The sequence below is a fragment of the Pseudorca crassidens genome, chromosome 1 (genome assembly GCF_039906515.1).
Source record: "Pseudorca crassidens isolate mPseCra1 chromosome 1, mPseCra1.hap1, whole genome shotgun sequence".
NCBI lineage: Eukaryota > Metazoa > Chordata > Mammalia > Artiodactyla > Delphinidae > Pseudorca > Pseudorca crassidens.
In genome coordinates, this window is record NC_090296.1 from 9786138 (window position 1) to 10029930 (window position 243793).

General features: G+C 48.1%; 4 protein-coding genes, 2 long non-coding RNA genes, 1 other non-coding gene and 1 pseudogene across 16 annotated transcripts; 5 read left to right on the forward strand and 3 right to left on the reverse strand.

Moving 5' to 3' along the window:
* Window positions 1-18726: 18726 nt before the first annotated feature.
* TCL1B (TCL1 family AKT coactivator B) lies at window positions 18727-21367 on the reverse strand. Its single transcript, XM_067720930.1, has 3 exons — window positions 21206-21367; window positions 18970-19140; window positions 18727-18780 (listed from the first exon to the last, which is right to left on the reverse strand). Exons 1-3 carry the CDS (start codon window positions 21365-21367, stop codon window positions 18727-18729), a joined length of 387 nt encoding a protein of 128 aa, XP_067577031.1.
* Window positions 21368-92305: 70938 nt separating this feature from the next.
* On the forward strand, window positions 92306-93215 carry LOC137223310 (ubiquitin-conjugating enzyme E2 N-like; annotated as a pseudogene).
* Window positions 93216-100151: 6936 nt separating this feature from the next.
* Window positions 100152-109197, reverse strand: GLRX5 (glutaredoxin 5). Its single transcript, XM_067726546.1, has 2 exons — window positions 108838-109197; window positions 100152-100790 (listed from the first exon to the last, which is right to left on the reverse strand). The coding sequence occupies exons 1-2, from the start codon at window positions 109121-109123 to the stop codon at window positions 100612-100614; spliced, it is 465 nt and encodes a 154-aa protein (XP_067582647.1). The 5' UTR covers window positions 109124-109197; the 3' UTR covers window positions 100152-100611.
* A 192-nt stretch (window positions 109198-109389) lies between these two features.
* Window positions 109390-115295, forward strand: LOC137218863 (uncharacterized). 7 transcript variants are annotated; one of them, XR_010940899.1, is made up of 5 exons: window positions 109390-110142; window positions 110978-111163; window positions 113377-113652; window positions 113880-114258; window positions 114667-115295. It is a non-coding gene; the product is annotated as an uncharacterized lncRNA (long non-coding RNA). The 7 variants fall into 7 exon arrangements; XR_010940897.1 differs by lacking the exon at window positions 114667-115295 and having other exon boundaries at window positions 113353-113652; window positions 113880-114658; XR_010940903.1 differs by lacking the exon at window positions 114667-115295 and having other exon boundaries at window positions 109391-110142; window positions 113408-113652; window positions 113880-114658.
* LOC137207954 (small Cajal body-specific RNA 13) lies at window positions 110394-110668 on the forward strand. Its single transcript, XR_010935392.1, has one exon. It is a non-coding gene; the product is annotated as a small Cajal body-specific RNA 13 (non-coding RNA).
* An 11282-nt stretch (window positions 115296-126577) lies between the features above and the next one.
* Window positions 126578-217833, forward strand: SYNE3 (spectrin repeat containing nuclear envelope family member 3). 4 transcript variants are annotated; one of them, XM_067726607.1, is made up of 19 exons: window positions 126613-126692; window positions 161354-161497; window positions 165207-165364; window positions 173457-173629; window positions 174906-175215; window positions 183485-183646; window positions 186241-186588; window positions 189185-189321; window positions 190846-191020; window positions 194430-194612; window positions 195554-195697; window positions 196568-196702; window positions 200014-200175; window positions 200303-200475; window positions 200922-201051; window positions 202575-202736; window positions 204185-204334; window positions 205335-205373; window positions 215146-217833. In XM_067726607.1, the coding sequence occupies exons 3-19, from the start codon at window positions 165221-165223 to the stop codon at window positions 215344-215346; spliced, it is 2928 nt and encodes a 975-aa protein (XP_067582708.1). In that variant the 5' UTR covers window positions 126613-126692; window positions 161354-161497; window positions 165207-165220; the 3' UTR covers window positions 215347-217833. The 4 variants fall into 4 exon arrangements, with proteins under 4 accessions (XP_067582701.1, XP_067582708.1, XP_067582715.1 ...); XM_067726600.1 differs by lacking the exon at window positions 161354-161497 and having other exon boundaries at window positions 126578-126692; XM_067726590.1 differs by lacking the exons at window positions 126613-126692; window positions 161354-161497 and adding an exon at window positions 145162-146161.
* Window positions 217834-219547: 1714 nt separating this feature from the next.
* On the forward strand, window positions 219548-222107 carry LOC137218461 (putative uncharacterized protein encoded by LINC00341; the record flags this gene model as incomplete). Its single annotated transcript, XM_067725755.1, is given in 2 exon segments — window positions 219548-219814; window positions 219816-222107. Coding segments are annotated over 2 exon segments (441 nt in total), but the record flags the coding sequence as incomplete, so codon positions are not given.
* A 6241-nt stretch (window positions 222108-228348) lies between these two features.
* Window positions 228349-234694, reverse strand: LOC137223349 (uncharacterized). Its single transcript, XR_010942824.1, has 2 exons — window positions 234489-234694; window positions 228349-230363 (listed from the first exon to the last, which is right to left on the reverse strand). It is a non-coding gene; the product is annotated as an uncharacterized lncRNA (long non-coding RNA).
* Between the last annotated feature and the right edge of the window lie 9099 nt (window positions 234695-243793).

Sequence of the window (243793 nt, forward strand, 5' to 3'; positions counted from 1 at the left end):
GGTGGTGACACTGTCAGGGAAAGTTTGCTGTGACAGGGGCATGGCCCGGTTGGGGTAGGCGTAGGAGGGAAGGGGAGGTGGGGAGAGGCAGCCCTTCTAGGAGCTTTGCTGTGGAGGAGGGTGGCGTCGAGGGAGCTTCAGCGGGAGGTGATGGAGCCCATGTGTGCAGCCCAAGGAAGAGGCCAGCAGAAGGGACAAGCTGATGAGGCAGAGCAGAGAGGCTGTAGTCAAAGGACCAGCATTCCTGAGGAAGCTGAGTGAGATGGGCCCAGGCACAGATGTATGTTGGCGTCTGACAAAGAGCTTGAGCCGCGATCAGCATCACGCCAGTCTTGTTTCATTTCCCCCCATACAAAGTTGGGGTTTGTGTTTTTGCTGAAGTATTTTAAAGGCTTAATATTTCACCCACAAGTATTTTATTATGTGTCTCCACAGAGAAAACTTTTTATTCCTGATAGCCACAATACCATTGTCAACCCCTAATAAAATTAACTATAATTCCTCAATACATCTAAAGCCCAGTCTGTTTTCACATTTCCCCAGTTATCGCAAATGTCTTTCTGCAGCTGGTTTAAATCAAGACTCAGACTGCGTGTGGTTGATGCATCTCAAGTCTCTTGTGATCTATAACCCACTTCCTTCCTTAGAACAAACCAGGTAAACTGTCCCGTAGACTTTCTGGATTTGGTGGACGGCATCCCAGAATGTCCTTTAATATGTTTCTCTTCCTCTTAGTTCCTGTCTTTAGAGACTTGATTAGATTCTGGTTTAATTCTTGGGGCACAGATACCCACAGGTGGTGCTGTGTGCTGCTCATTGCATCAGGTCAGGAAGCGCATGATGTCAGGGTACCACTCTGGGTAGGACTGATCTATCATCCGTCATGACGTTCGCCATCAACCTGTCATCTGCGCCTTTGGCATCTTTATGATGTACCATCATTCCTGTCCAAGAATATGGTTTCTCTTTTATTTAATTATACATTTGTGTCTTTCAGGAATGTTTTATAGTTTTAATCATAAAAGTTTTGCATATTCTTTTTCTTTCTTTTTTTTCTTTATTTGGCTGTGCCAGGTCTTAGTTGCGGCACGCACTATCTTCGTTGCCATGTGCAGGATCTTTTTTTTTTAACATCTTTATTGGAGTATAATTGCTTTACAATGGTGTGTGAGTTTCTGCTGTGTAACAAAGTGAATCAGCTATACATATACATATGTCCCCATATCTCCTCCCTCTTGCGTCTCCCTCCCACCCTTCCTATCCCACCCCTCTAGGTGGTTACAAAGCACCAAGCTGATCTCCCTGTAAAAGTTTTGCATATTCTTGTTGAAACTATTCTCAGACATTTAATTTACTTTTTGTTATCGTAATGGTGTCTTCCCTTTCATTATATCTTTTAATAGGATATTGCTTGAGGGGTGTATGTGTATGCATGTGTGTATAAAATAGCTATTATTTTCTGTATGTCAATTTTATATTCTGCTACATTACTAAAATACCTTATTATTTTTTAAATTGAAATATAGCTGATTTACAATATTGTGTTAGTTCAGGTGTGTAACAAAGTGATTTGGTTATACATATATTTATATGTATATATCTATATTCTTTTTTCAATTTTTTTCCATTATAGTTTATTACAGGATGTTGAACATAGTTCCCTGTGATATACAGTAAATCCTTGTTGTTCATCTGTTTTATATATGGTAGTGTGCATCTGTTAATCCCATACTCCCAATTTATCCCCCCCCCCCACTTCCCCTTTCGTAACTGTAAGTTTGTTTTCTATGCCTGTGAGTCTGTTTCTGTTTTGTAAATAAGTTCATTTGTATTAGTTTTCAGATTCCACATATAAGTGATATCATATAATATTTATCTTTTCCTGTCTGACTTCACTTAGTGTGAAAATTTCTAGGTCCATCCATGTTGCTACAAATGGCATTATTTCATTCTTTTTTATGGCTGAGTAATATTCCATTGTATGTATATATACCACACCTTCTTTATCCATTCATCTGTTGATGGACATGTAGGTTGCTTCCATGTCTTGACAGTTGTAAATAGTGCTGCTGTGAACATTGGGGTGCATGTGTCCTTCTGAATTAGAGTTTTCGTCTTTTCTGGATATGTGCCCAGGAGCGGAATTGCTGGATCATACGGTAACTCTATTTTTAGTTTTTTAAGGAAACTCCATACTGTTCTCCATAGTGGCTGCACCGATTTACATTCTCACCAACAGTGCAGGAGGGTTCCCTTTTCTCCACACCCTCTCCAGCTAAAATATCCTACTATTTACAGTAGTTTTAATTTATTCTTTGGGTATTCCAGATACATGGTGATAGCATCTGCAAGTAGAGATATTATTACCTCTTCCTTCTTAACTCTTATTGTTGTAGTTCCTTTTTCTTGTCTAATATCTCCAAAGCGATCATAAGTAGTAATAGGCATTCTTTTATTTTCTTAACTTTATTGGGAAGGCCTCTGGAGTTTCCCTGTTAAGTATGATCCTGTCTTTGCAGCTGAAATATTTATATTTTATCAAGTTAAAGAAGTATCTTTCAATTCCTATTTTAGAGTTTTTAACATGAACAGGTATTGAATTTTGTTACATGCCTTTTGAAGTCTAAGGAGATGATTAGATGATACTTTTATTAAACTCTATTAGTATTATATTGATATGAGGGTATTGACTCTTTCTTACATTCCTGGAATGAACCACACTTGATCATGATGAATAATGCATTAATGTATTGGTGGATCTCTTTGCTAATATTTTATTTTAAATTTTTGCATCATAGTTAAAATGGTCTGAAATTTTTTCTTTTCTCCCCCCTCTCAATCTTTGTCAGATTTTGGCATAAAAGTTGTATTCACTTCATAAAAATAACTTAGAGGCTTTTCTTTTGTTCTACCCTGTACTACTGTAAACTGCGTTAAGATTATCTTTTTTTTTTAGCTTGGGAGAATTCCATTCAAGCCTGGTGCTTTTCTGGAAGGAGCACTTCTTCTACAACTTCCTGTTTCTTCTGTGGAAATTGGCTGTTTAAGCTTTTTAGCTATACTGGATTCAACTTTGGTTAAATAAATTTTCCTAGAAAAGGATCCATTTCATCTAGGTTTTATATTTTATTTTCATAGTTATTCAAAATAGTCTCTGGGATTTTAATATTGTCTCTGGATTATTATTGCCCCTTTTTGTCATTTCTTATTTTGTCTTTTTTGTGCTTTATCCCGTTTAGTAAAATTAGGTTTGTCTATTTTATCTCCCCAACAGCCAACTTTTGGACTCATTTATTAATTCTGTTGTTTTGTTCGTTTGTTTTCTATATCATTGATGTCTGTTTTTATCTTTAGTTCTTTAGTTCTATATTTGTTTCTGTTGTCCCTTTTCTAGCTCTTTTGAGTGTTTATTTTCTTTTTAAATTTTTATATAGATATTTTATGTAACAGCTTTACTAAAATGTAATTGACGGGGCTTCCCTGGTGGCGCAGTGGTTGAAAATCTTCCTGCCGATGCAGGGGACACAGGTTCGAGCCCTGGTCTGGGAAGATCCCACATGCCGCGGAGCAACTGAGCCCGTGCGCCACAGCTACTGAGCCTGCACGTCTGGAGCCTGTGCTCTGCAGCAAGAGAGGCCGCGACAGTGAGGGGCCCGCGCACCGCGATGAAGAGTGGCCTCTGCTCGCCGCAACTAGAGAAAGCCCTCGCGCAGAAACGAAGACCCAACACAGCCAAAAAAAAATGTAATTGACGTACCATACAATTCACTCTTTCAAAGTGTCCAATTCAGTTGTTTTTAGTCTATTCACAGTTTTACAACCATCACCATGGTTGCCTATTCTGGGTATTTCGTATAAATGTCATCATACAGTATGTCTTCTTCTGTGACTGGATTCTTTAGCATAATATTGTCACGGTTCACACGTATTATGGTGTATATTAGTATTTAATTCCTTTTATGACTGAATAATATTCCATTACATGCATATGCCCCATTTTATACAATCATGGACATTTGGGTTATTTCTGCTTTTTGCCTATTATAAATAATGCTGCTACAAACATTCACACACAGTTTTTGTGTGGACACGTGTTTTCATTTCTCTTGGTTATATACGTAGGAGTGGAATTGCTGAGTCATATGGTAACTTTCTTTTAACTTTTTGAGGAACTACCAGACTGTTCTCCAAAGTGGCTGCACATTCCCACCAACAGTGTATGAGAGTTTCAATTTCTTCACATCCTTGTCAACACTTGTTATCGGGCTTTTTGATTCTAGCCATATAGAAGGTATAAAATATCTCATTGTACTTTTGATTTGGTATATCAAAAATCAAATGGCATGGCCATTTGTATATCTTCTTTGGAGAAATGCCTATTAAGAGCTATTAAGATCTTTTGCCCATTTTTTTAGTTGAGGTTTAATTGACATAAAACATATTAGTTTCAGGTATACAACATAGTAATTTGATATTTGTACACACTGTGGAAAGATCACCACAGTAAGTCTAGTTAACATCAGACCTCATACATAGATTTCTTTCTTGTGATGATAAATAATTTTTACTCTCTTAGCACATTTCAAATGTGTAATACAGTATTATTAACTATAGTAACCTTGCTGTACATTAAGTCATCATGACTTATTTATTGCCCACTTTAAAAAATTGGATTATTTTCTTTTTTATTACCAAGTTATGAGTTCTTTATATATTCTGGATTCAACTTCCTTATCAGATAAAATTTACAAATATTTCCCCCCAATCTGTGTATTGTCCTCTCACTTGTTGATGGTATCCTTTAAAGCACAAAACTAAAATTTTGATGAATCTAATGTATCTATTTTTTATCACTTGTGGGTTTTTTTGTTTTGTTTTTTGTTTTTTGCGGTACGCGGGCCTCTCAACTGTTGTGGCCTCTCCTGTTGTGGAGCACAGGCTCCGGACGCGCAGGCTCAGCAGCCATGCCTCACGGGCCCAGCCGCTCTGCGGCATGTGGGATCTTCCCAGACCGGTGCACAAACCCGTGTCCCCTGCATCGCTAGGCGGATTCTCAACCACTGCGCCACCAGGGAAGCCCATCACTTGTGTTTTTGGTATTATATTGGGTTGGCCAAAAAGTTCATTTGGGTTTTTAGTAAGACGTTATGGAAAAACCCAGACGAACTTTTTGGCCAACCAATATCACAGAAGGCTTTGCCTAACCTTCACAGTCATAAGGTTACTCTACATTTTCTTCTAAGAGTTTTAAAGTTTAAACTCTTACATTAATGTATATAGTCCACTTTGAGTCAATTTTTATGTATGTTGTGAGGTAGGGGTCCATGTGTATAGTCAGTTGCCCCAGCACCATTTGTTAGAGAGACTTCTTCCTGCCACTGAATTGTCTTAGAACTCTTGTCAAAAGTCAATTGACTGTAAAAGTAAGGGTTTATTTCTGGATCCTCAGTTCTATCTGATTGATGTACATACCTGTCCTTATGCCCATACCACACTGTCTTGATCACTATGTCTTTGTGGTAAGTTTTGAAATTGGGACATGTGAGTCTTCCGACTTGGTTCTTCCTTTTTGTTGGCTGCACAGTGCAGCATGCAGGCTCTTAGTTCCCAGGGATTGAACCCGTGCCCCCTGCAGTGGAAGCAGAGTCTTAACCTCTGGACTGCCAGGGAAGTCTCTGTTCTTCTTTTTCAAGATTGTTTTCATTACTCCACATTCCATATTCCTTGAATATCCATATGAATTTCAAGAACCAGCTTGTCAATTTCTGAAAAGAAGTCAGCTTGTATTTTGATAGAGACTGTGTTGAATCTGTATATTAACATGGAGAGAATTGCTGTCTGTATTAATCTGCTTAGGCTGCCAAATCAAAATACCATAGATTGGGTATTTTGTTTCAATGGTTACCTTTATACTAATATCTTAGGGCAATATTATTACTCCTTCTTTTAAAAATGCTATCTGTTGTAGCATTGTCCAAAGAACTTGCTATAATGATGGACATGTTATGTATCTGTGTTCTCTAATGTGGAAGGTGTACTGGCTACATGTAGTAGCTTATGGAGCACTTGAAATGTGGCTAATATGATTGAGAAACTGAATTTTAAATTTTATTTACTGCTAATTAAAATTTAAATAGCCAGGACTTCCCTGGTGGTCCATTGGTTAAGACTCTGTGCTTCCACTGCAGGTGGAGCAGGTTTGATCCCTGGTCAGGGAACTAAGATCCCACATGCTGAGCGGCATGGCCAAAAAAACAATTTTAAATAGCCACATCTGTCTGGTGGCTACCATGTTGGATGGTGCAGGTCTTTTGGTTCCCTACTATGAACATTATTGAAATTAGTAACCTCTTCTTCCCCTCCCTTCCTCTCCCCAAAGTATCTAAAGTGATATCCATTTAGTGCTAAATAATACCTTGGAGGCAACCAGCAAGCTTACTTTCTACATAATCTTTCCCTGCTCACCCCATTTTTGATAGATGAATTATGTCTTCATTACTGGAGGATATAACATAGTATTTTTCACCCTTGCGCCTGCTGGTCTTCATTCTACAGTTACGTACGTTCAGCGCTCACAAGCAGTTCTTACAAAAAGCTTCTCTAAAGAATCTTGATTGTCTGAAACGTATTGGTTAGTAGATCTCTCAGGAAGGGCACACAGAAGCAATATTCCCTGATTCCCTCAACTTCATCACAGTTTATGTCTTTTATAATTGAAGGTCACTTTGGCTGAATAAAATCATTATTGGCTCACATTTTCTTTCTTGGGTATCTGTACTTCGTTACTCCATTTACGCCCTTATGTTTTAATTTAAAAGTATACCATGAAGGTCTAATCCCATATAAGTTACTTGGTCATTTTACCTTATGCCAAAGGATTTCAATTCTGTAAAATCTGATAATTTGAATAGACGGTGTCTTGGAGTTGACTGTTCTTGGTTGTATGTCCCAGGTACATCATGTCCTTTTTAAATACACAGGTTCAAGTTATTTTTTGTTTGTTTTATTTTCAGGAGAGTTTTTAAAAAATAGTTTTGTATATTCTACTCCACAGCCTTACTTTTCTGAGGTTGGGGGTTGTGGGGGGGGATTTATTATGTATGTGTTGGATCTTCTTTGCCTGTCCCCTATATCCATCACTTTCACTTGACTCCTTTGGAAGAATCCTTCTTCTACTGATTTATTTCTACTTTCTACACTATTTTTCTATTTCTATCCTTGTTGCTCTGCTGGATTTTGTGAGGGGCTTTGAGGAGATTGGGAAACAATGCCATTGTTACTAAATTGCCCTGATCCTTATTGTGTTTTAAAGCCACTTTGTTAGTGTCACTGTATTTTGCTTACAAAACAAGTTTATATACAAAGGGGAAATGTCTTTAGAAATATACTAATTCTAAAAGATTCTCCCCCATCTCTTTATACCAAACAAGTTATCTTGAACTAGTCCAGTTAAGTCATTGTCAGTGAGTGAGTCCTCCTAGTTTTAGTGAGTGAACCTCCTAGGGCAAACACAATTTATAAATTGTAGTGAGAAATTTTCCAAGAAAATGCTGAACATTCATGGTTTTGAGGTGAAAAATCAATAGCCCTTGAAACTATTAAATGGAACATTTCAATAATATGGGAGAGCTCTTTGCACTTCTCAGTAATCAAACTTATAAACTCAACTTTGGCACCTGGTCCAGATGATACGGGACTTTATACAGCAGCTTCATTGGTTAAGATGCCAGTTACCTGGGCCTGTGAACTTGGAGATCCAAAAAGCCTAAAATCTAGGGAACTTTGTGCTGCTCTGATTGGATGGTGCCTCTCCTCAACACTGGCCTCATCAGCCCACCAACCAAGGGCACCAAGAAGCCATGTCCATTTTCCCACCTTTTTGGTTGGATTGTACTGGGTTAAATACCTGAGTGTCTCATTCCTACTGATCCTATGACTCTTGAGGGCCATGGATAACCATAGTAAGTCTTCGTCCTGGAAGGGACACACACAGATTTAGCATATCTTATAGAAGAATAATAGACTTGGGTCACAATTTGATAATCCCATCTGGTTCATTGTGAAATCCCCTGTGTTTGATGTGGTATGTTTGTCACCCGGGGCACCCCATCCTTATAGACAAGATTTAATTTAGCTCGAACTCCCCCCCCCCGACCTCCGTATAACACTTCACTACCCCTCCAGAGATTTCATGGGGTCACACATCTGCCCATCGCCCCTTACTTCAAGTTCTAGCATCTGCTGATTTTCCTTGGTTTATGGGTAATCTCCTATCCATCCCATTCCTGTTCCATGCATATCACCCCACCTCCCACTGGGCACCGCTGTCATTCCTTTACCAGAGGGCTGCAGGTGACAGACATTGGGGGCATGCTTGGAGTTAAGTTTGAGGGTTTGGGGAGGTTTTGGGTTCAACACTCAGATTATGCTTTAAAGTGGGATATTGAACACTCTGGTTTTGTAAAGCCCCTTAGCCATTGTTAGAGCATTACCAGCCCCTCCGCGCTAAGCCCATCACCTCATCTTTCTGGGCTCTTCCCTCCTTCACAGACCCCCCCCCCTTCTTATAACTAATCTTTGAAATGCTAACATTCTTACCTTATTATGCAGAACAACTTGGTTCTGTTTGACTTGGGGCTAGCTTTTCTGAATTCAATGCCCCATCGAAGTGTTTTGCTAAATAAAGGATGAATCATTCCAAGGAGAATCTCTCCTAGGAGGCGGAGCTGCTGTGGTTAATTTCGGGTTTTCTATTTTCTTTCTTTTTCTGCTTCCTTTCTTCCTAGTACACCTGCTCAGAATGTTTGAGTTGGGAAGGGAGGGAGGAGGGGAGAGAGTGTTCAAACGAACAGGACTCATCAAGGAACACTTTCTGGAAATCAAGTGAGACTCGGTCTGCTGAGAAATGTCCTGGGGTGTTCCAGGAGAGGGCCAAGGCCAGGAGGAGGCCCAGGACTGAAAGCAAGCCTGCTTGACTAAGTAAGAGCCATTCTGAGAACCTCCCCCTCAGGGATATATTATTATAATGATGTCTCCTTTACACACAAGAAAACGGGCTTAGAGGGATTACCTACCTTGCTCTAAGTTAACTGAGCTAGTAAGTAGCAGACCTGCATCCAAACACAGGGATCCTGGCTGAAGTCCATGCTCTTATTAGTCACCATGATATTATACAGACTTGGAAACAAACACGCTTGGATGGAAGCCCAGTCCACCTCTTACTCAGACCCACAGTAAAATGTCTCACTTCTCAGAGCCTCAGTTTCCTCACTGTAGTAAGATAGGTGCGTTGAAACCTATCTCAGAATGTCATTGTGACTATTAAATCAGCTAAAAGCTGGAAAGTGTCTGGCACATAGTAGATTCGATCAGTTGTAATATTCCTCCTTTATGAAATTTTCTGTGTTGAGTGGAAAGTATAATTAATGGCGTTCTTAAGGGGAAAAAATTTAAAACTTTCTAAGATAGTTTTACCTTACTAAAAAAAGGAATCATAAAAAGTTGAGGGACAAACAAGACATCAATACCTGTTATTTTTATTAATATTATTTAAACAGGAGGGGAGGAATGACTTGGTCTTCAGCTAAATAAATAAAAAATAGGGCTTCCCTGGTGGTGCAGTGGTTGAGAGTCCGCCTGCCGGTGCAGGGGACACGGGTTCGTGCCCCAGTCCGGGAAGATCCCACATGCCGCGGAGCGGCTGGGCCCGTGAGTCATGGCCACTGAGCCTGCGTGTCCGGAGCCTGTGCTCCGCAACGGGAGAGGCCACAATAGTGAGAGGCCCGCGTACCGCAAAAAAAAAAAAAAAAAAGAGACGAAATATATTGCAAGAACAATACAATTTGCTCTATTAAAAAAGAGTCAAACAATTGGTTTATTTGAGGGGCTCACCTTAAAAAACATGACATATATAATCACAAATAATTAGGTCGATTTTTGCTCCAAGTTACAGCTGCCTTTTTTCAACATTTCTACTTCCCTTGGAGACTGTTTAGCAAGGTGACAGGCACCCCCATCCCTGGTTGCTTCAAGCTACCTAAGAATGAATCTATCCAGGTGTTAATACCACAGAAAGAAAAGTAAACTTGAAATAAAACAGTATTGTTAGCTTTGTAGCTGCTTAAAACACAGGTCTTTGTATATATAAACGAAAGAATAAAACTTGTGTATTATGCATTTTTCCCTCTCACGTTTCTAGGAATCCTTTTAGACAGAGATTTGTAAGTATCGCATCCTGACTTTTCGTTAATCCCAGCATTCTTTAAATGTACACAGCCACGGGAGTCTCCCCTTATCTGTGGTTTCACTTTCCATGGTTTCAGTTACCTACAGTCAACCAGGGTCAGAACATATTACATGGAAAATTCCAGAAATAAACAATTCATAAGTTTTAAATTGTGGGCCATTCTGAGTAACTTGATGAAATCTCACACTGTCCTGTGTAGGACAATGAATCATCCCTTTTCCAGCATATCCCAGCTGTTAGTCACTTAGTAGGCATCTTGCTGATCAGATCAATTGTTGCAGTATCACACTGCTTGTGTTAAATAACGCTTATCCTATTAATAATGGCCTCAAAGCACAAGAGTAGTGATGCTGGCAATTCGGATACACCAAAGAGAAGAGGTAAAGTGCTTCATTTAAGTAAAAAGGTGAAAGTTCTCAATAACGAAAGAAAAAAATCATACCATTAAGCTCTACAGTAAGAAGGAATCTTCTATCCATGAAATTGTGAAGAAGGAAAAAAATTCATGCTAATTTTGCTGCTGCAACTCAAACTACAAAAGTTAGGGCCACAGTGCATGATAAATGCTTAATTAAGATAGAAAAGGTGGGCTTCCCTGGTGGCGCAGTGGTTGAGAGTCTGCGTGCCGATGCAGGGGACGCGGGTTCGTGCCCCGGTCTGGGTAGATCCTACATGCTGCGGAGTGGCTGCGCCCGTGAGCCATGGCCGCTGAGCCTGCGCGTCCGGAGCCTGTGCTCCACAACGGGAGAGGCCGAAAAAAAAAAAAAAAAGATGGACAAGGCATTAAATCTACAGTAAGTTATTTATTACAGTATATTATAATTGTTCTATTTTGTTATTAGTAATTATTGTTAATCTCTTACTGTGCCTAATTTATAAGTTAAACTTTATCACAGGTATGTACATATAGGAAAAAACATAATATAGAGAGAGTTCAGTACTATCCATGGTTTCAGGCATCTACTGGGGGCCTTGGAGCATATGCCCCATGGATAATGGGGGACCTCTATCCTTCAGTTCCAAAAGGCTCGGTGTAATTAGCCCACTGGTTGGCAATGCGAGGCTGACGGCCTGTAACGCAGGACAAAAAGTCATGAGGCTGGGGTTTTAGCCCCAACTTACTAACTTCCTGCAGGAATGAGTCGCACCAGCCCCTTTCTGCACCTTGGTAACCTCCTCTGTCCAGAGAGGGATTAGTTAGTATGATACATGATTAACAATCTCCTTTTAACCCCACAACGCAGTAAGTACTCTTGTTATCCCCGATTTCCTACTGAAAAACTAAAGTTCAGCAGTGTGGTTACTTGCCCGAAGTTAGGAAGTGTGTGGCCCAGAGGTTGCCAGGATCCGTCCTACTTCTGGCTCCCAGTATTCGTGTATTCAGCTCAGTCCTTGGCCCTGAGCTAGATGCACGCAGCAGGTGCACATCCCAGCACAGAAGGAAGTGCCTTGATGGTGATTAACAGAGGGCAGTGAGCAGGGATGCAGGAAGGGTCGACTGTGGGTGGGCCAATCAAGCAAGCCTCCCTGAGGCGGCGACACTGGGGCTGGAACCGGAGGTGACGGTGCCAGCTGTGCTGAGAGCTGAGGGGTGGGCTTCTCAGCTGGGGGGAACACCAAGCAAGCCTGGCAGGGGCGGACAAGGCCCCATGTTCCTCAGAAAGGCCTTGCTGGCCAGGAAGATAATTTTGTGCTAGGGGCCTTGGGGAAGCCAAGAAGCATCTGACTCACCTCCTGCTGCAGCACAGAGGATGAATTGTAGAGGCACAGGCCTGGATGCGGAGAAACCTATGAAGGCATCTAGGGCAGAGGCCGGCAAACCTTTTCTGTAAAGGGTCAGATAGTAAAGATTTTTGGCTTTGTGGGCCATAAAGGTCTCTGTTGCAGCTACACAACTGCCATTGTCGTGTTGAAAGCAACCACTGGCAATACATAAAGGTGAGCGTGGATGTGTGCTAATAAAACTTTATTTATAAAAACAGGGGCCTGGTGGCCCATAGGCTACAGTTTGTCACCCTCTAGTCCAGGTAGGAAATAGGAAGATGAAGAGGTACTGGCAGTGAAGATAAGTAGGTGGAGAACCACCTGTAATTATTTTTTGGTGGGAGGTTGTTTTTCAGTTCTTTAATATCAGCTTTAGTTGCACAAGTGATACATAAGTATATTTTCCTTATAAGAAAATTAAACATTACAAATTTGACCACACCCCAAACCCAGGTGTACTAGCTGCTATTTTTTTAAAAATAATTATTTATTTATTTGGTTGCATTGGGTCTTCGTTGCAGCAGGCAGGCTTCTTAGTTGTGGCTCGCGGGCTCCTTAGTTGCAGCAGGCAGGCTCCTTAGTTGTGGCATGTGGACTCTTAGTTGCAGCATGCATGTGGGATCTGGTTCACAGACCAGGAATCGAACCTGGGCCCCCTGCACTGGGAGCATGGAGTCCTAACTACTGCACCACCAGGGAGGTCCCCTAACTCCTATTTTTATTTCTGGATGTATCATCGCCGTCCTTTTTCTCTGTATTTATACTTACACATACCTAATGAACTATGTGGTATCATTTTATGGTTTTTTTTGCGGGGCAGGGGCTCTATGAATGGTATCCTGCTAAAGGAGTTTTCACACCTCTCCCCTCCCCTCGCCTCTCGTCTCCCACGGTTAAAGAGACCTGGCACTGGTGGGCTTCCTTGGCTTTTGAGGGCAGCGTGAACTGCACTTGCGAATGCCGCTCTGCTCCACGTAGCGGGAACCCGGAAAACTGCCTTCGGATCTGCTGCGTCACTTGGTCCTGATGGCAGGACAGATCCGTGGCAGAGCCCTCCCTTGCTCTGGGCCCCGCTGCAAGCAGGCCATGTTCTAGCTTGGAGGAGATGTCCTGTCCTGCCACAAACCACAGGACCCTAAAACCTCACTGAACCTTCACGGGGGGTTAGCTCCTATTTCTGGATACACGTGTATCTTATGAGGGCAGCTGGGGTGCCGACCACTTCCTGCTCATGAGGTCAAGTAGCACGAAGTCTTCAATAGAGTGACCAGCACGATGCCCTGTGAAATGCCAAGGGTCAAGGTCCCTGTGGACTTACTGTCAGTGGTGGTGTTTTCTAGTGTTTGGTCATTATCTTGTATTTGTTATGTTCTGTGTGGTTATAAATCATTTGAGGGGAGCAGGCCACCATCATGCACAGTGCTGGGGGGCACCGTTCCCTCACAGTATGAACGGGTGGTGTCCCCAGGGCTGCGCACCTGGGCAGCCAAAGATGGTGCCTTGTTTTCTCAGCCATTTGCTATCTTTAAGAGGAAGATTGTATTTCCTTTTTACACTCCTTTTCTCATTCTCTGCATCAGACACGTTTCTCTCTCTTCCAGCTGGCTGCCTTCCAGCATGGACCTTTTGGACTGGTTCTACTTAGTTTTCTTTGTTGATTCTTTCTCTGTCATGCTAAGAATCTGGCATTTTTCTTTTTGCTTGTCATACCTGTTCTGTAGATCAGGGGTCAGTAAACTATGGCCAGTGAGCCAAATCTGGCCTGCTGAACGTTTTTGTAAGTAAGGTTTTATTGGGACACAGCCATGCCCATTTGTTATGCGTCTTGCATGGCTGCTTTCATGCCACAATAGCAGAGTTGAGGAGTTGCTACAAGGGCCACGTGGCCTGCAGAGCCAAAAATACTTACTACGTGGCCCTGTATAGAGAGTTTGCTGACCTCTGTTCCAGATAGTTCTCTCTTCTCCTCTGGCAGCAATGACCTCTGATGATAACCTCCCAACCTATGAATTCAGCCCAAACCTTTCTCTAGACCCACACATGTGTCCAGGGCATTTCAACATGGATACCCCACATGCATCTGAAACTCAGTATCCCAAACCCAACTCATGGCTTGATTGACCCTGGATCTCTGCCTCGCCTCCTTGCATGTTCCCAACTCAGGACCCCGCTGGCCAAACCACTGACCCTGAGCGGCAACCTGTCTCTAGCTTTCCCATCCTCGCACATCTGCTCGGTCACCAAACTCTGTCCATTCTCTCTCCTCAGCTGCTCTTGCATCTGTCCGTTCCTCTCCATTCCCACAGACTGTGCCTGGTGGGGCAGAGGAGAAAAGCCGGGATGGGGAGCTGGGAGACCTGAGCTCCAGCCCTGGCTTTGCCACAGGTGACTACGGACCGGGGCACATTGCTGAGGCCCGAGTTCCTCACGTAGAACAATAGACACGGCGGGGCCTGACCTGCCTCCTGGGCTTGCTTTAAGGATCAAGCTTTCACATCACATTGTTCCACCTTGAATCTGTAACATAAAGTGCTGTGAGGATGGCAGGGCATGGTGTAACCGTGAGGATTCTTCTACGCTGCTTCTTCCTCCAGGCAGCCTCCCCGGATCCCCCAGCTGCATGACACCCGCCCCCTCCTTCTCCTGACACACTTTGATAGGCCTCCCTTGCACTCAGCCCTGATGCACAGTCCCCTGGGTATGTGCTCAGTCTTGAGGGCAGGGATGAATTCCTGCCCATTTCTCTTTCCTTCAACTCAGCATAGGCCTGGCCCAGAGTTGAGGTTCTGTAAATGTTTGTGGAACTTGGCCAAATGCCCTCAAGGAGCTCCCAGACACGAAGAGAAACAGACACACAGATGAGCAATATGGCCGGGGGGGCTTCCCTGGTGGCACAGTGGTTGAGAGTCCGCCTGCCGATGCAGGGGACGCGGGTTCGTGCCCCGGTCCGGGAAGATCCCACATGCCACGGAGCGGCTGGGCCCGTGAGCCATGGCCGCTGAGCCTGCGCGTCCGGAGCCTGTGCTCCGCAACGGGAGAGGCCACAGCAGTGAAAGACCCGCGTACCTCAAAAAAAAAAAAAAAAAAAAAAAAAAAAAAAGGCTGGGGCAGAGAGATCTGGCACATAACATCTAATCGTTCCCATGAAGGAAGATGTCCAGTGGGAAGGGCCTGGGAAGGGCCAGGCCTGGGCTCAGCCAGGATGCAGGCATCCCAGGATGTGTGCCCAGCGTCTGTTCCCATTGGTCAGTGCGTAGGCAACAAGGGTAGTGCAGGCTTTCAAACATGACCCCTGGTTTTGGCCGAGTGGAGGGAGAACACTCCTGCAGAGAGCATCCTTCATGGTGAGTGATGCTGACACACGAGGCTCCTATACATACTAATTAAACCACCTGTTGCTGCCCATCATCCTTTACAAAAAGATATTTTTCCCTGTGTTCTGCGGGACAACCTCTCCTGTGTCCATCACCCGAAGTCATTAACATAATCCCTAGTAGCTGCTTTTAGTCTTCAGCTCTGGGCAGATGGAACTGAGAACTATTTTCTCACCTGCACCAAAGCAAACTGTCAAGAGGTGTTAGACCCAATCTCCAGGAGCCCACACCACAGACCCACACCCCACTGATGAATGCATGGAGATATGCATTCAGGAGCCGCGCAGAGGATGGAGGAGACCGCACTGCGGACTTCGAGCTCGTGGGTGTAAGCACTCCTGGATATGCCCCGGGAGTGATTTTAAACATTTCGATGTGCTTCTGCTCTCTTTGCTCTCTCACATGCCAAACCTCTGTCCTGGATGGCCTGAGACAGCTACCTCCTGGAGGGAAGGGCAGACTTAGACTTTGTTCCAAGGACACGGAGAGAGATCAAAGGCTTCTGACATTTGCAATTGGATTCCGCAGCAGCACAGCACCCTTGCCAGCCAGGCTGCCATCCTGTGAAAGGATTTCCAGATTTTTCTTGTCCTCGAGCATATTAGCAACAGAGCTCCATGACCTAGGAGAAGCAGAGGAGAGCCTGCTGCCTTTCCTGCCCCAGAGACGGGGCAGGAAGGGGAGGGAGGAGGGAAGTCTTGCCCAGTATGTCTCCTGGAATCCTTCCTTGTGTGCGGCTGGGCTGCAGGCTGCATCCGACATGCCCCCACCCATCTCAGGCCAAGGGGAGGGGAAGGCGAGCTGAGGGGAGGAGGGTTTTCTAAAGAACCAGTTTGTCAGATCACAGGAGCTTCTAAGTGGAAGGGGCTCAGCCCAGCCCCTGCTCTCGGGTCTCCCTTTCCTTAACCACTCCTCCACTGCGGACTTGAGTTGTGACCACAGCACTCCCTCCCCTTCCCTCTTCTGCATGCATGCAAGTGTTTTTCTAGGGCAGTGATTCTCAACTGGGGAAACTTTTGCACCCCTCCCGGGGTCGGGGGGGACATTTGGCAATCACAACTTGGTGGGTGGGTTGGGCAAAGGGCTACTACCAGCACTTTATGGGCAGGGACCAGGGATAGTGCCAAATATCCTGCAGTGAACAGGACAGCCTTTCATGACGAAGAATCATCTGGTCCAAATGTCCACGGCGCTGAGCTTAGAAACCCTGCTCTTGGTAAATACTCTAGGTATGGCTCTGTGTGCCATTTTAAAACTTGATAAATGCTTCTGAATTGTCCACCAAACCTCCAGGGTGTCTATAACGATCCACTCCCACAACATTAAGGCTTGACTTCTGCCAAAATCGAGGATACATATTTCTGAGTTCTGAAACCTGCACTTCCCAACGTTGGGCGTCTCCCCTTCTGTAAATTGCTCATTCCTGGCATTCGCCCATTTTTCTTTTCTTAGGAAGTTCTAGCAGTTCTCTATGTATTCTGCACTCTAGTGCTTTGTATCTAGTCCTGATATTTCCACCCTTGCTTTTTTAGCATCTTGTCACACAGAAAATGCTGAATTTGAGAAAGTTAATTGTCTCACACTGTCTTTTGCTTTCTGTGTCTTGTTTAAGGTGTTTTCTATCCCAAGATTGTGAACATATTCCCCTGCGCTTTCTTCAGTAATTTTACGGATTCATTTTTAAGGTTAGGACTTTAATCTGTTGGTGATCTCTTCTCATGACGGGTGTGAGGGAGCAAATTCCCTCATCTTGCCGTCACCAAATTACTGCCCTGCCCTGCATCCACGCCGTCCTCTTCCTCCCTCTGCTTCCAAGGGCAAGACCCCTCAGGGCCCCGGACTCTGCCTCACCCCTCCACGCTCAAGGGCTCTTCCCTCTTCATCCAGGACATGCGGGAACATCACCCCTTGTGAAAGCTCACGCCTGATACTGGATCTCCTGCTGCAGCTGCCACAGTCTTTGCCTTTTCATAGCCCAGCCTCACGAAGAGCCCACCCTCCACTCCCTTACCCTCTGCCGACGTCCTGCTGCTGAAATGGGCCAATCCCAACTTCCTTCCCTGCTTGGAAAAATACTAAAGGGATAACTACAGTTCTACCTTCAGTGTCAGCTGCCGCGTTTCTACACTAGGAACCAGTTTAAGCTAAGCTCCGATTCCGCACAAAGGCTGAAGAACGAGCAATGACGTTTAATTACCCAGCACTGGGAGGCGACCTTCAGGGACCAGCATCACTTCCTGGGACTGATGGGGCGGGAGAACCACAGGCCAAATCCGTCGCTCCACATGCCCCTTGCGCAGATGGGCTAACTGAGGCTCAGGAGCTAACAGCCTGCCCAGCACTTGATCTACTCCCGGCAAAGTGTCAGCAAAAGTGACATTCAGGGCGCATCTGAGTGTCAAGTCCAGACCTGGCGCTCTTCAAGCCACTCCCTGCCTGAGGCCAAGCATGGCCGAGGGCAAGTTTCCAATTTTAGGCTGCACTGGAGGCTCGGGGCTCTGGCTGGGCACTGGGTCTGGTGGGCATGGAGGGGAGGTGTTTGGGGGAGTGGCACCTGGAAGATCGGCGTGAGGGACACAAAGGGGGAAGAGAAGCCATGGCAGGTCACCCTGAGCGCAGATGGAGGGAAACGGGAAATGCAGAGTGGACAGGGGGCCCGCTGCCTCCGCCCCCCCAAGGAGGCCCTGGTAGGTGTGCAAACCAAAGAGCAAGTGCATAAATATCACAGGGCCAGCAGGGCTTGGGAGGAGACAAAAGGTGACAGTCAGGGAACCTCAGAAGAGCCGGGCGGTGGCCCGTCAGAGCAGGACCAGGGGTAGGAGGGCAAAAGCCCCACTCCGGGCCCTCAGTGCAGTTCGAGCTGCTGCCAGTCTCAGGAAGAAGGTTCTGTGGGTCGACGCAGGGTCCCTGAAGGCCACTGCCATCGACTGGACTTGTGGCGCCCCAGTGCCACGGCCGGACCTAGAGATCCACGTTCATTGGATCCAAGCTTGATCACGGCTATTTCCAGGCTCTGTGGTTTCAGGGAAATCATTCCAGCCCTCAGAGCCTGTTTTCTCATCTGTAACACGGGATGTTAATATGTACACCTCAGAGAATTCTTTTCAGAGTTAAATGATGACCATTATTCAGTGTTTTGTGAACATACTAGGGGTCTGTCCACAGTGGAAATCACATCCACTGGGGTTGGGAGCGGGTGTAAACGGGTGGCTATGTAAGAAAAACTCAGGGAGCAGCCTGAGGGCAAGGTGACCAGCATTGCCTTCCTGTAAAGAGGGGCGTCCTCCTTGCTAGTGTCCGCTGTCCGCATTGCGAGCCTCCAGGCCTGACACAGCAGCCCCGTCAGCGGCTCCCACTTGGCAGACGTTTTAGGATCAGCTGCTCCATGGAGTTGATCTGCAGAACGGGGGAGCAGTGATCAGAGCCCCTGGGACACGCTCTTCTATCCAAATGAAGCAGATGGGAACCCGGGTTTGTGGATTTAGGGGCCCAGGGAAGGGATCCCTCCCATCCTTTGCCCCACTTTGCACACCTACGGTCACTACTTAATGCCCATCCCCCTCACCTGGGCCACCATGCACTTGCCTGGCCATGGTCCACTATTTCCCAGAGTCTCAAATCCGTTGCTTGGTACCTTCGCCCGGGGTAGAGCTCCCACTTGGGGGGCAGCCCGAACACGAGCAGATGGCTGGGGGACCTGGGCGTCTGGGGGTGCACTGGCATCTGCCACATGTGGACTGTGACGCTGATTTCATGCTGAAGGGAGGGACCAGAGAGGAGGGGGCACATCAGGGATGGTTGAGCTGCACACACACAACCAGGGTCCTGGATCCCCTGGCCCGGCTGGTGGGCTGCCCAGACCAGAGGTCGATGGGCATACTTTTAGAATCCCACACCCAGAGCCTTGGCACCATCACTTGGGGGTTTTCCTTGGACTAGTTCTCTCCAGGCCTCCTCTGTACCATCCTCCCACTGACCTGCATCCCACTTACCCCACCACACCCTGAAAAGTTAGCCTCTGTTTCCAGCCTGTCCGTAACATTGGGCCTACACTGATTACTCTTTTGGCCCTCTGTCTTGGCCACTTCCATAGTTTTAAAAATTCTCTTTCTAAAAATAAGAGATCTAAAATAATAAATAAATAAAAATAAGATATCCATAGACCTCAGGATCTGGGAGTGATGGGTTTTCCCTTAAAAATATTTTGTAGTTTTGATCATGGCCATCACTACTTGTTGTGAACATTAAAAGAAAAAAAAAAAATCAGCCAATCCAGAAAGGTATAAAAATGAGGGAAAGTCACCAGACGACTATAATCAAAGCTCCATGTGTTTTGCAACTAAATGGGAAGATCTTTACAGAGTTTTCTATTAGAGTATTTGTCTTTGTGCTGAACGTTTTTCCGAGCTAAGGATCTAGCCCTTTATCAGTCATACATGTTGCAAGTTATTTTTCTCAGTTTGTTGTCCTAACTTTATGAGCTGGTTTTGCAAGAGGGATATTTTTAATTATGTGGCAAAATCTCTTTCCCTTTGGATTCTGTCTTTAGATCAGGCGTCAGCACAGTATGGACCCAACCTGGCCCACCACCTGCTTTTGTAAATAAAGCTTTATTGCAAATGAACAAACACTTCTTCCTGTGTGTGCTGTCTTGGGCTGCATTTGCACTAGAGGGCAGAGTTGAGTAGTTGCTATGGAGTCTTTACCATCTGCAAAGCTGAAAAGTTTTACTATCAGACTCTTTACAGAAAGTTTGCTGACCCTTGCATTCGATCATGCTCAGAAAGCCATCTCCTATCCTAAGACTGCATGTGAAAACCCAGATCTACTATTCAGAAATAATCATTTCAAATTGTGAAAGCAATGCTCAGCCTCCAGGTTCCCCTCCCCCACTCATGGCTAAGTTATTTGAAGAATCCATTCTTTCCCCATTGAACACTGTTGTATGCTTTTTGAAAACTTACTATTTTGTCCAGAATTTTCTGCATGCTTTATTGGGTGGAAAAGACTCAGTGTTCTCAACAAAAAATTTTCTGGATTACCTATTTGAAGATAGCTAGGAAATGTGTTACATTGTTTAAAATGACCGTGAATTGTTTATTTAATACCTGGATAAGTATTTACCATATTACCCTGAAGTATTTATATTTTGTCCCTCAAAGATGGGCTGTGATCCAAACCCCCAGTTTAGGGCAGCTGTTTCCAATCTGAGTGATCATCCTTATCACCCGGGGAGCTTTTAAAACATAAAGGGTCTTAGACTCCACCCAAGGCTCCTGAATCAGTTTCCAAGGTGGAATTCTAGAATGTGTTACCTCTCAAATGCTCACCCAGGCCATTCAGATGGTGAGCTGTGTCTGTGACCTCCACAGAGGTAGATTATTCCCATTTTGCAGGTGAGGAGCCTGAAGCCAAGGTAAATTTTATACTGTTGGCCCACCTGCTGCTCTAGGTTGCAATGCTTTTGCTTGTGCTTGTCCTGTCTCCTTTCTGATCCTGGAGAACTCCTACTCATCCCGCAGAGCCCACCTGAATAGCCGCCGGATGTGTGAAGCCTTTTCAGCATGCACTAGGGGCAACACTAGGCCCTGAGCTACCTCTCTCTCAGCCTCCCCACGGAGGACTGCATCATCTCCTGTAGATAAGCTCTGCCTGTGGCCCCTCCAGGCAGGGGCTCCTGGTCAGCACGCTCAAACCCACACAGGCCGAGTTTTCCAGCGCCAGTGAGAACTGCATCCTCATTGCATAATATGCAGGACCCCCACGGGCTAAAGTCCATGTACCACCCTTCCGCTGCCTCCCCTCATGTCCCACGACTCACCGTGCTGCCAGGGGAGCCCCTGCCCCAAGCTCTGTGGGAGGGACTGATCCGCAAGGCCACAGTCACCCAGGTCCTTCCATTCTCATCCTCATAGATGCCCGGCCTCCGGAACCACAGGCAGCATGGGGGCGACCCAAGGGGCGGAGAAGCTTCTGCTTCCATTGCAAGGCTGTGCCCAGCGCAGGCCTCGAGGCACACATGGAACCTCCCAGGTGTTCAGCCTCCTTAACTGGACTGGCTCCCGAGTGGGGTGGGGCCGGGGATCCTGGGGGCGGGGCCCGTGAGCCTTGTCAGGGGCAGCAGGGACCAGCGAGCCCAGGTGTGAGGGTGCGAGGGGATTGAATAAGGGGCAGAGCCAGAGCGGGGAGGAGCCCTCTGCCTCTGGGGGCAGGCAGGGGCGGGGCCGCAGAGCAGGAGTCGGAGGACCTGGGCCCACCTGCCCGGAGGTGCGCGGACCGGAGTCAGGAGCCTCAGGGGCCGGCGGATGAGAAGCTCCCCAGGTACAGAGACACCCCAGGCCGCTGCGCAGAGGCAGTTTGGTTCCTTAAGATCAACGCTCCCCTGCTTCCGCTGATGCCTCCGCAGCCTATCGCTGGCATCCTCTGCTCTTGCCAGTCCTTATGCAAACCTCCGAGCTCCAGATTCTGAGCTGGCAGGGACTGCCCGGACCTTCCTCCAGGGCATCTTCCCGTGGCCATTCCTTCAGCAGGACCCCAATCGCGAACCCTTGGGGTAGTGAGCTCAGTGGATTCTTGCCCCTGGAGAGAGCTGGCCAAGGAACCTCCTGGGCAAATCAGGCTCCCTCTCCACAGAAAATGAGCCAGTGCCCCAGGGGCATCTGCAATCGGGATCGTAGAAAGTGTGAGGGAAACCAGGCCACAGGAGGGAGGGTGTGTGGCCATCTTGCACACCCTATCCTTGACCATGGGGTCCGGAGCACCCGCTTGGCCTGGTCATCTTATTAGCTCTGCTTTGCCAGGAGGCCACAGACACAAGAGGCAGGCCCATGTGGTAAGCACCCTGGGCTTCTGATGAATGCAACGTGAATATGGTCATTTTCTTGTTGAAAACCACAAGTGTGATTCTTATTCATCTGAGAATGAGCAATGAGATGACGCTGTTCCTCTGGGCAGGCTGATGTAAGTGGCACATAGCATGCCTGCCTCTGAGGAACTCACTGTGCAGCTTCTGTAGAGGCAGAGCCTCTTTTCACAGCAATTCCTCCTCCTTCCCTGGTGTTTTTCCTTCTATCGTGGGATTGGAGTGGCCGTAGGAGACGAGGGGCATTATGGTCTTGAATAACACGATCACATACATGGAATCACATACATCTGTTACCATATTCTATTGGTGAGGAGCAGGTCCTGCCCACACTCAGGAGGGTGACGGATTATACAAGGATGTGGATATCAGGAGTCAGGGCTCAAGGGGGTTCCCCAGAGCCTGTCTGCTATAAGCACCAACCCCACTGGGTTACTCTGAGGATGAAATGAGATGGTGTGTAAAGAGCAGTGCCTCTAGCACACAGTGAGTCCTCGCAAAATGCCAGGTACTAGCTATGCTCCCAGACTCGTCCCCTTCCTGAGCAAAATCCATCAGTCCACCCTTTGTAACACGAATGCAACTAGTATTTATCACTCCATATCACAGATATGTACGAGTATTCTCAACCTCACTCCAAGATGAGCAGGTATGTGGCTGTCTGTGGGGTGGGGGCAGAATTGGTCAATACGTGCAGAGCATCTGTGCCACATGAGGCACTGTACATGTGTTCTCTCATCTACGTCTCCCAACAACTCCATGAGCTAGAGACTGTCATCCCCACCTCACGCCACTGAAAATGAACAGAAGTGCTTCACTGATCTCCCTTCTCATGCCATGTGCTCCATCCCGGGCCCCTTGGACCTGCATGGAAGGAAGATCACTGGCGGGCTATGAGAACAGAAATGTGGAACATTGTCCTTCAGCAGGCCCATATCATGTCTGAGATACAGCAATGTTTCCTGGTCAAGTGTCCATCTTTGGTACCTGCAATCTGAAGGATTCACTCTCCGGGGTGGGTATCACCAAAGTCTTTGGGAAGCCCTTTGATCTCTCCAGGATAGCTCCGGGCAGAGCCTTGTGAAGACAGTGTAGTCTCTAGCAGGTCTGTGTCTTTATTCCCGTCTTACCCTTAGGTTCTTCATGACCTTTTTTTTTTTCCCCTTAGATTCCGTTTATATGTGTTAGCATACGGTATTTGTTTTTCTCTTGCTGACTTACTTCACTCTGTATGACACACTCTGGGTCCATCCACCTCACTACAAATAACTCAATTTCGTTTTTTTTATGGCTGAGTGATATTCCATTGCATATATGTACCACATCTTCTTTATCCATTCATCTGTTGATGGACACTTAGGTTGCTTCCATGTCCTGGCTATTGTAAATAGAGCTGCAATGAACATTTTGGTACATGACTCTTTTTGAATTATGGTTTTCTCAGGGTATATGCCCAGTAGTGGGATTGCTGGGTCGTATGGTAGTTCTATCTGTAGTTTTTTAAGGAACCTCCATACTGTTCTCCATAGTGGCTGTATCAATTTACATCCCCACCAACAGTGCAAGAGGGTTCCCTTTTCTCCACACCCTCTTCAGCATTTATTGTTTGTAGATTTTTTGATGATGGCCATTCTGACTGGTGTGAGATGATATCTCATTGTAGTTTTGATTTGCATTTCTCTAATGATTAGTGATGTTGAGCAGGTTTTCATGCGCTTCTTGGCCATCTGTATGTCTTCTTTGGAGAAATGTCTATTTAGGTCTTCTGCCCATTTTTGGATTGGGTTGTTTGTTGTTTTTCTTATTGAGCTGCATGAGCTGCTTGTAAATTTTGGAGATTAATTCTTTGTCAGTTGCTTCATTTGCAAATATTTTCTCCAATTCTGAGGGTTGTCTTTTGGTCTTGTTTATGGTTTCCTTTGCTGTGCTTGAGGATATGGGGAGGGAGAAGGGTAAGCTGTGACAAAGTGAGAGAGTGGCATGGACATATATACACTACCAAACGTAAAATAGATAGCTAGTGCATCGCACGGGGATATCAGCTCCGTGCTTTGTGACCACCTAGAGGGGTGGGATAGGGAGGGTGGGAGGGAGGGAGATGCAAGCGGGAAGAGATATGGGAACATAGGTATATGTATAACTGATTCACTTTGTTATAAAGCAGAAACTAACACACCATTGTAAAGCAATTATACTCCAATAAAGATGTTAAAAAAAAAAAAACAGACAGTGTAGTCATGCCTGGACCCGATGCTATCCTCCTCCAGCAGAGAGCGCCCTTCACAAACCTTAAGTCCAGGTGTCCTGGTGCTGGGGCACTCAGCCAAGGGGAAGATTCTAGACCGCAGATGGGCACTGAGCAGGACTTGGAAGGCTGGGTCTTGGTCAACAAGATCTCTGCATATTCTGCTCATCTCCTCCCATGTACTGAGCCCAAATTGGCCAAGGCAGGCAGGACACTGGAGGCGGATAGCCTGGAAACAGCATGGCACAGATGGGGTTGTTCACCAGCATGAATAAAGACATGGAGAGGGGACATTCAGGATGTATTTGGAGGTCAGAGAATAATGAGGATTAGCCAGTGCTGAGGATGCAGGCTCATCATGAGAGGAAGGATGAGAATATGGTAGTGGTATGTGTGGGGAGGTGGATGCTGATGCTTCATTGCAAGGATGCCAATCCAACTAGTTGATTTTGATCAAGTTGATCAGGAGCAATGACAGTGTTTGGGAAAGGAAATGGCATAAGTACACACTTGATAAACGTTTGAACTAATGATAAAACAAAAAAGTGACTCAGTAATCAGGGATTCCTAGAAATGGACTGGATGGAGATGGTTCAGGCAGTATTACAGGCAAAAACATCCAAGTTCCAGCTCTGCTTGTTTCAAACTATCAACAGTATTAAATTGGCAGGATTATAAAAGAAACTTGACTGAATGGAACTGAATAATGAGCGTTTGGGGAAGTTTTGTCTATTCCAAGGCATTGAAGATATAGTCTGTTTTCTTCTAAAGGTTTTATTGTTTTACTTTTTATATTTAGATGCAATTTATCTTTGTGTGAGAAAATCTAGAGTATCTTTTTCCGTGTTAATATCAAATTAACTTAATCCCATTTATTAAAAAGACTATCCCTTCTCTCCTGTATTGTATTATCACTTCTGTCATAAATCTGGAACATATATGTACGGGTCTGTTTCTGGACTTTCTTTTCTATTCCATTCTTTTTTTTTTATCCTTGTGTCAATAGCACATTGTTAATTACTATAGCCTTAAAATAGGTATGGATATCTTGTAGTATAAATCTCCTAGCTTTATTCTCCGTCTAGATTGCCTGGATATTGTGATGGTTAATTTTATGTGTCACCTTAGACAGTGTTTTGGGATAAGAGTAACATTTAAATCGGTGAACTTTGAGTAAAGCAGATTGCTCTCCACATTGTGGGTGGGCCTCGTCCAATCAGCTGAAGACCTGAATAGACTGAAAAGGCTGGCCTCCCCAGGCAAGGAGGAATTCTCCAGCAGACTGTCTTTGGACTTCATCTGTATCATTGGTTCTCCTGCCTCTCCAGGTTGTGCACCTTTAGCTCTCCTGGGTCTCCAGCCCGACAGCCCACACTGCAGATACTGGACTTGCCAACATCCATATTCATGTAAGCCATTTCCTTATAATAAATCTCTTTCTATATACATATATGTACATATACACACATGCCCTGTTGGTCCTATATCTCTGTAGAACCCTAATTCAGCTATTCTCTAACCTTTGCAATTCCATATGAATTTTAGAATCAGTTTATTACCATCCCTCTCCTCCAGAAAGCCTGCTAGGATTCTGATTGGGACTGTGTTGTATCTATAGGTCTGTTTGAAGAGAATTGACATCCACACCATATTGGACCTTACAATCTCAGGATAGTGTGTGTCCCTCCCCTCCATATCTTAGGTTGTCTTTAATTTTTCTCTATTTTTATTAAACTTGTTCTTAAGTATTTGACTAATGCTATTTTAAGTGGTGTTATTTTAAACTCTGTGTTATATTTGTTTGCTGCCGGTATAGCAAAAAGCAACTGATTTATGTATATTGTCCCTACATCCAAAAATTCACTTAACTCTATTTTTTTAATATTTTGGGAAATTCCCAGTCATTATAGCTTCAGTTATTCCTCTCATTCTCTCTCTCTTCTTCTGTGCTTCCAATTACACTTTGCTACACCTTATAAATTGGGTACCATGCCTCCTATGCCCTGTTCTGCTTTATTTGAGGCTTAAACATTTTTCCTCTCTGAGCTTCAATTTTGATGTCTCCTATCGGCTTATTTTACAGTTCATTATTAATCTTGACATTTGCTGTGTCTAATCAGCTCTTAAACCAATAAGTTGATTTCTTAACTGCAAATATTATATTTATCAGGTCCAAAATGTTCATTTGATGCTTTTTTATATAGATTTGAAACTTCTCTGATAATCTCTATCTTTTGAACCATTTTGTCCATCATTCTTTCTGTATCCTTAAACATACTCCTCAGTGATTTTAAAGTTCTTTTCTGATACTTCTGGGTTACTAGTGGGTCTGCTTCTATAGTCTGCTTTTTCACTTGGTTTTCAATTACATGTTTTTTCTTTGGGAGTCATTTTTAAGTGAATACCAAATAGTGGGAATAAAATCCCGGAAAAGTTCTAGATAGTATTGTCTTCCCCCAGATGGAGTTAACTGTTTCCTCTGCTGGGCAGATAGAGTGAGATACCGAACAGCTTACTTCTGATAAGAACAGAATTGAATCAAGGTCCAGTTCCAGTTCCAGTGAGCATCAGTCTACCTCCCTCAAGTTCACCCTATTTCTATAGTGTGGCTCTCAGTCAAGAGCCTGGTAGGGCTTTGTCTCAGCACAAAGAGACCGCAGGAGATTCTGTTCTGTCTTTCGGGGCTTGGCTTTGCTCTTCAGCCTCCTGCCCTGAGCCGCTTCTATTCTAAAAGCCCTTTGGGGAGAGGGCACTGGTCTAAGTATGAGGTCCCTCAAGTCTCCACTTTGGCCAAATGCATCAGAATCAGCCAGTGTCCTCAGGAAAAATGCAGTCACAGATGCCTGATGGTTGATGTCAGTTCATTGCTCCCTCCCGTACTTTCAGCTCTTACCAGGTTGTCCTCACTCCAACCCCTGGTGAGCCTTTGTCTTTTCAAGAGACTCCAGAGAATTCTAGTCTGTTTTCAGAGGTCTTCAGCTTAGTTTTGCAGCCTCTTACGTCACACAGCTTCATAATTCAACACGTATCTCTGTTACCAAACACAGGTCCAGCTGCTCACTGCTCTGAAGCCAATAAAGAGGCAAGGTTGGTGGAAAGGAAAGTTTGCTTTATTTCAGAGGCTGGCAGCTGGGAGAGGAAGGGCGGACTCGTGTCCAAAGGCTGACTACCCCTCCCCCCAATCAGCGGGCAAGAGCTTTTATAGGCGGAGGGAGGGGGCTACATGCAGAAACAGCACAGTCAGCTCTGACAGTCATCTTGAAATTGGTCATCGGTGGTCTGACCAGCATCATCTTGATTGTTTTAAGTACAGTTAATCTTCAGTTTCAGGGTCGGTTTGTTCCCATTTCCTTGAGGCCAGTTCTCGGAATTGTGGCAGCTTATGTCACGGCTACAGTCTGGTCATCATGTAGTTAACTCCTTCCACCTGGAGGTGGCTTTGGTATCTATAAGACAGCTCAAAGGATATGGCTCAGAATATTATCTGTAGCCCTTGAGGAGGAAATAAAGTCCTTGACTTTGCTTAATGACTAAACTATTATTATTTGGTCTCATTTGACTGTTTTCCTTTGTTTCTGCATTTTCTCACTTCTCTGATTAAACTTATTCTTTGACTAACGTTTCTCTACAGACAAAAGGCAGATGGAGGACATGGGGGGTAAGAACCATAGGGTCCTGCTTTGTTTCGTCTCGAGTGGAATCTGGCTGGACGTTTGTGGCCCCCCAAGCCTCCAGTTTTGTCACTCTACACCAGCCCTGTGACCCAGCCTTATTTCACCCTCTAGCCTGGACCCAGAATCATCAAATGACCAGAAGGGAAAAGCATTTGCAGATGCTCACCTCTGAGAAGTCTCCCCTTCTCCAGAATTTTAGTTCCTCTGGTCCTGGTTGCTCCATAGCTCCCTAATGCTTTGGGAAATACAATTTTTATTTTTATCCAGATTTGCTATGGCTTGGCTGTAGCTCTGTCCTGTTGCAAACTATTTCATCTTACCCCAAAGGATGGAGGTATTTTTTTTTAAGGTGGAAGAAATTAAACCATGTCTTTGTACTGATGGAAGTGATCCAAGAGGGAAGGAAGGGGTGATGATGACAGGTAAGGTACAAACTGAAGGCAGTTCTTGAGAAAGGGAGGCATAGAGGTGAGAACCCAAGTGGATGGCTTGCCCTTGAGGGGAGGAAGGATTCTCTTTCCATTGTAACTGTGGTAAGAAGGAGAAGCAGGGTTAGATGCATTTAAGAGTTTCAGATTAGTGGGGGTGAGAGGAAATTCCCCTCCTCCACTTTTCACAAGAAAATTACAAATGGCTTGGAGAGACCTAACACTAGAAAATAAACACCGTATATGAAATTATTAGCAGGTAATCACAGCGAATATATTTATGATCCTTAGATAGGGACAATCTTCTTAGAGATGGTACACAAAGCAAAAGGCAAATAAAAAGACTGCTTCATCTTGAGATGCCCAAAAGTATATCTTCTAATGGCAATATATTAAGGAAAAAAAGAAGGACCAAAATGAGAAAATACTAAAAATATGCAGCAAACTATTTATTTCCAGAATATAAAGAGAATTCTCACAAACCAATAAGTAAAAGGAGCAACTCACTGGAAAAATAGGGGAAGGCTCAGATAAGTTCACAGAAAGGAAATGCAAATGGCCAATTGAGGAATTGAGAAAATGCAAACTTTTTAAATGAGATACATTTTTAAAACTCTATAATATCGGCAAAAAAAAAAAAAAAAAAAAAGAAAGAAAAAGAAAAACCCGGAAAAGCATTTGCAAAAATGAAACGTGGACAAGAGGCGTGGTTTGCCTTATTGGCCAGGCCCCTTCTGCACTAGGAGAGGGTAGAAGGGAACCAGGTCACCGGCGTCAGTTTCCACAAAACTAGCACCCCCAGCAGGCAGGCGGGCCAATGTAGGTTTCTTTACTGAAGGTCGGGTCCGTTTCAGAAGGGACATTTTGATGCAGAAGAGACAAATGTTAGGGTTTGGGAGAACTTGGACTTCCCCTTGAGTTTTGTAAGACAAAACACCTAGGAACTTTGGCCTTTGCAAGGAGAGGTTCCCCAGTGGACTGTCCCTCCAGCCCGTTATCCTGCCTGCCCACCTGCGGGATAACCCCTCACCCCATAAGCACCCATTTCTTAAGTCTCCACTTGGATAGATTCCACCCCTGCCCGCAGGTGAGCCCTCCCCTCCCGTGGCCCCTCCCTCTTCCTTCAGAGTGTCCTTTTGGTCTGGCCCCTGGGCTACAGCAGGGTGTAGGCTTCAGCCAGGTGGGTGCTGCCGGGTGGGCACTGCCCAGTTTTACAAGCCTGGGGAAGGGGGAAAGTGCAATTGGTCTGATGGACTCCAGTCTGATGGCCAAGGGTGAACCTGGCCTCTCTGATTTGAGTTTCCTCATCGGCAAGAACTATAAGCTGCCAGTTCTTTTATTAACAGATCAATAAAGTTGGCATTTCTCCCAAGGACAGACATTTTCCCCCATAGGACACGACAGTCTAAAGCCCAAATGAGGAAACGTTTTCTCCGTTAACACAGAGCCTGTCCTGCCTTTGCAAACTGGTCTGCACTGTTGTCAGAGGGGCTTTTGAGTTCTTCCCTGCCTCAGGGGATGGAGTATGGGCTGGGGCGCCGTCTTTCACAGCAGAGCTTTGTTGGAAGAGGATCAAGAGTTGAATTCATGTAACCCCGCTATTCTTTCTCCCTCCCGAAAGAAATGGAGAGTGAGGGTGTCTATTCCTCCAGAAACCATAATAATATTTTCCATTTGCAAATGAGTTGGGAAACCAGAAGCACACAGCTTCCAGCCTGTGGCAGGGACTCCAGAACTGCTTCCCGCCTTCCGTTCTGACTTCTGCTACAGCGTCCAATTCCCTTGGCCTTGACTTAGAGCATGTGGGTTTATAGTGACTGGATAGTAGTTAAAGCTTTTTATCTGGGCTTCCCTGGTGGCACAGTGGTTGAGAGTCCACCTGCCGATGCAGGGGACACGGGTTCGTGCCCCGGTCCAGGAAGATCCCACATGCCGCGGAGCCTGTGCGTCCGGAGCCTGTGCTCTGCAACGGGAGAGGCCACAGCAGTGAGAGGCCCGCGTATTGCCAAAAAAAAAAAGCTTTATATCTTTGTCTCCACTCGACCCTGGCTCCCTGACAAAAAATAGGTACCTTAGAGTATTTGAAAGTATGTGGGTTTGGCCATCAAACATCCCTGGATCCAAAGCTTAGTTCCAACCCTTACTAGTTGAGTGACCTTGAGCCTGTAACTTAACGTTTTTAGGCTTCCTACTCGTCACTGGTAACATGAATGGGGTATCAACCTTAATAAGTTGTCATAAGGAACAATAACATTTGTAAAGCCTTTGGCACATGGTAGGGCCTCAGTCAATGGTAATTTGTTAACTAAGGGTAAGATGCCATCTCTTATTCATCTCTGTGTTCCAGCATCAAATGTAGCACTGGAAATGCAGGAGGGACCCAGCAAATATCAATACTTGTTGGACTGAAATATTCTTTAGTCAGATGTTTTCCTGGTTCAAAACAGCTCCAGCCACATCCAACATGAACCCAGAGGTGTGCTGGAATACAACTTATTCAGACACTCTTCCTGCCGACGCCTTATAGAAAATGCACTCAAAACTAAGAGTGTTCACAGCACAGCAGAGGCCCTGGGTATTGAGTTTGCAGTGAAAGGAGAGAGGTTAGGACAGACAAAGCCCCATGCAGAACAGATGGCCCCCGGGGCTCTAATTATCGTACTTTACTTGAAGGTCTTCTTTGTAATTGGCCTAGTGAGGTCAGCATCTATGCCAAGGTGGCTCGTGCGAGCCGACTGCTCGCTGAGGCCGCCCTTGTGTGCCTGGGGCTTTTCCTGATGGTGGTACCGAGCTTCCACGAGCATGCATGGGGCTCCAGCTGCATCATCCCTCCACAGCCTCTCCCTCTGGCTCTTTGGGCCGTGGTTTTAAATGGTCCTTCGTTTAATCCATCAGAATGACCCGGAAGGAAGCAATTGGCTGTAAGTGGGTCATTCCCTGAAGCCCGGTGGCAGCCTTCTTTTTTCTTCTTTTCATTTTTAAAAAAAATTTTTAATTTTATTTATTTTTTTATACAGCAGGTTCTTATTAGTCATCCATTTTATACACATCAGTGTATATATGTCAATCCCAATCGCCCAATTAATCACACCACCACCACCACCACCACCCTGCACTGCTTCCCCCCTTGGTGTCCATACATTTCTCTTCTACATCTGTGTCTCAATTTCTGCCCTGCAAACCGGTTCATCTGTACCATTTTTCTAGGTTCCACATATATGAGTTAATATATGATATTTGTTTTTCTCTTTCTGACTTACTTCACTCTGTATGACAGTCTCTAGATCCATCCACGTCTCCAAAAATGACCCAATTTCTTTCCTTTTTACGGCTGAGTAATAGTCCATTGTATATATGTGCCACATCTTCTTTATCCATTCATCTGTCGATGGACATTTAGGTTGCTTCCATGACCTGGCTATTGTAAATAGTGCTTCAGTGAACATTGGGGTGCAAGTGTCTTTCTGAATTATGGTTTTCTCTGGGTATATGCCCAGTAGTGGGATTACTGGATCATATGGTAATTCTATTTTTAGTTTTTTTAAGGAAACTCCATACTGTTCTCCATAGTGGTTGTATCAATTTACAGTCCCACCAACAGTGCAAGAGGGTTCCCTTTTTTCCACACCCTCTCCAGCATTTATGGTTTGTAAATTTTCTGATGATGCCCATTCTGACTGCTGTGAGCTGATACCTCATTGTAGTTTTGATCTGCATTTCTCTAATAATTAGTGATGTTGAGCAGCTTTTCATGTGCTTCCTGGCCACCTGTATGTCTTGTTTGGTGAAATGTCTATTTAGCTTGTCTGCCCATTTTTGGATTGGGTTCATTGTTTTTCACTATTCAGCTGCATGAGCTGTTTACATACTTTGGAGATTAATCCTTTGTCTGTTGATTCGTTGGCAAATATTTTCTCCCATTCTGAGGGTTGTCTTTTTGTCTTGTTTATGGTTTCCTTTGCTTTGCAAAAGCTTTGAAGTTTCATTAGGTCCCATTTGTTTATTTTTGTTTTTATTTCCATTACTCTAGGATGTGGATCAAAAAATATCTTGCTGTAATTTATGTCATAGAGTGTTCTTCCTAGTTTTCCTCTAAGAGTTTTATAGTGTCTGGTCTTACATTTAGGTCTCTAATACATTTTGAGTTTATTTTTGTGTATGGTGTTACTGAGTGTTCTAATTTCATTCTTTTACATGTAGCTGTCCAGTTTTCCCAGCACCACTTATTGAAGAGACTGTCTTTTCTCCATTGTATATCCTTGTCTCCTTTGTCATAGATTAGTTGACCACAGGTGCGTAGGTTTATCTCTGGGCTTTCTATCTTTTTCCATTGATCTATATTTCTGTTTTTGTGCCAGTACCATATTGTCTTGATTACTGTTGCTTTGTAGTATAGTCTGAAGTCAGGGAGTCTGATGCCTCCAGCTCCATTTTTTCCCCTCAAGACTGCTTTGGCTATTCGGGGTCTTTTGTGTCTCCATATAAATTAAAAATTTTTTTGTTCTAGTTCTGTAAAAATTGCCATTGGTAATTTGATAGGTATTGCACTGAATCTGTATATTGCTTTGGGTAGTATACTCATTTTCACAATATTGATTCTTCCAATCCAAGAACATGGTGTATCTCTCCATCTCTTGGTATCATCTTTAATTTCTTTCATCAGTGTCTTATACTTTTCTGCATACAGGTCTTTTGTCTCCCTAGGTAGGTTTATTCCTAGGTATTTTATTCTTTTTGTTGCAATGGTAAGTGGGAGTGTTTCCTTAATTTCTCTTTCAGATTTTTCATCATTAGTGTATAGGAATGCAAGAGATTTCTGTGCATTAATTTTGTATCCTGCAACTTTACCAAATTCATTGATTAGCTCTAGTAGTTTTCTGGTGGCATCTTTAGGATTCTCTATGTATAGCATCATGTCATCTGCAACACTGACAGTTGTACTTCTTCTTTTCCAATTTGTATTTCTTTTTCTTCTCTGCTTGCCATGGCTAAGACTTCCAAAACTATGTTGAATAATAGTGGTGAGAGTGGACATTGTTGTCTTGTTCCTGATCTTAGAGGAAATGCTTTCAGTTTTTCACCACTGAGAATGATGTTTGCTGTGGGTTTGTCGTATATGGCCTTTATTATGTTGAGGTAAGTTCTCCCTATGCCCACTTTCTGGAGAGTTTTTGTCATAAATGGGTGTTGAATTTTGTCAAAAGCTTTTTCTGCATCTATGGAAATGATCATATAGTTTTTATTCTTCAATTTGTTAATATGGTTTATCACATTGAATGATTTACGTATATTGAAGAATCCTTGCATCCCTGGGATAAATCCCACTTAATCATGGTGTATGATCCTTTTAATGTGTTGTTGGATTCTGTTCGCTAGTATTTTGTTGAGGATTTTTTCATCTATATTCATCAGTGATACTGGTCTGTAATTTTCTTTTTTTGTAGTATCCTTGTCTGGTTTTGGTATCAAGGTGATGGTCGCATCATAGAATGCGTTTGGGAGTGTTCCTTCCTCCACAATTTTTGGAAGAGTTTGAGAAAGGTGAGTGTTAGCTCTTCTCTAAATGTTTCATAGAATTCACCTGTGAAGCCATCTGGTCCTGGACTTTTGTTTGTTGGAAGATTTTTTTTTGTTTTGAAAACCTCTTTATTTCGAAAATGCTAAATTCAATGGTCAGCTTCTCCATGCATTTTATTTATCCCTCTTTTTTTTTAACATCTTTATTAGAGTATAATTGCTTTACAATGGTGAGCTAGTTTCTGCTTTATAACAAAGTGAATCAGTTATACATATACATATGTTCCATATCTCCTCACTCTTGTGTCTCCCTCCCACCCTCCCTATCCCACCCCTCTAGGTGGTCACAAAGCACCGAGCTGATCTCCCTGTGCTATGCAGCTGCTCCCCACTAGCTATGTACCTTACGTTTGATAGTGTATGTATGTCCATGCCTCTCTCTCGCTTTGTCACAGCTTACCCTTCCCCCTCCGCATATCCTCAAGTCCATTCTCTAGTAGGTCTCTGTCTTTATTCCTGTCTTACCCCTAGGTTCTTCATGACATTTTTCCCCTTAAAGTCCATATATATGTGTTAGCATACGGTATTTGTCTTTCTCTTTCTGACTTACTTCACTCTGTATGACAGACTCCAGGTCTATCCACCTCATTACAAATAGCTCAATTTTGTTTCTTTTTATGGCTGAGTAATATTCCATTGTATATATGTGCCACATCTTCTTTATCCATTCATCCAATGATGGGCACTTAGGTTGTTTCCATCTCTGGGCTATTGTAAATAGAGCTGCAATGAACATTTTGGTACATGACTCTTTTTGAATTTCGGTTTTCTCAGGGTATATGCCCAGTAGTGGGATTGCTGGGTCACATGGTAGCTCTATTTGTAGTTTTTTAAGGAACTTCCATATTTTTCTCCATAGTGGCTGTACCAATTCACATTCCCACCAGCAGTGCAAGAGGGTTCCCTTTTCTCCACACCCTCTCCAGCATTTATTGTTTGTAGATTTTTTGATGATGGCCATTCTGACTGGTGTGAGATGATATCTCATTGTAGTTTTGATTTGCATTTCTCTAATGATTAATGATGTTGAGCATTCTTTCATGTGTTTGTTGGCAGTCTGTATATCTTCTTTGGAGAAATGTCTATTTAGGTCTTCTGCCCATTTTTGGATTGGGTTGTTTGTTTTTTTGTTATTGAGCTGCATGAGCTGCTTATAAATTTTGGAGATTAATCCCTTGTCAGTTGCTTCATTTGCAAATATTTTCTCCCATTCTGAGGGTTGTCTTTTGGTCTTGTTTATGGTTTCCTTTGCTGTGCAAAAGCTTTGAAGTTTCATTAGGTCCCATTTGTTTACTTTTGTTTTTATTTCCATTTCTCTAGGAGGTGGGTCAAAAAGGATCTTGCTGTGATTTATGTCATAGAGTGTTCTGCCTATGTTTTCCTCTAAGAGTTTGACAGTTTCTGGCCTTACATTTAGGCCTTTAATCCATTTTGAAGTTATTTTTGTGTATGGTGTTAGGGAGTGATGTAATCTCATACTTCTACATGTACCTGTCCAGTTTTCCCAGCACCACTTATTGAAGAGGCTGTCCTTTCTCCACTGTACATTCCTGCCTCCTTTATCAAAGATAAGGTGACCATATGTGCGTGGGTTTATCTCTGGGCTTTCAATCCTGTTCCATTGATCTATCTTACTGTTTTTGTACCAGTACCACACTATCTTGATTACTGTAGCTTTGTAGTATAGTCTGAAGTCAGGAAGCCTGATTCCTCCAGCTCCGTTTTTCGTTCTCAAGATTGCTTTGGCTATTCGGGGTCTTTTGTGTTTCCATACAAATTGTGACATTTTTTTGTTCTAGTTCTGTGAAAAATGCCAGTGGTGGTTTGGTAGGGTGTTGGAAGAATTTTAATCACAGTTTCTATTTCATTACTTTTGATTGGTCTGTTCATATTTTCTATTTCTTCCTGGTTCAGTCTTGGAAGTTTATACCTTTCTAAGAATTTGTCCTTTTCTTCCACGTTGTCCATTTTATTGGCATAGAGTTGCTTGGAGTAGTCTCTTAGGATGCTTTTTATTTCTGTAGTATCTGTTGTAACGTCTTTTTCATTTCTGATTTTATTGATTTGAGTCCTCTCCCTCTTTTTCTTGATGAGTCTGGCTAATGGTTTATCAATTTTGTTTCTCTTCTCAAAGAAACAGCTTTTAGTTTTATTGATCTTTGCTATTGTTTTCTTTGTTCTATTTCATTTATTTCTGCTCTGACCTTTATGATTTCTTTCCTTCTGCTAACTTTGGGTTTTGTTTGTTCTTCTTTCTCTAGTTCCTTTAGGTGTAATGTTAGATTGTTTATTTGAGATTTTTCTTGTTTCTTGAGGTAGGCTTGTATAGCTATAAACTTCCCTCTTAGAACTGCTTTTGCTGCATCCCATTGGTTTTGGATCGTCGTGTTTTTATTTTCTTTTGTATCTAGGTATTTCTTAATTTCCTCTCTGATTTCTTCAGTGATCTCTTGGTTGTTTAGTAACGTATTGTTTAGCCTCCTTGAGTTTGTGTGTTTTACGTTTTTTCCCCTGTAATTCATTTCTAATCTCATAGCGTTATGGTCAGAAATGATACTTGATATGATTTCAATTTCCTTAAATTTACTGTGGCTTGATTTCTGACCCAAGATGTGGTCTATCCTGGAGAATGTTCCATGCACACTTGAGAAGAAAGTGTAATCTGCTGTTTTTGGATGCAATGTCCTATAAATATCAATTAAATCTATCTGGTGTATTGTGTCATTTAAAGTTTCTGTTTCCTTATTTATTTTCATTTTGGATGATCTGTCCATTGGTGTAAGTGAAGTGTTAAAATCCCCCATTATTATTGTGTTACTGTTGATTTCCTCTTTTATAGCTGTTAGCAGCTGCCTTATGTATTGAGGTGCTCCTATGTTGGGTGCATATATATTTATAATTGTTTTATCTTCTTCTTGGATTGACCCCTTGATCATTCTTTAGTGTCCTTCCTTGTCTCTTGTAACATTTTTTATTTTAAAGTCTATTTTATCTGTTATGAGTATTGCTACTCCAGCTTTCTTTTGATTTCCATTTGCATGGAATATCTTTTTCCATCCCCTCACTTTCAGTCTGTATGTGTCCCTAGGTCTGAAGTGGGTCTCTTTGGGACAACATATATATGCGTCTTGTTTTTGTATCCACCTAGCAAGCCTGTGTGTTTTGGTTGGAGCATTTAACCCATTCACGTTTAAGGGAATTTTCAATACGTATGTTCCTATGACCATTTTCTTAATTGTTTTGGGTTTGTGTTTGTAGGTCCTTTTCTTCTCTTGTGTTTCCCACTTAGAGAAGTTCCTTTAACATTTGTTGTAGAGCTGTTTTGGTGGTGCTGAATTCTCTTAGCTTTTGCTTGTCTGTAAAGCTTTTGATTTCTCCATCGAAACTGAATGAGATCTTGCTGGATAGAGTAATCTTGGTTGTAGGTTCTTCCCTTTCATCAGTTTAAGTATATCATGCCACTCCCTTCTGGCTTGTAGAGTTTCTGCTGAGAAATCAGCTGTTAACCTTATGGGAGTTCCCTTTTATGTTATTTGTCATTTTTCCCTTGCTGCTTTCAATAATTTTCTTTGTCTTTGATTTTTTCCAGTTTGATTACTATGTGTCTCGGTGTGTTTCTCCTTGGGTTTATCTTGTACGGGACTCTCTGCGCTTCCTGGACTTGGGTGACTATTTCCTTTCCCATGTTAGGGAAGTTTTCGACTATGATCTCTTCAAATATTTTCTCGGGTCCTTTCTCTCTCTCTTCTCTTTCTGGGACCCCTATAATGCGAATGTTATTGAGTTTAATGTTGTCCCAGAGGTCTCTTAGGCTGTCTTCATTTCTTTTCATTCTTTTTTCTTTATTCTGTTCCACAGCAGTGAATTCCACCATTCTGTCCTCCAGGTCACTTATCCGTTCTTCTGCCTCAGTTATTCTGCTATTGATTCCTTCTAGTGTATTTTTCATTTCAGTTATTGTATTGGTCATCTCTGTTTGTTTCTTCTCTCATTCTTTTAGGTCTTTGTTAAACATTTTTTGCATCTTCTCGATCTTTGCCTCCATTCTTTTTCCAAGGTCCTGGATCATCTTCACTATCATTATTCTGAATTCTTTTTCTGGAAGGTTGCCTGTCGCCACTCCATTTAGTTGTTTTTCTGGGGTTTTATCTTTTCCTTCATCTGGTACATAGCCCTCTGCCTTTTCATCTTGTCTATCTTTCTGTGAATGTGGGTTTTGTTCCACAGGCTGCAGGATTGTAGCTCTTCTTGCTTCTGCTGTCTGCCCTCTGGTGGATGAGGCTATCCAAGAGGCTTGTGCAAGTTTCCTGATGGGAGGGACTGGTGGTGGGTAGAGCTGACTGTTGCTCTGGTGGGCGGAGCTCAGTAAAACTTTGATCTGCTTGACAGCTGATGGGTGGGGCTGGGTTCCCTCGTGTTCGTTGTTTGGCCTGAGGCGACCCAACACTGGTGCCTCTCTGGGCTGTTTGGTGGGGCTAATGGTGGACTCTGGGAGGGCTCACGCCAAGGAGTACTTCCCAGAAGTTCTGCTGCCAGTGTCCTTGTCTGCACGGTAAGCCACAGCCATCGCCTGCCTCTGCAGGAGACCCTCCAACACTAGCAGGTCGGTCTGGTTCAGTCTCCCCTGGGGTCACTGCTCCTTCCCCTGGGTCCCGATGCACACAGTACTTTCTGTGTGCCCTGCACGAGTGGAGTCTGTTTCCCCCAGTCCTATCAAGGTCCTGAAATCAAATCCCACTAGGCTTCAAAGTCTGATTCTCTAGGAATTCCTCCTCCCGTTGCCGGACCCCCAGGTTGGGAACCTGACGTGGGGCTCAGAACCTTCACTCCAGTGGGTGGACTTCTGTGGTATAAGTGTTCCCCACTGTGTGAGTCACCCACCCAGCAGTTATGGGATTTGATTTTACTGTGGTTGCACCCATCCTATCATCTCATCATGGCTTCTCCTTTGTCTTTGGATGTGGGGTATCCTTTTTTCTGAGTTCCAGTGTCTTCCTGTCGATGACTGTCCAGCAGCTAGTTGTGATTCTGGTGTTCTCACAAGAGGGAGTGAGAGCACGTCCTTCTACTCTGCCATCTTGGTTCCTAATCAGTGGCAGCCTTCTTATGATGAAGAAATTGGGTCTTTGCAAGGAGCAAGCTTCCAATCAAAGCCTGGGGGGATGAGGGGAGGGAGGCTACTGCGTCATAAACTTCCCATGGGAACTGTTCTGTGTGGTCTCTTCTCCTCATTCTAGAGATGAGGTGCCAAGGCTCAGAAAGCGACCATCACTTGGTCAAGATCATGGAGCTGGTGAGCAGAAGAGCTGGAATCTGAACTCCAGTGTGTCTGATTCCAGAGTCCAAACTTTCTTCCACTCTGCAACTCTATTCATTGACTGATAGAAACCAGGCTGGCATTCACAAGCTGGACACACATGTCCCCGGAACTTAGCAAACCTCTCTAGTTACATTGCCAAATACTACTCACTTCTATAATCCTTGTAGCCCATCTAGGGCCCAGCTCCAAATTTCTCCATCATAACATAGGGCATCATCTTATTAACTCGGGTCCTATAGACTCCAACTTGTCTAGGAGACGTTCTGGGGATGAAATGCACAAGGGTAATGGATAGAGTGCCAGATATGCAAGGCCACGGTCATAGGTGCTTGGAGATCTCAGGTCCCAGGGATGCCAGCCAATATCTGGTTTTCAAGAGGAAAAGAGATTAAGCCATCTCTCCCTCCCCTGTGTTTATACAAATGTCATGCATTCCCTCCCACCCTTTAAAACAAGCTTCCTCACCACCATGTTTCTAGGTTGAAGGTCAGCAGAGTGGAAGGATTAAAAACACATCCTGGAGCCAGATTATCTGGGTTCAAATCACATCTCTGCTATTTACTAGCCATGCGAACTGCAGCAAGTAACTGGCGGGGCAAATGGGGATAATGAGAACACAGCCTACTTTGTGTAGTTGTAAGGTTGAGATGAGCTCATGTGGGCTGAGTCCTTAGCACAGTAAGAGCTTTAGGTGTTGGCTACTACTTTGGGCACTGTGCTAGCTCTCCAGCTTCCCCTAAGAAGCCAGATTTCCCAGAAGAAGCCAGAGGCACTGTCTTGCTCAAGCTTCACGCCTCTTACAGAGCACCTTATCATCTTGTTTCTGCCAACCACCTTCCCACCTCAACTCCGCACCCTCTACTGCAAGTGCTGTCTTGAAGGTCCCATGGGCCACCCTCCTAATGGTGGCAGACGATGGGCAGACACCGTCCGCAGACACCGTCCCGGCATCTCTGCGTCGTTTCATGCTGCTGACCCTCCCGCTTTTTAAGTCTTTGGCTTTCCCTTTGGTTCCACATCTTGACACTGGTGATGCTCACCTTTTGACATAAGAAGGTTTAAAACGGTGGGCGGAATTGAAACTAACCACCGTTCATCTCCTAAATGTTTTCCCCCTAAACTTCTGATAACGGTGTGCATTCCCCACCACCCCCCGCCCTGCTGCACCATTCGTCTTTCTCATCAGAGAACCTGAGTGTTTTGTTGATGGGGGCATGGGGGACTAGCTAACAGGCTTCATCAAACAAACAGAGCAAAAAATGTGGCCACTTAATCACTGTCCATCTTCCTTCCCCGAACTGGATTCCCTAGCCTCCAGGAAATAGGAGATTTCCTGCAGCATTCCAACTTTCATGGTGCTCTAGGGACCTCCTATAGGAGATGGGCAGGCACGAGGGCAAAGTGGAAGCAACGAGAAACCCTCAGATGTACACAGATGTGCAACATACAGCCAAGCCCACTTGCTGTGACCCACTGGGTCCATGATCCATTGTCACTCCTCTCCCAGCACCTACAGCCATTCATCCCCCTGAAAGTTCAGCCCTGCACCAGCTCTGAGTCCAATTCTATCCTGATTTGGAGAAGGGGAATATGTAAAGGAGGCCTAGTCCAATGCCTCTGAGAATTCAGCGTCTCCAGGCTGTCTGCTAGCCATACTGGTATCAGAAACTAGGATCTGAGCCCCTGCCCCACACCCTGTCCCTCCATCATAGAAGATGTGCCTTAATATTGACATTGCAGGGGGCACCTTCCACCCCCAATCCTAGTCCCCAACACACACACACACACACACACACACACACACACACACACACACACACACTCACTCTCTCTCTCTCTCTCTCTCTCATTCTTTGCAGAAACTGGAACGCTGCCTCTGACCCAGGGCTTTGCCTTGGGCCCCACTGCCTGATAACAGCTTCCCTGATGCTGGATGGATAAGGTGGACTACGCACTACATCTTCCTGGTGTTTGCAGTAGGCCTGGCACATCAGGTGCCTGATAAATGTCAGGAAAACTAAACTCTTGTTGCCGATGGCCTCGTGCCTGCTGCAGGGAAGTCGTGCAGAACAATACAAAGAGCACATCTTTTGGAAGAAGACACTCAGGCTTGGATGTGCGTTCTGAAACGTATGTGCTTTGTGATGGCAAACACGCTACTTGACCTCTTGGAGCCTCATTTCCTCGGTCTGTGAGGATTAGAGATGACATACGGACACGTGTGCTGTCATCCCTGGTCAGGCTTGTTCTTGATCGGTAGTGGTGTGGAAACAAAATTATTAGAATCTCTCCTACCCATGCTGCTTTGAGAAGGGAAATAAATCAGAAAGAGATCTTTTCCTTTAGGAGAAGAATTAACTGTAGTACAAGGAAACTAGGAAGCCATCAGTTGGACCTTCATTTGTCCAGAACAAAAAATGTTGTCTTGGCTCTGAAATATCTGTGGGACCTTCTCAGTTACAAAGCTTGTTAGCTGAGCTGTTTGGACTCAAGTGAAAAGTTGCCACTCAGATTGCATTTTATGACACTCGGACTTTCTTCTGGGGGTTCACTCTCTTTAAGTTTCCTGACACGCAAGGGCCAGGAATGTTAGAGATTTCTCCACTGCATAGAGCGTCTGTATCACTTTTAAAAATATAAATCATAAATCATATGATATCACTTATAAGTGGAATCTTTTAAAAAATGATACAAGTGAACTCATTTACAAAACAGAAACAGACTCACAAACAGAAAACAAAGGGGAAACGTCAGGGGAGGGATAAATTAGGAGTTTGGGATTAACATATACACATACTATATATAGATAATAATCTATAAAAATAGATAATCAACAAGGACCTACTGTATAGCACAGGGGAACCCTACTCAATTCACTGTAATAACTTATATGGGAAAAGAATCTGGAAAAGAATAGATATATGTATATGTATAATTGAATCACTTTGCTACACACTTGAAACTAACACAACATCGTAAATCAACTATACTCAATATAAAATAAAAACAATTTTCAATATATAAATCAGAGCCCTATACTCTGTGTAGACTGGAAGCTTTGTGACCCACATTTTACATTATGGCTCACGGCATATAAAACATGGCAAGTGTAGGAGATTACTGAGAATGTGTACGTGGAGTCATTTAAGATGTGAACGTTCAGGATTTTTTTCTTTGTTGTCGTTTTTCATGTCTTTCCCCTTGTCGCCTCTTGCTCTGGGTCCTGTGTTCCCCATCACTATGCATAAGTCCACCTGCTTTCAGGTGGTGGCGGGAGCAGCTTCCTCTGCTGACTCTCCCTGTCTCATTGATTTTTAACCAACCTCTATGCATAAAAGTGCTTTGTACTGTTTCAGAACCTAAAACACAACCCAGAACACAGCAGAAGCGATTGTTATTGTTATTATTGTTATTGAATCCCTGTGTATTGGCTGTTCCCAGACAGCGGTAGTCACCCTTCTGCTTACCTCTTTGCTGGTCTCCCTCCCTCGGCCTTCTATCACCTGGCTTCTATGAATTCATTCAACAAAGATTTATGGGGCCCCTGCCTGGCGCTGGGCATGGCCCCAGGTGCTGCAGGTTCAGGAGTGAATGAGACAGACGCATCTCTCCCCTTCCAATCACTGTCCATTCTGGTGTAGGTGGCAGATGATAAAGAAAAGACAACTGGTATAAGTCTGGATCGTGAAGAGTTCTGGGGAAAATAAAGCATCATAATGGATGGGGCATGGTGGAGGGAGGGGGCTCTATGTCAGACCACGTGGTCCAGGAAGCCCTCTCTGCAGAACTCCGTGACCTGGGGGAGCATCTTCCCAGGAGGCAGGCAGACGGTATGAAGATGCCAAGGGAAGGACTAGCCTGAGGTGTTTGAGGACCACAAAGGCTGGGATGAAGGGAAGAGTGAGCTCGGATGAGATTAGGAGGTGGGGATGGGAGGCAGGTCATACAGGGCCCCAGAGGCCAAGATTTCATTCCATAGGCCATGAGAAACAGGAGAAGCATGAGTTGGCTGTGGATAAGAAGGTCAGTCTGGCTGCTGTGTGGGGAATGGACTGTAGGGTTTGAGAGCAGGACCCAGAGACCCCTTGGGGGGAGGTTGCAGTGGTCCTGGTAAGAGGTGCATGGCCTGGGCTAGAAAGGAGGAGGGGCTGGGTTCGGGTCACGTTTTGGAGGTCAAGGTGATAGGACAGGCTGGTGGATTGAGGAGGGGTGCGGTGGAGAGAGAGGAGGGGCAGCCCACCAATACGTGCTTGGCCAGCCTTCCTGGCCTCCTCCACTGGGCCCGGTCTTCAACTCTGTTCTAGAACCTTCCTGGCTCTACTCCTCCCATTCTGGACATTTCAGAGCCCCGCTCTACCCCCTGCTGCCCCCTCACCTCCCCAATTTCTCTTCCAACCAACTCCAAGAAGGAGAAGGAGGAAGGAGGGGGAAAGTACGCGTCTAGATTCTGCAACGGCAGCTGCTCCTGGCCCAGCGTGACAGCGTCTGCGATGTAAATCCACAATCTCTCTGGATAACACAGGAAACAATTACTCATGCAGATGAAAATCTTTTATTCCTCTCCTTGACAGCTAGCAGCTCAAGGAGCCTTTACTATGTCAGTCCTCAGTCAAGATAGAAGCTAATATTTTCCATCTGGAGTCTCTGGGATAATATAAGGCAGCTCCCGGTTTAATAATGAGCTTCCAGTGTTTGGCTGGGCCACAGAGTTACAAAGCAGGGGGAGGAGGGAGGCTCAGAACAGTGAGAAAGATTCCAGGAAAGTACATCTGAGAACTGCAGGGGGAAAGTTATTTCAAAGTTAGGGGAAGTCAGACACGGCGCCAGCATAGTTATAGAGACGGCAGAGGGGGTCCCGGGAGACAGGATCCAGCAGACGGACCCTGGGCAGGACAGGGTCCAGAACTGGGAGTTCCTGAGTTCCAAGCTGGGGCCTCGCAAATCCATTTATTCATTCACTCATTCAGCAAGTGTTTCCTGAATGTCCAGGTCCTGGGTAGATTCTACATTAGTCTCTGGCGGTGATGGAGGTGGAGGGATTGACAAATAAACAGCAAAATACCAATGCAGGGGGATAAGTATTATGATAGAAGAAAGCAACACAGATTTGGGTGCTGCTGGCCAGAGCGCAAAGGAAAGAACATTTTAGCAGAGGCCTTAGGTGAGCAAAGGTAGAGGGAGTGGAATTCCAGGCAGAGGGAACAGCATGTGCAAAGGCAGGATGACAGGGTTTGGGGAACTGTTAGGATCACAGTGTATGAAATATGGGCTGGACAGTGTGGTAAGCAGCTTCTAAAATGACCCCCACCTCCAGATGTTCCCACCCTAGCAGCGTCCCCTCCCCTTGAATGTGGTGTGTCCTGTGAATTGCTTCTAACCCACAGAATACAGGGCAAAGGTGACATGATGTATAGGTTATACATAACATGATTCATTATTCACTCACTCATTCATTCATTCACTATTGTAATGATCTATCTTCACAGCAGTTATGAGACAGGCTGGGACCTGGGACCTTTTGCTGCAGTGCTTGCACGTGGACAAACCTCTCATGGAGCAACAAAATACAAAGAAACTATGTATGCAACTAAAACTAACTGTGTGTATGCTGCAGTTGGGGCAACTTCTGTACAAAAGGTACAAAGAGACCAAAAAACCCAACTGCCGGTTCTCTGAGCCTGGCCTTTTCATGCTTCACAAATAAACAGAGGATCAACCCCAGAGGAAATGTTTAGCTGGAGAGGGTTGTTGCAGTTCCTGTGTTTGTCTCCAGGACTGTGAGATGTGTTGACTGAAGAGCTGATGACAATAACCCTGGAAACAGAAGGGGAATTCTTATAAATCACAAAGGAAAATAAATAACTTCACCCATGGAGGGAAAGAGACAGCTTGAGAAAAGGGACTTTGGAAAAAAGCTGCCTCTAGATAGTAGTCTTGTGGCTCTTGGTGCTCCGGCCGGGTGTCAGGCCTGAGCCTCTGAGGTGGGAGAGCCAAGTTCAGGACATTGGACCACCAGAGACCTCCTGGTCCCACGTACTATCAATCAGCAACAGCTCTCCCAGAGACTTCATCTCAATGCTAAGACCCAGCTCCACTCAATGGCCAGCAAGCTACAGTGCTGGACACCCCATGCCAAACAACTAGCAAGACAGGAACACAAACCCACGCATTAGCAGAGAGGCTACCCCAAAATCATAATAAGTTCACAGACACCCCAAAACACACCACCAGACGTGGACCTGCCCACCAGAAAGACAAGATCCAGCCTCATCCACAACAGCACAGGCACTAGTCCCCTCTCCCCTCCACCAGGAAGCCTACACAAGCCACTGACCTACCTTACCCACTGGCGGAAGACACGAAAAACAAGGGGAACTACAAACCTGCAGCTGCAGAAAGGAGACCCCAAACACGGTAAGTTAAGCAAAATGAGAAGACAGAGAAATATGCAGCAGATGAAGGAGCAAAGTAAAAACCCACCAGACCAAACAAATGAAGAGGAAGTAGGCAGTCTACCTGAAAAAGAATTCAGACTAATGATAGTAAGGATGATCCAAAATCTTGGAAATAGAATGGAGAAAATACAAGAAACGTTTAACAAGGACCTAGAAGAACCAAAGAGCAAACAAACAATGATGAACAACACAATAAATGAAATTTAAAATTCTCTAGAAGGAATTAATAGCAGAGTAACTGAGGCTGAAGAACAGATAAGTGACCTGGAAGTGAAAATAGTGGAAATAACTACTGCAGAGCAGAATAAAGAAAAAGGAATGAAAAGAACTGAGGACAATCTCAGAGACCTCTGGGACAACATTAAATGCACCAACATTCAAATTATAGGGGTCCCAGAAGAAGAAGAGAAAAAGAAAGGGACTGAGAAAATATTTGAAGAAATTATAGTTGAAAACTTCCCTATGGGAAAGGACATAGTCAATCGAGTCCAGGAAGCGCAGAGAGTCCATACAAGATAAATCCAAGGAGAAACACGCCAAGACACATATGAATCAAACTATCAAAAATTAAGTACAAAGAAAAAATATTAAAAGCAGTAAGGGAAAAGCAACAAATAACACACAAGGGAATCCCCATAAGGTGAACAGCTGATCTTTCAGAAGAAACTCTGCAAGCCAGAAGGGACTGGCAGGACATATTTAAAGTGATGAAAGAGAAAAACCTACAACCAAGATTACTCTACCCAGCAAGGATCTCATTTAGATTCGACAGAGAAATTAAAACCTTTACAGACAAGCAAAACCTAAGAGAATTCAGCACCACCAAACCAGCTCTACAACAAACGCTAAAGGAACTTCTCTAGGCAGGAAACACATGACAAGGAAAAGATCTACAATAACAAACCCAAAACAATTAAGAAAATGGTCATAGGAACAAACATATCACTAATTACCTTAAATGTAAATGGATTAAATGCTCCAACGAAAAGACATAGACTGGCCGAATGGATACAAAAACAAGACACGTATATATGCTGTCTACAAGAGACCACTTCAGACCTAGGGACACATACAGACTGAAAGTGAGGGGATGGAAAAAGATACTCCATGCAAATGCAAATCAAAAGAAAGCTGGAGTAGCAATACTCATAACAGATAAAATAGACTTTAAAATAAAGACTATTACAAGAGACAAAGAAGGACACTACAAAATGATCAAGAGATCAATCCAAGAAGAAGATATAACAATTAAATATTTATGAACCCATCACAGGAGCACCTCAATACATAAGGCAAATGCTAACAGCCATAAAAGGGGAAATCAACAGTAACACAATCACAGTTAGCAACTTTAACACCCCACTTTCACCAATGGACAGATCATCCAAAATGAGAATAAATAAGGAAACACAAGCTTTAAATGACACATTAAATAAGATGGACTTAATTGATATTTTTGGACATGCCATCTGAAAACAACAGAATACACTTTCTTCTCAAGTGCTCATGGAACATTCTCCAGGATAGATCATATCTTATGACACAAATCAAGCCTTGGTAAATTTAAGAAAATTGAAATCGTACCAGGTATCTTTTCCAACCACAACACTTTGAGACTAGATATTAATTACAGGGAAAAAAATGTAAAAAATACAAATACAGGGAGGCTAAACAATACACTACTTAATAACCAAGAGATCACTAAAGAAATCAAAGAGGAAATCAAAAAACACCTAGAAAAAAATGCTAAAGAAAACATGACGACGCAAAACCTATGGGATGCAGCAAAAGCAGTTCTAAGAGGGAAGTTTATAGCAATAAAATCCTACCTCGAGAAACAAGAAATATCTCAAAAAAACAACCTAACCTCACACCTAAAGCAATTAGAGAAAGAAGGACAAATAAAACCCAAAGTTAGCAAAAGGAAAAAAATCATAAATATCAGATCAGAAATAAATGAAAAAGAAATGAAGGAAACGATAACAAAGATCAATAAAACTAAAAGCTGGTTCTTTGAGAAGATAAACAAAATTGATAAGCCATTAGCCATACTCATTAAGAAAAAATGGGAAAAGACTCAAATAAATAAAATTAGAAATGAAAAAGGAGAAATAACAACTGACACTGCAGAAATACAAAGATTCATGAGAGATTACTACAAGCAACTATAGCCAATAAAATGGGGAACCTGAAAGAAATGGACAAATTCTTACAGAAGCACAACCTTCCTATACTGAACCAGGAAGAAATAGAAAATATAAACAGACCAATCACAAGCACTGAAATTGAAACTCTGATTAAAAATCTTCCAACAAACAAAAGCCCAGGATCAGATGGCTTCACAGGCGACTTCTATCAAAAATTTACAGAAGAGCTAACACCTATCCTTCTCAAACTCTTCCAAAATATAGCAGAGGGAGGAACACTCCCAAACTCATTCTATGAGGCCACCATCACCCTGACACCAAAACCAGACAAAGATGTCACACAAAAAAGGAAATTACAGGCCAATATCACTGATGAACATAGATACAAAAATCCTCAACAAAATACTAGCAAACAGAATCCAACAGCACATTAAAAGGGTCATACACCATGATCAAGTGGGGTTTATTCCAGGAATGCAAGGATTCTTCAATAAATCAATCAATGTGATACACCATATTAACAAACTGAAAGATAAAAACCATATGATAATCTCAACTGATACAGAAAAAGCTTTCGACAAAATTCAACACCCATTTATGATAAAAACCCTCCAGAAAGTAAGCATAGAGGGAACTTACCTCAACATAATAAAGGCCATGTATGACAAACCCACAGCCAACATCATTCATAATGGTGAAAAACTGAAACCATTACCACTAAGATCAGGAAAAAGACAAGGTTGCCCAATCTCACCACTATTATTCAACATAGTTTTGGAAGTTTTAGCCACAGCAATCAGAGAAGAAAAAGAAATAAAAGGAACCCAAATCGGAAAAGAAGTAAAACTGTCACTGTTTGCAGATGACACAATACTATACATAGAGAATCCTAAACATGCTACCAGAAAACTATTAGAGCTAATCAATGAATTTGGTAAGGTTGCAGGATACAAAATTAATGCACAGAGATCTCTTGCACTCCTATACAGTAACAACGAAAGATCAGAAAGAGAAATTAAGCAAACAATCCCATTCACCATGGCAACAAGAAGAATAAAATACCTAGGAATAAACCTACCTAAGGAGACAAAAGACCTGTATGCAGAAAACTATAAGACACTGATGAAAGAAATTAAAGATGATACAAACAGATGGAGAGATATACCATGTTCTTGGATTGGAAGAATCAACACCATGAAAATGATTCTACTACCCAAAGCAATCTACAGATTCAATGCAATCCCTATCAAACTACCATTGGCATTTTTCACAGAACTAGAACAAAAAGTTTCACAATTTGTATGGAAACACAAAAGACCCCGAATAGCCAAAGCAATCTTGAGAACGAAAAACGGAGCTGGAGGAATCAGGCTCCCTGACTTCAGACTATACTACAAAGGTAAAGTAATCAAGACAGTATGGTACTGGCACAAAAACAGAAATATAGATCAATGGATTGAAGGCCCAGAGATAAACCCACGCACATATGGTCACCTTATCTTTGATAAAGGAGGCAGGAATGTACAGTGGAGAAAGGACAGCCTCTTCAATAAGTGGTGCTGGGAAAACTGGACAGGTACATGTAAAAGTATGAGGTTAGATCACTCCCTAACAGCATACACAAAAATAAGCTCAAAATGGATTAAAGACCTAAATGTTAGGCCAGAAACTATCAAACTCTTAGAGGAAAACATAGGCAGAATACTCTATGACATAAATCACAGCAAGATCCTTTTTGACCCACCTCCTAGAGAAATGGAAATAAAAACAAAAATAAACAAATGGGACCTAATGAAACTTCAAAGCTTTTGCACAGCAAAGGAAACCATAAACAAGACCAAAAGACAACCCTCAGAATGGGAGAAAATATTTGCAAATGAAGCAACTGACAAAGGATTAATCTCCAAAATTTATAAGCAGCTCAATAACAAAAAAACAAACAACCCAACCCAAAAATGGGCAGAAGACCTAAATAGACATTTCTCCAAAGAAGATATACAGACTGCCAACAAACACATGAAAGAATGCTCAACATCATTAATCATTAGAGAAATGCAAATCAAAACTACAATGAGATATCATGTCACACCAGTCAGAATGGCCATCATCAAAAAATCTAGAAACAATAAATGCTGGAGAGGGTGTGGAGAAAAGGGAACCCTCCTGCACTGCTGGTGGGAATGTGAATTGGTACAGCCACTATGGAGAACAGTATGGAGGTTCCTTAAAAAACTACAAATAGAACTACCATATGACCCAGCAATCCCACTACTGGGCATATACCCTGAGAAAACCATAATTCAAAAAGAGTCATGTACCAAAATGTTCATTGCAGCTCTATTTACAATAGCCTGGAGATGGAAACAACCTAACTGTCCATCATCAGATGAATGGATAAAGAAGATGTGGCACATATATACAATGGAATATTACTCAGCCATAAAAAGAAACGAAATTGAGCTATTTGTAATGAGGTGGATAGACCTAGAGTCTGTCATACAGAGTGAAGTAAGTCAGAAAGAGAGAGACAAATACCGTATGCTAACACATATATATGGAATTTAAGAAAAAAAAATGTCATGAAGAACCTAGGGGTAAGACAGGAATAAAGACAGAGACCTACTAGAGAATGGACTTGAGGATATGGGGAGGGGGAAGGGGAAGCTGTGACAAAGCGAGAGAGAGGCATGGACATATATACACTACCAAACGTAAGGTGGATAGCTAGTGGGAAGCAGCCACATAGCACAGGGAGATCAGCTCGGTGCTTTGTGACCGCCTGGAGGGGTGGGATAGGGAGGGTGGGAGGGAGGGAGATGCAAGAGGGAAGAGATATGGGAACTTATGCATATGTATAGCTGATTCACTTTGTTATAAAGCAGAAACTAACACACCATTGTAAAGCAATTATACTCCAATAAAGATGTAAAAAAAAAAAAAAAAGTAGAAGAGGGCAATGGGAGAGGAAGTTCAGAGGAAAAGATATGACAACAGAGCAGCCTCAGAAAGTTGCAACATTGTTGGTTTTAAAGATGGAGAAAAGGCGGCCACGAGGCAAGGAACATGGGCCGGCTACAGAAGCTTGGAAAGGCAAGGAGATAGATTTTCCCTTAAAGACTCCAGAGAGAACACAGCCCTGATGACACCTCGATTTTAGCCCAGGGAGACCCATGCCGGACTTGTAACCTACAGAACTGTAAGATAAATGTGTGTTGCTTTAAGCTGCTAGGTTTGTTGTAATTTTTTACAGTAGCCATAGAAAACTAATACAGCTTCCGGAATGGTTCACTCATATGTTTGTTGACAGGAGACCTCAGTTCCCCAGCATGAGGACTTCTTTCATAAACCGCTTGAGCGTCCTTACAGCAATGGCAACTGTCTTCCTCCAGAGCAAGTGATCAAAGAGAGAGAGCAAGGAGGAAGTTGGAATGCCTTTCAGGATCTGGTGTCAGAAGTGTAACACCAGCATTCCTACCACATTCTATTTGTAGAACAGCAAGTGATCCAAGAGGGAGAGAGCAAGGAGGAAGTTGGAATGCCTTTCAGGATCTGGTGTCAGAAGTGTAACACCAGCATTCCTACCACATTCTATTTGTAGAACAGCAAGTGATCCAAGAGGGAGAGAGCAAGGAGGAAGTTGGAATGCCTTTCAGGATCTGGTGTCAGAAGTGTAACACCAGCATTCCTACCACATTCTATTTGTAGAACAGCAAGTGATCCAAGAGGGAGAGAGCAAGGAGGAAGTTGGAATGCCTTTCAGGATCTGGTGTCAGAAGTGTAACACCAGCATTTCTACCACATTCTATTTGTAGAACCACTAAGTCCAGCCCACACTTAAGGGGAGGGAGATTGAGCTCCACCTTTTAAAGGAAGGAGTATCAAAGAATGTGTGAGCTTTTGTCACACTATCCAAGATCACACCAGATTAAGCAGTAGGCTTGAAATATTTAAAAACTCCAGTCAGTGACTCCAAATTCTACCGTCTTTCTAGTTCACGGAATTACAGAGCTGGTTCTATGGACCAGATACCTTGGTCTTGCCACACAACAAGTGGTACTGAACCTGAGTTCCCAGGGGTGGTCATGGAGAGCTCAGAATGATTTTTAATGCTTTTAAATTCCAAAGGGAACACAGTGCTCCCAGCCAAATGAGGCTGCACTAGCTCTTGCATGAAATGACATCAACCCAGTTTGCTTTTACTGTGACCAGAAGCTCTGGTTGGAGGTTATGAATGTCTTTAATAAAACCTGAAAGACCTAATGTTATTAAATCAGCTCCATCTGACAGACAACATCTTTCCAAAATGTGCCCTCTTGTAAGGCAACTATACTCCAATAAAAGTTAATTTTTTAAAAAAATGTGGCCTCTAAGGGCAGAAAACAAAGAGCATCTTGGTGGGGTAGAGGTTGAGGATACTGCTCTACAGCAGCCCTCTTATTTTACCTAAGGGGAAACTGAGGCTTGGAGAGGGGAAGGGCCTCACCCAAGTCACTCTGAGAGTTAAATAAAGCCAGGATTGGACCAGGGAATCTTCATTCCCAAGTCATTGCTTGCAGCCCCCGAAGAGAAGGTTTTCCTTAAAGAGAGAAGGACAAGCAGGGAAGTGACCGAAGAATTTTCTACTCTTCCTCTGGGAAGGCTTTGGCAGCTTTAAGGTGGAATGCTGATGAGGAGAGGCCATAGATGTGTTTCCATGGGAATTAACAGGAGGAAGGTGCTGATGAATCTTGTAAGTGGGAAATTGGGGAATGAAAGTGGGGTCTGCTGTCCAAACTATTGCGTGGATCCTGGAAGTATAGTCCCACGGGCAAGACCTGACTCTGGCCGTGAGTTTCTTCTCTACCCTGGACAGTTCCTGAAAGAGGAGGACTCAGGTGAATTAATGCTTTGGGTTCCTAGAATAATTCCCAAGACCTACCCTGCACCTGCCCCCAGCCAAGCTCAGACCTGTAAAGACCCAGGAAGAATCACAGCTCTGCAAAGACACTGGTGACCTTCCATCCCTTTCCCCACCAAACCTCCTCCCCATCTCAGCACAAGGCCCACCATCCACTCAGCCACCCGAGCCCAAAGCCCCGGCTTTTTCTCATTCCACACAGCTAACCAAACCCTGCTGAACCTTAGCGTATAAACTGGTAAAATCCACATAAGGTCTGAAGTACAGTTAATAGTAATGTACTGATGTTGGTTCTTAGTTCTGACAAATGTACTATGTTAATGTAAGATGTTAACAGCAAGGGAACCTGGGTAAAGTATACAGACTCTGTACTGTCTTTGCAACTTTTCTGTAAATCTAAAATTATTCTGAAATTAACAGTTTATTTTAAAATTTAAGAATGAATGAATGTTTAAACAAAATGTGAGATAGATATATATATATATATATAATGCAATATTATTCAACCTTATTAACAAAGGACATTCTGACATATGCTACAACATGGATGAACCTTAAGGATAATTATGCTAAGTGAAATAAGACAGTCACAAAAAGACAAATACTGTTCATAGGGACAGAAAGTAGAATTGTGACTGCCAGTAGCTGGGCGGGGCGGGGTAGGGTGGGGGGGGGATGGAAAGTTGATATTTAATGGTTACAGAGCTTCTGTTTGAAAAGGTGGAAAAGTTCTGGAGGCAGATGGTGATGGTAGCCCAGCAATGTGAACGTGTGAAATGCCACTGAACTGTACAGTTAGAAACAGTTAAATGGTACATTTATGGTATTCGTAGTTTACCATGATTTTTTTTTTTTAAATTTAAGAAAGACGCTGGGAAGTTGCATTCTTGAGGAAGGTTAGAGAACAGGGCTTGTAGGCTACACAACCGAGACTGACCCCAAACTGCCCGGCAGACCTAGTTGACTACAGACACAGCTGCCAACAGTGTCGGGCACAGACACCACCACCAGGGCTGGACCCTGGACCCGGCAACTGCTGACGCGAAATCCAAAGGGGCTTCAGCGGCTGCCTCCCCCACCCGGATGCTCCTGCTTCTTCACAGGCTTCTAACTCAAAGGGCAGAAGCCTGGGTCCGGTGCCCGTGGCCTGGATGCAGACCACCTCAGGAAATCACGTATGTGTCATTTGCCTCCATTTCTTTTGTGGGACACGGTTCCAACTCGAAGGGTGGGAGATTTCTCCCAGATATCTTGGTGGTGTGGCCCTTTACTCCATCGGCACCTCCCTTCTACTTCCGACCAGCAGCATGCCTTGATCTGACTTTCCCAACATCCTCCTGGCTGGGGTCTGTCTCCAGAGTCTCCCCTGCAGCCCTGGTGACCGTCCTGCAGCCTCTGTGTCCCCTTGTGCTCGTCTCACTCTTCCTTACACTCACATCTGGGTGTCACCAAGGCCAACTCTGCCTCCCTAATCTCCCCTCTCCGCGTCCCCCTTTCCGCCTCTACTCTTAGAACCCTGGTGCACGCTCCCACACCTGCCCTCTGGTCCTGACCACTCTTATCTTCCCAGCACGATGCTTCTAGAACGTAAACCAGACCAAGGCACTCTCCTGGTCAAAATTCATCTATCACTGACCCATCCATGCCTTCACCATAAATCGTCAAGGCCCTCACCCGGCATCCGTGCATCCGTCACTAGCAGCCTCCCCTACTGTCATAATAAAAGCACATCGCAGCTGCAGGCCCCATGCTCTTTCCTGCCCCCAAAGGCAGCTCTGCTGCATCTTCTAAATGGAACAGTCTTCCATCCTTTTCGACCAAGCAAAAGATTCAGCTCAGACATAACCTCTACCTTGAAGGCATCCTTGACCTCCAAGGCAAGATTGGGGCACACTCTGTGTCCCCTGATACACACCCTGACCGTCCACAGCCCCTACCATCTCCAGCACAGCACTTAACTTATGGTATTGTGACCCCTTACTAACCTAGGTACTCCTTCAAGTCTGGGACAGTGTGCTGCTCACCGCTACATCATCAGCAACTAGCACAGCAGACAGCAGGCCCTCAATAAAGGCTCAGTGCATGGATGAGGCGAATGGACTTTTGGGCCCTAAAGAGCACAGCCCCAATCTCTGGGGGAACCGGTCCTGGTGTAACAGATCTGGCCCTTTAAGTCTGAGCGGGCTTTGCTCTGAGGTGATGCCAGCTCACCTGTGGCTTCCTGACCGCAAAGCCTCTTCCCTCAAAGCCACCAGGAGGAGGCCAACCTCTGGCCTCTCTCCAGAACTGCCTGGATGTCTAAGCTCAGGCCAGAACAGCTCAGAACCAGACTCCTGCCTACTGAATGATAGCCCTGTTCTGCTCGGGCTGTACCAGCCATGTTCCCATCACACCTACAGCCTCACCTGAGCTGCCGGCTGGGCTGAGCCCTGCTGAGCCCTGCAGGCCAGCCCTGGCCTAAGTTTTAGCCTAGTTAAGGCCCTGGTCTCCGTGGTCCAACCACAGAAACTGCCTGGACGTCTGATGGTCCTACCTTCCATCATGTACCTTTCTGCTTCATCCCTCCCTTCCTTCCCTTCCTTCCTCCCCATTCGGTCCCTTCCTTCCCACTCCCTGCCGTATTTCTCTCCTTTCCTTCCTCCCCTCCATCCACAGCCAGTTCCATGGGTGCCGTCAGCCTGCCCAACAGGAGGAAAATAGAGAAACCAATAAATCCTGGTTGTCTCCACTCTTCCTGCCACTGTGTCAGACACCTGATAGAGAGTATCTCCCTGCCTCCCGCCCACAACCTCTGACACTGGGATTATGATACTTGGCTTACAGAGGAGAAACCCCGCTCAGACAGGCTTGATCACTTATCCATCCTACCTGTTAAGTCACCTGGCCAGAGTTCAAACCCTATTCCAAAGGATGCACCCATTTCCCTGAACCATCTGCTTTTTCTACTCTGCTATGTTCTTCTTCAAGAGGAGGATAGGGCTTCCCTGGTGGTGCAGTGGTTAAGAATCGCCTGCCAATGCAGGGGACACGGGTTCGAGCCCTGGTCCAGGAAGATCCCACATGCCGTGGAGCAACTAATCCCGTGTGCCACAACTACTGAGCCTGTGCTCTAGAGTCCGCGAGCCACAACTACTGAGCCCGCGAGCCACAACTACTGAAGCCTGTGCGCCTAGAACCCGTGCTCCGCAACAAGAGAAGCCACCACGATGAGAAGCCCGCGCACCACAACAAAGGGTAGCCCCTGCTTGCCACAACTAGGGAAAGCCTGCACGCAGCAACGAAGACCCAACACAGCCAAAAAGAAATAAATAAAATAATAAAAAAAAAAAAAGAGGAGGATGGCCTTGTCCTTCTGACCTTGAAGAATGATCAGCACCACAGCAGGGGGGAGAGCTCCCCACCCACCAAAAGATTCCAACAAAACATGGGGAAGCCTAGAAGAGGGGACATTCACTTCCTGTTGGAGGGATGGCTGCATTTTGTCTTTAAGAATACACAGGGCTTGGGCTTTGGGGAAGAAAGTTCAAGTGTAGGACAGGCAGGAAAGATGGGGTGAACTGCACAAACATGCCACCCTCCCCAGGACTCTATAAGCCCGTGCGTCACTGGGAAGAGATGCCTATCCCCACCGAGGAAATGGAAATATGGGGCAATGATAAAAAATAGAACCAGTAATGACACTGACATTTTTGGAACCACCTGGAAAGTGAAATATTGCTGTCACTCCACTGGTGAAGTTATTTAGATTGATCTATACTCTCGCAGGGGGAGGTGGGGAGGCAAATGAGCCCATCACTTCAGGAGGAGGGAAAGAAAAGTCACCTTTGGTACCAAGATATCTTCCCAAGTCACAGAACCTAGCAATGCCTAAACCACATCTTTATATCTTTAAATAACTGGGGGCTTTGCAGCCCAGGGCTCTTGGTCTGCATTGAAGGTCATTTAAAGAAACAAATGGTCATTGTAACTGTAACTACAGTTTGAAAAATAATGAAAAGCAGGCAGGAGGACACACAGAATCCTCTCTGACTGTTGACTGTAGGCCCTTCGCTGGCCCCACCCCCTTTCCTCACTTCCTCTTCCTCCCACTCACTTCCTGAGCAACAGCCAATCCCTTCCCCACCCCCCACCCCCTCCACCGCCCCCCACCCACCCCCCCGCCCACATGCAGCCCTGGAAACCCAGCATCTTTCTGCGCCACAGTGGGCTTATCTGAGGCCCTGCTCTACTAAGGCACCTCTCCCCCATGAGGAATGCCCAGGCTGACTGCTGTGAACCTAAAAATTTGTCACCATTGCTCATAAAGAAGCAATCTAAGTGCTTGGCAATGAGATAAGATGGGAAGCAGCGGATATCATTAATCTCATTTTCAGGTAAGGGAAACTGTAGCTTGGAAAGTCTAAGACACTTGCCCAAGGTGACACGGCTCCTCCTGTTCAGACCCCGCCGTTGAGGTTAAGCAACTGGCCACACACATTGCCCGGGGAAGCACATGGCTTCCACTGCTGAGCTGTCCTGGCTTCCACTCTTTGGCCAGTCAGCTCACATGCCATCTCTGTCAACCCACTGCCCGTTGCCCCTGTTTCTCTGGGTTCTGTAAGTGTGTGTCTTTCAGCGTCCTCCTGGAATATAACCACTGGCTCACCTCCACCTGCTTCCAGTCAAGACTTCCCTTTGGATTCCCCCCAGCCGTGCTCCCAGCAGCAGCATGTCGAAGTCAAGATGCTCTGGCCAGCAGCCTCAGTCCCATAAGAGTCACAGGGCAAAGCAGTCTGGCAGAGGGGAACGTCATTCATACAGCAATCACTTATGGAGTACCTGCTGTATGCTACGTGGGGACTGAGATTTCCGGGGTGAGCCAGTCAAACACAGGCTCTGCAGTCATGGAGGGAGAAGCCGAGTATTATTTAAGACTAGACGTTCAGATCCTGGCTCGACTTATTACCTACGGGACCTCTCTGTGCCTCAATTTCCCCATCTGTAAAATGGGCATAATTATAGTACTTACCTCATAGGGTTGGTGTGAGGAGTAAATATACATGAAGTGCTTAGACAGTGCCTGGTATAGAGTAACATGCTGGGTAAGGATGTGCATCATTATTCCGGAGCACACAACCCCATGGGGGAAACAAACTTGAACAAATCGTTGTGCTAACATGGTTCCTAATCCTGGCTGTGTCTTAGCATCCCTTGGGGAACTGTTACAAACCCAGACTGGCCAGCCCCTCCCCAGACTTACTCACTCAGACTCTTTACGGATGGGACCCAGGCATCTGTAATTGTGAAAAGATCCGTAAGTGATTCTGATCAGGCTGGTTTGAACGGGAGCCACTATTCGAAGCACAAATGTTCCTCCCTGTAGACCTGAGAGGACAGGAGAAGGTCTCAACCAACTCGGCAGAGCTGAACCAGCGGATGCTGGCTGGATATCAGAGATGGGGAGAGGAGTTAGGTACCTTCCCGCTTCCTGTAGCTCTAGCTCTCTAGGCATTCTACCAAAGGCAATCCACACTGCCCACTGCGGACACGTGTAGGGCCTGGGTAGACGGAATCTGTCTCTATAAAGAATGGGTCAATAGAGGTGAAAAGCCACCCCGGACCCATTAAAAATACACAGCCACAGAGAAATGTCACACTGCAAGGAACCTCAGGAGAGAATTGCTCTGAAAATTATTTTCTCCATTAAGCAGAAGGAAACTGTTAGGAATCATTTTCAGGGGGTCTCAGAAGAAGACATGGCCTCTCTAGAAGAGGGTCAAGGAGCCTCAGATGAGTCTGAGACCCTAGGGCAGCAGGCTGACATGAAGAGATGGGCTGAAACAATGAAAGCCTGCAAGAAAACCAGGATGCGATTGCAAAGATGAAATCTACATCTGAGGCACTAAAGACGGAACTGACCAAGCCGAAAATCAAATTAAGGAAGTTGTAGTGGGTTGAGTATGAGCTCAAAATTCATGTCTACTCAGAACCTCGGGAGTGAATTTATTTGGAAATTGGATCTTTGCAGAAGTAATTAGTTAAGATGAAGTTATACCAGATTAGAACAGAGCCTAAATCCAAGGACTGGTGAAGAGGCAAAAGGGTTCCCAGAGATTCACACAGAGGAAGAAGGCCATGTTGTTACCGACCAGTGGTTTTCTGGCCTCCTAAACCAATAGAAATTGATCAGAGGCAGGACAAGAAATTCAGGCAAGGCTTTACTGGGGCCCCTGCCGCAGCCGGGGGGGGGGGGGGGGGGGGCGGGGAGAACAAACAACAGGTTCCCTTGTTTGCTCGCTCCCTGAGCGGGGGCCGGGCCAGCTTGTTCCCTATATGGGGTGAGGGTAGGGGTGTGCCCAGGGGTCGGGCCAGAGGGGCGGCTTCCGTGGTTCGCCCACCCCTTAGGTGGCGCTGGGTGCAGGGGGCACGCACAGCTTTTTGCTCCCGACCCCCTGCTTCTGCTCGGGGCTCTTCAAAAGTGGCAGGTGGGTTTTTCAGTCTCTGTATCTTTTATCCAGAATTTGTCCCAATTGCGCATGTGCGCACAGTTATTTTTAGTCCTATACAGTTTCTTTGTATTTTGTCGCTCAAGGAGAGGTGTGTCCAGGTGCAATCACTGCAGCACTGCAGCAAAGGGTCCCAGGTCCCAGCCTGTCTCAATGTGACCACGGGGGCAGAAATTATAGTAATGCAGCTACAAACCAAGCAGTACCAAACGTTGGCAGGAGCCACCAGAAGCTAGAAAAAGGCAAAGAAAAATTCCTCCCCAGAGCCTTCAGAGGGAGCATGGCTCTGCGGACACCTTGATTTTGACTTCTGCCTTCCTGAATTGTGAGACAATAAACCTCTGTTGTTTTAAGCCGCTCAGTTCATGGTAATTTGTTACAGCAGCCCTAAGAAACTAATACAGATTTCTAGGTCATACTTCCAACTGAAAAGGAAGAAGACAATGGAATGAAAATGTTAAGAAATTAATAGCTATAGAGGAAAGAGAGAAAAGGTCTAAATGACTGGGCTGCCTGGGCAAGCAACCAGGCCCCCAGTGAGTTTACCTAGACATGGAGGAAAGAGTTAAAAACAAGCCCTCGCACTTGCCTCATGGCGCAGTGGTTAAGAATCCGCCTGCCAATGCAGGGGACACGGGTTCGAGCCCAGGTCTGGGAAGATCCCACACGCCGTAGAGCAACTAAGCCCGTGCGCCACAACTACTGAGCCTGTGCTCTAGAGCCCAAGAGCCACAACTACTGAGCCCACAGGCCGCAACTACTGAAGCCCGCGTGCCCAGAGCCCATGCCCCACAATGCGAGAAGCCACCGCACTGCAGCGAAGAGTAGCCCCCGCTCACAACTAGAGAAAGCCTGCCTACAGCAACGAAGACTCAACGCAAACAAAAATAAATAAAAAAAATTTAAAAATAAGTAAATAAATAATAAAAACAAGCCCTCCATCTGGCCTTGTGTGTCTTTTTTTTTTTTTTTTTTTTTCCCGGTACGCGGTCCTCTCACTGTAGTGGCCTCTCCCGTTGCGGAGCACAGGCTCCGGACGCGCAGGCTCCGCAGCCATGGCTCACGGGCCCAGCCGCTCCGTGGCATGCGGGATCCTCCCAGACCAGGGCACGAACCCGTGTGCCCTGCATCGGCAGGCGGACTCTCAACCACTGCACCACCAGGGAAGCCCAAGGGATTTTTTTAAATAAATAAAATGTAAAAGAAAAGCAATGGCAGAATATTAACCTATTAATAAAAAGGTTTACCAAAAAGAAAATCAGCATAAATGGTGCAGGAGTACTTTAACAGAAGAAAATTCCAGACCTCAGAAGTTACACCTTCATATCACAATGCCAGGTCAGCAGATTGATGAGGCCTGGCCAGGACTCGGTTACAAAGACGGCGCCCCACGGCCACGTGCTTGTCACGTGCCTCCTCCCATTCTGTGCTCCAGCCGCAATAAATTACCCCAAGTCTTCCCAACATGCTCTTTCATGATTTTTCATGTATCCTCACCTCCTTTCCTAAAACTGGAATTCCTTTCCCAAACTCCCTTCTGCTCTCCCCCAACCCTGCTTACCCTCTCGCCGTTTGGGGGGGATCCACTTACTCTTCAGGTCACAGCCAAGCTTCTTTGCCTCCAAGAAGTCTGTGCCCTGGCTGCCTCCTTCCTTCTCTTGTGCCCTCTACACCCTAGACACAGGCCTAGGATCCCATTTCTCACATGCCATTGTAACTTACATTGTTCCATCTCTGTTTCACCTTCTAAACTGAGAGTTTCCTGAAGGCAGGACTCCCACCTTCCCTGTCCTTTTGCCCGCAGCTTCCTGCACGGTGCTCAGAGCTATCTCATCCTTGAGGGATAAGTAAGCACAGTGCCTAGAGACAGCTAAATTTTCAAGAGCTGAAAAAAAAAAATCCATGAGACCTGAAAACAACGATAGCTCCAAATTTGGGGGGAAAAGTGCAAAATACAGTTAATGTTTGTCTATTAACCATAACAATAAGTCAGTTTCATTCATTGTTCCATTTAATGTTCATAAAATGTCATTATAAATGGAAAAGTATGTAGAGTAGTTTTTTTCTCTTTGCAAGAATCCCTCAGTGGTTGCTGAGAGATCATAGATGATCGTAAAGAATGACTTGTACCCAATAATTTAAAAAGTAAAACCAAGGCCTTAAAAGCCGTTCCAAACTTCTAAGGCAAAAGAAAAATTTTACATAGGGTGGATGTATTTTAATATATTTGATATGAGAAGAGATGGGGAATCCTAAGGCCAGGGTGGCTCAGACCTACGATCTTAAACATCCCTGACGCTGCTGGAACATAACAGATTTTTCAATAGATGGGTGTCAAGTGAATTAAATGAACACAACCCTCAAAACAAATGGCCGTTTATGGGGTACCATCCTTGCAAGGAGCGTGTACGCCTACATTGGTGGGCTGTGGAAGGTCAAGTGCCAAGATGTATCATGTGCACACGTATGTACAAGGAGGGTACCTTGTTTCTGCTCTGTTTCCACTTTGAGGGACATCAATTAGGGTAGCACTCTTGGCCTCCTGCCAACCTTCACTCATACCATGAATTGTGATTAGGGGGAGGGGAAGTGGGCGTGCCCAGCTCAGCCCCTCCTTCCTCCCTCCTTCTCCTCAGGGAGTGACCCAGGTTCCCACAGGAAGTATATGTTTTGGGCTGCCCTTCCCTAGGTTTACAGGGGCAGGCCCCATGCAGGGATGCTAGTGGTGGTCTAGCTGTGCCAATGAGAATGGGTGGGACTTTCTGATAAAGGGTTCAACATCTACTTTGTTTCCATGCACCCAAGCCACATTACACACAGCAAGTATGATTTCTTTCCTGTTCTTGGAATGGATCATTGTGGGTGAACCTGCCGCTCTGATGCTGACCTCGGCCATGGGATTTGCTTTAGCCAGTGGAATATGGGTAAAAGTGCCATTTCCATGCTGAGACTTTAAGAGGCATCACATGTGTCTGCTGGTTCCTGGCATTTATGCCACCTGCCATGAGAAGAGCATGTCCTGGTCCCAGCATCAGAGACACACAGAGCAGAGATAAGCCCATCCCACAGCCTGAAGCAGAGCTGCTCTAGTACACAGATCCATGAGTTAGAAAAGTAAATGGTTTTTTTTTTTGTCTTTGGTCATAAGCCACTGAGTTTTGGGGGCTTGTTTGTTATGAAGCAAAAAGCTAACTATTACATCCTCCAACCTAATGCATAGAGGTGCTAGTTTGCTCTCCATCTGCTGAACTCAGACTGGGAAAGAGAGGTGTCATTTAATGAGTCCCTCAAACCAGAACAACATGCAGTATCACAGTGGAAAAGTCTGTGCATGGGAGCCTCTTAGGATTAGACGGTCCCCAAACCACTTGTACACATGCTTAGGGGACTGTATGGTTTATGATGAAGAGCTCATGCAGTGGGTAGAAATAAACTGATCCAGGAACACAATGCTGTTCTCAAAATGAAGAGGGGAGAGGGAATTCAACCCATCCTGCTTTTTTGTTGGGCCATTTGGAGTAATGGACCAGAACCAGAGCTATTAGGGGGCTGGTTCAAAGCTTCCGATTTTCTAGAATTTTTATTTGTCCCCTGGGAGTATCTTTCACCACTGCTTCTCTGCCTGGGAGGAACTGTACTAAGATGACCTTTTTACTCATCTGTTTTCTCTCCTATGCTGGGAACTCCTGGAAGGTACGAAGTTCGTGTCCTATTCATCTTCATATTCCTAGAACCTAGCCCAGTGGATGAACATCCAGTTGGATGCATGTATAATGGGAGAACTCCCAGACTTTGGCAGGGCAAGCCGGGTGCACATTTCTGGTCCTGAAAATGATGCTTCCCTCGGCATTAGCTTTCCCAGACTGTCACCATCAAACGAAGGTTGACAGAAGCCCAGATTCCCTGCTCACTTCATCTGCTCAGCCCTGCAGGAGGTTCCCGGCTAAATGGATCAAGTTGAGCTCCTAGGGACCATTTCCACAGTTCCCTAAAAGGATGAGGCACAGCGACCTAAAATGAATTATTCTTCACAGTAGACACCCTGTTGGCAGCCGCTAAAGCAGCCTTTCCAAGGACATGTGTGCATTTTTCAGGGGCAGAAGAAGCATCAGGCAAGTGAGCACAGACTCGGGACTTTTCCCTGTGCCTCCACGAGCCCTGTGACTTTGGAAAAGGAACTTAATCTCTTTGAGCCTCGATTTTCTCATCCTCACAGTGACCATCCTGCCGCCTGCCTCTGAGTACTTAAATCATACATAATAGATGAAGAACGTCCAGCTCATAGTAGGCACTCGTGACAACTGGAGGCTTTTAACGTTTTGGCAACAGCTGGACTTTCCACCAAATGGGCTTTTTATAACCATTGGCCCAGAAGACCCAAAAGGTAATTCTATTTTGTGTCAGTACATCTTAGATCTGCCTCCTTTGAGGGGATGTAAAGCAGAGAAATGCTGATTTGTGACTATTTTAAGGACTTTAGGGAGAATGGTGCATCTTTCAATAGTATATATGAAAGCTTTGCAGATTGAAAATTAAAGTGGTAGTTTTGGACCTGAGTCTCACCTGATGCCTGACCCCACTCTGGCTTTCCGATCTTCTTGGCCACGACTGTCCTTCCCAGGTGGCCTGGGCTCTGATCGCTGCTCCTTCCCTGGATGACCCTCTCTCTAGGCTGGCAGCTCACCCTTTTCTCTATCACAAATAACAGTACCTGCACCTCATCCCTTCATATCCATACCGTGTCGTGTCTTCAAGATGGTGCAGAAGCCACCTCCTCCAGGAAGTCTTCCCTGAAGCTCCAGTGCATTGGTTCCTACATGCATGCTGCAGTGCCTGGAGCTTTAAAGTAGGATAGCATTGGGTTTGCAACCTAGATCCACATCATACCAGCTGTGACTTAAGGCAAATAGCCTAACTTCTCTAGACAGACATTTCGTTGTGTGAAGATAGAACAATCACTTAATTTGTAGGGTCGTTGTGAAGATTAAGTGACAAAGATCCCTTACAGTAAGGGTTGGGTCCACAGAGAGCACTCAATAAACACTGCTTCCTTCCATTGGCCTGTATCACTGTCTTCTCTGTCTTAGACTGAAAACTCAGGTCTTTTCCTACAAGTCCCTAGCTTGTTATTCATTCATTCATTCATTAAAAATTATTCATTGATTACTTGCTATTCACCAGGCACTGTCCCAGCAGTTGGGTCCATGTGTGAAAAAAGTAGTCAAAGATCCCTATTGTCAGGGGACTTAACTTCTAGTCAGGAAGACAAAATAAACAATAAACATAATATATAAGTACATTACTTTGTCTGTTAGAGGTGATGGGGGGAAAAAGAGAGCAGGGAAAGGGAGCAGTGTTGTGGGGAGACCAGGTTGCAGCTTTAATTAAACAGGTGGCTGGGGGGACTTCCCTAGTGACACAGTGGATAAGACTCTGCTCTCCCAATGCAGGGGACCCGGGTTTGATCCCTGGTCAGGGAACTAGATCCCACATGCATGCTGCTAGTAAGAGTTCACATGCCACAACTAAGGAGCCCGCGAGCCGCAAATAAGACCCAGCGCAACCAAATAAGTAAATAAATATTAAAAAAACCAAACAAACAGGTATTTGGGGAAACCTCATGGTGAAGGTGAGATTCAAGCACAAACTCAAAAGAGATGAGTAGCTTGCATCCATTTGTTGAATAAACAAATGAATGAATGAAGAAATAAAGAACCATCTTCATTTATTTCTAAGGAAAAAGAGCTCAACAGCAAGAGCTTGAAACTTCAAAAGATTTCAACCAACCAAACCCAGATCTTATCTAATTAATAGAGGAAAGGAGAATTCTCACAATATTAGTCCTAAAAGCCACACACCTCTTTAAAGAGTGACACTCTGTGCAAATGAAGCAACTGACAAAGGATTAATCTCCAAAATTTATTAGCAGCTCATGCAGCTTAATAACCAAAAAACAGACAACCCAATCCAAAAATGGGCAGAAGACCTAAACAGACATTTCTCCAAAGAAGATATACAGACTGCCAACAAACGCATGAAAGAATGCTCAACATCATTAATCATTAGAGAAATGCAAATCAAAACTACAATGAGATATCATCTCACACCAGTCAGAATGGCCATCATCAAAAAATCTAGAAACAATAAATGCTGAAGAGGGTGTGGAGAAAAGGGAACCCTCTTGCACTGCTGGTGGGAATGTGAATTGGTACAGCCACTGTGGAGAACAGTATGGAGGTTCCTTAAAAAACTACAAATAGAATTACCATAAGACCCAGCAGTCCCACTACTGGGCATATACCCTGAGAAAACCATAATTCAAAAAGAGTCATGTACCAAAATGTTCATTGCAGCTCTATTTACAATAGCCCGGAGATGGAAACAACCTAAGTGTCCATCATCGGATGAATGGATAAAGAAGATGTGGCACATATATACAATGGAATATTACTCAGCCATAAAAAGAAACGAAATTGAGCTATTTGTAATGAGGTGGATAGACCTAGAGTCTGTCATACAGAGTGAAGTAAGTCAGAAAGAGAGAGACAAATACCGTATGCTAACACATATATATGGAATTTAAGAAAAAAAAATGTCATGATGAACCTAGGGGTAAGAAAGGAATAAAGACACAGACCTACTAGAGAATGGACTTGAGGATACGGGGAGGGGGAAGGGGAAGCTGTGACAAAGCGGGAGAGAGGCATGGACATATATACACTACCAAACGTAAGGTAGACAGCTAGTGGGAAGCAGCCGCATAGCACAGGGAGATCAGCTCGGTGCTTTGTGACCGCCTGGAGGGGTGGGATAGGGAGGGTGGGAGGGAGGGAGACGCAAGAGGGAAGAGATATGGGGATATATGTATATGTATAGCTGATTCACTTTGTTATAAAGCAGAAACTAACACACCATTGTAAAGCAATTATACTCCAATAAAGATGTAAAAAAAAAAAAAAAAAAAAAGAGTGACACTCTGCAGGCCAGGGAGGGCAGGGGCATGAAGGCCTGAGTCAGCAGGGAAAGTTTTAATTGACTTCCTTTTGTAAATGATACTTACAAATCGCACCTGACAGGAGGAGTCTGTTTGTATAGTGGGTAATTCCTCCAGCGAATTCTAAAATGAGTTTGAGCCTCTGAGCTGAGCTGTGGAGTCAGCACGCTGGAAGACTCTAGAGCTACAGGTGCATCTGAGAACCTGGCTGGAATTTCAAAGGTTCTCTTCCTTTAAATGGTTCTGGATGGCCGTTAAAGAGGTTTTACGTGTGTGGTAGCTTTGTCCTGTGGGGCCTGCCCAGTAGCCACCTGTGAATCTTCAGAGTCACTGACACTGTAGAAAGACCTCGCAGATAAATCTTCATGTGGTCTTCCTCCAGTAACCCCAGGAGGTTACAGCCAAGGCTCAGAGAGGGCAAGCGATTCCCCAGAGTCACACAGCCACTGCCAGCACAGCTCAGCCTCAGACTCAGGTCATCTGATGCCCACTCCAGTGCTCTTCTTGGCTCTGATCCACCCCAGGTTGGTGGGCCCCAGTCCAAGGAGGGGGACAGGATGAGAGGAGGACCCATGAAGCTTATTCTGCCTCTGAGCCCTGGTCTCCTCCTGCTCTGGGGAGTGGGTGTCCATACTGTCACAGAACATTACCACCTTGCTCAGCTGCAGAGGGCAGTGTGACGAGTGATCATTGGGGTCCCCATGGCAACTGGTCCGTCTCAAGGGCCAAATGCACCTGACCTGAGACTGTTTAGGCAAAAAGGGGCAGGGAGGGCCTCAGGCTGTCAACCCCACTGGGTAAAATTTCCTAGCAGCAGAAGGGATACTTCTTAACCAGTTCAGCTCACAAATCTGCAGGGATTTGCAATGTCCAGCATCTCTTTTTGCCCAGGTGCAGCCTCACTGGGAAAATGGGGGACGATGCTAAAGCAGCTTTTGGACTTGAAGGGATCTCATTCCTTTCTTTCTTTAGTTATTTTTTATTGGAGTATAGTTGATTTATAATGTTATGTCAGTTTCAGGTGTACAGCAAAGTGGTTCAGTTATAAATATGTGTGTATATATATATATTCTTTTTCAGATTCTTTTCCATTATAGGTTATTACAAGATACTGAATATAGTCCCTGTGTTATACAGTAGGTCCTTGTTGTTTATCTATTTTATATATAGTTGTTTGTACATCTTACTCCTTTCTTATCCCAATTCATTCTTTCATTCATTCATTCATTCCAAACATTTGCTGAGAGCCTGCTATGTGTCGGAAACTCTAATAGGTCTTGGGGACCCAAAGATCCCTAGGTCCTGGTCCTTCTCTCACCTGTGGCCATGTTTAAGGTACTAGGCGGGGGGTAGACACTGAGAATTAAAGGAGCTGGAAGAGAGGTACCTGCTGTGTCTGGGGTGGAAGTAGGTGGTCATGGAAGGCTTCCTGGAGGAGGTGGAGGCTTAGCTGAGCCTGAAGGAGGATAGAGGCAGTTATCAGGGTTAAAGAGGTGGAGGGGCCAGGGTTCAGGGTGAGAGCATGCCATCAGAGGGTGTGAACAAAGATGCATAGGCCAGAAAATGCCACGAGGGGCAGGGAGCGTGGTGTTTGTATTATTGGAGTGTGAGGTTTGGAGTCAGCTCACACTGATGGAACCAAGCGATGAAGACCAAGAAATAAAGGCAGAGAGAAACGGAGCCTTGGGAGCCAGACTTATGGAACTTGGACTTGATCTCTAAGACAGCAGAAAGCGCCAGTGAAGAGGGTCAAGCAGGAAGTGGTGGGGCCAGATGTGCCTGTGGGGAAGAGCAATCGGGCATCTACCTGAAGGAGAGATGGGAAAGCAGGAGGAGGGCAGGGAGACCCCGGAAGATTCTACTCTCTCCCGGATGAGCCTCACACGCATCCTGATGGTTTCCACCAACGCTTCCAAGCCGATGAGCCCTGGAACCCTGGGCAGAATCCACCTTGTGGTTCTGGGCTGCAGAACCCATATGGAATCTCCAGCACATCCGCTCTCTGCTGCCCCCGACTGTCTTCAGAAGGCAACAACACCCTGCCTTCAGGCCTCAGAAGGCTTTCTCTTTACCTCTTACATCCTAGCCCAAGAGTAGCAAACGTTTTCTGTAAAAGATGAGATAGTAAAATATTTAGGATTCACAGAACATACAGTCTGTTGCAAACACTCAACTCTGCTGCTGTAGCACAAAGGCAGCCACAGACAAAATATAAACAAGTGAGCATGGCTGTATCCCAATGAAATTTAATTTATGGACATTAAAATTTGAATTGCACATAATTTTCACAAGTCACAAAATCTTCTTTTTTAACCATCGAAAATGTAAAAACTTCAATAACAAATAAATAAACCCAATTTAAAAATGAACAAAGGGGAACTTCTCTGGTGGTCCAGTGGTAAAGAATCCTCCTCCCAATACAGGGGACGAGGTTCGATCCCTGGTTGGGGAACTAACATCCCACATGCCACAGGATCCAACTAAGTCTGCGCACCACAACTACTGAACTCGCATGCCTCAACGAGAGAGCCAGTGTTCTGCAAACTACAGAGCCCATTCACCCTGGAGCCCATGTGCCACAACTAGAGAGAGAAACCTGCAGGCCACAACTAGAGAGAAGCCTGAGCACCACAACAAAATATCCTGCATGCTGCAACTGAAACCCGACACAACTAAGAAAATAAATTAAATAAATAAATTTTTTTTTTTTAATGAACAAAGGACTTGAGACATGTCTTCAGAGATGACATACAAATGGCCAATAAGCTTACTAAAAGATGCTCAATATCACTAATAATTAGGGAAGTGCACATCAAGACCACAAGATACTACCTCACACCCATTAGGATGGCTACTATCAAAAAAATCAGAAAATAACAAGTATTGATGAGGAGAAATTGGAATCCTTGTGCACTATGAGGGGATTGTAAAATGGTGCAGCCACAACAGAAAACGGTAAGGAGGTTCCTCAAAACATTAAAATTAGAACTACCGTATGATCCACTTTGGGATAATTTGTTACATAGCAATGACGAACAAATACAGAGGTATGCAAAGAGGCAGATGACATGATTCCTATATTGAAACACCATCAAGGAAGGAAGTGAAGTTAGAAGGAGAAAGACAAATACCATATGATATCACTTATACATGGAATCTAAAATATGACACAAATGAACGTATCTACAAAACAGAAACAGATTCACAGACATAGAGAACAGACTTGTGTTTCCCAAGCAAGAGAGTGGTAGGGGAGGGATAGATTAGGAGTTTGGAATTAGCAGATGCAAACTAGTATATATAGGATGGATAAACAACAAGGTCCTACTGTGTAGCACAGGGAACTATATTCAATATCCTGTGATAAACCATAATGCAAAAGAATATGAAAAAGAATATATATAACTGAATCACTTTGCTGTTCAGCAGAAATTAACACATTGTAAATCGAGTACACTTCAATAAAATATACAAAAAGTAGTGGCTGTGGATAACTTATTATTCTTAGAGGTTGTGTTTGCTTGCTTGTTACACATCTAGACTTGTCTAGGAAATCATCTAAGAGGAAATCATCACATCTGAGCAGTTAGGAAGAGAACTTTAAACAGACAGCTAAAGAGGAAGGGAAGAGGAAGTGTTGTGTATTAAGCATCTAGTCTGTGGCCAGCATCTTACCCGCATCACTTCACTTACTCCCAACACAGGCAGGCATTAGGGGCCCGTGACACAAATGCGGAGATGGAGGCAAGAGTCACACAGCCACAAAGAGGCAGAATCAGCATCTGAGCCCAGGCTGGTCCCAGGCACTCACGGACTTGCGTTTTTTTCTTGAACATGCAAGTATTTATTTCTACACATGTTGAAAGAACAGACACGAATAACTTTGCAATTTCTTTGATCTTTATGAATTTGGGACCAAGTGCAAGGCCTGACCGCTGAAGCAGCGTGGCTGTGAGGAGAGAACATGGGGGGACAGGGGTTGATGTGCACTGGCCCTGCACCTGGGTCACAGCAACATGGAATTCACTTTGAATCCTCCCTTGCAGCCCCTTCTTCCACCCTCTCCCAGCCTCTGCGTGAGGGCTGGTGTCATGAGGGACTGGAAGATGTTCAAGGCAGGGTCTGGTCCTGCAGTGGAGAGGACGGTGGCTTGGAATCCCATCGTGGCCCCCTCCCATCACTTCTCAGCATGTGACCTGATGAGTTCCTCAGCCCCTCTGAGCCTGTGCAGGCAAGAGGGTTCTTCCCAGATCACTGTGTGCCCCTGAGGGTTTAAGGAAATTGTGTGTGATGTGTGCATGGCATGTAATAGATGCCAGAGCATAAGATGCTGAAATGAAAATGTCCCAGGTTTTGAGCAGGGTTATAGACCCTGACTGTACAGCTCAGTTTTCCCACGCCCACCCATGCCCCACCCCCCATTATATACCCACACATTCACACACAGACACACACACACACATATACACAAATACATACACATACATATACTCACACAGTATACACACACACACACACACACACACACTCTCTCATCCACTGCCACTAATTCCCTGTGAGAACCTAGACCAGCACCATCGAATCAACATATAATGCAAGACAGGCACATAATTTAAAGTTTTCCAGTACCTACATTAGAAAAAAGAAACAGGTAAAATTCATTTTAATAATGTATTTTATTTCACCCAGTATATTCAAAACATTATCATCACAACATGTAATCAATATTTTGTAGTCAACATCAACTCAACATCAAAAAAAAAACCCCAAACAACCCAATTTAAAAATGCACAGAGGGCTTCCCTGGTGGCGCAGTGGTAGAGAGTCTGCCTGCCATTGCAGGGGACACGGGTTCGTGCCCTGGTCCGGGAAGATCCCACATGCCGCGGAGCGGCTGGGCCCGTGAGCCATGGCCGCTGAGTCTGCACGTCCGGAGCCTGTGCTCCACAATGGGAGAGGCCACAACAGTGAGAGGCCTGCGTACCACAAAAAAAAAAAAAAAAAAATGGGCAGAGGATCTGAATAGACATTTTTCCAAAGAAGAAATACAGGGACTTACCTGGTGACACAGTGGTTAAGAATCTGCTTGCCAGTTCAGGGTACACGGGTTTGAACCCTGGTCTGGGAAGATCCCACATGCCGCGGAGCAACTAAGCCCGTGCACCACAACTACTGATCCTGCACTCTAGAGCCCATGAGCCACAACTACTGAGCCCTCATGCCACAACTACTGAAGGCCATGCACCTAGAGCCCGTGCTCCGCAACAAGAGAAGCCACCACAATGAGAAGCACACGCAGCGCAAAGAAGAGTATCCCCCGCTCGCCGCAACTAGAGAAAGGCTGTGCACAGCAACAAAGACCCAACATAACCAAAAATAAATAAATAAGTAAATAATTTTTTTTTAAAAAAAAGAAGAAGAAATGCAGATGGCCAACAGGCACATGAAAAGATGCTCCACATCACTAATCATCAGGGAAATACGACTCAAAACCACAATGAGATATCACATCACATCTGTCAGAATGGCCGTCATCAACAAGAACACAAATAACAAATGTTGGTGAGGATGTGGAGAAAAGGGAGCCCTCCTACACTGTTGGTGGGAATGTAAATTGGTGCAGCCACTATGGAGAACAGTATGGATATTTCTCAAAAAACTAAAAATAGAACTACCATATGACCTAACAATTCCAAGAAAAAGCAAAAACACTAATTCGAAAAGATACATGTACCCCAATGTTCATAGCAGCATTATTTACAATTGCCAAGATATGGAAGCAACCTAAGTGTCCATCAACAGGTGAATGGATACAGAAGATGTGGTACATATATACAATAGATTACTACTCAGCCATAAAAAAGAATATTTTGCCATTTGCAGCAACATGGATGAACTTGAAGGGTATTATGCTAAGTGAATTAAGTCAGACAGAGAAAGACAAATACTGTATGATATCACTTATATGTGGAATCTAAAAAATACAACAAAATAGTGACTATAACAAAATAGAAGCAGACTCACAGATATAGAGAGCAAACCAACGGTTACCAGTGGGAAGAGGGAAGAGAGGAAGGGCAATATAAGAGTGGGGGAGGGCTTCCCTGGTGGCGCAGTGGTTGAGAGTCCGCCTGCTGATGCAGGGGACACGGGTTCGTGCCCCGGTCTGGGAGGATCCCACATGCCGCGGAGCGGTTGGGCCCGTGAGCCATGGCCGCTGAGCCTGCGCATCCGGAGCGTGTGCTCTGCAACGTGAGAGGCCACAGCAGTGAGAGGCCCGTGTACCGCAAAAAAAAAAAAAAAAAAAAAAAGTGGGGGAGACCTTCAAGATGGTGGAGCAGTAGGATGTGGAGATCCCCTTCCTCCCCACAAATACATCAGAAATACATCTACATGAGGAACAACTCCTACAGAACGCCTACTGAACACTGGCAGAAGAACTCAGACTTCCCAAAAGAGTGCACGAGGAGAGGGGATTCAGAGCACCGCCTAAATGAGCTGCAGAGACGGGCGTGAGCCTTGGCTATCAGCGCAGACACCAGAGACGGGTATGAAATGCTAAGGCTGCTACTGCAGCCACAGAGAAGCCTGTGTGCAAGCACAGGTCACTATCCACAGCTCCCGTCCCTGCCGGGAGCCTGTGCAGCCCACCACTGCCAGGGACCCGTGATCCAGGGACAACTTCCCCGGGAGAACACACGGCGTGCCTCAGGCTGGTGCAATGTCACGCAGACGGCTGACACCACAGGCTCACCCCATATTCTGTACCCCTCCCTCCCCCTGGCCTGAGTGACCCAGAGCCCCCTAATCAGCTTCTCCTTTAACCCCGTCCTGTCTGAGCGAAGAAAAGTTGCCCTCAGGCGACCTACACGCAGAGGCAGGGCCAAATCCAAAGCTGAACCCAGGGAGCTGTGAGAACAAAGAAGAGAAGGGAAATCTCTCCCAGCAGCCTCAGGAGCAGTGGAATAAATCCCCATAATCAACTTGATGTACCCTGCATCTGTGGAATACCTGAATAGAAAATGAATCATCCCAAAATTGAGGTGGTGGACTTTGGGAGCAACTGTAGACTTGGGGTTTGCTTTCTGCATCTAATTTGTCTCTGGTTTTATGTTTATATTAGTTTAGAATTTAGAGTTTATTATCATTGGTAGATGTGTTTATTGATTTGGTTTCTCTCTTCCTTTTTTTAATATATATATAGATATATATATTTTTTTCCTTTTTCTCTTTTTGTGAGTATATATGTGTATACTTCCTTGTGTGATTTTGTCTTTATAGCTTTGCTTTTACCATTTGTCCTAGGGTTCTGTCTGTCCATTTTTTGTTTTGTTTTGTTTTTCGTATAGTTTTTAGTGCTTGTTATCATAGGTGGATTTGTTTTTTGGTTTGGTGGCTCTCTTCTTTCTTTTTCTTTTTTTTTATTACATTTTAATTTATTTTATTTTTAATAATTTCAATTTTTTATTTTATTAACTTTACTTTGTTTTACTTTCTTTCTTTTCTTCTCCCTTTTTTTCTGAGCTGTACAGCTGACAGGGTCTTGGTGCTCTGGCTGGGAGTCATGCCTGTGCCTCTGAGGTGGGAGAGAGGAGTTCAGGACATTGGTCCACCAGAGACCTCCTGGCTCCATGTAATATCAAACGGCGAAAGCCCTCCCAGAGATCTCCATCTCAATGCTAAGATCCAGCTCCATTCAATGACCAGCAAGCTACAATGCTGGACACCCTATGCCGAACACCTAGCAAGACAGGAACAAAACACCTCCCATTAGCAGAGAAGCTGCCTAAAATCATAATATGGTCACAGACACCCCAAAACACGCCACTGGATGTGGTCCTGCCAACTAGAAAGACAAGGTACAGCCTCATTCACCAGAACACAGGCACCAGTCCCCTCCACCAGGAAGCCTACACAACCCACTGAACCAACCTTAGCCACTGGGGGCAGATACCAAAAACAACAGGAACTACGAACCTGCAGCCTGCAAAAAGGAGACCCCAAACACAGTAAGTTAAGCAAAATGAGAAGACAGAGAAACACACAGCAGTTGTAGGAGCAAGGTAAAAACCCACCAGATCAAACAAATGAAGAGGAAATAGGCAGTCTACCTGAAAAAGAATTCAGAGTAATGATAGTAAAGATGATCCAAAATCTTGGAAATAGAATGGAGTAAATATAAGAAACGTTTAACAAGGACCTAGAAGAACTAAAGAGCAAACAAACAATGATGAACAACACAATAAATGAAATGAAAAATTCTCTAGAAGGAATCAATAGCAGAATAACTGAGGCAGAAGAACAGGTAAGTGACCTGGAAGATAAAAGAGTGGAAATAATTACCACAGAGCAGAAAAAGAAAAAAGAAAAAACTGGTTCTTTGAGAAGATAAACAAAATTCATAAACCATTAACCAGACTCAGCAGGAAAAAAAGGGAGAAGACTCAAATCAATAAAATTAGAAATGAAGAAGGAGAAGTAACAACTGACACTGCAGAAATACAAAGGAACATGAGAGATTACTACAAGCAACTCTATGCCAATAAAATGGACAACCTGGAAGAAATGGACAAATTCTTAGAAAAGCACAACCTTCTGAGACTGAACCAGGAAGAAATAGAAAATATAAACAGACCAATCACAAGCACTTAAATTGAGACTGTGATTAAAAATCTTCCAACAAACAAGCCCAGGACTAGATGGCTTCACAGGCGAATTCTACCTAACATTTAGAGAAGAGCTAACACCTATCCTTCTCAAACTCTTCCAAAATATAGCAGAGGGAGGAACACTCCCAAACTCATTCTATGAGGCAACCATCACCCTGATACCAAAACCAGAAAAAGATGTAACAGAAAAAGAAGACTACAGGCCAATATCACTGATGAACATAGATGCAAAAATCCTCAACAAAATACTAGCAAACAGAATCCAACAGCACATTAAAAGGATCATACACCATGATCAAGTGGGGTTTATCCTAGGAATGCAAGGATTCTTCAATATTCGCAAATCAATCAACGTGATACACCATATTAACAAATTGAAGGAGAAAAACCATATGATAATCTCAATAGATGCAGAAAAAGCTTCTGACAAAATTCGACACCCATTTATGATAAAAACCCTCCAGAAAGTAGGCACAGAGGGAACTTACCTCAACATAATAAAGGCCATATATGACAAACCCACAGCCAACATTGTTCTCAATGGTGAAAAACTGAAACCATTTCCACTAAGATCAGGAACAAAACAAGGTTGTCCACTTTCACCACTATTATTCAACATAGTTTTGGAAGTTTTAGCCACAGCAATCAGAGAAGAAAAAGAAAGAACAGGAATCCAAATCAGAAAAGAAGAAGTAAAGCTGTCACTGTTCGTAGATGACATGCTACTATATATAGAGAACCCTAAATATGCTACCAGAAAACTACTAGAGCTAATCAATGAATTTGGTAAAGTAGCAGGATACAAAATTAATGCATAGAAATCTCTTGCATTCCTATATACTAATGATGAAAAATCTGAAAGAGATTTTAAGGAAACACTCCCATTTACCACTGCAACAAAAAGAATAAAATACCTAAGGAGGCAAAAGACACCAATGAAAGAAATTAAAGATGATACAAACAGAAGGAAAGATATACCATGTCCTTGGATTGGAAGAATCAACATTGTGAAAATGACTCTACTACCCAAAGCAATCTATAGATTCAATGCAATCCCTATCAAACTACTAATGGCATTTTTCACAGAACTAGAACAAAAAATTTCACAATTTGTATGGAAATACAAAAGACCCTGAATAGCCAAAGCAATCTTGAGAAAGAAAAATGGAGCTGGAGGAATCTGGCTCCCAGGCTTCAGACTATATTACAAAGCTACAGTAATCAAGTCTGTATGGTACTGGCACAAAAACAGAAATATAGATCAATGGAACAGGATCGAAAGCCCAGAGGTAAACCCACACACATATGGTCACCTTATTTTTGATAAAGGAGGCAAGAATATACAATGGAGAAAACACAGCCTCTTCAATAAGTGGTGCTGGGAAAACTGGATAGCTAAATGTAAATAGTTTTAGCCACAGCAATCAGAGAAGAAATTTGGTCCAGCTGTCCAAATGAAATTAGAACACTCCCTAACACCATACACAAAAATAAACTCAAAATGGGTTAAAGACCTAAATGTAAGGCCAGACACTATAAAACTCATAGAGGAAAACATAGGCAGAACACTCTATGACATAAATCACAGCAAGATTCTTTTTGACCCACCTCCTAGAAAAATGGAAATAAAAACAAAAATAAACAAATGGGACCTAATGAAACTTAAAAGCTTTTGCACAGCAAAGGAAACCATAAACGAGATGAAAAGACAACCCTCAGAATGGGAGAAAATATTTGCAAATGAAGCAACTGACAAAGGATTAATCTCCAAAATTTACAAGCAGCTCATGCAGCTCAATATAAAAAATACAAAAAACCCAATCCAAAAATGGGCAGAAGACCTAAACAGACATTTCTCCAAAGAAGATATACAGATTGCCAGCAAACACATGAAAGGATGCTCAACATCACTAATCATTAGAGAAATGCAAATCAAAACTACAATGAGGTATCACCTCACACCATTCAGAATGGCCATCGTTAAAAAATGTACAGGGCTTCCCTGGTGGCGCAGTGGTTGAGAATCTGCCTGCCAATGCAGGGGACATGGGTTCGAGCCCTGGTCTGGGAGGATCCCACATGCCGCGGAGCAACTGGGCCCGTGAGCCACAACTACTGAGCCTGCGCGTCTGGAGCCTGTGCTCCGCAACAAGAGAGGCCGCGATAGTGAGAGGCCCACGCACCCCGATGAAGAGTGGCCCCCACTTGCCGCAACTAGAGAAAGTCCTCGCACAGAAATGAAGACCCAACACAGCCATAAATAAATAAATAAAATTTAAAAAAAGAAAAAAAAAGAAAGTTTAAAAAAAAAAATGTACAAACAGTAAATGCTGGAGAGGGTGTGGAGAAAAGGGAACCCTCTTGCACTGTTGGTAAGAATGTACGTTGATACAGCCACTATGGAGAACAGTATGGAGGTTCCTTAAAAAACTAAAAATAGAACTACCATAACACCCAGCAATCCCATTATTGGGTATATATATACTCTGAGAAAACCATAATTCAACAAGAGTCATGTACCACAATGTTCACTGCAGCTCTATTTACAATAGCCAGGACATGGAAGCAACCTAAGTGTCCACTGACAGATGAATGGATAAAGAAGATGTGGCACATATGTACAATTTAATATTACTCAGCCATAAAAAGAAACGAAATTGAGTTATTTGTAGTGAGGTGGATGGACCTGGGGTCTGTCATACAGAGTGAAGTAAGTCAGAAAAAGAAAAACAAATACCGTATGCTAACACATATATATGGAATCTAAAAAAAAAAAAAAAATGGTTCTGAAGAACCTAGGGGTAGGACAGGAATAAAGATGCAGACATAGAGAATGGACTTGAGGACACAGGGAGGGGGAAGGGTAAGCTGGGACGAAGTGAGAGAGTGGTGTGCACATATATATACACTACCAAATGTAAAATAGCTAGCTAATGGGAAGCAGTCACATCACACGGGGATATCAGCTCACTGCTTTGTGACCACTTAGAGGGGTGGGATAGGGAGGGTGGGAGGGAGATGCAAGAGGGAGGAGATATGGGGTTGTATGTATATGTATAGCTGATTCACTTTGTTATAAAGCAGAAACTAACACACCATTGGAAAGCAGTTATACTCCACTAAAGATGTTAAAAAATAAATAAATAAATAAGATAAAGATGGCAATCATGTCTCAAAAGAAAGAGTGGGGAAGTGGGAGGTACAAACTATTGGGCGTATGACAGGCTCAGGGTTGTATTGCCCGACTCGGGGAATATAGCCAATATTTTGTAATAACTGTAAAGTAACCTTTAAAATCATATAAAATATATTTAAAACTTTAAGAAGATATATATTTTTTTGGATTACGGTCTTTGAACTCTATCTGCATTTCACATTCTCACACGTCTCAGTTCCAACTCACCCTATTTCAGGTCCTCACTACCCACGAGGGCCCCTGGCTGCTGAGTGGGGAGGACAGCCTTAGACAGTCTCTTGTCCTCTCAGAACTTTGGTCCCTTCCACCACATGTGTTGGGGGCACCAGGTGATCCCCTTCTGGCTCCATCAGCTCAACCCTCTGTCGGCAGCCACACTGCCCAGCCCTACTGATGAGCAGGGAGTTCTCACTGTGGCTGTGGTGGGGACTCTATGGAACTGGGAGGCCCTGGGCTATAAACATGTCGTTAGGCAGCACTCCAGGAAATATTGACACGGCGCACTGGGGAGATGATCAGCTGGTAATTGCTGCAGAGATGAAGGGTCTGCCTGGAAAGCTGGCAGAAGTACGGAGCAGACATCCTGGGCTGTCTCCCCCTCACAAGAGGGACAGGAGACACAGGAATTATTCCTATAACTTTGGTTTTCAACAGGATCAGAAGAGACACCTCACTAACGACCAATAAATATGAGAGAAGGGTCAACTCCTGGAATCGAAAAAATCCAAATTGAGCTACAACGATGTGCCCTTGGCTGACCCTCTCGGCAACTTTCTGAAGGTGGGGGCCGGGGGAATAGTCACCAGCCCCCCTTTACCTTTCTGACATCCGCACAGATCTAACACTCTCCCCTATCTTCCAGCCTTGGGCCCAAGAATTAAAATCAGAAAACAGGTTTCTGACTCCTTTGCCTTCCAACCCCTCACACCTCTTTCTTTCCTTTCCCATAATCCTCCAGGCCCCCAGGGGCCAGCTGCTTTCTTTGCTTTACTTCTCCAGATCCTCATTCTCCCAGGCCCCTCCTATACAGACCATCTCTGAGAGCCACTGGGCTTTTTCCTTGATATGCTAAGACAGAGATAGAGCAATCCTAGCACATCCTCGCGCGCTCTTGCGCGCGCGCGCGCGCGCTCTCTCTCTCTCTCTCTCTCTTAAGTGCTTTCAAAATCAGGTCTTGCAAACCTCTCCTGCCTTGGAGCAATAAGCCTCCTGGCTCCCCTGGAGGGAGTGGCTACAAGGAAACTGGGAAATGAAAATGCATTGGTTTAAATTTACAAAAAGATTATCCTTGGGATACTCTTATGATAATTACGGCCCTGGGAGTCAGGGTGAGGTCTCCAGAGCTTAAGAATGAACTTCAGGGGCTTCCCTGGTGGCGCAGTGGTTGAGAGTCCGCTTGCCGATGCAGGGGACACGGGTTCGTGCCCCGGTCCGGGAAGATCCCACATGCCGCGAAGCGGCTGGGCCTGTGAGCCATGGCCACTGAGCCATGGGCTGCAGTTCCATGAAGGCCTAACTAGGCTAGACTTCCAAGATGGCATGCTCACAGGGCTGCTGGTTGAAGTTGGCTGTCAGCTGGAAGCTTAGCTAGAACTGTCAGCCAGAACTCTGACATAGGGCCTTTTCACATGGCTTGGGGATGGCTCACAGCTTGACGGCTAGATTCTCAAAGGGAATATACCAAAGGCAAGCTTTCCAGGAGACCCAGGGAGCAAGTGTAAGTCTTCTTATGACCTAGCCTTGGACATCATCTCTGCAGTATCTATTGGTCAAAGCACAAGTTGGACTTGATGGGTTAAAAGAATAAACTTTACTGAACAGTGGGAACATAGCATGTGTATACAGGGAGAAAAAGAATTAATGGTGACCATCTTTGGAGGCAAGCTACTATCATCCATTCTATAGCCACAACAATTCACGTCCCTTGCAAATTTTTCAAAATTTACTCATCTTCTTGTGAGATACCCAAACTTTCATTCCATTATGGAATTGAATTCAGGCTCAAGGTCTAGGGCCCCATTATATAAAGCAGGTTCAGCTGTGGATGAAGCTCCTATGTTCTAAATATTTGTATCCCCCCCAAAATTCATGTGTTGAAATCTTAATGCCCAAAGATGATAGTATTTGGAAGTAGGGAATTTGGGAGGTGCCTAAGTGAATGAGATTAGTGGCTTATAAAAGAGGCTCCAGAGAGCTTCCTCACCCCTTCCACCATGTGAGGACACAGCAAGAAGCTGCTAGCTATGAACCAGGAAGAAGGCCTTCCCCAGAACATGACCTTGATCTTGGAGTTCCCAACCACGATAACTGTAAGAAATAGATTTCTGCTGTTTATAAGCCGCTGAGTCTGTGGTACATTTTTACAGAAGCCCAAGCAGACTAAGACAAGCCTCCTCTGGTGCAGCTCCTCAAGTACAGTTCCTCACAATCTGAAGACCTGAAAATTAAAGAGACAATTATGTCTCCCTTCATTTTCCCACTCCCAACGTAGTGTGATACAAGCAAAGGACAAATGTAGTAACACTCCCAATCAAGAAGCGGTGGGGGAAACAAGAAGTGAGGAGGATGGGAGGCACCTAGGGGTCCCTGGTCCATAGCAATTCTGAAATGCAACTGCGTTCACATCACTAGTTCCTTGAATAAAACCCAGTCCTGCTCCCTGGGAATGCTTCTCCATGACTCCGGGCTCTGGGTTCTGCTCTCTTAATCATCCTTCTGAAACCGAGCGGGGTCCTATGGGGGCTCCCAGGCATGGAGGTCTTTTTGTCCCCCATTTCTTGTAGGCAAGACTCCAGCCTCCATGACCTTCCCTGTGTTCCAAAGGGCAGATTCTTGAACAGTTGCAAATCAAGGGAGGAGCAACCAGGAAACCACCTGAGGCAAGATTAAAGGGACCAAAGAAGCTCATGGAGATTAGGAGACCACCTGAGACACTGCACACACCCTAATCCTGTCATCAACCCTACCCTTTTGAAACTCTGCAGAAGAAAGAAGAATGCAGGATTGTTACTGCCTTGATCCTTATTGCATACCCCTGACCACTGACTATAAGACCTCTCCCTATTCCCCAGGGAAGGGGGCACAGTTCTTCAGGTGCTAGCCTGCTGTGTTCCTCTCTTTGCCTGGCAAAGAATAAAGCCACCCTTTCATTCTACTCCAAAACTCTGTCTCCATATCTCATTTTGGCATCGGTGTACAGGGAGCCAAGGTTTTGGCAGCACCTCCTTTTCCAAAAGAAATGGTCCACGTGCACAGTCAAATTGCTTTCTCAGCCTGCCTCATGCCTATACTATGTTCAGACCCAAAAGGTGTCTTTTCATTTTGAACTGTCTCTCTGTCCCTTTAGTCTAAGCTGATATATCTCCTTTAAAATTTGTGTGGGTTTCCTATTATCAAAGTATAAAATACCCATTTCTTTCTAGGATATACCTTTCTACATTTGGGCTACCTGTGAGGCTGCTGTGGGACAACACCTCTGAGATTCTTTTTAGAAAAAGGGCCCTGCTGTCTAGCAGAAATGGTATAAAAGATGCCTCCTAAGATTGTTAGAAGTCCTCCTGTCTAACAGAGACGGTCTACAAAGCACATCCTCAAATCTTCCTGATATCTTTTTATTAAAATATTTATTTATTTATTTGGCTGAGCCAGGTCTTAGTTGCAGCACGCGGGATCTTCACTGCTGCATGTGGGATCTTCATTGCAGCATGCAGGATCTTTTAGTTGTGACATGCAGACTTCTTAGTTGTGGCATATGAGCTCTTAGTTACGGCATGTATGTGGGATCTAGTTCCCTGACTAGGGATCGAACCCAGGCTCCCTGCATTGGGAGCACAGAGTCTTAACCACTGGACTGCCAGGGAAGTCCCAAATCTTCCTGATATCTTAAGAAAAGGTCTTACAGTCGCACCCTGGACTTCATTTAACTTTGACAGGTGATATTTTACTGGTAGTCCCCGGATTTGATCTTTGCCATGAGGCCATTTCTTACTTTGAAAACATCTTGTCATTTGGAAAGATTGCCCTGAGTTCTCTATATTTCCTCCAAATTCTGTGAAAACCAAACAGCTCCTTTTTCTTTCAGCTCATCCATCTATATCCATATCTTATAAGTAGCTGAAAGGAACCCAGTTGGCACTTTTAACATTCCACCTGGAAACCTCCTTAGCTAGACCCATAAGTTCATTAGGTACAGTTTTTATGCTCCAAATTGACACAGGCAACCATCTCACTAATTGCGCTGCAAGTGTATAAATCACATCTCTTTTCTTCCAGTCTCCAATAAAAATTTCTTTGCTGTCCTTCAAACCTTCACTGACAGTCTCTGTTTGAAATCCTTCCAGCTCTCACCTGCCACAAAGTCCCAAACAGATCAGCACCTCATTTCCCTCTACTAATTTCTTCTCTCAGTAGCTATTACTGTGTAAGAAACCAACCCAGAACGTAATGGCTTAAGATAACAATTTATTATCTCTCTTCATTCTGTGGATTTGCTGGGCTCACGTGGGATGTCTCACAGAATGATAGCTGAAGGGCAGCTCGGCTGTCAATCACGGGGCTGCTCCAGGAGCCTTGGGCTTCTCACAGTATAATGACTGGATTCCAAGAAGGAGTCCCAAGAGCAAGCATTTCCAAAAATCTAGGAGGAAGGTCCAAGACTACTCATGATCTAGCCTTGAACATCACTTCCACTGTATTCTTAGATCTCCAGATCAAAGCAGTCACAGGCTAGCCCACATTCAATCAGATGGGAAAATATCCCCCACCTCCCAATGGGGTAGTGTCACGTGGGTACAGGGAAGGAAGGAATTGACGGTGGCCATCGCTGGAGGCAAGCTACCACAACAGGAGGGGCAGGCGATGGGTCTGAGAGCCGGTGACTAGTACCCTCCCCCTCACTTCCCTGTCATCATAGCACTTATTACCATTTCTAATTAAATATTTGTTTGACTCTGATCATTCTGTGTCCCTCAATAGAATATAGCCTGCATAAAGGCAGGGATCATGTCTGTTTTTATGAACCATTACATTTTCGTATTTAGCCCAATGGCTTGTCCCTCCGGAGTGCTGTTTCTATAACAAACAGTATTTGCTACATTCTATAATAAATGAATGAACAGGGCATATAACTGCCCAACCTCTCCATGGGAGTTTTCAGGAGAACTAAGGGCCCTGTTTCCACTGAAGCCTATAGGTGTCTGTCCTTGGATACAGAGTAGCAGAACTCTCATTCATTCATTCATTCATTCATTTATTCAAGATGCTTAGTAACATCAGCTTATTATAGATGAGCATTTCTCAAAGCCTGATCCATGAGTGCTGGACATGAGCATTTCTTGGTTTTGAATGTGTGTGGTGATGAGGTAGGTGTCAGGGTGGTTAGGTACCTGGGGTCCACACCAGTACTAACAAGTCTGAATTGATGGGAATGGACCTCAGGAAGCTGCGCTGAAACTAGTTCCAGGTGGTTTTGATGCCCGTGAAAGTGTGAAAACCTGTGCGGGAGATGATATTGGCATCTGGAGCTGGGTAAGATGGCCCAGGGAGAACTAGTGGGAGAATGAAAGGGCCAAGGGGGAAAGACCAGGGAAGCAGCCTTCCTTGCAGTGAACAGTGAGCCCTTACTGTGTGTCCCACAGTACAGCAGTGAGCAAGACAGGCACATCTCTGCTTTCAATGGGCCTCTATTCTCGCGGGGCACAGGGTAGTAAACAAAGAATTCCAAGGACGGTGATTGCAGGAAGGAGGTGCAGGGACCTTTGGGGATGTGTAATAGGGTCTAACCCAGTGGAGAATGAGAAAGAAGGCTTTGAGAAAGTGACTTGCAGCTGAAATCTGGGGGGACCGGGGTGATAGGCAAATCCGGGTGGGGGTCAGAGCGCTAAGGCCGAGAGACCAGACCCTGGGAAGGCCTAGAGGCAGGAGAGGGTCTGTCCCATAAAGGAGCGGAAGGGGGCCAGGGAGGCCAGAGCAGAGAGCTAGACAGGGAGGCAAGGAGGTTGGTGGGGCTGGACCTGCAAGGCCTTGAGTGCCTGGTAAGGAGCTGTCACTCCATCCTCCATCCTGGGGGCAGTGGTGACCACTGGGGAGCAGTAGGCAGAGTGTCATGCGTGGAGGCAGAGAAGCCCTGATAGAGTCTGAGAAGGAGACATCCCCAAGCCAAGAATGGTTTTCACATTTTTTGTTTGTTTTTTTTTTTCTTTGCGGTACGCGGGCCTCTCACTGCTGTGGCCTCTCCCGTTGCAGAGCACAGGCTCCGGACGCGCAGGCTCAGCGGCCATGGCTCGCGGGCCCAGCTGCTCTGCAGCATGTGGGATCTTCCCGGACCGAGGCACGAACCCGCGTCCCCTGCATCGGCAGGCGGACTCTCAATCACTGCACCACCAGGGAAGCCCCACATTTTTTAATGTTGAAAAAAATGGTTTTTAATAATATTTCATGATAAGTAAAAATGTTCTAAAATTCAAAGGTCCAAAAATAAAGTTTTACAGGAACACAGTCACGCTGATTTATTCGTTTCCGTGCCGTTTCTGGTGACAGAGGCCCTCGGACCTGCACCTTAATGTGTTTCGTCTGCCGCTTTACAGAGAACGATTGCCTGGTCCCTCTGAACTGCTCAGCAGGACTGTCTTTTGAGGAACAAAGCGTGTCAGTGTTTAACGTTCTGAAGCGTTAAGGACAAATGGAGGAATTTGACCCCTTGAAATCAGAATGTGAGTCTCAATGCCAGGGAAGCTGGGACACATGCTTTTCTGTCTCCATGGTTTGGGTCCTGCCCTCAGTAGAGAGATATTAAGCCTTGAGCGAAGAGGAAAGCTCCTTGCCTTTGCACCTGCCCAGAGGAACGTCACCGTGTGTGTCAGCAGTTCTCCCTGCCATCGAATTACGGTCACTTCCTGGAGCTGCTGGGAGGGGGCGGGCCGGGATCCTGCTCAGGGTGCTGTCCCCACCCTGCCCCTGACAGCGTAAGGCCCAGCCCGCCCCTTGCCTCCCCCCATCCTAGTGTGCCTGGGGTGCCCGCTGGGGCGGCTGAGAGAGTCCTCGCCCAGGCTCACCCCTCCTGCATCTGCTCCCAGCCAGTCTCCATGCGTGGCCCTGGGCCTTGGCCCTGGTTCACGGAGAGGAGTCCGCACAAGGTCAGCTCTCTGGGGAAGCCAAGTGGGCTCGTTGCCCGTCTGCAGTAGAGGACAGAAAAATCAATCAAATGCAATCACGCTCAAGTAATCACCCTTCTTTGCATGTCCCTTAGTATTTCACATTCGTTATCCATTATTTTTCTACCTCTAGGCAATTCAGTGGATACCAGGCACACAGTGGGTGCTCGAAAAGAAGCAAAAAAAAAAACGTAGTCCCCCAAATCTGGGCTCCTGCTGTTGGCAATCTCATGTGATCCTACAACAGCCCAGAGGGAAGTACGTGTGGTCTCTGCCTTTTGATGAGACACCAAGAACTCAGCTGACTTGCCCATGATCACACAACTGATAAGTGGTGAAACTTGAATTTGACTGTCAGCCCAAGCTCTTTCCACAACCCACTGAAAGGGCAAATAGAGATGAGAAACAATGCAAGGCAGTAGATTGGAACATGGGCTTTGAAATGAGTGGGTCCTGGAATTAAATATTGACTCTGCAATTCATTGCAGTAGAGGCTGCTCTACGTCTAAAAAACTATACATCCCCAGCCTCCTTGCCTCTACGTGTGCCCATGAAACCACAAGGTGGCTAATGAGAGGTAGGCAGAGTGTTGAGTGTGACCTCCAACAGGTCTTTTAAGCTAAGCATGTGCACCCTTCTGTGTACCTTCCTCCATCTTCCTGTTAGAAAGTAGATGTGATGATAGGAGCTTTTGCAGCCACCTTGGACCATGAGGAGCAGGGTTATACCCAAAAGACTGGGGATCTGAGCACACAGAGAGCTTTGAGGACCTGACACACAAGCCCTGGGCTGTTTCACAAGAAATAAATAAATAAATAAATAAACTTCTACCTTGTTTAAGCCACTAGGTATGCATATTTATTTTTAAAAGCAGATGAATATAATCCTAACTTAATATCCCTGAACCCTAGTCTTCTAATCCAGCGTATGCAGATAGTAAGAGCTACATCATGGAGTCATTATGTGGGTTAAATAGCAGCTAATATTTAATGAGCACCTACTACTTTTCTAACCATTTTACATGCGCTGTTACATTAAGTCCTCAAAACAAACCCCCAAGGGAAGTACTATTGTTACCACCTTACAAACAGGATACTGAGGCTCAGAGAAGGCATTAGCTAATTTAGGTTCAGCTGTGAGTGACACAAACCCCTAGTTAACAATGGCAATTGTGTTTCTCTCGGCAGTTCAGCTGGACACACATGGAGTCTCTGCTCCGGGGAGTCTTCAGAGCTTACTCAGAGCTCACCACGCTGTTGTCTCTGGGTGGTGGCCCTCACCCTCAGGGTCCACACTGGCAGCACCACAGTGCAGGCAGCATGACAGAAGGGGTTTTTGAAAAGCAGAGAGAAGGGCTGTCTCTGAAGGAAGACTTCTCAGAAATGAATTCATGACCTTTCGGCTTAGATGCCATTGAATAAAACGTAAGTGCGTGGCTACACATCGTTGCAAGGGGGCCGGGAAATGTAGTCTTTATTCTGGGATGCCATGTGCCCAGCTAAAAACTTCCCTGCTACGAAAAGGGGGAGGGTGGATACTGGGGGACTGTATTAGTCAGGATTCTGCAGAGAAACTGAATCAATGGGATAGACAGTAGAAAGATATATAGGGAGAGAGAGAGCGAGAAATAAGGGATTTGTTATAGAAATTGATTCATGGGGTTATGGAAGTTGAAAAGTCTTGCCATCTGCAAGGTGAGATCCATAAAAACTGATGACGTAATTCATTCCAAGTCTAAAGGTTTGAGAACAAGGGGGCAGATGGTGTAACTCCCAGTCTAAGCCTAAAAGCCCAAGAACCAGGAACTCTGATGTCTGAGGGCAGGAGAAGGTGGATGTCTCTGCTCAAGTAGAGACAGTGAATTTGTGCTTGCTCTGTCTTTTGGCTCTATTCAGGCCCTTGATGGACTGGATCATGCCCACTTGCATTGGTGAGGGTGATCTTCTTTACTCCGTCTACCAATCCAAATGCTAATCTCTTCCAGAAACACCCTCACAGACATAACAAAAATTAATGTTTTACCAGCCATCTAAGCATCTCTTAGGCTAGTCAAGTTGACACATAAAATGAACCATCAAAAGAATTTAACCACAAAGAGGTTAAATAATTGACTTAAGCTATAGGTAAAAAGTGGCAGAGCTTGGATTTGAGTCCAAGCAGCCTGGCTCGAGAGCCTGGTCTCTTAACCATTGCCCTACACCACGGCTGGTCAAACCCAGCCCACCACGTGTTTTTGTGAACAAAGTTTATCGGGCACTCAGCCACGCCCACTTGTTTCCATATTGTCTGGGGCTCCAGCCCACCACGTGTTTTTGTGAACAAAGTTTATCGGGCACTCAGCCACGCCCACTTGTTTCCATATTGTCTGGGGCTCCAGCCCACCACGTGTTTTTGTGAACAAAGTTTATCGGGCACTCAGCCACGCCCACTTGTTTCCATATTGTCCGGGGCTGCTTTCACTGCAGGGTTGAGGAGTTGCCATAGAGACAACATGGCTGGCAAAGCCGAAAATATTTACCTTTTATGGAAAAAGTGTCCAGACAGTTCTTGAGGCCAGGTCTAAAATAACGAGCTGAGCTTCCTCTCGCAGCTGTAACCAGAGGAGTCATCCATCCACCAGCTCTAGTTTGTCTAAGACAGACTTATAGAAAAAGTACAGAAAAACTATAGAAAAAGTACACCCTGGGAGAGTGCGCTAAGCTTTCACAGCTCTTGTCTGAGAGGAAATCGCTAGCTAGAAATTAAATGAAGGTATAAGAGCATTCTCAGAACTACCAGTCTTGCCTGAACCAAGATGGTGGAGTAGAAGGATGTGCTCTCATTCCCTCTTGCGAGAACACCAGAATCACAACTAGCTGCTGGACAATCATCGACAGGAAGACACTGGAACTCAGAAAAAAGGATACCCCACATCCAAAGACAAAGGAGAAGCCACAGTGAGACGGTAGGAGGGGCACAATCACAGTAAAATCAAATCCCGTAACTGCTGGGTGGGTGACCCACAGACTGGAGAACACTTATACCACAGAAGTCCACCCACTGGAGTGAAGGTTGTGAGCCCCACATAAGGCTTCCCAACCTGGGGGTCTAGCAACAGGAGGAGGAATTCCTAGAGAATCAGACTTTGAAGGCTAGTGGGATTTGATTGCAAGACCTTGACAGGGCTGGGGGAAAGAGAGACTTCACTCTTGGAGGGCACACACAAAGTAGTGTGTGCATCGGGACCCAGGTGAAGGAGCAGTGACCCTAGAGGAGACTGAACCAGACATACCTGCTAGTATTGGAAGGTCTCCCGCAGAGGCGGGGGAGGCTGTGGCTCACGGTAGGGACAAGGACACTGGCAGCAGAGGTTCTGAGAAGTACTCCTAGGCATAAGCCCTCCCAGAGTCCTCCATTAGCCCCACCAAAGAGCCCAGCTAGGCTCCAGTGTTGGGTTGCCTCAGGCCAAACAACCAACAAGGAGGGTACCCAGCCCCACCCATCAGCAGTCAAATGGATTAAAGTTTTACTGAGCTCTGCCCACCAGAGCAACAGTCAGCTCTACCCACCACCAGTCCCTCCCATCAGGAAACTTGCACAAGCCTCTTGGATAGCCTCATCCACCAGAGGGCAGACAGCAGAAGCAAGAAGAGCTACAATCCTGCAGCCTGTGGAACAAAAACCACATTCACAGAAAGATAGACAAGATGCAAAGGCAGAGGGCTATGTACCAGATGAAGGAACAAGACAAAACCCCAGAAAAACAACTAAATGAAGTGGAGTTAGGCAACCTTCCAGAAAAAGAATTCAGAATAATGATAGTGAAGATGATCCAGGACCTTGGAAAAAGAATGGAGGCAAAGATCGAGAAGATGCAAGAAATGTTTAACAAAGACTTAGAAGAATTAAAGAACAAACAAACAGAGATGAACAATACAATAAATGAAATGAAAACTACACTAGAAGAAATTAATAGCAGAATAACTGAGGCAGAAGAACGGATAAGTGACCTGGAGGACAGAATGGTGGAATTCACTGCTGTGGAACAGAATAAAGAAAAAAGAAATGAAGACAGCCTAAGAGACCTCTGAGACAACATTAAACGCAACAACATTCACATTATAGGGGTCCCAGAAAGAGAAGAGAGAGAGAAAGGACCCGAGAAAATATCTGAAGAGATTATAGTCGAAAACTTCCCTAACATGGATAAGGAAATAGCCACCCGAGTCCAGGAAGCTCAGAGAGTCCCATACAGGACAAAACCAAGGAGAAACACACCGAGACACATAGTAATCAAATTGTAAAAAATCAAAGACAAAGAAAAATTATTGAAAGCAGCAAGGGAAAAATGACAAATAACATAAAAGGGAACTCCCATAAGGTTAACAGCTGATTTCTCAGCAGAAACTCTACAAGCCAGAAGGGAGTGGCACAATATACTTAAAGTGATGAAAGGGAAGAACCTACAACCAAGATTACTCTACTCAAGATCTCATTCAGATTCATTCAGATTCATTACTCACGCAAGATCTCATTCAGTTTCGATGGAGAAATCAAAAGCTTTACAGACAAGCAAAAGCTAAGAGAATTCAGCACCACCAAACCAGCTCTACAACAAATGCTAAAGGAACTTCTCTAAGTGGGAAACACAAGAGAAGAAAAGGACCTACAAAAACAAACCCAAAACAATTAAGAAAATGGTCATAGGAACATACATATCTATAATTACCTGAAACGTGAATGGATTAAATGCTCCAACCAAAAGACACAGGCTTGCTGAATGGATACAAAAACAAGACCCATATATATGCTGTCTACAAGAGACCCACTTCAGACCTAGGGACACATACACACTGAAAGTGAGGGGATGGAAAAAGATCCCATGCAAATGGAAATCAAAAGAAAGCTGGAGTAGCAATACTCATAACAGGTAAAATAGACTTTAAAATAAAGAATGTTACAAGAGACAAGGAAGGACACTACATAATGATCAAGGGATCAATCCAAGAAGAAGATATAACAATTATAAATATATATGCACCCAACATACGAGCACCTCAATACGTAAGGCAACTGCTAACAGCTCTAAAAGAGGAAATCGACAGTAACACAAAAATAGCGGGCGACTTTAACACCTCACTTACACCAATGGACAGATCATCCAAAATGAAAATGAATAAGGAAACAGAAGCTTTAAATGACACAATAAACCAGATAGATTTAATTGATATTTATAGGACATTGCATCCAAAAACAGCAGATTACACTTTCTTCTCAAGTGCGCATGGAACATTCTCCAGGATTGATCACATCTTGGGTCACAAATCAAGCCTCAGTAAATTTAAGAAAATTGAAATCATATCAAGCGCCTTTTCTGACCACAACGCTATGAGATTAGAAATGAATTACAGGGAAAAAAAACTTTAAAAACACAAACACATGGAGGCTAAACAGTACGTTACTAAATAACCAAGAGATCACTGAAGAAATCAAAGAGGAAATCAAAAAATACCTAGAGACAAATGACAATGAAAACACGACAACCCATGGGATGCAGCAAAAGCAGTTCTAAGAGGGAAGTTTATAGCTATAGAAGACTACCTCAAGAAACAAGAAAAATCTCAAATAAACAATCTAACCTTACACCTAGGGAAAGAAGAACAAACAAAACCCAAAGTTAGCAGAAGGAAAGAAACCATGAAGATCAGAACAGAAATAAATGCAATAGAAACAAAGAAAACAACAGCAAACATCAATCAAACTAAAAGCTGGTTCTTTGAGAAGAGAAACAAAATTGATAAACGACTAGCCAGACTCATCAAGAAAAAGAGGGAGAGGACTCAAATCAATAAAATTAGAAATGAAAAAGGAGAAGTTACATCAGACACTGAAGAAATACAAAGCATCCTAAGAGACTACTACAGGCAACTGTATGCCAATAAAATGGACAACCTGGAAGAAATGGACAAATTCTTAGAAAGGTATAACCTTCCAAGACTGAACCAGGAAGAAACAGAAAATATGAACAGACCAATCACAAGTAATGAAATTGAAACTGTGATTAAAAATCTTCCAACAGGTCTTCCCTGGTGGTGCAGTGGTTGAGAGTCCGCCTGCCGCCTGCAGGGGACACGGGTTTGTGCCCCGGTCTGGGAAGATCCCACATGCCGCGGAGCGGTTGGGCCCGTAAGCCATGGCCGCTGAGCCTGCGCATCCGGAGTCTGTGCTCCGCAGCGGGAGAGGCCACAACAGGGAGAGGCCCGCGTACCGCAAAAAAAAAAAAAAAAAAAAGGGAATCTGTTGACAAAATGATTCTGAAGTTCATGAGGAAGAGGAAGCTAGAAAGAATAACTAAGAAAAATTTGAAGAAGAAAAAACAAAGAAAAACATGAAAGATAAGTGATCGTTTGCCAAGAATTTTAGGTGATATTATCTCATTTCATCCTCATAGTAGTTCTATAAGGTAGAGACTGTTATTAACCCCATTTTAGAGATGACAAAGCTGAGTTCAACGGCGACAAAGACTCTCCAAGGATGACAGATTTAGATGCATCTATAATCTATACATGTACCTCTATCTACGTCTATACTTGTGTCAGTGGTTTGAGAGGGCATTTAAATACAGATTTTTTCAACCAGATTTTAGACTCTCAGCATTCCCCTTTGATGCCTGCAAAGTTGTTGCAGAAACCCCAGACCCCTGGGAAATGCTATGGGACTGATTACTGATTTCTAAGAAAACCTAACTCACTGCTAGCAGAGCTGTGATCTCTCTAACAAAAACGGTTGATTGGAAGACATCTATTAATGGGGAAATGCTGCCATTTAATAAATAACCCCCCACATGAAAATTATTTCACACACTCGTGCGTGAGGCGAGCGGAGCCAGAGACGAGACCAGAGGCCGAACTCGGGATCTGACAAGATGGCCGGGCTGCCCTGCACGATTATCAAGGAAACCCAGCGTTTGCTGGCAGAGCCAGTTCCCGGCATTAAAGCAGAACCAGATGAGAGCAGCGCCCGTTATTTTCATGTGGTCATTGCTGGCCCTCAGGATTCCCCCTTTGAGGGAGGAACTTTTAAACTTGAACTATTCCTTCCAGAAGAATACCCAATGGCAGCCCCTAAAGTACGTTTCATGACCAAAATTTATCATCCTAATGTAGACAAGTTGGGAAGAATATGTTTTAGATATTTTGAAAGATAAGTGGTCCCCAGCACTGCAGATCCGCGCAGTCCTGCTATCGATCCAGGCTTTGTTAAGTGCTCCCGACCCAGATGACCCATCAACAGATGATGTAGCGGAGCAGTGGAAGACCAACGAAGCCCAAGCCATAGAAACAGTTAGAGCATGGACTAGGCTATATGCCATGAATAATATTGAAATCGATCCGATCATCAAGTGTGTATCACTTCGCCTGTTCTGCCAAGACTTCTTCCTTTTTTGTTTGCATTTAATGGACACAGTCTTAGAAACATTACAGAATAAAAGCCCAGAGATCTTCAGTCCCCTGGTGATTGAATGCACAGTAGCAAATCTATGTCTTGTCCTGACTCACTGTTGTAAAGCAGGAGCAGAGGCTAGAAGTGTCATCTGGATTGTTGCGAGACGTTTAAAAGCAGTGGCCCTTCTCTGCTTTTATTCATTTCCCCATCATGGTTTGAGTATAAAGCGCTGTGAATGAAGGTGGTTGTCAGGGTTAGCTGCAGGGGTGTGGGTGTTTTTCTTTATTATTATTATTTTTTGGTGGTCGGGGGAAGGTAGTTTTATTTGAATTTTATGGGCTCCTTTCCCCATTTTTATGGTGATCTTATTGCATTGGTTAAAAGTAGCTAACCCTGGCTTCCCTGGTGGCGCAGTGGTTGAGAGTCCGCCTGCCGATGCAGGGGACGCGGGTTCGTGCCCCGGTCCGGGAAGATCCCACATGCCGCGGAGCGGCTGGGCCCGTGAGCCATGGCCGCTGAGCCTGCGTGTCCGGAGCCTGTGCTCCGCAACGGGAGAGGCCACAACAGTGAGAGGCCCGCGTAACGCAAAAAAAAGAAAAAAAGAAAAAAAAAAAGGCAGCTAACCCGTTCTTTAGAATATGCTCTCTAGCCAAGTCTAACTTTATTTAGACACTGTAGATGGACAAGCTTGATTGTTTGAACCAAAATGGGAACATTAAACAAACACCACAGCCCTCACTAATAACGTTGTGACTTTGCTGTCAAGTGTAGAATCCTCCCTTCAAGAAAAAGCTTGTGACCATTTTGTATGGCTTGTCTGGAAACTTCTGTAAATCTTATGTTTTAGTCAAATATTTTTTGTTATTCTAAAAAAAAAAAAATTATTTTACACACACACACACACACACACACACACACACACACACACACACAGACTGTTTAATGCCGAGGGCCAAGAAGACCTGCGTAAATTCCGCGAGAAGCTTTATTATCCCAAACTGGAGGCTGAGCGTGAAGACTACATTCTAAGCCCCCTCTAGTTCCCGCTGGTTATTACCAGGGTTTAGACAACCTCAAAGTGACGCGTCAGTTATTTGGACCAGACGGCAGGATTGATCAACGACCTCAACAGCACCTATGCTAATGAAAATCTATTGCACACACTAGCGGCAGTTAGAAAGCCGGGGCTCACGCTGTGCAGGCTTCCAAGCCCCTCTCACAGGACTGGACTTGATGGAGGATTCCTGGCAGCCCTCTGATAGCACATGGCTCTCACCATCTACACACTCGGTGGGTCTCCTGTCAAGTTTAAAAAGATGCCAAGGTTCACCTCTCTCACTTCCTCTCCCAAACTCCCCACCACACCCATGTAAATGGGAACACTACCCATTGCTTGTGCATTTTGACACTATCGGTGGTCTCTGGTGTCAGGAAGCCCCACACGACAGAAAGGTCTGGAATCGCATGACTGGCACAGGAAATGTCAGTTCCCAGGCCATGGGCTTCATACTCAGGTCTGCTTCTCCCTCATCCCAGCACCTCCAGTTCTACCGTCTAAATCTCTCTCAGATGATGGGAATGTAAATTGGTGCAGCCACTACGGAGAACAGTCTGGAGTTTCCTTTAAAAACTAAAAATAGGACTTCCCTGGTGGCACAGTGGTTAAGACTCTGCACTCCCAATTCAGAGGGCCCAGGTTAGATCCCTGGTCAGGGAACTAGATCCCACATGCATGCTGCAACTAAGAGTTTGCACGCAACAACTAAGAAGCCCACATGCTGCAGTTAAGGAGCTGGCGAGCCACAACTAAGGAGTCCGCCTGCCACAACTAAGACCTGGTGCAACCAAATAAATAAATAAATATTAAAAAAAAAAAAAAAGCCAGGATAATGGGAAATGTGCTTCTTGGTTCTTAGGGTTACAGCTTATGTGTAAAAGGCACTGCTGAAGTTCCCCTTCAGATTCCAAGTATTTTGAGCCTGCCCTGGCTCAGGGTAGGGGCAGGGGTACCTGACTCCCAGCTGAAGGCTCAGCCCCAGACCTGGGGTCTAGAGTGGGAAGAGGTCCCATCGCATAGTCTAGGGCTTAGGGCTTAGCATGGACGCTCCAGAAGGCTGGCTCATCCCTGCTGCTGATTACCAAGGCTCATTGTCGGTTTAGGACTAGACGGACCTACCAATAATCTGGAAATATTTTCTGCAGTTCATCACCTAACTTCCTGTGAACCAGGGAACCTATCAGCCTCTTATTTCCTGGCAAAATGTACCCCTGTGAAAATTACTACTTGGGTACGGTAGAACCCAGCATGACAATCCTTGTTACTGATAAATTAGAATTAACTCAAGGTTAAACTGTGTTCTTTCAAGCATACCTCCACACAATAAAGCCTATTCAGTTCAGTACGGACTTCCCACTGCATGAAATAGAAATACTATTAAAAAAAATTAAAACTCAGTGGCAGTAAGTCCAACTATAGTCTTGGGAAAGCAATTTACAGGGAATTCTTTCTGTCTCAGGGCCCCCCCGACTCCAGCCCCAAGAACAGCTGAATAACGGGTACACTCCACTGAGATGATCACAAATATTAGATCTTGTCATTGACCTTCAAAGATGAGTCTCCATGCTCTGGGGACAACCAAACAATGGCCTGTTACTAAATATGGACTTAGCTCTACTCCCTTAAGCCTAACAATGATGGTGAGTAATATACCGCAGTCAAGTCCAGATCTAGCCCAAGGTAACCATGGAGGTTAACCTGTCTGGAAAGCTCAGTATGGGCTTGGCCTTTGACGTGGATTCTCCCATCTCATAACAAGCCTGGTGTAGGTGACGTTCCCCACTGTCCTGTTCAGTAGAGTAGGCAAGGGAGGTTATTAATGTGTCTGAGGCCGGTCACACATCTGGGAAGAAATGGGATGGGAATCCAGGAAGTTTGATCCAAACCCAAGCTCTTAGGGGTTGCCCTGTGTGGCTACCCTGGTGAACTGTAAAGACCTAACGCTTCTTGTGACTCATCAGGACAGAACGGAGAAAGAGAATCCTTTGCTTATTTTTTACACATTTTTCTAAGCACTACATATGCTAGCAATAGCGGATTCTCGAGTGAAGCCAAGCAAAAGGGCAAGGACAATCTGGTGCCGTGGGGACAAAGCAGGGAGGTGAGGGAAGGCCTTCTGGGGCAGCGGCCTGGGAGGTCTGTAAGTAGGGGAGTGAGAAGTGTAAGTAGTGTGTCTGTGGAAGGCCATTCTGGCTGCAGTCAGGGAAAAGGCCTTCGAAGCCAGGTGCACTTAGGCTTTCAGGCCAGATCTGCTCCCAGCTCAGCGGCACAGCCCATGCAGCCTGAAGACCTGCAGTGACACTGCTCTCAGGAAACAGGACGGGATGCGACCTCCCACAAGTCCATCTTGGCCACGTTGATGGGTGGCGTGACAACAGCTCTTCCCCCTTTCACTGTTCCTCCCCTCTCCCTCAAATTAGCTATTGTATGGGACCCCCCTGGCGGTCCTGTGGTTGAGACTCCGCGCTTACACTGCAGGGGACACAGGTTCGATCCCTGGGCAGGGAACCGCATTTGACGCGGCCAAAAAAAAAAAAAAATTCTCAACTGGATTAAGAAATCTATCTTTTTTAATAGCTATCAAATCAGCTCCTTTTGGTGTGACCATCCACCGGTATCTATTTTTGCCTGTCCGTGACTCTCCGGACCCCACCTGGAAGCTTCCTTGCCTCTGGTTTAAATGTACTCCAACATAACTTGGCCAGCACGAAGGTCGATCCTCTGAACCCTTAGCCCGATCTCTCCTGTCACGAACACCAAGGGACCCAACCTCTCAAGAAACAATTTTCCTCTAAATAACCAAGCTCATTCATAAATTTACAAGAGCTCTTTCTCGAGCTAGCTGCTGGGGCGTTGGTAATTACAGGAAAGCTTGAGGTCCCAGATTCTACCCAAGTCAATTCAATAGGGCCAATACAAGAAACCCAAGACGCCTTAAAACTTACCTGCTGTTCTAAAATACCTCCCAAACTTAAATGAAGTGTAATGACATTTACGTAACTACCAGCTTACAAGACAAAAACTACCTCAACTCATACAAGTGTTCTAAAATAACTTCATCTATTTCTAAACCGTCTAACAACACAGGACTGAAGTTGTGACATAAATCAAATGATACAAGCCAGTGTCCTGTAGTGGAAAGCCGTGAAGTGGACCTTGCATTTTTAAATAGATGATGTGTGATATTGCTGTGTGTACAATGAACTTTGGTGCCGCTGTTCTAATTATCACAGTGAAGTCTAATTATGCAGATCATTAAAGTTATTCAGACTGACATCAGATAGCATCTGCAATTTCCCACTTGGCAGCGACTTGTCAAGCATAGAGAAGAAAAGGATTCATTAACTTTGGAAAGAACATTTCCATTTCTTGTAGAGCTCAGTGATTCCTTAAACTTTTAAGCTCTCTGGTGACTGATATGATCTATGATTCATAAGCATCTGAGTCAAATTCTTCGCCTAGCAGCTCTCCCCTAGCGCTAATATTCCAGGGAGGTTTCCTACATTGATGTTTCCCTACAAATAAGTTTCTTATCATTTCATTTTTTAGATGAACCCTAAGGGGACATAGGCAGGTTTAAGGAAAAGCCAAAAGGAGCAAAATTATGGAAAGGTACCCTATGACACACCAGATGTGAAGGCAAGGGACAATTCTGCAGACTCATGTGTGTGCCCCATGGCCTGGTAGTCATCCAGGGACAGTAAAAAGTGGTTTGTTAACGGTATTCTTTCCAAAGGACAAGGTCACAGCCTCGGTCGGCCACCACGTGGCAGCAGCACAGGCAGCTCTGAGCACAGGGCTTCCTTCCAGTGCCCTCACATTCATTTGTAAAGCAAAGTGCTTCCAACAAGTGAGCTCCAACCTCCTCTAAGGGTCTGTGTAAGCTCTTAGCTTAGAGCAGACCCGAAAGGTATTGATGGGATGCAGCATACAATGCACGTAATATAAAACTTGTTTTTTGGCTCCAGACGCGCAGGCTCAGCGGCCATGGCTCACGGGTCCAGCTGCTCCGCGGCATGTGGGATCTTCCCGGACTGGGGCACGAACCTGTGTCCCCTGCATCGGCAGGCGGACTCTCAACCACTGCATCACCAGGAAAGCCCCGTAATATAAAACTTTTTGTGGCAGTAGTCTGCTTTTCTTTTCCCTGAAGCCCTGAGCTCTGTAATTTACGAGGGGCAGTCCTCTCACCTGACAGGGAAGTTCCCATGGATGTAGGGCAGTCCCCATGGATGTGGGACAGTCCCCACGGATGTGGGGATGGGCTACAACCTGCCTTTCTTTTCTCCTGGGAATCTCACAGCCTCTGGGGGAAGGATGGAGCCAGGAGCTGTGGGCTACAAGACCACCCGGCAGGTCAGTCCTTACCCACCAAGTCTGTCTGTCTTCAGAGCTTTTCCAAGTGGCACTCATGTAAACTCAATAATCAACACAGAACAAGCCTCCAGAATAGCTCCGGGGAAATAAGCCATCCCGCTTTCCTTGTCATTTTTGCTCTTTTCATTAAAAAATGCAGCTTCGGGCTTCCCTGGTGGCGCAGTGGTTAAGAATCTGCCTGCCAATGCAGGGGAAACGGGTTCAAACCCTGGTCCGGGAAGACCCCACACGCCGTGGAGCAACTAAGCCCGTGCGCCACAACTACTGAGCCTGCATTCTAGAGCCCACAAGCCACAACTACTGAGCCCGCGCGCCTAGAGCCCGTGCTCCGCAACAAGACAAGCCACCGCAATGAGAAGCCCGCGCAGCACAACGAAGACTAGCCCCCGCTCGCCGCAACTAGAGAAAGCGACGAAGACCCAACACAGCCAAACATAAATAAATAATTTTTAAAAAAATGCATCTTCTTCTTACCTCTGCCACTGTAAAGATGTGCTTCTAAATAAATGCTCTGTTTAAGCCCTTGGAGATGAATGAAGGCTTCTGGGGACCCAAAGGCACACGGTGACAGGATGGGCTTTCTTCCCACGAGTCGCTTGCTGTCAAGCTTACCTCTAGCTCCACCTCCAGCCTAGGTGGAGAAGCACAGTCTTGGTAAAAGACACCACGTACTGGAAGATCTTGGCTATGATTACAGTTATGTCCTTTTTTATAAAGGCCCCATTTTTTTTTAATTTTAGGTATCTATTCTTTTTTTAAATTTATTTATTTTATTTACTTTTTTTGGCTGCATTGGGTCTTCATTGCCGCGTGCTGCCTTTTCTCTGGTTGCGGCAAGCAGGGCTACTCTTTGTTGCGGTGTTCGGGCTTCTCATTGCGGTGGCTTCTCTTGTTGCGGAGCACGGGCTCTAGGCGCGTGGGCTTCAGTAGTTGTGGCTCACGGGCTCCGGAGCGCAGGCTCAGTAGTTGTGGCACACGGGCTTAGTTGCTCCGCGGCATGTGGGATCCTCCCAGACCAGGGCTCGAACCCATGTCCCCTGAATTGGCAGGCGGATTCTTAACCACTGCGCCACCAGGGAAGCCCAAAGGCCCCATTTTTAAGGAATAAAAGACTCACGAGATCCCATTCCTTGGACGGCTGCTAATGCTGCTCCCTGTCCAAGTGCAGCGCAGGTGGCCAAGCACAGGTCTTCAGAGAAGGGCGAGCGGGGTGCCCCCCTCCAGCCTCCCCACCTCACTTCTCGCCAGTCCGCCCAAGCCTCCAACTGGATCATCAACACCTCTCAGCGTTCACAACACTTACTTCCCTTCGGAAAATTAGAGTACAGCTGGATGGCAATTTTTGTGGCAAATTTAACAGAAGAGTATGAATGAGAATCACTCTTAATTCCTAAAATCAAAAGGTCAGAGGTGCTAAAAGTCCTTATTGACTGAATGTCTGTGTCCCCTCAAAATTCCTATGCTGACATATAACCTCCAAAGGGATGATTTTAGGAGGTGGGGCCTTTGGGAGGTGATTAGGTCATGAGGGTGGAGCCCTCATAAATGAGATTAGTGCCCTTATAAAAGGGACTCCAAAGAGCTTCTGTGAGAACACAGTGGGAACACAGCTGCCTGTGAAGCAGGAGCAGGCCCTCACCATACACCTGATGTGCTACAGCCTTGATCTTGGACTTCCACCTTCCAGAACTGTGAGAATCAGTATCTGTTGTTTATAAGTCATTCAGTCTGCGGTATTTTGTTATAGCATCCCAAACGGACGAAGACAAATACTTATTGCTATTCAGATTAACAACTCACACGTGGTATCCCTGGGTTGGCAGTTTATTTTAAAAAACAACACCCCGGTTATCTTATTTTCTTCCTTGTCCATCGTTTTTCTTAACAGAACAAGTTACAAAAAATTAGGGATGGGGGGTATATGATCTTTGCAGACTGACATATTTGCAGAGGACTCATGAATAATAATGATGATTCAAAAGCTCCTAGGTTTACTCCTGAATCAAGCAAAGAGCAAAGGACAACATAAGAAGGAATCGTGTGTACAGCAATCTCGTCGTACAACATTGATTATGACAGTGCAGTGGTTACAATTACGTTCACGATAGGATATTCCTTGCTCAAACACCAGACATGCTAAAATCACCAGGCTGTTTGCACACTGGAGGAATCAGTGCAAACAGTCATCTGAGGAGCAAAACCCAGAATCGGGAAGGCTTTTCTGGCAGTGAGATTCTGACCCCAGCGGCTTCCTCGCGTGGGCCACCCTCACTTTGAGTCTTGATCTTTCTTTTCATCTAAGAGGGCGGAGCGGATCCCCAGCTTTTTCAGTTCTTCCACCAGGTCCCCATTCTGGTGCATCTGCAGAAGAATGTCACAGCCCCCCACGAACTCGCCGTTGAGGTACACTTGTGGGATGGTGGGCCAGTTGGAATAGTCTTTAATGCCTACGGGGAAAGAACATTTAACCGTCATTTCAGTGGTCAAATACCTGTACGGCAAAATACGTTTCCCTGCTCCTAGGGACACCCCGTAACCCTTCCTGGCTCCCCGTCCCTGGGGGACCGTGTATTTGCTACAAAGAGCATAAGCTTTTGAGTTGAATGGACCGCTGACTCTTCCAATTATAAACAGTGAGGCCTCCATCCTCTGTTTCCACCCTTATCTCACAAAGTTTTTATGAGAATCAGGTTAAGTAAGGCTCTCATAAACTACCTGACACACAATCAACCCTGGATTAATGGCAGAGAACTTGACTGGTTAATGCAAGTGACACAAGATACAGAAGGCTATATTCCCCATGCTTCTGCGGGCCACGTTTTCAGCAAAACAAACAAACGAAAGAAATGCCACTCCATTCCCAAATGGACTACTGAACGTGGATCCGTCATGGTAACTCACTGGCACACTGGGCAGCCCCCACCTAATGTTTTCCGTGCCTGTCTCAGCTGGTGAATTTACAGACACTGAGTCATTGGCTTTGATCTTTAATAATTCTTTTACCCAAAGAAAAATCCCTCTCCTGCGGCTAGACTGTGGCCCTCGTCCTATTCAGCCCCTCAGATGAGCTCTCCATGGGACAGCTGATCTGACTCAGCACAGAACTCGCAGGGACTGAGTGAAATGAAGGAAAGGCCCAAAGCGCATGAAGGTCCACGTCCTGGGCCAGGCACAGGGCCACGGGGTGAGACCCACTCCCTCCCTAAGAGACAACGGCTTTGAGGACACACCGAGATGAAGGATGTTCAGGGACAGTGCAGCCATGGGATGACTCTGTGCAGTGCTGCGCCACGAGGATGATGGCTAGGAAGGAAATGTGGTTTCAATCTTAAGGCAGATAAGATCACTCACTCTTTTCTAAATTCCTCCTTACCTTTTACTTCCTTTTCTACTCAGAGGTTGAGATGAAGTATACTTTTTTAAATGTACAAATAAATGAAACAGAAAAGTCAACAAAGTCTTCAGGCAAAAGACAGTATTACACAAATTTTAGAAATCAGTCAAGTGGTGGTTTTTGTGTAAACAAACTAAAAATACAAAACCTTTTTCTTGATGCCCTAGCATTTATTATCAGATGAGTTTTATCAAATAAGATTACCAATATGAGTTATATTACAAATAACCTTCCCAAGATACCATGTGTTTTTCTCTTTTACAGCAACTTCGCTCTAACCGACAGCGCTAGAGGGCCCCCAGTAGAGAGCTTTATCTTTCTTCCGCAGACAGACTTCATGGAGAGAGGAATGGTTACAACGTTATAGGCCCTGAAAAGCTCACTTCTAAGCCACTCTGGGTTTCTGTTTAAAAAAAAAATCAGCTAGAGGTTTGGAGGTTACCAATAAAGGGCAAATTCCATTAACCATCAGAATGCCTTTATATTTGAATACCCTGATGAGTTCAAGTTTTTTGTTTTTTGGTTTTTTTTTAATTCAAGTTTTTCATCACTCTGATGTTTGGTGCTACATAAACAATTACTTAGCATGTAAGCTCTTTGTTTTGGATTTTTTTTTTTTTTTAAACTCTACCCTCAAACACAAAGAGTCTATCAGAACTTAACTTTACGTTTCCAATAACACATCTTTTTTTACTTTATGATGCGGGGAGATTAAGAAACGTTCAGAATATGAACTTTTTACTTCTAAACTTTCTTAAATATGTTACATTTATGTACATGAACCATTTATCTGCACAATATTATATCTGGGTTTTTTTCCAATTAATAATACACTGCATTAAGCTTTTCATGGCAATGAATATCTACTGATTCTTTTGGCGAGTGCCTACAATTTTGGAAACAAACCCAAGGTGAAAACAAATTTGCCATCTGAGGGCCACCCAAAACCACGTTTAATCCTAAAAAGTACAATTTTTTGAAATAAAATCTTTGTTGAGTTAAAGAATGACTTGCTTTCATCAATCGTTTTTATGGTACTACACTCAACCAAAGCGTTAGGCAACAACTAAACATGACATTGTTGCAGACCATACACCTCAACTATAAGGGAAGGAAGGAAATCCATCCTAACCACCAAAACTACCAAAAATAAGCGGGCTTTCCACCATCCTGAACATCCAACATACAGTCACATGCAAGGGAGGCTAACTCCTTCCAAACCCCTTGGCCTGTGACTGTCCTAATAACTTCAAGAACTCAGAAGAACCCACCTCAGAACACACGGCATCGTGACAGCATCCAAGGTGCCTACCAGCTGATAGTTTATCAAAATTAAACTTAACTACTTCTTTAATTTTTAGATTATCAAGTGTTACAGGCGGCTGTTGTCAAAGCAAGGCTCTGGCATCTCTCCTAAAAACGATGCCATTTCCCATGTTTAAAAAGTCTGACTACAAGTTTAAATATTTAAGGAAATACCCAAATTGCTTCCTACAGAGTGAAGTGAGAAACTTCCAGTAAGGCTACATTCATGAATTGAAAACTAAAACAAATTCTGTCAATTCACAATTAATTGTTTAAACATGGCTAATTTTTCTCACCCTTTAAATTTTCAGTAACTGCAATATACAGTGATAATTCTTGTAAGTATCACATGGAATAACTCAGAATCAGAGAGCAACTCTTGAAAATTAGAAAAGCATACCCAAGAATGGATTTTAATGATAACCATATTTTATAGATGACAAACTGTGATTCAGTTTGGGACAGAAAATGGTGACTGCCAAGTTATATAACAGGTAACACTAGAACTGGGAGTTAGGAGGCTGTCTTACAAAATCTGTTCTACATACACCTACTGCCCCACCAAAAAAATGTCATGTTCTGAAGTATCAAGTGAGAGGGGAGAAAATGTTCTGGAAAATTCCCTTCCAGAACTTTCAAAAGGTACTTTTCAAAATTCATGACATTTCAGAACATTGGACCCCATTCCTGGTTTGGACAATAATCGTAAGAGCATCACGATTTTTCCGGTAGATTTTCAGTACACGAGCTTCAGAGTCTGACGCAGGTTGATGCCAACTCTGCCACTTAACGAGGCTCTGTTCCTCGGGCAAGTCATGTCACCTCCTCCTGCAATCACGTATTTCTCCATCTTCCTTAACTTAAGAGAATGACGTTAGCACTGCCTGACAAAAAGTAAACCGCGGTGCCGAGAGGGTCAAGGCGCTGGTTTGGGGTCAGCAGACTGTGGCTGGCTGGCCTGTAAATACAGTCTCAGATAAATCTGCTCATCTCTCAACCTGTTTCCTTTTCTGTAAAATGGGAATAACTCTATGCCTCACATATTTGTTATGAAGATTAAATAAGATATAATTGGTGAAATGAATTAAGCTCCCACAGCGCCAGGTGCACTGTGGCTACTCTCTCCACGTCAGTGTCCTCTACCCCACCCTCCACAGAAATGCTCTCCTGACAATGTACGCAAGTAAACAGAGGGAAAGAATGCAGGGAAAGAATGCAGGAAAGAATGCATACCAGTGAAGCATGCAATGCAATAATAAAAATACCATTTACTGAAATAAGGGTTCCTGAGTTTCATACTCTAAGTTTTTCACATATCTAATCTCATTTCATCTTTACAAAATTCCTACAAGTTATGTATAATTATCCCTATTTTACAGATGAAGAAATGAAGGCTCAGAGAGGTTAAATAACTTAACCAGCGTCACAGTGCTGACATACGGTAGAGACAGGATTTGAGTCCAGGTGTCTAGGAGTCCAAAGGCCAGGTTCTTGACCACCAGAGGTGGTCTCTGGCCGGAGGCTGGCATCTGTCACTCCTGCCCCACTGTGAGCCCCACCTGCACGACACATGGATCTGCAATCCATGGGACTGTTCCACATCTTTAACATTTATAGACACAAACGGCGTTAAGCCACAATTACCCTTTTGTAACTTGCTTTTTGACTAAGCATCGCCTTTTTTGAGAATACATCTAGATTTTTTTTTTTTAATTTTTAAAATTTTTGGCTGCGTTGGGTCTTTGTTGCTGTGCGGCTCTCTCTAGTTGTGGAGAGCGGGGGCTACTCTTCGTGGCGGTGCGCGGGTTTCTCATTGCAGTGGCTTCTCTTGTTGCCAAGCATGGGCTCTAGGTGCGCGGGCTTCAGTAGTTGTGACTCGCGGGATCTAGAGCACAGGGTCAGCAGTTGTGGTGCATGGGCCTAGTTGCTCCGCAGCATGTGGGATCTTCCCAGACCAGGGATTGAACCTGTGTCCCCTGCATTGGCCGGTGGATTCTTAACCACTGCGCCACCAGGGAAGTCCCTAGATCTAATTCATTTTAACCACAATTTAGTTTTCCATCGTGACTAAGCTACAGTTGGTTTCTTCAGTCTGCTGCTAACAGACCAAGATCTGTTCTTGCCCACTTTTCATTATCACAAGGAACACTGCAGTGCTCACCCTTACGTGCATCTCCTAGCTCACATGCAGGGGACAGTCTCTCTAGACAAAGGGGTGGCAAACTACAGCCTTCGGGCCAAAGCCGGTCCACATCCTTTTGTAAATAAAGTGTTATTGGAACTTCGCCCCGCTCATCCGTCTATGTGTTTGTCCCTGACTGCTGTACACTGTAACAGCAGAGCTGAATAGGTGTAACAGAGACCACCAGGCCCCCAAAGCCTAAACTATTTACTCTCTGGCCCTTTACAAGGAAGCTTGCCGATCCCTGATGTAGCCTAAATAGCCGGGAGTGAAAGAGCTGGGTGTTCAGCTCTGTTCACCTTCAACTTGACTGGGTACTGACAGTCACTCCTTCCAAGTGCGGGTGCCACTTTATACCCCCATCTGCAGCATACAACCTGCCCACCAGACACCCGTGCACACTTGTTATCTGCTTTTTAATGCTTACCAACGTCATAGCTCTACTACTGCCTGAAATTCCTTGATACTGGAAAGGCTGGGCATATTTTCAAATACTTAATAACGATTCAACAATAGGATGATGGGTATTCATTCAACAGACGCTGTTCCCGACTCGAGGAATACAGCGGTGATCTGAGTAGGTAGAAATTCGAGTGTCTATAACGTTTTTAAGAGCAGGAAAGAGAGTTTATGATAAAATGATAAATAAAAGAAGCATTTATTTATTCATTAAAACACGCACTGAAAGCTCGCTTTGCATAAGCATCACACACAGTGCTCAGGGAGTCGCAGAAGACACGTTCCCTGCTCTCAGGAGGGCAAAATGCTATAGACATGGGTGATCTCAACTCCGTTAAAAAAGAAAAAAAAAACTGTTAGAAACTAGATCCAAATGTTAATAATAATGGTTTATACGGAATTACAGGGGATTTTCATTTTATTTAGATTTTCAGTGTTTTCCAAATTCCTCCCATGAGCACATGTTACTTTTGCCACTGAAAGTAAAGATTAGTCTTTGTTAAGACCAAGAGCAGGATATGGTGACATCCATCCACCGTGACCCTATGTGGCCGTCTTGTGGGTGCTCCAGATTTTTAGAAAGGAACCTTGAGGAAGGCCAAAACGCAAAGCTGCCTCAGTCTCAGGCCTCAGGGTGACACCTCTGTGCATCACACTCCCTGGACCCAGTGCCCAGAACTAGGAGACAGTGTCTGAGGGTCTTCCTCCGACTTGGGTCCTTTCTAAAACTCAGCCTTCTCTGGCACAAGAAAACAGGAAAGGCCAATTTTGCAGAAGCCCCTATCCTGTTACTAGAAGTGACCTTGGGTCTGGGAAAAGTTCACAGACATATCTTTAGTTGGCAAAAGCAAGCATCAGACAGCCTGTCAGTCTCTCCTGGTAAAGCTGAAGGTGTGGAGAGCAAACAGATGAAGAATCTTCATGTTCTAAAGCCTCACCCTGGCTAAACTACTCCCCACTCTAATAACGTGCTTACACCACCCTGCCCTAGTCTGGAGGTTAATACTTACCCTAAGGTTTACTTTTCTAGGCAACGAAAGACGGGTTATGTTCAATATGTATGCAACACACTCACTAACTAAAAGGAATGGTCTGATGAAGCTCAACGGTCAAGAAATTTAAGGGTTAAATTCCTGTTGCTACTGTTTGAACACTTAAGAACAGAAGACTGGAAGTCAGATACACAAGTGCTCTCGGCAAACATTCTTATTCCTGCTGTTACTTTCAGTTTACTGGCCATATTCCAGTATAGCCCATCTCCGGTTATATTTCAGAAAAATGTTTTAATTCAAGTATAGTTGATGTACAGTGTTTCAGGTGTACAGCAAAGTGATTCAGTTATAACATTTCTGGTTATATTAAACAGGAGAACAGAAATTCATAAACCAAAGACTCTCAAAACTTTAAGCTAAGCAAGATAATCAACAACACAACGTTCTACTAAGGACCACAGTGGCAATTTGCAAGCGGCCTGAGGCAAGGTCCCAGCAGAAAGATTACAGAGTAGTTTCTCCTATCTTATCTTTTAGGCAGAGACGCCACTGCTGCTGCATGAAGACTGCAGATCGCCCTGTATGTGAAAAAAGCCAGCAATTGGTAGCATTCCAGTACTCCAAGAAGGGAGAAGGATCATGGGCACAGCACACGGAAATATTACATATGCCTCTTAGTAACTCTAAGCTGCCTTCACTCCTTGTTTCCATCCACCAAAACCGAGAGTTCTATAAGGATTAGATTCCATGGGAAAAAATACTTTTAAAACCATAAAGTGCTAATAATAAAATGGTCACCATTTAATGGATGCCTTCTGAGTGCGAGATAAGAGGACAAGGCACTTTCTAAAAGTTTTATTTTCACTTTTTTCCTCACAAAACCTTTGCCAAGTGTGGTTTCATTATCCTCATATTACCGAAAAGGAAAATGCAGTCATGTCCCTTGCCTCGGGTTGCACAGCTGATTGGCCAAAGGAGTCTAACCCAGAGCCTTTCCCTGACGCCAGCCTGTCTCATCTCTGCTGGAATGACTATGATTGACAACTTCAAATGTAGAAGAGCAAAATACAGAGTTCTGAATGTAGACTACCATAGAACTTGAGGCCCTAAAACACTTTTTAGAACACTGTCACTAAACAACATCAGGAAACTCGGGGAGAACTCAGTCACTAAAAGTCTAACTGGAATGCCACCCTTCAGGGGGTACAGGCACGGTCCCCCCATGCCTCCAACAACCGCACCCACCCCAGCCAAGGAGCAGACCCAGGTGTTCTGGCCTCTCTCTCCTCCCGCACTAAGATAAAATAGAAGAATGCAGGTAAGGTTCTCAGCAAGGTGCTCATCAGAAAAGATGCTAGTTAACTGTCAGGGCCCTCCATCCTCCCCTCTGGGCCACTGAAAAGTCACAGACACTACTGTGTCTGCCCCAGACCCTGACCGGTTCCTGGAGCTCCAAGTTTGAGTGAGCTAGGGCCCAGAAGTCATTCTTCGTCCCTCTCCCCACAAGCCTCTCCAATCCCTAGCCGCCACAAATCTCCCCCATCCTTGAGTATCTAAAAATAAATTGCATGTCTTTTTCTCCCACACCAGATCCCAACTAAGACCTGTCCAAAAGCTGTGTCAACCGCTCCTGTAGCAGCAACAGAGAACGGTCCCTGTCACCCCGAGCCTTGAGGCACGACAGGCCAGCCTCTGAGCCCCTAGCCTCAGACAAGGGCAACCTCGACCCTCCCCCCGCCATCAACAGCACCTCTCCTTATCCACGAGGCAGGGCAGCCCCTCAAAGTGTCCCCGAAGTGCTTACCTCTAATGGCTCTTCTTGTATCCCTCTCTGCCCACTTCCCCAGCCCTGCAGAGCAGGAAGTCAGGCTGCTGACCACGCTCCTTGGATTCAGCCGAAGAGCACTGGCCCCGAAATGCCTTTTTCAGCTCAGAGTGAGGACTGGGGAACCGCTAGGACTTACTCCATTGCCCATGTTAGCCCAGAGGCCCAGATCCTCGAGATCCAGTTCAAGTCGATCAGGCCCCCACCCTAGACCCGTGTGGAAGCTCGTGTCTGAACTCCCCTCGAGCTCCCGGACGGACCGTGCCCGACAGACCCTCGACCCCGCAGAGTGGCCTCGGCCGGTCGCCCCCCAGCTCCGCCCCCAGCCGGCTCTGACCTTGCCTGAGCTGGGGGTCTTCCAGCACGTTGTAGGCCGCGTAGTCGCGGACGCCGTGCAGCCGCAGGATCTGCACCACGGCGTTGCTGAAGCCGCACTGGGGCTGCTCCGGAGTCCCCTTTAGGAAGACCACCACCCTGTCCTTCTTCACCAGCGCGTCCAGGTGCTCCGACGAGCCGCTGCCGCCCGAGCTCGCCGCCCGCACGCCCGGGCCCCGCAGGCCGCCGCCCGCGCCGCGCCCCCAGCGGAGCAGAGCCGCAGCCGCCCGGCTCAGGGACCCGCTCATCCCCGCACGCTGGCCTGAGCTCTCGACGGCCAAGGACCTGGGCGAGCCAGCCGAAGCCTTCCCGGGGCCCGGCCCGCGGAGGCCCGGCCCGCCCCCCGGAGGCCCTCATTGGACCGGCGACGAAAAGCTCTCCGTGATTGGAGAACCCTGGCCCTCAATTGCTGGATTCCACCAATCATGTTACTCGTCCCGCCCCGACAGGTTGGAGGCGGTCCTTACGCCTGAGCCGCATTCTATCGCCTTACCATTGGCCTCCGGAAACCGTTTTGTCAGTTGATTGGAGAGAGTGGATGTCCATCAGGGTCACGCTCCGAGGCAAGGGGAGGCGAAACGAGAGGGAAGACGGCTTCTCTCTGAAGGGTAGACGGGCCTGCTGGGACGCTCCGGGAGGACTTGGGACAGGCGCTGGGCGGGGTTTCGTCGTTCCGCGGAACGCCGGGAAGGGGTCACTTCCAGATGAAGATTCCGGTTCCGGTGCGGGCGGAGGTTGCGTTGCCACGGCAGCGCGGTTGGCCGGCCGCTGGTTCTGGCGTTCCGGGTGGTGGGGGGGCTGGAGCAGGCTTGGATCCGCCGTTCCCGGCTTAGGTGAGCTTCCCGGAGCTTCAGTAAGGCCGTGGCTGTTCGCGGCGAGAGCAGGGACTGCGCCGGGCTCTGGCGGCCAGGCCTGCCCGGGGCTACGGCGTCGGGGCCCGGGCCGTGTGTCGCAGCCCTCCTGTGGTCCCGCTGCCCCCGTGGGAGCAGAGGCCCAGACCTCTTCCCGTGGTTCCCGCCTCTGCAGCGCGATTATTTCACTAAAACAACTTTGATTTTTAAAGTTTGTAAAGAGCTCTCGTCTGTGTGATCGGGGCTTCGCTGACTTTCCAGCCGACCTAAGCCCCTGGGCTTGGGCCCAGGAAAGGTTGAATGGGGAACTAAGAAAGGAATTGGTTCATTCGACAGACGTTTTCTGAGCAGCTGCTGCGTGCAAGGCACGGTGCCGGCGCGGGACCTGTGCCCAGAGCTTGAGAAATGAGAAGCAGGTACAAATCAATGTGAGGGTAGAGAGGAGGGAAGGGAAGCCTCCCTAGGCCCACTGCTTTCTCTGTTCTCCATTGTGCTTAGTACATCTTGACATATATTTGTTAACTTGTTTATTGACTTCCCTCCCAGACCGTCAACTTCATTCATTACTGTATTCTCAGTACGTAGAACAGTGCTTGGAAGCTAGCAGGTGCTCACATTGGTGGAAAGAATGATCCCAGAAGAGCGGGGCTCAGTGAAATCGCCACGTGGTCTGTAGTCTTGGAGCGGTGCTGGGTTGGTGGTACCCTAGAGCACACCAGACTTGCAGAGAAAGCATTCTCCAGAGGAAGCTGAGGCATGGCTGCTCAAGGGACAGCAGTGCCATGTGCAATTTTCCTCTGATAGTTTCCGATTACTGTTGCCACGGTGATAATGGCTGTGCCATGTCATTATCTATCAACCGACAGTAAGAGAAGCTTTTGCAGTCAGATGTTGTTTAACAGATGGAGTGGTTTCTGTTGGACACTAAGTACTGCTACAAATTACTTTCTTTTTAAACCCTAAGTATTTAAAAAGTTGTGGCTGGAGGTGACCTGGTTCTGCTTTGGAGGTGCTCAAATTTAAAAATCAGAAAATTAGTACATGTGCTGACAGCAAGTGAATCTTCCAAATAATCGTTCACCGGGAGACTTGAGGCCAGTAAGCTGAAAATAAACTCAAGATGTTACTCAGAAGTGCTCCCCAGTGACGTATTTGTTTTATCCCCGTGGTTGTTATTGATGTTTGGTAGTTTTCTAATGTGGGACCCAAAATTGATCAGCTTCTTAAAGAGTCCTTTTTTTTCCCCTCTAGAGTCATTGATTCCAGGTAAATCAGAGGAACAAACATCATACAGAAATACACAGGACAGTAACATACAGGAAGCGATGTGATGTCGAAGCTTAACTGTTGTTTCAAAAGTCCAGCATCTGGTGCACCTAACAGTAGGGGCTATATTATTTGCAAAGTCACCTGACTTTTACTCATACTTATGTTCTGGTAAGTTTGTTTTAGTTTTTTTTTTTTAATAAATATTGGCAGTTCACTCCAGAAAACCTGAATTGTTTATTGCCTACCCTGAACTGTCTCATTCCGCTCTTGCGTTAACTGGAATAGGGAGAAGAATTTGCAAACTTACGATGTGAGGATCCAGAGACGTAGTGCTAGTCATGGGGAGTGTCATGTCACTTATCTAGTGTGTGATACTGGCTTTGCCAGTACAGTTGGCAGACATTTTATTAAATTGAGAAAATACAGCTGTCATTAAAGGTTAAGAGTAGTCCTTCAGCAGGAAGAATACAAAGCCTGTGTTCTCCAAATTTATAATAGAGTTGCTGTGTACAGTCGAGTATGATAAGGACATCCATGAAATGCAAGGAAAGCAAGTCGGGGCTCTTTCAGGGAGCTAAGTGGGATGGCTTTGATAGTATTGACCAAGGCCAGGAAAAAAGATCATGTATCTAGACCAAAGAAATTGAAACAATGCACCTAAATTTAAGTTTCTAATAAAGCAACCTAAAATGCAAAATGTTGTATGTGTTGAACAGACTGCTTTCTGTCTTTGACTTAAAACCACTCATCAAGTATTAGCACCAAACATCAGTGACTTAAAGAATCGAAGAAAATAGTGTTCAAAATATTTCTTCCAAAGCACCAACTTCTTATATATGATGTGGCATTTGAGTTACGAGCTTTCTCATTAGAAATTCTGTAGTGAGAAAGTATGATAAAAATACACTTCTTAAACAGTTGTAAGAAATCTGCATTTATGCTCAAATGCATTAGGGTGTTTGTTTGTTTGTTTGTTGCGGTACGCAGGCTTCTCACTGTTGTGGCCTCTCCCGTTGCGGAGCACAGGCTCTGGACGCGCAGGCTCAGCGGCCATGGCTCACGGGCCCAGCCGCTCCGCGGCATGTGGGATCTTCCCGGACCGGGGCATGAACCTGTGTCCCCTGCATCGGCAGGCGGACTCAACCACTGCGCCACCAGGGAAGCCCCATTTGGGTGTTTTGAAGATGGAAGTCACCATCTTTATCAGTTTGTGATCTCCCATGTAGACATTAATGGGGAGGTAGGGGTGGGAAGTATAGGAAACTTAGGAGAATCCTAGGATTTGGGGTCACAAAGTATAATTAGACCCCAAACTAAATAATCATACCATGTAAACATGCTGACTCAGGCATCCTAAAAATGTTTTTCTTCCCTGTGCTTATTTATAGATAAGCCTTTACTATATTTAGTAAAATTTCTCCTTTCTCCCCACTCCGCCAAAAGCAAATTCACTGTTGAACCCATAATTAAAACCTTATAAATTTGAGATCATTTCTTCCTATATATCAGCTCTAAATGAAGAGTCAGGATTATTGAGCGTAAGATGAAACTTCGTTTGAACACTTAGCATGTCAGTGTTTTCGTACCCTAACTGCAGTCCTAAAGGTCACGCTGCATTCTGACAGGGTGTGGTGGTTGTGCATAGGGCACATGACCCAGCAATGTCTAGGTCTGAGCTGGCCAGAGCATTCTGCGAGTGTCATTTTAAGAGAAGAGTGGCTGCAGGTGTTGCACAACGGGTTGAGCCACCAAACATTCCTGAGCTGAAATGGCATTCGAGACCCAGATTTCCACAGACGCAAGCTGAAGCTTGAGACCGTTCTCTGTGGTGCCCCTTAGCTATTCAGTAATTTTAGAGCATCACTGCAACCCTGGAATTAACGTGATTCCCTAAGAAGTAATTGTTATGTGTGAGAAACTGAGGCAGTGCCCAGCCCCCTGAGAAAATGTTTGCTGACCCGTAATGCAAAGATAGAAATGCCTTTGCAGGGACTTCCTGGGGGCGCAGTGGTTAAGACTCCACACTCCCAATGCTGGGGACCCAGGTTCCATCCCTGGCCAGGGAAATAGATCCCATGTGCATGCCGCAACTAAGAGTTCACATGCCACAACTAAGGAGCCCACCTGCCACAACTAAGACCCAGAGTAACCAAATAAATAAATATTAAAAGAAAAGAAAAGAAATGCCTTTGGGATCTTCACTTCCTCTATCTGACAAGACAGCTGGGTTTATAAATACTTCTCTGGCCATGGGAGTGGCCTCAGTTTTGCTAATCGCAGGTTCTCACATCATGTGGGCTCAGCCTAGAGGCAGGAAGGGAGACCTCATTCGGGCCCCCTTCCACTCTATCACAAAGGTTCTGCTCTCCTCCTCTGGGTAGAATGAAGAGAAATGATGTCCTGTAAATTTAGTTCAGTCTGGAACACACTGTGGGAGATACAGGTGAAAATGGATTCCTGAAGAGGCACTTATGAAAAGCCTGGATGTCACAGCAGAGCCTGATTCTGTTCTGGGGTTTGGACTGTAGAGGTGTGCGGCCTGGCTTCAGTCCTAAGCATCACTTACGAGCTCTTTTGGATTTTCCTTGGAATTTTCTGCCCCTTACATCTTCCCCTTCCTGGATTTGTGAAAAATGTCTTTGTGACATCTGCAAAAGGTAATGCCTATTTCAAGATGTCTTTATCTAAGGATTGCAGAGTTTTAGTGAATCACTTTGTACTCTATTCCTCTGCTCCTAGACATTTACCCCCAAAATATTGGCATGCATGTGTAGTACAACAAACTGGTTTTGTGTACATGAATTCATTTGAAACTTGCATTAGCCCTAGGCTAATAGTTCTCTGGCATTTTGGTCCCTAAATTAAGTTCTCTTTTCACTAAAAGATCCCACATACTGTGGAGCAACTAAGCCCATGCACCACAACTACTGAGCCTGCACTCTAGAGCCCACAAGCCACAACTACTGAAGCCCGCGCGCCTAGAGCCCGTGCTCCGCAGCAAGAGAAGCCACCACAATGAGAAGCCCGTGCATAGCAACAAAAACCCAACTCAGCCAAAAATAAAAATAAATAAATTTATTTTTTTAAAAAAAGAATGAACCAGAAGTAAAAAAAGAAAGATTGTTAATAACATCTTTTTGACAGACTTGAGCACTTTGGGTTCCTCTTTTTACCTTCACAAGCACTTCTTAAATCTTACTGTGGAATCGTAGCAAAGCCATCAAGTCCCACAGAAAATTAAATATTCCTGAATTATCTCCAGGGTATGTATGTATTGGATACAGATGTGATTTTTATGCTTTGTGAAACTAAACTGGCAACAATTTCAATGCAAAACTCCAAGGAAACAAATAACCCATAGCTTTTCACTTCTGGAAGTTTCATTCTCTTTTGTCCCCATGCTGCTTTTTCTCAGTGAGGCCTGAAGTCTCTGGCTATATATAGGCTTTTAAACTCAGACATCTGCTGGATTTTGTTCTATTGAGAACTTTATTTCGAGGGAAAGAGCCCAAATCATACCTCCTGTCAGGTAATATTAAGAATTAAGTGGTAATCATAAAACATGTTAAGACTTAAGGTGATAAAAGAATTGTTGAATTTTCCTCAACTGTCTGTTTAGTGAAAGATTTTAATGTTTTGTGTTATGTTTCTTTTTTTTTTTTTGCAAGCAGATAGATTCCATGATTCAAACTGTTATTACATTTCCAGCGACTTCTGAGAAGGTGCCCAGACCACAGAATTCAGAAAGCAAGGAGCCAGTACAGTTGTGTGTCACACTTGCTAGGAAGATTTATCTGTTGGCAGGAGTCTGTGTCTTCCTCTGATAATCACTGAGATTGCGGCCAGACGAACACTGAGAAAATTTTATTGTTTTCCTTTGAATGATGGCTAAGATGTATTGCCAAGGCCATAAATATTCATTATGTTGAGTCAGAATTTCATTTCACACTTCAACCTTTGAGCCTTCATAATTTCAGGCTTCAAAATTAAATCTTGCTGTCATGGAAATCCACTGCTCTAGCCTACTTCAACAAAGTAGCTAGTGAAGGACCCCAGTTTCACCGATTGGGGGAGTGGGTTGGAAATGGGCTGACGTTAACTGTTCATTTTCCTTTGCAGGAAAAAAACTGGAGGATTTTAAAAAATATTTTTTCCTACTCTTATGGCCAGAAAAATCCCACTTGCTAATTCTAAACTTTACACTTTTTGAAAGTGTACTCTACTGAGGTAGAATTAATTGATACCAAATTTCTGTGAGCCAGAGTTTTGGAGTTTTAATAAAAGACTGTATTATGAACCAGTTGCCCTGTAATAAATAAATAAATAAATAAAAGAAGGGAGGAGCATTTTGCATAGGCTGCACTTGCAAAATTGAGTCACCAAGAAAATTTTGTATCAAAAGCCTTGAGAAGGTGACATACTTGCAGGCTTTCTCCCCTCTCCAGACATCCAGTGGCCTGCACTTAGTGTAACTAAGCACATGTCAGTCCACTTGGTGAGCTATTCCCATTGGTTCATCTCTTCATACTGCTGAGCTGCAGCTCTGTGATGGTTCATGCATACTGCCGGCTGGTGGGGAACAATAATACCCTCCTACTTGAAGGGATTTTTTAAATTTTTTTTTTTTTGCGGTACGCGGGCCTCTCCTGTTGCGGAGCACAGGCTCCGGACGCGCAGGCTCAGTGGCCATGGCTCACGGGCCTAGCCGCTCCGCGGCATGTGGGATCTTCCCGGACCGGGGCACGAACCTGTGTCCCCTGCATCGGCAGGCGGACTCAACCACTGCGCCACCAGGGAAGCCCTTGAAGGGATTTTTTTAATCCCTTCTTGAAAAATAACCCATCATCTTTCAAAATCATTCTGTATTTTGAGAAACTTGGAGCATTTCATAATGAGTCTCTGCCTTACCCCACGAGACAGGTAGGGGGCACTAGTCTGTCTTACTTAGGAAGCAGGGGCAGCAAGAGCCAGTAAGTGCTGTCGGTTCAGTGCACACAGTGTCTAGCCGGTTTCTAGGAATCGGCTCTCACTCTCAGTTCCCGTCCAAGTCCTGTTCTAACTTTAGGGAATGGTTTACTCTCTCAGTTTTCTAATATTACAGCCACAGCAGATTAGGAGCAGTAAATTTAAAAGGCTAGCACTAAAAGCAGGAAGAAGCAACGACTAACAGGTTAACAGGAGATTTTTTTAAATTGAGAAGCAGATATTTGGGGATTTTCCTCTTTTTTTTTTTTTGAAAAGTCACATTCTGGAAGCGTTTGGTGTAAGCAGGGGAAACATCCCTCACATGTCACAGTTCCTTGAGCATTAGAGCCCTGTGTAGTAATTCTAAATCATCCAGAAAAGGAAATGGTATTTCATGTGCTTTGGTTAAGAAGTCAAGGAAACGTAGTATATATTAGATTGCCAACAAAAATTATACAGACTCATGGCCTAAGGGGGTTGTGTTAAATAAATTTCAGAGGAATACTTTCTTCCCTCATGCCAGATAAACAGAGTTTTATTTCTACTTTTTTTAAAATATATTTTTATGTCTTTATTCATTTGGCTGTGCCGGGTCTTAGTTGCAGCACTCAGGGTCTTCGCTGAGGCATGCAGGATCTTTCGTTGCGGCACGTGGGATCTCGTTTCCTGACCAGGGATCAAACCCAGGCCCCCTGCATTGGGCGCACGGAGTCTTAGCCACTGGACCACCAGGGAAGTCCCTATTCTACTTCTGTTATGTGTCTCATATTAGTCCATGATGAGCACTTAGAAATACTTAATACATTTAATTAGGTGGTGAGGTATTGAATAATATGGGCATAAAGTTGGGTTTTTCTAAACTGTATGAATCAGTTAGGGCTTGAGAGCTCAGCTACCATCAGGCCTGGAGACAGCTGCGCATAAAGCAGTTCTGCAAACCCTGGATACACAGTCATCAAAGAATATAACCACTGTGTGTCCTACCGCTCAGCCCCATTTTACTACTTTTGGGGACGGAAACCCTTTAGGGGTTTTCTGTGTATCACAGTTTAATTTTATGCCCTACTGCCCACTAGACCATCAGCTTCTAGTCCAACAGAACTCATTTTTTCACCCCTGGTCCTTAGTACTACGCCTGGCACTTAGTATGTGCTCAATGCATAACTCCTGAATGGAGAACACGTGACATGGTAAGCAAGGCAGGACAGTATCTCAGAAACCCCAAACTGCGTGAAACTCACAACACTGACCGCAGATGCCATCGGAGGGAGAGAAACATTTGGCCGTAGAGCTTGTGCTAAGCAGGACGTGGAGTGGAGTAAGACACTCCCACTGCCCGGGACCTCACCATCTTACAATGAGGACAGATGCAAGAATGTCACTAAGTACTGGAGAGGGCTGAGGGTGTGGGCCCCGACACAGCGAGTCAGGGCCTCAGGGATCAGAGCCAGTCGGTAGAGGGGCTGGTGTTTGACTTGAGTGTGGACGAAGAGGTAAAGAGCTGCTATTTAAAAAGGAAGGACAAAAAAAATTAAGAGAAAGAGAAGGACATTCCAGGGAGAGTACAGCCAGGGCAAAGGCATGAAGGCCCAGGCGTGCTCTGGGGGCTCACCAGGCAGTAGGATTTTGTCCTTGGGTTGAGAGAAGATCACAGAGTGTAAGCAGCAGAGTTCTTGGGAGATGAGCCTGGTAGGAATGTTGATGAATTGCAGGTGGCCCAGACTGACCGAGGGAGGCCAGTCCGGAGACCCTTGTAAGATGGAACGATTCCCAGGCTCTGGCTTGTGTGCTAGGGGTGAAGGGCAGCAGTGCAAAAGCCACGTTCCACAGTTTGATGGTAGGACTGACAGCATCTGGTGGCTGGTGCGTGTGGGGACGAGGCTGGGAAGAAGCAGGCAGGACTCAGGCTTACTCCCAGGTTCTGGCTTAGCCACTAGAGCTCCTGCCTGCTGAGGAATATGGGAAATACCGGGGGAGGAGGAGGGAGGGTTGAAGGGGTGAGTCATGGGTTACTTCTGAACATTCTGAGTTTCCAGGAATCTGAGGGGCATCTATCTAAATCATTAGGTTATGTCTGAAATACTGGGGGAGATGATTCAGATGATTGCCCGGGCAGGTCTGGACCTGATGGTAAAAGAGATTCGGGCAGGGAGAGCAAGAAAAAGGAAAAACCAGGGATGAAAGCTGGGGGATGTGTGCAGTTAGGGAAGGACAGGCCCGAAGACGAGAAAGGAGGCAGGAGAAATGAGCAAGCACTTGCAGGAGAGAAGCCCCGTCAGGGCTGTCAGAAGCCGAGAGAGGCCAGGTAAGGACCCAAGTGTCCCCTGGGTTTGGCAGTGGAGGTAAGCAAAGCATGGCTGTGGGCTGGGCAATGAGGGCATTCCCCAGCCTTGGGCAGCTCCCTGAACCTCTCGAGTCTCTGGAGCATGAAGGAGCTGGGCCAGTGGATATAGTGTCTTCAGGCTGCTATCTGTGGGCATGCACCTGTGTTTCAGGCCATCTTAGAGTGTAAACTGAGCGGACAGGGTCCAGTCCTTTGCCCAGATTTGCCAGTGACACAAACAAACATTTCAGCTGGGATGATGAAACAGCCCTGATTGCTGAAGCAGGTGAATTAATCCCGCTGGCGCAGCATCAGCAAGGACCTTTGAAATACCCAAGGACACAGGGTGTGCGTGCTGCTCTCCTGCCTGTTCACGGGGGCTGCTTCTGTCTGCTGAGCACGATTTGAAGAGCCAGCAGGTGCATTTGGTGGCACTTGCCGTTTTTCTCTGCGCACCAACTCGACAGCATCAAAGAAGAAAATGAGGATTAAAGTTCTGTGAGATTCCAGGCCAGGTGCCGGGGTCTCGCAGTGCAAGGACTTGTGGCAGTCAGTTCGAAAAGCGTTTGTGCCGCCTGTGTCTGGGGCCAGTTTGCAGCAAGATTCTAAGGTTTGCTGGAAAGAAGCTCCTGCAGTGAAATGGCCTCTGCTGGGGAAACACCAAGCATTGTCATCGAGAGCAACAGGTTTCATACAGGTGTGCGGATCTATTCGACACAAGCCTCGCCAGTGCAGTAGAGGGGCCAGCCATGCCCCAAGTGTGGGTTTCCCCCGAGCAGAGCCCAGCCGATTGCATGGTGATGGGAGTGGCACAAATGCCCTGCCCTAACTTGGGTGCAGAGCCCCCGCTGCCCATCCTGGGCACTCTGCCGATCACACTGAGCTTCTAATATTATCACACGTTCAGAATAGCCAAGCCTGCCGAAAGCAAGGAGAGAACATTTCAGCAGATTTCCAAAACATGTCTCCAGGGAGCAAAAACAAGAAAAGATTTCTCTTCCTTAATGGAGACGTCTTCCTTACCCACAGCCTCTTCCTGAGTTGGTCTGCCATGAACTTTGGTTGGCAAGCCTAGTCATTGGAGGGTTTCATTTCCCATGATAGCACACGTTTGCACAGAACTTCAAGTTTGTAGCACATTCTCACGGCCCTTATTCTCTGCGATCCTCATGACAGCTCCTACGGGGATCCCAGGGCACGAACTGGCCCCATTTTGTAGATGTGGAGGGGTGATGACCCGCCCTGCACTCAGCCAGCTGGGGAATGCCTAGCCCCGGAGGTACCACGTCAGGAGATTTCCATCCAATGAGCTTTTCACTCTGCGACACCTCCCCCCTCCCCATGCCCCTCCCCCCCCGCACCCCACCCACCCCTGGCTTCGCAACGCTGACATTATCACGGCTGCATTCAGGTTTCAAAACAAAATCAAACAAATAAGCCGGGTTCCTAGTGTGCCCCGTGCCATTGTTTAAGGCAAAACAGTGAAGCTGGAAAGCCGAGCAGCTGTCAAGGCTGTGACAGAAGAGTAATCACACATCTCACGTGTTCAGCACCAAGGAAATCGCTGAGCGTGGCTGTGACTTCCCTGGTACAGAGCAGTTCAGAGAACTCAAAACCACAGTCATCATACGAGATGAGCTCAGCCAGCCCTGCGTGTTTCATGGTACATATGAAACAAGCTCTGATGTTTTTCTCACTGCATGTGCAGGTGATCAGTGTAACTGGAGGGCTCAATCCTGCTGTTTACACGCCCTGATACACACACACACACACACGCACACACAACAGACCTCCAGGCTGGTCCTCTTCATTATGTGCAGACTTTCTCTTCCGTTACTAAGGCTGGTGCTGTTCTTTGCAAAGTACTTCTAATTTCTCATCAGTAACCTTGACCCATAAGGAACGCATCACAATAATGAAGCCAGAGCTGTAATGTTTGGGGTTCATTGTGGCTCTGTGTAAAAATATAACCTAAGACACAGATTGGAATTTAATCATGACCAGAAAATGGCCCTCTGCTATTGCTACCAGGCAGACGGAAGGGGCAGTGATTATTAATACGAGTGTGGGCTGAAGGCAGAGTGCCTGGGTTTGTACCCCAGGGCAGTCATGTGATAGCTGTGTGATGATGAGCCAGTTATTACCCTCTCTGTTCCCTCATTTGTAAAATTAGATAATAGTAGCTACCTTGATGAGGACTAAATGAGTTAATATAAGTAAAGTCAGAGGACAGTGCTTGGCACACAGTAATCCCGTAATAGATGGTAAATATCATTATTATTGTCCATCATTCAAGATGTAGCTCACATCTCACCTTATCCACAATGCCCTCCCCAAACACTCGAGCCTTCACTCCTCTCTCCCGTTTCTGGATTCCACTAAGAGTCAATTTTGTACCGTGCTGTCTAGCATCTGATGACCTGCAGTGCTGCCTTGTTATTTCAATGTTATTTCAAATGTTTCAGTCTTAATGTTGCTTCCCCAATAGATTGTAAATTCCTGATGGTAGGAACCATGTAGTTTGCTTTTGTTGAATTTCCACAGCTCACAACTTCCTGGTCCTGGGCAGTTACTAGACACTTCAACATCCTTGAAGTGTGTTCATCACTACAAATAAATAGGAAAAATTCTGGTGGTGTGGTATTGTATACAGGTACTATAACTAACAGTTAAAACTTAAGTGTAATGACTTACCTTGAACCAAAAACCTGTACTAAATGTTTATAGCTGTTTTATTCACAATAGAACCCAAGCTGAAAGCAATCTTGAGGTCCTTCAGCAGGTAAACGGCTAGACAAACTATGATCCATCTATACTATGGAATACTACTCAGCAATAAAGAGATATGAACTCTTGATACAGTGACAACCTGGATGAATCAGCAGTGAATTACACTGAGTGAAAATAGCCAGTCCCAAAAGGTTACACATGATTCCAAGGTTATAAATGATTCCATTTATATAACATCCTTCAAACGGCAGAATTGTAGAAATGAGAACAGGTTAATGGTTGCCAGGGGTTAAGGAGGGGATGAGGGCAGGAGGGGGGAGCCGCATGAGGGATCCTGTGGCGATGGAAATACTCCGCATCTTGATGGCATCAGTGTCAATATCCTAGTTATGATATTGTACCAGCTACTTTTGCAAGATGTTACCATTGGTGTAAACGAGGTAAAAGGCACAGGGGACTCTCTCTGTATAATTTAATACAACTTTATAATCTACAATTACCTCACAATTACAATAATCTACGATTACCTCTATAATCTACAATATCTAATTAATTAAAAACCACTTAAGATGTTCCTTAAGCAAAAGCAGAGAGAATAGATGGGCCCGCTCACTGATGAGCGGAATATAGCAAGGCTCTTTCAGAAGGATTTTATTTTTTAGGAATAAAGATGGCGACTTTACCTTAACATTTTTATTTCTGTTATTACTCATTCCTTGGAGTATAATAATAGTAGTGTTTAACAGTCATGCTAAATGACATTATTATCCAGTACAATCAAGATTCACATTGTTTTTTAAATTGGGAGGAGTAACTTAGAGATGATCTTTTCCAGTTCTCTCATTTCACAGATTCAGAGACTCAGAAGTGACCCAAAGTTACACAGCTAATTAGCAGCATTAACAAGGGCTAGAACCCAGTCAACCCAGGATCCAGTCCTGTGCTTCCGACGCACGTCATATTTTTATTTTATAAAAGCAGCACAATTCAGAAAGAGAGAGACAAATACCATATGATATCACTTATATGTGGAACCTAAAATATGCTACAAATGAATTTATCTACAAAACATAAACAGGGGGCTTCCCTGGTGGCGCAGTGGTTAAGAATCTGCCTGCCAACGCAGGGGACACGGGTTCGAGCCCTGGTCCGGGAAGATCCCACATGCCGCAGAGCAAGTAAGCCCGTGCGCCACAACTACTGAGCCTGCGCTCTAGAGCCTGCGAGCCACAACTACTGAGCCCACGTGCCACAACTACTGAAGCCCGCGCGCCTAGAGCCCGAGCTCTGCAACAAGAGAAGCCACTGCAATGAGAAGCCCGCGCAGCGCAACAAAGAGTAGCCCCCGCTCGCCTCAACTAGAGAAAGCCCGCGCGCAGCAACAAAGACCCAACGCCGCCAAAAATAAATAAATTTATTTTTTAAAAAAAACAGAAACAGACCCACAAGCATAAAGAACAGACTTGTGGTTGCCAAGGGGGGATGGGGGAGGGGTGGATTGGGAGTTTGGGATTAGCAGATGCAAACTGCTATGTATAGAATGGATAAACAACAAGGTCCTACTGTATAGCACAGGGAACGATATTCAGTATCCTGTGAGAAACCATGATGGAAAGGAATATGAAAAAGAATGTATATATATATATGTATAACTGAATCACCTTGCTGTACAGCAGAAATTAACACGTTGTAAATCAACTATACTTAAATAAAATTAATTTTTAAAGCAGCAGCATAATTCGTGTATGTAGCGGAATAGCCTGAATTACTCCAGTTACCGTGCTCAGTGCTTGAGATGACTGCCATCCGGCAGGGGTGCCCCTACTCAGTTACTGGGTGGCAGCTGCCAGTGGGGAAGGCAGCCGACTCAGAAAGGTTGACAAACCAGGCTGGTGCATCCGCTCACCCTACAAGCACACAGTAGGACTGGAGGGGGAAAAGACAGACTAACACTAGGAGAATTGGCAAAGGAGGAAACAAAGAAGGAAGCAAATGAGAGCAGAGCCAGGATGAGAACCAGCTGTCCACGCCCAGATTGGGATATCTCTGATGAGGCGTCACAGAAATGGCTACCCCAGTGCAAGCTTTTCATCTATGCTTAGCCAAGAGCACTAGGTAAGTCGTCACCAAGGGGGAAGCCAGGCTAGGGATGGAGAAATGGAAACATAAATTTCCAGAACACCAATGACCACCCTTGGACCCTGGGCAGGGTCCTTCCTTCCTGCCCTCTTGCCTCAGTTTACCCATTCGCACATGAGGGGTTGAATTAGTCAGAAGAGCCATTTCCTTGTTATCTTTCTGTAGAGACTGAACACACAAACAACTAAGAATCACACAAACTAAGACTTGAGGATTGCTGTTGAAGCTAGCTAGCCAAGGCAAATGTGAAACAGACCTGAATAACCTCCCCAGGCCTTTTAAATTGGCCCCTGCTTCCAGGTGAGTGGTGGTAGAGATGCTGGCCACAGGGGAGAGACGTGGAGAAAGAACAAAAAATTTCACTCTTGGGGAGACTTTTCAAACGTTGCACAAACAACCCCCATCGCCAAATGAGTCAGTTTCCAAACGGCATCATTTTAGGGCCTCCTTGTGGCTCCTTCTCTGGGCCACGTCTGAAAGGGAGGCTGGGTGGGGTTTCCTGTGCTCAATTGCAGAGATGACAGAGGGGCTCTCCCGCCTGCCTTTGCCAGAATGTTCTTTCCAGATAAGCTTTCATTTCCACTCCTTTCTGTAGCAGTGGGTAATGCTGAAGACGAAGTTTTTATAGCCTTCCTACTTGCAAACTCCCCCATTCTCCCGCATTGTTTATTCAACTTTTTTCCCTTCCACGTGGACTTAGTGCTTGAGATGACTGCCATCCGGCAGGGGTGCCTCAACTCAGTTACTGGGTGGCAGCTGCCAGTGGGGAAGGCAGCCGACTCAGAGAGGTTATCAAACAAGGCTGGTGCATCCGCTCACCCTACGAGCACACAGTAGGACTGGAGGGGGAAAAGACAGACGAAAGACTGCCATCTAATGAACAAAAAGGAAGCTCCTGTTTTTATGTCAGGCTTAAGGAAAGCAATGGAGGACTATACTGAAAGCACTAGGCCCTGTAAGGGTCAAGCTAATAATAAAACTAGTAACGTCTGCATGGTATTTTGCAGTTTATACAGTATTTTTATCCCATGTATTCTCACCTATGAAATGTTATTGCTATCGCCATTTAACGGATGGGAAAACCAAGGTTCTAAGAGGTTACCCGGCTTGCTAAGGTTCCCTCAGTCAAGCAGCAGAGCTGGGCCTGGGATTTGGGTCTCTCAGCTCTGACAGGTGCTCTGTAGTGAGAAGAACAGTCCATCTGTGTACCACACTACCCTGTTCAGGCTACAGCCCCTTGGACACAGAATCACTGCCCTGTGACCTCCTTTCGGGTGATCGTCCGAAAGAATGACTCATTCTTCTCCATATTCCCAGGGACTAGCACATAGTAGGCGCTCAGGAAATGTCTGATGAAAGACTGAATAGGGACTTCCCTGGCGGTCCAGTGGTTAGGACTCTGAGCTTCCACTGCTGGGGGCCCAGGTTCAATGCCTGGTTGGGGAACTAAGATCCCACAAGCCACATGGCTCAGCAAAAAAAAAAAAAAAAAAAAAAAGACTAAATAGCTGTTTCCCAGGAACCACAGTGATCCTACTATCTCCAGAACAGTTCACGTGAGCTGGGTGCTCACAATACCAGGCACAAAACCATTCAAGAGAGGTTGTTACTATTAGACCCATTTAACAGAAGAGGAAGCTAAAGTTGAGTAATGAGCTGAAAGTCGTTAACTTGGGCAGTTTGGCACCAGAGCCTGAGCTCTTGACTCCCCACTGCGTCAAACTGTCTCTCACTGCAGGAAACTGACTTGAAGGGCCTCACCCTTTCAGGAGCGTTGGTGGATCCGTCTTCATCCTCGTGCACATCACCTGACCTGTTTCCGTCATGAGAGAACTCAGGAAACTTTTCTTAATTACCTGGGAGATCTTTGCAGAGATTTCACGAGCAGATACATATGACCGCATTTGGAAAAGCAAAGCACATTATCCAGATGCCCAGTATTATAATAATTGTTGACCGCTGTCTGTACCTTCAGCTAGACTGCTGCAACCCCAAAGCCTGCAGCAGCGTATCAGCTGGAGTCAGGATGATAATGACAAACATAACTGGACACCTCGAACAATCAAAGGGCAAGGATGAAAGAGGCCCTTTGTGTGTTATCTCCTCTGACCCTGTGAATAATTATAACTGAGTGAATGGGTTCTGAGTTAAGGAAGTGTGGCTGACACTCGCATTCAGCTCAGGCTAGGTCTACCCAGCGGTAACGCTGAGCTTTGGCATCCTTCTACGTTGCCCTGCATCTGGAAAACACACACACACACACACACACACACTATTACTATCTGGTCCTGCTTTACAATTTAATCTTTCTCTTAGGACGCTGATTTCTACACTGATTTATTCAACAAACATTGATAGAGGGCTGGCCAGCCTCACTAAGGAACCAAAGAGGAAAACACCCTCTGGGAAGCATTAGATTTGGGACATTTACTTAACTCTTCATCTGCAAAATGGGCGTAGCCACACCTGAATTGTGAAGACTGGAGTCCATGTGGTACAGAGTTCTGCAAGTTGTAGCCTTCGTGAGCGGCTCTCATCCCCAGCCAAAGGAGGCGGACCCGATCGTGCAAACCTGTGATTACTCGGATAAAGATCGGCGCTGCGGTGGGGGACAGTCCAAAGGCCTGAATGTGCTGGCAGCACAAAATCAGAGGCAGATAAGATTTAGACTCTGCTGTAAGGTTAAAGACTTGGAGTCCCTGGATCAGGGGTTTGCGAACGCGTGGGAGGAAGTGTCCGCTGGGGGGCGGGTCCCGCGGGGAGACCGAGGAGAGGCACATTCTAGCGCCTCGGGTTTATAGGAGGTTGTTTACGGGTGGGATTCACATTCCTCGTGACTCACCCCCCTCGCCTCCTCTCGGCATCCTGGGGGTCTCCCGTCCGAGCCGGGGGCGCGAAGATCCCTCGCACGGTGGCTTCTGGGACTGTGGGGTGGGAGGGGCCGGATGGGGCGCCCCCTCTGTCAGGCTGGCTGATAAGTGTCACTTCCTCCTCGGATTTCGCGCCTCCGGGAGGGGTGCCCCTGCCTTTGCTCCCATCTCGGCTCCCAGAGGGCAAGACCTCCCAGGTCCCCAGCCTCCTCCCCAAGGCTTGACGCACAGAGGAAGTCCGCAGATCGAACTTTCCCCCGGGGCGCGGCAGCTCCGCGCCACCCCCAAGGATGAGACCCGGGCGGAGGCAGGCGCGGGGCGGGGCTCGGGGCGGCTCCCGAGCCGGAGAGGGCAGCCCCGGACGCGGGGCCTGGGGTGAGGGTGGCGACCCCCCACGGCAGCGCTCCTTCCGTCCGCCGGACTGGGGCCGAGCCTCGGGGGCCTCCGCCGAGCGCGCGGAGCCCGGCGCATCCCTCTCTCGTCCCGCCACTTTGGCGGGGCCTGGGGGCGGCTCCCTTGGCGGGTCCCCAGAGGACTGGGCGGGGCGGGGGCGAGTGTCCGGGTCCCGCCCCGGCCCCGCCCAGCCCGGAGCCTCTCCGGACGCAGGGAGGGGTAGGGCGGTTCTGCCCGGAGTGCACGCGGCACCGCGCTCCTGCAAGCTCCCGGCCGGGTAAGTGGCTCGGGGCCGGGAGGCCGGGACGGGGACCGAGAGGGTCGGGTCCTCAACCCCCCGGCCCAGCCATGGCGCGTCCCTCAGGGATCGGGGTCGCTGAAAGTCAAGGGGACCCGGGGAGGCGCGCCCGGCTCGGGGGCGGGGGCCCTGGCGTGACAGCTGCGGGCGGGCGGGTATTTTTAGTTTAAACCCAACCATTTCCTGCCGCCTGCGAAATCCCCTAGCCTTTCTGCTCCGCAACCCTGGAGGTTCGGTCCCCAAGAAAAAGCCCTTAAGTCCAGGGCAGCGCGTCCCCGGAAGGCCGGGCGCCGCCTCCAATCTTCGCTCTGCCTCCGCTTGGGGCGAGCGGACCTGTCGCTGCGAGCTCGCGCCGCCGCGTGTCCCCGGACCGGGCGGTAAACGCCGGCGGGAATAGCCGCTCCGGGCGACCACGAGCTCGCTCCGTAGTGCCTGAGAGAGCCCAGAGCCCACGGTAGGAAGAGGAAGTCGCACCGCAGGCAGGATCAGTTTCCTTCAGAACCCCCGGCTGTGCAGCCTTGCGCAAGCTTCTCAGCCTCTCTGGGCCTCATCCCACATCTCTAAAGAAGGGGAGAGTGAGGGCAGAAACCTCTTGTAGGGCCTAAGGAGCCCCGAAGGGATGCTGACTCTTCTTAGAATCTTCAGATCTTGACTCCAAACAGTGGATCTGGTGGACGTGGCCTGTCGGTCATCCCAGGAGCAGTGAGTGCCCAGTGCAGCCCACTGACCTCCGCTTCAAAACTCTAAGGCGGGGAACTCCAGCTGCGGTGGGGTGATAATAAATGTTATTGTTTTATCACTTTGGCCCTGAAGCTCTGGCCCAAGGCTGCCCTGGGACCCTCTCCCTGGTTCCTCCCGGCACTAATGAGGGGCCTTTTACAGCCAAGGGCTGCCAGTGGGGGAGCCTGATGTGCCCGGGGTGGAGGGCGGGGGGCATGCCTCGTTTCACATGAAGGAGGGCAGGAGGAGACAGTGGGGAAAAGTGACTGTCCTCCCAGTAAAGGGAGCATGTCACAAAATCGTTGCCCTTCTGAGCCTGACAGGACAGCCTCCTTCATCCAGAGGAAACAGGTCCAGAGAGGGGGAGTGATTGGTCCAGAGAGGGGGAGTGATTTGCCCAGAGCCACACAGCCCAAAACAGAACTTGTCTCTTGAAGGGTCCAGCCCTGCCTCCTGCACAGCCGGGACAGCCAACAGCTATCAGAGGTCAGAAGCTGGGAGGCAGAGGGGGAGTGCACTGTGCCAACAGGCTGTTTTGCCCTGTTTCCTGTAACCATGCCCCAGCGGAGCTCTCTGACACGTGTGGGTCTGTGCATTCCTCAGGCAGCCGGCCACAGCTGTGCCAAGCCTGCTGGCCCTGGGGCATCATTTGCAGCCAGAGAGGCCCCTTGGAGGGCAGCTGGAGGGGGTGTGGGCTGCGAGGGCTTATTTCTGGAACTCATTCCTCTCGCTGGGGTTCCTGAGGAGGGGACCCGAGGATTTGCTGGCGGCACTGAGGGGAGTGGTGGGAATCTGGGCTCAGGTTTCTGCCCCAGGGTGCAGGCTGGCCTCTAGCCCACGCAGGCACCCTTCAGGGGAAGTTTGAGTTCCTTCTGTCTCCTCGGGAACAAACCTCTAGCCCGGGTGTTTTGCATGTTTTCCCACAGCCAGGGACCTGTCCTTGCCTGGGTGGCCACTCTGCCTTGTGATGCAGAAACCTGGGGCGGCGACTGTTGGGGGAACGTGGCTTAGCTGCAGGGTGACCTCCATTCTGGGGAGGCAAGACCGGGCAGGTCCAGCACAACCTCCAAAGTGCCCTGGAGCCCCTGGGTGCCCAGTGGGCAGTAGGGCCTCCCGTATTGCTCCGCTGTTAGAAATGAGGGTGGACATCAGACTAGCTGTTCCAGCCCTGCCTTAGCCTTTTCCCAGCTGGGTGATCGTGGAAACGTTACTTCACCTTTCAGAGCTTCAATTTGCTTCCCCACGAGAAGGGATGACCATAGCGCCCGCTGAGAGAATGAAATGGGACTTCTCTTCAACAGTGTTCCGTGCGGTGTCAGCCTCAGCACATGGGAGCAGGTGTCACATTTTGGGGTGATGGGGTCTGGTTAGGACACCTGAGTTTCCTCCCCCTCAGTTCCACCCTCTCCCCCTCTGTCTTGATGTCCCCATGTCTGTCAAATGGCAGGTGGCCTTGATCATCTCCCTCCGAGCTCTTCTGGCACTGAAAGCTGGTCCTTGACCCAGGCAGAGATTTGAGAGGCACCAGCAGGGGACTCCAGGGGACTCCGGGCTCTTAGGCAGCATTTCCTGTCTCTCACCTCCTAGGATTCTGACCACAGGCAAGGCTGCCACTCCTGACCCAGGGACAAATGAGGAGAGAGACTCAGAGGCCAGGAGTGGTGGAGTCAGGATTTGAACTCGGGGCTTTTTTTTTCATTCCTTTTCTTTCCTCCTTCCCCTTCTTCCTCTTCTTGTTTTTAACTGAAGTATAGTTGATTTACAATGTTGTGTTAATTTTTGCCGTACAGCAAAGTGATTCAGTTATACATATATATGTACTCTTTTTTAAAAAATTTTATTTATTTAATTTTGGCTGCATTGGGTCTTTGTTGCTGCGCGCGGGCTTTCTCTAGTTGCAGTGAGCGGGGGCTACTCTTCGTTGCGGTGCGCGGTCTTCTCATTGCAGTGGCTTTTCTTGTTGCGGAGCACGGGCTCTAGGCACGTGGGCTTTAGTAGCTGTGGCACGAGGGCTCAGCAGTTGTGGCTCACGGTCTCTAGAGCACAGGCTCAGTAGTTGTGGCACACGGGCTTAGTTGCTTTGTGGCATGTGGGATCTTCCCGGGTCAGAGCTCGAACCCGTGTCCCCTGCATTGACAGGTGGATTCTTAACCACTGAACCACCAGGGAAGTCCTATATATATATTCTTTTTTTTTATATTCTTTTCCATTATGGTTTATCATAGGATACTGAATATAGTTCTCTGTGCTATACAGTAGTACCTTGCTGTTTATCCATTCCATATATAATAGCTTACATGTCCTAACCCCAGCCCCCACTCCATCCTTTCCCTAGCCCCCTCCCCCCTGGCAACCACAGGTCTTGAACTCAGGGCTTTTGACTTGATGCTCTTCACTCCACCACACTGCCTGTCTCAGACAATACAAGGACAGTGTTATACGTCAATTATCAGGAGGACAGTACTGATGAGGCAGGATCCAATCAACATTAAGACATTGGCATTTGCTGGAAGAAGTGGATTCCAAAGTTTTTTTTTTTTTTCCTGTAATATCTAACAGTAGCCCAGCTGGATCACAGAGAGAGGAACCTGGGAGGAGCCGATGGAAGTTGGGGAACTGTCTGTCCACCCTCTTGGCCCCTACCCACCGTCCAAGGAATCTTTGCTTCAAGACTTAAGGATGAATTCCCTGGCAGTGAGAAGCCAGGAAGGAGATGGGGGGACGGGCGGTCCTGGCAGCAGAAGCCTTGATTTTGTCATCATCAAAACAGAGTTAAGGGCTTCCCTGGTGGCGCAGTGGTTGAGAGTCCGCCTGCCAATGCAGGGGACACGGGTTCGTGCCTCGGTCCGGGAAGATCCCACGTGCCGCGGAGCCACTGGGCCCGTGAGCCATGGCCGCTGAGCCTGCGCGTCTGGAGCCTGTGCTCCGCAACGGGAGAGGCCACAACAGTGAGAGGCCCGCGTACCGCAAAAAAAAACCAAACAGAGTTAAGAGGCCCCAACACCTTCCTGTGGGGTTGCTGGGAGGATAAATGAGACAACTGGGGACAACACTCAGCAGACTGCCCAGCATGGTGGGGACACACCAGAAAGAGGCGCTATCATGGTTTTATTGTTACTAATCCTCCTAATGTCGCTGCAACAATGTAGCGTGGCCTGCACCTCTTGCCTGGATTTCTAGGCCGCAGATCTGGCAAAGGGAATCCTAGCATACCCAGAATACTTTGAAAGACTCAGGGGAAAGGCAGAGGCTGCTCAGGAAATTCGAAAGGTCAAAACACGAGCACACTGACATGAGTTGATTAACATATATACATCCCATGTAATATATACATGAGATGGAAAATGGTGGCAGAAAGCGGGAAGGCGATTACCTTAAATAAAAGTCAAGTGTCACCTTGGGCTGGGGGGAGAGGAGATTGGGGTTGAGAGGGTCATGGTGTGGGGGGCGGGGTTATGAGGGAATTCACCTTGTAATTACTTGTGAGTACAGGTATGTTTCATGCACCCCTCTATACCTAGATCCTGTTTCATAAAGTTAAGCAGGTTTAAAAAAAAAAAAAGGCAAGGGAATGATAATGCAAAACCAAGGTGGCCATCTTTGGTGGGGGAGAGGGTACAGGGTCAGCCTGCTCCATTCTCAGTGGGCTCCACTGTTTCTGTGGGCTCGTGGGCATTATTTAAAAATATTTTTATGCTTCATCACTTGCAAATAAGAAACATATATACATATACAATGTATATAATATGTAGATGTAATACATATATAATGTAATACAATATATATTCCATTGTTTATATATCAAATCGTACATACAGGTAAAATTAGAAGGTAATATAGAGCATTTTCACAAGGCTGTCTTAGAAAATCACACTCTTCCCAGAGATTCAAATGTTAATCTGCCTGGGTTTAAAAAATGGAACCAACACAAATCGTGTTGTATAACAGACCATGGTTTCTCATTCAGTAGAGGTAGTCTCCCTCTTCTGAAGTCATAACAAAAGAGTGACTTTCACACTCTACCATCTCAGTTGATTCAACAGGGTTTTTTAAGTCCTGGCCTCATGATTTATGCTTCTGAAATCAGAAAATCCTGACGTATTTGAGCTGGGAGGAACCTCAGGTCCCCTGGACCCATCTGCTGGCTTTACGCCCGAGGGAATGTGAGGCAGGTAGTTAGAGAAGACAGTTCGCTCTGTGCTGCTACATGTATGTGACTCTCATCAGGACACCACCCACCACACCTGTGCTGCTACTCCTACTAGTACTACAAGGCAGGGAAGTGGGTGGTATATCTGAGATTAAACCGATGCGATCGTTTCAATTTTAGAAAGTCAGAAGAGAGCTACAACAAGCGGTGACCACAGCACTTCCAGGACTTACGCGGACAGAAACATACAAGCAGTGCCTTTCCTCCTGGAAGCCCTCTTAGGGTTCCTCCTACTCTTCGCAGGGCATGCTGGATATATTTATAAGTTATCAAAGCAATTTTGTGCCATGGATGTGGTGATCCCCAGTTTTCAGTCGGGGAAACACGTTCAGAGAGGTTCACCGTCTTGCCCCAAATCAGGTGACAGGTAATTGATGAGGCAGGAGTTTCACCCCAAGGGAGCACTAAAGAGACGAGAGACTGTTTTAAGTGTGCTGTGTGAGAGCACACCCTTCACTCCTCAGATGCTGAAGCCCACCGTGGCCGCTGGTTGAACTCTAAGTCAAGAGTTTTATTTGAGATCTGGAAAGGGCTGAGCCCCTCCCAAGTGACATTTGCTGAAATAATGCAGCAGGGCTGACTCACTGGGGGAGACTCTTTCCTTGCTGTTGCAAAGAGCTGGCCTCTCTGTGATGCTAGGAGGCGCCCTCATTCACAGACCTGTTTGACCTTCACCTGGGCGGGTCTCCGTTTCCTGCCCTTTAAAAAGGGAGATTGGAATTAGGAGATCTCTAAGGTGCCTTGAAGTCTGAATGTTTCCTCTCATCCAAGAACCACAGCCTCACAGTAGGTATTTGGGGACCGTCAGTATGGCCGCTGCAGTCTGCCCCCCTGCCCCTCCCAGGAGGGGTCAGGTCACTTAATCAGGTGATTCCCTGTGTATCTGCCTCCAGTGCCCCCCCCACCCCGCTCCGCCCCCTTGCTCTAAGGATTAAGTCCCAAGCCTCCAGCCTGGGAGGAGGCTCATGTTTCCCACCTCCAGACTGTGCTCCAGAGGTTACCTCTGCCCAGCTGTTGCCTCCCCACCAACACCTGGCTAGACATCACCCCCTCCTAGAAGTCTTCCTCAACTACCCGGTCAGGGTTGGTGATTCCGTTTTCATGGTCTCATTGCACTTTGCAAGTGATAGGTGGCTTTCGGTTTTCTTGTTGATTTCCTGCTAGATTATGACCTCCTGGAGGGCAGGGATAGAGGATTATTTATTCCCACATCCCAACCAGAAAGAGCTTATTATTATTTTCATTATTATTATTTAGCGAAAAGCCTTTACGGTTTAAAACAGGATCTTACAAACTTGAGGGGAGCTGATGTTCACACCACCCCTGAGTGTAGCGGTCAGGGCACACGCTAATAATTCCCAGGACACAGAGGAGAAAGGTGACCCGAGGCTGGGGAGAGAAGGTGTCACACGCCTTCTCTCCCTTTGTGGCCCTCTTCAGGGGACTTTCTCCTTGGAGAACCGTCCATTTTCCTGGACTCTCTGGGGGCCGGCCCTGGAACTCTGGACACGTCTCTCGGCCTCTCTGGGACTCAGACCTGTCGTCTGTTCTCTCCTGTTCATGCCCAGCGTTCGGCGGTCTTCCTTCTTGCTCCTACCCCTGCGTGAAGCGTGCCTCCCCCAGGCCTTTCCATGGCTGCTCCTTCTTTTCTTGGAAATCTCACCTCACAGTCACAGCCTCCAGGGGGTCATCCTGCCCACCAGTAATGCCCATCCCATCCCCTGCCCCTCTCTACCATGTCCTTATCTCCCTGTTTTATTGTCTCTCTAGCACTTAACACTACCTGAAATCATCTTAGTTATTTATTTACAGTCGAGTTTAGTTAGCTTCTGTCTCATCTACCTGAAAACTCCAGGAGGGTGAGATTGTTTTCCTGTCCCCAGAGCAGCCTGGCCATAGTAGCTGCTCAACACGTATTTACGGAACGCAAGAATGAATGGATCAATGAATGAATGAAAATGTCTAAGCTGATGGGCTGGATGGGATGCCGTGAGCCCCCTTGCCTGGTTTGTCATGTCAGTTAACATCTGTTCAGCCCTTACTGAAGCTTCTCTGCATTTTCTCTCTTTACCTTCACAACGATTCCATGACGTGTGCTCTGACAGTCCTGTTTACAGCGAGGTTAACTCACCTGTCCTCAGCCAGCTCGCAGTGAAGTTAAGAACTGAACTCAGACTAATTTATCCCAGAGCTCATGCAGGTCTACACTGGCCTTTCCATGCTGGGAGTGCATTGGGCAGGACGCGGTGAGTCAGACCCAGGACTCAGGCCTCCTTACTAGGCTTCTAGTTCTTTCTCTGCAATCCCCAAAGGCTCTCACACTGCCAGGCCATTCCTCAAAGGAAATCCTCTCTGTGTGGCGAGTGTCATAGGGGTTCAGGAATGCCACGGGTTCCCCAGAGCTGGGGCCCACCCTGGAGCATCCTGCCCTGCACACGCCATTTGCTAGCTCGGACCCAGGGATCTCCACCTGCGGCTGGCTCACCAGCTGTCCGAACTTGGTGACCACGAGCCGGTGGTTGTAGGTTGGATGTGAGCCAGTTGGGGTTGCCAGGTTACATTCCTTTCCTCAGAGCCAGGCTGCCATCGAGCCTGGTTTACGTAATTGGCCTGTTTATCGCTTTGTTGATTTCGAACTCAACTTTGCTCAGAAATAATTTTAGAAAATGGATTTTTTCAAAAGTCCATCTTGTGGTGTCTCATCCCCATTTCCTTCTGGATAAAACCTCCTGAAAGCTTAAGTCTTTGCTCGTTGCTGCTTACTCCCTTGGGGAAGGGAGGAGAGGTCTCCGTAAGTTCCTATATTTGTCCCCTATTGGAATCGGCTCCTGGCTGGAGCCAACTTTGCTTCGGGAGCCATAGAGGCACACGTTTGTGCCAGAGAGCTGGGCCCTTCCACCCTGGAAGCTGCTCTCCTTGGGCAGCCGCATTCCTTCAATGCGCTGACTGAGATGGACATGTCCCTGCCCTGGATGGGAGCAGTCTGGTGGGGGGAGGTGGATGCTTTAAACAGACTGTCCCATCCCAGGGACTATGGCTCAGCTCCCTGGCAGCTGGGAGAGGCCCCATGATGGACCCTTTAATTTTGTCCTTTTGGGCCTCAGTTCCCTTCTCTGCAAAGTTGCGGGGCACACGTGCTACACTCTTCACCGCGCTTGGTGTGTGTGAGCGGGTATCGCAAGCCACAAAACCCCGCCTGGAGCTAAGGGATTGTTAAACGCTAGTGTAGCCCACAGAGCAAGGTGTCACCTGTCTTCCTATGCAAAGGACAGACCTTCTACTTTGCCTGATTTTTCTCTGCTCCTGGGCCTGAGGTGTGGAGCCGGCAGCCTGGAATGGTGACGTCAGACAGACCTGGGCTGAGACCCTGATTCTGCCACCTGCAGTGGGGTCTTGGCAAGTCACACAAGCTCTACGGGCGTGGACAACTCGCCGGTTCAGGGGGTCTGGTCACACCTTCCCTGCAGAGCTGGTGTGAGGGGCAGATGTGATCCCAGGTTTACGAGGCATTCCCAGCTCCAAGCAGGTGCTTGGTCCAGTTCCGGTCTCTTCCTTCTCCAGCCTTCCCGAGCGCTCCCCGTTCCCCCGAGGCGCTCCCTAGCTGGGAGGTGACTTTGGTGACAATTGGGGCACTTGGAAGGGAGCTCGGCACTTCCGCCTACCTCGGCCCCAGCACTGGACTTGTTGGGTCCAGCGCAACTGCTGGTGAGTCAGCCCAGGCTCAGGTGTTCTTGGCCAAGGCCCGTCCGGGGGGGCGTGATGGGCTGGAGTCGACCCAGCCTAAGCCTGTCCCCTTTGGAGGACTCTTATTGGGGTATACAGGGTGCAGACCGCATACCTCAGTCATTCGTTTCCTTCCCAAGGTCCCAGCCATCCCTAATGGCCAATGCAATTTTGTTCTTTCATAGAATTAATTATGGGAAAAAAGTCAATGTCACCACTCCAGGCCCTATTGTCTGACTCCCAGTCTGGCCTCGGGGTCCTTTTCAATACAGCCAGGGAGCTTAAACTAGGTCAGAGCTCTGAGTTTGGACCAGGCGGCTACTAGTAACTGACAGGATGACTGCGGTGCGCTGAGAGCACAGGTGACATAACTCCCTTCTGTCTTCCTCTCCATCTTCCTTTGGACTTTTTCTTTTTTTTTTTTGCGGTACGCGGGCTTCTCACTGTTATGGCCTCTGCCATTGCGGAGCACAGGCTCCGGACGCACAGGCTCAGCGGCCATGGCTCACAGGCCCAGCCGCTCCGCTCCGCGGCATGTGGGATCCTCCCGGACCGGGGCACGAATCTGTGTCCCCTGCATCGGCAGGCGGACTCTCAACCACTGCGCCACCAGGAAAGCCCGGACTTTTTCTTTTTAATCCTTCTGATTATCCTGTGTTCTCATAATCACCTGGGTGCCGCCTTCGGCTAAAGGGTGAGTCTCTGGACCTGGGACTGACTTATCTGTATTTTGTCAAAGCTCCCCAGGTGGTTCTCGGTGCACAGGGATGGTTGCGAAGCACTGGATTTTGTGCAGAGACGGTCTCCGTGTGGAGCTAATCTGGTCTGACACCTCCCTGACACTCGCCCATCTCTCTTTATGTGCTGACCACCAGATAGAGATAAATAAATGGCGTTTATAGTCATTGCATTTATTCCTTTTGATGTTCTATACATGGCAAACGATCCTCACCCTGGCTTTCTATTTAAGGTAAAAATAAAAGGTCTCCTCTTAAAATAAATTTAAGTTTCAACGGGTTGAATTTCTTACAAACGAACGAGAAAAAATAATAGTGCAGGTGTCCCCAGATGTGGCCCAAATCATGGATGTGGGCTTCCCTGGTGGCGCAGTGGTTGAGAGTCCGCCTGCCGATGCAGGGGACGCGGGTTCATGCCCCGGTCTGGGAGGATCCCACATGCCGCGGAGCGGCTGGGCCCGTGAGCCGTGGCTGCTGAGCCTGCGCGTCCGGAGCCTGTGCTCCGCAACGGGAGAGGCCACAGCAGTGAGAGGCCCGCGTACCGCAGAAAAAAAAAAAACCATGGATGTGATGATGCCCAAATGGCCAAAGTGTGTAGAAACATGGAACTAGATGACTCCCAAGGGCCCCTCAAAGCCTGGCATGCTGATGGATCCAAGGAGTGCTCACCACAGCTGCCCTTTAAACTCTCCCGAAGCGAAACAGAAAGAGAATTTCAGGTGAACAGACCCTGCCTGACCCCAGCCGGCTTTTTCTGCTTGTGTGCCGGGGCCCCTACCTATTATCACTGGAGAGCTGGCCTGTGTGCCTTCTTTCAGAGTGATTGTGAGGTTCCTGTTGTCTTTGAACTCTCTTCTAGGGATTCATGCCATGGCAGCCCCTGGGGAGGGTGGAACCCAATCCAGGATCCAGGTATGATTCCGGTACCATCTTGAAGGGCATGGGTAGGTGGCTCCAACAATGTCCCTGAGAGCGCTGGGAAGACCTCACCTTAGTGACAAACACTACCTGAGTGTCTCTAAGTAAGGGGAGCTCCAGAGGGAAAACTGCTGAAGACACGGCTCTCAGCATTTGGAAAACTTTGCCTGATCAGCCCATTCTGGATATCAGGGACTGCCTACTATTGTATTTCCTGAAAGGAATAGTAAGGAATCTTCTGGATTCTCAGACCTGGAAGAATGCTATGCTGATAGGTAGGGTTGGGGTGAGGTATTTCCCTTGAGCTGATAGAACCGAGGTCAGCAAACTTTTTCTGTAAAGGGACAGATGGTAAGTATTTTTGGCTTCGTGGACCATTTGGTCTCCATCGCAATTATTCAGTTTTTCCGTTGTATCTAGAAAGCAGCCATAGACACTTTGGAAATGAATGGGCGGGCTGTGTTCCGATAAAACTACTTGGAATTTGCATTGCATGTAATTTTCACCTGTCATGAAATATTACTCTTCTTTTGATTTTTTTCCAACCATTTAAAAATGAAAACACCACTCAGCTGGAGAGCTGTACAGAAACAGGCAGTGGGCCACGGTGTAGCAGTCCCCTGCTCTAGAAACCTTCTCTGCAGTGGAGGGTGGACCTTAAAGATGTAAGTCACTGTTCTAATCATTTCAGTTCTTACAAATAGGGCGCTGAAACAGGTCTGAGTCTCATGTCTGTTAGTTAAAGTAGAACCTAGTATTAGTTACTGTACTTAGTTCATTTATCAACAAATATTAGGTCTAGTGGTGAAGACGGAGGGAGAACACTGGTCCTGGGCTGGCTGTGGAGCCTTGGGCAGATGGCTTAGCCTCTCTGAGTCTCAGTTCTTTCATCTGTAGAGGCAGTAATAGTGGGACCGATCAAATCAATGCCAGACAGTTCACTTCTGGCACGTAGCACACCCTTCACGAAGGTTAGCTATTTCCTCTCACTTCCATAGAGTTCGAGAGTACAGGGATGCTTTATCCCTTTATCCAGCAACCCTGCACAGTAGATCTTATTTAGCACTTTATGGAGAAAGAGGCCCATAGAAGTTACAGAGCTTGACCAAGGACACAAGCTAGTAAAAAATGGTAGAGCTTGAAGACTGTGACTTGAAAGACCTAGCTTTCTCTATGTGATGCCCTTGCAGACAGCCAGACAGGAGAATAAATCTAGTTTCTCTAGGGACTTGTGGAGGTGGTTAATTTAACGATCTTTTCCTCTAGAGCCAGGCTCTTATAACTCCTGCATGCTGTGCCTCAGGTTCTTGGGGAGACCAGCATCATTTGGGGGACCTCACAGCCCTCTAGCAGTTTGGGGAGGCACCAGACTGAGGGGTTTCTGTGAATATTTTAGGGGGAACTTTGTTGCTCTGCATGGAGCTCTGGTTTAGAAGCCCCAGCGTGGAAACAGGCATCTGGACAAGATTTTAAGTTTTTCTGAGTCCTCCTGGGAGAGAACGTCTACGGTGTGTGTCTCTGCAGGGCTAGTAGGGAGGGTTCTAGAAGGCGGGATTTAAGTCAGCTGGTTTTGAATAATGGAATCATCAGGATCTTGGGAAATAAATAGCAGAGGTGGATTCCTGACCAGTTTTATGCCTTGGTTTTCTCTTCTGTATAAGGGAGATGGAAAAGTCGTCATTAGCTGCCTGTTTCTTGAGCCCAGCACGTGTGTGTTGGACGCCTGCAATGGGTCTCACTCTGAACACACAAAGGAAGTCTGGGGAGGAAGCCTGACCTTGGATAGGGGAGGCCTCGGGAGGCAAAACTCAGACAAGGGAAACAGTGAAGGGACCAGAGAGCCTGCAGCAGCCTGGGAAGGCGGCCGAGCCAGTGTTTTCTGTGCCCCTGCACTTGTCTGAAGACTTAATCAGAGAAGCGAGGAACACAGGCATTAGACTCACCCATCGCTGTGCCCTCTGTTCCCACTCGGTTACCCGGGGAAAAGCTGCCCTGGACACTGGCTGCTAAAAATCCAGCCCTCACCTGTGAGTGGCTGAGAGGTTGGCGGGAGGGGTGTTGGGAGGGGACATGCAGGTGGAAGTAAGTGTGACCAGCTGTTCCCAGTTTGCCCAAGACTGAGGGGTCTCCTGGGACACAGGACTTTTGGAGCTAAAACTGGGGAAGCCCTGGGCAAACCAAGACACTTGGGTCACCCTAGTTAGTCAGAGTCTTGCCATCCTGACCGTGGCGCTGGGCAGTCTGGGTCACAATGGACAGTGTAAGAGGGGTCAACTGCCCCCTGAGCCTCAGTGCCCCCTCAGACTTGATTGCCCCTCCTCTGAGCTCCCAGAGCCCCTGTGCACGAAGAATCACTGGCTCTGCTGTCCCCCGAGTCTGTGAGCGCGTGAAGACAGAAACCACCCTGTCCTCGGGCCAGCCTCTGCCTGTCCCTGAGCACAGAGCAGGTAGTAAGTGCTGTAGGATGAAGGAATGAGGGTTGAGGGTCTCCGCCTTCATTTCCTCCATGCTGGGGACAAATTACTCAGATGCCAATTCATGCTTTGCTACTTTGCACATGCTGTTCCCCGTCCTGCATGCCCTTCCCTCCCTTGGCAGTCTCTCACCACGCTGTGTCCGCTCTGAGCTGAACCTTAACTCTAACTGGCCTTCTCTGTTCATTCGTCTTCCCCTCCCACCCCTGACACGATGAGCTCCTCAAGGGAAGGTCCCAGCTTCGTATTTTCTCAGCTGCACTTGGCACCTGTAAAGGTTTCTTGAACAAGTGAGTGGCGCTGAATATGTAGAGCAGCGATTCATTCATTCACTCACCAACTCCTTGCCGAGGGACTACCGCATGCCAGGCGCTATTCTAGGCAGAGGGACGGGAGCAGTGGACACGACTGGCAACACTTTTGCTCTGATGGAACTTATATTCTAGAAGGTTCTAGAATCATCTAGCTTCCACAAGCAAGCAATAAGTAAACAGACCATATCCGAAGGTCACATGTCCTGGCCAGTTGCTGCCAGGCTGGAGGTTGCAGTTCCGTGGAGGGGAAGTGATTCAGGCCCAGCACGTGTGGCTCCCCTCCTGTGCATGCAGAATGGACACACCTTCCCCTGAGTGGTGGCGGCCCTACTGTTGAGTGCGGTCAGCTCGGGGAGGGAGACATTTGCCTTTCATGCAAATCTTGCAGGCCATCAGTCCTTGCAAGAAAATCCACTAAAGCTAGCATTGTGCAACAGGAGGGGAGAGACACATTTTAGGAGGTCATGTGCTGTTTGTGCCGGGTGTGGGAGGCCCCGTGTGTCTGACCCCGGTCCCCAGGGCGGGAGTGCAAAGAATGGGGCTCACGTGCTGACCGCCTCTCTCCCCCAACTGTGCGGGTGACCTTGCTGGGCAGCAGCAGGAGGGCCATGGGCTCTGCTAAGGGATTGTTGGGGAGCCCAGATTCCTCCAGGAGGAAAGGGATTAAACTCCCTCCCATCAGGGGGATAAGGAGGGGGATGCGCTTGGTCAGCTTCCAAGCGCTGCACACAACAGTAAGCTATTGTCTGCTGGGAGTGACGGGGAGCTCAGCCCTGGACACAGTCCCCTCCGGGAGGGAGGAGTGGAGTCCGGCAGGGCCAAGTGCCCCATGCCCGGGAAACACGCTGCTCCCCAGAGCCCCAGGTGGCATCTCCCTGCTGCCTGGGTACTGGTAGCCCCTGGTCCTGAGGTCCAAGGGGCTTGGGTGGCACCTCTGTGTCTGCAAGGACGTGACTCACCCCTGCTGGTGACCCCCTCATGTTGCCCCCCACCCCGGAGGGCAAGGACTGAAGACTTAATCAGTCCCCAAGGCCGGTGCCCTTGGCTTCACACAGACACATCGTAAAACTGGCGTCTTGAAGCCTGGGAAGGAACTGGCATGTGCTAATTATAATCTACACAGCCTGTTACCGATTGACCTTGGACTCCTGGGAGGTGAAGGCTCCTGGGGGAAGTCTTAGTGGTGCTCTGAGGCTTCCAGATATCAGGCACGGCATCGAGATAAGGAGGATGAACTCTTCTGGATAGCTCAGTGGATACCACCTTGCAGCTCCAGCAGGATGTGGACAGTTTTAAACCTCTTGGGCTCTGCTAAGGGACTGTTGGGGAGAACAAGGCAGCAGGATACCTTCTGTATGACCTTGGGCAGGTCACTGAACCACTTTGGACCTTGATTTCTTTATATAAAGAAGACAATCATTCCTACTTAACAAGAGGTGAGAGACCTCAATAAGCTGTGTGTAAACACCTAACATGGGGACTGCCACCCGGTACATGCTTAACAGTGTTAGTTCCCAGCCCGGTACACCCTGAAAAATCCTGGAGGGCTCCCTGGAGGCAGTGGTGCCAGAACTGATGAATGAATGTGGGCAGGCAAAGAAGAACACTGAGGGGGGAAGCCACATGCTATGTACAGGGAGCCCCAGGGAGCTCTGGTTCAGGAAGAGGAGGTGGGAATCAGTGGGAGGTGAGGCTGCAGAGATAGATGGAGAAGGACCTCAACTGTCCTGGGACACGTTGTGGACTTTCTCAGGTACGGGCTGTGGAGCCTTGGAGGGATTAAGTCAGAAGGGCCTTTGACTCTGAACCCTAAGTGCCCCTTTCTGCCAAAAAGAGAGGACTCTGTTCCCTCTGCCTCCTCAAGACTCAGGGCCCAGGGGCTCAGGCCCCAGGAAGAAGCACGCTGGGCCTGAGCCCCTGTGGGGACGTGGATCTCCCCAGGGGTTCGGCCAGGGCAGCCCCGAGAACTCCCTTGCTCCGAAAACTCCCATTTGGAACAAACCCTGCCTTCTTCTGGCTGTTCTTCTCACAGCTGGGGTGCCATTTATTAAATGAAAGTGGGGTTCAAGTTGCTCTGTATCCTTTTATAAACCAAACCTGAAAACCATAGGAGGGTATTTTTCTTAGGTGAGAAGTAAAGCGTGCTGGGTTTTCTAGTCTGCTTTGATCCTGGTGATGACACAGACCCAGGGTCAGCAAGATCCTGCCTGTGTGGGTCCTGTGGGTCCTGTAGGTCTGAAAGGCACGTCTTTGTATTGAGGGCCTACTGTACCCCAGGCTCAGCGCCAAGCCTTTGTTCGTTTTTTTTGTTTTGTTTTAAATTTATTTATTTATTTTTGGCCGCGTTGGGTCTTCGTTGCAGTGTGCAGGCTTTCTCTGGTTGCGGTGGCTTCTCTCTTGTTGTGGAGTATGGGATCTAGGCTCGTGGGCTGCAGTAGTTGTGGCACGTGGGCTTAGTAGTTGTGGCGCACGGGCTTAGCTGCTCTGCAGCATGTGGGATCTTCCCGGACCAGGGCTCGAACCCGTGTTCCCTGCATTGGCAGGCGGATTCTCAACCACTGCGCCACCAGGGAAGCCCAGTGCCGGGCCTTTGTATGCTTGCTGGTGCCATTGGTATCCTCACTTTACAAACAAGGAAACTGAGGAACAGAGAGGTTAATAAACTTGCCTGGGGTCACACAGCTAGTAGATAAAGAAGCCAGATTCAGTCCCATGCTGGCCATACTTCATGGACTACGTTTTCTATACAGCATAATGTGAAAGCTGGGCTTCCTAATTCTAACTTATTTTAAAAAGTCGAATGGAACTGTGAAATCTCTTAATTTGTTATTAGAATGTACGCAGTCTTAAAGTACTTTAATTTTTTAAAAAACTACTACTACCACCTTAAAGAAATTGACATTTAAAAAATGTGCCTGTGATTCCAGTGCTCTAAGAGAACCTTCTCCTTTTTCCTGTGTTCCTTTCAATCTTTATCTTTTCTCACACAGTTTTTGTATAATTTGCACAGTAGGAGTCGGCAAACTGCAGCCCACAGCCCAAATGCCACATGATTTTGTAAACAAGGTTTTACTGGAACACCGCCATGCTCATCATTTACATACTGCCTATGGCTGTTTTCACGCTACAACTACAGATTTGAATAGTTGTGACAGAGACCATCTGACTTACAAAGCCTAAAATATTTACTGTCGGACCCATTCCAGAAAAACTTTTCAACCGTTGGTCTAGAGGGCAAAGAGTTTTAATTGAAGTGTAGTTGATTTACAATGTTGTGTTAGTTTCAGGTGTACAGCCAGGTGATTCATTATGCTTTTTCATATTCTTTTCCATTATAGTTTATTACACGATAGTGAATAGTAGTTCCCTGTGCTATACAGTAGGACCTTGTTGATTATCTATTTTATATATAGCAGTTTGTATCTGCTAATCCCAAACTCCTAATTTATCCCTCTCTCCCCTTTCCTCTTTGGTAACCATAAGTTTGTTTTTTATGTCTGTGAGTCTGTTTCTGTCTTGTAAGTTCATTTATGTCATATTTTAGAGTCCTCATGTAAGTGATATCCCATGCTATTCGTCTTTCTCTGTCTGACTTACTGCACTTAGTATGATAATCTCTGGGTCCATCCATGTTGCTGCAGATGGCATTATTTCATTCTTTTTTATGGCTGAGTAGTATTCCACTGTGTGTGTGTGTGTGTGTGTGTGTGTGTGTGTGTATATACCACATCTTCTTTATCCATTCATCTGTCGATCGACATCTAGGTTGCTTCCATGTCTTGGCTATTATAAATAGTGGCAACGTGCTCTTTTTTCTCTTCAGACACAGCATTATTCCATGGTGTCAATCATCACGTTTCTCAGTGTAAATGGCCCAGGATATTCCACGGGATGGATGTCATCAACTTTCCTTAACCATTTTCTTTTTGCTGGACAGTTAAGTGGCATCTTTTTTTTCTCAATATTTATCTCAAACATTTATATAGCACCTACTGGTTACCAGCACCATTTACCAGTATAACTCACTTAATCAGATCAGTGATAAGAAGTTCATACTATTATTACTTCCATTTTACAGATGAGAAAGTGAAGTCAGAGGAGTTAAATCCACTTGACTGAGGCCTCATTGTTTTTCAGCAGCAAAGTTAGGCCTGAATCTGCTCAGCCAGTTGGCTCTAGGGTCTACATGCTTAGCAGCTGTTAGGAAGTGTCCTGGAAGAGGCAGGCCTTTGTGACCGTGACTGTGTGTGTGTGTGTGTGTGTGTGTGTGTGTGTGTGTGTGTGTGTGCATGTGGTGGGCGGAGGGTGTCCAGCGCAGTGACTCACCAGGAGTGAGCCCCGCCCTGCCCAGCCCAGCCTAACCACCCAACATCACCCGGATTTGGTTAGTCTCTGGTCCTCCTTGTTACACACCAGGCAGCTTCAGCCATGTGACCACAAACTTTGTTTCTTTGTGGAAAACAGCCCTGAAAAGAAGGCCAGCTGCTGATGCTGAAGAGAAAAATGAATTCTCCCGGTCAGAAGAAGACCTCTTGGGCGGGATAATACTGGAGTAGGTTAGGGCTCTGCTTTGTGGCCAGGGGGGTACACATCTTGCTCAAATGTTAACTCAGTCATAAGTTTGCAAATGTTCTAGCCGAACTGAGAAAAACAACAAAAATGTGACATAACTGTCCAGCAAAATGGAAATGATTAAGGAGAGTTTGTGACATCCACCCCAGGGAATATTCTGGGTCATTTACAAGGAGAAACGTTGATAATTAACACCATGAGTCTGGTGTAGCGCTAGTCAGGGGGCCTTCGGGAAGCTGATGAGACCTGCAGACCTTGCCAGGAGAATAAGCCTACACACGAGATGCTGCATAAGATGTCAGGAGGCTCTGGGAGCCCTCATAGCCTAATCCAGGGGGTCTCACCCATTGTCGGGGAGGGGGGCAGGTTAAAACCCCTGGTCCACAGAGACATTTTGTGTTTTTTTAATACATTTATTTATTTTTGGCTGTGTTGGGTCTTGGTTGCCGTGCGCGGGCTTTCTCTAGTCGCGGTGAGCGGGGGCTACTCTTCGTTGCCGTGCGGATTGTCATGGCTTCTCTTGTTGCGGAGCATGGGTTCTAGGCACGCAGGCTTCAGTAGTTGTGGCACGTGGACTCAGTAGTTGTGGCTCGTGGGCTCTAGAGTTCAGGCTCAGCAGTTGTGGCCCACGGGCTTAATTGCTCTGTGGCATGTGGGATCTTCCCGGGCCAGGGCTCGAACCAGTGTCCCTTGCATTGGCAGGCGGATTCTTAATCACTACGCCACCAGGGAAACCGTCACAGACACATTTTGAAAAGTGAATTTAGTGAGTGCTACCCACGGGACACTTGCGAGGTGAGCTAGTGGATACCAGAAGGTCTCAGGTCAAGAAATGCCGTATTGTAGAGACTGTGGGGGCGGGAGGGTGTTGAGAAGACTCTGAACACGGTGTCCACCTTCCAGCAGAAGGAAGGGAGCCTGAGCTGTCAGGTGACCCACGGGTGCAGGATCTGGTCGGTCCTGTTCACCTCTGTGATCTTCAGCACCAACCATAGCATCTGGTACGGAGCAGGCGTTGCAACAAGATCTGTCATTAAATGAATAAAGCGTCTCCCAAGCTCTGGAACAGAGGGAAGTTGGGCCTGGTGTGGCTCTGGGCTAGAAGGTGAGATGGGCCCCTCTCTCTGCCTGTTCACACGGGTCCTTGGAGGGCACGCCCTTCATCATCACCTGGCCTGGCGGCTGGATGGAGTGAGAGGCACAGAGGGAGAGAAGTGAGGGTGAGCTGGATTTTTCTCGGCCGTCAGTTCCTGGAAACCCAGGTCAGGCCTCCACAGCCTGGTTGGTGCCCCATCTGGCCTGATTCATTTCGAGCCATACACTGAGAGGCCTGGCGTCACTGGGCCCATCGCAGTCCCGCCCAAACTGGGCATGCCTCTCAGCTAGTCCCCCATCTCAGGCACGCTCCCTGCAGAGGACTTGGTCTGGGCACCTCGTCAGTCTGACCTGCAGGGGTTCACCTCCCCCCCCACCCCTGGCCTCTGCATCAGTCGGCTATGGGATGGGACATCCTGTTCTGACTCAAAAAGGAACCCTCCTTCTTCTGCCTTCCTGACTCACTTCCTCCTTTTGCTGGCCGTCTTGCAGCACGGCATGGGCGCTGGAGCCCAACAGACCTGGTCCTGCCTCTGACTGCGCCTCAGTAGCTGTCTGACCTGGGCAGGAGAGCTGGCCCTTCTGAGCCTCAGTTTCCCCATCTGTAAGGTGACGCGGTCGCCCCTGCCTTGGTGGTTGGTGGTAATGGATGCACCGCACCTGCCCGGCACCTGGCACCCAGCAGGTAACCTCATACATGGGAAGTCTGGGTGACATTTTCCCCAACCCACAGAGGCCTCCTTTGGCATACAAAAGTTAAGACTCATGATGACCTTGACACTCACCCAGGGCAATCATAAGGTCACAGATGACCTGGGGTGGGGACAGGGTAGGAGCAGGCAGAACACTCGTTACCCACCAGTGTTGGTTGGGGTGCGAGGCTGGGGTGCGAGGCTGCGGGCTTTGCTGGGAGGGGGTCGTGGGGACTAGCTTCAAGGGCAGACACCGTGGGGAGGAATGACGGCCGCTCCCCACAGCTGATCAGATATTTGCACATTCAGTCAGCAGTGGAGAAAAGATCCTTGGACTTGAACTCTGGTTTCTTTGTGGAAGAGCAGGTTTCCAATAAAAAGAATGCCTTGGGGTTAAACAGCACTTTACAAAGCATTTCCAAGCACGTGATTGAAGGTTCCAGGTTGCCTGGACCCTTTTCAGTGCAACATTGTTTCCAGACAATTGGTCAGGCGCTGCCCTCCCTGCCTGTGGGTCTGTCACTGATCAGAGCACGCCACTCCCTTGCTCACAGACCCTCGCTGGTTCCCTAGTGCTCACAGAGGGAAGTCAGTGCACCCCTCTCACTCCCCTGCCTGCCTGTCCGTCACAGCTTCCTTTAACAATTCCCAAGCCCACTCTGCCGCCTGAACTTGGCGTTGCACTTTCCCAGCTTTTGCTTATGCTGGTCCAACAGCTTGTTATACCCTTTCCCACTTGTCATCTTATCCAGACCCTGCTCATCATTCCATCTCAGTCAATGTGTCCCCTCGTCTGTGAACCCCTCCCTGGATCCCCTAATCAGCATCATTGCTCCACTCTCTAGGCTCCGAGTTTCTCACGTGCCGCTCCATTTGAGCATATAAGAGCCTCAGAGTCTGCGGTCACGCAGACCGTGTTTATAACCCGCCGCCTGCGCCTGGCTCACCGCTGTGTACATCTGGATGTTAAAGCCGACTGGTCTTGGATTTGACTCCTTATCTCCTAACTAGTAGCTCTGGGACCTTGGGCAGAGCACAAAACTGCTCCATCTCAGTGCCCTCGTCTGTAAAATGGGAATGAGTATTAAGACCTGCCTCTCACTGGCTCTCCCCTGTCATCTTTGTGTCTTGAATTCTTTTTGTCACTTAATGTTAACATAAATCTATGTCTCTGATCTCTCTCTCTGTAATTGTCCATAATGTAAAACAGAAATATTGTCATAGTTTTTGGATATTTTATGTTCTTAATATTTAAGAACATTTAAATTATTTTGTCTAAAAAAAAAAAAAAGACCTGCCTCTCAAGTATAAAAAATATTTTTAGTGTTAACTCAGCAAATGCTGTCAATTGAATTGAGTAACTTCTCACGGGGGTGGGTCTCTTTCTCACAGGAATGGGTGCTTAAATTAGGTCTGTTTGAAGGGCCCTCTTAATTTGGAGATTTTGATTGTTTCTTTTACAGAAAAAGTTTTATTGAGATATAATTCACAGTATACCATTTAAATGGGTGCATTTAAAGTGTACAATTCCATGCCTTTTTGTATATTCACAGAGTTGTAAAAACATCACCCCAGTCATTTTTAGAGCATTTTTACTACCCCACCCCGAACCTGCACAATCCCCGGTCCACCCATGCACCCACCCCAGCCCTGGGCGCCACCCATTTCCCTTCTGTCTCTACAGACCTGCCTGTTTTACACATTTCGTGTAAGTGGAACCATACGATATGTGGCCCTTTGTGATTGGCTTCTTTCACTTAGCATCATGTTTTCAAGGTTCTTACATGTTGTAACCGCATCACTACTTCATTGCTTTTTATTGCTGAGTAATATTCCATGGTGTGGATGTAGCATATTTTATTTATCCGTTCATAAGTTGACAGACATTTGGGTTGTTTCCACTTTTTCGGCTCTCATGAACATTTGCGTATAAGTTTTTGTGTGGACATATGTTTTCATTTCTCTTGGAATATACCTAGGAGTGGAATCACTGGATCATGTGGTAACTCTGTGTTTAATCATTTGAGGAACTGCCAGGCTGCTTTTCAAAGTGGCTAAACTTTTTATATTCTCACCAGCAGCATAAGAGCGTTCCCCTTTCTCCACATCTTCACCGATACTTTGTTATTGTCTGTTGTTTTGATTATAGCCATCCTTACGTATGGGAAGTGGCATCTCCTTTTGGTTTTAATTTGCATTTCCCTGATGGCTAATGACATTGAGCATCTTTTCATGTGCTTATTGGCTATTCGTATGTATGTCGTCTTTGAAGAAATGTCTATTCAGATCTTTTGCCAATTTTATAATTGGGTTTTTGTCTTTCTAGATATAAGTCCCTTAGTGGGTAAATGATTTGCAAAATTTTCTTCCGTTCTGTGGGTTGTTGTTTCACTTTCTCAATGGTGTCCTTTGAAACACAAAAGTTTTTAATTTTGATAAAGTCCAGTTTATCTTTTTTTTTTTTCTTTTGTTGCTTGTGCTTTTGGTGACACATCTAAGAAATCAGTGCCTAATCCAAGGTCAGGAACATTTGCACCTACGTTTTCTTCAATGAGTTTTATAGTTTTGGCTCTTACAATTTGGCCTTTGACCTATTTTGAGTTAATTTTTGTATATAGTGTGAGGTAGTGGTCCAAGTTCATTCTTTTGCACGTGGATATCCAGTTGTCCCAGCACCATTTGTTAAAAGGACTATTCTTTTCCCGTTAAATTGTCTTGGCACGCTTGTTGAAAATTAATCGTCTATAAATATGAGAGTTGATTGTTTCTTATCCGTGGGTTATTTTGAAGAAATGTAATGCTTTCCTTCAGAGGCAGAGATGTTTTTATACCAAGATGAGTCCTGGCCATAGCTCTGCCACTGAGCTGCTGCAAGATCTTGGGTGGGTCTCTCGCCTTCTCTAAGCCTCAGTCTCCCCATCTGTAAAATGGCACAGCTAGATAAGAAGATTCCCGAGAGGTGGTCCAGTTGTTTTTGTTGTTGTTTGTTTGTTTGTTTTTGTCCGAGTTGCACGGCATGTGGGATCTTAGTTCCCTGACCAGGGATCCAACCCGAGCCCCTGCAGTGGAAGCACGGAGTCTTAACCACTGGACCGCTGGGGAAGTCCTGGTCCAATTGTTACATGCGGAAATGTAGGGAGGTTTCCGCAGTACTTTTCACTGGCTCCTGGGGGTGTCCCATGAGGCCTAGCCCTGCAGCCTGAGATCTGGAGCCAGTCTGAAACCTGTGGGCAGTTTCAGGAACTCCCTACCCTGGCCTGGCCCCATGGGAGCCAGCCCTGCTTTTCCAAGAATATTAGTGTTGTGCTCACTTAGTAAGCAACACCGCCATCCTCCTCCAGGCTGGCTGTGCTCCAGGCCTGGGTATACAGAGCAGATGAGACACAGCCTCTGCCCTTGAGAGCAACAGTCTAATGGGAAGACAGACACGTCAACAACAGTCGTGGAGCTGAGTGGCGTGTTCTGGTTGGCACTGTGTCCCAAGGGCTGCAGGTGCAGGGGGAGGGGGGCAGGTGGCAAAACTCGGCTTTGCTGGTAGGGCCACAGGCCTGGCCCAAATGTGAGTGCTTGCTCTGGGCAGTATCTGAAGAATGGTCGGGTGAGCTGTGTAGTATATTTCACAGCTCTTCCACGTGCCGTCCAGCAGCAGCTCCTTCTTAACTCGCATTAACCAGCCCTGATGCACTGACCAGGCGACTACTGACCTCTTGTCTCCGGGCAAGGCGCTGTGGTTAAGGAAAAGGCTCTGGAGCCAAGCTGCCCGAGTTTCAATCCCTGCTTTGCACGCTTTGGGGAAAGTCATTTAACATCTCTGTGCTTTGCTTCCTTATTTTCTAATATGGAGTTTTATATTAGCACCTACCCGGTAGCCTATTTGTTTCTAAAGCACTATAAGGTGCTCTAGGAACATGGCCTGGCACAAGGAGCCAGCTCTTATTAAGGTCTCTGGTTATTGCAGGTTGGAATTGTAGCTTGGAACGGTGTAGCACTGACCCCAGTGTTAGGCCCGCTACACAGTTGGTTACTATAGCCCGTGGCTATTACACGGTGTGACATGGTAACATGGTACAGTTAGCCTATAGGTTGCCTGACAATCATTACAGTTCTGTGCCTTTGAATAGAGCAGAGCTTCTCGCCAGTGTATACGTCCCTTCCTAACAGCTGTTCTGTTTAAAAAAAAAAAAGCCCGGAGGTGAATCGGATGTGCCCCTTCCCTTCAAAACATCTTCCTGTTTAAAGCTCCCCCATCTCAGAGAGGAGGAGGTCAGGCAGAAATTCTTGCTCTCATTTGACCAAAGAGACTGGTGTTTGGAGCTGGTTAGGGGCAGAGCCTGCACTGGACCCCATGCTCCCTAATTCCATTTTGGGGCCTGCTCTGCCCCCAATCCATGGCCTGAAGGAAGACTCTGATTTGGGGGTTAACAGGATCTATGCTGATGTCCACCCTTTCCCCATCCCTGCCTTTCCCAAGTTTCCCTGAACCTGCAGCTTGTGTATATTGAGGACCAAATAGGGCTGGTAAGATGCTCCTTCTGGCTTCACACATATTCCTTTTAATAAAAAAGACCAGGGAGTTCCCTGGCGGTCCAGTGGTTAGGACTCAGCGCCTTCATTGCCGGGACCTGGGTTCAATCCCTGGTCGGGGAACTAAGATCCCGCAAGCCGCGGGGCATGGCCAAAAATTAATAAATTAATCAATTAATTAAATTTATAAAAAGACCAGAACTAACAATTATCAAGTACCTACTAAATGCCAATGGGGGTAAATATTATTCTTTATATTTTCCAGATTTATCTATCCACCCATGAACATTTGTGAGCGCCTACTGTGTGTCAGTGTCTGTCTCAGGTACCTTGATCAAGGTAGCAGTGATCAAGATGGGCAGTTCACATTCAAATGAGAACAGCAGGCTGAGTTCAGTGGTGCTGGACTACTGACTCGGAAGTTGTTGATTTCCATCCTGGACGCTGGGAGACCCCGTGGCAGCCACACGACTTGTTGAGCAGACATCCAGGTCCCTACTGAACCAGGGGCCCGCAGGAGCATGGATAAGGGCCCCATGGCACTGCTCTTTGGGAGCTCCGAGAGCCCCACGCACACGTGAGGGACTCCATTTATCTGTTTTTACACACTCCTGGCTGTTGGTTCAAGGAGTCAGCCGGCAGCGCCCTCGAAATTGGAGCAACTTCCTGCTGGCTGTCTCCCCATCACTCACCTCCTCACTCCCTTAGCCTCCAGCCTACCGGGCCCGCACTGAGCACGGCAGCCTTAAAGGAGGAGGAGCCTGGGAAGTGCAGAGCGCAGTCTGGAGCTTAGTACCTTGTCCTAAAGTACAAACGCAAAAGGCAATCAGACGGTTCGCCGTTAGGGACTGCCAATTAAAACCACAATGAGATTTCATTACCCACTGGTTAAAAGGGCTAAGATTAAAAAGACTGACCATAGAGGGCCGTGTGGGTACGGGAACTCTCATCCACTGCTGCTGGGAATGAAAAGTGGCGTGGCTGCTTTGGAAAATAGTGTGAATGTAAACATACACCTACCATCTGATCCAACCACTCCACTCCTAGGTATTTTTTTTTTTTTATTTTCTGTTTTTTTTTGGCTGCGTTGGGTCTTCGTTGCTGCGCGCGGGCTTTCTCTAGTTGTGGCGAGCAGCGGATACTCTTCGTTGCGGTGCGCGGGCTTCTCATTGCGGTGGCTTCTCTTGTTGGGGAGCACGGCCTCTAGAGCGCAGGCTCAGTAGTTGTGGCTCACGGGTTTACTTGCTCCGCGACATGTGGGATCTTCCCGGACCAGGGATCGAACCAGTGTCCCCCGAATTGTCAGGCAGATTCTTAACCATTGCGCCAGCAGGGAAGTCCCACTCTTAGGTATTTTTGCAAGAGAAATGAAAGTGTATGTCCACACACAAGTGTTTAGAGCAGCTTTATTTGTATAGCCCAAAACTGTCCATCGGCGGGTCTCCACACGCTATGGAATATTACGCAGCAATGGAAAGGAATGGACCACTGATACAGGCAACAACGTGGATGAATCTCAAACTAATTATGCTGAGTGAAAGAAGCCAGGACCACATCACCTGCCCCCATATATATATACATATATGTATATATATATATATGTATATATAATTCCATTTACGTAAAAATCTCCAGAAAATGCAAACTAACCTCTACAGACAGTAAGCACATCAGCGGTTGACTGGGTCAGGGTGTGGGCAGGAGGGAAGGATTAGAAGTGGAATCAGGAAACTTTTGAGGTAATGGGTGTGTTCATTATCTTGATTGGGGTGATGGTTTTGTAGGTATATATGTTAAAACTTGTCGAACTCTGCAGTTGAAATGTGTTTATTGTTTATCAATTTTACCCCCAAAGAAACCTGTTAAAAACAAAGGCCACCCCATCTCCAGTTAATCAGTAAGATGAATCTGACCCTGCCCTCCTCCAGAGAACTTGTTTGTGTCAACAGATACGAACAGCAAAGCATGAACCATGAGGTGAAACTTCTGGGTTCCGTCTTGGATTCATAGCTACTCACCTTGCCTCCCTAAACTTCAGTTTTCTACTGTGGGATGGAACTGATAGTAGTACCTTCCTCCTGGGGTTGTTGGATGGAGAACATGGGAAAATTCAGAGTGTTTAGTGAACGGATAGTAAGTGGTAACATGCACAGGGTCCCGTGGGCACCCAAGGAAGGGAGGAGCTGTTACTATGGGGGGAAGGAAGCTGGAAGTGTTTCCCCTGTGAGTGAACTGAATCTTGAAAGAACAGGGAAGAGTCTGCTAGAAGGAGGTGTGTATTGGGGTAGGGGAGGCTCACCAGGCAGAACTAGGCTAGGGAGGCAGCACTCAAGATTCTAAGCTTCTAGAAACTTCAGCAGTGTGGTACAGCTGGCGTGCAGGGACCAGGGGCACCCTGGTGAGTCAGGGCTGTAGGTTAGGTAGGAGCCTCATCCTTGAGGGTCCCTGAGGAGTCCCCTTCATCCTCCAGGCCAGGGTTTCTCAAATTGGGGTATGAGGAGGATTTCTCTGGAGACCATGAGGTGTTTTTTTTTTGGCTACACCGAGCGGCATGTGGGATCCTAGTTCCTGGACGAGGGATTGAACCTGTGCCCCTTGCAATGGAAGTGCGGAGTCTTAACCACTGGACCTGCAGGGGAGCCCCAAGACCATGAGTTCTATGAGAAGTTTTGAAATTTTTATCTAATAAAGACAAACAAAAAAATAAAAACCCTATATCTTGATGCAATGCTTTTGAATACAAAGACGTTTTCATCTAGTAGAAAGTGCTCATTTCTGAAGTCCTTCTTGATAAGAGTGGTTCTGAAAGTATATTATTGTGCAGCCATAATTTTCTTTTCTTTTTCTTTTCACAACTATATTTTTTCTTTAATTGAAGTATAGTGGATTTACAGTGTTGGGTTAGTTTCTGCTGTACAGCAAAGTGATTCAGTTATATATGTACTTTTTTTTTTTTTTTTTTTTTTTGCGGTATTTGGGCCTCTCACTGTTGTGGCCGCTTCCGTTGCAGAGCACAGGCTCTGGACGCGCAGGCTCAGCGGCCATGGCTCACGGGCCCAGCCGCTCCATGGCATGTGAGATCTTCCCGGACAGGGGCACGAACCTGTGTCCCCTGCATCGGCAGGCGGACTCTCAACCACTGCACCACCAGGGAAGCCCTATACATACATTTTTTAATATTGTTTTCTCTCATGGTTTATCTCAGGGTATAGAATATAGTTCCCTGTGCTATACAGTAGGGCCTTGTTGTTTATCCATTCTATATATAATAGTTTGCATCTGCTAACCCCAAACTCCCTTGGCCACCCTCCCTTCCTTGGCAACCACAAGTCTGTTCTCTATGTCTGTGAGTCTGTTTTTGTTTCATAGATAGGTTCATTTGTGTTATATTTAAGATTCCACATATAAGTGATATCATATGATATTTGTCTTTTTCTATCTGACATCACTTAGTATGATCATCTCTAGGTCCATCCATGTTGCTGCAAATGGCATGATTTCATTCTTTTTCATGGCTGAGTAATATTCCATTGCATATATAGATATACATATAGATATATGTACCACATCTTCTTTATCCATTCATCTGTCAAAGGACATTTATGTCTGTTCATGTGTAATTCAGGTTTGAGGGCCACAGGAGGTGTGTGTGGTCATTGTGGTTGAACCCGCTCCCTTGGGCTGTGGTGCAGACAGTCCAGGGAGGGAGCACTGGTTCCATGGGAGATGTTCAGGAAGGTAAGGCAGGTCTGGTGGGTTCAGGGGTGACTGTTGGAATCACCCCTCTGCAGGGAAGATTCCTACCTGAGGAGAAGGTATGAGGCGCTGGGGGCCTGGCATGGGCCCCTGATTCCCAGGGCCAATAAGAGAGAGGCCTGGGGAGGAGGTGTGAGGACATCTGTCACTGCCATGCTGTCACGGAAGACGCTGCCTTGGGCTGCTGGGGAAGGGAGGGGAGGGAAGGCGCAGGGACAAGGGGCCAACATCCATCCGAAGCTCCACCCCCTTGGCCAGATCTTCTTCAGCAGGACCTGGGATGGGCCTTGCCACACGGCAGATGGAACCCTCGCTGGTGGGACGAGACCTTGGAGATTTCATCTACAGGGTGATTGGGAGCGCGGCGGGTGCTTTCACTGCCAAGGCATGGGGTTGGGCCACGACCCACAGTGTGAAAAACCAAAACCGACCTAGAGCTCCCGTTTCCGAATCAGCGGTAGGCTGGGCAGCGTTGATTGGTCTGCCCAGACTCACGCAGCACTCGGTGTCCCACCCAGTCCTGGACTAGTGTGATGCCTTGCTCACTGCTGCTCTCTGACCCGCAACTGATGGCCAGTCCCTGCCTCCCCGGCCTCTGATCGCCCCTAGCCACACTCCCAGCAGCCGGCTGGGACTACGCGACCAGGGCTACTGGTAGGATGCTTCTCAGAACCGCCTCAGGGAGCCCTCTGCTTCGCGCCCTCTAATTGGCTGCCCTCCCGGCAGCCTGAGCCAATCACACCTGGCCCAAGGAGCCGAGGCCCCGCACCTTGGAGCCACTTGCCTTGCCCAAGGGATGCCCCTGTCCTCGCTGGGAGGTCGGGCCTTTGGTACCCCATTCTCTTAGAGTTGAACTTTGCATTCTCTCCCTCTCCCAGACATCCATATTTGACTGTGCTTTGCAAGGCCAGCGTTTCCCGGGTAGAAATCCTAGCGTCCTCCACGCTGTGCCTTTTGACGGAGAACTTGGGTTTAGTTAATTTCAGAGTGACTGGAAATGCTGTTTTATAGTCAGCTCTCTGGGAAAGGAGGTGGGCCAGAGCACAGTGGGCTTTCACTACCAAATACCATTTGTCAGTGATGGCAAAGCTGATTTGAGAATCCCTCTCAGAGCACTCGTCTTGAAAGCAGTCCCCTTTGTGGCTAGAATTGTAAAGTGGACCCCAGAACCCTGTTACTAAGCGGGGTTTCTTGTATGAACATTGACGAGCCCATGGACAGAGGGTGGGTTGTGGTGCCCTGTAGTTTGTGTGGCTTTGGTTCAGTCCCTTAATCCCTGCAAGCCTGTGGTTATCTCTGACGGGATAAAGCCCAGTAATTGTTCCCAACTCCAGATTCAGCAACCTGGGAGGGCTGTTGTAAGATGAAATAAGACGGTGTGAGAGTTCCTGGTCCAATGACCAATTAAGATGCTGCGGAGGGTGCCGGTCCCTGCTTCTTACACACTTTGCTCTCCAAATCACCTTCTGTGAATGCCAGATAAGAGAGCATGGCCCAGGACCGTCCTGGCGCTCTGAACGATGCTCTGAGCTGTGGCTTCTCCGTAACATTATCTGCAATAAGTAAACAAAAAAGAGTTCCCAGAATTCACTTGGAATAGGCTTTGGGATTAAAACCAGCTGCGTGGTTCCTGAAATCCCATCTGTGTATGGGAGAGCATGGGAATGAGTAAGGGTGGAAACTGTGTGTGGCAGCGCAGGAGTGAGTCACAGGAAAGGCGAGCGTGTCGCGGGAAAGGGAGTGTGCCCCGTGCCGGGGCACTGTGTCCGTCTGTGTGTGTGGGCCCCTGGCCAGGTTGGAGGGGCAAGCGCACTTGCCTATAGGGCCTGCCGTGGGAGCTGGGGTTTGCTTGGTTCTGGATCCTGAAGGTTCTGAGTTCTAGAGCAAAATGCCAGGGGGCAGCTGGGTTGGCAGAGGACCAGGTGGCGGCCCAGCAGCCGGGGCCTCAGTTTATTAAATCCAATTCTAGATTCTCGAGCGGAGCCCCAGGTTTACACCCTGCGGTCACCTTCCTGGAGCTCGGATGCTCATAGAAGACGACCCACAGGAGGCGTGGACGGCTCTCAGTGGGTTCTGGGGGTACAGGCGGGGGCGTGGAAGCCGGGTAGCACCGTGGTGTTTAAGAGCAAAGGCTCTGGACTCAGGCCATCCTGTGTTCCAGTTCTGTCCCCGTTACTTAACATCCGTCTGACTTTTGAGCAGTGTTCTTAGTATCATTGGCCCTCAGTTTTCTCAGCCATAAAATAGGGATAAGTGTCTCATTAGTCTTTGTAGGATAAATGAGTTAATAGCTGTAAGCCCTTTATCACGGAGTCAGGCACGTACAGAATGCAAGGTGCACGTGGGCTGTTAGAATTATTATTGTTAATCCTGGATCCACCACTTTCTGGCCGGCTGTTTGCTTTTCTGAGTCTCAGTTTCCATCCTTATAAAATGGTACTAATAATGTCAGCCACATAATAGTCACCCTTTGAACCTGACTTTGCCCCTCTCTGTGCTTGGGAGGGATTCGGTGTCGTGTTTTAGGGGCATTCCCTAATGGGGTTTGGTTACGTCTTAAGCAGGATTCTTGGAGTGTCTAGATCATTGAATGGCACGCGGTATTAGAGTGTCTGCACATTCCCAGAGAATGTTTTACATTGCCGTTATGGTGTTGGAGGGGCTGGAGCGGGGAGCTGTCCCAACCTGGTCCTTATGGGGTGTCTGACCCTCACCACTGGCACCACAGAGCCAAGGAGGGCCCTCCATCCTGCAGCCTCATCTTCCCAGGCCCAGGAAGGGGAAGGGAGAGGATGGAGGGCTCTAATCCCGCCGCCCCCAGGACACAGGGTTCTGAACCCTGATTTATTTCCCGTGGACTCCCCTTCAAGGTCAACCCAGCAAATGGTCAGTGTCAGTGCCAGTAACTTGTCCTTTGTCCTGCAAGGCTGGTCCCCCGCAGACCAAGTTGCAGCTTGGCCCATTGCTCAGGCAGCCCGGAATCAGGGCAAAGGGAGCTGGTGTCCTTCTCCATCTACAGATGGGCAGCCTTCGCAGGCCTGGGCTGGGAGACCTTCCTTCCCATCCCCTGGGTCACAGGAGGGTTGACCCCTGCGGGCTGCATCGCTCAGGTTCCCCTGTGCTGGCCCAGGGATTTCGCCCACAGCAGCCTTTCCGCCCTGGCTGGGGTGATGCCTCCCTTGGGGCTCCAGTTCCTGCCGCTTAGAGGCTCCCAGCCCGGGTCTGGTAACATCACCTCCTCCTTTGCCCCCTCCAGCCAAGGTGTGGAAGTAGCCGATCTCTGGGTTCCCTTTTGTCTCCTGGCAGCTTCTCAGCTCCTTCACCCCCATGGAGCCGGGTCCCTCTGGTTCACAGCTGGACTCAGAGTGGATTCACTCTGCCTGGTTGAACCCTGTCCAACCAGACTCACGGTCTTTGGGCTTTGGAATTTGACAGAACAAAGTTCAAATCTCAGTGCTGCCCTGATGGCCCTGTGCCCTGGACACTCCAGCCTCAGTGTTCTTGTCTGCGATTGCGGAAGGTGACGGCAGCCTTGCCCACTGAGCACTGGTTCTGAGCAGGTGCCTGATGAGGCCCCCAATATTCTAAGAGGAAGGTGCTGGTCGGTGTGGGGGGGGGGAGGAAGTTCTTCTGAGGTCCCTCTGCCAATCAGCAGAAGCTCTCCGCCTGAGAGGATGCCCTGCTGCCCTACCTCTGCTCCCTCCTGTGTGACCCACCCTCAAGGACCAAATGGATGACTTGTAGACAAGTGCTTAGCACAGACGTAGGCCTTTCATCATGGTGGAAATGTCAGCACCCTTTTCTCTTCCCTGGTTGGCTTTTTTTTTCCAAGTCTGCATCACGTTTTCCACCCCCTCCATCCAACCGCACACTGCTTTATGGCACTTCTGCCTGCGCATTCACCCTGAGGCCTCCTTGTGACTCTAACTAAGCTCTCCCCTTTTGACTCGATGGCTCAGGCCTGGAGCTCAGATTCTGGAACCTTCTTGGCCTCCCCTGAAGTACAGCCTCACAGTCCATTTCTGGGAGAGCTGTGTCCCCGGTCACCTCCTGTGGACGCGTCAGTCTCCCAGGCTGGTGCCTTTTCACCCGGGTTGCATCGGAACACATGCTCTTTCTTGAGTCTGCTCCTCTGCTCTGTCATCTGCCCTGCCCTGGCTTGTCTGTCATCAAGGAAAAAAGATCATTTCTCTTCTGGCTGTCATTTGTGATAACCACACGGGACGCTGAAAACCAAGGCTGCTTCCTTTCTAACCATCTCCTGCAGCAGACCAGCGCCGGCCTGAACCAGAAAGGGCCTGCATCCTGTCTGTGGTTCCTCAGGGACAGCCCAGAGGTGCATCTGGAGCCCCACTTCCTTGCTGCCTGCAGCAGCACCCCAGGGCTGCTACCCAAGAAGGGACTCGGAAATGGAAACAGCTTTTTAAAAAATGCCTGAGCACGTTTTTTTGGTTTTTTTGTTTTTTGCCAAAATGTTTGGAAAATGCATAGTTCCATTTTTTTTAAATCCTGTGTCCACTCAACCAATCCAAGAAGGACAAACTCATGGACGATGAGAATTCCCCCCTCCCTCCCAGAGAGGCGTGCCTGCCATGCTCGCTCCTGCAGCCTTCCCGCCTGGTCCTTGGCCTCATGCAGCTGCCCGTGTCTGCGCTGACCCCCTCCCCCCACCCCCTTGGCCAGGGCTTCCCTTCTGCGCCCACCCCAGCCAGGGTGACTCGCCTGAACCTCAATCAGTGTTGTCACTCCCACCTGAGCCCATGTTGGCTCCCGATTGCCCCCAGGGACCAGCCCAGCCTCCTGGACGTGGCTCTGGGGCTCTGATCTGACCCTTGCTTCCTTCATTGCCTCCCCGCATCCTCGAGCTCCAGCCTCCCCATCCCCCAGTGTGTCGAGAGCCTCCCCAGCATCCTTGCAGCACCTCCCACTCAGCTTGCACTCCCCTCTCTCAAAGCTCACTTTGGCCCCCTCACTGGACACGGAGCCCCATGGGCCAGAGCCTTACCTGGTTCGTCTCTGAACCCTGAGCACCCAGCAGCTGTTAAGATGCACAGATGCATTAGTCTATGGCTAGTAACCCCCATTCCTACCCCACACCCACCTTTGGGATGGTGTGAGAGCCTCCGTCTGGATGCAGGTTTCTAAAGAAGGAAAGCCCTCCACCTGACCCCAGAGGAATTTGGGGTAAAAACAGAACTGCTTCCAAGTATGGAATGTGTTCCAGGTGCTGGGTAGGCGGTTTTTTCATTAACCAAATCTAGGTGTTGTCCCCATGCCATGGTCTGCATATTTATGTCCCCTCAGAATTCACCTGTTGGAATCCTGACCCACAATGTGATGGTGTCAGGAGTTAGGGCATCTGGGAGGTGATTCTAATCCTGTTCTAACATGAGGGTGGAGCCCTCATGAATGGGATTAGTGCCCTTATAAAAGAGACCCCACAGAGCTCCCTAACCCCTTCTTCCACGTGAAGATACAATGAGAAGTCTGCAGCCAGGTCTCCCGTGACTGTGCTGGCTCCCTGATCTCAGACTTCCAGCCTCCAGAACTGTGAAAAGTAAATTTCTGCTGTTTGTAAGCCACCTGGTCTGTGATATTTTATTATAGCATCCCAAGCGGACTAAACCCCATTTCCAGGTGAGGAGATGGGGACTCAGAGAAGTTAACTGACTGACCAGATGTCACACGGCTCGTGAATAGCGGGCCCAAGACCACCAGGACCAATTATAAGTCCTTCTGGCCTCAACATCTGTCCAATCCCAGGACACATGCCTGTGGGTCACTTAGCCGCTCACTTTGCCTGCTGGCCGCTGTGGCTCCCTGCAGCTGCTGGTTACAGCCTTGGGGCATCTACAGCTGAAGTTGGCAAACTGTGGCCCATAGGCCACATTGGGCTAGTCGTCTGTTTTGGTGCAGTGAATGGGAAATGGGTTTTACATTTTTTAAGGGCTGTAAAATCAAAGAAGTATATGCAACAGAGACTGTATATGACCTGCAGAGTATATACTATAAGTATATAGATAAAGTATGAAGATAGTCACTACCTGACCCTTTACAAAAAAAGTGTGCCCACCACTGTATAAAAGGTCCCCAGGACCACCTCCTTTGGAGTTTCCACGTGGCCCTGGGAGGCTACTCACCTCGGCCTGCCTTAGAGGGGCCACGATGCTGGAAGGGGTGCTCTGAACTGGCTAAGGAGGGGGGTCCGTGGGGAGAGAAGGTCACCAGGGCCCAGACCAGGCTGACAGTCTGAGGGCAGAGGCTGATGCGTAGGCCCCAGCTGGCGTGGCTCACAGAGAGCTCAGTAATATGGACCCTTCCAACCCACAACCTCAAAGACCCTCAGAGACCCTCTGTTCAACACTCACAGTGTGCACATGGGGAAACTGAGGCCCAGAGAGGCAAAGGCGTGCTCAGGGCAAATGTGCAGATTCCACGCCCAGGGCTCCTTCTCCTACCTTCCCCGCCACATTGTGGAAGGCTTCCCACCCTGCTCAGCCCAGTACTATGGGTCATCTCCTTGGCTTATTTGTTCTTTCAGTCAACATTAATGAAGGGCTGGTAACTTGACGCTCCAGCACTGGGGTGCAGAGGTGGAAAGGCAGCAGGAGAGGAGGTGGCCTGCCCAGAAAATATAGTTGGTGGTCACGGTGCTCTGGGGTTCCCCGCCGGACAGCAATGCTTGGGGGAGGGGGCTCGCTTCTAGAAGAGGGAACAGAGGTCATTGTCTTGGCTGTGTCAGAGAGGCACTAAGAACTGCACATCTGCCCTGGGGTTGGCTGTGAGGAGGCATGGCAGGAAGCAAGGCTGGAAACAGGGTCACGCTCAGGGCTTGGGGGTCGGTCGGAAGACCGCTGCAACGTATCTTTTAAACAGGGCAATGGTCAGCTGGATTTGTGTTTTAGGAAGCCCCCTCTGGTTCCCGCCCGGAGAAGGGATGGGAAGAGGGGCCGAAGCTGTTGCAGTCGATTGAGGAAACGGAGGGAAATCCATGATGTTCCTGGTGAGGGATGCGAAGGAGGGATGTCTTCCTGGTCCATAAACCAATTGTGAGTGGGCTTTTCTTGAGCTGCTCATTTGCTTTTTAACTTTAAACTTTTAAACTTGTGTAAGGAAGCAGGCTCTCCTTTCCATCAGTTGTGGATTCTAACCCAGGTCCATGGACTGACGGGGCTATGGATAGAATTGCTACTGACCTCTAACTAATGGCAATTTCTTCAGTTATGCAGGAGGCAAAACAAAATCAAAGCCTACTCTGTTATTAGCAGTGGCTGTAACTTCGTCACATATATTTTTATGTTGCACTGCAGTCATTGTAGATTTCTTGAAGTGTATTTTATGCCCATCAGTATTTCAAAATTCCAGTAGTTATTAGACCCATTGTCATTAGATCTTGTGATTTAATGTGTTAGTAAGGTAGTGTGTGGTGTGTGTGGGGGGGTGTGTGTGTGTGTGTGTGAGATAAATTCGATTTTGATATTTTGATAACTATGTTTTAATATGATTGGTTTCCTTTGTAATTCTTGCAGTTTATTCTCGGCATTTAAAGACTTTATTCCAAGAAGGGGTCCACAGTAGAAGTCCATCCCCCTCCCCTCAAATCCCCCACCCTGGTTTGCAGTTCATCCACCTGCAGCCCACACAGGTGTTCAATATGCAGCTTCTCTTCTGGAAGCTTCTTTTTTTTTTTTTTTTTTGCGGTACGCGGGCCTCTCACTGTTGCAGTCTCTCCTGCTGCGGAACACAGGCTCCAGACGCGCAGGCTCAGCGGCCATGGCTCACGGGCCCAGCCGCTCCGCGCCATGTGGGATCTTCCGGGACCGGGGCACGAACCTGTGTCCTCTGCATCAGCAGGCGGACTCTCAACCACTGCGCCACCAGGGAAGCCCCCTGGAAGCTTCTTGAGGCAGAGGTGGTGCCCACTTATTCGCTTCTGTGGTTGTAGCATCTGGCTTAGCTAAAAGTGCGTGTTTAATTCCTGTGTGTTTCACTGACGTGGAATGAAGTGGTTTGGTAGCACAGGCCAAGAGGCCCTGGTCTCTTGAACTCTGCCGGCAGCTTCACCAAGCTGACAGTTAGTGGTCCCCCATCCAAGGTTAGAAGCCCCCATCTGAGGCTGATCCGTGGGTCTGAGGTCCACCCGAGTCCTGCCCCACCCTGCCGGACCCCTAGTGTTCCATTTGAGTACCTTGGGGTCTCCAAACCATCACACCTCCCAGGCCCTGGGCATTTCCAGCTGCAAGAAGGGTTCTCCAAACCTCGCTGCCTCTGGGTGTTTAGAGCATCCACCCCCCTCCGCATCCTGTCATCCGAAACCCTGGGAGCTAGTTTCGGCTCCTCCCATTCATCGCTTTGTAAAAAATAAAAGCTGAGCTTTTGGAAGCCAATCAAGTCACACACTAGACGAGAGATTAAAGCCACAATGAACCAATTTAAATGCCTGCGCATTCTAACGTGCTTTTCAAACGAAGCATTCAAAGGTAGGGAGTGGCTGCAGGGAACGTATTAAGTTGTTAGAAAAACATCAAAACATCTCCAGAAGAAAATAGGGAGACTGAGCTCTGAGGACCGAGGTCCCAGAGGGAAGCCCACCCTGGGTCACACACTCCCTTCCCCTCGCTGGTGGCGTCCTTCCCCTCTCCCAGCGTGCATCGCGCAATCTGATCGCAGAGCTGCCAGTGCAGGGATAGAGGTGAAGGGCGGGATGCCCACATTCCCAGTCAACGCCTGTTGTACAACCAACTGATGATTGAGAAAAAAGGGCCAACAGACAATTCAGCCAATGTTAAGAAATTATTTGGTTTTTTTAATTTTAAAGTAACGGTTGCCTTTTCTGGAAAATTCACAAAGTGCCTAAGAGGAAAAATAGGGAAACAGAAAAACTTCCAACTGTGATTCCACCAACCAGACAATGGTCCTTAGCCACGTGGCCTCCGAAGACACCCTGCCAGGAAAAGAGCGGCCCGAGGTCACGTGGGATGCTTTCAGCCACTTGCCCACACCCCTCTCTCCGCTTCATCACATGGGCATTGGCTTTTGTTTGTTTGGACGACTTCACGTGGCTTGCGGGATCTTAGTTCCATGACCAGGGATCAAACCCATGCCCCCTGCAATGGAAGTGCGGAGTCCTAACCACTGGACCGCCAGGGAAGTCCCTACGTGGGCATCGTAATGGCGAGATTTCCCAGTCTTTTTCTATGAGCATGTTTTTTTTGTGGTTGTTTTGTTTTTATTAGCTGTAGAACTGGGGCTACTAAGTATAAATTTTGTTGCATTTTTTGATATTATCATTAGAACCCACGTATTCTCCATCACAAATTCATTTCAATCCTACTTGTTATTGGCTGCATAATATTCTTTTTTTTTTTTTTTTTTTTTTTTGCGGTACGCGGGCCTCTCACGGTCGTGGCCTCTCCCGCTGCGGAGCACAGGCTCCGGACGCGCAGGCTCAGTGGCCATGGCTCACGGGCCCAGCTGCTCCGCGGCACGTGGGATCCTCCTGGACCGGGGCACGAACCCGTGTCCCCTGCATCGGCAGGCGGACTCTCAACTACTGCGCCACCAGGGAAGCCCGGGCTGCATAATATTCTGAAGTGCAAGTGTGTGATACTTTCCTTAACTAATTTCCTATTGTTGGGCATTTGGGTTGTTCTTAGTTTTGTTTTGTTTTGCCTTTTTAACAAATGCTGTGGTTGGTTTTGGGTGCATGACGCTTTATGCCAACGCTGGGCTATTTCAGCATCAGCAGAGGGTTTACTCTGTGCTAGGCATTGTGGGAGATTGGAGGATAAACTAGACACAATCCTTTCACCTAAGATGCAGATATAAATAACTTTAATCCAAAGTCGGTTATAGTTGCCGTAAGCAGACAACTAGAACTGAAATACAGAAGAGTTTTTCCTGGGCTTAATGGGATTTTAAGAAAGTTACGTGAGAAAATCTGAGACCTTGTATCCGCAGCTAGAAGGTAAGGGAAAGAGAGGAGGGGACAGGATAGCAAAGCAGTTGGTTTAGCTGGGAGACCTATGCCAGGAAGCGGGCATCCCCGAAGGCAGTGGGTCTCAGCTCAGATGCTAGGTCAGTTGATTGTTAGTGGTTGCCAAGAGGTAGGTGGTGCGTAGCTCAGTGGAAACACTTAGAACATCTGCCAGGGACCCAGGTTTGGTGGAGAAGTAGCCACAAGACACCTGGCTCACCGGGCCATCCCCCAACCTGAGATATTAATTTCAGGTGAGATTCAGGGGCTGGCGTCAGCCTGGCCAATGCCCAAAAACTGTGTTTCTTAGGTTGAGGCTTTTTGATCCATTCAGATCAAGATTCAGTGTCTGTCACAGACATCTCAGCCTGTGTGTGTTTTAGGATCCACTTTTGGAGGGGTTTCCAGCCAAAAAGACAGGAGACAGTTGGCCCTGAGTGCCAAGCTAGCGTCAGAGGGGAGCAGGGAATCTGAGACAAAGGGAGCCTTTGCCAACCGGGCACCCTGGGCCCGCTCTCCCTGCCCAGCCCCCGGAGAGGCCAGACCTGTTTCCCTTCTCGGCCCACTTCCAGTCCTTTGGCTCTCTGACAAACACGATCGCCTCTGGCTGTTGGCACCGAAGCTGGGCATCAGGAGGGTGCTGGGGGTGGAGGGCGAGCCCCATTCCCAGGGTCAGGCTCCCCGACCCTCGCTGCCATCAGCTGGCTGGGGCCTCTCCACAGCTTGCCTTCCCCCCCGCCCTCCTCACCTGTGCGCCTGACCTCGTGTGGTCCTGTCTTCAGCCCCTGCAGGTGCCATGACTCAGCAACCGCAGGAGGGCTTCGCCAGGAGCATGGGGGATGCCCAGGAGTGGATGAAGGCTGTGCAGGAGCGGCTGCAGATCAATGACAACACCCAGGGGCCCCGCGCAGCCCTGGAGGCCAGGCTGCGGGAGACCGAGGTATGCAGAGACCGTGGCCTTGATAACCCTGTGGCCTTGGCCCGGTCCCTCCCTCTCAGGCCTCAGGTTTCCCAGCTGTTGCGTAGCAGAGCGGACTAGACGGGTGTTCTCAAAATCTGATGTCTTTGAATCTCCTGGGGTTTAAGTGCAGATTGTGATCCAGGAGCTGGGGGTGGACCCGAGATGTGACATTTCTGACGTGCTCTCGGTGACACCTTTGCTGGGAGTCCTAGGATCACACTTTCATTGTAAGGGTCTGACTCTCCCATCCTGGAAGGGGGCACCGTGCGGCGGGATGGTCTCCACCCCCAGGTGGCCCAGGCCCTGCTTCCTGCCCCTTCTCTGCTTCTCTGCAGCTGAGACCCCTCCCTTGGCTCTTATAGTCCAGCTCTACCCTGACCTGGCACAAGGCAGAGGCTCAGTGCTACCCTGACCGGAAGTGCCGATGCCCAGTGCCTGGCCCAGCACTGTGGTGCCCCCCACCTGAGGTCATCTGCTCTGGGCCAGGGGCTGGGGGAAGAACTCTAGACTAAGAGTCAGAGACCTGGGTTGCAGTCTCCACGCTGATCTAAAGTGCTGTGTGACCTCGGCCACATCCCTGTCCCTCTCTGGGCCTCAGTTTCCCATCTGTAAGTAAAGCAGTTGACTTAACGTCTCTCAGGTCATATCCATTGGGATATGCCACAATTCTAATTTATCACCTAACAATGGTTGCTTTATTTAAGGGGAGGCTTACCTCTTCCTGCACAAACTGACCCCCCAACAGGCTAGAAATAGAGCTGACCCCACACCCATGTCCCTGTATCTTGTCTTTTCTTTCTTTCTCCTTTTTTTTTTTTTTTTGAGCTGTCTTATTGATTTTGCACATTTTATTGAAAATATCTAATGCTCTTTTTGGAAGTGGACAGTTAAAATTAAGAATCGATATCACCTTTTCAGGGCCAACGGCTTAAGTGTCACCACACAGTATGAAGAAGGACCCAGGGTTTGCATTTTAAAAGTGGGGAAACTGGGTCTTGGAGCGGTCTGGTGACTTGTTCAAGTTGCAAAGGCCTCTGGGGAGGACACTCCACCCTAGAATTCTGGTCTTCTGACTTCTTTTCAAATTTGCTTTCTGCTTCCCTACAGCATCGTGTGCTTCTGCTAGCGTCAGGGTGCAGGGTGTTGTGGTTTCTCAGGCATTCTGTTCAGTAGAACAGCTCACTGGACTAGAGAGAGGACAGGCTTTGGAGTCTGGAAGTCCTGGGTTCAAATCCCAGCTCTGCTTCCTGCTGGTCCTGTGACCCCGCTGGACCTCTCTTCACTTCCCTTCTAGAATGGGTGAAGCTCATTGTGTCAGGATGCTGACTTCGAGAGGGTGGGTCACAAGCTGCCTTGAGGAGGCGTTTGTTGCTGATGGATGTTAACATAGAGAAAGCCCTGTGCTACCTGTGAGGCTGGATGCAAATGACCTGAGTTGACAGTGACAGTGGCACCCTCTCTATTCCCCCTCCCCCACCCCCAGTCCCCTCCAGTGTCTTCTGGCATTTCCTGTCATCCCAGTTGCCCTCAGATTAGTCCTTCCCAGTCCTTCATTGGTCGGACCCCAGAGGATCTGAGACCCTCCACTTTGAGTCACGATTTCCGTCAGCCTCCCCTGTGCCAGGCCTCGAACCCTTGGGATGCCAGGTGATGGTGCCTGGTCCCTGCCCTCAGGGAACTCCTCCCAGGTAGGCACAGAGACTCCCACTTGTCCCAGTGGGAAAGGCCCCCCATCCCTGCTCGGCCTCCCTCTTGGTGTGGCACCATCCTAGCACGCACCACCCTGGACCACTCGTCCTTTTATAGCAACCATGAACAGATACTTGATGCAGCTGGTGAGAGCCCTGCCCAGGGGACCGTCACGGCAGAAAGGAGGGGTGACCATTCTTGAGTGGCCTGGTCAGAGGCTTCTCAACTGGACGGTGAAGTGAGTGGAAAACCCAGGGTACACGGGGAGCCCCGAGGAGGTCACGTCCCCCAGTCTAGAGGGTCAAGAGAGGCCTCTGGGGACAAGGGTCTTTACTGCTGAGGCTTGAATGAGGAGTTAGTCAGACTCGGGGATCCAGGGGGAGGGGAGGGAAGGGGCTCCAGGCAGAGCGAACAGAATAGGAAAATAACTGGAGGTGGGCACAGCTGGGGGCACATGTGGGACACCCCCGATGTTGGTGTTGGGACAGCATCAACCATCAGGGAGAAGCAGGGGTCAGGACCAGAGAGGTGGGGAGGGGTCAGTGGTTCCAGAGCCTGGAACAGGGAGCCAAGGAGGACCCCTCCTCTGTAACAGAGCGGGTGATGGGTTGGAGATTTGGAAGGTCAGGGGCAAGCCTGGTGAGGAGAGGAGTTGACAGCCAAAGCCCCTTCTCTTGTCAGTCTTGGCCTCTGTCATCATCGTCATTATTATTGTCACCAATATTCGTTATCAAAAGATGACTCTGCCCGGTCACTGAGAGAAGGGAGCTGACATTCATTCAGCAACTATTATGTGCTCAAGCCTGTACTATCAGCTTTCATGTTTAGTTTCCCCAAAGCCCTGTGATCGTGGTCTGTTGTCCCCACTTTTCAATAGTGAAATGGATCCCTAGACACAGAGATGGGCCAGAGTGGAAGGAATGGATCTTGTTAGGGCTTGAACCCAGGGCTGAGTGCAGAGCATCACTGACCGTCCCCGTGTGGGGTTCTGGGGCGGTGGAAGGGGTGAGGCGCACCCTACGCTCGGGTTCACGGCATCACGGGGACAGGCACGCACCTAATCCTGCAGTCGCACAAGTATGTACGAGGTGCATCCCTAACATGGGTCTCGTGAAGTTATTCTCCTCCTCTAAAACCTTCTATGGCTCCCCATTGCCTGCGAGAGAAAACTCAGCTTCACCTGGCATCAAACGTCCTCCACTACTTATCTGCCACAACCCTCTTCTCCAGCCTCAGCTTCCCCCTCCAGCCGACCTCCCAGGCACACATCCTCTCCCGCTGGCAGAAAACCTCCTAGATTTCCTATCACCAAACCTTTGTGTGTGCTGTTGCCTGTAGTTGGAACGCCCTTTCGTTTGGGTGTGGGTGTGCATGTGAAATGAAACGTCCCCTCGCCCACGTGTCTTTCCTAACCCCTTCCCCCAGCCCCAGCCCCAGCTCCTGGCAGCCCTGCACAGCACTTGCTGTCTTAGTGCGCTAATCCTTTGGACCTTGCACCATTTGCTGACAGCTCATTACCCCCTGGTGGTGGGTCTGGCTTCGTTAGGCAAAGGCAAGGGCGGCCCTTAGGAAGAGCTGTTGGCAAGGCCAAGGTGACCGGGTTCTGGAAGCCGAGGGAGCCCTTCCATCAGGTGAGCCCTCAGGGATTTGGCCTGGAGCCTAGGTCAAGGGAGCCGTGTCCTGGGTGCCCCACCACCGTGCTCTCCTACGGGGCTCAGACCCGCTTGTTTTCTGTGTGCTTTGATGTTTCAAAACCAGTTTTGCAATAAGAAAACATTTCACCCTTGTCCTCTGGTGAAAGGGAGCAGCTAGAGCCTTCTCCACCTGCTGGCCCGTGGGACCTCTCCTGGGGCTGGGGTCTCCCATGCGATCCCTCCACCAGCTCAGTGACGCACGTCCCAAGCGCCTGTTGGCTGGAGTGACCAGGATACGAGTTCTGATCCAACTCTGGAGCTTAGTAGCTGTGTGGCCAGGAGCGGGTCCCATGCCCTCCTGCCGCCTCATTTTCCCAGTTGTAAAGTTCAGGAAGAACCCCCGGCAGGGACCGGTCACCTAGAGAAGGCCTCTGGGGACACGTGACTTCACTGCTGAGGCTTGAATGAGGAGTTAGCCAGGATGGGGGTCCAGGGGGAGGGGAGGGAGGAGCCTGGGGGAGGGGGAGAGCTGGGGCCTGGGGCCTGCAGGCCTGGGTTCGAATCCCCGCTCCGGCTGTGGCACCTGGGGAGAATTTCCAGTGCCTTCTGAGCTTCACTCCTGGGGAAAGTGCTAGTTGCCACCTTGCAGGAGGGTGGGAAGATTGAGGCCAGTGACTTAGTGGCGCACTTGGCAAAGTGCAGGGCACGCTGGCAGAGCCAGTGGAGAAGGTTGTTTCTCGTGGTTTCGATGCAGGGACACCAGCCTGTGGACTCTCCCAGCCCACGCCGGTGCCCGCAGCGGCTGGTCTCCCAGGTCGCCGCATCTTGTCTCTTTGCCCTCTGCGGCTCTGCGCTTGGGGTCTAGGCCAGGCTGTTTCCTTACTGGTTTCCAAGCCTCTTTATGGTCAGAGACGTGCCACATTTCCTAGGACTTGGCTTCCAAAAGCCGGATGCCCTGAACACGCCGTGTTTTCCCAGCTTTGCTGGCTCAAATGTCTGCTCAGCACTGAGGCCTGGTGCCACTGCCACCTCCTCATGAGGCCTTCTTGGTTTGCCCACATCCTTCCTCAGAGCTCCAAGTTTGGGGTCTGTCACAGCTCTTTCACAGTCATCTGTGCCCTTGTCTGCAGACCCCCTTACAGCCTGCAAGCATCGGGCCATGTTTGTTTCCCTCCTGGACTCTAGTACCCAGCACAGTACTCAGCACAGTACCCAACACAGTACTCAGCTTGGTACCCAGCAGAGCACTCAGCACAGTACTCAGCATATTACCCAGGACAGCGCCCATCTGGCCGTGACTGCGTTGAGGGAAAGCCCTGACTCACCACATTCCTCCAGCCTTCCTGAACTGCTTCTCCTCCCTGCTGAGGTTTTCCCTCCACCCAAACCCCGGCTGACTTTTGCCCTCACTGGCTCCCTCGAATCAGAATTGCTTTGTGGCTACAGTTCAATGACCCCCTTCCCAGCTGGCTCGTGTCCCTTGCCAAGCACTCCTGGACTGTGTCCTTGCTGGGGTGGGGCTGTAGGAGAACCACGCACGAGCCAAAGAGCGGAATCATCAGGGCAGAGAAGGAGGGTGGAATCTGCTTCTCGAAGGTTGGCTTTGCCAGCTCAGCTCTAGCCTCTGGTCCCACAGCAGACATGCCTCTGGTCCCACAGCAGACATGCCTCTGGTCCCACAGCAGACATACCTCTGGTCAGTGTTTTGGTTTGGGGGCAGGGGTTTCTGCTTCAGGCCAGGTGGGGCTCATGTTCTGCCGGCCTTTGGGACTGGCCAGCTCTTCTCTCTTTGCAGGGAAGCAACAGGCTCACTCCCCTGCAAAGAGCGGTGGGTCCCCCCATCTCCCATGTTCCCCTGGTCCAGCCTGTGCTTCCCTGGCCAGGAATCAGGAGGGCAAAGGTCCAGAGGCCTAGAGGAGGTCACACCATCAGGACCCTGGACTGGTTCCTTGTGAGTGTGGCAGAGAGAGACTGAATTTAGTTTCTTCCCCAAGCTGCTGTCTCCCTTCATTCACGGAGCTGGATTCCGACTGAGGTTAAGTTGGGCAGCCCCTGTAGAGGAGGCCTCGCTAACTGCTGCAGAGAATTGTTCTGCAAAGCTAAGGTTTCTGTGGGTCCCCGGTGCCCCCACTGGTAAAACTGGAATCACCCTGGTGCCCATCTTGCCAGCTTGGGGATTGGGCATGGGGTCTACGCCACAACTCTGGGTGTCAGAGACATCAGATCCTGAATTATTATTATTATTTCTTTCTTTTTTTTTTTTTTTTTTTTTTACGGTACGCGGGCCTCTCACTACCATGGCCTCTCCCGCTGCGGAGCACAGGCTCCGGACGCGCAGGCTCAGCGGCCATGGCTCACGGGCCCAGCCGCTCCGCGGCATGTGGGATCTTCCCGGACCGGGCCACGAACCCACGTCCCCTGCATCGGCAGGCGGACTCCCAACCACTGCGCCACCAGGGAAGCCCTATTATTATTAGTTCTAATCAAATTAAATCTCACTGGATGGCAAGAAATTCATCCTCAGCCATGCTGGGGGACCCCTTCTTCTGAGAGGTGTGAAATGTTCTGTTCAGGGGGTGGGTAATCTTACTCAGTCCAGAACATTCCACGGTGGCCCTGGGTCTTTGGTCCACACTCGTCACTGTGGTGCCTTTGTCCGCCACTTTGCTGCCCACTGCTGAGCGGGACTTGGGGTCCCTGCTGGGCGCCTGCTGTCCCCGTTACCTGCTACGGTCCGGCAAATCCTGCTGCTGGGCCCAGCCCTGAGCCCCAGACCACAGCTCTTTTCCTCTCTGGGGGAACCTCCCTGCTCCTCACGCTACCTCTCTACACCCCACTCAGAGCACAGAGACAGCCCTTGTAAGGAGGTTCTTCAACCTCACTCTTTGATAACACGCATAGGCAGGGAAGTCCCTCTATACCCGGGGTCCCCAAGCCCTGGGCCGGGGACCGGTACCCGTCTGTGGCCTGTCAGGAAACTGGCTGCATAGCAGGCACACGAGCGAAGCTTCTTCTGCTTCTCCCCGTTGCCCACATGACGACCTGAAGCACCTCCCACCCTGCTACCACCCGTGGAAAAACTGTCTTCCACGAAACCGGTCCCTGGTGCCCAAAAGCTTGGGGACTGCTGCTCTATACTATCATCGATGTCATCATTAACCATCGTTAACCACTGTCATACGAGGTAACAAAAAAGGACTGGGACCATTGCCCGTTTGCACGTGTTGGGGGAGGGTCTGCATAACCGCTCAGTGGTTTATAAAGTCCACTAACATCTATGTTCTAATTAATAGTGTTTTTGAAAAGTAATATTATAATCCTATGAGATAGACAAAGCAGAGATTGTTATCACCATCTCTGAGTGACGGAGTGACCTGCCTGGGACCACAGAGTTGTCAGTGGGGCAGCCCTGGACACGGCAGGAGCCCCTCCCCGACCCCACCCACAGCGAAGGCTCAGACGGCCAGCCCACTGGGACATCAGTCTAAGAAAACTGACTGCCAGCCTTAGGGAGACAGGCTGGGGAACAGCTGGAGCTTTAGGCAAATGCTGTGCTGTCAGTAAATATAATCAGAAGGTAAGCAAAAGATAGCGGTAACGGTGAACAATTTTGGAGTGATGGGAGATGCAGTGTGGGCCAGGCCATGTGCTAGTGTATCTCGCAATGTCACTATAACCTTGGGTGGCGTTAACCATTATCTTCCCCCATTTCATAGGCCTGGAGAGTTTAAGTACCATGACAAAGGTCACACAGGTAGTGGCGACGAGCCCTGGAATTGGAGTCTAATCTTATTTTGACTGCAGAGACCAAGCTTTAGTTGCCAAAGAACTAGAATAATAACAGTGAATAATGACAACAGCTAACGTTACCAAATAACGTACTATTTGCCAGGCGTTGTGTATCAGCCTTGGTCCTCCAAGAAGCCAAGGCCAAGGTGAGGTTAGATATGCAAGACGTTTAATAGGGAACCATCTGTGAGAGAAAATGGGACGGGAACCCGGGGTGGCTGGGAGGGACACGGTCAGTCCAATGCAGGTCCGACCCTGAGTCCGGGAGAGCAGGGAGAATCTTGGGCTGCCGGGTGGTTCTCAGGGAATTTGGCAAGGCCGTGGGGTGTCCCGAATCAGTCACCCATCAGAGGAGCCCAGTGTCCTGTAGTAACAGGCCTGCCTTCGTGTTCCTGTTTGGTCACTGGTGGGAACAGCTGAGGGAGTGAGGCCCTGGTGCCAACGGCAAACTCAGAGATAATTCCGAGCCTCGGCTGGGGACCTGGGCCAAGCCCACTCCCTGCAGTGGGCCTGAGAGGCAGATTCTCATGGTGCCACACACTGGGACATGCACTTTACATGCATTTTCTCAGTTAATTCTGGGAAAAAAAAAAAATCTGAGAGCTGAGTACTACTATACACCCACTTTACAGACAAGAAAACCAAGGCCAGGGAAGTAATGAAACTTTTCTGGGTTCACGCAGCTGGAAACAGGCCCATCAGGGAAGGGAGGGCACTCCTATCATCAGACAGCTCTGGGCGGTTCTGTGCTGATTAATCTCCATCGCCGCTCGCTCCCACCCCAGAGCCCTTAGCAGCCTGCCCAAGGTCACAGGAGGAGGGGCAGGGGCTGCGACTCGAACCCCAGCTCCTCTGGTCTCAAAGTCCTGCCTCTTTCCATGTCTTGCCACTGTCTTCCCAAGGCTCTGCCTGTTGGCGTGTTGTCTAACTCCTGGGAACTGGCTTTCTGTCCACAACAGAAAATATGCCAGCTAGAGCCAGAGGGCCGCGTGAAGGTGGACATGGTGCTGCGGGCGGCCGAAGCCCTCCTGGCATGCTGCCATGAGGACCAGAAGCCCGAGATCCTGGCCCGGCTGAGGGACGTCAAAGCGCAGTGGGAGGAGACGGTCACCTACATGACCCACTGTCACAGGTAGGGTGGCTGGGTACCTTTCCAGGCCTTTGTCTGCGGCTGCTGCCGACCCTCCGTGCCCACCACCACGCTGGCCTGGGGCCGCTGCCCAAGGGACATTTCTTCGGTCCTGGGATTAGTGGGAACAGGATGCTCTCTTGGGATGTCAGTCAACCCTGCCTGCCTCTTTCTAATTATAATCAAGCTTAATGAGGATAATAGACAGTGGGAGCCCATCGTGTTTTGCCAACAATTAATTCTTGGTAGACTTGCCGCGTGTGCATCCTCCAGCAGAAAGGCCAAATGGCCCCGGGGGGTAAGAAGGCCTGTTGCCTTGCTAGCGCTTTAGCCCAGATTCTCTGCTTGTACCAGGGAGCCAGGTCAGGGGCGGGGGCTTTGCCTGACCTAGGATCGCCTCTTGCTCTGCTGGTTGCTTGCTGTGTGGCCTTGGGAAAGTTACTTGACCCCTGAGCCTCAGGCGCCTCATCTGGACAATGGGTATAGTCAAGTGTTTCTTGAAGGTTTTTAGGAGGATGGCGGGGGGATAGCAAATGTCGAGAGCCAGGCACAGCGCTTGGCACACAGGAGGTCCTCAGTGGGCAGGAGCTGCCAGCATCTTCTCCGTCTTTATGAAACCAGAATGTTGAGTGGACGGGGGGGAACTTTACTCAGTGTTTTCTGCTTTTCAAACTCTTTCACTTGGAATTCCAAACGAATAGCTTGATGTTGGCTGGACCGATAGGGCCATCTCCACATTACAGACGGGGAAACTGAGGCGGGTGCAGAGGCGGGGTAATGCAGTGAGTTCATGGCACGCCTGGGACCCGTGCACAGGCCCCAGCCCTCTGTCCCCGCTGAGCGGTGACGAGCCCACAGATCCTATTGTACTCCACAAATTAAGAGACACACTCCCCGTGGCAGTCTTCTCGTGACTGCTAGTGGGCACCCATGTGGTAAGAGCCAGGGTGACTGTGTGTGGAGTCCCAACACCAGAGAGAAACAACTGTGGGCATCGTTGTGCATCACTAATAGGAATTGGGGGTCCTGGTGGCTCAGGGCATCAGCAGGCTGGGGGTTCTCAGAGCAGGTCTGGAATCTGAGCCACCCTGATCATTAGCCCCATGGAGCTTGTCTCCCAGACGGGAGGGTCTTGTCTATCAGGACTGGGGTGAGGCCCGAGAGGGTGTCCTTGTGCCCCCTCCCGCAGCCCCCCAGTACTGGGGAGGGGGCAGCGGCACGGCCTCCCCGCCCATGAGCCTGGTGGGGGGATGCTCATGGCCGTGGCCTCTGCCTACAGCCGTATTGAGTGGGTGTGGCTGCACTGGAGCGAGTACCTGCTGGCCCGGGATGAGTTCTACCGCTGGTTCCAGAAGATGACGGTGGTGCTCGAGCCCCCTGTGGAGCTGCAGCTGGGCCTGAAGGAGAAGCGCTGGCAGCTGAGCCACGCCCAGGTGCTGCTTCAGAACGTGGACAATCAGGCCACGCTCCTGGACCGGCTGCTGGAGGAGGCGGCCTCCCTGTTCAACAGGATCGGGGACCCCAGCGTGGACGAAGCCGCGCAGAAGAAGCTGAAAGCCGAGTACGACGCGGTGAAGACCAAAGCCCAGGTGGGTGCGGGCAGCGGGCTGTCTTCACCCCTTCATCCGTCACCTGCTCCCATCTACCCGTCCAGCCACTCGTTTGCTCCCTCACCATCTGTCCATCCATCCATCTACCCACCATCTACTATCCACCCACCCGACACCACTCACCCACCACCATCCACCCATCTCCCCACCCTCCTATCCAGCTGTCTACCCACTCACCCATCTATCTCCCCTCTAAACTAACTACTAAATCCCTTATTTACTATCTAGCCACTCACCACTCCATCCACTTACCTACCCATCCTCCATCCATCTCCCCACCCTCCTATCCAACTGTCTACCCACCCACCCATCTATTTCCCCTCTAAACTAACCACCAAATCTCTTATGTACTATCTGCCCAGTCACCCCTCCATCCACTTACCTACCCATCCACCCATCCATCTCCCCACCCTCCTGTCCATCTGTTTACTCACTCACCCATCTACCTCTCCACTAACCTAACTAGATCTCCTATTCCTCTCTCCAGCCACTTAATCACCCACCCATCTATTCATTCACCTACTCATCAACCCACCTATGTACTCTTCACATACCCATGTACTCATCCATCTCTCCACTATCTACTACCCACCGTTTACCCCTTCACCCACTTACCTACTCACTATCTACTTGTCACCCATCCCTTATCCACTCACCCAAGCATTATATAACTACCTACCTGTCAATCTTCCACCTACCCATTCACCCACCCCTCCACCATCCATCCACCCATTGACACATTATCTACTATCTGTATGGCCAGCGTTGCTCATGCTTAATACACATGTGGGTACTTAGTAAGTGTATGTTGACTGACTGACTGATGGACTTTGAGGTTCACTTCCACCCAGCTCCCCTCCCCTCTCCCTCCCTCTTTCCTTCCTTCCCTCCCTCCTCCTGCCCTTTAGTCCTTCTCCGTTGCTTTCCTCCTCTCCTCTCTTTTGTCCTTCCCCCAATTCCTCTGCCCATTCTTTGTCCCCGTCTCTCACCTCATTCTTGCCTTGGTTTAAACAGTCCATTGAGTTATTAAGTTCAATTTTGTTTCAAGAAATTCTATTTGGTTTTGTATTATATCCATCATTCATTTTTTTCCTTTCTTTCTTCTTTTTTTTTTTTAAATTTACTTATTTTATTTATTTATTTTTTAGCGCATTGGGTCTTCGTTGCTACACGCAGGCTTTCTCTAGTTGCGGTGAGCGAGGGCTACTCTTCATTACGGTGTGTGGTCTTCTCATCGCAGTGGCTTCTCGTTGCAGAGCACGGGCTCTAGACGTGCAGGCTTCAGTAGTTGCAGCATGCGGGCTCAGTAGCTGTGGCTCACGGGCTCTAGAGCGCAGGCTCAGTAGTTGCGGTGCACAGGCTTAGTTGCTCTGCGGCACGTGGGATCTTCCCGGACCAGGGCTCGAACCCGTGTCCCCTGCGTTGGCAGACGGATTCTTAACCACTGCGCCACCAGGGAAGCCCCTCTTTTTTTCATTGTCCTTTTTCTCTTAAACTTGGCACTCCTCTCAGGTACGGATTCTATCTGTAGTCATTTTAATCATACACATTTTATAATCGTCAGGCTGCTCTAGTAGCTGAAGTTCCTGGCCTGATACTGCCGTCTGTTGGGTCTCCTGATATGGTGGATCATTTCCTTGGAGACTTCGTGATTCTGAGCTGTGAGCTCATCCTATTTGGGGCCTTATCTGCAGAACCCTGTGGCTGGGCCTGGCCCTCAGAGAGCTTGTGTTTTCCTCAGCAAGGCTACCATGGGAATTTACCTTCAGGGTTCCCATTGAGTGTCACTGAAATGTTTTGGGGGTTCCTAAATCAAGTGGGTTCTCTGCACTTGAACCCTAAGCCAAAATGATGCAAGAGGCTCCTGGCTCCATACTCTGAAAGGTGACTATCTTTTCATTTGTCTTTTCAGCCAGACCCCAGGCTGAAACACATATGCTTCTGTCTTGTATTGCGCTGGTGGGAAGGTTTTTTTCTCTAGTTCACCCTTTGACAGAGGGGGAGTCCCCTGAGTATTCTGCCTTTTTGCCGTGGTCTCTGCCCCCCTGGGCCCAGAGTCTTACCTCCTCCTCCAACCTGAGCATTAAACCCAAGAAGACGTCAAGCACACATGTGGGTTTAGCATCCTGGTTTCCATAGCATCTTTGCATCTGGTCCACGGGCTATCTCTTACCTTGGTGTGTGCGGTGTGTGCGTGGTTCTGCATTTAAATGATGCTTGTTACATTTTATCCAGCATTTCTGGCTGGCTACGGTGGAAGGGTATTCAGCTCTCCCATGTTGCTGGAGGTGGAAGTCTCCTGGGTCCTTCAAGTTATGGGAAATGGTTCTATAATAAGCAGAGATCTGAGAAACCTTGAGTAGGAATAGGACGCTGGCCCCAGAATGCTTGGAAAGGGACCTGGGTTCCAGCCAGGCTCTGCTGCTTCCCAGCTGTGTGGCCTCGGGGTGCTCACCCTACCTGGAGCCAGGGTGTAGGACTGAATGAGTTTGCATGTGAGCTCTTTGAAATTGGCAGGCATTTTCCCAGAATAAAGGATGACTTGTGCTCTCGGTAGCAGTGAGAAGAAATAGCGACAACAATGGTGTCTGCCACGTATCAGGTGCTCGGAGCCCTTCATTGAATGAATGAGAACCCCGCCCCTGCAGCTGGGAGGCTCGGAGGACAGGCAGGCGGGGTGGAGCTTGGCTCTCAGAGCTGTAGCCAGCTGGTCCTCCCTCACGGCATCCAAGTGTCTAGAGCCTGCTTAACAGCAATTCTCTCTCCAGGTCTGCCCCACGGGCTCAGGCAGGGGAGGTGCCTGGCCCATGGCCTCCTTGCTGCTGAGACTTTACAAGAAACAGGTGCTTGTGCCAATCAGCAGAGAGCGCCTCGTGCAGGAAATGGAAAGTGGTTTTGTGTGTGTGTGTGTAAGTGTACACGCGTGTGTGTGGAAGGGGCATGCCTGGGGCACCGGTGAGCACCAATTCTAAGAAATGATCACCTCAGAGATTCTCATCGTCCCTCCAGGGAACCCTCCCCTCACTGGATCCAAAAATTCATAGAAATCACAACTCTTATTGGCGAATGCTATCTTTTCCTAGTCCCTTCATGTCTTTGACCTCATTTGAGTCTCCCAACCTTCTTATGTGGTAAGTAGAGAAGGTGTGACTGGACCCTTTTTTTAAATTTTGACTTAAAAAATAATCTACAGATAAACAACAAGGTCCTACAGTATAGCACAGGGAACTATATTCAGTATCCTGTGATAAACCACAATGGAAAAGAATACGAAAAAGAACGTATATATCTATATGACTGAATCACTCTGCTGTATACAGAAGAAATTAACACAACATTGTAAATCAACTATACTTTAATTAAAAAAATAATAATAATCTAAGGGTCAGATACCCCTGGCCCATCAGAAAGAACCGAAAGTCCTAGGCGACTCCCTATGTGGGGTCCTCCTTTGGTGGTTGCCCCGGGTCCTGGGTGAGTCGCTGCACCTGTGTCCATCAGGGGAGATCGGGGCCGCCAGAGCTCCTGTGGGTCCAGCTCAGAAAGTGGACGCAGTGGTACATGGGAGGTTTCGAGCCCCTGGATGAGGGAGCAGGTTGTTTCCAAGGGTTTTCCCGAGGCGGAGCCCAGCTGGCAGCATCCTGGGGGCAGGAGCCTGGGGGCTCTGCCTATGATGAAGGGGTGGGGGGAAGCTGCCACCCTGGCAGAAGCCCTCCGAGTTGCCAGACGGGCTGGTGAATTTTGACCTCAGTGTGGAAACTGGGGGGTGTGCAGGGTGACTGGACCCTATGAGAGAAGGCCGTTCAGTTTGGCCTTTTGAGCTGTTGACTGAAGCTCACAGACCCTTGGTTTCCTGCTCCTGGCTGCCAGAGGTTTGGGAGCTGTGTTCTAACTCACAGGGAGCCCGGTTAGCTCTCGGGATGGGGTTGGGGGTAGGGGTGGTGAATGGAGAGCTGTTTCTTGTCTCTCCCAGAGCCGGCAGTAGAAGATTGAAAGGCGGTATGAGGGAGAGGCCAGGGCAGGCCCCTACAGAGCCTCTCTGAAGTTATACTCAAACTGTCATGTGCATGTGCATTTTGTTGGTGAGAACAGTCATAGCTTCCAGATGATGCCATGACCTTCAGAAGACAGGAGCTACTGAGAGGGGCAAACTGTTATATCACCCTTAGCAAGGGTCCTCTTCTGTAAAATAGGATATAGCTTCCCCAGCGTCAGCCTCCCAGGGCATACCCCATACTGGGCCTTCCAGCCCCAGACGAAAGGAAGACACTCTGGCTCCACCCTAAGCAGGGTGAGGGACACTGCATGTCCAGTAGTCCTCAGAGGTTCTTGGTAGCCCGGATGCCTCCTGGTCACCTGCTCTGGACATTTGATGAAGGTCTCACCTTGCACTAAAGTCAGACGAGAAAGCCACCCTGAGGCAGGCAACTGAAATCCTCCCACCCCAGTGAGAGTAGGAGAGCCACGCAGGGACCCCTAGAGGTCCAGGCCTATTCAAAGGGTGGGAAGCGTCTCTGGGATATTGTCTTAGTCTGCTCGGGTGGACAGAACAGAATACCATAGACTTGGTGGCTTAAAAAACAGGAATTTGTTTCTCACAGTTCTGGAGGCTGGGAAGTTCGAACTCTAGGTGTCAGCAGATTTGGTTCCTGGTGAGGGGCCTCTTCTTGGCTTGAAGATGGTAACCTTCTTGCTGTGTCTTCACACGCTGGAGAGGGAGGGTCAGCAAGCTCTCTGGTGTCTGTTCTTATAGGGGCACTCATCCCATCCTGAGGGCCCCACCCTCATGACCTCATATAACCCTAATCACCTCCCAAAGGCCCTGCCCCCAAACACCATCACATTGAGGGCTAGGGCTTCATCGTGTGAATTTGGGGAGGATGCATCTCAGGCCATAGGAGATACCGTATGTACTAATATCTCAACTTTCACCGAGGAGAGCCCATTTCATTATTTCTTGTGCTGGTTAACAAGCCACTACTTTTGCCTTTAAAAATCCAGTTTTGACTTCCAATATGTTAATTAGCAAGGCCTCTGGTGTTGACAGGGACAGGACCACAGAAGCACAGCGGGGGTCACCTCTGGACTGTATCCTTCGTGACCACCCCCTGAAGGGAGATTCTTGATCAGGGAAAGTGGCCAAGCCCGGGAATTAGCAGTGGCACAGCCAGCAGAAAGCCACTGAAAGCCGAGAATAGACAAAGCAGGCTGGTTGCCCGTGGGCGGGGCCTGCTTGTTTACTTTGCCTGATGGTTTTTAATCCAATGATTGTTTTCTGAAGGGCCAGGCAGATAGTAGCACCCTCCTCCTCCCTGCTTCCCTCTGTGGCTGGGTTTGTTTGGCATCTCGGCCAGGAATCAGAGCCCTTCCTGCAGCCCTTTGCAGAGGCACAAATCCACTCCCGCCCTTGTTAATTGGTTGGGTTTTGACATTCCTGACAACTCTGCCCACACAGATGGTTTGATTGTTTGGTGTAACGAGAGGAGGTGAAACCCTCTCCCATTTGTCACCCACATTCCTCCGACGTGCCCTGCCCGCCCGTGGTGAATTGTGTTCTGTGATCTCTTTACGCCTGGCACAGAGCGCGGCTGGATGCCTGCCCTGCTCGGCCGCGTTCCTCTCCTAGCCGCCTGCTCACCGTCACAGAGGCTTTTATTTACTCTGGATCTCCCCCAGTGCCAGCACCTCATTCTTCACACACACAGAGCCGCCAGCCGGCACTTTTATTGGAGAGTTTGCTGCACTGCAACCTTTATCACCATCCGTGTCAACCAGGGGCCCAGCCCCTATTCTCTGCTTAGTATTCTTGACCCACTTTGTTTCGTAAATGAATCTTCTCGTGGATGGAGGAAGCTCGGGGAGGATTCTGGTGGATGCAAATAACCCTGCGGGGGATGGGGAGCAGCAGGGGAACCTTGGTCCACTTTCTGAATTCAAGCAGCCCCGTGTTTCCCATCTGTCAAGCGCTGAGCCTCCCTCCCATAGTGAGAGGATTCTCAGTTCTTCACTGAAGGACTTGATCTTGTGCCTTGGTTTCCCCGTCTCTGAAATGGGGATATTTTCCCCTACTTGCCATGGGTGTTGCAAAGGTTTCAATGAATTGGTGTTTCTAGGTTTGGTGAGGGGCTTCTGCACGGGAGGGGAAGGCACACACACATAGCCAGGGGGGTCTTTCAAATCCACGTGTCCGTCTACCCTTCCCAGTTGAGAATGGTTGACTTAGCCTCGTAGAAGGTCAGGACCTTCCTGAACGTGGCCTGACTCCATGGCTGAGAGCTGAGGTCAGCAAACCACTGCCCGTAGGTTCAGTCCAGCCCAATTCCTGACTTTTTTATGACCTGTAAACCAAAAATAGTTTTTATATTTTTCAATGGTTGGGGGAAAATTAAAAGCAGACTATTTCATGACATGTGAAAATGATAGGAAATTCAAATGTCAGTGCCCATGATTCATTTGGTTGGAATACAGCCATTCTTTGTGTGTCTGCCTGTGGCTGCAACTTGGGTGCTACGATGTAAGTAGCACACAAGTGGTGGAGAAGTTGCAGCGGAAACCACGTGGCAGGCAAAGCCCAGAATATCTCCCATCTGCGAGAACGAGAGATTCTGCCACCCGCTGGGCCTGAGCAGTGATTCTGGAGTCTGAACTTGGCGTTTAAATCTTGTCTGCAAGAGTTAAGTTACCTCCCGACACCCATTTGGATGCGCGCATAATGGGACAGTTTGGGATCCTCGTGAAGATATTAAATACGATAATGCCGGTCTATTTCCAGGTACATAGTAGGTGCTTATTAAACGAAGGTCCCCTGGTTCCTTTTTCTTGGCTCTCCTTGGAGAGATCCCTCCCCCGGCACACACCCCACACTTAGTTACCTCTGGCCACTCAGGAAGCACTTAGTCTCAGAGCCTGCCCTGAGCGGGACCAGGGAGATGAAATCAACCCCCGTGTCCTTAGGGAGCGCTTGGTCCCCACCAGATGACAATTCGGTAGACAAGGCTGGGGGAGAGCCACAGCCTGGGGCAGTGGGCAAAGCCTCAGAGCAGGTGGGGCCTGGAGATGAGCATTGCCATGTGGGCACCTCTCACTTGGTTGGGTGTGACAAGGGCAGAGGGACACAGGTGACAATAAACAATGGCTCAGAGTTCTCAAGCTCTTACTAGCTGTCCGGTGCTGTTCTGGGGTTGTGCGAGCCCTGACTCATTTAATGCCACCCTGATGAGGCAGTTACTGTTATCAACCACACCATACAGAGGGGTTAATTACAAGCTCGAGGGGGGCCAGGGTCAAGCCCCAGGCAGTGGGCTCCCAAGCCCAGGGTCTTGACCGCTGGTCTGCAGAGCCGCATCGTGGGGTCCTGCCCTTGACCACCAGGCTACAATGCTTGGACCTGGGCCTGGGGGCAGTGGGGAGCAGTGGAGGGGTTTAAAGAGATGGTGCTGTAATCAGGGGTGTGTTTTGAAAATCAGAATCTCTAGGCACACAGTAGGTCTTATAGCAGGACACTGTTATCTCCCCAAATGTCACCCACCCTTAGGGCACCATCTTGCCCCTGTGTGGTTAGAGCTTCAGTATGATTGTCTGAAAATAGAGGCAATTCCAACACATGCAGGCAAATCACCACACTCGGGGGGAAATGGGGGGAAGCCTGCTGTTTACTCTCGTACCCCATGAACATAGTCGCAATGGAGCAGAGATGCGTTGGCCCAGCCTTGCCTCCCAGGTTGGAATCTTGGTGCTTTCCTAGCCAGGTGACCTTGGGCAAGTCATTTCACTTTCCGTGCCTTGGTTTCCCCATCTATCAGACTGGGATAATAATGGTACCACATTATGGGGGCAGTCAGGAGCATTCAGTGAGATGATCTTGTACACAAAGTTCTTAGGGCAGCGCCGGCACCTTGGTTAAGTGCTCAAATGGTAGTGTTATGTAGTTGTTACCACGGCCCCATCTTGAGTGCCATTCCTAGGACGTGGCAGGAAGAAAAGCCCACTGTGTGGTTGACAAGCCCAGTGCTGGCATGTTTTGGTCTCTAAAGCCAAGAATTTCTTGACTGATTGCTGATGAGGTAGAGAAGAATGTCCGGGATCTTTGTGTCCAGCGAAAGGGCTGAGGGTCAGTTGTGTCCCACGCTCCCTACACACACACACACACACACACACACACACACACAGATTCAGGCCTGGGAGGCCAGGCGAGGGGCAGCCTGGGCTGGGGACCTTTACGGCTGGTGACTCTCCTCCCCTCCCACAGAACAGAGTGGACCTGCTGGAGCAGGTGACCCAGGAGCATGAACATTTCCAGCTGAGCGTGGACGAGTTCCAGCTGTGGCTGAAGGCGGTGGTGGAGCGGGTGCACGGCTGCATGGGGCGCAAGTGCCGGCTGAGCACCAAGGACCGTCTCTCGGCGCTGCAGGTAACCAACCCCCGGCAAGTCTCTGCGAGAGTGGGGAGGGAGCGCTCATGGCTGGCGGGTCTCTGTTAGAGTTTATTTAATAGGATGGGGCTGGGAGGTCCCAAGAGATACAAACATCCCTGTACACAGACGCCACAAGAGGAGAAGCATGGGATGTGGTGTAGATCCCATGCTTGGGGCCTCGGCTGCTTTATGGAAGTCTCTGAGCCAGTAGGGCGTTTGGAAACCCAAGGCCACAGCAGCATGGTCTAGAGCAGCTGGGCTCAAATGGGGGACATTGTCCACGTCTGGAGACATTTTTGGTCGTCACAACTGGGAGTGGAGGTGCTCCTGGCATCTAGTGGATGGAGGCCAGAGGTGCTGCTACACGTCCTACAGTGCACAGGACAGCCCCCCACAGCAAAGCGTTATCTGACCTCACATGTCAGTATGTGAAGGTAAGGAACCTTGGCGTAAGCATCTAACCTGCAGGAGAAGCTGGGTCCACTCTGGGCTTCCTGACTTGCTGTGATCCTGAACGAGCTTCCGACTCCCTCTGTAAAGTGAGTGGGTAGATTATCTTCAATAATTCAAGGACCACTTTATAATTTTTGACACAGGTCTACAGCACCTATACCATTTATTTAATATTTGTATTTAATTGACTCTCTTTTGAAAAAACCAATGAACGGTGGCCACAAAATATCTTGTATGACGTGTGCAGTTTCCCCACTATCTGAAAGTCGAGTTCCTATGGAACTGTTCTTGAGCCGAAATGGTGTGTAGCAGAGAAGTGGGACTTCCCTGGCGGTCCAGTGGTTAAGGCTCTGCTGCCTCTGCAGGGGGGGCGGGTTCGATCCCTGCTTGGGGAACTAAGATCCCACATGCCGCGCAGCACGGCCACAAAATTAAAAAGAAAAACAAACAAACAGAAAACAAGCGGAGAAGTCATTACCTTTTCTCGCAAAAGCTAAAATCCTCTTTGGATTTCTTTCAGGTAGCGAAAACAGGTACTACTGTAGGTCTTTTGTAAAAGCAAAGTGATATACAGTGTTGTGGCCTCTCCCGTTGCGGAGCACAGGCTCCGGACGCGCAGGCTCAGCGGCCATGGCTCACGGGCCCAGCCGCTCCGCGGCACGTGGGATCCTCCCAGACCGGAGCACGAACCCACGTCCCCTGCATCGGCAGGCGGACTCTCAACCACTGCGCCACCAGGGAAGCCCTACATTGAACTTTTGAAAAGTGTGGGTATCTGTAAAAGAATGTTCACAGCAACCTTATTCATAACAGCCCTAAACTGAAAACAACTCAGATTTTTATCTGCAGAGTATTGGATAAACACGTCATAGAATAGAATATATGTACAAAGACATATTAGTCAATGAAAAGGAATGAAGTTCTGATATACCTGACAGCATAGAAGAATCTAAAAAACATTATGCTGAGTGAAAGAAGCCAGTGTCAAAAAATAACATATTCTATGATTTCAAATAGATGAAGTTCTAGAATCTTCTGGGATGTTAGAAATGCTATATTTTGATAACAGTGTGGACTGCATGGGCATATATATTTCTCAAAACTCTTTGAACAGTAACACTTAAGATCTATATATAGATTTTCTCAACTTACAGTAGGGCTACGTCCCAATAAACCCATCGTAAGTTGAAAATATCGTAAGTCGAAAGTGCATTTAAGACACCTAACCTACCAAACATCATAGCTTAGTCCAGCCCACCTTAAGCGTGCTCAGATCATCTTCCATTAGCCTAAAATCATCTAGCACAAAGGCTGTTTTATAATAAAGTGTTGAATACCTCATGTAATTTATTGAATGCCATAGTGAAAGTGAAAACTATGTTGGTTTACACTCACTGCCGCTGCCCAGCATCGCAAGGGAGCATCGTGCTGCATATCACTAGTCTGGGAAAAGATCAAAATTCAAAATGCAAAGTACAGTTTCTACTGGATGCATATTGCTCTCATACCGTCGTAAAAAAAAATCATTAAGTCGAACCATTTTAAGTCAAGGACAGTCTGTACTGTACTCCGTGTAAGTTGCACTTCACTAAAAAAGTGAAAAAAATATTTTGGAGGTATTTTAAATAAAACAGACAAAAGTGTTTACCAAAATTTTTTTTAATATTAGAAGGCAATGAACACTGATTTAAAAAGAAATTTTATATCATTGTCATAAATGGAATACCAATACTCATTCAGAATTGGTAGATAGCCACACAAATAGATGTAATGAGGCCAAATGGCGTCGTTAGGTTCTATTTGCTCCATACTTTTGCCAGCTGAAGGCTTCGAGCCTGAGGCTGCCTCCGTCTCTGTTAAAAAAGCAAGATTAACAAATGTCAGAGAGTGTTAAAGACAGAGAAGTACCCAACAGAGACTTTCCCCTTCACTTAATCACATGGCTTGTAAATGACATGGTAACGGAATCACATCCTGCATGTTACAAAGGCAGACAGTCCACCCCTTGGAAAGGTGCCTTGGGTCTAGCCTGGGAATAGGAATTACCGCTGGGCATGACGCTCCCAGAGGTCCTGGGAAACGCAGCACGTGTTTTCTTTTTCCCCTCGGGTTTCTTTCCCACCGCCTCCCTGCTTTAGGACATCGCCAGCGACTTTCCCAGGGGCGAGGAGTCTTTGCGGAGGCTGGAGGAGCAGGCCGGGGGCGTCATCCAGAGCAGCTCCCCTCTGGGTGCAGAGAAGATCACCAGAGAACTGGAGGAGATGCGGAATGTTCTGGAGAAGCTGCGTGCACTCTGGGAGGGGGAGGAGGGGCGGCTGCGGGGCCTGCTCTGGTCCAGGGAAGCCTACGAGCAGCAGAGGAGGCAGCTGGAGGCCGAGCTGGCAGAGTTCAGGAAGGGCCTTCAGAGGCTGGCGGAGGAGGACCTGGAACCCGCGGCCAAAGCAGGGACCCAGGACGAGCTGGTGGCCCGCTGGAGACTCTACTCGGTAAGCAGTGTTTGGCAAAGCCGCGGCCCAGTCCGGGTGCCGTGTGTGCCTCGGGGCATCTATGCAGCGGGAGGATCACGCTTAGTCTCAAGCACGCTGGCTCTGGTCTTCCTGGATTTTTGATAATCTCAGTGCCCCGAGCACAGTAGACAAATTGGTTGTTTGTACCTGTTTTCTGGATGAGGAAACTGAGGCCTGGAGAGATTTCCCCCCGCCCCCACGACATCCCCAGCCTCACATGATGAGTTGGTGGGTAAATAAGAGGTGGACCGGCTCCAAGTTTGCCATTCTCTTGCCTGATGGTAGGATGTGGTGAGCACTTTCCGAGCACAGAGCAGGGAGTGTGAGGTCAGAGGCAAGGCTCTCAGTGTAGAGAAGATGAGGAACAAACATAACCAGGGCTCTTAGGAGGCCCAGCAGATGATGCCCATCCTGGGGAGGGTGGGGGCACTCCAACCCAGACACGGTGTCCATTCGGAGCCCCCTCCCACTTCCCCACCCATGTGCCCACTCACGAGAGGTTTGACGTGAGGACAGAGAGATTTTTCAAATAAGGATTAACACCCTTCTGCAGTCCTTTATTTACTATATTAACTCAAAGGGCTAGCTTGTCAATTCCATTAGGGGAAAGATCTAAAAGGAAAGCCCCCAGGCCCTACCTCCACTCCAGATTGTTCTGTTTCTTCCCCTCTTCTTTCTAACGTTTGCTCACATGCAGAAATATTTGTGTGTAGGTAGAAACGAAGCATCCGTGCTCTTTAACATCACTCAGCCTTGTAGGAGACCAGGTTCACTGCAGTGATCAACTTTCTACAAAGGGAGTTGTTTCCCTTGTAGGATTGTCTGCCTTGGCACAGGGTAGGGGTGGTGTGGTGCGGTGGTGAGCGGCGGGGACTTTCGGATCAGACTGCCCGGGTTCGAGTCTTGGTTCCTCTCCTTGCCGACTGGCTGGCTTTGGAAGAATTACTTTTTTTTTTGGCCACACCGCTCAGCTTGCAGGATCCTAGTTCCCCCAGCCACGGATTGAACCCCGGCCCTCGTTGGTGAAAGCGCAGAGTCCTAACCACTGGCCCGCCAGGGAATTCCCGGGGAGAAGTCGTTTAATCTCAGTTAAATGTGACATGGACGTGATGATAATAAGACCTGCCTTCCGCATTCCTTATGAACCTGTGAAAACAAAAGTGCTTAGAACAGCACCTGCCAATAGCATCGGGACTCAGGGAACATATGGCTCTTAGCAGGAGTTCTAGGTGAGGGCCAAGGTCAAAGCAAGCAAACTGGCAGGGATGGAGTTTGGGGAGGGTAAGGCCTGGAAAGCCCTGCCAACACCCCCGTGTCCCGACAGCCCACCTGGCCATGCCCGGCTATGTTTCAGGAAGCCTTTCCCGAGGCAGGAGGCAGACCACATCCCTACAGGTGCTGCCTGTCCCACCCGGTTCAAGTGTCAATTATGACCAAGATATGACTAACCGGAAATCAGTGAAGGGGAATTTCAGAACTTGTTCGAAGATCTCTGTTCTTAAACTAGCGTTTATGTAGTGAGAGATGCTCCCGCCCTGTACTCAGTGCCTTGTCAAGCGGGGGTGGCCCCGTTTTACCCCCGAGGGACCAGGACCGATCCAAGGCTGCGCAGCTGGGAAGGGCTGGAGGTGCGTTTCCAGGCCAGCCTGTGTCCTGCCAGAGCCCGTGTGCTTTCCACTCCCCCACCCTGCCTCCTACTGAGCATGGGACCAGCCAGAGTCAAGGTCAGGATCAAACTCCACATTTCCCAGGACAGCAGGAAGAGGCCGCATCCGAAGTGCCTGAACGTGGCTGAGTGGAGTGGTCGGGCTGCTGGGTGGAAATATCCTCTTGCCGACAATAAGTGGATTCACAGAGCATCTTCAGGTCATTGTTTCCTTCAGTGCTGAAGGGGCAGGTTAAGGGCCAGAGGGCCCGGCTCCAATGTCAGGTCCACCGTTGCCCAGCTCTGCAACTGTCAGAAAACTCTTGGCCAGAGTTTCCTTGTGTATAAAACGGGGACACAGAGAATTACTGTCTAGGACCATGGTGAGGCTTCAATGAATGGGACCACAGGGCACTCAGCACGTCATCACTGTTCCCTAAGTATTAGTTATGTGTGTGATTAGGTGCTAGTCGATGGCAAGGCTGTGAGGTAGGTGATGATAAAGAGAAAAACCTGCTCATCAAGAGCAAACAAGGGGATTCCCTGGTAGCGCAGTGGTTGAGAGTCCGCCTGCCAATGCAGGGGACACGGGTTCGTGCGCCGGTCCGGGAAGATCCCACATGCCACGGAGCGGCTGGGCCCGTGAGCCATGGCCGCTGAGCCTGCATGTCCGGAGCCTGTACTCCGCAACGGGAGAGGCCACAACAGTGAGAGGCCCGCGTACCGCAAAGAAAAAAAAAGAGCAAATGTGTTTGGGGTCACGGAGCGGGAGAGCAGGGGCTGAGCTCTCGGGGCCCCTGTCCCTCCCCTGGGGGACCGTTTTCCCCCAGGCTGGCCCACTTCCACAGGATATGCTCACCCCGGTGCGCAGACACCGCCATCCCATCTCGGAAGCTCACCTGTCCCGTCGGGTGTTGTCTGTTGCTGCAGGCCACGCGGGCGGCGCTGGCCGCAGAGGAGCCTCGGGTGGACCGTCTGCAGGCCCGGCTGAAGGAGCTCATCGTGTTCCCCGAGGACCCGCAGCCCCTCGCGGGCAGCGTGGTCTCTGCCATCCAGGAGCACCAGAGGTACCGGGCGGGCCGCGGGTGGTCCTGGGCCTCATGCTCAGGGCCTCTGCCCATCTGACGCCAGCTGCAGAGGGGGCTTTGCTCAGGGCCTCTGCCCATCTGACGCCAGCTGCAGAGGGGGCTTTGCTCAGGGCCTCTGCCCATCTGACGCCAGCTGCAGAGGTGCTTGCATCTCTTGCTGCCTGATAACAAATAGTTCTTGTTCTTATCAACGACTGGCCATTATAGGGTCTCACTGGGCTCAGGTACTGACCCCTTTTCGAAGTATTTTCCATTCTGCTCCCAGAAAGAGGCCTGAACTTTGCTTTTCTCTGTGCTATGTGGCCTCTTCACTTATTTCCATCAAGTCTCCTTATGCAGCTTCGCACGGGGGATGGGTCCCCTATGTAATGGCCGAAGGGGAGGGCTTTTCACTAGGCCAGCATCGTGCCCCACTTGCTGACGGCCGTGCTGATGTAAGCGCTGGACCTGACTTCAGACCAGCCGCTACCTCCGTGTCCGCCCATGGGTTCGGGCGCGGCTAGGTCCAGCTTCTTAGCCCAGCAAAGACCAGCAGTTCAAACATCCACCCTGTGTGGAGCTGGGCACAGTGTAAATTCAGAATCGGTACCTGTTTTTACTGCGTGAGGCTCAGAGGTGTTTGGAACACAGCCCAGCTGTCCCCGCCCCTGTAGCACTTCTCATCCTCCTGCCTCTGATGCAGGGGTTTTCCTCGAGAAGGAACTCAGGGACCTCCTGCCTTGCCAGGTGACTCTCGCCCCACGGTGTGCACAGGCCCTACATGTGTACGCGCAGAACAAGGGTCTGGATCCTGCACAAGATGCTGAGGTGGTGGTGAGACTGAACCTCCTGTGCATAAAGCGGCCGTGGGAGAGGGTGGCCGAGGTCTCCCTCCCCTTCGTTGCTCTCGTGGAGGGGGCAGGTGCTGGTTATCTATGACTGGGTGCTAGACATTATATCTGTACATATATATATACGTATTTTTTTGGAAATGTAGTTGATTTACAACGTTTTGTTCGTTTCAGGTGTATAGCAAAGTGATGCGGTTATACATATATATCGTTTCTTTTTCAGATTCTTTTCCATTATAGATTATTACAAGTTATGGAATATAGTTCCCTGTGCTATGCAATGGACAGTATATTGGAAAAATTATTTGTAGAAATTATTTGGGCCTCAAGTAATGGCATCCTACTCAAGAAAGTATTTTGTTTTGCTTCCGCGAGGTGCCTGGGGGCAGGCGGTACCAGCCTGGGGGCTCAATAATTCCTCTTCCAGGCTTGACTCTTTCCCTGGTCCAGAAGCTGGGATGCAAGTCTATTCGAGGACTGGCTTACCTCCGGTGCCCTTTTGTCTGGACAGCGTAGGCCTCAGGGTCCCGTGGACAGCCCAGTAGTCCGTAGAAGAGGAGAGTGCCCGCCCTGGAAGCAGCACAAGCCGGGCGCTCTGGGTTCTGGGCAGCGGCCTTGCTCCTATACTGACCCGCTCTCTCCTCTCTCGGTTCCCCCTCTACGGTGCTCACAGCATGAAAGCCAAGAGCAGCAGGCTACGTAATGCCGCGGGCGTGGACCTGTGGCGGCATTTCCAGCGGCCCCTGCAGGAGCTGCAGCTGTGGAGGGCTCTGGCCCAGAGGATCGTGGACGTCACCGCCAGCCTGCCGGACCCGCCCTCCATCCACACCTTCCTGCCGCAGATTGAGGTCCGCATGGCTCTGTCGGGAGGGCTGATGGGTGCAGCTGGGGGAGGCCACCAGCCAAGCATAGCATTTCAGGCGCCCCCGCAGGGACAGGCATGTCTCTGGGTCCTCCAGATGTCTGGGTGGAGCCCACTGTACCCTGTCTGGTGAGTTCTAAGTGCACAGGAAATGTCAACACTTGTAGTTATCAGCGACAAAAGTCACCGTCAGTTCTTGGGAAGGAGGTGAAGCCTGGTGCCTGGTGTGGCTCCAGGACTGCACGGATCTGCGCTCAGCCCTTCTCTTTAGGACCCTGCTGCAGGCAGGCCTCAGGTGGAAGCCTGAGCAGTGCTGAGAAACAGGGTGTCAGACCATTACCTTTATTGTGTGTCAGTTGGGCTGCATGTGACAAGTGACAGGAAACCTGATCAGTGGTGGCTTAAAACACAGAGACGGGACTTCCCTGGTGGCACAGCGGTTAAGAATCCGCCTGCCAATGCAGGGGACACAGGTTCGAGCCCCGCTCCGGGAAGATCCCACATGCCACAGAGCAACTAAGCCCGTGCGCCACAACTACTGAGCCTGCGCTCTAGAGCCCGCGAACCACAACTACTGAGCCCACGCGCCTAGAGCCCGTGCTCTGCAACAAGAGAGGCCACCGCAATAAGAAACCCGTGCACTGCAACGAAGAGTAGCCCCCGCTCACCTCAACTAGAGAAAGCCCGCGAGCAGCAACGAAGACCCAACGCGGCCAAAAAAATTAAATAATTAAACAAACAAACAAACACGGAGACTTTCAGGTCGTCCCAGAGCTGGCTTGATAGCTCAGCAGTATCTTCCAGGACCCAAGCTCTTTCCAGTTCTAAACCACGTCTGCCTTCATGGCCCCAAGGTGGGTGCCACCACTGCAAGTGTGCATCCTCACTGTGTATTTGAGCTCATGCTGTATGGTTGTATATTCAGATACTTTCAGTTGACACATATGAACTTCTCCTCAGCGGCCTTTAAAATGGGTCAGTAAAGCCGTCACTTGAAATGGCTGCAGAATATTCCATGTCATTTTTTTTTTTAAAGTTTCTGCACTTAGATTGTTTAGGTTCTTTCCAGTTTTCATTGCCATAATTAGCACATGTTGATTATCTATGTACATGGATTTTTGTTTCCATTTCTACCATTCTCCTCATTTTACTGATGAGGGACTGGGGCCAGGGAGAAGTTAGGGAGCTTGTTCAAGGTCAGGCTGCTCAAGAGAGCAGAGCTGGGGGCAGAATGGTGGGTTCTAGACTCTTGTCTAATGTTCTTATCCATGTCTTCACTCTGGCTCCTGAAAATAGGTTTGCGAGGCATTCAGAACACTTATTATCATTTGACTGTTGAGAAAAACAAATGTCCCAGAGGGGAAGCCACTTGCTCGATGTGACACAGCCATTAAGTGACAGGGCTGGCTTTGACCCAGACCTGTCTAACTTTCCCCACTGTGTCACAACTATATTTCATCCTGTCCTTCCCACTAAGGCAGAAAGCAAACCGGGACCTCCTTGAAGCAGGAGAGAGGTCCCGTCTTTCTCGAGTATGACCCAGGACTCCCAGTGTGGGAATTTCGCGGAGCAGTGGGTTGGAACACTTGGGGCCAGGACTTTGGTTTATTCACGTTTGGACGCTGTTTGCTGGCTGGAAGTATGTCTTTCATCACTCCCACCGGCCCACCTGGGCAGGATGGATTTCACAGGCCAGGGCTCGAGCTGCCAGCTCTCTCTTGTCTTGACTCAGCTCCTGCATCTAGCCTCAGAGCAGCCTGTGCATCTGCAAAGCTCCAGCCAAAACCTGGGCGTGGCTGGTGTATTCGTTCCCTGGGGCTGCTGCAAGAAAGCACCCAAAACTGGTGACTTCAAACAACAGAAGTTCATTCTCTCAAAGTTCTGGAAGCTGGAAGTCCAAAGTCAAGGTGTCAGGAGGGCCTTGCTCTTCCCAGTGGCTCTAGGGGAGAATCCTCCTTTACCTCTTCTAGCTTCTGGTATTTGCTGGCAGTCGCTGGTGTTCACTGGCTTGTAGGTCCGTCACTCTGATCTCCGTGTCTGTCGTCACGTGGCCATCTTCTCCCCATGAGTCTTCTTTTTTTTTTTTCCCACCATATCTTTTTTGAAGGACACAATTCAACACGTAACAGTTGGTTAAATAATAATGGCTGAGAAGATCTGTCTTTTATGGTGTGTTCACTCTGGGTCCTGCAGTATGTTAAATGCTTCCTAGGCATTTAAGCCTCACGGCAGCCCCGTGAGCTAGGGTACGACTACCCCTAATTTACCGATGAGGAAACCGAGGCTTGGAATTGCCCAAGTTCTCCCAGTTAGTATGGAATCCAAACTCATGATTGCAACTCCCCAGCCTGAATTCTTAACCCTCATGATATTGTGTCTGAGTCTGGTGAAAAGGGGGTGAAGGTGACTCCCTACAGCTAGAAGCTTGACCTCTGTGTAGCTAATTGCAAACCACACACCTGGGCTGGGGTCTTAGTTCTCCCTCTCCCAGCCCCGTGCCCAGCTCAGCATCTCTGTAACATCATCAGATATCAAATGGAAGGACTCTGGCCAGCTGAAGACCAAACCCCTGGCCTCCAGGGCCCCTGTGCCCTCAGTTAGAGAAGCAAGAGGTATTTGTCCCCAACAGCTGTTGATCAGCAGGAGCCTGAAGCGAGGAACAAGGCTTTGGGGGCAGGAAGAGTGCATGTAGGCTGGGAATGTGGTCAGGGGAGGCTTCCTGGAGGAGGTGGGGCCTGGGCTGTGCAGAGTTCAGGCTGCCTGCTTAGGAGCCAGCTGCCCATTACACAGGGCTGCTGAGTCCCCTTTTCCTCCCCTTCTGCCCGGTGAGCTCCCACACATCACGACTTCACTCAGGTGCCACTTCCTCTGGGAAGCCTTCCAGAATTTCCTCTAATCATGATCCCATAGGCCCTTAGCCCCTTCGAAATGTCCCATACACCAACTGGGGGATGGCCCACTGCTGTCGGTGATAGAGGATCACTGAGTAGAGGATCAGACTGGTTAGTTTGGGGTTCGGCTGCAGTTTGGACGGTCAATTTTGGGGGGCGGCTGGGAGGCAGCAGGCGGTCAGGAGCTTCTGGGGTTCAGGTGAGCACAGTCAGTGGTGGGGGATGGAGAGGGGACGGATTTCCAGAACACGTAGGAGGTAGAATTCTTGCTCAGGCTTTGGTAATAAGATGGATGTGGAGGTGAGAGAGGAATCAGATTGACCCTGACATTCAGGGCCTCCTACCGCCCTCCTGCCAGCCCGTTTCTCCTTACGTTTGCTGCTTCCTTGGAAACCAGCACCAAGGCCCAGCCTCCTGGGCAGGCACAGCCAGAACAGGTGCGCTCCTGGCCCCCTCTCCAGCCTCATCCTGCCCCGCGGCTCACGGAGGCCCTGTCTCCCCTAGGCGGCCCTGGCGGAAAGCTCCCGCCTGAAGGAGGAGCTGACGATGCTGCAGCTGAAGAAAGACCTGCTGGGCGGCATCTTTGGCCAGGAGAGAGCCACGGCCCTGCTGGAGCAGGTGGCAACTTCCGTGAGGGACAGAGACTTACTGCACAACCGGCTTCTGCAGAGAAAGAGCAAACTGCAGGTGAGCCCCACTGGCGGCCCTCAGCCGTCGACCCAGCCCTCCAGGAAGGGCAGCCCTACATCCTGACCCCAGCTCTGCCACTGGCCACCACGTGGCCCTGGACATATCGCTTTGTCCCCCACGACCTCAGGCCCCTCATCTATCATCTGGGTAGGATTATGGCGCGATCCTTCTCACCTGTCGGCCTCCCACCTCTGCCCCCAAATTCCCTTCTTCACTGATCAAGTCGAACCGTTTTCTGCAAAGAGCTGGGGACTGTCAGATAAGAAAATGCAGAGAAAAACACTTGTAAACTTTAAACCACTGGAGAGCTGGGAGCTAGTATTATTAGGGACACTTTTAAACGGCCACACGAAATCACAGACATAACATGGGATGTTGTGACCAGTTTCTTTTAGGTAACAAATGTTTGCTGAGCGTCTAATAATGATGATGATGAAAGAGATGGTCTCTGGGGCACTGACCAGGGGCCTGGCACCTGCTAAGAGCATTACATCCCTGGTCTGATCTAATCCACGGAGCAAACATTTAGCAAACATTTGAGGGTTCGCAGGGCAAGTGGTCTCTGTTGCAGCTTCTCAACTCTGCCGCTGTAGCATGAAAGCAGCTGTAAATGAATGGGTGTGGCTGTGTTCCAATAAAACTTTATTTACAAACACAGGCCCCTGCTGGGACTTGGGGTGTGTGGTAGGAGATGTAGTTTGCCAGCCCCTGTTCTAGAGGCAGAACAACTGTTAGGTGAGGACACTACGGTCCTCAAGGAGGGGAGTCAAACACCTCAAGGGCTCCAGGAAGGCTTCCTGGAGGGGGTGGCGCCTGAGTGAGTACGAGCCAGCCAGGAGAAGGCTGGAGATAGAGCAGCTAGTCTGTGAGTGTCAGGTTGTACCACTGGGAGCCTGAGAAGAAAGCTGATTTGTGTGCTGCCTGTTCTGTCTCCGCAGAGCTCACTCGCTCAACACAAAGATTTCGGAGATGCTTTTGATCCCCTGCAGAGAAGGCTCTCAGACCTCCAAATCAGGGTCCGTGCTGAGAATGGGCTTCAGCGGGACCTTCCTGGGAAACAGGCCCAGCTTTCGAGGTTGCAGGTAAGAGGTCTGTCGGGCCTGAGTCACCTCTACTCAGATACTCAGCTGTGCCTAGAAGCAGCCCCCTGCAGTAACAGTAACCAGCAAAGCAGCGGCCAGCCCGATATTTAGACCCTCCCTTGAGAACTGACCTTTCGTCTCAGATGAATCTCTGCTGATACACCTGATGGTTCCTGGCCTCAGCAAGGCCTTTAGCACCTCCAAATGGCTGATTCTTGAGCCTAACAAAATGATAGGCTGTCCTTTTGCTTACTCCATGGTTCCAAAGTCTAACGTGAATATTTACTTTTAAAGTTGCTTCACTAAGTGTTCCTAATGAGTCCAGAGGCCTTCAGTTAAATAAATGATTTGGGGATTAAGAATAAATGTTTGAGAACACACTGGACTGTACGTAGGCTGATCATGAATAATTGTTGGCCACGTGAGGAGCTTGCCGGTTTTTAAAATGCACGTGAAACAACAATTATCTTTTTAAAACCCAGGCACAGCTCATACATAACTGGGAATGTTCTTTGGAAGGTATTAAAAATGATGCATTTGGGGCTTTAAAACTAAAGCTGAGATGTGATTTTTCATATTAAGAAGTGGTCATCAAGTCTGAGTCCAGACGTGAGTTTGTCCCCCAGAGATGCCTTCTGGTCTTTAGCAGTTTATTTTCATGGTGTCTCAGAATGTTTTCATCTCATTTTTAAAATTCTCACCAGTCCTGAGAATGGGCCCATCAGACAGCCATATGGTGCAGCGGATGGAGAGGGGGAGTCCCACGGTCCCGGGACCCTCCCAGTCTCTCCCACTCGGAGCCCCCGCCCTGATCAGCTTCCACAAGGAGAAGCGGAAAGCACGCTCCACTCATTCCTTCCTCTCCTGCAGGGGCTACAGGAGGAGGGGCTGGACCTGGGGGTTCAGATGGAGGCCATGAGGCCTCTCGTCCAGGGGAACTCCCACCACCAGCACAGAATGGACCAGCTCTCCTCTGACCACCAGACCCTGCACAAGTCTCTGGAGGTAAGGGGCCAGCAGAGGGTCTGTGCTGTGACAGAGACATCTGACACTCCTGGGGACTTTCTCCCTCTTTTCTTCCTTTGTTCCTTCCAACCCTTCTTTTTCTTTCTCCCTTCCTTTCTTCCCTTCCTCATTCATTCAGGAGCACCTCAATTACTGAGCACCTCCTGTATGCCAGGCAGTGTTCTGGGCTCTAAGGATTGAGGCAGCACGAGCAGGACAGCCAAGGCCCCTGCTCTCCTGGGTTTAAGTTCTGGTGGGTAGATGAACAACGGAGTCAGCAGCAAGTTAAGCATACCATTCCACATGTGCCAGGAAGCCAAAGCACGGACCAGGCTGCACACACGCAGCAGTCCCCGTCACGTTTGTGGCGGTAACGCCAGGTTGAAAGGTGGGTCCTGGTGGCCGTAAGCCCCGTATGCAGTGCCCTCTAGTGGCCACCTGGATCTTGCTGGGGTCCACGCAGGATCGATGCCCCTTTGGTGGTGGGACGGCCAGTAGGTGTGGGTAGTGGGATGGCTCCTTCAAAACTGACCTGAGGACAAGTTGAAATGCAGGCTCCAGCCCCACCCTGACACCGATTTAAATGGCATCCTGGGTCTGCGTTTGTAACAAGTGCCCCCGGCGTGCAAAGCCAGCTGTCAGGCAGCCACAGCTCAAGAACGCTAGTCTAAGGCAGGGTTCTCCACCCTTCCGGACCCTGCGTGCCCTATGTTAATAACAAATATTCCTGACATCTTCTTTGCAACCCTGAATCACAGAGTTACCTGCACAATTTTAAAATTTAATATAACGCTTTTTCTATTATGAAAAAGAGAAATAAAAGGAGAGTAATTATAATAAAATAATGCCTTATAATAACCTATAATGGAAAAGAATCTGAAAAAGAATATATATATATATATACACATATATATGTACATATAACTGAATCACTTTGCTGTACACCTGAAACGTTGTATATCAACTATACTTCAATTTATAAAATAGATAAAATTTATTTTTAAATAAACCACTGGTGGCGCAGTGGTTAAGAATCCACCTGCCAATGCAGGGGAAACGGATTTGAGCCCTGGTCCGGGAAGATCCCACATGCCGCGGAGCAACTAAGCCCCTGCACCACAACTACTGAGCCTGCGCTCTAGAGCCCGCGAGCCACAACTACTGAGCCCACGTGCTGCAACCACTGAAGCCCATGCGCCTAGAGCCCGTGCTCCACGATAAGAGAAGCCACCGCAGTGAGAAGCCCGCGCACCGCAACAAAGAGTAGCCCCCGCTCGCTGCAACTAGAGAAAGCCTGCATGCAGCAACGAAGACCCAACGCAGCCAAAAATAAATAAATACATTAAAAGAGAAAAAAAAGCCTGTGTCATAAAATAACCTTTTAGAAAAATAAAATAAAATAAAATAATGCCTTTTGATGAAGTAGGTACTCCAAGAAGGCTACACCAAAGACATCGGAGGTGGTCAGACCGCACTCGCTCTACGCAACAGCTACAAATGCCTCTAGTGATGAGAGTGCTGGAGTAAGACTCTAAGCTCGGGTCACGATAAACAGCTTTTTCATCTCTGTGGACATCAGTAGGACATGAGAAGACCTTGCGAGGTGTGGGTTAGCTCTGCATTGTTGGTCTTAATCGAGGCATAAGGTCTGGATGAATGCATTTAATTCCATTTAATAAATTAAAAGCGTGTGGTCTCAAGGTTGGGGCCGGGAAAGTAGAGAAATAGGTAGGAATCACTGTGCTTGCTCTTCAGGGGCCCGCAGAGCCCACAGAAGCAGCAGACATCAGCTTTCACGCCTACATCCAAACGATGAGCTAATGGATTGTTATAATAATTAGAAGAAGTATTAGCTGAGCATCGCAAGGCTTGCAAAGTGGTGATATTCCATTTCTCTCATACTTCTTTATTGTTTAAATGCTTCTTCAAAGAAGTATTGCCCTTCTTTTATTATTTTGGTGCTCGGTGCTTTTTAAGTCTAGTAAGATCTAGTAAGTCCTTCCCCCGTAGCCCAGGAGATCTTCCTGTCCCCCTGGGGGGCACATACCCCATTGCGTAAGGCATTGCGTCTGATGTTGGTGCACAGGGGACAGGAGGAGACTGTAGTAGTGACAGTGCAGGGAAGTCCCCAGCTTCTAGTGGCAGCCAGTGGTGTCAGCCAGTGTCTGGAATGCAGGAAGGCAGGCCCTACGGTGGCCCAGCAAAGAATCACAAGGACCTAAACTGAGAATCACAGCAAGAGAGGGGACCACAGACCCTGGGGTCTGACTGGCCTGTGGTGGGCTGAGAGGGAGGGGCTTCGAGGGTCTCAGGCTGCGTGACCAGGAGGACAGAGAATGGTTACTCTGCTGGATACAGCACCCACCTTTTGTGGAGACAGAGATGAACAAGGTCCCAGAGAGCTGAGCCATGATTGACTCACGGGAGGGGAAACAAAGCAAGACCATTTGAAAGACTTTTTATCAAAGTAAATCATATACAGAAAAGTGAACATCTAATTATGCAGCTTAAGGCATTTGTAAAAACAAAAAAAATCTGTGTTACCAGCACCCAGATCACAGCACAGAACAATACCTGTCCTCGTGCCCCCTCCAGTTGCTGCCTGACACCTGCAAGTAACCCTGACCTTCGACTTGGCACGGCATTGATTGGGTTTGCCTGATTTTATACGTTACTTCAAATGAAGACAGCGTATTTCATTTTGTTTCTGGCTTCTAGGTCTCCACACGATGGCTGTAAATCCATCCATAACGTTACACTAGATTGTTGTGTAGATTGTTCATTCCGGCTGCGGCGGAGGTGACCTATTCCCTCCTGTGAATGTACCTCAATGCAGTTATCCATCTACCATTGACAGGCACTTGGGTAGTTTCCAGTCTGGGGCTCTCACCAGTAACAGCACACACGTGCCTTTTGGTGAAGATACGTTCACATCTGATGGGTTACACGCAGGAATGAAACGGTTGGGTCATAGGGGTGCCTGTGTTGGGTTTCAGTAGATACAGACCTACGGTCTTCCCAAGTGGTTGTACCAGTTTACGCCCAAACCCGTGACGGACGTGAGCTCCCATCGCCCGCACCCTCACCCAGACCTGGTACTTTCCATAAAAGTAGGACAGGCTTATAAGCACTTTAAACCAGAGTTGGTCTTTCTGGGGTAAATTCCTTGCGCTGTGCAGAAGAGAAGACCAACCGCTCATGTTCTTGGCTGGATGGGGAGCCCTGGGGGCCATCCTCCCCTGGGGCTCCGGCAGGGCTGAGGGTCCTGCAGGGTGAGGTCTCAGCCTGGGTCCCCCGGGGCTGTGCTGCAGGACCTTGTGGACACGTGCCGGCAGAGCGTGCGGGAACATTGCACCTTCAGCCACGAGGTTTTGGAGCTGCGACAGTGGATCTCCATGCTCACGCAGAAGCTGGAGGCCCACCGCGTGGACACGGGCCCATGGGATGCCCAGTCCCGAGAGGTCGATGTCGAGGTAAGAGGCCTCTCCCCACAGAGAGATTCTGTCCCCTGCATCCCAAAAAAGCAGGTTTGGGGAGCAGAGACCCTCCCCCCTCCCCATTACCTTACTCTGTGTGTATGTGTGTGTGTGTGTCCTTCAGAAGCTGCTGGACGAATTCCCCGCGAAGGAGGCCCAGCTGCCCCTGATTGAAGCACGCGGCCGGCTGGTGATGGAGAAGTCTTCTCCGGAGGGGGCTGCTGTGGTCCAGAAGGAGCTTCAGGAGTTGGTGGAGTCTTGGGGGGCCCTGAGGCTGCTGAGGGGAAGCCTGCTGAGGTGAGAGGGCTCCCGACTCTGCGCCTGGTCTTGGACAGCCCCCTTCCCAGCCAGGGAGAGCTCAGCCGCCCTCCTAGAACAGAAGGCTGGGGTCTGGGTGCCAGGCATGGCCCAGCTGCCTCCAGGCATCTCCAGGCAATTCTAAGTAGAGGCACTAAGAGCGAGGAAACGCCTCAGCTCGGGAATTAGCCTCCAGCCCCTCCTGGCTTGGGCCTCACCTGCATCGATGGGTATATGCACCTTGATGACAGTAACGTGAGTCTCTAGCAGGAAACTGGAGATGCAGGTGGCCTGGGGAGGTTCTGACAAACCCGAAGGACAGGCGTGGGCTTGGGAAGACCAGAAGTCGGCCCCCACTGCCTGGTGCCCTGATTCTGTTCCTTCTCCTGTGACCCGGGGAGTCCCCATCCCATCACCACGTTGACTGGGCTGGTTTGTCTTCTCAGCCTCATCAGAAACCGGCAGCTGCAGAGGATGGAAGTGGATTCGGGGAAGAAACTGATTTTCACCAACAACATCCCAAAGACTGGGTTTCTCATCACCCCCATGGATCTTATTTTCCGACACCACCGTCAGGTGAGTCCGTCTAGTGGGGCTTCCGGGGAGGGACCAGATCCCGAGTCAATTGATGGTGGGAAGCTGTCTCCAGCAAAGTCCCTTCCCTGCCTGGGGCCACATGCTCCACTCAGGACTGGACCATGTCCCATCTCAGGTGAGCCTGTCCGGTAGTGGCACAAGAGCTCCCTGTGCCACTGGACAGAGGAACTCTGAGACCCCAGACCCAGGGGTCCCCACTAGGGAAGGTCCCAGGCATCCCTCGGGCAGACAGGCCCTCACCCTCAGAAACCCCGGCTACTGCCTTTGCAGGGAGGAGTGTCGGGGTTGGAAGCTTCCTGCTGACCCCAGATGCAAACGGAAAGCACACAAGATGGGTATTTTTTGTGCCCTAAACTGTATTTTGTCAAAAGAACTAACCTACCTACATAGTATCATCCGTCCCTTCCCTTGAGTGGCTTTAAAAAACGAAACCACATTGGAAAGAAACCCATTCCTTTTTCTTCAAAGACAACACGTCCATTCAGTTGTTTTCCCATTCGTTCTTTCATTTCCCCATCCAGAAAGCACTTCTGATTGTTACTATGTTCTGAGGACTGTGCTTGGAGCTGGGACACAGCTGTCAATAAAACAGAGACACTTCCAACCCTCAGAGAACGTAGAATCCAGCACAGAGCTTTTCAGATTGTCATGTGCCGCCAGATCGTGTTAAAAGGCAGATTCTGATTCAGCAGGTCTGGGCTGGGGCCCGTCACTCTGCATTTCTACAAGCTGCCAGGAGATGCTTAGGCTCCTGGGCCTCGGAGCACATTTTGAGGAGCAAGGAAATGGGAACCGCAAGGCAATAGAATAAGGGTTTACGGAACACGCGTTTCTCAGAGGCAGAGGGGCCAGGCGCTATGGCAGCCTGTTGCAGAGTGATGTGACCTGGGGTAGCGAAGCCCTCCTGGGAGAAAGGAAATGTCGGGGGATCCTCACGGCCGAGTGGGAGTCGAGGAGAGGAGTGGAGGGGGTGCATCCCACGCGGAGGAGGCCATGTGTGCAAAGACCGAGGGAGAGGGCACCGGCGCCAGGGGCCGAGAGCTCAGAGGATGGGGCAGGTGGCACGGTCTGCAGAGCCAGGCAGAGCCGGAATCTGAGGCTCTCAGGCCACATCAAGGAGTGTGAGAGGCCACTAAAGTGTATAAGTGAGGCTCAGCTGAGTGGCCTTGCATTTTAGATAGATCACTCTGGCCGCATAGCCTAGGGGGGACAAAAGTGGCAGAAGGTGACCACTGTTATAGACATTCTGGTAAGGGATGATGCTGGCTGTCTCCAGGAGACCAGGGAGGTGACGGTGAGGAATGTCCTTGGCCCCTAAACATGGCCACATTGAGTGGAGATGCATTCCTCATCCCCGCCCCCCCCCCACCCCTAGGTGTCTCTTATCACCGTTTGGGCATCCTTGGCCCCACCCCTCTGCTCAGATGGAATCCCCAGGACATGTGGCTAGTGGACTGTTTTCAAAAACGCTGATGTGTTGGTTGTGCTGTGCCTTCCCGCAGACAAATGTGCTTCAGGAGGAGAAAGACAGCTGTGAAGATTTCTCCCAGCTCCTGAGGAGCTTTGAGCACTGGTTGCAGGTGGATAATTCCAAGTTGGTTAGAATCATCGCCATGAGAACTGCCACCGCCAAGGACCTGAGGACCAGAGAAACAAAACTGCAGGTTTGTTCCCAAGGAAAGGCCCTGTTTCCGAAGGATTTGCCCCCAGAGATGTGCTTGTCGCCAGGGAGTTCTAAAAACAGGAGCACATACATAGCCCTTGAGCTGTTCTGGCTTGTGTATAAATAATAGTTTTTAAAACTTTTTTGCCTCAGGGCTTCCCTGGTAGCGCAGTAAAGAATCTGCCTGCCAATGCAGGGGACAAGGGTTCGATCCCAGGCTGCGGAGCAACTAAGCCCGTGTGCCACAACTACTGAGCCTGCGCTCTAGAGCCCACAAGCCACAACTATTGAAGCCCACGCGCCTAGAGCCCGTGATCCGCTACAAGAGAAGCCACCGCAATGAGAAACCCGCGTGCAGCAATGAAGACCCAACGCAGCCAAAAAATACATAGATAAATTTGTAAAAAAAAAAAAAAAAAAAAGAAGAAGAAAACTTTTTTGCTTCCAATATTTTAGAAGAACCATCCATTCGTTCGTCTCTTCATTCAGCCTACTGCTGTAGTCCCCAACTTGGAAAATATCACCACTAATCACAATTCTTTTATCGGTTAACTCTTGCTATGGAACAAGCCATTCCAACAGTTTGTAGCTTAAGAGAACAACTGTTTATTTAATTCATGATTCTGAAGTTTGGCAGTTCAGACTGACTGAGGTCAGCGGGCATCGCTTCTGATCTTGGCTGGGTGCCCATATTTGTAGACCAGCAGGGTGGCTGTCCTCTGGAGCTCGGTGGGCTATTCGAGATGAGCACGAGGTGCACCACTCATCTCTTATCCTCCTGCAGGGCAGCCTGGGCTTCCCAGAACAGAGGCAGGGTCTGAGAGAGCAAGTGGGGGCATGCAGGGCCTTTTCAGGCCTAGGCTAGAAACTGGCACAACATCGTTTCCCCTGCATTCTGTTGGACAAAGAAAGTCACGAGGCCTGTTCAGATTCAAGGGGAGAGAAAATAGACTCCACCTCTTGATGGGAAATGTTGCAAAGTCATATTGCAAAAGGCATGGATGTGGCAGGGGGCTGGAGGATTAATCCATCTACCACAAATCTTTCTCCTTCTCCCACATCGAATTAGTCGCCAAGCCCTGCTTGATTCCACCCCCTGGGTTTTTGTCGTTTGTTTCCTCACTACCACTGTCTTAATCTAGGCATTTATCATTTTTGATCTTGACTATGACAATAGCCTCCAAGCTGGCCTCCCTCCTTCCTGTTGGGTCCGCATCTCAGTAATGGCTCATTCTGTAGCCAGAGTGACCGTTCAGAATCCTAAATATGACCTTGTCTTCCCCCAGTGAAAACATTTCAGCGTAGCGTTCAACCTCCCGAGTTTATCACGCAGGGCCTTATTCTGTGGGCTGCCTCTTAAGTGAAATCTGAATGGCTCCTCCGGACCAACCAGGTGGGACCTCCTCGGCCATTTGGAAGGCACACGTGACCCTGTCTTTCTCCCTCTAGGAGCTGGAGGCTCGGGTACCAGAAGGTCAGCATCTCTTTGAAAACCTCCTTCGTCTCAGGCCAGCGAGGGGGTCCTCAGATAAGCTGGAGGATCTGCGCTACCGGTGGATGCTCTACAAGTCCAAACTAAAGGACTCCGGCCACCTGCGTGTACGTGCTGAGGATGCACAGGTCCCAGGCCCTGGGGAGACACAGCTGGGCCCGCATCCGCTCTGCCCCATGCCTCCACAGGCCAGGCTGAGGGGACCACCCAGAGAGAGGAGACGGAGACTCATGGGTCCTAGGCGCGTGACTTGCAATGTGTCATTTGGCCCTCCTGCCACCCATGGAGGCTGGAGCTCCAATAACGACAGCTTTGCTACTTACCAACCTGAAACCGTGACGTGCATCGTCCCATTCCGTGCTTACAGCAGCCCTCTGCCAGAGTAATTGCAGCTCCAGCCTCCAGAGTGGGGCTGAGACTCTGAGAGTTAAAAAACTCACCCAAGTCCACATGGCTAGGAAGGGGCAAAGCCAGCACTAAACGCACCCTGGTGTTGGAGGCATGACAGAGGGAACGCTGGAGTGGGACCTGCGATCTAGGCCCCCTCCTCCACTAACCTGCTTTGTGACACTGAGGAAGCACCCTCCCCCTAGGCGCCCCCAGGTCTCATACAAAACAATAACAATAGCTAAACTCATAACAGTCTTTATTAAATGCTATGTCCTCATTACGGCACCGTTATTAGTCCCTGAGAACTGATAGGGAAACTGAGGCACGGAGGTTAATCCAAGGACAGGGTGGGTGGCCTCCTGGGGCCCTTTAGGCCCTCAGACCCCAGACTCCAAGCTTTGGGGCTGCAGCTTTTCTGGCCCTGAAACAGCCATGTCGGCCACTAGGTGTCACCCCAGCCCCAGCCAGGTCAGCATGCCCGTGGCCTTGGCCCAGGGCTTCCCAGACAGGATCCCCACCTGGGCCCCATGCGAGTTAAAAAGCTCATTAAATTGAATCACCTGCTGGTTCAGCCTGTCCAGATGACCACAAGTTTTAAAGAAACACTCCCCTGACAAAATGAATATTCCATTACAGGCTCTGCTGGGATTTAAGTTTCACTCACTTAACTTCGTTTTTTTTTTTTTTCCCTTTTCCTCTCCTTACCTAAAATAACAGACGCAGAATTCTCCAGGGGAGCCGGCTGGATTCCAAAAGGTATGGTGTCTGCCATCTGCTCCACACAGCTAGAGGGCAGGGCGTTTGGAGGGTTGCTGGGCCTGTGATGCTGGGGCAGGACCCCTGGGCTTTCTGGAAGGTTCCATGAGGTCTGAGGGACGTTTCTGGGGAATCGGCTCTGGGCTGCACTGTGCTGGGCCCCCGGGGGGTCCTTGCTCTCAGGGATGCACAGTGTTCTCAGCTGTGACAGGACACGGGAGGAGTGAGCCAGGACACTGCTGTGACAGCAGTCGTAAACTGGGACGGTCCCAGGAAACCTGGACCACTCCGGGTCACTGGACCTCGCGGCCACCTGAGTAGTAGACGGGCATCCAGGGGGGACAAAAAAGGAAGGGGTGAAGCGCTCAGAGCCCCTCCCGCGGGGCTTGCAGGCCAAAGCAACGACAGTAACAGCAGTAATCATGGTAATAATGAGGAATAAGAATTATCACTCTACATGCTACATGTTGCCCATCCAGCGTGTGCCAGGTTCTGTGCCAAATCGCGGTGAGGGCGTTTCACTCAACTGTCCCCTAGACATCCAGCAGGCATCGCTACCGCCATGTTAAGCATGAGGCAAACAAGGGAAGGCAAGATCGGAGTGACATGTCCATTCAAGACGCACGGCTCCTGAGTGCCCTCTGGCCTCTGCCTCCTAAGCCCACACGTAACCATCCACTCTGTGCCTTGGAGAAAGCATCCCTGGGGGCTGGAGGCTCTCCCCCCTTCTGGAAAAGTCCCGTGTAAATTGGTGTCCCCAGCGCCACCTTTTCTGAGCGCACGCTTGTTGTCCTGACAAGCGTTGGCTCATGACGTGAGCCTGCAGCACGCTCTGCTCCGAAGAGCCCCGGGGCCACAAGACCTCTCGGGCCCTGCAGTCTGTTCCCAGGGGCTCTGTCCACCTGGACTTCTTGGTCTCCAGCTGGTGTTCATGTCTCCATCTGTGGGACGGCAGGTGTCCCCGGGACTGGCTGGGGCAGTCACAAGACCAATGCTGTGCTCTGGGCCTGGCGTCCACCAGCTTTGCGGCCTCGGGCAAGTTGCTTTGACTCTTGGGGCTTACTTTCCCCATCTGTAAAATGGAACCATCAGTGCCGACTTTATTTACTTCATGAACGAATTTTGAAGATCATGTGAACTGTTGTTCGTTCTTTAGAGGAGACCGGAAGCCCTGGTTTTCCCCCCTGATTTAGAAGAACAGAGGGCAGGAAGGCAGGGTGGCGCACACAGCCCAGCCTGTGACTCCTGGTGGCACAGGGGGGCTCAGGGCCCGGTGTCCAGGCTGTCTCCAACTCCTGCTCTTTAAGCCACTCTGGTTGGGAGCCCCATCTATGTGGCTCCAGGCCAGAGTCCAGGGGCAGCCATGTCTGGGTCCTGTGGTGTTTTTGAGTAGGGGGGCGCTTGGCTGGCTGACACCAGCCCTGCAGCGCAGACTCAGGTCCCTGGCAGCCTGAAACCGGTTCATGTGGAATGTTCACCACCCTAGGTTCATTGACCGGCTCCTCATTCGTTCATTTCACAGATATGTACTGAGCACTGACTTTGTACCAAGCACTGTTTCAGGTACTGGGGATAGCTCACCAGAGCAAAGGCCTGCTCGGGGAGTGCTGGGTGGAGGGGTTTGGGAGAGAGGCTCACACCCACAGCCGGTGTTGCCCGCACGATGTCGAATCTCTGGCCAGGGACCGCCCAAGGACAGCAGTGGCTTGAGGTCTTTACAGCTACAGGGTTGATCTTATCTATGACTGTCCCACGTTGGGCACAGTTTCATGGGATATGCAAAGCAGGCAGACTCTAAATGGCTAAAAAAAATCTTCTTATTCAGGCTTCATTTAGAAACAAATGAATGTGTGAAAGTTTGAGTTCGGTGCTGGCTGGCTTTTGAGCTCATGGGTCTCAGCCCCCCGTGAAGAAGCAAGCAACTGGGAAGCCGATCTGCAGAGGCCATCTGGGGTTCCTTTATACGAGCTTGTTTCAGCACAGATTTCTGGGTCCCACATCCAGAGTTTCTGATGCATTAGGTCTGGGGGGGGGGTGCCTAGGATCTGCATGTCCATCGAGCTCCCAGATGACGCTGTTGCCGCTGGCCCGGGGACCAGACTTTGAGAACCGCTGCTGTACGCTCTGGATCTGAGTCCAGGATCCACCATCAGTGTGTGTGACCGTTGGCAAGTCACTTAACCAGGGTTTTCCAAGGGATAAGATGGGGGTCCGCTGCACTAATAGTTCTTATCGTAAACCAGCAGATTCTTAATTGCCATGTAAATGAGGACCGAGGAGGGTCTGCAGTCACTGCCTCTGCTTCCCTTCCCGATGGCAGAGGGATAGTGCCGCTTCTGGGGGGAGCAGTGGGGGGGCTCCTCCCGCTGGTGCGGCTCTGGTGTTGTTTGGCTGGGAGGGGTGTGCACATGCGTGCGTGGGGCTCCGCACATACACACGCAGGTCTGACAGGTAGAAAATAGGTGCTGTTTTCCGAGGTTGTAATCTCGCCAACTTAAAAACATTCCATATATTAGTTTTAATCCAAAGGGAAGGGGGGAAAAAAAAGAAAACCCTGCCCCAAAGCTGATTATTTATGAGCAGTTGGCTCTCCACACTTTTTTTCTCTCCACACACCAATCCACTGAAAGCTCCAACTACATCAGTGGCTTCAGCCTGCTTGTTTATATAAACAGAATAATTAAGATTTATTAAATTTGCAGCTGCCTACACACTGGCCAGCTCAGTGCCACCGGATACGTCTGCTTGAAGCAATCAGACACATGAAATGTCACTGCTTTTCGAGCTGCTGTTGGGCTGTGAGTCGACTGAATTCCTGCGCTGGTACAGGGAAGGGGTCCTACCTGAGACAGCCTGTTAGTTGAGGAGCAGATTTGCCAATGCTTGCCTTTGCCGGCGTGCACTAGGCGGGGCCACATGCCCGTGTGCAGGCATGGAGAGCAGATTCCTCCCGGGCGTCCCATGCTGTGGCCTCTGGGTGACGGGTCCAGATGGTGAGAGGCTCGAGAGTGGCATTTTATTCACAGGTTTTAGACTCATAATTATTCACATTTTCACCTCTCGGAAATGGGGGTGTCCTATTACAATCTAGTTTTTCCAGCGAAGACTGGGGCTTACTTTTTTCTGCCACCCGGGACACTTTCCACCTGAGATTTCTTTAAATTAAAATCTCTCCTTGGAGGTTGAGTTTTGTTTTCCATTGGACCACACTGATTGTGTCAATTTAGATGACCCACCTCTGGGAGCTCTGGACTGAGGTTCAAATTCTCAGGGTAGACTTTATTTCCTGCCCGCACCCAGTGCCAAGATAAGACCTGGGATTTCCCTGCTTCCCCTTTCGGTGGGGCGCGATGAACCCTCGGTTCCCCCCGACCCTGAACGCATAGCCCCGTGTGGCCCCGGCATTAGGTGGGATCTCCAATCAGACGCTCCATGTTGGTTGTTGGGTCTCTTTCTTTCTTAGCCGTGTGTAAAATAGTGCTGCACCTTACATTCAGCGTGGTAGAGCAGAAGAAATATTGTACGACCAAATCTCAGAACTCACTAAATCTCTTAGTGAGTTTTCCACGTTAGGCAATAACTTTCTCTCACAATATCTATGCTTTTTTTTCTTTTCATTTGTTAGTCCACTTTATTATTCATTCAATAGCTATGGTTTTAAAAAATCATCACTATTAACCGGAGTTCATAGTTAACGTTAGGGTTCACTTTTTGTGTTGCACATTCTATGGGCTTTGACAAATATCTGATGACGTTGCAGTGTCACGCAGAATGGTGTCACTGCCTCAACCTTCTCCCAGCTCTTCCTCTTTATCCCTCTCCCCTCCCCCAGAGCCCCAGCAACCACTGATTTTCTTACTTCTTTCACTTAGCAACATGCACTTGAGTTTCCTCCATGCCTTTTTGTGGCTGATATTTCATTTCCTTTTACACAGAATAACATTCCATTGTAGGCATGTACCATTTACAGTCTTTTATAGCCTTTTCCGCAGTCCTGGATCCAACCTAGGATCACACGTTACATGCAGTCATCCCACCTCTTTAGTCTCCTCTAAGCTGGGACCAGTCCTCAGTTTTTCTTGACCTTGACCTTCTTGAGTACAGGCCAGATATTCTGTAGAGTGTCCCTCACTTTGGGTTTCCCCGGTGTTTCCCTGCTCTGCATTTCTGGAAGGCATATCCCAGAGTGATGCTGTGTTCTCACTGCGTCTTATTGGGGACATGTGATGTTGATGCACCCCCACATTGGTGATGCTGATTCTGATCACGTGATGAGGGTGATGACTGCCAAATTTCTCGCCTGTGAAACTGCTCTCATTTCTTTTATAATTAATAAGAACTAACTGCTCAGAGACCCTAGAAATACAGCGCCTCTTTCTTACATGGTCACATCCACCGGGTTCTCTGGGGCCTCTTTCCTTCTCACGACTCACTCTCTCCGCAGCAGTTCCTTCCTGCCGTGGCTTTGTTCCCCAACTCTAGGCCTCTCTCTCTCTCTGGTCCACCTCTGGTCTGGGTCTCCTTCTAGCTTCAGTGCCAAGGCCCAAGCTAGATGTGGGATGTTTACCCGGGAGACTCCTCGACTCAGCGTGTCTAAAGCTGACCTCACCGTATTCCCTGTGTCCAGCCAAACCCCGTTCCCCATATCAGCAAAGCATCCTCACTACCCAGTCTCCCAAGCTGGATGCCTCTGGGTCACCCTAGACCCTCCCTGACCTGGGTTCTGTCCTAGACTCAAAAGAGCCTGGTCATGGACGGATCTCAGATGAGGAAAGATGAGGGAAGGAAGGGAAGCGAAGGGGGCCTTGTGTCCATACATCTGCTGCTGAATGGGGCTCTGTCCTCTCTTGAGTAATAATAAGGTCACTCCTCAGTCCGATCATTTCATCCAGAGGTTCTTCCCATCAATCACCAAACCACCTCCAAAAAGCCAGCTCAGACCGTCTCGTCTTCATCCTCCCCCAAACCAAGCCAGGGGGCTGGAAAAACACAGTTCTGTAGCCTGACCATCGCATGCAGGGCTGGCCCAGTAGGAGATAACATTAACCCCGCCCCACCCCAGCCTCTGCCCTCCTGTGCCTGGGTGGGAGCTCTCCGCCGCCTCTGAGCATGCCTGGGGAGTGAGTTCGGGCTCTGACTCAGTGCTTCGGCACCAAGAACTTGGTGACGACGATATTCAAGGTGCTGTGGGCAGGACCCAGCCCAAGATCTGTGATGTCCTGAGACTCCCTGTACCAGTCAAGGAGACGCAGCCCCCTGCTGGGGGTTCTCGAGGAACGCCAGTGGGAGCAAGCCAGCCAGCATGTGGCTTGGCGTCTGTCAGAGGGACCTTCAGGGACTGAACTCATTGCCAAGTGAGAGTCTAGTGAGGGGCATTGGTGCCGGTCCATCTTGAATAGCCAGAGAAAAGCTGGCCCCTGCCCATCACCTTGAGCTCTTGGCGCTGGCCTGGAAGCGTCTTTGTGCTGGAGAATGAGACCGAGCTAGCTCCTGGGAAAGACCCTGCAAGCCCGAGTGGTGTTGCTGTGGGACTCCCATACCCAGGGCCCCGGGTCAGGGTGGGACCAGCTTCAACAGAGGCCCAGGGGGACTTTTGTCATTGTTGCTGCTGCTTCTTATGAGAAACGCCGCATGGGATGGTGGGAAGAGCCTGGCTGTGGAGCCATGCTGGCAATCTGAGCCTGTCCCTGTGACCTTGGGCTGGTTATTTCCTGCGGGCTCAGTTTCTTCCTCTGAGAAATGGGCACAGGGTACCTCCCAGAGCTGGGCAGGAGCTCAGGAAGCCCGTGAGTGAGGAGACGAGCTGAGCGCGGGGCTGGGGTGTGCTCAGTGTTGTTCATTCACGTGTGGAGCCCAGATGCTCTGGGGGAGCCATCAGGACAGCGTGCACAGTTCACTGACAGGTCAGTGAGTGTCTGCGTGGTCACACCACAGGCACCGAGGGAGGAGCAGATGGCCAGATGCACAGGAAGGGAAAGAGCTTCTTATTCATTGTTTCGTTCTTTCAGTAGGTATTTACTGCACATAGCTGAGGATACAGCGATGAACCAAACTAATGTAGACCCTGCCTCCAAGGAGCCAAGGGGAACACGGACTTTAAGTGGTAACCCAAAGGAAAGGCATTGGTGCCGTGAGAACGTGGAATGGGCCTTTTTTTGGTTTAGAGCCAGGGAAGGTTCCCCTGAGGAAGCGACTCACAAGTTGAGATTAGAATGATCAGTAGGAGCTAACCAGGTGCATTGGAGAAAGGAGGGAAATGGGTCTTCCAGCAGAAGGGATAACCTGTGCAAAGGCCCTGTGGCAGGAGGATCTGAGGGCCTTTAAGGGGCCAAGAGATGGCGTTGAGGGAGAGCAGTGTCTTCCTTTCTGATGGGGCTGAGGAGGTTGATAGTGTCTGATTCTTGGCACCCTGGGTGCAGGGGGAAGCTTAGGGGTCTAGTAGAAGCTGCCCATCTGCCCTGGGCAGTTGGAGGAGTAAAGGAATGAGTATTTGCCAAGGACCATTGGCATGTTGGCTCATCATTTGCATGTTGAGCGTAAGCTGCATTGCCCTGTTTATCCTTATGACTCTGGCAGGCAGGTGTCAGTCTCCCTTTGCCTTGACAGATGGAGGCACTGAGGCTCAGAGAGGCTGAGTGACCTGTCCTAGGTCACACAGCTGGGAAGTGACAGGGCCAGGGTTAGAACCCAGGACTCCAAGCCTTTTCTTTCCCCTACATCCTTTTCCATCAATGGCAGAAGATTAAGTCACATTTACTGTGATAAACTCATCTTGCCTGAGCTCCTGAAAACTGCAGAGTCTCAGGTTCGTGGGAGATATTGGAGGACTCAAGCATTTCATCATCCTCCACAACATCACCTGTTTCCTCCCCACCACCATGTGCTATCAACGCTCTGCTTCCACACCCTAAGGAATGGGGAGCTTGTCACTTCCCGAGGAAGCCCCTTCTCTCTTTGGATAGCTCTAACAGGGCAGGACACACGTAGTACTTTCTATGGGGAAACTGAGGCACAGAGAAGCTCCCAGATCTGGGAAGAGCTGAGATTGTCAATTTCTTTGTTGGCTTCTTAGACAGTAGTTCATGCCTATTTGTGTGTGTGTGTGTGTGCGTGCACACATTTGTTTTCTAAGCATTTGAGAATCATATTAAAGTGTGTCTTCTATTTTAAAGGGCATTTTAGAATTCAGGTCCCTCAAAACAAAGACGTGAGCTCTGTGTGAATAGACATGGGGCAGGCAGCAGGACTCCTTGAAAAAGATCACCCCTTGTCAACACTTGTAAATGCAAACATGCTTTGGACCTTCAGAGTTGTTTTCTCCAACGGATCGTGGCCAAGGCACAGCTCCTCACTTAAATAAGCAAAGTGTTAGCTCTGAGAAAGGAGAAGCAAACAGGACCCTTAGACACAGATCTCCACTTGGGAGACCACTAATTACAGGTTTTCAGTTGTGGTGTGAACCCAGGCTAGTGGGGGGGCCTACATGTTGCCTCGCCCTCTTTCCCTCTCCTGGGTGGGTCAGAGATTTGGAATCGGGCAAAGTCAACATGAAGTGTCAAAAGTTAGAGCCCCCAGAGACTGAGGCATTGCTACATGAGTCGAGTAGGTGGGTAAGAGCACGTGGCAGCCAGGTCTGACCCAGCCTGGCAGCTGTGGGAAGATCCTGTCTCCTCTGTGGACATCGTTCAGCTATTTAAATGACTTAACACACACACACACACACACACACTCTCCTGAAGTCACTGCTGAGATAAATGCAGCCAGCAATGCTTCTCCATTGTGTGGGTTATAAGAAGTCTGTTTCTACAAAATCAGTGTCTAGGGCCTTTGGTGAGTGAGAACACCTGGAGTTGGAGGCATAGGGTCAAGTGTTATCAACCTGGAGGAGACAGTTGGGGCAGGAGAGTGGGTGAGATGACTCAGGTATGAGAGGTAGAGAGAGAGGAGCGCTCAGGTCAGAACCTCGCAGAAACACCTGCATAGTTCCTCTCAGCGTCATCCCCGCCACCATCAGCATCACTATCATCATGCCCATCCTCCCCAGCATCGTTATCACTATCATTATCATCACTTGACTTGGTACCCTGGAAAGTGAACCTTTGGTTCTTCAGGGAGCCAGTAGGTATATTCTATAATAATAGTACTAGTAATAAGAGCGTATATACTTTTTTTTTAATTTATGTATTTATTTATTTATTTTGGCTGTACCAGCTCTTAGTTGCGGCATGCGGGATCTTCGTCGTGGCATGCGGGCTTCTTAGTTGTGGCATGTGGACTCTTAGATGTGGCACGTGGACTTCTTAGTTGCGGCACGCATGCGGGATCTAGTTCCCGGACCAGGGATCAAACCCAGGCCCCCTGCCTTGGGAGCGTGGAGTCTTACCCACTGGAACACCAGGGAAGTCCCAAGAGCATATATACTTTTTAATTGGTGTATAAATGTACTTTGCTTTGAGTCCTCACCACAACCTGGAAAATGGGGGTAGGTGTTTTATCCCCATTTTTCAGAGAAGGAAACTGAGGCTTAGAGAAGGTATTGACATAGCTAGTGTGTGACAGAGTCTTCACTGGAGCCCAGTCGGCCAAGCTCCTGAGAACTGGGCCCCTGCCCTGCACCGTGCTGTATCTTGAGTGTGGGGCCTCCGCTTTACGGGGTGGCCAGCTCTTGGCTCTGCACTCCCGTGAAGTTGCAACCCAGCCAGTCCCTCTAGAATTTAGGAAGTGTCCTGTGGCTACTTTCATGGACATCGCAGCAAAGAAACCCATTAGACGTTTGGACTTGTGAGATTGTGAGATTGGCATTCAGGTGATATTGAGGGTGTTGATGATGAACAAGGAGAGGGAGGAAACGAAGAAGAAAGAGGAAGAGGAGGAGATGAAGAAATTGAGATTATGGTGGTGACGGTGGTGACCATGATTTAGATGGTGATCGTTTTTGTTTTCTTTTATTGTTATTTTTTCAAACCCTGTGTCAAGGGCTGATGTTCAGTAGATAGCAGCAAGGGAGCTGCTCTGCTACTTATGAAACGCTGACCCAGAAGTAGGTCATCTTCAAATGGTTTACATTCCCCATGAATGTGTCTTGTCATGTGTCTTGTAATGGGTGGGGGGGCAGCCCCCTTTCCACCAGCACCCCTGTTTCCTGGGAAGAAGGGGGCTCCACACTGGGGCACGTGGCGGGGACAGAGGGGAACTGGCCAACTGGGGCCCTGCAGTGCTGCTGTATGGTTCTGCCTGTGCGGGATTCTGACTTAGAGGTCTTTAGTCATAATCCCACAGATGGTAGCTTCACCGCATGGGCCAAACACATGCACCAAAGATGGTGATCGTAGTAGTGATGCCTAATAATAATGGCAGCAGCTTTGAGTACCTGCTCTGTGCCAGGCTCTGTCTCATTGAATCCTCACAACAACTCTGTCAGGTAGGTGCCATTATTCCCCCTATTTATAGATGGAAATCTGAAGTTTAGCGAGATTGAGTGACCTTCTTAAGATTCACACGCAGGACTCTTATAACCTGGCAAAGATTTATGTAATCATGGACAAAGCCTGTAACTTTTTTATCCTCTTCCTTTCTGAGTGGTTTGAGAAAACTAGAGATCTTTGTTTCCGGCAGAACTGACATTAGTCCCACTTCACAGATGGGAAAACGGAGGCCCATGCGGTTGGAGAGTCCGCCCGGAGCCACTGCTGCTCCTGGGTCATCCCCACCCTCTCCTCCCGAGCCCGCTCTCATCCGGAGCCCACTCACATCTCCTGCTTTGGTTCTGCAGACCCAGCAGTGGCGAGGGTTCGGCTCCCTCTGCCGGAAGGTGTGCTGCGTGGCGCTCCCCCTGCAGCTGCTGCTGCTGCTCTTCCTGCTGCTGCTCTTCCTGCTTCCCGTCAGGGAGGCGGACCGCAGCTGCACGCTGGCCAACAACTTTGCCCGCTCCTTCACGCTCACGCTCCGCTACGACGGCCCCCCGCCCACCTAGCCCCCTGGCGGCGCTCCGGGGACTTTCTTCTCCAAACTTCCATGTGCCCCAGCCTCCTCCAGAAGATGCTGGGGAAACTGGAAACAGGGGCAGGCCAGAGCCTGCCGGGCTGCATCCATGTAAATACTGTATTGATGTTCCCAGAGCAAAAGTACTTTTTATACAGTGTTGTCTTCGTCTATTTATACTAAACATGTTCTGTGTGGGACTAGGGAATAATGCATAGCATTTTTATATGCTCTCTATGTAAATGCTCAGTATGTATGATTTCATATATGACCTCTATTTGTCTTTGGGAAAATTCCCAGCAGTGTTTTTGTCCAGTGGGATCTTGTGGCATTTTGGCCTTGGTCTGCAGTCAGCCCTGGAGAGCAGGAACAATAACAGGTCGCTTTTATGACCACCTCCCATCCAGAAGCCAAGCCCTACCCCCAGATGTTCATGAAGAGGACTCTGAGCTGTCAGCATAGAAGAACAACCCTGGCCCTCATTCAGAGCCCAGTGACTCTTAACTCTAGGTACAGTGAGAACAACCATGCTTGTCTATTTTTTAGAATGACAGCAGATTAGATGCTGTGGATTAGAAGCAGAAAGGGTGCCGATCCCAGGCAGGCTCAATGGCAGCAATGAAAAGTGACAAGTGATAGAGTGAAATTAAGGGAGGAAAAGAAGAACTCCGAAGAGCAGACCCAGAACTAAGAAAGCACAGCAGAGGGCTTCCCTGGTGGCGCGGTGGTTGGGAGTCCGCCTGCCGATGCAGGGGACGCGGGTTCGTGCCCCGGTCCGGGAAGATCCCACATGCCGCGGAGCGGCTGGGCCCGTGAGCCATGGCCGCTGAGCCTGCGCGTCCGGAGCCTGTGCTCTGCAACGGGAGAGGCCACAGCAGTGAGAGGCCCGCGTACCGCAAAAAAAAAAAAAAGAAAGAAAGAAAAGGAAAGCACAGCAGAATGGGGACCTCAAGGAGCCCGAACAGCCCAGACCAGTGATGAAGGTTCATGGTCAGGACAGTGCGTCTTCAGGGAATGGTTAGATCATGCCACGTGTTCTCTGCTCTGTTCAGGGAGAAAATGAAGGAGAGGAAGCTTATTGTTAAGCTTTCCACACAGAATGATGAGCACACTCTGTGTGTAGCACCCACCTGACAGTGCCAGGGAAGATGTGTTACCTCCGTTGCTCTTAAGCTGGGTTTTTCATCATCTATGACTCAGGCTGAAGGGACAGAGGGGAGCATCTGCGACGCCAGGGTCCAGAGATCAAGGGTCCAAGGTAGAGAGTGGAGGTCCGCCGTGGAGCTCAGCCTGTCTGAAGGGCTCTCCCTCCTCCTCCCAGAAGGGACTTTGGAGAGAGGTGGGTCCTGTGTCCCACACATGTGCCCACAAGGAACCCAGGGGCCAGGCGCCCCACCAGGCCCCCTCTGCAGGGGCTTGGCAGTCGGGCCCATGAACCACCTGGGGCCTGAGGCTGGAAATACATCCCTTCCTCCCCGAGGAATTCTGGAATGGTTCCTAAGCGCTTCATAACTGGATCATATTTTCCCTAAATCAACACAAAATTTTCCTTTTTAAAAAATGCTTAGTTCCCACTCTTTACAAATTGATTTTGTCTGTTCAGCTATGCATAGGAGACCAAGAAGGGATTCCTCAGACCTTTGAAATCACAGTGTTATAGACCAAGAAAGACCTTTAAACAGAGGGGAAACCGAAGACCCAAGAGGGTCCAGACCCCCAGCACGTGCCGCTGCCCCCTGCTCTCTGGAGCACACGGACCCGTCCTTTCCAGCGCAAGTCCAGCCTCAGCACAGCTCTCAGCGCAGGGACCCCGGCGTCCCTGTAACTAGAAAGAGCTGGACATCCACAGGGCAGGAAAACAGCGTCACCGAGAAGGGCTCTCAGCACTGACTCAGAAAGCACACTTTTCTCCAGATATTTAGAAACCAAGCCACAAAGCCGTTCTCCACAGGCGATCGCTTTACTGGAAAATCAGGGGCTGTGTGAACCAAGACCTCAGGCCCAGGCAGCTGAGCCCAGATGCCCACTGGGTTGCATTGGTCCAGCCCAAGAAGGTCAGCGCTGTGGCCAGGGCCTTTGAACATCTCCTCTCCCACTCTCCCACTTCACAGCGAGCAGGCAGCAGCCCAGAGAGGGGAAGCAACTTACCCACAGCCACACAGCAAGAGATGGCCAAGGCCAGAGCTGAGCCTGGTCACCGCTACCCCCAGGCGGCTCCCTGCTCGCGGTCGCCCCATCCCCCCACCCCCATCCGTAACTTCAGAAAGAAAAAGCTCGAAGGATGTGAACACCGTTGTGTCCTGCGTGTGGGCTCGGGGGAGAAGTGTAATGTGTGGGCTGCTGGGTGGGAGTGTCTGCATATATTTTTTAAACTTTGACAGTGATGCCATAGAGCTTGTTTGCATAACTTTTTTAAAAAAGAGAATTGATTTTTTCATTACTTTCATATAAATGCGGGGCCGATATGATATAACCATCATTTACTGGTGCTTTTCAAGTGTCATCTCTTGCTTAAAGTGGGTGCAGACAACTGATTTCTATGACTTTCTAGCTTCGTGAGCACCAACCTCGAAGAGCTTTAACGTGCCTTCTTAGAAGGGTGTCGCAGGGGGACCTTCGTGTGTTTATTTTTCCTCTGTCCCCCAGACTGAGAGAGATGGTAAGAAGTGTGAACATCACTGCCCAGCCCAGGGGTGTGTGTGTGCATGTGTGTGTATGTGTGTGTGTGAGAGAGACAGAGACAGAGAGAGAGAGAGAGGAGAGACGGAGGAAGGGGGAGGGGGAGGGGAGGAGGAAAAGAGAAACACAGGTGAGCCTGATCAAAGCTGCTGTCACCCTCCTTAGCTGCCTCCCCTGATGAGGGACACCCCTCCCCCAGGGTGGCCACGTCTGGGGCAGTGGGGAGATGGGGAGAGGTCCCTGCTAGCTCTGTGGATCCCGAGATGCCAGCGACTTCCTTTGAAGTCTGTTACCTGAGTGTCTCTCACTGGTGGCAGCACAGTGACCCCCAGCAAGCCTCTTGTGTTCCCAGCCCAGTCGGGAATGCACCCTAATTCCCTCTCTCTTGGGAACTCAGCTAATGGCGTGGCGTCTCCCCCTGCTTCTCTCACCCCAGTAGGATTGTCACCTGTCTGGGTCAGCAGCAGAGGAGAGGTGGTCGGGCCATGAGCTGTGAGCACAGGCCCAGCATTAAATACATGGGCCCTTCTTTTCGGGAGCTTTCCCAGAAGCCCCACCCAGACACGTCTGTCGACATCTCACTGGTCAGAACTGTCACATGGTTCCCCTGCATCTCTCAGGAGTCTGGAAACACATCCTCCAACAAAATGGGCATCTCTTAGCAACAAGGAGGGGTAGAGTGGATTGGGGTGGCACTTAGGTGTCCCGGCCCCAGTCACCCTGACCCTCTCCATGTCTTGGTCTCCTGCTCTGTCAGCAGAATTTGGGGGTGTTCATCTTTGAGGGGTGAAAATGACCTTCCACCACTGCCCCCCACCTGCCTCCCCTGGTGACGGGGGTCCCTGAGTTTTTCAAGTCCCTCTCCCTCCCCAAGGTGTCACAGCCATTCCCTCCACGCTCAGGACACTTCTAGGTCCACCTTCTTGCAAGACTTGGGAACAGGTAAATAAACCAAAATAAATCAAGTGCCCCGCTTGGCCAGAGTGTGTGCAGGGGCAACCCTCCACGCGCCACCCATCCTGGCCATGTAGGCTCAGGGATAAGCTTTTTAACACTTGTGTGTCTGTATCCAGCCTAGGAAATTTGTAGTTGCTTTAATTTCTTCTGGAACATGAGTTACTCCTGGGTGCAAATCCTGGAAAGAGAGGCTCTCTTGAGCGTTTCCAGGCTGCCCCCCTTCCCCCCATTTTCCAGCAAACCGCTGAGGCCTGGAAAGGGAACGTGGGAGGACACAGCCACAGGTGGCTCCCAGCGTCCGACTGACGGAGCCTCCAGCAGAGGAGCAGATTCAAAGGATTTAAATCATCATTTCTCCCTCGGTTTCAATTACAAGAGAAAGGCCTTCTATTCGTCAAAGTAAGCAAAAGGGGGAATTCATTTTTAAAAAGAAATTTAAAAGACAAAAGCTCATGGTTTAAAAACAGATCTCAAATCAGAGCACCCAGAGCCTGAAAGAACAGTCAGCCAGTTCAGCATCCTCCAGTGCCTGCCTTTTGGTTGTCATAGTAATGTGACAGCTGCTTACAGGTTGGTACCCAACCAGCTTGTTCAGTCAGGGGACAGTAGTCATACAGAGGAACCTCAGTTTCCCCAAGGGTCCCAGGCTTCCTTTCAGGAACGCTTACTTCCAAGCTCAGCCACCAGAGCACAGGGTGGCAGCCCCTCTTCCTATTCTGACGGAATTGGGAGGGAAGAAACAAACTGAGGACCTGCAAGATGGCCCTGACTCCTTCCAAAACCCTCACCATGGAGTCATGGTCTTGTTTTTAGATGCTGAAACCAGAGCACAGAGAGGGTTAGCAGCCTGCCTAAAAGCAACCAGCTTGTGAGCGAGTGGTTGATTCGGGACTTGTGCCCCCGGGTGATGGGCTCCAGGCCTCGCTGTGGAAATTCAGCCCCAGCTACTTTTCGTTTCCTTGGCAGGCCTGGGCCGCTGCTACTTGGGCAGCCGGTTAGCTAGTTGAGGGTAATGTTCCAGCGGAGGGGTTGCAGGGCTTCCTTCTGATGCCCACTGCCCCAGAGAGCTGACAACACCAGGGTGATGTGCTGGGGAACAGAGACAGGGTGCTTACCATCCCCTGGAAAAGCAGAAAGAGACCTCCTCTTGCAGGGCAGCTGGAGGGCAGAGCCGGCTTTGGGATGTCGCTGTTCTGATTCCTTCCACTGGAGAAAAAAAGAGGCATTTCTCTCCAGAGGCAGTGGCCTTGCATGTTCTAGAGTTTTACAGGCGAGGAAGAGGTGGACAGAGGAAGTTTTGTGTGAATGTGTGTGTGTGTGTGTACACATATATGTGCATGTGTGTGTATGTGTACTACGTGTTCATCTCCACCCAGAAGCACAGCTACGCAGCCCTTGTTTCCAGCCCTGGGCTTCCGGGCAACAGATACCACCAGCCTGTGGTCTCTGGGAACCTCAGGGTGACCATGCTGGACCCAGGATGTTTCCCCAGGTTCCAGCATTTTGTGCCTCTTATAGAAGCAACTGGTTGTTCCCCCGGCTGTCCTCCACACAAAGGGAAGGTCAGCTGACCCCCTGAGATCTCTGCCATCTGGAAACTCCCTCAGGCTGGTTTGGAAAACGATGCCCTCTCTTTTGCTCTGGCTAGCATGCAACCTGCGCTTAGAGGAGGACTTAGCTAAGTGGGTCCTAATTTGCCCATTTCTCTCTTGCTCTGTGTGTCTGTCTGTGTGTTTTAGAAACCAGTGACGTTCAAAGATGCTAAAAACCCAGGAAATGATCATTTAACAGCTTGCGGATAAATATATCTTGGTTTCTGTCCATTTTTCTGCTCTCAACCACTGTTTCTTAAAACATTTATGATCTAAGTATATGTGAACGTGCAGTTACTAGCTCTGCATTCTCTTTTCATTTATGTTTGATGGTGTAGGACTCCGCTGAGGAAGTGTCCGCTTTTATTCTTTTCACTTGCTTATTTATATTCATGCATGTTTTCTTTTAGAAAATGTTTAAGGCAAGATTTGAATGTATACATGGTCAACACAAGAATTGTGAGGGTAGAAATAACCTGTTTATTGATGTACACAATCTAGTTTTAACCAGTAAATGGATTGGCTAGTTTTAAAAGTTGCATCTAGAATCAAGAAAGAGAGAGAGAGGGAGAGGGAGGAAGGGAGGGAGAGAGGAAGGAAGAAAGAAAGGAAGGAAGAAAGAAACTAGTGATGTTCATAGCATTTGTTGAGCACCTAAAGTACCAGAAGGAGGAAAAATGGCAAGTTTCCAGTACCAGCTCTGGAGGAATGACCACTTTCCCCTCCATTTCCAGAAGACCAGCCCTCTCACTCCAAAGCAGGTGAGCCTGGTGGATTGGTTGGTTTCTCTCGTCACCCTCTAAAGGGAGGGCTCAGGAACCAGAGGGCACCAGACCTCCTCAGAACCCCACCTGGAGGCATCACTGCCTCCCTGCAGTCTGTCTGCCGTCAGTCAAGTCCACAGAGGCCAAGTCAGCCCATCTTTGCTCTTGAAGACCTGGTGACACTAACCTAGTACTGACCAGCTAGCTATTCATGTTGGCTGGACTGGTCTAGTTAATGCACGGTGAGCCAGGCGAGGGCATGGTGGAGTGTGTGTGTGTGTGTGTGTGTGTGTATGTTTGATGCTGTGTCCGTGGGTTTTGTTGTCAAAAGCAAACTAAATTTTTGTCATTGTTTAAAATGTTCTGTTATGTAAACAGTAGACACAGGGACCATATCCACTCCCGTCATATTATTTGTGATTGTAAAACACACGTTTGCAGTAAGTTAAGCTTTCTGGAAAGGCAAGCAGAGTGGGAGCAAATGACTGTCTTGGAACATGTGTGTATTATCTTGGTTCATATCAAGTCCAAAGCCGGCCGAGAGCCTCCCCTGCCTTCCCTGCTCGGCGGGGGGAGGGACTCTAGTTTCTCGTCAGTGCTGTGTTTTAAAGTCATGTGAAGTTTTCATCCCCTTTCTGTTGTTCAAGTTGGAAGTAGCCATGTTCTCAAAGATGGTTTGACGTTTTCGCTATTGCTTTATGTTTTCTAAAACGTATCTACTTTATGTTTGGAAATAAAAATCTCTATTTTGGCCTATGAAACATTGTGTGCTTTGGAAGTTCTTTTTCTGAGGTAAAACGGTTTGTCGGAAGAGGCTATAAGGAGAAAGATGCCATGTGGCTAAGGCCGACTCATTGTTAAATTCTGACTTCCGGGCAGAATGGAGGCCCGGTTTATTCAGGGGTTGAACTCAAGGCAATAGTGTCTCTCAATCCAATGTGCGCATCAAATCACCTGGGAAGCATCTTCGTAAATTTTGGCAGCATCTCCCCAGACCTCCTGGGCCACAGTCTCAGGGGTGAGGGCAGGCCAAGCAAATTGTGGAAATTCCAAAATGCGTTCTGAGTAGAGAGATGGCCCCAGGCAGATCCAGGCTGCGGGGAGGTAACAGCAGGCCTGTCTCCCCAGATCAAAACCCCACTGTGACGGTTTGTTTAACAAACTGTTCTTAGGTTTGGGGATCTGGTTTCCCAACCGACAGTGCATTGGAAGCTGCAGCAGAGGGGACAGCAGAATCAGGAGAAGGGGAGTCCCGCGCCCAGGTTCGAGCAAAGGTCTAAGAAACCAGCAAGTGAACCCAGTTAATGAAGGCTCCTAACTAGGACCCTGGCTTGCCAAGAAAAGGAAAATTTAGGTCCAGAATCTGCTGACAAAGGCACGGATGTGTACTCCTCAGTCTAGAACACGTTCCATAAGAAGGATTTAAAACAGAAAGGGTCTGCCTCTTGCATAATTGATTCCCCAAGTTAAAAAAAACCTGCCATTGTTTTAATAATGCATGTAATACTTTTTCTAATCTGTTATCTTAAGAAAACTTCCTCACCTTTTGGGAGGAGAGAGAGAAGGACACCTCAGGTGAGAAGTGATGTGTCTGCAACCCCTTACTCCTAAAATGCTGGGATAAGGTAGAACAAGGTTCTAGACTCTGCCCCAGCCTCAGCGGCATCCAGAACCGTGAGTGAGAAAGACTTGGAACTTTCTAGATTTAGGATCAGGTTCCACTGCACATGCCCTGGAGTTCGACATTGTTGAAATCAGTAGCTGAGGGTTTTTTTTTCTTTGTCTTAACACACCTTACTTTAAATGTATTTTTTCTTTTTTAAAAACTTTTTTATTGAAATATAGTTGATTTACAATGTTGTGTTGGTTTCAGGTGTCTAGCAAAGCGATTCCATTATAATGCATACATATATATACACACACACACACACACACATATATTCTTTTTGAGATTCTTTTCCATTGTAAGTTATTACAAGATACTGAGTATAGTTCCCTGTGCTATACATCTGAGTTTTTGCCTTGGTAGAGCACCTCAGCAGACAAAGATCAGAGGATCAGACTGCAGCAAGAACAATGTTTGTTTGCTACAAGGAATTTACAGCTGGAAGAAGGGAGTCACCAGACATCTCAGGACCATTGACTAAAGTCTCAGCGTAATACCACATGCCCTCAAAGAATCCTTGTAGTCAAATGGCCGGGGATACGGAGGCCCCTCCCTCCTAACTGGTTGTCCAAAAAACTAAAGCATATCCTCTGAAGGGACAGAACTTTGCCTGCTGGGGTCCCTTGCCCCTTAGGTGAATATGGAATGGGTCACGGTGTAGCTGATTTTAAGCTTTGATTCGTGTAATGGAACAGTGTGCCGGGCATTGTCTATAGTAACTAAGCACGGTGTACCTGTTTACTTCTGCAACGGAGACATCAAATCTTGGGTCAGAAACGTCAAGTGTTAAAACACTGACTCAGTGGGAAAACTAGATTCAGTCTCCTTCGTTTTAATTTCGCACCTTTGGGGGAATCCAGCCCACTGTGAAAGTTATATTAAACACACATACGGTTTTTAAATCTTTACAGAGCTCTCTCTCCTACTCCTGGCTGGGTGATTAACTCATTTTTATGACTATGGATTTTTTTTTTTCCACAACCAGGCATGCTATGGAAGTAATTATCTTACCTCTGTTTTCATCTGTGGCTTCCAAGCCCAGCCGTGACATGTTTAATAGGAGAGATTCATCATCTTTCGTGGAAACCCCTTGGTGGGAACGTTGCTCAGCTACTTGGCCTTGGCCTTTTCTGTCACTGTCTCGCCAACCCTGGCTCCAGCTGCTCCTGCAGTGCCCTTTCTCCACTCTGCTTCCCCCAGCCATGCATCAAGAGGGTCCACGTGTTGGGGCTTCCATCGCTGGGATTTTGTACGGCCGTTGCCCTCTGGCATGCATCCTGGTCCCTGCTCCCGGCTTCCACTTGGTCTTCACTGTGGCTTCTGCTGTCAGTTTCTAACAGGAGGGCTCCTCTACCAATGGGCATCAAGGGAAATTGTTCCAAATTGTCCTGCCGCACAGCCCCTCTCACTTGGGGAGTGCGTGGTTCCCGTCCTCGAGCATCTGCAAATAATGGAGGTCCTTCTGCTTTGGAATGAGGTGATGGGAAGACAAAAAGTAAAAATTTTTAAAAAAGGAAGCCAAATGGAATTTGGTGTCCTGGACTGCATCCTAGAACAGAGGACGTTGGCCGAAACCCCGATGAAATGCAAATGAGGTCTGCAGCCCTGTTAATAAATCCGTGCCAGGGTTAATTTCCTGGTTTTGGCAAATGTCCCGTGGTAACGTGAGACGTGAGCCTTCGAAGGGATCAGGTGGAGGGTGTATGGGAACTTTGTGCTCTTTTTGCAATTTTTCTAAAATTATTCCTAAATAGATTTTATTTTTTAAAGTGTAGATTTTTATAGCCTTGGAAAAAAAAAAATATGAGTGTTCGATTTTGCCCTTAACTTGCACCCTTAAAATAGGGATGAAGCTGTTCCAGGAGCAGGATTGGAGTCAGTCTGATCTGTGTTTGGCTCCCAGCAACCGCATCTCCAAGATAATGGACCTTGAGAAAGTTCTTCAATCTTCCTGGATGATTCAAAGGGATGTGGTTGTGAGGATGAATGAGACAGTACTGAAGAGCTTGCACAGGGCTTGGCACAGAATAAACACAACAGTGGGAGCTATTTATTCAACTCTCATCCCAGCGGCTTCCTCAGTCATGCTAGGCAGGTTCAGAAGAAGTGTCTTGTTTTAGCCATCTGAACTTGGAGTTTCTAGAATACTTAATTTGATCCCAAAGTACTGCCTTGCAAGCACTGTGGGCTTGCAAGTGTCCTGGGGATACTTGTTGGGGGAGATTCTAGAATCAGTCAGGGTTCCGTTGCAGACAACAGAATCCACTCTAACTAGTCTGAGAAAAGGATTTATTATGAGGTATTCAGTGGCTTACAAAATTGTTGGGAAAGATTGAAGCAGTAGGCTGTAGTCTGAGATTCTAGGAGTAACTCTGGCCCTACGGCCACTCTGCCTCGTCCATGAGGGAGAAAGAGGCCCTCATCATGGTAAGAAGCTGCCGGACCAGGAAACTGCTGAGTGAAGAGTCTCATTGTCTCCACGGCCATCCTCAGCAGCAAAACAAATACCTGATGCCAGGCTGTCTGCTTGGTGCTTCCCTTCCATCCTGAGGGTTGTGCAGGAGAATCTGAGTGGGTGAGATCTAGGTCACATTTGGAATTGGCGGCAAAGGAGTCAGGAAATGTCATGTTATCTTTACCCTTTCTGCACTACAGGAAGGCATCTTGCAAGGCGTTTAATGGGTGATGAATGGACAAAATCCATTCGATGCCCCGCAGTCCACCCCTCTGGAGACTTAATATCTGTGCACACTCCCATTTCCGTATCTCAACCTCCAAATAGAAACCACAGCACGAATAATAAGATCACATTCCATCTAATGGAGCGACCTCTGTACAAACAGGTACATGCATAGCAACGTGTCACTAGTCAGCTTTCTTATTTCTACGCTCTATCAGTGTTCTTCAGTTTCATTCACAGTCTTGGCTTGATGTCCTGAAGTCTGCAAATTGAATTAAAAGTTTAAGCACCCCCATCCCTGCCACCATGCCCACATGGTTCATGAGTGGGCACAGGGGTAGCTGGGGAAAGAGACTGTGTGACGTCCATGGGATGGACTGCCTTGTCCACCTATCAGGAACCTCTTCTGCATGGACAGACTTTTGGTGAAAGTTTCTAGATACCACCCACACTCTTACACCCGAGATCCACTCCTAAAGGGCTCCCCACAAATCTCTTCCTCAAGCCCCTTTGTTATCAATCCCTAATCTTATTCTTTTCAAGCCCTTGATCATCCTTAAGTCAAGTTAAGCATTAAGGAAAGAATATTGAAGTAAAGAATATTATTGAACTCCTACCAAATATCAGGTATAAATGTGAACAAGACACTAACTTCCTGCCTTCCTGGAGCTTACTTTCTAGTACAGGCTGCTGCCCATCAATCCATGTAAATTTGTACTCCCAGCCACTTCTCCCAGGCAAAAGGGACCACAAAAAGTGCAGCTGAAACATGTGTGTGGGGCTCTCCCTTCCCCACTCTCTTTCATCACCACCCTCCAGCAGGGTTATAATCCTATAGAACTATACTTCTGGCTGGTTCCATCATATCTTCCAAGGCCAAACTCTCTACTCCAAAGACAACTGGTCATACGGGCCTCCAGGTGAGGCCATAGGGGCGTGGGTTGAGGGAGAGAGGGCTGTGCAGGTGTAGGTGCCCTGGGGTGTGGATCACATGTGCATTGGGCTCATAGGGGGACCAAATTGGACAGTGGGCAAGGACTTTGGGCCTAGGCACTCATCCAGCAACTGGGCAATGGCATTGGGATCAGACATTGTGTGATGGACAGGTGGGACAAGCAGCTGATGGGCTCATGGCCACTTGAGCACTGCCTCGCCATGGAATTTCTCTCCATTGACTCATCTTGTGATGCTGAGATGCAGCCCCTCCTCTGAAAACACTCCATGATAGTCTCCTACACCAGGGGCCTGACCTCCCAATTCCAGAAGCCAATTTGTGACCATTGTTTTGCACCTTCTCACACAACGCCCACCCTTGTTCTTTGTTCCCTGTTCCCGTCTCTCTTCCACTGCCTCTGACCCTGTTGTCTTTGGTCCAGTTTCTGGTTCCATAAATTCAGATTCGTCTATTAGTTCTGATGCTTCTATCCTCCAAAACAGGGGCTAGCCTGCGAGTCAATTTCGGTTAATGATTTTTAAATTTTTAAATGGTTATCTGTTTAAATGGTTATGTAAGTACCTATGTAATATCTTCAAGTGTGTCTCTTAGCCTGTTAAAGTCTAAAATATTTCCCATTTGGCAATTTAGAGAAGCATTTGTCAACTCACGCTTATGGTATTGCTTGCACAATTTCCCGCCCAGCTACTCCTCGTATCTGAGCTGTTCACACCTGCCAGTCCCACCCAGGTCCTTCTGTAAGACCAGCTCCCTGGCAGGCTGGCCCTGACCCCCCTGAAGGGGATCAGGGAGAAAGCACATTGGATCGGGCATCAGGAGAAATTGCTTCCAGCCCCAGCGATGGCCACCAACTTGCTTTGTGATTCTTGGCGACTCAAGTTGCCTCTCTGCTCCTCGGATCCCCTCCCTGTCAAGTGGAGATTTGGGTGTGAATGATTCTGGAGATCGCCCATGGCAACCTCTTCAAACCATCCTTCACATCATCACAAGGGACACGCAGAGAGAACAAGGCACCAGGCAGAGTCCAGAACCTCCAGATGGATCCCACGATTCATCCTTCATGCCGGGGCCATGGACGATGAGCCACGCAGGCACACATGTATACACACACACACACACACACGACACACCCTTGATACATGCACGCACTTGCGCATACACGCCACACACACCTGCAGGCAGCATACACATACCACACACGCGCCAAACACATGCCTAGATGCACACATACACTCACACCACAAACAGACACACACAGATGCAGACACACACCACGCACGGAGGCACACACCACACCAACAGATGCACAGACCCACATGGACACACGTGGCTTTTCATGGGTCGTTCAAGTGGGAACCCCACTGCAGTTCTGGGGCACATCCCTGGGGGGAGCCCTCCTTGACTCTCAGCCCAATTAAGTCAGCTCTTCAAGAAACCAGAAAATTAAAATTGGGGCCATTTCTCTGTTCCGGATATTATGCATAATTTGAGGATTACTCTGGGCAGGGAAAGGAGAATGAATGGACTTCTGTCTCTTTTTTTTACAACTGGACTTGAAAAGAAAAACACTGCTGTGTGGGTTAAGGAGCGTTTTGGTGGGCGAGGTCCGGAGGGTTGCGTCCGGGAGCAATCAGAGCCGTGAGCACCCTCCAGCTTGCCTGCTGGGGTCGGGGAGGGGGTCAGAAACGCAGGGACTATAAAGAAAGAGATTGCATTTAATTAAAGAAACATCTTACAATCATGATTTTGCTGAAAGGTATGTCCAACCCCGACCAAGGGCTCAAGGAGCCAAACACAAAACGTGTAGTCAGGTTGCTAGAAAACCTCCCACAAGTTATATTTTAACCCGTGTCAAAACTCCAGTTGACACAGGAGTTGGGGAAGGGAGGGAGGGAGGCCTTTATTTGATGGGTCATGCATACCAGGCTTAATAAAATGAAATAGTCACATTTTGCTTGACACCTTTACACACATTATTTGGTTCTTCCAAAAGACGTCAAAGGTATTATTGTGTCTAACCCCGAAGACTATTTATTGGGTGTAGAAGAAAGAACAAGACCTTAAGGTTAATAGGGCAGAACTGGAGGATCTTGGACAAAATCTCTTAGCCCAGAGGTATCTGATAGGTTACTTGAATGACTGCCCAAAGCACTGTGTTAAGAAGGGCTCTGAGGGTGTAATTAAACAAAGACCTCCAAGAGCTCATGGGGGTGGTGAGGGGGGTTGGTTATGGGAGGGGATGGGGGGACTCACATTTGCATTGTTTTCTTAAGCCTTAGTTTCTTTACCTGTAAAAGTGAAGGGATTGCCCTCAATCTGGCCTCATAAACTCACGTGCATGCAGAATCCAGACAGGAAGCCCAAGTGAGAGACGAAACAAAGTGTAAAAGATATCGTGAAGGAAGGTTCTGGGGACGCTGTCCAGTTGTTGTCATGTGGGTATGCGAGCTTTGGGTCCCTGCATCTGACAGTTTCGAGATCATTCGAGATTTCAGATTTTAATGTTTAAAAAGAAATACAATTTTTAAGTGGCAATTAATCTGAATACTTAAAAAATACCTGTGCAAACTGTGTGTATGTGTGTGTGTGTGTGTGTGTCTGTGTGTGTCTTTCATCTGGATGTGGCCCCAAGACTTCACTTTGCATCCTTTGGTCTAAATAGTCCCAAAGATTCCTTTTAGTTCAAAACTTCTAAAAGTCTGTGTGGAATGCAGATCCACAGACCATGTGCATGTGACATATTTCTCAGTGGACCCATTGTTCTAAACCTGGTCCCTCATCCACTCGGCCTGAGATCAATTTGAGCACCTACTACGTGCCCATCACCAAGCTTTTACAAACATTATTTCACTCAAGCTCTACAATGGCTCTTGCAGCTAGCTCCTCTCTCGTTTTTTGTGACAGAAGACACAGGCTCAGAGAGGTTACAAATTTGCCCAAGGTTGCACAGCACATAACAAAATGAAAACTTACTCCTTGGTGATTTTTCAAGCTTTTGGGGTTTTTGGGTGGAAATTCCCTGACATAGTCAGCACTAGTGGAAAAACACTCTTTGATAACTAGCACAGAGCTAGCAAGGACTTGAACCCAATGTCGCACATTTCCAGTGCTCAGAGGATTGTAACTCGATCCTCTTCAGTGAATATCCCTGTAGGCCTTATCAGGGCTGGGCGGGTACCAGAGGCCCCTGGGCAAGCAGTCCCTTGGCTGCCTTCCAGCCCATAAATTGTCCTAAATGGCCTCCTGGTTTTGGCTGTTGGCGGAAGGTGGGAGACATAGGGAGGCCCTGAAAGGCAGTATCTTTCCCATCTGTTCCACGTTATGATGCTGTTAAATATTTTATGCTCTCCATTGTCTCAACAAATAAAAGCAGAACTAATCTCTTTAAGTTTCCTTGACTGACATCACTGGTGATTAAACAATGTAGTTATTTTCCCATAACTGAAGAGGACTGCTTCTTCAGGTTTGGAAAGAGAATGGGCTCTCGCCCACAAAGCTCAGCGAGAAGCCTCCCGATGCTGGCAAGGTAGAATAAAATGACATCTGTAGAGGCGGGATGAGAGAAGCTTGGCAACTGTTTCAGCCTTGGAGATGAGACTTCGAGGAGACGAAAGACGTTCTGGATGTCCATCCATCCGTCCAGCCAGCCAGCCAGCCTTTTATCCCCATTGCTGGAAGGGGCCCACGAGCCAAGGGATGCACATGGCCTCTAGAAGCTAGAAAAGAAAAGGAATTGATTCTCCTCTACAGCCTTCAGAAGGAACACAGCCCTGCTGACACCTTGATTTTAGCCCAATTTTCAAACTTACTTTGAATTTTAGTAAGATTATTAAGCTAACTATTAAGATAAAAAATTCTGTCTTATTTTAAGCCGTCAAGTATGTGGTAGTTTGTTACAGCAGCCATAGGAAAGTAAATCACAGCCTCACAGGAGCATTAAGTGAGCTAATAGATAAAAAGCACAATGCCTGACACACAGCAAGTGCTCAAAACATAGTTTCTCTTGTTTTTATCGTTACCACTTTTAGGATGTGCTGTCCTCCAAGATGCAGTCAGCCTAGTGGGGGACAAGAGCACATGCATAACTTGATAAGACCTGGATAAAGGGAAGGTAAAGAGAAGCCCTGAGGGTGAGTAAGCACTGCTGCCTGAGACTAGCCCTGGGAGCTCCAGGGCTACAGAAGGGTGAGGGGGCACCTTATCCTCTTATCCTAATGTCATGGGTGATGCCTGAGCATCTCAGCCTGATCCACAGCAGCTCGCAGGCCTGATGGAGAAAAGAACTCTTCATACTCTGAGGGGGGGCTTCTTTCTGGGCAAACCATCCTTCCACACTCCCTGCAGTTTACAACGCATTCCGTCATGCGCTGACATATATATATATATATATTTTTTTTGCGGTACGCGGGCCTCTCACTGTTGTGGCCTCTCCCGTTGCGGAGCACAGGCTCCGGATGCACAGGCTCAGCGGCCATGGCTCACGGGCCCAGCCGCTCCGCGGCATGTGGGATCTTCCCGGACCGGGGCACGAACCCGTGTCCCCTGCATCGGCAGGCGGACTCTCAACCACTGTGCCACCAGGGAAGCCCTTCGCTGACATATTTAAATCACCTTTAATCCTCAAAATCATCCTCTCTTGTTTCCTAAGCACTATTTTTGTTTCAAAGTGGAAATAACACATTTTTTTCTGATTAAAAATGTAACGCATGATCATTGAAACAAATCTGGTAGACAAAGAAGGTGCAGTTCTGTTATTTTCTAAAACAATACTCGCTATAGATGGATTGAGTGTCCCGAATCATCACTCTCCCTCTATCCTCTCCCTCGGGCATGTCACTTATCAGGACCCTCCCACTGCCACTCTGGCTGGGTTGCTGTCCATGCCTCAGTTCTCAGCTTGGCCAGGTGACCTGTTTTGACCACTGGGATGGAGGCAGACGCGATGGTAAGCAGAGGCCTGAAGTACTTGAACCTCTGCCATCTCCACGGGAACATGCCTAGGCTAGCCAGCAGGAGGATGAGAGTCTTGCGGCCAGGGTCCCGCGTGGTTCCAGCTGACGGTCAGCTGACATTGGGCCTGTGAGTGAGCCTAGCCAAAACTAGAAGGACCACCCAGCTGAGCCCAGTCTAAGTCACTGACCCCACCTATTCACCGGCCATATACATGCTGATTGTTCTGAGCAGCTGGAGTTGGGGGATAGCTTGTCACATTCCATTATTGTTGTAATAGATGATACAGAATAATAATTACAGCAACTCCCAATGACATGGACTGAGGACTATTACATGCTGGGCTCGGTACTGAATCCTTTTAAGCATCAGTGTTTCTTGCTGACACACCTGGGTGATAATCACCTAGAAGCTTGTCAGAATGTCCCAGAGCCCCAGTTTAGTTTTACTTAATGAGAAAACAAACAAACAAACAGACAAAAACCTAATGGGCCTGAGAACCTGCATTTTAACCATCTCTCCCTTTGATTCTTGTGCACCCTGATATCTGGGAACCATTAACATTCATTATCTCATTTCAGCTTCACAGCCTCCCCACAAGACAGAGATTCTCATGCCCATTTTACAGACGAGGGAAGTGAGGCTCAGTGAAGTTACTTCTGTGAGTTTGAGGTGGAGCCTGAACTTGAACCCAAGTGTCATGACAGTCAAAGGTAGGCTCTCTATCAGTCAGCACCCACCACAATGGGGTGGCTCCGTGCAGCCCCGCCCTCGGCCTGACATTCTGGGGGCCACCTCTGGGGACCAGGGATAAGTGTTGTTCTGGGTCCCCCCTGAAGCTGGGCCTGCTCTGGACAGAGGAAGAAGCGTCAGGGGATTGATGAAGTTGGCTTTCTTTACTGAACTGGAAATTGCTGTTGAATAAAAGCAAAAATATTTAATTACCTACAGTGACTACTCTTTGCGTAACAATTTGGAGTCCAGATTCAACATGGAGTAGGCTTAACACAGACACAGCACTTGGGTCCACATCCAGTGCCTCCCTAACTTAAGGCAGCTGTGCCCTCCCTCCAAGACTGGCTTCCCAGTCCGCCCTGAAGAGAAGAAGCCTTTTACCGTTTCATCCTCGCCTACGGTGCTTCCAGGTGACGAGAAGTGCCAGGTACCTGTCCACAGCCTTCTGACACCACTAATGGCCCGAGGTTAAAACTCTCACCTCTTGGGCTTCCCTGGTGGCGCAGTGGTTGAGAGTCCGCTTGCCGATGCAGGGTACACGGGTTCGTGCCCCAGTCCGGGAAGATCCCACATGCCGCGGAGCGGCTGGGCCCGTGAGCCATGGCCGCTGGGCCTGCGCGTCCGGAGCCTGTGCTCCGCAACGGGAGAGGCCACAATAGTGAGAGGCCCGCATACCGCAAAAAAACAAAAAAAAAACAAAAAAAAAACCCTCTCACCTCTTTGCTATGAAAGACCCTTTGAGAAAACAGCCCCCACTGCCTGAGGTGAGAGGCGCTGGTTTCCTCCTGCCGTTGCCTGCTCCCCATTGCTCCCCGAACTGCAAGTTTCTGGGAATACTGTGAACGGTTCTCTCCATCACTTAGAACCCTCTGCCTAGATTTTCCCTCTTCTAAGTTCAGGGCAGAAGAGAGGCAACCACCTTGCACGACACCCATCTCTGCTCGGCACAGGAGGGCTGCGTCTTGCCTGCCTGGGGTGCTTTTCCTGACCTGCCCATGAAATGGTTGCAGGCGACGGATCATTTCTTGGGAAAGCTCTCTAGCGTTTAACTCAACCCCTCCTCTGAGAACTATTTCTGGGGAACCTGCTATTTCAAGGGGCCTGTCTCCTGCATCTAAACACTTGAAAGACGGCAACAGAACCGTGAAACAAATTCCGCGGGAGTTTCTTCAGCTGGGTGGAAATTTGAAATGGTTTAGCCTTTGGGAGACGGGAAGTTGCCTTGGGGTGGCTGGCGTTTGGGGGTCAAGAAGATGACAAGACATAGAAATTGAAAGAAAGACAATGGCCAGGTCACGAATAGGGAAGTGACAAACAGAAATCAACAGCAGTAATAGAAGAGCTAATTCTTTCCTTGTGCTCACCATCTGTCAGGTTATGTGTATTAACTCAGTCAATCCCCACAATGCCTCTGGGAGGCAGGCACTGTTACTATGCCCATTATACAGATCACAAAACTGAGGCTGCCTTGGTTCCTGCCCATTTCTAAGCTAGATCTTCTAGCCTTTTCTTATTTTTAAGGAATGTTCCTCCACGCCTACTCTATCCCTCCTATATGTTGCCTTTTGGGGGAATGTTAGCCAGAATTGACTTTGTCGTTTGCCACCAGAGGTCCTAACCAGTGTGGGGCAAGCTGAGGAGCTGCCCCTTGTTCCAATAATTGGATCTGTGTTGACTCTGCAGCACGTGGGTCTGCCCCCCAGATCCCAAACCTCTTCAGTCTCCAGGTCCCCCGAGCCTCAACCAGGGACAGTTTTGCCCCTCCCAGCCCTGGGAGCATTTGGCAATATCCATCCGGAGACATTTTTAGTTGTCACGACTGGGGCCACTGTATTATGTACTATTATGGGCATCTAGTGCGTGGAGGGCAGGGATGCCGCTAAACGCTCTGCGACGCACAGGACAGCGGCTCACCACAAAGAATGATCCAGCCTTGAATGTTGACAGTGCCAAGGGCGTGGACCTCTGCTCCTGCCTGACTCGTCTCGGTCCCTAGTGTGACAGTCTGACTTCTGAGTCCCCCGCTTTGATTCCTGCCTCCACGTATGGCCACCTGCTCCCCGTCACCCTCATCGCACGCCATGGATCACGTGGATATCCTCTCACCACCCACAGTGTGTCCCCTCCCAGCCCACCTGCCCTCCCCCAGTGCCAACCTTGCCACACGGGCCCGGCTGCTCCCAGGTCTTGGCAAGACCAGCTGCAGTCACCAGGCTCTGCCCAGACGCAGAAAAGACCCCCCACCAGGACGGGATCTTCTCCCTCCAGGACACAGTGTCTGGCTCAAGACAGAGCGACCACCCACCCTGCACGCTGCTGCCGCCACTCGCTTCCCAGGCATCCAGGGGCCAAGTTCCCTGGAGTTCTGGTACGGGGGCGAAGCCGGCAGTAGAATGAAAAGGCTCGGTGACCCATGCCTAAAAATAAAAATATTATTCAGTTGTCATGTCTGACAGAGCGCCTGACGCAGAAGGCAAACCCATGGCAACGGGATAAACACACTGGAAACCTTTTCTCTCGGGGGAATTAGAATAGATCTCAGCTCGGCCTTCTGGAGACGGAGCCCGAACTGGCCCCTCCACAGCTCTCTGGTTTCTGGGCTTGGGTGGGGTTACGGTGGGAACGGGGAAAGGAGAGGGCAATGGGCCCCCTCGGCTGGCCCCGTTTGTTGGGGATTCCACTGCTTTTGGGTGGAAAGCAGCTTCGGAAGTGGATTTCCATTAGAACAGGACCTGGAGGGTAAACATGGACACTCCATTCTCATCCCCATTAAAGATACCCTCTTCTCTTTTATACTCATGGGAATATTTGGGCTCTCGACTAGCCAGACAGAGTTCCCCCTTTGTTCCCCCCAATACTCTCCTGCCTTTAGGTCTTCTGTTCATTGCCTTGTCCAAAGCATCCTTCTCTGCCATCTCTGCACAGTAGCATCTGACCCATTCTCTGGACCCAGTTAAAATGTCACTTCCTCCAGGAAGGCTTTCAAGATGTTTTCCCTCTGTCAGCCCCACCGCAACCATCTGCAGACGGCCGAGGCCTTTATCCACCCAGGCTTCCCAGGGCACTTTACAAATCTTTATATTGTGCCCCTTATCTCAGCAGGGTGGAGCCAGGCCAGAGAGCTCAAATCGCAACTCTGCTCCTAAGAAGTTGTGTGACCTGGGACATTTAGCCTCTCCATGCCTTAACTTCCTCACCTGGAAAATGGACCCATGCCTACCTGGTAGGGCTGTTGTGATTTTAAAATGGCAAAAGGTAAGGAATCGCCTACACAGAGCAGCACCCTGAAAATGCCTGCTGTCATTATTAGCACCTTCAGGCCGAAAGAGCCTGTGCTCTGCAGTCAGACCTGGGTTTGAGGCTGGCTTCACTACTCAGTGGGTTTTAGGAGTTAAATCATGCTGCCCCCTAAAATACATGTTGAAGTCCTAACCCTCCGTACCTCAGAATGTTACCTTTGTTTGGAAATAGGGTCGTGGCTGATGTAATTAAGATGCATTCACGATGGGGTAGGATGTGTTCCTAAGCCAGTGTGCCTGGTGTCTATAAGAAGACGATGTGAGAACACACGAGAAGATGGCCCTTGATGATGGAGGCAGAGGTTGGAGTCGGGCATCTACAAGCTGAGGGACGCCAAGGGATGCTGGAAACTCCCAGAAGCTCGGAGAGAGGCAGAGAACGGATTCTGCCTTGCAGCCCTCCGCAGAAACCAGCCCTGCCGGCACCCTGATTTTGAACTTCTGGCCTTCTGAACTCTACGAGGATATATTTATGTTCTTTTAATCCACCCCCACGTGTGGTACTTTGTGACAGCAGCTCCAAGACACTAAGACAACGGCACTCACCTCTCAGCTTTGCTCCCTCTGCTATAAGCAGGGCTTAGATGTGAAAGCTCTGGGCATCTAGTAGGTGCTGAATTAATATTTAGGGAATCTGGACTCAACCACCTTCAGAAAAAGGAAAACAGAGGTGGGGAGATATGTGTATTCCCAGCCCAGACTAAAGGGAGGCCACGTGGACCCCAAGTGAGAAATCCAATCAACAATGTCCGCTATCGCACTTCTGCGTGTGTTTATACTCTGACACCTTTCATGGAGGTACCAGGACACTCACCGGACAATAAGATAGAAAAAGAACCTGCCAGATAAAGTACAGCTAGACTAGAAATATGAGGAGGGGGAATAAATACCTCTGAAAACCCAGGAGTCCTGCCAACCTCCACCCGCAGGAGAGGTGGCGAGGAGGTCAGCTGCTATTTTTATTTGCCCAGCTTCCCTTCCCACGTCTTCTTTTTTTAAACATTTATTTATTTAATTTATTTATTTTTGGCTGCATTGGGTCTTTCTTGCTGCGCGCGGGCTTTCTCTAGTTGTGGCTACTCTTCGTTGAGGTGCGCGGGCTTCTCGTTGTGGTGGCTTCTCTAGTTGCGGAGCACGGGCTCTAGGCACGCAGGCTTCGGTAGTTGTGGCTCGCGGGCTCAGTAGTTGTGGCGCACGGGCTTAGTTGCTCCACGGCGTGTGGGATCTTCCTGGACCAGGGCTTGAACCCGTGTCCCCTGCATTGGCAGGCGGATTCTTAACCACTGCGTCACCAGGGAAGTCTCCCCACCCCACGTCTTATTAAAATAGGATCATCCTTCTTTGAACTGCTCTGTCCTTCAGGCACGTAATTCTAGTACAGCTGCCAACCAGCTCCTGGTGGGCACGTGACCCAGACCTGGGCAATCTGTGCCTCCCATCTCTCTGGCCATCCTGGGGTAATGCTACAAGAAATGCAGGAGACCCAGTTTGACCAGTCCCCAGCTGGGATTCTCCATACAAAGGCTGGGAGGGAAAAGGCCTCCTTTACCTCAAGATGGCCGAGCCGGGATGACTCTCACCTGGAGGTTTCCTCCTACTGGGCGGAGCAGCTCACCTGAAGTGGAAAAACTAGGTTCCATACAAGGAGAAGCACACAGGTGTGTGTGTGTGTGTGTGTGTGTGTGTGTCCCAAAGAGAGAGACAGAGGGAAATGGAGGCCTGATGAAGGGACATCATTTTAGTCCCTAGGCCAGCCCCATTCATGGACTTTGTTACACAAGCCAATACATCTTCATCTTTAAGCAGTTTGAGCTAAGGTTCTGCCACCCACCATGAGAAAGTCCTGCTCAACCCAGTGGGGCTGGTAGACAGGAAGGATATCCATCCGGGAGGTCTCTAGGCCCAGGGACCCCCGGATGTCTAAGGAAGAAGGGTTGGGCGCCCCAGTGGGGCTGCGGGGTTGGGCTTGCCTGGGGGTGTTTGGTGTAAACCTCAGAAAGGGGAGCTTTACAAAAAGGCCGGCTGGTCATCCAGTGAGGCCTCCAGCTCTACCCGTACTTCCCAGAGCCGCCGCCTCCCCTCCCCTGCTGGCCTTTTGCCCGCACTGCCATCTTAGGTACCTGTGGAGCAGAGATGCTGGCTGATTTGCTTTCTGGGGACAGATCCAGAGCACAGAGGGGGAGATTGGCCCCAGAATAGAAGAGGGACGTCTCTTCTGCTAAGACAGGTGAGTGGGCAGGTGGGGGTCAAGTGACCACTGCTAGACTAGACGTGGGCTGTAGGTGTGCAGAGGCCCGGGCGGGATGGAGTGGGAAAGGGATCGTAGCTTAGCAGACGTGAGGAAGAGCAGAAAGCCTGGGACTTGGGGCCCTGTGTCCCCAGCCCAGCAGGCGCATGCCCTCTCCTCCCTCCGGCCTCTGCCCCACTGTCCCCTTGTCCTAGCAGCCTTTCTGCCACCCCTTCTCAAATAGCACCCCACCGTCACACAGCAGACCCCTGACGTGCTGGGGTTTTCTTTATTGCTCCCGTCACCCCCTGCCCTACAGGTTCATCTGACGCTACCTTTATCTTCCCGCTACACTGTAAGCCCCCGGGAAGACAGGGACTTGGTTCCGTTCGGTGGTGAGAGCTCAGAGCCTGGCACCGTGCCTGGCACGTGACGGGCCTCCAGGATTTGCTCTTGGCAAGGCTGGCAGGAGGTGGCACGGGGCCTCGTAGGCTGCAGGGAGCGGCCTGGGCGGATTCCACACGCCAGGCCTGAGCCAGTTCAGGGATTTGACAAGGCCCCCCCTGGCTGCTGGTGGGGAGGGAGAGTTGGAGGAGCAAGATGGGAAACAGCGGGGGTGGAGGGGGGCCCTGTTAGGAGGTTATTCCCACAACCCAGCGAGAGAGAAGCGTTGAGTTCGGACTCTAAAGGCACGGAGCCAGACTCGCAGTTCGGCTGGAGGGTCCACTGGCGCTCCTGGCACACACTCTCCTCCCTCCTGGCACACACACCGGCCCAGGGCAGGGCCGGACTTACTGTGGGAGAGGCGCAGGATGGAGACACAGAGCCTGGCTCTGAAACGCCCGGGCCTGGGGGTGGAGGCGGGTGGAAGCAGAGAAGGGAAACTGAGTCCTGCTCCCTGGTGCTTAAAAGCAGCAAATTGCCTTCTGCCTTTCGCTACAGAGCAATCCATGCTTGCTGCCAGGTCAAGACTCTTTCTTGTGCCTCCCCAGCCCTCAATCTGTTCAATCATATGAAAACTGTGGGATGGCTCAGACTCCTAAAAGCAGCAGATGATCTGCTGTGAGATGTTCCCTTCCCCCAGCGCTTTCACATACAACTAGGACTGAACATGAGGCTTCCACCACCCCTGCCTACCTCTTTTCTACGTGGGAGCCATGGACACAGGCAGAACTGGCCCAGTCCTATCTTGACCCCATTTGATCTTGCACAACCCCTTGGGGCTCCCAGTCCCTCGCCTGTGATCCCCCTTGGGGTTGCTGTAAAGACAAACTGAAGCCCGGGGCCAGGTGCAGAGAAAGTGACCGGTGAATGTTCGTTTACTCTTCCCCCTCGGCCTGCCTTTAAAAGCTGGGACCGTCTCGGCTCGGGAGAATCAGCCTGGTCCCCAGTCCAGAGATGGAGCTGAATGACGCTGGGTGAATTGAATTGACTCAGGACACAAACCACCCAGAGAACACAATTTGATAAACTAATCCTATTTTGGAAGCTTCTGCTTCCCTAATTGTAGGGAAACCAAGATATTGCACTTTGATGACCCTCTCCTCTTCCCCAAGAGTTGTAAATCCTGCCAGCAAGTGCTCAGATAATAAATGTTTTCCTTGTGAAGTTTTAGCCTTCCCTTGAACAATAAAGGTGACCTTTTGGCCTCACTTATCACATTTCATGATAGAGTCAGGCCTCACTGATGGGCCGGTTTGGAGATCATAGAAACATGTGTTCAAAAGCAGAAGATGATACCCACTCATCACAAGGGCTTCAAACGGGAGAGTTCCATGCAATATAAAATCCCCACTTCACTTCCACCACTGATAAAACTTCCTTAGAAACTCAAATCTGATTTGGGCCCCAAAGGAGAAAATTAAAACCAGAAACTGAGACATGAGTACCATACTCTGTTCTGTTGGTTTGGGTTTTGTATGTGCATTTTAGAAGAAAGAAATGCACATATCCTCCTGTTAGGATTCTACCTCCAACAAGGTTAAACTCAGGAGTCGTTATTCCCAATAGCAAAAACGTGAGTTTAGAGGCTTGGAGATATTTTACAGAGGTGCATAAAGTTTTAATGTTATGAATAGGAGAGGAGGACAGTGTTCACTTGAACAGACGCCATCTGTCTTGTTTGTCCCTGTATGCCCCAGCCCCCGAAACAAGGCTTGCCCGCAGTAGAGGCTCACCCAGTATTTGCCCACTAAATGAATTAAGCCACAATCATAAATATCATCACCAGTTTGGCCACTCTTTTAGATTCACAGTGAACTTCGCTCGCTACGTCAATGGAAAGCCCTAAACAATTCAAGTCCAGTACGTCTGGGCTTCAGAACAGATATTCACCCAAAGGAAAGTACTTGGAGTTGTTCATTTCCTATGAGAGCCCAAGTCAAACTCTGGCTCTCCCATATCTAGGCTAAACTTGCCACCCTACTGTGGGTTAGTTGTCTTTTCATTTGAGGAACATCACACACACAGGGAAGCCGCTCTCTCCAATTTGTTCTTTGTCAGTTACATGTAGGCATCTCACCTTCAGAAATACTCTACGAAATTCCTTGGAAAAGTTCGAAGTCAGGGATCTATTCATTTCTAGTTGTGTATTAGAAAAAGCATAGGATTGGGATCTGCACTGAGAAGAAATTGCTAGAAGGGGAATCAAAACAGTAATATTGGAACAATCAGAGTGATGGAAAGAGAAAGACAGATAAACGTTGGGGGAGGAACAGTCAGAAAATTCAGACAGCTGGATACATTTTTTTTTAATTAATTTATTTTTGGGGGCTTTGTTGGGTCTTCGTTGCTGCACATGGGCTTTCTCTAGTTGCGGCGAGCGGGGGCTACTCTTTGTTCCGGTGCATGGGCTCCTCATTGGGGTGGCTCCTCTTGTTGTGGAGTACGGGATCTTGGCGCGCAGGCTTCAGTAGTTGTGGCACATGGGCTCAGTAGTTGTGGCTCGTGGGCTTAGTTGCTCCGCAGCATGTGAGATCTTCCCGGACCAGGGCTCGAACCCATGTGCCCTAGCATTGGCAGGTGGATTCTTAACCACTGAGCCACCAGGGAAGCCCTGGATACCACATTTTAAAATATTACATGAAAACAACAGAAGAAGAAGGTCTGCAAATTGAGAAGAGTTATCTGAACCATAGTCCCTTGAAAAAGTTCATGGAAACTAAATTAACATTAAAATGAGCAATCAAAAATTATCTTGGAAAATCCTATACCAAGTTAATATAAGAAGAAAGAGAATAAGGAGAACAATATACCTACAAACAATGAAGCATACAAGAAAGACATGCTCAGAAAATAGGTCAAAACTGAAACCTACTATTATTTTTTAAAAAACTAAAAGTCATTCATAATATGATACAAGACACAAAAATATATAAATTATATTTCAAAAACCAAAAAAAAAGGAGACAGAACTCAAGAATTGGAAATAGAAGGAAAAACCATTTTAGAAATGAAGACAAAAATGGGAGAAACCACAGCAAACAACATGCCAGAACATGGCTTAAGGGAAATAGAAGATAAGATGCAGATAGATTTTTAAAATATGAAAAAGAAGAAAGAGGAAAAGAAGATTTGATAGGAGGTGAAATAGTGGAACTAGGCAAAGAAAGTACAATATACAGATAATGGGAGACCCTACAAAAGAAAACCAAAGCAAGAATATAGAAGAAATACTAAAAACCATAATTCAAGACCACATTCCTGAAAGAAAAAGATTGAAAGCTTCATACTGAAAGAGCACACTGTGTACCTAAGAACATTGACCAGGAACAACCAACACCAAGACATAGTCTATTAAAACCACTTTAAGGAGCTTGCCTGGTGGCACAGGGGTTGTGAGTCCACCTGCCGATGCAGGGGACACGGGTTCGTGCCCTGGTCCGGGAAGATCCCACATGCCGCGGAGCGGCTGGGCCTGTGAGCCATGGCCGCTGAGCCTGCGCGTCCGGAGCCTGTGCTCCGCAACGGGAGAGGCCACAGCAGTGAGAGGCCCGCGTACCACAAAAAATAAAATAAAATAAATAAAATAAAATAAAGTCTATTTAAAGAATCTTTTCAGCCAAAGAGGAGGCCAAAGCCATGCATAATTTTCTATAAAAACTTGTTACAATTTTCTGTTAAAACTACAGTGACATTTGAAGTGCTGACAGAAACAGTTGATGGAACCATCAGTTAATGAGATGTTTGTGGTCCCTCTACTGAGGGGCCCCATCTCACTGAAGAGATGTTTGCATTCAACCAAGGTAGGTTTTATAATATTTTGGCTCACAAAAATGGTATAAGGATATAGTGTTTTTCCTAAAGTTGTCTAGCTCACATAGTCTCTCCTACCACTCACATTGTCAGCTACTCTCCTATTTATTTTACTATTTGAAAGTTCAGAATAATTTTTGTGCCTAAAATTAACAACTTTCACCCTCATAGTTATTGGAGCACATTTATACAATAATACACGTTTTTTACTTCAACTCATTGATAGAATTTCAACATATAAAGCACAAAAGAGATTCTCACACCAAGTTGCACCAAGAAGTCTTGTTTATATTTCAAGATGGATGTTTAGTGGTGAATGAATCTGAATGTCATGCCTTGTTCATATCACTGCTGTTGTTATGATGATTAGATGTGATGCAACCACAGATTGTTGGCCACACACAAGTTCAGCGATGCCAGAAATGATATTGAAGTTGGCATCAACTATCTGAGTTTCCAAAGGCCAAGACAAAGCTGAAGACAAACATCATATTTTGGCCACTACCAGAAGGCTGAAGGTGAACTTGGGTGCATCTCTAACTTAGTTTTGTCTACACCATTTGTATTTAAGAAGCATATATTTCTTATATGATTTTGAACAAATATTTCTATTGAAATCACACATTAAAAAAACTAGCAATCCTCCACTCCCCTAGAAAAAAAAAGTATCGGTAAGAACATTGGATTGAACCTGTAAATAGTTTCCATCCTTTTTGAATAGCGAAAGGAAAAAAAAAAACGCACACCATTTATGTGCACCAAAACCAAGTGAATTTTATGGTATATAAATTATACCTCAATAAAGCTGTTAAACACTTTAAAACATGCTCAATATTCTGTAATAAGCTATATGGGTAAAGAATCTGAAAAAGAATGAATATATATATATGTATAACTGAATCACTCTGTTGTACATCTGAAACTAACACAATGTTATAAATCAACTATACTCCAATAAAATTTAATAAATTTAAAAACAAAAGGCAAAAAAAAAAAGAAAATAGAGCTTTTTTAACATTTATTTATTTATTTTTGGGCTGTGCTGAGTCTTCATTGCTGCACCGGGCTTTGTCTAGTTGCGGTGAGTGGGGGTACTCTTCGTTGCAGTGCGCGGGCTTCTCATTGTGGTGGCTTCTCTTGTTGCGGAGCACGGACTCTGGCATGCGGGCTTCAGTAGTTGTGGCTTGTGGCCTCTAGAGCGCGGGCTCAGTAGTTGTGGCACACGGGCTTAGTTGCTCCGCGGCATGTGGGATCTTCCCAGACCAGGGCTCGAATCCGTGTCCCCTGCGTTGGCAGGTGGATTCTTAACCACTGCGCCACCAGGGAAGCCCTTTTTCTCTTAATTGTAAAACAACAACAACAATGAAGACTCCATGAAAGAACGGAAAAGGCAAAGCACAGACTGGGAGAAGATATTTGCAATCCATCCACCTGATAAAGGACTTGCATCCAAAAAATATAGGGAACTCTTACAACATAAAGAAACAAACAACCTAATTTTAAAAACAGGCAAATATTTGAGCAGTCATTTCAAAAAAGAAGATACGAATGTACAGTAGAGATGAAATACCACTACATGTCCACCAGAGCAGCTAAACTTTTAAATTCTGAAAACACCAAGGGCTGGAGATGACAAGGAGGAACCGGAATGTCCATGGGGGGGCTGGGAGTGTAGAATTGA

Bases quoted from the DNA above. Each gene is read 5' to 3' on its own strand.
- TCL1B (XM_067720930.1), bottom strand. From the start codon at position 21,367: ATGGAAGCAGAAGCTTCTCCGCCCCTTGGGTCGCCCCCATGCTGCCTG. The intron at 19,141-21,205 runs GTGAGTCGTGGG...CCCTCCCTTCAG, and splicing joins GGGGCTCCCCTGGCAGCACG to CATGAAATCAGCGTCACAGT. The intron at 18,781-18,969 runs GCAAGTGCATGG...CCCGTTCTGCAG, and splicing joins AAATAGTGGACCATGGCCAG to ATCAACTCCATGGAGCAGCT.
- GLRX5 (XM_067726546.1), bottom strand. From the start codon at position 109,123: ATGAGCGGGTCCCTGAGCCGGGCGGCTGCGGCTCTGCTCCGCTGGGGG. The intron at 100,791-108,837 runs GTCAGAGCCGGC...CTTTCCCCGTAG, and splicing joins AGACCCCCAGCTCAGGCAAG to GCATTAAAGACTATTCCAAC.
- SYNE3 (XM_067726590.1), top strand. From the start codon at position 146,122: ATGGATGCACCGCACCTGCCCGGCACCTGGCACCCAGCAG. The intron at 194,613-195,553 runs GTGAGCCCCACT...CTGTCTCCGCAG, and splicing joins AGAGAAAGAGCAAACTGCAG to AGCTCACTCGCTCAACACAA. The intron at 195,698-196,567 runs GTAAGAGGTCTG...CCTCTCCTGCAG, and splicing joins CCCAGCTTTCGAGGTTGCAG to GGGCTACAGGAGGAGGGGCT.